This window comes from Eulemur rufifrons, chromosome 7 (genome assembly GCF_041146395.1).
Source record: "Eulemur rufifrons isolate Redbay chromosome 7, OSU_ERuf_1, whole genome shotgun sequence".
Taxonomy (NCBI): Eukaryota; Metazoa; Chordata; class Mammalia; order Primates; family Lemuridae; genus Eulemur; species Eulemur rufifrons.
In genome coordinates this window covers 228724915-228979891 of record NC_090989.1, presented here as the reverse complement: position 1 = coordinate 228979891, position 254977 = coordinate 228724915, and the positions used below count along the sequence as shown (strand labels likewise).

Sequence of the window (254977 nt, the reverse complement as noted above, 5' to 3'; positions counted from 1 at the left end):
GTGCTTTAAATCCTTTTTCCATGGTTCTAAATTGCTTCTGTTTATAAAATTTCCCTCTAGATTTCATTGTTTTAGCCTTTTTTTTAATCCACCACCAAATTCTATATTAATCAAAGTAAGTGATTTTTTTTTTCAGGCCAGTATATTTGGTCTTTATTTATACACCCCAAATAAGTTTTGCAAAATGTTTAATTTTAAAATAATTTTAGATTCACAAGAAGTTGCAAAGATAATACAGAGAGGTCGCATGTACCTTTCACCTTGCTTCCCCCAGATATGTTTATTTTTAAATTGAGGTGTTAGTTCATGGAGACTGATTTCTAAAATGATATTTAAGAACATGATTTTTTTTTTTTAGTTTAGAATAAAAAGTGAATGTGGATACCTTCAATTATAAGTGCTCTCAGCCTTTTTCCCCCTCAATTACAGAGCAATTACTTAAATTCCATTGTAAAGAAATTTTATGGCTCAACTGATTCTCAGGGTTTGGCTTTGTAGTATTTTAGAATATGCCTCATTTTAAATAAAAGGTAGCTTTTATATTTATTGGATCTTCATTCCATTATCTTGGGATACTGTATACTCATACACATTTATAATAATACTGTTAACTTCAAATGGAGTTATCGTCAGGTAGAAAATGATAGGGAAGAGTAGACCTAAAGATTTCCTTTGAAACTACATTGAAATGTATTCATTATCAAAGTGGAGAGGGTAGTGAATGTATACCTGGAAAGTTGCTAAAGACTCTCAAAAATTTACATTTATGCTCTAAAACAGTACTTTTGCCATTCATGTCTATGCTCTACTCAGTCACCCACCCTCCCCCTTTCCCTGTCAGTTAAGAAAGCCATTGGATCTCAGGGGAAGTGGGTGGTGTTTGAAGTGCATTGCATTGTGTATGGGTGTGGCTCAATAAATTTACATACTCAGCTTTTTTTTTTTTTTTTTTTTTTTGGAGACAGAGTCTCACTCTGTTGCCTGGGCTAGAGTGCCAGTGGTGTTAGCCTAGCTCATAGCAACCTCAGACTCCTGGACTCAAGCGATCCTCCTGCCTCAGCCTCTAATAGTTGACCATGTAGTCCAACCTAAATACAGGACTTACATGGATCTAATTCTGGGGGTCTAATGAAGTGGTCCAATAATAAGAATTTTATTAAAACCATCTAGATTCATAAAACTTAAGATAGGAATTAAGATTCTATCAAACTTCAGTTTGAAGAAATGTAGCATCAATTAAGAAAGCAGTTAAACTAAAAAGAGATTAGAGTATTTTTAAAGAGAAAACATAGATGTCCTCCAGTGGATATTTAGGAGTTGCTATAAACCCAACTTAAACCTGGTGACCCAAATGCCTGAGCCTTCACAACCTCCCCGGTACCCTTCCTGGGGACCTGAAGATGCAGGGTATCCCCAAATACTCTCGGGTCTCTGCCCAAAGCTTCATGTGGAAGAACAGGAACCAATTGGAATTTAAATTCTGCCTCAGCCAATTTTGTTGGCTATGATCATTTTCTTTTCCTAGCTCAGGGAGCTTTCTCTCCGTAAGCCAAGCTGCCATCCAGCTTTCTTGAGCTTTCTTTTTTTCTCATGAGAGATGATCCAACTTTGATAGAAGACAGTGCTTCTTTCCAAGACTTTCTCAAGGTCATCTTCCTGTAGGAACCATACTTTTGATATATATAGCTGATGTTTTCATATGCTTTGGGAAGTTGCTTCTCAATTTCCAAGCAGTAAATTCCCTTGATTTTCTGCAAATTTGCATTACGTGTTCTTGATATAGTTGACGTTTTAACTGGCAGTATTTGATGTTTTAGCTGAAGTTTTTGAATCTCACTTTCAAATTATCTTTTCAGACTACAAAAATGCTTATTCAGTTTGGTGACCATTTATTTGATTTTCTTTACTTAACTTTTTAAATAGACGTCGTTTTCTCCTTCAGGCCTTTTTAAGGAAACATTTAACAGCATCAACGTATTTCTTCTAATTGACTTGAAGTCTAGAGGTTCTCAATTTTCTTTGTTCTCTGATTTTCTTTGTCTCATTTCAAGTTGCCATCAGCCCTGTAATGTACTCTAAAGAGGGCAGGCAAACTAATTATCTTGAGTATGTTCTGAGAGATTTTAAAGGGCTCTCTTTATCATTTACAAAAAGCTTTCATTCATGTTTTCAAGTTGTCAAGCATTTTTTTCTGTTCTTCATTTCTCACATTTTTTCTTCTAGGTCACACACAGCTTCTTGGGATAGCAGTTTTAGGTTTTCCGAAAAATGAGTGTTTTCTTCCAAACCATCCATGATTTCCCTTTGAAGTTCTTCTGAGATGCTTTTAAGATGTTTTTGGAATCAGTCACTTGAGATTGAAGTATTTTGATACATCGAGTGATTATGCCTTGAAGTTGAAGCATGAAATGAAAGTTTAGGGGACTCCCTCCTGTTCTTTTTGAAGAAGGTCTTCAATATCCTCAAGTGACAAGTAGAGCTGTCCAGATACTTACTAAGTGCTGCCACAATAAGTGTTTGTAACTTCAGAGGACTAGTCTCCGCTGGAGGTAACTTGAAGGCTTTGTTGCTTTGTGTAATCAATCTGATCTTCTCACTGCCTTCAACCTGAGCAGACAGTTTTTCCAGCTCTTTTTCCCTCCTTAAAGTATGCATGTTCTTTACTGTAAAAATAATCAGAGAGGTCATATCAGAACCTCCCAATGAAATCCACACAGACTTGAGTCTTGTCTCAAACAGGAAACACCACTGAGGGCTGGACAGGAAGGAGAAGACCAGTTTCTGTAAAAAAAAAAAAAAAAACAGTGCTCTCTAACTTTGCTCACCACACAAAGGAGACAGTGAGATTATGTGTGCAGGGCATTTGAGCAAGTGGGAAATGCTAATTGCAGCCAGAGGACACCAGCCATGAGCTCTGACCACTCTAGTCGCCACCTGGCCCTGCAGGAAGCCTAGGAGATCAAAGCAGTGCCATGTCACCACCCAGCCTCTGCCCATGAGCATGTCAGGGTGTAATGGGGGGCACACTGTGTCCACGCTTATGGGTGAGACTCATTCTCCTGAATTCAAGTTTCCTTCAGCAGCGGGGAGGCCTGATCCTACCTACAAAGGTTACAAGGGTCTGCTTTCCCCGAAGGCTCCCCTCATTTGTGTTTAGTCAGTCCAGGTGGTGGGAGCACAGCGCTGAAAGCCCTCAATAAATGTATTAACTATTGATAACAGCCTTGTATTTCAATATCAAAATGGCAATGTCTTAACATTTCATGAACTTTTGGTGAGGCCAGTTTGTCCCACATTCAAGCCAAGCATTCCTAGATGGGGTCAGCTCTCCTTCATTGGTGACTTAGTGACCCAGGCTCCTTGAATCATGTGACTCTTACATCTTTAGCACATGGCTCCCAGCGTCCACCCTGCATTTGGTTTCCAATCCAGGGAGTCATCTTCAGAAGTGCGGCTGCCTCTGTGAAGGAAGTAGGTCCTTCTTTCTGAATCTGGCACCTTCTTTTTCTTTCAACAAAATCTCACTCTCCTAGTTTCTCTCTGGCAGATTCAGTCCAAGCCTCTTTGTCCATCACCTGGAACACTGCCTGGGGGACTCCGTGAGGACAGCCTTTTCCACTGGGAAAGGAGAGAATCCTCAGTGGATGACAGTCTGGGAAATTTGGGGGAGGTTTAGGGCTCAAGCCACAGGTCCCTCTATAGAGGTGGAGGATTGAGGCTCAGAAGAGACCTTGTGGTGAGGGGGGGAGGTGCCCAAATGCCTGCTGAAGTTTTCTTTGTTTAGGATTCATTTATTTCTTTGAAAAAAGGAGGGTGAGGCTTATTTGAAGTAGTAAGGTTTGACACAATCAGGAACAGTAGGATGATATTTTAGTATTTTGTTGGATGTCATTGTTTTCAATGTGTGTAATAAGTCTCTTCATTCTGTGTTTTTTCTCTTCAGTGCAATCTTGTCTTCGGTAGAAAATAGTGCAGTTATGTTACACTGGTGTTTCCGATGACACAGGTGATGTTAGGTGGTTTACTGACTCACCATGAAATAACAATGAATCACGTAGTGAGAAAGTCATTTCTTTAACACTCTCACAAGCCTTCTGATCATGTCAAAGACAGCCTTAACTTTCCTCTGATTTTTGCTCTTCTCCCTCTTTTATGAAGAGAGCAGGTCTCAGGTTCACAGCCTTCTGTGACAATGTCTTCCTAGGTCTTAATAAAAGTAATTTACTCTTATTATCTTCATTGTTATAGTTATCCTCTACTTATGGAAAAGAATACTGGTTTTTCATTTAGGGTAGTGATAGAAATTTAAGACAAAAAATTTTTGTAATGAGCTGCCTGAAAGAAAAATACTAGATAAATAGTGTAGGCAATATGTGGATATGACCAAAAAAGAAATTGCAGTGTTGCCATGCAAATAATGACAACATTCCAGAGTCTCTGGTCCTTTATGATTTCTTTTGTATTTTCTTGTGAGGGGGATTTGGGAACTCAAAGGAGCTAAATTACCACCACAGGGGCATTTAAGGCAATACACAGACATCAGCCAAAGTACAGGAGCTTTTACTTAAGTCGTTATACCACTTTCCGGTTTAACAGAATGTTTTGTTTTTTTTAGACAGTCTCATTCTGTCTCCCAGGCTAGAGTGCCGTGGTGTTAGCCTAGCTCACAGCAACCTCAGACACTTGGATCAAGCGATCCTCCTGCCTCAGCCTCTGGAGTAGAGGGAACTACATGTGTCCGCCACCATGCCCAGTTAATTTTTCCTCTTTTTAGTAGAGACGGGGCCTTGCTCAGGGCTCAGGCTGGTCTGAAACTCCTGAGCTCAAGAGATCCTCCCACCTCAGCCTCCCAGAGTGTTAGGATTACATGTGTGAGCCACCTTGCCCGGCCTAGAAAATTCTTGTCATTAATTAGGATTGCATTGAGCCTTGCAGTGAAATGTAATTAAACTGCATTGTATGTCTTACTTAAGATACAGGATCTTTATGGTATGTTATTGTAGTATCATGAAATTTTAGAACACAGAAAGACATTGCTAACATTTTCCTGACCAGATAAATAGGTCAATGAGCTATTTGTCTTAAACCTGTCAAGCTTTCCTTTGTGAGCGCTCCATAGCACAGATTCAGCCACAACGATCCCGTGAACAGTTCGTGTTGGTCAAGAAGTTGCATCTTCAAAAATCTGAATAGTTGTTTCGTTACTGGCCAAATTTCCAGGAAAAAGAAATTGTATGGTCCTAGAATACTCACTTGAATTCTGTCCTTCAGAAAATGACAGCATAGATTTATTAGCATTACCACTGGCACAGATAGGATCATGCATTATAACATTTATTGATGAATTTTTTCCCATTTTAATATTTCTCATCATTTCCTCACTTGATTAGTACTGCTAGTTGCTCTACTAAGAATTTAACGTTGGCTTGTCATTAGAGATGATATACATTGTTCCTACAGCATTCGAAGCAGAACATTAGACATTAAATTCAAGCAAAAGTGTGAGGGAAATCATTTCAGCATTTCTCAGGTGTCTTGCTGGCTCTTAAGGTGAATAAGGTGGTGGTGACTGTTCTGCAGAGAGTTTCTCATAGGCAGGCGGAGCGTTGGGAGCCTATGAGGATGAGAAAAGGAGATTGTGGGGTTGGCAACGGTGTATATGTTTCTGGGAAGGAATTAAGTCAAAACCATTAGCATCATATACATACTTTTGCAGTGGACTGAAACTCCTAAGTGTCTGCCTCTAATTTCCACCCAATGAGGTAATTGTTAAATTTCATAAGTGTTTATGTCAAGACATTTTTAGAGGAAGAGTAGAGAAAAATAGAGCTAAGGGGTTTCCCCAAATCTCAAAGGCTTATCTATACCTGGATTCTCCATGTTAGAAGTCCCAAGCCCTGACTAATGAATTCTTGAAACCTGGTTACAGACACTAACATACATTGCATCCCTACCACATGGATGCTTGTAACTGTGTCTAAAGGCACATGGATACTACCACCAGAGCACAAACGTGTCAGGCCTTCATTTATTGCTCACAACAATTCTAGAATTATTGTCATTGTTTTCATGTTACAGAGTGGGAAACGGAGGCACGGAGAGGTTCAGTCACTTGCCCCAGGTCACACAACTAATGAGCCGTGAAGCTAAGAATCAAACACAGTAATCTGGCTCCAGAGTCAGTGGGCGCAACCATTATGCTATCCTGTATCTGTGCTAGTGCTTCCTATAGAAATATCACACAAGGTCAGACGTGTAATTTTAAAATTTCTAGTAGCTACTTAAAGCAAAAATATATAGTTTTAATAAAATATTTTATTTAACCCAATATATTAATATCAAAATATTCCAACATGTAATCAATATAAAAATCATTAAAGAATTATTTATATTCTTTTCCACACACTGTGTCCTTGAAATAAGGTATGTATTGTAGTGCATTTAATTCCAACTACTGTTTCAAGGGCTCAGTAGCAGCATGTGGCCAGTGGCGACCTTGTCAGACAGCAGAGCTCTGTACAATTAATAACAGGTACTTTTCCCTCCCCTATATATCTACATTTATGAAAAAAGCAAATATAACTAAAAATGTAAAACAAAAGGATATTGTATCCAGAACCAAGATCTTCCTTTGGATCTTACATATAGGGCTCTCATTATTTACCCCAGAACATATGGATATTAGAGGACACAACTTAGAAAATCTCTGTGCTTCCCTTGTTTCTTTTTTTTATTATTTATTTTTTACTGTGGCTAAATATTCTAAAAGTTGCCATTTTGACCATTTTTAGGTGTATAGTTCAGTGGCATCAAGTACATTCACATTGTCCTTGCTTTTTAAATGAGAATGATTGTGTTCCCTTGAGTTAAAAACAGCCATACATGAAAATACCCGGATGCAAAAACTCAACCTACCACAGGTTCACAATTTTTCTCTTGAAAAGACAGTCTGCTGTCCTGATGACCAAGCCCTTCATGGGGGCATCTTCTTGTTAAGGCGCTTTGTTTACCAACATGAAGGCTTTTATCCTGAAAAGTAAATTGATAAAGGTGAGTGGGTAAGAAGAAATAATTGAGTCCATTTAACAAAAGAGAAGGAAGCCAAAGTTTTAAGAATGGGTTTTAATCTAGGTTCTGCCACTTACTTGCTGTATGTCCTCAGGCTAGTCACTTTACCTCTCTGAATTCCAGTTTTTCCATGTGTAATAGGAGGATAAATACCACCTGCTTCTCAGAATTTTTGTGGGAATTAACTAAAGGTAACGCACTGGTACAGTGCCTGGCACCCCGCAGTTAGTCAAAGAATATTTCTGAAGGGAAGGAGAAGAGTGAATCTACAAAAAGAACCTCTTTCAAACTTATCGTTCAAAAGTGAAGGAGAAATAAAGACTTTCTCAGACAAACAAAAATTGAGGGAATTTGTTGCCAGTAGACCTACCTTGCAAGAAATGTTAGGAGAAGTTCTTTAGAGAAAAGGAAAACAATATAGGTCAGAAACTCAAATCTACATTAAAAAAAAAAAGGAAAAGCATCAAAGAAAGAATAAGTGGAGATAAAATAAATTCTTTTCCTTATTCTTTAACAGATAATTTTGATCTAATAGTTCAAAATAATAGCAACAAGGTATTTGGTTATGTATGCTTATATACATGTAAAATGAATGACAGAAATGATAAAAGGGAAATGAGGAAAGAATTAAGATTATTGTGTTATTATAAGGTACTCGTACTACCCATGAAGTGGTATGTTCTTATTTGAAAGTTGGTGTGGATTAGTTCTAAATGTATATTGCAAACTCTAGGACAAGCACTAAAAAAAAGTAAAAAAAAAAAAAAAAGTAGTATCAGGAACAAGAGAAAATGGAATCATATAAAATGTCCAACTAAAACCACAAAAGGCAGAAAAAGTGGAAAATAAAAATAGTAACAAATAACAAGGGTCACAAATACAAAACAGTAACAAATATGATAGATATTACTCCCACTATATCAATAATCACTTTGAACATCAATGATCTAAATGCACCAATTAAAAGACAGAGATAGTCAGATTGGATCAAAAAATAAGACTCAACTGTGTTGTCTACAAGAACCCTCTTTAAATATAAAGACACATGTACATTAAAAGTAAATGGATGCAGAAAGATATACCATGCTAACACTAATCAAAAGAAAGTAGGAATTCCTATACTAATTTCAGAAAAAGCAGATTTCAAAGCCAACAAAGTTATCAGGGAAAGAGAAAGGCATTACCTAATGATAAAGGGATCGATTCTCCAAGAAGACACAGGAACACTTAACATGTGTGTACCTAATAACAGCACATCAAAATACATGACAGAAAAACTTCAAGGACAAATGGTTGAATCTACCATGGAGTTGGAGTTTTAGTTGGAGACTTCAACACTGTTCTATCAGAAATGGACAAATCTAGCATGTGAAAAATTAGTAAGGCATAGTCGAACAATAAAACCGTCAACCAACAAGATATAATAGACATCTATAAGCTGCTTCATCCAACAATAGCAGAATATATATTCTTCTCAAGCCCACATAGAGCATTCACCAAGATAGACCACATTCTGGGCCATAAAACATGTACTAACACATGTATTTATTTTTTTAACAGATTTAAAAGAATAGAAATGATATAATATTTGCTTGTCAGACCACAATAGAATTAAAATAGAAATTAATAACATAAAGATAGCTGGAAAACCCCAAAATATGTGAAGATTAAGCAACACATTTCTATATAGCACATGGGTCAAAGAAGAAATCTCAAGAGAAATTTAAAAATATTTTGAACTAAACTAAATTGAAATACAACTTATCAAAATTTGTGGGATGCAGTGAAAGCAGTACTTAGAGGGAAATTTATAACATTGAATGTTTATACTGGAAAAGAAGAAAGACCTAAAATCAGTCATCTAAGCTTCCACCTTTGGAAAAAAGAAAAGAGCAAATTAAATCCAAAGTAAGCAGAAAAAAAGAAATAAAAATTAAAGCAGAAATCAGTGAAATTGAAAACGGAAAATCAATAGAGCAAATCAATGAAACCAAAAGCTGGTTCTTGGAAAAGATCAGTAGAATTGATAAGTCTTAAGCGAGGCTAAGAAAAAAAAGACAGAAGACACAAACTACTATTATCAGAAATGAAAGAGAGTAATCACTACAGATCCCATGGACATTAAAAGGGTAAGCAAGGAATACTATGTTCACAAATGTGAAAGCCTAGATGAATCTAATCAATCTTTGAAAGACACAATCTGTCAAAATCCCCACAAGTAGAAATAGACCATCTGAATAGGCCTATATCTACCATAAAAATTGAATCAAAAATTAATGACCTAAAACAGAAAGCACCAGGCCCAGATGGGTTCACTGGCAAATTTTACTAAACATTTAGGGAAGAAATTATATGAATTTTCTATGACCTCTTTCACAAGACAGAAGCAGAGGAAATACTCTCTACCCCATTCTATGAGGCCAGCATTACCTTAATACCAAAACCAGACAAAGACATGACAAGAAATGAAAACTACAGATCAATATCTCTCATGAATATAGATGCAAAAATCCTCAACAAAATATTAGCAAATCAAATCCAACAATGTGTAAAAAGAATTATATGCTATGACTAAGTGGGATTTATCCCAGTTATGAAAAGCTGGTTCAACATTAGAAAATCAACTAATTACACCAACAGGCTAAAGAAGGAAAATCACAATTGTATCAATACATGTAGGAAAAGCATAACAATCAAGCTCCCGTTAATAATTAAAAATTTTCAGTAAACTAGGAACAGAGGGAAACTTCCTCAACTTTGCCAAGAATAGCTACAAAAATCCTGAGGCAAAACATACTTAATGATGAGAAGCTCGAGGCTTTCCCACTAAGATCAGGAACAAGGCAAGGATGTCTCCTCTCATCACTCCTTTTCAGCGTCATCCTGGAAGTCCTGACTAATGCAATAAGACAGAAATAAAATGTATACTATTGGGAAGAAAAAAATTAAAACTGTCTTTGTCAATTATTTTTTTTTCTTTTACTTAAGTCTCTCACCTGCCACAAGATAGAAATGTGATCCACTCTCTCAGCTCACCGCTAATTCTCTGAATTTACATTCTAACTCAGGATGCATGTTAAAATGGGGATTCCTCCACCCCACTGCCGGAGAAGCTCCCAGAATCTGCCTTTCAGCAAGAATCTCAGGTGATTCCAATGCAGGTGTCCCCTGACCATGCATTGAGAAACACAGTATCTTGGGACATGAGCGTAAACTGAGCTGTCAGCAGGAGCCTTAAAATTCTTCTCCAGGAATGAAGAAGTATCGTGTCCTAAACTTCCTAGTGAAGGTGTAAAACTGGTAAATATAAAAGCCCACGTTCAATTCCTTACAAATCATCTCCCACTCCCTTCTGCAGAAACATGTTACTGCTAAAAAGCAGTCTTTCCTTTCAAAAGATGTTTTTCAGGGCTCAGGGAAATTGTTAACCAAGGGAGAAATTTTAGGAGATCTAAATTCCAAACATCCTCACTACCATCCTGTGGACAATGAAAGTTAGAAGTAGACAGTTCAAAGCTTAATGAAGGCTGATAAAAGTGGAGTAATTCAGGTACCCAAAGCTTGTATTTATTGTCATTTATGTTCTTTTGCTTTCAAATGAAAATAGAATCACCAAAGAGAGAAAGGAGGTGATTATGTAATTAAATGCACTACTTAATGCACTGTTTTACATAATTTTGCCTACATTTCTTAGACTGCTGATTCCCAACCTGGCTTTGCTGGAGATATGAAAGTCTCAAAACAAGATTTTAATATTAATTTTAAAAATAAATATGATAGAGAGCATTTTTAGGCAGTAGGGGAACCAAGGAATTTAAACACATTTCTATCTCATAAAAATTTCAGAAACTCTACAAATCATTGATCCAGTCATAGAGAAATGTAGACATCGTAGGTTGAATTTGAACCTTACCAAGCAAAATAGTCACAGTGTCTGAGCACACATTAAGTCCCTCTGTTATTCTTTAAACGAATGAATTTAAGATGAGAGCGCTGAAGCATAAAGGAGAAACATCATTGTCTTTGTGTCCAGTGGCATCAAGCTAATCATTGTAGTTAGTAAGGAAGTGGGTACCAATATATTGAGTGTGTAGAGCCTTTACTCCCTGAAAGACTAACTCATTGTGTTTTTGATATTCAAGTATATCATGAAATAAAAATATAGAAGAAACTATGTATTAAATAAAAACCGATAGACATTGTTTTATCAATATATCATGTGTTTCCACCATGGCTAGGCCTAGAATAGAGCTAACGAGGCTTGGAGAAGTTAACACCTAAGATCACCACGCGAGTCAGTGGCAGACAATGAGACCAAATGCTGATGCCATACAATCGTATGACCTCCGTGTGCCAGGCACTGTGCTAGGCACTGGAGAAACAAAGAGGAATAAGAAATAGTCTCTGTTTCGGTTCATAAATGGGGGAAGGAAAAGGGGTGGAAGAGGTAAAAAGTAAATAAGTAATTACAAGGCAATGTCACAACCCCATGCTAGAGCTGCAGATGGAGCTCTGTGGCAGAGAGCAAAGCCCTCCCCTCCTAGCGGAACCTGTGGCTTAAGGCAAAACGTGCCCTGCTAGGTCCTTAAGTGCAGCCTTTTGACTGAATCTAAATTTTACAGAACAAATTCTTTTATTAAAAGGGGTGCAGCAGAGAAAGTTTTTCTTGCCTCCTTTGGTGCTTAAAAAAGAACAATCTTGACATCAGAAGGCCGCAGGTTCCCCACGCCTGCCTGGGTTCCCACTAAGTGTCAACATACCAGAGGGCTGTGCTTGGCGGGTGTGTGAGCCCCAGACTTGCCCTGCCTTTCATGGTTTGTATTTGTATTCACACTCTGGCAAGACAGGCACTGGGGAAACGGAGACACGAGACTGCCCAGGTTTCTGGGCAAGAAGGAAAAGAATTTGAAGCTGCATCTCTCACCTTCCCCTTCTCACCAGACTGCCCAGCCCCAACCCCCACCCACCCTGACCCTCCTCTCCTTCCCGGGACAGCTTCTTCTGAATGAAGTGCTTGCTGAATGAGCACTGGGACTTTCCAACATCTTTTGTAAAGATAATTGTTTTCCATTATGCATCAACCTGAAAAGCTTTCATATCTGTAATAAACAAGGAGAGAGCGAGCAATCCTTTCATTCCATCGCTCACTATGCGGGATGCCTTTGGGTGCTTAAATGCTAAGGTGCTGCCTGACTCCACCAAGATTGCTGAAACTCATAGTTTTCATAGTTTATGGACTCAGCTGACAGTTCCCATTCGTGGAAGATCCTGGCACCACAAGACTGGACCGTGTCATTGTGTTAGCTTCCTGTTTATTTGGATAAAGAAGAAAAAATACCATTAAAACCATGTTGGCCATCTAAGGGGGATGGAGCCTGTTTAAAAAACAAACACAAAAAAAAAAAACCACACACAGTGATCCTTTGTGCTGCTGTGGGGAGGATGGTTTTCTCATTGCACTGATGTCTGAAGGGGTCTTGGACACCCTGAGCTGCCAGAGCAGAGTCAGAAGAACTTGGAATTCTCAGGGAACTGGGAGGAAAGGGGTGAAGAGGCAAGGTACGAGGAGCGGGCCACTGAGTGGAGGAGCGGGGCCAGCAGGAATCCCCGTGAGTGTTGGTAAGACCTGACGTGCCTAATCTACTGCTGTTTGCTGTGCGAGAGGACCACAACCCCCTTCCCATGTGCCCTACAGACCATCGGTGTTCAGTGACACACAACAGGCACCCAAGTTTGCTACGAGGGGAACCATTATGTCCCCCAAAATTCATGTGTTGGAAACTTAATCCCCAATGCAACAGTGTTGAGAGGTGGGCTCTTTAAGAGGTGATTAGGTCACGAGAGCGCTGCTCTCATGAATAGATTAATGTCATTATCTCGAGAGTGGGTTTGTTATAAAAGTGAGTGCGGCCCTCTTGCTCTCTCACTCTCCTGCCCACGTGACGCCTCCCACTATGATATGATGCAGCAAGAGGGCCCTCACCAGATGCAGCCCCCAGATCCTGGACTTCCCAGCCTACAGAACTGGGAGACAAATAAATTTCATTTCTTTATAAATCGCCCGGTCTCTGATATTCTGTTATAACAGCACAAAACAGACAAAGACACAGGGCAAGTTCCTGGTTGGGCTGCATGCCTGGGCCGAGGCAAAGGATTGCAAGAAGTACAATACAAGAAAAGCTTCATTAGAAGTGGGAATCCAAGCTAGGGGTGATCATGAGAATGTTATTTCACTCCTCGGAAATCCAGAGGAAGAGGTGGAAAGGGAGTCCTGAGTCTGGAGGGATCCTGGCAGGGAACTCTACTCACCGTCAAGGTTCTGTATCCACTTCGTCTTCTGCAGTACCAGCAGCTGATGAGCAGTAAAATTCCCAGGATCACTGTCAGGATGCCAATCCCCGCGGCCCTGGCCCAAGAGACAGACAAATCCGCCTTGTCATAGAAACATTGTTCCAGATTCTGACGAACCAAAGATCAATCTTCTCTCTTCGTATGGGCTTTGACAGCCCAAAGAAGCACCTCCCAGTCCCCAAGTAGTTTCCCACCTCTCATACCCGACCAGAGCTCTAACACCTGTATCCAGGGACAGGTCCTTGTCTAGGAGCCTGTTAGGTGTGTGCCCACAGGAGCACCGCCAACTGGCAAGGCCCAGGAATCCAAGTTCCAGGCACAAGAAGTGCCATAGCAACTGATCCTTATGGGGACAATGTATTTATTACGGCTGAATTATCTCTTCTTCTCATCAAAGCATTTTTCCAATTCAGTCCACAAAAAGGAAGTGAAAACTAGCATTGACTGAATATCTACCGTAAGCCAGGTGCTGTGCTAAACACTCCACATGCATTAGCTTATTTAATTCTCATGACAGCCCTGCAGGGTAGGGACCATTTGCCATTCCCGTTTCACAGATGAGGAAATAAAAGCAGAAATTAAATGACTTGCTGGTGGTCATGCAGAGCTAGCACAAGACAGAGCTAGGATTTGAACCTGAGTCTGTCTCATTTGTGTTTGTGCCCTCTCTTCCCCAAACCCAAACTCCCCCCTTTACTCCTTGCAGCCATGGGGAGAAGCGTCAGGTGTAGCATTACCTATTGCGAAGGATCTGATCCCAAGCAGCGGGATGCCAATCTGGGGTCTAAACCAGCCTTTTGGGCCTTGTGCTCAGTGACCCCTGGGAAGCATCTTACCACAGAGGCCCTGGAAACAGGGTGTGGGGCTGTGCGCGCCCTAGCTGACATCTGCCTGACCATCACAGCGTGGTCAAAATTGAGAGTACAGAGTCTGTTATCTGTGGACATCAACTTGCTGAGAGAGGCCCTGCAGAACTGAGTGACTCACAAGAGGTGGAGCAGCTACAGGAGGAGCAAGGTTGAACTAAGCCTTCTCCCAGAGAGACTTTCGTCCAGTACCATCTACGGACCACATCTGTCTCAAGACTGCTGAGGCATCAAGCTCGTCCTGGCCATCTCCCAATGGGATGGAGAGAGAACCACGGGATGACACTGCTAGATGGAACCTCTGACCCAGTTATGTAGGCCGATCACCCATCTTATAGATCATGACGTTGAGACCAACCAAGATTCATCAATGTCACCACCACCATAGTGACTACTCTCCATTCACTGAGCACCAACCTGGGCCAGGCACTGTGATGAGCACCCCACACATATGCTTTTATTCCACCCTGACAACCGTCCTCTGAGGAAGGAATGATGTTCATTTTGCAGCTGCCATCAGGCTGTTACAATGCCGAAGGTTTGTACAACCGTTAAGTGGCAGAACCAGCGTTCACAGCAACTGGCATTAGAAACTCAGTGAGCGAGCACTAGAATTTGGGCCAGATCCAGCTCTCCCATCTCCCCGGCCAGTGCTTTTCCTGCAGAATCTCTCTTTCCTAAAAGGAAGCCGTCACAAGGAGTATTCAATGGGCTCTTGTGACTGGGGGCAGGTGATCCACAACCAGAAGGCCCGTGGTGCAGTTTTACCCTGTGGCTGTCCCTTTGAACGTCTTGACACAGACAGAGCTCTGTTCTGGCTCTTCGTGCACAGTCACGTTACACTCATGACACACGCAAGGGACTGAGAGTGAAAGGCACCAGAGTATGCCACACACACCAGAAAAGCCATTGCTCAGCATAGCAGGGCTCCTCAGAATGTCACCTAAATACCACCCGCAGCAGAATCACCGGAGATGCACGTTAAGGAGCAGATTTGGGGGCCCCACCCCGGCCTATCAAATCAGCCACTTGGTGGCAGTGCCTAGGAATCCGCATTTTAACAAGCTCCAGGGATGACTGACGCCCCACTCAACTGTGAGAGCCCCTTTCCACTGAGGTTTCAAAGAGATAGGCAATACTCAAAGCAGGTGTGTTGCCATTTTTGCCTGGGTGTGGGGACTTATTTTGCATTGTTCTTCCTCAAGCTATGCAGTGGCACCCTTTTGAGAAGGATAAATATCCTCAGATCTTGGAGATGCATTGTTCCAATGAAGCTGTCCTCGTTCCCCTGACACTACTGCACCTGTCTGAACCAGCAGCCAGCTGGGCAGGGACATTTCATGAGAGGAGTGAGTCTTTTCATGACAGGCCTCGTGCACAGGTAGTTATTTCCTGGACTGACCTTCCCTGCCCTGCACGAGGTCATGACGTTCCATGCATTCAGTGCTTCCTTCCCTCACAGACTGAAGCTAAGTGTGTCTCTGTGCTGGGGGCTTTGGTCATGTCACCCCCTACACAAAGAAAAATGTCAAGGAATGACTTTCTGCTGACAAAAGGACAGCTCCCACACATGTAGGTCGAATGGGCATTTTTCTTTTGCACTGAAACCCAGAGGCTGTCTCGTGTTCTCAGGGAAGGTGCCGGAGAATCTACCTGACTCTGCACAAGCACCTTGTTCAGGTTGCAAGACGCAGAAAGCTTATGCCTTCGGTCAAGGGCTTCCTCACGTGATAATGGTAAGAAACCCTTGTGTCCTTTGTTAAGCTGTTGTCCCTCAACTTCAAGCCCACCTTTCTGTGCTCTGCTCTGTGAAGCTGGGGCTGCACTCTGCAAACCCCACTTCTCCTTGCCCGTTGGCTCCCATTAGGGTACTCTGGCGGGGCAGGGAGCTGCTCCTTCCAGTGTGCTTCCTGTTCCTGCCTGGCATCACCCCCGCAACAGGGCCTCACGCAGTCCGTCCGTCCCAATCACCAGCTCTTCACCCGGCACCCCCAGAGCCGGCTGCATCGGGCCCTCCCCAGCGAGAGCACCAGCGACCTGTGCCCCCACCTCAGAGCTCAGCGTGCTTGATTCACGGGTCCCCTCTACACTCCTGAGGCACCAGAGCCAGCCAATCAGAAACCCCTCCTTAGAGACCTGGGTCCCATCTGTGTGGGGCTCCCCCACCGTCCCTTTATTCCCCCTCCCCAGGGGCCGCCCTTGGGTTACCTCTGTCTTCTTGGCCTCCTCGTGCCTGTTTAACCAATTCCCTACATTAAAGTCTTTACGCTGAAACTCCTCGTTGGTCTCCACCTTCCTGACCAGTCCCTCAAAGTAACCCTGTCAAGGTTGTAGAAGCACCGGGACCCTCCCCGGCTGGGAGCAATGGCACCAAATGGCAAAGGCCACCTCAGTTTTCAGCCTACCGAGCCGGCAACCTCCTCCCTCCAGCGAGAAGCTGTTGGGCCTTCAGCTTCACACAGACACGCTGATCTCTGCCCCAGCCTCTCACTGGGTGGGACTGTGCAAATATTTGCGTCTTAATAGCAGGGACTCTGGAGGCAAACAGACCTGGATTTAAATCCTCGTGCTACCATGTTGGGCTGTATGTGTCCTGATTTCTCTAAATCTTTCCTCATTTACAACACGGCAAGGATGATACTCACCAGGGTGGGTGTCACCATGTGGGGAGTGAGCAGAAGTAATGTGTGTCACTTGAAAGGAATGGCCCTAGCTTCTCCTTTATCCCCACTTCTGCTGGTGAGACACGGAGATAATGGTGCACCATCTTCAGCCATGGAGACAAAAAGCAACTTCCAAAGGGAATAACCAGCGAGAAGAAAACTGACAGGGCTTGAACTTTTTACTCTTGGATTCTTACATGAGAGATCAATAAAATTATATTTTCAAGAAGAGTCAGAGTCTGTTGATTCATTATGTAGAGGCTGAAACGATATCCTATCTAATACCACGTGCAATTGCCTCCCCTCCCTCAAAGAGTACATTTTTACTCTCGGGGACATTTTATTAGAAGATATTGCCACCCTCATCCGCAGGTGGCCACACGGGGGTATTAGAGAATCCTGCACTAGGGTCTTCTGAGGAAATGCTCCCAGCCTGAATTCTTCCTTAGCACCTTTCTTGGGTTCTCCATCTCGCTTGTCCCTGCTGGTTGAGTCTGTTAAACATTTTTCAACAACATAAGAAATAGTCCAAGTAAAAACTGGCTCCTCGTCCTGCTGGAGTCCTACTCAGAGGGTGGCACCTCCCCTCCCGCCACAGCCTTTCCCACTCCTGGAACGTGCAGGTGTGTCCCTGTGGCCTCTGGTTTCCCACTGCTGCGTTTACATTTGCTGACAGTGTTCTCATGCCTCACTCTCCCGCTACATTGTGGGCTTTCTCAAAGATAAGAACAGTGTCTTGGGCCGATATACAATGCTTGGCACTCAGAAATGCTTAATCATGTAAATATTTATTTTTAATTAACTCTGAACCCCAAATGCCTTTCTCTAGGATAAAGTTATGCTGCACCATCTTCACCCTGGAGTCAGGTTGCAGGCTGAGCCAACACGCCTGCCTTGTCCTCACTGGCTGTTTAGCGACTCACCTTTATTCTGCCTGCAAACCACCTTCAGGAGCTTGAGTGGAGTGGACAGAATGAGGCTTGAGGAAAGAGGCACCTTGATCCTGGTCATGTGTTTTTCAGCTTGGGAACCTACAGCTAAGGCCCAATAGCCAGGAATGCAGACACAACGGCAAGATCCAACCTTTTATCTTTCCTGTCTTCCTGCCTGTTTGGCCTCAGAAGCCTGAGTGAGCCCCTGTAGGACCACAGGGTCTCCTCACCCTGTTGCCAGGGATTTTACTTTCTGGAGAGAGAAATGCTAAGGAGACTTACGCACCGGCCTGTGCTGGTGCAAGTCAGCGGCTTTCAGCAAACTGGAAACCCTGCTGGGTCTGGTTTCGAACTTACTCTTCAGCTGTGATGTACGAGTGGCGGTGCCCCTTCTTGGAGTAACCATAGATGAAGTGAGTGTTTTCTTTTGGCATCTTGTAGGGTCGGGGTTCAGGACACCTAACAGAGGGGCACAGGGGCATCATTTAGTGCATCCAACGCAACCTTATTCAGCATCTCATAAGGACCACGAAGCCATCATCACTAGGGGTTCAACACTGACAGCCAGGCCAGGCGCGGTGGCTCACGCCTGGAATCCTAGCACTCTGGGAGGCCAAGGCGGGTGGATCATTTGAGCTCAGGAGTTCGAGATCAGCCTGAGCAAGAGCGAGACCCCGTGTCTAAGAAAAAATAGAAAGAAATTATATGGACAGCTAAAAATATATATATAGAAAAATTAGCCGGACATGGTGGTGCATGCCTGTAGTCCCAGCTACCCAGGAAGCTGAGACAGGAGGATGGCTTGAGCCCAGGAGTTTGAGGTTGCTGTGAGCTAGGCTGACACCATGGCACTCTAGCCTGGGCAACAGAGTGAGACAGAGACAAAAACAAACAAACAAACAAACAAACAAAAACAGGACCCTCTGGTTTCTCTCTGTGACAGAGAGACCTTCTGGTTTCTCTCTGTGGTAGGATTTGTACCTGCTTCCGTCATTGATATCAAGGGCTTTAGAAATAGCTCACATTTCTAAGCCCTTCCACTAACTGAAAATTAAGTTCGAAGAAGAAACTCCAAATGAAAGCAAAAACCTTTCAAATTGAGTTATTCTTTGTGTGTGGGGGGGGCGGGGGGTGGAGAATGCTCTTCATTTGCCTTCAATTTGACTCTATACCATAATCTTGCAGAGAAACAAACAAAAAGCTTTTTTACTTACTCTCCCCCTTCCCTGGCCCAGGGCTATGGTTAATAAAATAAGAAGAGTTATTTCTCTCCAAAGTTATTATTTGATACCAATCCCTGGACAAACAGAAGGCTATGACGACCTCATGTGATTAGAATTAAAAATAATGGTAATAATAAAATACAAATGGATTAAAAAAATAAAAGCTCGTGAACTGCAGTGGTCATAAAATGCGCTCATTAAAATTCCAATAATGGAAGCCTCTCTCCTTGCTAGCGTGTACCATTCTGCCCTCTCGCTGCTCCTATGCATCTCAAAGGTCTGATCTCCGTGGAGCTTTATTAACGAGCTCCAGTTTCAAACAACAGGGAGAAGGGGGAGAGCAGAATGAAAGTTTCACCACGTGGCTCCTTTCCATTGGGGCATTTTATGTGTAATTTGCCCTTCCTTTGTAAAAAAGAAATTACAGTTGAACTCACTGATCATCTCAGGTGAATAATGCAGGGATGAACCCTGTGTTCAAAATTCCAGACAATAACTGAATGTTGCATTAAATGGGTTTCCTACATCTCCACCTCATGCTCGGAGCCTTGGCAAACCGTGTAGGGACGGCAAAGGCACCTCATCTCGCTCAACCCAAGAGAAGCAGTCCCTTCAGTAAGAGGAGAAGGCACCAAACTCGGGGAGGCTGCTTCTCCCCAGCGGCTGCCAGCCTGCATCGTTGCTTTTCCTCTTGGCAGTCTTGGAGGACTGAGAGAGCATCTAGGAGGAGATTTTGTGAACCCTTGGAAATTGGAGAATTACAAACATCGAAGAGAAATTCTGCTGACAGTCAAGCATCAGGCAGGCAATGAGGGAGGGCAGAGGAATTCTCCAGAATTTCCCAAACCCTGTTCTGGAAGAATAGGGCTATGAATATGGTGAGAAGGCAACGCACTTACCTCCCTGAATGAGACAATCCCCTGTCTGGTGGCTGGCTGTGTGTGCGAAGATTGCTTCTCTGGCTCTTAATCTTTTTTATTTATTTTTTTCCTGGTCTTGAGTCCCATGATAGTCACGGGTTTGGATTCTGACGGGGTCATCTGTGATTGCTTAATTGGCATGAAAGAAACGGACTTCATGCCTCCCTTCAAAAAGTCCCAGCTCGCTGCAGGCTGTTTCCCCAATCCCAGTGCTTCATCCCAGGGAAGCCATTTGTTTTAAACGCAGGTCCTCCTGCAGAGGGTTGCCACGTAAAATACAGGGTGACCAGTTAAACTTGAATTTCAGATAAACGATGAATAATCTTTTAGTGTAACTATGTCCCATTCAATATTTTCAGTATAAATATGTCCTACGCATTGCATGGGACATGCTTTACTTAAAAAGTTATTTTTTTTGTTTATCTGAAATCCAAATTTATGTAGGTGCTCTATACCCTCCCTCATCTCCATCTCAACCGGTTGAATAGCCTCTAGCCTCAGTTTTGGAGATCATCTAGTCCCAGACTCTCATGACCAAGAAAAGGAAATAGAAAATCCCTAAAACCTCCTCAGCTGAGCTCCCTGATTTCTTTGTGAGACTCTTGGAGTTAACTGTCCACTGGATACAATGGTTTTCCCTGCATTTGCAAGGCACAGGCAAAATTTCCTCCTTGCAGGTGGAATACAACCTACTTAGAATCCAACTGAAACCAGGGCTGATTCTACTTCACATCACAATCTACTCTGGGAGTCAAACATGTATAGCCCAGAAGCGTCTCAGTGGGACACAATAGTCACCCTTGCTCAATGGCTCTCCATAACCATTGTGGACAAAAAAAAACCCAACAAAACAAAACAAAGCAAAAAACCCATGAGAATGAGGAAATATGAGTGTCCTCAGCAGCTGAGGACTTTGATTGAATGACTGCTAAGGTCCCTTCCCCGTCCGAGGACCCCTTCCTTTCAGATCCCACGACTTTGCAGTTTCCACTGTGGGCCGTGGACAAAGGCCGTCCTGTGCGAGGGCAGGAACAACCCGCCGGATACTGGACAGTCATCACTGGAAACGGTAGAGGACAGAGAAAACAGAGAAAGAAGGGTCGGTCCTTTTTAAGCAAGACAGGGAATAAAAGCCTATCTGAAAAGTAGGGAAAATTTAAACAGACCTAAATGGGAAGGAGGAGTCAGTTATGAAAAGATGAAGCAAGAGCATTTCAGAAAGAGGGGACAGCCCGTGCAAAGGCCTTCGGCAGAACAATAAAACTGTCTCAGTCTGGGAACCCTGGGAACTCTGGCTCAGGTGATTTTGCACAAAAATTGGGATGGATACAAGTACCTGGTGGCAACAGATTTGGAGAGAGCAACTTCAACCTGAACTTCAGGGTGATGCCCGGTAGCTCCCAGAGAGTCCAAGTGGTGAGAGCTAGCGTACAAAGAAGGACGCAGTTCTGGGCTGAGAAGCGCAGGGTTTGCTCCAAGCTGGACGTGACAACTAGCCTGGGCCCCTGGGTGATTGGCAGCAAAACCACAGGGGAGGGAGGTGCCGACCTGCCTCTCAGGACGAGGTGAAGCTCCCTCCCAGGTCTCACTGTGGTCCTCTGGTGAGGTGAGCTGACCCAGGGGCTCGAGTGAGCTCTGGCATTCCCCCAGGATGGAGACCACATGCAGCGGGCATCATCACCTCCCCCACGGGAGGGTACAGGACCAGACCCCGCCTGTTGGGGACACTAAGACCTGTTTGGAGGCATGCTCTCTAGCTTGCTAGCTTTGTGAAGAGCTGGAGTCCTGACCAAATCTTTCGCGGGCATCTCTTTGAGTCTTTGAGTTGTTTGCAGCTTCTGAGGTGCCCTGTCCTTCCAGGGTTACACGCCCAGGATGAGCTGGGAGTGGCTTCTTCAAATAACGGTTCCCCGGGAACCTCAACCTGAAAATCCTACAACATCCTTTTTCCTGGAAGCCCCCCAGAAGTTCCCTCTGGCTGGACTCCTAGTCTCCGCCCTGGGACTGGCCGTGGGCCTCAGGGTCCACCCCAGAGCCAGCCCAAGCCAGGCCTTGTCCCCACCTTCTGCATTTCCTAGTGACTTCCTTTTCTTCCCTGCTCGTAGAGCCCTAAGCTAACGGCGGGAACTGTAGACTCCAAACTGCCTGCACTTCATCTCTTAATGTGTGTGACCTGAGAATCACAAACCTCTGAAAGCCCCAGTGCACGTATCTAAAAACAACAACAAAAAAAGTGCTAAGAGTTCACTGTGAGAGAGGAGGTAATATGTACAAAGTGCTTGGTACAGTATCTGGCACAGAACATGCTCGGCCACAGTAGTGTGAACTGTCCTGCAAGGCTGCCCAGCGGCTACCCTTTGGCCCAGCTCAGATGGAACTGCCCCAGGGTTAGAAATTGCACTTCGATGGCCTATGATGGGTTCTCCGCTGCCACCTAGTGGGCCTTAGCCCCCTTGCACCCCAGGCCCACCTCACCAGGGGGCCAGAGATGCCTGATTGGTCTTTTCAAAACCCTCCTGTTTACAGTGCTCAGGGGCAGAATCCTCTTTACTCATCCTCCCTGGGACTTGGAGCCTTCTTCAGTGCTCGCCACAAGACTGTGAGCTTTCGCTCTGTCTCACACACACCCCAAAGGCATATGGGCGGTTGGTGCCGGTGCCCTTTTGTAGGAGAAGCTGAACAAATAGAATCGGCCCTTCAGAAGGCAGAGAAGGCAAGTAGACGCCTCTGTAGTGACTGAGGCAGGCTGCGGACAGCACTCCGTCCCTACGCCTCATGGGAGCCTTCAACCCCTGCTCTTATTATTACCTGTGTGGCCTTGAGCAAGTTACTTAACCTCTCTGAACTTTGGTGTCCTCATCTGCAAAATGGGCATAGAGAATAATGACAAAATTGCTGTGAGAATTAAATGAGACAATGTATGTAAAATCGTCTCGTGCAATGCCAGGCAAGTTACTGAAGCTGGAGAAAGACTAGTGCCCCCGGGAATTTCCTGGGAATGTACAAACAGCCGGAGGGGGATCGCAGGGGAAGCCTGTGAACTGACGTCACTGCTGAGTGTTAATCAGCTAACAAGGGCTCCCTGTGGTGCACAGAGAGGGGCAGCGGGGAGCTAGAGGAGGGAGCAGAATGAAGGCGTGGCCAGGTGGGGGCTGAAAGGGGGCGCTCTAGCTGCCAGGGGGGCCGCTGGAGGCCAGCAGGAGTCTCCCTCCTCCCTCGGACACCCCAGAGCGAGCTGTTGGTCTCATGCTGGACTCGAGTTTGGCTCCTTCTCAAGCAGGAGCGGGGAGGACCCCATCAGTTCCCCACTCCATCAGGAAAGTTGCTCCAGGTGAACTAGCTTCGGCTCAGCATTCGCACAGAACTGGCTCGAGCTGTGGGAACGTGGCCCCATTCCCAAGGCTGCTCAGGTGAGCAGAGAAGAGCCCCCGCGCATGGGAAATGCGTTAAATCCCGCAGCCGCTCGTGCCTAGTCACTGTGAAGAAGGCTGGGGTTGCAGGACTGGATTGGAATGACCTCTGGGATGGAAAAAATACCGAGGGGTCAACCACCACGTTCACTACAGTATCACCCCCGATTCTTGTCCGGGATACAGCGGGGTGTTGGTTCTTCTTGGGAGTGGAAGGCACAGGTTCGAGAGGAAGATGGGCCGCATCTGAGTCTGGAAAGGTAAGGAGGGGTTCACCAGTCACAGCGTGGGGTGAGGGCAGGCAGGCGACCTCATTCGGGGGCCTGGAACGGCCTGGTGGGTTTGGGGAACTGTGAGTAGTTCCATATCGCTGGAACTCCAAGTACAAGGAGGGGGGTGGCAGGCCTGAGGCCCAGGTCCCAAGCCTCAGAGGGCCTAGGACACCTCGCTGAGGCTTTCGGAGTGACCTGGCAGGCTGTGTTGAGTCACAGAAAGGTTTTGAGCAGGGAGAAAAGTGGGCTGACCAGACTCATGATCAATCTACTTTCCTATGTTGTGAAGATATCTCCCTCCCAGGAGGGTTCGAGGAGCGCCTGTGTTACTGTGTGTGAAAACATTTGGTAAGCTGTAAATCATAGTGATGTGAGAGCTGGAAGCTTGTCCTTGAATGGCAGGGCATTGGACTGGTGACATGAAGGGATGAGGAGGAGAGAGCCGTGGGTTCTCATTCTGATTCAAACGCTTGTGTGTCCTTGGTATATAAGACTATCGGCGTCCGTCTCTCCATCTGCAAGATGGGAACTTAATCTCTCTCTCAGGAAGGCTGGAAGGTGAGGCCTAGCGTGCCTAGCATGGAGTACACTCTTGTATCACTCTAGGATCTTGGTCGTGAGCAACAGAAATGCGACTCCAGCTACTTACAGAAATGAGGAAATGAATGGGAGGTTAAGAATAGTGTCCCATAGAACTAAAGAAAAGTCTGAGCAAACCAGGCCTTAAAAATAAATAGGATGAAGTTGTTCTGTGAATACAGGTAGCAAGAATGAATGGATGGTCTTTCAGGTTGCCGCCGTGGGAATGAAATCAGCTCCCGCCATGTTCATCTTTGTGTACAAGATTCAGGTGCCTTGGAGAATCTTGTGTCAAGCTAAATTACAAACAGAAGGAGGCTCTCTAAAGCAAAAGATGGGCCAGGCATGGTGTCTCTCATCTGTAATACCAGCACTTTGGGAGGCTGAGGTGGGAGGATCACTTGAGGTCAGGAGTTTGAGACTAGTCTGTGCAATATAGTGAGATCCCATCTCTACAAAAAAAAAAAAAAAAAAAATAGGTGGGTGTGGGGGCACACACCTGTAGTCCTAGCTACTGGGGAGTTTCACCTGAGTCCAAGAGTTCAAGGTTGTAGCGAGCTATGATAGGGCCACTACACTCCAGCATGGGAAACAGTGATACCCTGTCTCTAGAAATAAATAATAAATAAATAAAAATAAGAGAAAAGATGTTTATTTGGGAATAGAGAATTGCAATGGGAACACGCCTGTCATAGTAAACTATGTGCACATTCAGGGAGGTAAAGGAATACAAAGGTTTTTAAAGGAAAAATGAGGAGGATTACATCATTGTTTTGAAATAATTGTTTTAGGCTACAAAGATCAATAACAAGGGTGACTCCAGTATGAGGTTGGACAGGCAGTTGTTGGGCAGGCAGTTGTCCTTGCAGAAGTATTTTTTGTGGGCCGGGCGCAGTGGCTCACACCTGTAATCCTAGCACTCTGGGAGGCCGAGGCGGGCAGATCATTTGAGTTCAGGAGTTCGAGACCAGCCTGAGCAAGAGCGAGACCCCGTGTCTACTAAAAATAGAAAGAAATTAGCTGGACAACTAAAATATATACAAAAAAATTAGCCGGGCATGGTGGTGCATGCCCATAGCCCCAGCTACTCGGGAGTCTGAGGCAGAAGGATCACTTGAGCCCAGGAGTTTGAGGTTGCTGTGAGCTAGGCTGACACCACAGCACTCTAGCCCAGGCAACAGAGTGAGACTTTGTCTCAAAAAAAAAAAAAAAAAAAAGTATTTTTTGTGTAAGGTTGTGATGGCCTTTGTGGTTTTTGCAGTCTTTTCTGGATAAGTTTTGTTATCAGGCACACAAGCATGAGAACCTTATCTTCATGGCCTTCCCTGGCTCTATTTGTCAGGGTTTTCTTAATATTAGTGACTCCGTTTGATTCTGACAACTTTCACACTTGTCTGGCTAGCTTGGGTCTTGTGCCCAGTCCTTGCCCAGGCATGAACTGGCTGCGGGTAGGGGATGGGATTTGTCTGATGTCCCATCAAGGCTGAAGCAACGGGGAAGGAGAAATTCTTCAGAAGGAACCTAGGTTGCTATTAAGAAAATATGAAGGAGAGGATGCAAGAGAGACAAAAGCAGAGCTGCCCTCTACAACATTGGGCAAATGGTGACCATCAGAGTTAAACAAAGTTGGGTTCACTGAGCTCTGATTTGTCCCTGAGAAGTCTTCCCATTCTTTACTGTTTCCTAGAAAGCGCTGTGAGAGGAACAGGGTTGTATATCCGGAAATCCTGCAGGGAACTGTGGAAGGCTTCTGGGAGCTCCCTGTTCATACTGTCATCGTACCACTTACTGCATGACATTGACGTTGTCTGTTCATGTCTCGTGCATTTCTGGGTTCTGGAAGGGCAGAGTTACATCTCTCTGTCCCTCCATTGCCCAGCACAGAGCGTGGCACATGGTAGAACCTCAGTGAACTACACTGTGGCTCAGACCTCACCTCCAGTGACTTTGTAAGAAGTAGTACTGTCAGAAAACAGGATGATATTGCAATACTAGGGACAACAATTGTCTGCATCAGTATATTTTCCTGTTTTTTATTTTGAAAGAAATCCCCCTTTCCTTACCCAACCACCCTCACCCAGAGTGTGATACCTTGCTTGGCAGGTATTGCCAAGACTTGGTGGAGGTCGAATGATGGGAAAGGGCTCAGTGGCTGCTCACAGCCTGCACTAGCTCCCACCAGGCACAGTATTCAGAGGGCAGAAGGGCTCCTGAGTGCAGGCCTGAGGGTTACTTGGGTCCTGACACCACCCGGGGGCACAGCCATGGCCTCCAAACCTCCCTCTTTCCCCTTCGGCATCAAAGAACTAAAGGGGTTAGGAAACATTTTGCATGTCAGGATGCTGACCTCCCCTGTGCCTCTGGAGGGAGTTTTCCCAGCCTTCCCTCCATAGCAACCCAATCCACAATCCCACGAGGCCTGGTTTCTTAGGGCTGACAGTTTGAGGTTCTTGTAGTGTTTGTATTTAGGGAGAGTGGCCATGTATAACTAGGACTTTGACTCTGTTTGGGTAAAAGAAGAGCATTTGGCTTTCCCATAAATCCTGTTCAGTTCTACCTTCCTGTTGGTACCCCCAAATACCTGGAAACAGCCCCCAGATCTTAAACAGATGAAAACATTAACTATCTCTAGGCTAAGAAAAAAAAGTTTCTACGTGTGTGTGTGTATGTGTGTGTGTGTCTGTGTGTGTAAGGAACAAACAGACTCTTTCACAGAACTCCTTGTCCCTGCCATGGGGAGCCAGGTGATTGCCTCCATCGTGGGTGAGATCTTGTGATTTCAAGAGTAATGTTGGGGGAAAGAGGAAGATGTAGAAATTGAAATTGCCCGGTGTATGAGTCATGTTTTATAATTTCTTCCTGATCATGTCTGTGGGGGGAAAAATATGTTGGTTAAATCAGACTTTTTTTAAGAGTTAACGCAACTCCAGTGGTTTTTTTTTTTTTTAAAGAAAGTTCTAGATAGCATTTTTATTTTTGTTAGGTTACAAAAAAAATCCAGTCGACTTGACTTATTATCTGATGGGAAGATCCCAGCTATGGGCTTTTTTAGAATTATAGTCATGGGTTGGATAAATCCATCGTTTCTGACATTCTGCAAGTAAACAAGCTAAAAGACAGGCTGACCATGTGAGTCAGATTATCTGGTTGCCTTATCTCTGTATTTCCTTCCTGTAAGTTATCCCTGAGCTTATTTAATTGGTCCAGCCCAGCGTCTGCTTGTCAGTTAATTAAGAGAAGCTTGATGGGCCCAGCTCGATGCCCAGTCTTACAGAGCCAGTGGTGGCCCCCAAGACCAGTGTGGAAGATCTTCAAAGGAAAGGTTCCTTTGGAAGACCAGCTTCAGAGCTGTTGGCTTTGAAGATTAGGGTTGGGCTTGACCAAGAAAACTAGCAGATTTTCTTTTACCAGTCACTGTTCCTATAGATTTGTGAAAACCCTTCGGAGATCAGAAGGAGGCAGCCAGTCAGCGTCTCAAGGGGACAGTGCCCGAGAGCAGCTGACTATGGTGGGACCAGAGAATCACATCAGGCTGTATCCTTGTATTTTTCTAGAATTCCCTCTGGCGTTTAATAGTCTTTGTAATGTTTCAGCCAGTATCAGATCTACTATGAGGAACCAGAGAATTTTAATGAGGCATCAGAACAACCCTGGAAGTCAATAGATGGCAACGGCAGAGAGTAAAGTGAGAGAACTCTAAGGCAGCAGTCCCCAACCTTTTTGGCATCAGAGATTGGTTTCATGGAAGATAATTTTTCCATGGACTGCGGGGGTGGTGGGAGGCAGAGCTCAGGCCGCCTGGTTCCTAACAGGCCAAGGACTGGTAGGGGTCTGTGGCCCAGGGGTTGGAGATCGCGGCTCTAAGGGAAGGAAGAACTCATAGGAGAGACGGGAACTCTGGAATCAACCATCTCTCTCTGTCCAGTCTCCTTCCAAGTCTAAGTTTCAGGAGTTTTAGGTTTTTAAGAGTATATTATTGGTCCAATAAGATTGGAAAACACTGAACTAAGTAAAGTTAAACAGATGTCTTCATTACAACTCTTCTAACTTCATTAGAATACTAATGTAAATTATGAGTCTTCAAGAGAAGGCAATTGCCAGCAGAGTTTCTCAAACTATTTTATTATGAAGAAAGATCTTGTTGGTCTTGGTGTTACAAGGAACACCCTTTGGGCCACACCACTACAAAGAGACATTAGATGTTCTACTTCTTGTGTTTGGCCTATTCTTTCAAGTATTTAACAAAGAGCCTAAAATGCAATCCCTTTCCAAAAGGAATTCAGTCCATAAATATGTAATAAACGTCCATGTTCTTACTGAATGCCAGAAACTGAGCAAAGTGATTATTAAAATGAATTACTACATTTCCTTCTTGAAGCCTTACAGCAGCACTGTCAGGTGAAAGTAATTATTACCCCCGCTTCACAGAGGAGGCCACTGAGGCTCATGAAGTTTAGATAACTCACTCAAGATCACATAGGTAGTACCTGTCAAATAGCCGAACTCCCATTCCTAAACATGGAGCCTCCCCCCAGGAATTAAACACAGACCAGCATAAGACATCTTTTAAATCTGGTTATTCTTCCCCAAGCTCAATTATTTATTTAGCAACACTTGTTCCAGGGACATTTCATTTCGATTATTCCTTGATTTCCTCAAAGGCAGGGCTATGTCCCATTCACCTTCCCATTCTCAGTTGTGGGCACATAGTAAGGACTTAGCTATTTCTTGAATGAATAATAACAAATGAATGAAGAGATGGATTTATAACTGGTTCTGGTCATAAATAATTCCCAACAGAAGCACTGCCCAAATTCTTTCAGCTAGTCCATAAACATTTGTTGAGCACCTAGGATATGCCGAGGACTGAATTCAGTAGTCACCAAAGCGTGTGGAGTTGCTTTTGCGTTTTCTGAACCTCTAAGGTTCTATGTCACATGAGAACATGTTTGCTAAAGTACGCCCTTCTCAGACTACACATGGCCAACCTTCGGCATGAATCCCTTTCCTGTATGAATTCCTCTAGAGTAAAAATCATATTGGTTGCTTAGGGAGGGGGATCCTGGGTCAGTGGTTAAGGGTCGGAAAGATAACTCCTCAAATTAAAGAACTGCATGAACCCATTAACACTCAAAGGCTGGGAAACAGAAGGTACTTAATAAATGTTTATTGGATGAATGCATGCAGACATGCATGAGGCAAATGGGGGGCAAATTCCAGGCCCCAAAGACAGAGAGGGAGCAGTTGCCTTCTTAGTAGTTTGTCCAGGTCACTACCTACTGGATGCCCTGCCCAGGCCTGCGGTGTGGCCACTTTGCACTCTGCAGGGGACACAAATAGAAATGTGGGAGGCTAACCACAAAACCCACCTCAGCCCAAGATTCTCTGCTCACGTTTTCCCCCTGAGAGATAATAAGAATACAGGGGTAAAATAGAAGCCAGGGGTTCGGGACCTAACTCTGCAATTTATGAGCCATATGACCCTCCTGGGTAAGTTCCCTAACCTTTCTGAGCCTCAGTTTGCTCAACTGAGATGAGGATAGCAATTTCTTATTTAGGGTTACTCTTGTTTGTTTAAATCCTTCCGGGTTGCAAAGAAGAGAGGCACACAAGTGGTCTCAGCTGAGGTGAAGTGAATCTTTAGGAAGAATAGGACATTTCCAAAGCTGCTTCTTGGGGCGAGCCTCATCTGCATTAAGGAGACACTGCAGCTGTAGTGACATTTCAGGAAAGGGTGCCCACTGCTCCTCTGATACTTCTTGTCACCTCCTGTCACTCTTACATAGGTGAAGGATTCCAGAACAGAGTGCCCCCTCCGGCAACGGTTCTGCCTGGGGTCACCTCGTGTCCACAGCTCTCTGTGGTTCAGGAAGGGTTCCCTGGGCCTTCCAGCCGAAGTCAAGGCACTTGAGGAATAAATAGCAAAGTCATGTGGAGAGAACAGCCTAAGGCCAGTTTGGCTTTGAAGGTGTATTAGTTTCCTGGAGCTGCTATTAATATAACAAAGTAACATCAATTGGGTAGCTTAAAATAACAGAAATTTGTTGTCTCACAGCTCTGGAGGCTGGAAGTCCAAATCAAGGTGTCAGGAGGGCCATGTTCCCTCTGAAACCTGTAGGGGAGATTCCTTCCTTCTCTCTTCTAATTTCTGGGGTTCGCTGGCCATCCTGGGCATCCCTTGGCTTGTAGACGCGTCACTCCGATTTGTGCCTCCATCATTGCAGGGCTGTTTTCTCCCTGGATGTCTCTGTCTTCACGTGCTGTTCTCTCTCCCTCTCTGAGTGTCGGTATCTTCTTATGAGGATACCGGTCATACCAGATTAAGGGCCTACCTTACCATGATTGGACCTCATCTTAGTCAATTACACCTACAACTACCTTTTTCCAAATAAGGTCACATTCTGAAGTACTGGGGATTAGGACATCAACTTATTGGGGGAAGGAGACAATTCAATCCATAACAGAGAGTTTCACAAACTCTCCCAGCAGAGTTGTGTATTCCGTGAGATGATGTACATACAGCACCTAACATGGTGTCACATAAAACAAAACTATTTTCCTGTAGCTCAGTGGTTGTCAAAGTGTCGTCCTTGATGAGCAGCAGCAACAGCCCCTGGGGACTGGTTAGAGAAACACCCTCTCAGGCCCCACCCCAGACCTACTGAATCAGACACTCTGCGGCGGATGGGCCCAGCCATCTGTATCTTTACCAGCCCTCTAGGTAACTCCAACACAAGCTAAAGTGTGAGAACCATCGGCTTTATTCAGTCTCTGGCCTGGACAGAGGTGCAAGGTGATGGAGAAAAGCCCCTTAAAAGCCGGATGGGGAGCCCACCCACAGCTTCCCAGCAAAGCCATCCAAAAGGTCCCACACCCAGGCCTTGTGGTCCCCAGTGCCCAGGGTGCCTCTGTTTTTTGTTTTTGTTTTTTTTTTTTTTTTGAGACAGAGTCTCTCTCTGTTGCCCAGGCTAGAGTGAGTGCCGTGGCGTCAGCCTAGCTCACAGCAACCTCAAACTCCTGAGCTCAAGCGATCCTCCTGTCTCAGCCTCCCGAGTAGCTGGGACTACAGGCATGCGCCACCATGCCCGGCTAATTTTTTCTATATATATTTTTAGCTGTCCATATAATTTCTTTCTATTTTTAGTAGAGGTGGGGTCTCGCTCTTGCTCAGGCTGGTCTCGAACTCCTGAGCTCAAACGATCCGCCCACCTCGGCCTCCCAGAGTGCTAGGATTACAGGCGTGAGCCACCGCGCCCGGCCCCAGGGTGCCTCTGGACGGCCACTGGCTCATGGCCACCACCTCGCTGCTCCCCTGCTCGAGGCCTCCCTCACGTGGCCCCACCTGCTTTTTTCTTTCCTCCCTCCCTGAGATCTGTACTTGACTTCTGGCTGGATGAGACATCATTTCATGGGCTTTTTCTCATCACAGCCCTCCCCAAGCAGGTTTGGCCCTCCTATTCCTCCTCTCCCACCCAGGGAGTTCCAAGCCTCGAGCCCGAGTGGAAGCAACCCCTCATCCAGGTGTGGCCAAGTCACTGTGCCCCTGTTCTTAGCCCCAGTGGCTCCCTCTGTCCCTTTTCCTTCAGGGAGCAATGTCCTTCCCCCAAAGGCTCTGGGTCATCTTTCCTTTCCCTCTTCCAGCCACATATACTCAGCCCAAAAGCAGATGATTTGGAGATTTGTTTTGTTTTGGTCTTTTACTGCAGAAATGTGGAATTTTTCCTTTATTTATTTCTTCTCTAATGCTCTTCCTTTCTTTATGTAGATCTGTATGCCTTACTGTGAGTGTGGAAAAAACAACACTCAACATACTTTCTCTATTCCCTCACTCAACGACAACAATCATCACAGAAGACTTCTGGGACCAAATGTGGGGGGGTTTCTCCTCACCACCAAGCAAGCAATCAGTTTTGCAGAAGACACCAACTGGGTGTCCTCCAATTCCACTCTGACACTATCTAGCTGGAGATAGCATCACATCCCACAGGGTGAGGGCTCAGTCCCCAAGACTGTCCCCTCCACCCACCCAGACACCAGTTGCAAGTCCAGGCCTCCAGAACTTCTGACCAACTCGATTCAAGTCGGGGTTCCTACAACCTCCTCTTTGGGTTTGATTAATTTGCTAGAGCACCTCACAGAACTCAAAGAAACTTATGTTTAGCAGCTTATAATAAACAATATTACAAAGGATACAGAAGAAAAGATGCATAGGGTGAGGTATGGGGGAAGGGGTATGGAGTTTCCATGCCCCCCCCATACATCACCTTCCAGGAACTTCCATGTGTTCAGCTCTCTGGGAGCTCCTGAACCCTGTTCTCTTGAGCATTTTAGGAGTCTTCATTGGCTACGCATGATTGAAACATGGACAACCAGGTAGAAATGTGATTGGACAAAAAGAGTATGACCTAATACTAATAAACTGAGTGAGGAAGCCCAGCAAGGTCTGTCTATTCAGATCCCTCCTGGCCTCTCTGTACAGCATTCCTTCCTCCAGGGTAGGGAGCAGGAGCTTCTCCGGAATGAGGGTCTTATGACCCACAGTCAGATTAGGGTCCTGTCTTTTGCAGGTGAAGGGAGGACAGGAGAAGGTCTGAGGGAGAGATTCTGTTTCCTGAGGCCTGCTTCCAAGGCCTAAAGCTCTCCAATGTTGTAACTCAAGATTGTAACAAGGGCTATGGGAGTTATGAGCCAGAAACGTGGATGAAAATCATACTTATATCATTTTCCTTCTCTCTGAAGAACTTCCTTAACATTTCTTATAAGGCAGATCTGCTTTTGGAAAATTCCCTCAATTTTTGTTTATTTGAGAAAGTCCTTATTTCTCCTTCACTTTTGAAGGATAGTTTCACAGGTTACAGAATTCTAGGTTGGCAGGGTTTTTTTTCCTGTCAACACTTGAAATATTTCACTCCATTCTCTTCTTAATTGAATGGTTTCTAAAGAGAAGTCAGATGCAATTCTTATCTTTGCTCCTCTATGTGGTAAGGTTGTGTTTTTTTTTTTTGTTTTGTTTTGTTTTACCTCTGGCTTCTATCAAGATTTTTTTCTTTATTTTGATTTTCTGCAGTTTGAATATGATATGCCTAGGTGTGGAGTTTTTTGGCATTTATCTTGCTTGATGTTCTCTGAGCTTCCTGGATCTGTGGTTTAGTGTCTGACATTAATTTGAGAAAATTCTTGGTCATTATTGTTTTAAATATTTCTTCTGTTCCTTTCCCTCTTTCTTTTCCTTCTGGTATTCCCTATAAATGTATGCTACAGCTTTTGTAGTTGTTTCACAGTTCCTCAATATTCTGGGTTTTTTTCCCCCCCAGTCATTTTTCTCCTTGCTTTTTAGGTTTTGGAGTTTATATGACCACATTCTCAAGCCCACATATTCTTTCCTCAGCCATATCCACTTCGTCAAAGGCATTCTTCACCTCTTTTACAGTGTTTTTGATCTCCAGCATTTCTTTTTGAGTCTGTTTTAGGATTTCCATTTCTGTTTTTGTAGCATCCTTCTGTTCCTGCCTGTTGTCTACTTTTTTCATTAGAGTTCTTAGCATATTAATCACAGTTGTTTTAAGTTCCTGGTCTGATAATTCCAACATTTTTGCCATATCTGAATTTGGTTCTGATGCCTGCTCTGTCTCTTCAAACTGTGTTTTTGTCCTTTAGTATGCCTTGTAATTTTTTTTGAAAAGCAGACATGATGTACTAAGTAAAAGGAACTGCTGTAAATAGGCCTTTAGTGATGTGGTGGTAAGGTGTGGGGGGAGGGAAAATGTTCTATAGCGTTCTAGAGTCCTGTGATTGGGTGTCCGTGTTTTAGTGAGCCTGTGTCCCTGGACTGTGAGCTTCACGAGGGCTTCTCAATTTCCTCTCCACCCTGATGTGGGACAGGATGGTAAAAGGGGCTGGAGCTGGATGTTCCCCTTCCACCGGCTCAGTTAAGCTTGGGTAAAACCCCAGCAGGTTAGACTCTGGTAAAACAGTTTCTCTTGGAGGCAGGCCTCGTTACGAACAGAATGCTCTGGCATATCTCAAAATGGTTCCTTTTCCCCTCCTCCTCCAGAAACATAAAGGGCTTTCCCCCCAGTCTTCACTGTGAGAACCCGGTAGAGCTCCTGAAGGTAAAACTCACAAAAGTGTGTGGACACCCCTATCTCTAGGCTCCCAGGAGTTGTCAGCTCTCAGACTGGTCAACACTGAGCCTCCAGCAATTCATCAGTTAGAGTGCAAGGTTTTCCTACTCTGGCACTGCTTCCTGCAAAGGTTTCTCCTTGTGAGTTTCTGCTCCAGTAAGCTGTGATTCTCTGTATCTGCCTATCTGTCTCTCCAATTTTGGGGGCAGCAGTTTGTCCTGTGATCTCACATCTCTGAGAGATCTAGGAAGAGTTGTTAATTTTCTAGTTTGTTTAGTTGTTTACTTTTGTCAGGATGAAGTAATGACTTCCAAGCTCCTTACATGCCAGACTGAAAACTGGAAGTCTCTCCTTCACTTTTGAAAGATAATGTCACTAGGTACAGGATTTTAGGTTTTTGGGTTTTTTTGTTTTGTTTTGTTTTGAGACAGAATCGCACTCTGTCGCTCAGACTCGAGTGCAGTGGTATCATCATAGCTCACTGCAATCCTAGCCATTTCTTACTTAAAAAGCAAGGACTATTTTTAAAAATGGTATAAGAACTTTGCGTAGAAGGAAGTAATATCATATTTTTGTCAAGCAGCATGGTTTGATTATCATATTTGACTGACTGATTCTAAGGAGAACTCTACCTCGTGCAGAACATTAGCATGTTATTTGGAGCTGATTGAGATGGTGCTAATAACCAGTCTGTGGCTACCAGTGTGAGCCTGTCCCATTCCCTTACAGCCTACTGCCATGCACACCCTGCTTTTGCTCAGGGAGGTCATGGTAGGAAGCACTTGCAATGAGGTATCCATCCACATTTGACCAGTCTTCAAAAAATGGATCCCAACCCTGAAAAAGCAGAAAGCCTATGACCCGATGCTCATACCTGTGCTCAAAAAGGAAACTTCACTGGGAACAAAAAGCACAGCGCAGCAAAGTTTCCAAAGAATCTCTTCTGAATTCTATACCATCTGAAAGTATTCCATTCCCCTAGCAATGTCTTACTTTAAAAAAAAAAGCAAGGATTATTTTTAACACATTGACTGCCACACTAGAAAAAATATTTTTCCCTCTGAGGTCATGGTGTTTTGTTAAAATAAAATGATCCTTTCTAATTTGTTATTTTTTATTGTTTTCTGTGTGTGAGTTATATGCAAAGCAATCCATGTTTTTAGACTAAATTGTCAATATTAATTGTAACAATAAGAACATGTTTCACATAAGATTTTCACGTAAGATTTTCACAGAGCAACTGCACGGTTTTGTTTCGTGAGGCCCTCGGGATTAAAACTAGCCTGAGTGAACTACAACTCACATGGCAGTCAATGTGTTAAAAATGGTATAAGAACTTTGCATAGAAGGAAGTAATATGATATTTTGTCAAGCAGCACGGTATGATTGTGACTAGCATATTTGACTGACTGATTCTAAAGAGAACTCTAGCCAGTGTTTGTTATTTGGAGCTGATTGAGATGGTGCTGTGTCCAGGATTGGCAAGAGCCCAAGAGCCCCCTGGTTTGTACTCTCTCCCTTGCTACCAGAGCGTGAATTGGCCCTTTTATTTTTTATTATTTTTTTTTTTTATTTTTTAGTTTTTGGTAGACAGCCTATCATTCAGGCTGGTATGCAGTGGCACGATCATAGCTTACTGCAGCCTCGAACTCCCAGGTTCAAGCAATTCTCCTGCCTCAGCCTCCCAAGTAGTTGGGCCAACAGGTGATTGCTACCACAGCTAATTTTCTTATTTTTTGTAGAAATAGGATTTCACTATGTTGCCCAAGCTGGTCTGGAACTCCTGACCTCAAGCAATCCTTCTACCTCGGCCTTCCAAATCCAAAGTGCTGGGTTACAGGCATGAACCACCATGCCTGGTCCAATTTTTAAGGGAGCAATTTGACAATGTGTCTCAAAAGCCCTAAAAATGTGCTTCCCTATTGGTTAGTGATAAAGAGAGGGACAGATATTTGGCCAGGGCTCCACATCCTCAGCCTTCTGCTCCCACAGGTACAGGAGGGAGACATGCACTGCGGACGCTCCAGGCAAAAGCATTTGATAGTGATGAGGTTTTCGCCTCATACCCCTCTGTGAAGGCTCCAGACCTACGAGCTGGGTGGCACCACATAGGATCCCAGGGTGCTAATTTTACACCTTTGACCTGAGGCTTAGTCCCTCTACTGGCTGCCTTCACTCCTGTCCCTGAGGCCCATACCCTGTCCTTGTCCTAGAGAACCCACCACCCCCAAAGCAGGAAGAAACAGGAAAAGACAATCCAAAAGAAAAGAAAATGTTCCTCCCTGAGGCCTCAAGCAAAATTCGAACTAAACCCCCTACTTCTAGAGTTTTCCAGGGCACGGGAAGGTAGCATCCCAAGTGGGAGGCAGCCCCAGGTCCATCTTGCCACCTCAGCTTCTTAGAAGATGAGACCCAAAAGCCATTACTCTTCCCTTTCTCCAGGAAATAGCATCCCGTTTTTCTGAGGACCACCCCCAACTTCTTGCAGTCAGTGAAGTTTTTACATTCTTATAGAACCTTCCCTCCTGGGTTGGTTAGTTGGTTGGTTCAGGGCTTCCCCTGAGGCCCAGCTATATCCCTGCCCTTCCCATGGTTTTATTACATGTCCTTTTATGATAACTGAAAATACTTCACTATTCTTCCAGTTGGCTCCCTCTTTTGCATAAGGTCATTCAAGATGGGGTTCTAATGTGGAAGGTCAAGAGCCTGGAGAACAGAATCTCCAAAAGTAGGAGCCTAGAGAGAGAGACTCCCACGTGGACACCACAGTTTCTAAGCTATCATCACTGACAGCCTCACCTACTTGCACTGTGTCCTTATAATGATTTTTCCTGGATCTGTTCCGTTGTCCCCAGCCCTTCTCCTCCTCATTCCCAGGGGCCCTAGAAAGGGAGCTTTGAGTTCTCCCTGATGGCAGGAGAAGCAGATGTAGCTAGTCCATGTCAGGATGGCAGCCCCAGCACATGATCAGTGGTATGCACACATATTTAACTATAAAAGATCTAGGGCTGCTTTACTATAGCTAGGAAACGATTAGAAATAACCTAAATGCCTAATAACAGTTCAAAGAATTATGGTCTAGCCATCCAACAGGATGTTTTGCTGCTATTAAAAATGATATTTTAAAGAATACTTAATGACAAGGAAAAATATTCATGATATAATATGTGAAAATCAGGATATACAATTTAATGTACTTTATAACCTAAATTATATCACGTTATATATTATATATACATAATCAAATGGCCAAAAAGAATCACACAGAAATGATCATTTTATTTTCTTCATTATGTTTTCTGTCTTCTAAAAAATTGTTTATGATGAATGTGTTTTACTTTTTCATTTTGGTATTATGTTTTGGCACATAATTTTATATTAAATAATGATATTTAAAAGATCATCAGGAGGCTAAGACAGGGTAGTCGCTTGAGCCCAGGAGTTGGAGGTTGCAGTGAGCTATGATGGTGCCACTGCAGTCTAGCCCAGGTGGCAGAGCAAGACTCTATCGTAAAAAAAAAAAATAAAAAATAAAAAAAAAGATCAGGACCTTATTAGAACATTTTTTTCCTGTAGAAAAATCAGATTTCTTTCTTTGCTATTTGCTCTCAGCCTTTTCCAGACAGTCGCATGACCAGCTGTGACTGTGGGACCCTGTTTTTTGCCATGATTGTCCCTCCAGAGCACGTGCTCTCAGGCTGCCTGCATCCCTGGAATGCCGGGCCTGGCTGGCTCGGGTGCGGGGCCGCTGCCATTCCAATCCCCGGGGCAGGGTTGTTTCTCTAGCTGGCTGGTGGCTTTTGGCACCAAACTAGTAAACTGCCTTTCACGTGAGCTGATTTGCAGGCCCCAAACTACCTGCTGCTCCTGACACCTGCTTTCTTGCAGCTTTTGTTCCAGCCAAGTCAGGGAGCCTACAGATTCCTGGGGGCCCACAGATGCGACCTAGCAATTAGGGAGCGGATGCCCGATACCCAAGACATACCTTTGCCTGAATTCACAAGCCTGACTACACAGGGAGCACAGAGGACCAAGGGTCGAGGGACCACAGCTCTCGGCCTCCCTGCTGCTGTCTGATTGCGTGAGCTTGGATGAGCCTCTCTTGGAAGCTCTCTGCCGTCTGTCCACAAGTGTAAACCGTGATTCAGGGGAAACACGGCAACCTCAGATACCGTTTCTGACCAAAACTGTCTGTTCCGCTCATTCCATAGACTGTGCCTAATAGTAAGAGCAAACCCTTGCCCTGTGCCAGACACAGTTTTTTTCACAAATGTGAGTGGCGACAAGAGGGTCAGGCCTGAGGAAACTGAGGCATAGGGAGACGAAGTAACTTGCCCAAGTGCACACAGCTGGGCTTCAACCCCAGCTGAATTGGCTCGTGAATCTAGGCCCTTAACCAGTCTGCTCTCCTGCCTCTCTGGGATGTGAACTTCCACTCACTCTATCTTTATTTCAAACTGGCCACAAGGGGTCAGTTGACCACAGTGACTCACTGGCAAAACTGCCGAGTGGGTGAAGCCCACCACGCCTGTGCTCCGGGTGCCCACAGTCGGCCTCTGGGGCCACAGTTCTGCAGTTCTCCCCCTTCCCAACAAGGCAAGGACAGCAGAGGCCTCCCCTGCCGCACAGTGTCCCCAAGAGAAGTCAAAGGGCTGTGGGCTTCCCCATCCTCTTGGCCCCATATTCTGAAGCGAGAAAGCACTATTTTCCTGGTTTTTGAGAAGATAAGAAATACAATACTCATCACTGAATGAACACACAACGTACATATACACATATGTAAATTAACTGATTTGGTTTTCAAACCACTCGTTTCTAGTCCCATTTTACAGGTGAGGCCAACAAGGCTTAGGGAGTTTCTGGGACTTGCCTAAAGGCCCACAGCTGGAAACGGAACAGGAAACAGCACCAATATGCACGACTTGCTCTCCCGTCTCCACCTTCTCTCCCACCTCTGGGCATCTCAGCGCCTGACCCTCTTGTCCCCACTCAAATTTGTGAAAAAACTTTGAGAACACTATTAATTCAGATCAAGTCTTTTGGGTTTAAATACTTTCTTTTCAAATTTGATTGCAGGTTTCCTTGATTTTCCATGCCTGCAGTTCTGTGAAATTACAAGTTCAACCGTCCCTGACCTAAATCAGTCTTTTAGAGTGGTTGAGAAAGAGAGGTGAGGTAATCTGTATACAAGTGATTTCAAATGCATCAAATGAGCTACCTATTCCGGGCTGGTATTCTGTCATCCTGTTAATAATAGTGTTCTCACGCAGCCTCCAGGCCGTGTGGAGGAGCAGCTCTGTGAAGCACAGGAACAGAACCAAAATCACCCAAACCTAATATGTTCTATTCAATCTAGAAATCAAAAAGGGACCAGGTGCAGTGGCTCATGCCTGTAGTCCCAGATACTTGGGAGGCTGAGGCAGGAGGATCACTTGAGCCCAGGAGTTGGAGGTTGCAGTGAGCTAGGCTCATGCCACTATTCTCTAGACTGGGCAACAGAGCGAGACCCTGTCTCAAAAAAAAAAAAAAAAAAAGGGAAAAATCAAAAAGGTAACTTGGAACAGATCTACCAACAATATAATCCCAACACTAATGCAAACTGATGTAAACGAAAGGCTCACTCACCCCAAACTGAAGAGTTTTCATTTCCCTGAGCTCCTTCGGAGTCTTTTCCATACGTGATGAATATCCATATGTGTAGTAACATGGTCACATGTTTGAAATCTGCTTTTATTCATTTATACTCTATAATACAATCACATAATTATAAAACTGTTCATTATTTCTTTGATTAAAAATTATTCTAAAAGTAATATATACTTATTGCCTAAAACTTAGAAAATGTAAAAACAATAAAGAAAATTTAAATCACTATTAATTTCAGAACCTGGATATAATCCCTGCTAACTATCTGTTGTATTTGCTCTAAACTCACTTGCATATGTATTTTAAAGTATAATTGGGGCCGGGCGCGGTGGCTCACGCCTGTAATCCTAGCACTCTGGGAGGCCGAGGTGGGCGGATCGTTTGAGCTCAGGAGTTCGAGACCAGCCTGAGCAAGAGCGAGACCCCATCTCTACTAAAAAAATAGGAAGAAATTATATGGACAGCTAAAAATATATACAGAAAAAATTAGCCGGGCATGGTGGTGCATACCTGTAGTCCCAGCTACTCGGGAGGCTGAGACAGGAGGATCGCTTGAGCCCAGGAGTTTGAGGTTGCTGTGAGCTAGGCTGAAGCCACGGCACTCACTCTAGCCTGGGCAACAAAGTGAGACTCTGTCTCAAAAAAAAAAAAAAAAAAGTATAATTGGGCATCATTTTACATATATACACATATATGTATATTACTTCATTTAATTTTATGTAAAGGAAGAGTTTCCTATGTCCTGATGATCATTTTTAATGACTGTATAATTTTTAGTCTAGCAGATGTACTGTAATTTACTACCCCATTTCTGGATGGTTGGCCAGTTGTGTTGCAACAAACATCTTCATAAACACGAGGGTTTTTTCTCACAGTAATTTTTTTTCCCATAGTAATTTTTTCCCTTAAAACAACTCTCAGAGGAAATATTGAGTCAAAGGTTAGTATCTCCTGTTATATCTGAAGCAGGCTGATATCTTGCAGAAAAGGTTATTCATTTTAGCGCTACTCATTTCAATATCACAATACTGCGCTGGAATTCACCATCCATTCACACATCAGGCACAATAATTACAAGGAACTCTGAAGGATACCTTCTAACTGAAGTTCAGAACCAAGCCTCAGGGGGTACAGAGATTAATACTGAAGCACAAGCCTCCTGTCCAGTTATCACCCTCTTCTATCAAGCCAGCCTACCTCCTGGTAAGGAGGGTGCTAGAATTCTTATAGATCTAGAAAGGCCAGCTTCTTCCACCCCAAACATCTCTGCTATCCCTTGGGGAAGGCCTGTCATTTTGACAGCTTTGTTCCTTTAGCTTAAGGCTTTTAGAAGTGGTAAATACACCTGGGAAAGTAGTACAGCAAAACTGTTATCAATCACTCCTACTCTAGTATGAATGAGCTTTCAGTTCTTTCTTGACAGTGAATTTTGCTGGGTGAGAGAGGGGGTGCTGGAGTCTGATGTGGAAGGATGGGATTGTAGTGAGGAATTTTGTTTGCTTTACAATGTTTCTCCAGGTTGGCCCTTTCCTGAACTGACTGAGTAAACAGCACATAGGCTGTTAGTGAGTAAATGTTAGTGAAGGCTAGAGGAACAGAACAGTTCTCACTCAGAGACGTGTTTCCTTCTTAAAAAGGCCTCAGCAACAAGTCTATAAGGAAACTGTTCAACCTCATTGGTCAGTGAAATGTAAATTAAAACAACAATCGGTCACCAATGTCCAATAAAATTAGCATAATACTTTACTTCAAGTGAAAATATACAATCCTGAAGGGTAATTTGATGAAATATCTATCAAAAGCTTTTTTTAAATGGGTACAGACAACAGAAATATATTTTACAACGCTGTCCACTGCAGTGTTGTTTATAGAAGTGAAAAATTAGAAATGATCTAAATACCTAATAAAAAATTTCAAATAAAATACAGTAGATTTATACTACTAGACTATTACTCAGTCACTAAAAATGATGGAGTAAAATATTTGTTGACACCAAAAAATGCCCATACTGTATTAATTGAAAGAAGCAAGTTATAAAATAGAATGATCCTATTTTTGCAAATAATGATAATAAAAGGCATTTATATGTCTGGAAAGATACAACTAATGCTAAGTTTTGATGATGAAAATGTATGGCTTCTGTGATAAGAAAATTATATTTTGCAGTTATTTTTTGAAGGCTCCAGGGAGCTCTGCCTGGCTTCCCAAAGGCAGGCATGCTTTTGACCTTCCCTCCCTCTGGTCCTTAGAGCATGTATCAACAATGAAACTTGTTGATATGCAGCTGCACCCAGCCAGGGAAGGACCTGTGCCAGCCTCAAAGAAGGTCATCTGGGCACTCTGCCCTCTCCCCAGCCGGACACAACCTCATTATTATCACCTTTGCCTACGGTTCTCATCACTTTCATTTTCTTACCTCACTAACCACAATGGTAGTCTTAACGCAAGGAGTGTAAATGGGAAACTGGCTCATAAAAATGTTAAGGGGATGGAAAGGCAATCCTTGGAATTCGCCAGCTCCTGGGTTACGGCATAGTGTATTGTAAAGTCATTGGCAACATTTGCAGAGATGCCTACTTAAAAGTATTGCCTTTAAACTCGGCTGCAGCTGCAGTAAAATGCAAATGCACCACAGCTACCCAGTTTCAGAAATGTGATATTTCTAACATTACTTGTCTAATGGGGCCTTTAAACCGGCATTAATTTAAGACAGCAGGGTCTTGGTCCTCTTCCTAAAGAGACTGGCTTTCTCGCTGCCATAGTTATGGGATATCGGGGTTGTTTCCATTGCCCCAGAAGCTTGGTTTCCAAACTCAAAGCAGAAATTGGTTTAAAAGAGCCCTTCTCTGAATCTTTGTGCTACCAGAAACAGATGTTTTCGTCTCTTCCTATTGTACACAAACCTCTGCTCCATTAACTCTGCCACATTTAAGGGAGACAATCAGATTCTGGCTTTCCTATTGCATTTCACTGGATTGTCACACACTGTTTTGGTTGGGGTGCCTGGGACAAGTCCCTTTACAGGGCCTGAGAACCAACCCATGGCCCCAACAAGTAAACACCCCTTTGTAATAAGAACTTGCTTTGGTGACCAGCTTGTGACATTAGGCTGGATAATTGAGGATAATCCTTGAATATAATAACAAGATTTGGGTTTAGGTGACAATGTTATATATGAAATGAAAAATGTGATTGTTTTTTAACTCAACATTTTTAAAGGATTGGTGGTTGGATTGTGTCTAGGTGGACAGCCCCCGAACATCTCGCCACTTTTGATAGCAGAAAGAACGACACACACTGGCCCCATAAAAAGAAGAGCCAGGAGCCATCTCCCCAGGGTGGCCTGGGAAAACAGAATGAGCAGGTCCCACCCCTGACGCTGCTGTTGCACTTGCTGAGATCCTTTGACCCTGGACTGCTCCTCCTCTGGGCAGACCAGAAAGGAACTTCCTCCCTTCTCCAGGGTCAACACTCAAGCTCTGCTTGCACTGGGGAGAGAGTGTAACCCTTGGCTTCCTCACTGGCTCAGAACTTCCCGCCTCTTCTCCTGCAAGGTTCTCCAGAGGGCCTATCTTGTAGGCCTGAGTCTCCGATTAACTGTCCACTCCTTAGTAGGAGAGGAATATGCTTTTAGTGCCATCTCTGGAACTAGACAAAAAGGTCTTTAATCAAAACTGATGCACATGGCTCCTACTTCCTCCCCATTAAAGGTAGCACTGAATGCCTCAATAAAAAAGTAAAAAATCAGCAAGTATGATTTTGAAAACTCAACCATGTACCTTGAGTAGAAAGAAGCTAGAATATGCTTCCTTAAATCTTACCTTTTTTTCACTCAAATTCAGCACAGCCTAAGCCCTATGTTGATATCCTGAGAGAATACTTTGTGTTAGTAACTGTTTTTTTTTCCTCCCTGGTGCTTTATTTTTTCTTGGCTTTTACACACATGTGTGCACACATGTGCATACACCCCCCGCCCCAGGCCATTGTGTGTTCAATGCCTCTCCGAAATGCAGAAACATCTTGACAGAGCACAGCTTGTTTCCTAAGCCCCTGTCTCAGTCCACTTTGTGCTGCTACAACAAAATACCACAGACTGGGTAATTTATAATGAGCAGAAATGTACTGGCTCACGGTTCTGGAGGCTGGGAAGACTCATATCGAGGTGCGGGCATCTGGTTAGGGCCTTCTTGCTGCATGGCAAAAGGAGAGAGGGCAAGAAAGAGAGGGAAAGTGAGAGAGAGGAACTTGCCGTTTAATTAATATAATAAAACCACTGCCGTGAAAACAGCATTGATTCATTCATGAGCGCAGATCCCTCATGGCCTAATCGCCTCTTAACACTGTCACCATGGCAATTAAATTTCAGCATGAGTTTTGGAGAGGACAAACATTCAAACCATAGCAACCCGGCCTCCCCCAAACCAGAACAGATTCCCTGACCTAAAATGGGGGAAGATGACAGAAGGGAAGTTGGCTGTTTCCAGACAGGGCCCTGGGCTCGGCTCCCCTGGCAAGACCTCAGAGAGGCGACCGTTGTGGAGGTAGTTCAGGCAGCCAGGGCCTTCCATGACTTCCCAGAGACACGAGAAAGCTGGGCTCCTGTGCCCCCAGCTCGGCCGACTGAGAGCAGGAATATCCCCGGTTGAAGGTGCCAGGGCGGTGAGAACCCAAACATCTCAGCAGCCGCTGGCAAAGACACACAGCAGCAGGACCCTCATCGATCCGGCGCTTACTGAGGTTTATTGCTCATACTCCTGGGAACTGGGCACTTGAAACAAATTGAATCGAGAAACTGAGTAAGAAAGCCGATGACATTTCTTGCTTCCTGAGTCAGTGCCTGACACGCCTCGGCACCACACTGCCTATTCCCCGCATGTGAGCCGTTCATCCTAGGGTCACAGGCAGCCCTGGCAGGGAGCTGAAAATGAGTGGCATTTGAATGAAGACCAAGTCTGGTGTTATGCAGGCTTCCCATGGGCATGATTTTGGGATGCTCCTCTTCCTACTGCTCATGCCAAGCAAAACCCATGCTTTGCAATCAGTATCTCAGGCAACACGGTTCTCTACTGCTCTACCTAACACCTTGGCCTGCTTTAGAGAGTCCCCACTCTCTCCCTCCTGTAGAGCAGAGGGGATTGTCTCATACACAAGTGGGGATCTGCACACAAAGAACACCTTGACCTTTGGCCTTGCTTGTGGCTATTTGCGCATTGGTGTTTGTAACTGCATTTGCGTGCACCCACACATAGACGGACCGAAAGCCATCACCATTGATCATCTCCGAAGTCAAGTGTCCACATTAAGGACATTTAAAAAAAATTGTATATGGAAGGTGCAAGGATTGTCCTTAAAACTTTTATGGCCACTAGAGGGAGGACACGTAGCATGTCACTGGTTAAATTATCAACAAATGTCCTCACACCTGTAATCCCAGCACTTTGGGAGGCTGAGGAGAGAGGATTACTTGAAGAATTCGAGACCAGCCTGGGCAATATAGTGAGACCCTGTCTCTACAAACAAATTAAAAAATTAGCCGGGTGTGGTGGCATGCACCTGTAGTGCTGACTACTTGGGAAGCTGAGGCAGGAGGATCACTTGAACCCAGGAGTTTGAGGTTGCAGTGAGCTGTGATCATGCCACTGTACTCCAGCCTGGGCAACAGAGTGAGACACTGTCTCTGAAGAAGATAAAAAAATTGTCAGCAAGTGGCTCTCAGCTCCATTCATTCATTCACTCACTTATTCATCCATTTTACGTTAATGTACAGCTAGCCAGACATCGGAGACAAAAAGATGAATGGAACAGAGCTCCTGCCGCCCTCACCATGCTCACCGGCAGTAAACTTCATGCCTAAAACACTGACGGTATATTTATCCCATATATAAATGCTGTCTTTAGAAACTTAATTTGAGCATATTTGGCATCTAAGATTTCTTTATTAGGGTTTGTTAAATTTTGGTACTGAGACCAAGGTATATCTAAGGCTTTGTTTAAATGTAGCTAAATCTATATACTTAGTTATGATCAACTTGAATGGCTTTACATGTAGCTGTGTAGCCTGGCACAGTGCCTGATAAGTAGTAGGCACTCAGTAAATTGTAGTACCTCTCTGCACTGAGCATCAACTGTGTACCGGGTCTTGCTGGTAAAAGCATTAACATAATTCTTTATTAAGATAAGAAACAACACAAGGCTTTGAAATAGTTATAGTAAGTCGAGACAGGAAATACCAAGCACATGTGCTTCCCTTTTCCTCTTTCCCCACTCACAGCAGACGTTGCTCACTGACCATAAGCCTTGCTCATTGAGCCTGACCTTTGCCTCAGATTCCTTCTCTCAGTGAAAGACGTAACCCATTTGCCAAGAGATTCTTTTTTCTTAACATTTTGCCTCAAGATGATTTTGCATAACTGTCAGATAAGTCATTCAATTCCCCTGAGGCTGTGTTTACTCATTCGCGAAATGGGGTCATAACTTCACCTGAGTATCCTGCATCCGAGGTTTAAATATCGCGCAGGCTGGGAAGTGCTTTGAAAGGTTCAAAGAGCAAGGCACGCCCAAGAGGTAGCAAGAGCTCCCATAATCCACAAATATGAAAGTATCTTTGCCAAGGAGAGAGTTCCATGAAGGCTTGTTCAGAACAGGGAAGATTCTATTTCAAAAGGACTTCCTTCTAACTAGCAAGGAAAAGGAAAAGAAAAGAGGAAGCAAATGGAGAAGGAACAAAGAAAGAAAGAGGACATGACATGAGTCAGAGGTGTTAGATCCAAGTCTGCTCTGCCTCTTGCTGTCAAGGAGTTCGGAATGGGTTTACTAAGCTCCTCTGGGCCTCACATTCCTCACTCATTAAGTGGAGCAAACAAAGTCACCTCTCAAGGTTACTGGAAGTATGAGATGGGCCCATGGCAGAGCCAGGCACATACACAGCAGGGACTCGTGAACTCCCAGCCTCAGGGAGTGAAAGGAGCCAGCCCAGTCCACACAGCGGAGGGGATTAGGTTTTGCTATGTTCCTTCCATCCGTCGTCCATCCATCCTTCCAGCCTCTGCTGAGCGTGGCCTCCTGGTGCTGAGCCAGGGGAGGATGTGCATTGTTGTTGAGCATTTCTCCAACCTCAGGGCCACCATGAGGACAGAGTGGGCCATTGCGCATGGTGTGATTTGAGCAGCTTCCCAACATCCCACTTGCCTCCCAATTTTAACCCCATAAAGCTTTTGAATCTCTCTTTAGGGAACTTCTGCTTACCACTCCAACTCTTGAGCTCCAGAGGGGGAGGAGGGCCTCCTGGGCAGTTCAAGGCAGCTGTGGGCTAGAAGAATGCAGGCCACTGAGGGAGGTGTGGGGGCACTGTGTGCGTGTGGTGCACTGGGCACAGCACAGGGGCTGGGGAGGGATGACAGGAACCCTGTGCCTTAGGAAGTTATTGAAGTGAGCCAGGAGCTCTGGAATGTCTTGCCTCGTTCCTCTCTGCATGCCCAAGTCCTGCTCATCCTTGTAGCGCCAGTTCAAAATGATCTTTGCCCTCCTTTGAGCTCCTGCAGGACTCTATCTGTCCCTCTCTTCAGTACTTCTCAGCACTGAGACTTGTAATATAATTTGTGCACAGACATGCCTTTGTCTCTGGCCGTTCTTACTTCCCCAGTCTGGGCTTCAGGCACTGACTCAGAACCCTTCAAACCGCACTCTTTCCTGCCTTTAGAAAGCTCCCACTGACTATCCCATGGTCACCCTCCCTGTCTTAATTGTCCCCCAATGAGCAGATGCTCCTACAAGAGCATTTACCATCCAGCAGCGAGGTCCTTCACTCACTTGCCCTTCTGCTCTCATCTGTAAGTTCTGCCAGGGCAAAGACTTGTCTTGGGACTTGCCTCATCCTGGGCATCTAAAACAGAGTCTGGAATATAGGAGGTGCTCAAATATCTGTCAATTGACTATCAGCTCTCCTTTCTGAACCATGAGCTCCTAAAGAATGGGAGCTGTATCTTCTAACATTTTTAAGCCTCTGCTACACATATCCAGTGCATAGCCTAGTTCAGGTGCTCGATAAATGCTCGATGAATGAATGTCTTGTAAAATAAGCAGATCCCCTAAGGATCTCAGTCAAGGCTACAAATAACAACAAATGATGTGCTGAATATTTTCTAGATCCCCCTCCATACCCATTCTCCACCCTTGCGCACCCTGCTTGGCAATCAGGAAGTTACCTTGATAAGGCTGAATCCACAGGGTTTTTTGCCCTCTGGTAGGGATCAGTCCATGGGAGGCAGCAGTAGATTAGATGAAGAGAGAAAAGTGATGTCTAGGTACAGTTGATCCTCATCATTTTTGGATTCTGTATTTGTGAATTTTTCCACTTACTAAAATCTATTTGTAACCCTAAAATCAATGCTCAGGGCATTTCCTGGTCATTCACAGACATGCACTGGGTGGTGAAAAATTCGAGTCACCCAGTGTTCACATTCCCAGCTGAGGTCGAGCAAGGTGACACTCTGCCTTCTTGTTTCAGCTCTCGTATTGAAAAAATTTCACAGTCTGTTCAGTGTCATGTTTTTCACATTTTGTGCTTTCACCGGTAATTTCAATGTTTCAAATGCCCCCCAAGAGTAGTACTAAAGTTACTGGAGTGTTCCTAAGCCCAAAAAGTACGTGGTGTGCCTTACAAAGAAAATACGTGTGTGAGATAACATTCGTTCAGGCATGAGTTGTAGTGCTGTCGGCCATGAGTCCAAAGTTAATGAATCAACAGTATGTATTAAATGAAGTGTCTTAAAACAGAAACACACATGAAACAAAGTCATGTATTGATTAGTGAAACTGTTGTGACCAGAGACTTGCTGGAACCCAACCCTGTATTTCCCCTAGGAGCAATGGTTTAGTATTTGCTAATTCAGCGTTTGCAGTGACTTTATAGAAAATAATTACTGTGAATAACAAGACTTGACTGTCCTTGTTCCCCAGGCAGGATTTTACCTAATGGGTTCACATGGAGTTGACTCCATCCATCTACCAAAAGCCATAGCTCCTATCCAGGTGGCTTCTCTGGAGCTACAGCTATTGTCTTGGTATTCTAGTAGCAGCTTTCTCTCCTTGTCCCTTTTGGCCTAGGGGTAGTAATAGGGTCCCACTGTTGTTAGCCTGGGTGTTTCACCATCCCCTATGGGTTACTCTGCATCCAGCCCACACCTTTGTAAACAATCCCTTTATTAAACTCCTTTCTGACCCCATTTAAGTGCATCATCTGTCTCCAGCCAGAATCCTGACTAATATGGACAGTTCACGGAAAGTCTCAGGTGTTTCTTCCTGGCACCTAGGTACAGACACGAGCACAGCCCCCTCTCCTCCCACCAGTCCTCTGTGAGTCTTCCCCCTTGATACAGAAAGCAGCTCCCTTCTCCCCACCGTCAGCCTGACTGAAGAGGGGATGGTCCTAACTCCAGGGCCAGTGCTACTCAGGGGGTCCCCTGACCAGCAAGCGGCAAGGTCACACACTGGGAGCTTGTTCAAAATGCAAATCGCTGGATATCCTAGATCTACTAAATCTGAATCTGGGGGCAAAGCCCTGGAATCTATTTTTATAAGCCCTCCAGATGATTTTTACATACTCTCAAATGTGAGAACCACTTCCTGGGGAGCTGGGTACAGGAGAACAGCGGGGAAGACACAGAGCAGTTGTTCAGGACCTTGCCAGGGCCTCTAACTCCCATCTGTCTGCCCTTCCGTGGTGGTTTCCAAGCCCTTACTTTTCAAAGCTGAACCACATTTAGGAACACACAGAATCTGGAACGCAGAATCCTTTGCATCCTATCGAGGTAGCTGTGTCTGAACCAGCACAGCATAATTCCTTATGGGACAAGTACAGCTATTCTGGGAGATCAGCCCTGCAGCCCCAGGCAGCCCTGAGCACAGCCACAGGGCAAGAGGGAAGATAAGTGACAAGATGAAGGGGATCAGGGTATGCTACCCCAAACTGTGCCACTTTTGCATATTGATTATTTTAAACTGAAAGCAATTGAGTCTTACATCTTCTTACAGCAGATGTAAGAAGAGCTCTCTGCCCTCTCCCTTTCTGCTTAAAGCAGGACATAAAGTTCTCTTCATGAAGGTGGAATAAATCTCTATCCTTCTGCACTAGGATGGAGAAAGTGACATATCACCAGAGCTGGGAAGCTGGCACTGAGATGAGTCTGCATAGAGGCCTTACTGTAATAACTCTTGTCTTCCATTAGTTTCCCCATATATTTCCTAGTCACTTTCTTATAATTTATCACTCTTAGAAGCCCAAACCCCCTTTCCCTTGTCTAGTCATCTCTCCACAAGTTATCACCCTTGGTTAAAATGATCCATAAGCTCCCAAGTCAAACCACTTATTTGGTTTTCACTTTTGTGTGAAGCCCCCAAGTATGTAAAAATATTAACATCCACAGAATGGATGCCTCTTCTCTCATTAATGTCTTTTGTCTATTTAATTCTTAGTCCCCAGCCACTGAAACTAAGAGGGTAGAGGAAAAGGTTTTTGCCCCTCCTCTATGGTGGAAAGAACTGATGTGTGGGATGGCCCTGTGACTTTAAAAAGAGAAAAGGATTTTCATTCCGCTTCTAAAAACATGTCTCACTGTGGTGAATGGAACCCCTTCTGTTGCTGTTATTAATTTTTCTATGTCTTCCCTGATTTCAAAAAGCATATGGCAGCTTAAGATACATACAAAGTTAAAAAAATAAATAGATAGTCCTAGGATTTGCAAGTTGTTCACTTAAAACATCCTTAAAACGATTGACTTCTTTGTTGATCTCGTAATAACCAAAGATTCCAGTGTTTGAGCATATAAAAGACTCTGCTACTTACCTATACTAGAAATAATATTCACAGTGAAGACTTAAGAAATACTTAGTGACTACTGGATTCTGCATTCTACACAATGTTCTTTGTATTTAAAAAAAAAAGCATATTTGTCCCAGAAATTTAATAACCATCTGACAGATGAACATGTGTGATGTTGCCTAGATAAATGTAATGATTATAAACATCTATATGATCTGGGGTTTAGTTTTTATTTTGAAATGGGAGCTTTTTAAGATAAAGTTATAAAAAACTAAATGTTTCTGTTAAGAAATGAGAAACTTTTAAACAACACAACAAAATGACTCGCTGATTCATTATGGAATCAAAATCTCCCTAATTTGTTAATAAACTACTTCAAGCCATTTGCTAGGGAATGCTCCTTTGTAAATAATTTTAGATTTAGTATTATAACTTTTTCTCAAATTTTTTTTTGTTTTTAAATTTTGAGGGGGGGAGAGAGAGAGAGAGAGAGTAAAGGGGAGAGACATTCTTTCATTTTTCTTTCTTTAATGACTCACAGTGACAATACCTGGTATTGCAGCTGCCAGGCCTTGGTTTGGTAACTCCTGCTGCAGACTTAACAACTCGGCTGATTTTGGATAAGAACAAAAGGGTTTGACTCCAGCAGGAAGTTTCTTTAAAATCCTTGTGAAATGGCTCCAAGCGAATTGACTCTTACCCTTGGAGAACGTCACCGTCACCTTTGTGTAAGGTTCCCATGGTCAGGGTCCCTCCCTCGCCTCCCCTCACTTCCAGAGATCATCTGTGGGAGACTGTGGCTGAGGAATCCGAACATTTAACAAGTTCCTCAGTGGCTCTGATATACAGGCCAGAAGCCTGCACTGCTTCTCTCAATCTTATTTGTGTGCTCTTTCCTTTTTATCTTTCTAAGCCAAGAGAAAGAAAAATGTATTAATGAAAACTCTTTAAATAGTATAATTGATTCACTTATAGCATGTCAGAATAAATTAAAAGAACATTTGTTGGGGAAAAAAATAGGTAAACAGAACCAAATACAAGAAAAGCTATGGTAGGAGAATGTGGCCAGGGGGTAAGATCGTGGAAAATGTATGCCATAGGCGCTGTCTGTGTAAGTGCTAAAGGCGAGCCTCAGATTTGGCTCTGAGCTTCACAGTAGACACAGCAAAGAGGAGAAATAATCAGTTACAAGACGCACTGTGTCCACGCATGAGAAACAGCCCAAAGGCTTTGCTTGATAGCAGCATAGCAGAGAGATGCCTGAGACATGTCCAGAGGAGCCTAAAAGAGGGAGCATGAAGTGGGGTGTTTGGGAATAAGTCACTGGGGGGACTTCAGGGTTTGGGTGGTTCCCTTCTGATTTATTTGTGGATGAGGTTACTAATACAAAGCTCTGGAGTTTTCAGGGGATGCTACCTCGTTCCTCATTCATTCTCCACTGTCCTAAGCCCTGCATTACCTCCTCAGAGCCCACAGCCAGAAGGATGGGGTTCATTTGCTTGGGGTGGGGGGTGCCCTCATTTTGGGTATAATATTTTGTACCACTGTTCACAATGGCCAGGGATTTCCAATCTGACTGCACGTTAGAATCATCTGGGCAATTTTCTAAAATTATAAACTTTCCTGGGCTCCATGCAGATTAACTGAATTATAGGCCACTGGGATTGGGCTAAGGAATTTTTTTTAATGTTCCATCTAATTCTTATGAACAGTGGAGCAGAGAACCATTGACAACTGGGTATACTCAGAGATTTACAAACTTGACTGCATATCAGAGTCACTTGAGAAACTTGTTAAATGTTCAGATTCCTCAGCCACATTCTCCCTCCCAGGCCCCCGCCAACCCCACCACCGGAGGCAGCCAGGGAATCCTATATTGCTGACAGCAATGCCAGGTGATTCTGTTGCAGATTATCCACAGAGCCACACTAGTCCATGAAGTTTAAAGGGGAAAGACCTGGGCTCCAATCTGCTCTGGCAACAGCAGGCTGTGTGGCCTCCTGACCCTATTACTGGTTGTGTCTCCTCATTGGTAAAATGGTTAGAGAAATAATCTGCTGTGGCTACGTCTCAGGCTGTTGTAAGGATTTCCAATCGACTCCCTGGAGAACGAGAACCAACATGGGAGCTCCATCAGGTCAGAGACTGGGTCCTATTGGTTTGTGTGTGTGCCCCCAGCACCTAGATCAATGCCTGGTACGTGGGAGGCGCTCAACTAAATTGGAAATGAGGTCATATTTTGGAAAGCAGATTAGAAAGGATTAAGTACATCTGTGGACACAAGGTATGCATTTTTATTTGGGGTGTGTGTGTGCACGCGCGTGCACACACACAGGGGCAGGATTAAAACCCACAATCCCATCATGGGTATCCTGGGTTTCTGGGTTCATTAATTTCAAGTCTGCCTGCTGAGAGCCATGATGCGTGGTGAGCTTGGGGCATGAGCGGGAGAGTGCCCTTTAACCTGGTTTCTATCTTGTGGCAGAACGAGGGTGGATTTATACGTGATCCAACTGGCAGCTGGTTAAACTTACCACTGCCAGCATAGGTACTTCTATAAGACCCTAACATGCCAAAAATGTGCTAAAACAAAATAATTTGTTTTTATAACACATGTCTCTGAAATAAGCTTGTTATACCAGCATGGGTTTTATTAGCCAAGATTAATAGGACAGTTTACTGAAGCGTGGATATCACTTGGTGATCTGAGAGTCTACAAACTTCACCTTCTAAACAGTGACCAAACCATGACCTTGTTTATGTGAAATGTCCAGTTAGTGTACACAAAACCATACCAGGTGCCGAGATGAGGGAAGTGGGCAGAGCAGGGGACTGGGGCCAGGGTCTGGTTCTGGGCTCTAGTCCTGGCCGAGGAGTCACTGTGCAGCTTGGCCGAGTCACTTATCCTCCCTGGGACCAGGTTGCTCATCTGTAAAATGAGGGGACTGGGTGAGAGTCTCCAGGGTCCCTTCTCTCCCTGACAGGCTGTGAACACGGGATTGTAAAACTGAAGCATGGAATGGCTTCTCCACACATTCTCCTCTGCTAGGGCAGAACCTCCATCTGATCATGCTGAGCCACACAAGGCCCTTCTGCTCCTCTGACGTCTGCCTGCATGCAAACCGACACCCCTGGGAGCCTGTCCTTGCCCGCTCACTCTTGTAGAAAGGTGACATTCAGCTAGCCTCATCAATAATTTCCAGTAAAAATTAACTTTATAGTCTTTATGTTACAGTCCCTATCAAGCTAGAATTCTAGCTACAAACAACTACCTTCAAACAACAAGAGGCATTTTTGAGGGTGGAAGTGGAGTGAGGCCATTCAGCTCAGTAGTTAAGAGTTCCCTGTAATTAAAAAATAATTACAGTTGCCTAAATCCTCATGGAAAACCAGAAATGCCTAATAACAGCCTAGGTATCAATTGTTGACAAAGCCACTGAGACTTTTTTCTTTCTGCTATTTGTATCAGGATGTGTATTAGTTTCCTATGGATGCTCTAAGAAATCACCACAAATTTAATGGCCTGAAACGACACAAATGTTATTATCAGACAGTTCTGGAGGTCAGAAGTCCAAAATGGCTGGGCAGAGCTGCGTTCTTTCTGGAGGTTTCAGGGGAGAATCCATTTCCTTGCCTTTTCCAGCTCTGGATGCTGTCTGCATTCCTTGGCTTGTGGCCCTGCATCACTCTGACGTCTGCTGCCACCATCTTGTCTCCTCTCACTGTCCTGCCTCCTCCGTTCCCTCTTAAGGATCCACGTGTTTGCACTGGGCCCACTCGGGTAGTCTGGGATAATCTGCCCTATGTCGGGGTGCTTAAGTTAATCACATCTGAAAGTCCTTTTTGCCAAGGAAGGTAACACATGCAGAGGTTCAGATGTGGACATCTTTAGGGAGCCACTCTTCTGCCTGTTCACACAGAGTTATCTTCAAATCCCAGCTCAGCCACTTACTGGCTGTGTGACCTTCAGTAGATGACATCCTTTCTCTGAGCCTTAGTTTTTCATTGATAAAACTGGGATAATAACAAGTCCATTTTATGGGGGTCATTTTGTTCTGCTTTGTTTTGTCTGAGGATTTAATAAGGTAAATACTACCTGCCTGGTACATGGCACTCACTCAATACATGTTGTTCCTAAGAGAAGGAAGAAAATGGTGGTTTTAGTTAAAAATCAATCTGGGGCCTGTCTGTAGTCACCCACATCTCAGCATCACCGTGTAATCAGTGCTGATGTTCAGGATGATAAGTCAGATGCTGCAAAATTCTAATCTTTAAAAAACATTTCAATAATTGTTCAGGATGTTGTCCTAATGAAGGTGGTACACTGGAGAGCAATGTTTTAGAGAGATCTTTTAATCCTAAGCATTGGAAAAACAAAACTCATATTTTCAAGACATATAAGAGTGGGTTAAACGGCAAATTCAGCTTACTAGAATCCCTTCCCTCTATGCCCTGGGCACGCTTGCTGGGTGAGGACTGCCTACCGATGCCTGTGCGCTGGTGCCGAGCGGGTGCGGGAGAGATGGTACTGAGTCTGGCGGGAGGAGGCCATCACATCCCTGTGGGAAACTGGAAGAAAAATTGGTGCTGTTTTCACATGAACGTATCTGCAATGCCCCTCTCTGCAGCCCACCAATTTGGAGTTTCCTAAATAAAGGGCCTCTTGTTCCTTGTCAAATAGGAAAATCAACTATTCTGCCTAAGAGTGTAGATGAAATGTGATATAGCTCAAAATGGAAAACAGGAGTTTCCATCAACACAAACAAGTCTTTCATCCTTTCAGAGGGAAATAATCATCCTATAAAACAAGTGAAGTGATAATTAACGTTGAACTGCAAAGATAACAAAGGGCCTGGGACACGGATTAAAGGCTTTGAAGGTTGATGAAATACATACAAGTTCTTCCTCTCCACACCCACAGAAGTAAGTACTCACCCAGTCTTCTGGGAAATGCATTTAGATGTGGCTATTACTCATATATGGGTGAAATGTTACCAGGTTACCAGGAAGAATCTATTGGATATAATCACAGGTTACATTTGCAAAGTACTTTGGCAGCTATAAAGAGCTTCCTTATATTTATTTCATTAAATTTTCAGGATAACCCTGTAAAATGGCCAAGGTAGGTTTCAATATCTCTGTTTTTACAGATGAGGAAACCGAGGCTCAGAGAGATGAAACGACTTCCTTAAGGTTACACAGCAAATGAGAGGCAGAGCCAGAATTTGATCCCAGATCTATCTGCCGTAGGGGGCTCTGGTTCTACTTGTGGCTGCCTGCCTGTGAGATTGTCCATCTGTTGCAGGCTCACTGGTGACATGGATGCAGACTGCTTTTATCTGCTCTCCCTGCCCCTGCCCCTCACCTCACCTTGCCTTTAAGCTGTCCCTAGTTCCCAAAATACTCCACCGTCTTGCTTCACGATGTGTGGTTAACTAGTGTGAGAAAGTAGCAACACCAGCCTCATCAGGGAGTCTGTTAGAAATGGAGAATCTTTCCCGGCCCAGACCTGCAGACTCAGATCCCCGGACAGCTGTGAGGCACAGCCAAGCTCAAGAAGCTCTGACAGACCACACTTGTGTGTCCAGGCCTGCCTGATACTCCAAAGTGGCTTCTTCTCTTCCCTTCTCCCAAATGCTGCGAGGGCCTGAACAACAGAGTTGCGCTTATTTCCTCTCTTCTTCTGGCACTTGCCCCAATGCCGGTCAATGGTTCTATAGCCTCCAAAGAGCCTCTCAGGCCTACTCAGTCCTCCTCATTTTCCCTTAGGCACCCCCCACCTCAGGGTCCTGCTCACTCTAGCAGGGAGTCCACTCATGGAAGTCTCCTCACAGAAGTGTCCAAAGAGCCCTCGGCAAGGCGTGCTCTCCTAAGAGGTGACCCCTCTGTCTGCTCTAAGAGGGTGCCCTACAACTCTGGCACAATCAAGAGAACCAGTTTGAGGGTTTTTTTCCCCCTCCAGTAAGAGAATCTGTGGTAGACATAACCAAAGACACTGGCAGCCAAGAGAGGGGAGAGATGAGAACTGTGATTAACCCACAGGCCAGAAGAACTCAGATAATCAGTGAATCAACCAATCAATCGGGAGTTAGCTTTGTGAGAGAAAAGAGATAACTTGGAAATTATTCTCACTCTTGCTTTTTCTCTGTCCTTCTCCCCACTCCTCCAGACTTTAAGAAACTTCCTTTTTAAGATCACAGACAATCGTCAAATCCTCTCAGGGTCACACGTCAGGGGCATAAAAAGTTTAAAAATAAATAATAATTTTAACAATTTTTTTTTTTAAAAAAACCATAACAAAAAAGAACATGAAGCTTGCCTGGTAAAACAGAAACAAGTAAAACTCTGAGATACAGGTTTTTAAGTTTCAAAGGTCCTGCACTGTTCTAAGAAAGGGGCCGGCTGGGGGCGAGGGGGACATTTCCCCTGTTCACGGTAGCAGGAAACTGACCTAAACCACCCGTGGGGCCAGGACTCTGGAGAAAACCACAAAGCCGGCATTCTCAAAGCAGCCATAATTTATGGCAGACCCGTTGAGAAGAACGTGTTACTTGTTGATATCTGTCTCTGTAGTGGATGGTGTCTCTGGAAGAGTGTGGTTGACACAACCAGAAAACGTGTGTCAACTGGAAATATATTTATGGTTTCCTGCAAGGCTGATGAAGTTGAAAAATCCACCCGTATATAAATAAAAAGAGGGTGAAGAGCAGGTGAAGTCCAGGCTTCTGTCAGAGGAGTTCCTGCTAGGCTGACCAGGGGGCTTCTCAACAGGTCTCCGCACGTTCGACAGCAGAGCTTTCTCTTTAGCTCTCACACAGGTTGGATTTAATCTCCCTTGCCGGGCAGTCTGGCTACTTGGCCACTTCTGTCTGAGCCTGGGTGGAAAGAGCTGGAAGACTGCAGGAAGGAAGCCTCAGGATTTAGGATGTCAGTGTTTTCCAGGACAGGGTGTCTAATTTTAAGAAGAAAGCTTTTTCTTTACCATCGGTAAGGAAATGTATGTTTGTCTGTAGGTTTGATTGAGTTTCACCTCCAGGAAATGCCATCATCCTTTACTGATTACCCCTTAAATTAAGAGTCTCTGCTGCTCTTGTTGGCCAGGGGGTGGGGGAGGACTCACTATTTTCCATAGCCCTGGGCTTTATTGTAGGCCCACGCACTCCGCTCTGCTCTTCCTTCCTCCCTACAGGACACACAAGAAGAGTAAATACAGCTGTGTATTCCCAGGCTTGCTCTGAAATCTTGGAGGGGGGACAGTGCAGTTTACAGCCCCCGCGTGGCCAACACTGTCCGTGTTACGGGGTAGGGACGAGAGAGAAGAATCCATTTCAGAATATTTGTTGAGGCCAGAAATCTTTCAGCTCTGCATCAGCAAAAATTTCAGAAAGGGTTCTCCTTCTTATCTGTTGTTCGTGCAAAATAAACAGAGCCGTGGCTAGAAATGGGGAGGGGTGAGGCGGCATTTGACAACGTGACAAAACTGACCTCCCACCCAACAGGGAGAGGAGAAAGAGACCGGGCCAGCTATATCTGATACACTCTAGCACTGTAAACTTTCCCCCAAATCTAGAGATAAGAATCCCACGTATAACCTGATTTTCACTTAGGGAAATATTTTATCTTTAGCAAGTGTGCCCTTGAGGGCTTAAGGGTGAGGGCACAGAGGTTTCAGGCTGGCAGCCGGTGGGTGGGATCCAGTTTGCAGACCTGTTTTGTTTGGCACACACAAAGGTCTTCTCTTTTTAAATTCGTTTCCAACAGTAACAGAGCAGAAGGTTTCACATAAATATCTGAATTTCTGCCATTTCTTGAAAAAATAGCAGATCCGGCTAGGCTGAGCCCCAGATTCTGCACAGCAATGGTTGGCTGTTAGCGATTTAGGCGGGGCCAGGGTTGCAGTTCAACCCAGAACTCACCACTCCTTATAACCTTAACCCGACCTATTTTATTCTCTCACTTTATCTGCCCATACCAGGAAATGGTTTGCAAATGCTCTGTTCTGTTCCCTAAATAAGTCACAACTACCTTGCTAACATAATAGCACTTTTGAATAACAGAAGTCTATTTGTCACTTGGGTTTTTATTTCTGAATCTCTCAGTTTGGGCTCCCAGCCTTGCAGGAGTTCCTTAAAGATTAGCCTTACCTCTAGCTAGGATATCAGAGTAATGAAGGAATCTCAAGGAAAATGGTTTTTTAAACTTTAGGCTGTGAATGAATCTATTTCCTTTGTCTTTTCCTAAGAATCGGCATCTCTGCTACAGATCTGTTTATTGATTTTCTTTAAGAAATGGAGCGCAGAAATCCTAATTTAGAACTTTGAAATGCTTAGACTTAAGAGGCTACTGAAATCCAAGGTACTTATTATTATCATCACAATTTATAACAATAGCAACAGAGTAGCAAATTGCTTACTGAAAGCAAACTTGGGCAGGCATTTGTCTCTGGAACTAAGAATTCTTTCTGTTTTTTGTTTTGTTTTTTTGAGACAGCATCTCATTCGGTTGCCCTGAGTAGAGTGTCCTGGTGTCAGCCTATCTCACAGCAACCTCAAACTCCTGGGCTCAAGTGATCCTCCTGCCTCAGCCTCTCAAGTAGCTGGGACTATAGGCATGTGCCACCATGCCCAGCTAATTTTTTTCTATTTTTAGTAGAAATGGGGTCTCACTCCTGCTCAGGCTGGTCTCCAACTCCTGAGCTCAAGCGATCCTCTCGCTTCAGCCTCCCAGAGTGCCAGGATTACAGGCATGAGCCATGGGGCCCGATCTCTCCTTTGGCATTTCTGTTTGGCCACTCCACAACCTCTAACAGAGACCACTGGAAATGAGGCTTACTGCTTTATAGTACCAGCTCTAAAACATTTGGAGAAAAATCCAAAATCTAAAGAAAGTTCTAAATCTCATTTTATTAATCTCTTTTTACATTATTATATTTTCAAGGAACTAAGAATTCTTTAAAAATTCTCCTTGCTACAGTCAACTGTGAACAATATGTAATGAATAAGTTTGCTTTTTATTGAGGTGAAATTCACATAATATAAAATTATTTTAAAAGTGGACAATATAGTGGGATTTAGCACATTATAATGTTGTGTAAACCACCACTACCAAAACATTTTCATCACCCCAAAAGGAAACCCTATATACCTCTTAAGCAGTTGATTCCATTCTCCCCTCTCTCTGTCCCTGGTAACCACCAACTTGTGTTCTGTCTCTACAGATTTACCTATTCTGGATATTTCATATGAACAGAATCAGACAACATGTGACCTTTTGTGTCTAGCGTCTTTCACTTCACATGGTGTTTTTGAGACTCATCCCCATTGTAGTATATATCAGTACTTCATTCCTTTTTATGGCTGAATCATATTGTAAACAAGTTTTTATTATTGAAAAAAAAATAGGGAACCTATTCTTGGTACTTCTGGATTTCTGTTCATTCATTGCTAATTCCCCAAAGGGCACTAAGACTTGAGATAGGAAAACAGGTTTTTTATGAGATCTCTCACCAAGAAGGTAGTAGGAAAGAGGCACGTACCTGTAGGTAAGAATGCTGTATTTCTAGGGTTAGAGAGAGCAAAGAGCAGAGCAGTTACATTTAATTCAACAGTTACCCTTTAAGTAAAGATATAAATCAAGTTTCCCTCAGGCTTATGGCTCAAATTGCCTTTTAGCAACTTTAAATTAGATTGGTATGAAAGAATTTGGCCAAGCACTCTCCATTTCTTTTCGCTCACCTAGCCAATGACAGAGGAGTGACTGGAGGATTTGGAAGATGTTATCTCCCCAGCTTCCTAATGCCATGCAGATGAAGGTTTCAACCACAGAATAATAGCAGCAGTAGCCACATCTTGAGTTCTTATTCTTGCTGGTATAGGGCCTCATGACAGCCCTATTAGTCCCATTTCTCAGATGGGAAAACTGAGGCACAGCAAGATTAAGTAACTCACTGGCAGTTCCACAGCAGGTGAGTGGTTGAGCAGTGCATACTGAGAGGTTTGAGGGCAGCACTCGTGTGCTGGACCACTGCATTGGACTGCCTCTTGCATCCCTGTTTTCCAACATGGTGTGGCAAGGTGCTACATAGTGCTTTTGGCCATGGCAGGGGGCGAGGGGGTTGGCTGGGCATGGGCAGTAAGGGAGAAGATGGCAACACAGACCTGACATGCATAAAGCTGAAGGAGGGGCGATCTGGCCCAGGTTTCATCACAGGTGGCCTATATGCCCTCTTGGACATGTGGACCAGACACCGAAGACCCTTGACTTCGCCACGGTTTACCATTTTAGCTTATATAGGAATCACAAGTTACAGGATCCTACTTCTAGAGAGGCTGATGCAGTAGGTGGATAGGACACAAGAAGACGATTTTTTAGCAGGTCCCCAGGTGATTCTCACGTTATGTGGTCCTCAGATCACACTTTGAGAGATATTTGCCATTTTCATACAAGATCTTTGAGAGATATTTGTCATTTTCATACAAGATCCACTGTTGTCTCTTTTCTCCTTTGGGCATCTTGGAAAAGCAGCAGCTGCTGGGGCTATTTTGGGCTGGCAAGGACCCGAAGAAGGTCACACAGCCTGAAGGCCAAGTGAAACCGGTCCAGGACACAGAGCCTGTGTGAGGGGTTCACGGGGCTATAGGGGACAGCCACTTAGAGCGGGGCTTCGGGAAGAGATGGGGTCTCTGGGTGTACACTCTTAGATGTGCTGAGTTCTGGCAATGCACACACTCATTAATATTTTAGTGGCGTAAAACAACCCAGTTTCAGCATTGGAACAAATTCACATGAGTCAGCTTCTCCCAGCCCCCAAACTGCTGAGTCATTCCCTCTGTCCTAACTCACCTGCTTCTGCAGCTCACTGGAGAAATGCAAACAAAGCCTTGGGTGTATAAGCCTCAACTAAATCCCTAGAGACTTCCAGGTCGCTGGGTTCTTCACCTCTGATCAAGGAATGCGCTATGAAGGAGGGAAAAGAAAATTCAAAATCCAAAGCCATTTAAAAGCATTTGCACCAATTCTTCTCCCATGTCATAGGCTGAATTTAAAGAATGATACTTAAGTGAAAATTCTCTTAATTGTTTTATATTGGTTCAGCAATTGATTACCGAATCTTTACTAAACATTTTAGTCTAGAGAGGTGCTTGAGGAATAGGGGCCAGAGATCAGCTTTTTGACATTGCATTTCCCTGTTGGTTCACATCCATGTTGGAATCAATTTATACACTGCCTTCCTAAGGATTAAAATGACGGTGCTCCACAGGGAAGTGCTTCCTAGGCACAGGCTGCGGGAGCCTGACGTCATGCTCGTGGTTCTTAAAGGGAATGCTGAACTCATGGTAGAAAAGGTCAAAAATAGAGAAATCAATAAAGAGGGGGAAAAAATCATTCCGAGATAATCACCATTATTGCTTCAGTGTATTTCCTTCCACATATTTACTATCACTAGTGTACTCTTGTCTATTCAATTTTGTATCTTTATTTTTTCTTCCTCTTAATATTTATAATGTGAGCATTTCACCCACATTAGTAAAGAGACTTTGTTAATTATATATTTAATACCACATGATGTTCCAAACTCTGTACCATAATTTAATTTTTCCTTTTTTATATGCTGAATGAAGTCACTTCCACATATTTGATTTTTAGAGATGAGCATCCTTTTTCATTTTTCTCTCTCTTTCTTTAATCACATCTTTGATAGATTCCTACATGTGAAATTACTACATCAAAAATCGTGAATTCTTTTCAGGCTCCTGATACATCTTGCATAATTGCTTTTCAGAAAGGTCTTTCCAATGTGTATCCCATCTACATAATATGAAAATGCCTATTAATTAAACTTTTGCCAGCAGTGCATAATATATATTGACAAACTTTTCAATATGATAAGTTAAAAATGGTCTCTATTTTCACATGCATTCCTTTGATATTAAGAGTGAATGTTTACATATTTTTCTATTAAGGCATTGGTATTTTTTTACTAATTTTTATATACACACGCATGCACATACACACTTATACATATATATAGAGAGAATAAAGTACATTATCGTCTTGCTTTAAATTTGTTGAAAATCATGTCCCCAATTTGCCATTTGACTTTTTATTATTTTTGATGACTGCTTTTATTTATTTGTTTGAGACAGGGTCTCTCTGTCGTTTAGGGTAGAGTGCAGTGGCTGGATCATAGCTCACTGCAGCCGTGAACTGCTGGGCTTATGCAGCCCTCCTGCCTCAGCCTCCCAAGTAGCTGGGACCACAGGCATGCACCACCATACCTGGATAATTTTGTATTTGTTATAGAGATAGGGTATTGCTGTGTTGCCCAGACTGTTCTCAAACTCCTGGGCTCAAGAGAGCCCCCCATCTCAGCCTCCCAAAGTGCTAGGATTACAGGTGTGAGTCACCACACCTAGCTCATTGGTGACTGTTTTTGATGTATAGAAGTTTTCAATTTTGTGTAGCATGTTGTTTTTCCTCTTACGATGTTTTCTACTTCTTTTTGGATTAAAGAGTCTTTATCTATTTTGAGTCTTAATTATTACAATTATTTAATTATATTCACCTTATTTTTGTAATAGTGAAAAGTAGTTTATGCTTGATTCTGAATTCTACTTGATTTTTCTTTCTTTCTTTTTTTTTTTTTTTGGTGTGTAATATGGTATAAAGTTTCAATTTGGTTATTTTTTTCTCCAAAAGAACCAGTTTGGTGGGGTGCAGTAGTGCATGCCTGTAGTCTGAGCTACTCAGGAGGCTGAGGTGGGATGATTGCTTGAGCTCAGGAGTTTAAGTCCAAGTCCAGCCTGGGCAACATAGTGGGACTTCCATCTCTACAAAAAAAAAAAAAAACCAAAAAAAAAAAACCAACCAATATTGTTTTAATTACATTTGTTTCCAAAAGTCTTGGAATCTCTTTTCTAATTGGCAATAGTAAAAGGTGACCTGGTGGCTTCAGCTAGCAATGCAGCTGGACTTGTTTTCTCACTCCTCTGTGTCCATCTAGCTACAGGGAACTAGAAAGCAGGCGGTATCAACCCGGGCTTTGATGGGGAGGGAAGAGTGGGGCACCATTACTCTCTCCCTAAGCTCTTAGGACAGCTCAGTTCATGGGGACAGAAAAACTCTGAAACAAGGCGGGTTTACAGATCTGGCCTATGTGCTTTTTGGGATGCCAGCTCCAGGTTGTTTGGCTTGTTGGAGGTGTTGCCTGTAGCTGACCATCATTACCAGCTCCTGAATGTTCCATTTCAGAGCTTCATAGTTAGAAAGACTGATTGTCCAGCAGCACCCTGAGGCCCCAGCTTCAGCCCTAAGGGAGCTAAACAAAAAAAAAAATAAAATAAAAAAATAAAAAAATAATGATGTCCACTGAACCTGGACATGAGTTCCATCCATGGCCCTTTAAACACAGCTGGCCCACCTTCATACTCCTCTGTGAGCACATACAACCTGGTTGTAGGCAAAAGTACTTATCTGCAATATTTACCCAAGATCTCTTTTTGAAATCCCTGTTCTTGGTTTTGCGATCTTTTTTTTTTTCTTTTTTTTTTTTTTTTTGAGACATTGTGTGTCACTCTGTTGCCCGGGCTAGAGTGCCGTGGGGTCAGCCTAGCTCACAGCAACCTCAAACTCCTGGGCTTAAGCAATCCTTCTGCCTCAGCCTCCCATGTAGCTGGGACTACAGGCATGTGCTACCATGCCCGGCTAATTTTTTTTTTTTGATATATATTTTAGCTGTCCATATAATTTCTTTCTATTTTTAGTAGAGATGGGGTCTCGCTCTTGCTCAGGCTGGTTTCGAACTCCTGAGCTCAAATGATCCGCTCGCCTCGGCCTCCCAGAGTGCTAGAATTACAGGCATGAGCCACCGGCGCCCGGCCGGTTTTGCAATCTTTTGACTTGCTCTGCCTGTCAGGTTTTGATATCTGCTTCCTTCTTTTGCAACTGGTTTGGATTTTCTTCTCACCTCTTGATTTGGCACCTCACTTGATTTGAATGTCACTGTAACATAAGGTAAAAGGCATCCTTCTGCCAATGTCAGTGCCAGAGAACTTTACCAAGTGCCCTAGTAGCCCCTCTTCCATGGAAGGAGGCACACAGGGCATGGTTTTCTTCTAAGGCACATTGGTGATGCAATGATGGAAAACAGAGACTGGCAATTCATGGGAATCCTGACAGCTCACATGGCCTTCTACTTGCCCTGACCAAGTTACTAGGAAATATTGGAGAGATGGCAAGATAGAAGGGACATGGGACAGACATCTCCATGCCTGCTGGTCAGTCTATCCCTCACTTTGTCATAAAGGGACACACAAGAAAAATATAATTGTCTGCCAAGAAAAATGTAATTGACTCAAGTCCAGCGATCAATAGCTCACCGGATGGGGCAGCCAAAGCCTTTGACATTTATCTCATCCTCATGAGCAAGTTGATATGTGGGAGCTAGAGTACCTTTCAGTTCACTATTTTCTACTTTCCACACAAATAAAATTACAGATCAAAGTGGCTTCAAACACTTCAAAGGCCAAACATTATCACAGTCTTTGATTAGCTTTATATGATCTAGATGTGGTCTTGTGCTGCTCTGCCCAGCATTGAGATGCTGAGTGATCTTATAAAAGATCACATGGAGCATGACCTTTCACTGTGCAAAACCACCCCAAGTCCTTGCTGTGACCAGGAAGTCCTCCCTGAGCTGACCTCTGCCTATTATTCTCACCTCACCTCTACTAGGCTCTAGTGCATGCTTTAGTTACATGCTTTACTCAACATTGCTTCTGAACATCCCAGCTCATTTCCCTCTGCCTGGAGGGAACATTCTCTCTTCAGGCTTATGTGGCCCTGTTGCTCACTTCATTCAGGTCATCTCAGATGTCATCTCCTCAGACAGACCTTCCCTGATCACTTTAATAAAACAGCAGCCTCTGTCACTCTCCACTCCCTGGTTTATTTTTCCTCATAGCACCTAACCCTTTGACATTTTATTCATACACACACGTGCTTGTCTCCTCATTAGAGTGTAAGCTCTGTGAAGGTAGAAATATTGAATTATTTTTCTCTCTGTTTCTCCATCTTGATCAGTATCTGAAACAGTAGATATCCAATATCTGGTAGCTTTAAAATATTAAAATGTGAATACCATAGTTTACACAGTCTAGAGAAAAACTGCCTTCTAAGAACTGTATGATAATAAGTTCTACTCCCTAGGGCTTTTAATCTAATCTGCAAAGGATTGTCTAAGAAGGAAAATTCTGAAAAATAATTTTTAATGAGAACTTGTATGAGGATCTTTGACACATATTAGTTGATTAATCCTCACTGAAGCTCTTTAAGGCAGGCATTATCTCCATTATTACAGATAAGCACACAAGGACTCTGTTGGATTGTAACTTGAATAGTGCCATGTGTATTGAAGGTACCAGATCCAGGAATTGAGATCTACCTGACCCCAACAGCCAAGCATTTTTTTCATTGCCGTACACTGCAGTACATTGCTTCCCATGGGATGTTGTCAGAAATGCTTAATATACATTATCCATTCAGAAAAAGAGACTCAGGTGAATTACTTGGTATCATAGCTCTTGACAGCTGCAATTTGTCCCTAGGTTTTCTGACACCCACCCAGCCCAGCAAGTGATGGCACAAAATAAGTAAGCCATAAAAGACCACGAAACCTTTGTGCCCTTCCTCTAGGAACTAGAAACTTCCACATCTTGTTAGACAGTGGCGGACACAGAGTCAATCAGAGTTGATTCTGAGGTCTTACCTTCCAAAGACGATGGAAGGTCTAGGGTTTTAGGGAAGAGAATAGTAAGACAGTTGATTCTTTTCAAAGACAACATATATTCATTCTCTCATTCAATAAATAGGTATTGAATTATGACCATGGTCTGGGCATAGAGCTGAGCACTATGGATACAGTGATGAATAAACAAGATAGACATCGTCTTCGGTCTCATGGAGCTTACAGACTAGAAAAGATCTTACAGAGCTAAAATGATGCTGCTGCCGCCATAAAATTGTTATGTTTTCATTTATTCATTCCAGAAATATCTATTGACTACATATTATGTATCATGCTTTGTGTTAAGAGACGGGAATAAAATGGTGAGCAAAACCAGACATGATTCCTGCCTTCATGAAGCTTATAGTCTAATGAGGGAGACAGTAAATAATCACAAACATACATGGTGCTACCAGAGCCTACAAATAGGAGAAACAGGCTTAGATTAGGAGACTCTTGCTTGAGGAAGTACCATTTACACCAAGATTTACAGGATGAATAGGAGATGGTGTGCAGGAAGTCTTTGAAAGAGGCCAGTGTGGCTGGAGAGCCAGAAATAAGCAACCTGGTGTCAGATGAGCCTGAGAGGTAGGCAGGGGCAGACTCAGAGGGCATTGTATGAAATCTGACATATGCGCTAAGTCAAAATCCTGCAATGTGCTTTCCCAGTTGGTCTCTACGCTAAATCCTTGCTGAGGACACAGAACCTTGAAGCAGAGAGGGTCATTGTACCAGTGAGGAGGAAGACGACTAATCACAAGGATCTGCACTCAAACCAAGGATCTGCTTCTTAAACCACCCAGATGATGTCGAGGGAAGAATAGCTTTTCTGAACCTTCAATTCCAGAGACCCATAGCAGTAGTGGAACAGAATGCTGTTTTTAGTAGCCCATGAAATTAGATTTAAATTCTTCATCGGTTACTTCTAGGATTTTCAGCTATTAAATGGGAATATGAACACTTCCTTTTCAGGGTTCTCATGGGAATTAAATGAGATAGTGTATTAAAGCGCTTAGGACAGTGCTTGGCTCATAGCAGGTATTCAATAAATAATAGCTATTATTTTTCTTTATCTGTTAAATGGAGACAGTAATAGTGCTGGTTATCTCACAGGGTTATGATCTGATTAGATTATGTATATGAAAGCAATAGGTTGGGCCTCTTCTGCGTAGTCCTATTTCTAATTGTAAGTGCCAAGAGCCCACTTTTTTTTTTTTTTTTTAAAGCCTGTTCTAATGTTCCTTTCTAAAGTTGGGCCATTGCCTTTTTCATCTGTCTGGTGCACCGTAAGAACCATGTGCATTTTTTAAAAAGTGATCTCTCACTTTTCTCCTGTTTTGGGCTGCACGTTTCTAGGTTTATGAGTGTCTTCCCATTTGGAAATCTCTGTCCCACACCAGCCTGGGAAAGCCCTGCAGGAGATGGCACACCCACCGCGCCCAGCCTGGGTCCGTCCTGCCGCGGTGCCAGCCCCGAGGTCTGCCCAGAGGCGCTGGGTTGCGACGAGGCGGGACCGGCCAAGCAGAAGTTTGGCCCTCTGCAGTTTCCGTCCGCTCACTAGGAGGCGCTGCGGCAGCGGCAGCGGCGGTGGTGGCGGCTGCCGGGGCTGTCGCGGGCTGGTGCGGTTGGGCTGGTGGCTGAGGCTGGTGGCCATGGAGTGGGGTTACGAGTCAGCTGCTGTGAGGCGGCACCGCGTCGGAGGGGAGCGTCGGGAGGGACCCGAGGCCGCGCCGCCGCCGGAGAGGGAGGCCCCGGCGCAGGAGCCCCTGGTGGATGCGTGCGGCGGCAGAGGCGGCGCGAGGACGCGGAAGAGGAGCCCGGGGGGTAGCGGCGGCGCGAGCCGGGGCGCGGGGACTGGGCTGTCTGAGGCGCGCGCCGCGCTGGGGCTCGCGCTCTACCTGCTCGCGCTGCGGACTCTTGTGCAGCTGTCGCTGCAGCAGCTCGTGCTGCGCGGGGCCACTGGCCACCGCGGGGAGTTCGACGCGCGCCAAGCCAGGTACCAGCCGCTCCCTCCTAGCATGGCCCGCGCTTCCCTTTGTGGCTCCTGCCTGGGCACCGCAGCACCGCACCTGTGTGCACCCGCCGGGCCTCCCGGGCTGCACGTGGCAGGGGTGGCCTTGCATGTCCTCCTTCTAGGGTCTGAATTACTGGGACGTGGAGTTTGCCTGGCTCCTGGTTAAACTCGTGGTGCAGCTTAGGGGTGGTTAGGTGAATTGAGCGTGCTTTTGCACCCACTCTCTGCTCTGTGTGGAGATGGTGGTTAGTCGTCCTCTCATCTTCAGGAACAACTTCCACTTTTTACCTTGGTTTGCACTCCTGCTTTCCAAATGAAATGGGGAGTGAAATTTGTGTACCTAGACCGTTTTATAAATTGGTTTGGGGTGGGGGGCGTTGGAAGCGCCTAGTGCAGTATTCTAACTTTCTGAGGGTCACAATCCCCAAATTCGTAAGCGATGGAGGCCCTCCTTGGCACAGCGCTCAATTAAAATTTTGCATGAAGTTTGAAAAGTTCTCAGATCCCTGCAGTTTGTCTTTGGGCTTCTGGATTAGTGACTGTAAGGTTTGAATTTTTTTTTTTTTTTTTTTTTTTTAAATAAAGACCTTTAAGTATGCTAGGACAGGTGATTGTCAAAGGTATTGTAACCCAAGTGTGTGAAAGCTCATAAAATCATAAGCTAGCAGGAAGTTTTGAACAGCCACTGTGTTTTAAAAACTTTTTCTTTGAACACAAAGTGCTGAAAGCTTATTTTCTTAAGGACTTTCTGGGACACCCACCATACCCCCCTTTTCTCCACTTGGAAGGCAGTTAAAAGACAAAAAAAAATTTGTTTTCATTAGGGGTAGAGTTGGTTTTGGCCTAAATTACTAGGAAGGCTGGGTCCATTCCTAATCATCAGAAATTTTTCTTTGCTTATTTAACCTCTTAACTTGATTGTCTTTGCATTGATTTCTGCTACTAGAAGTAGTGACCCAGAATTAATAACCCCAGGAATATGGCACAATGAAGTTATATCCTGTCCTGCTTAGCCTTCGGCAGTCACACACAGTTTGAATACAATTCTTAGCCTTTGTATGGATTTAATATAGGGAGAAGTTGAGAGTGTGGTGAGTGGAGAAAAAACGGGATCAAGTCATGGGAGGCAAAATAAAATGGTGGAACTTTGCAAGTGGTTTTCACAACATATCTGAAATAGTAAAAGGCAGTCTTTTAAAATGAAAAGTCAAAGAACTAAGCTTTTTGCGGGGAGAAAGGGGAGGGTAGTGGAAAATTTGCTCTGTGCTAAGTGTTATTTTTAAGCCCGCGTTCCTTTGTCGTCATCATTCTTTTGGTTGCTTCCAGGGATTATCTTGAACACATAACATCTATTGGCCCCAGGACTACAGGAAGTCCAGAAAATGAAATTCTGACGGTGCACTACCTTTTGGAACAGATTAAACTGATTGAAGTGCAAAGCAACAGCCTTCACAAGATTTCAGTAGATGTACAACGGCCTACAGGTTCTTTTAGCATTGACTTTTTGGGAGGTTTTACAAGCTACTATGACAACATCACCAATGTTGTGGTAAAGCTGGAACCCAGAGATGGAGCCCAGCATGCTATCCTGGCTAACTGTCATTTTGACTCAGTGGCAAACTCACCAGGTATGTATCTGTTTTTTTTTTGTCATTTTGAAGTCACAGTCCAGAAGGTTTATTAACGTAACGCCAAGCTGCTTGGACAATTGTGGTGACCTTTTTTTTTGGCAAACTTTTATTCATTGTGATGAAAGGTGGGATAATTAGACTTGTATCATTTAGTTTAGGATCTGATCTTTCAGTAGTCTCTTAAGTGGTTTATAATTATTGTTATTATTTTAACATTAATACCAGCACCCCAATGACAGGACTTGGAGTGTTTCTGGTAGACTGAAGCAGCCTTGTCACTATTACCAGACTGCATGTGTCCCTGTGTCTTTGAGTTGAGTTCTGCCACTTCAGCTGTTACTCAGCTGAGTGTTGTACTAGGCTTTGGGGATACTGGGTCAAGGACAGTCCTTGTCTTCAAGGATGAATGGTTTGGAGGATATCTTCTCTAGCAGTTTCTGTTGACCTGTAAAGTGAGAATTTTGGTCCAGTGAGGGTGGCATACTGTTAGAGTACCTGAAATAATCCATAAATCTTGCTCTGAAAATACTTAGACAAAATAGAATACTTGACGTTATGACAATGCCTGACAAATAAATATTTGTCAAATGAATGAGAATCCCCTAAATTGAACTTCCATTTCTTACGATAATATTCCACAGAAATATTTTTTCAATAGTTAAAGAGATTATAAGAAGGGAAGAATAGAAAATAGCATTTTACAATGGTATCGTAGCATTTTAGTAGTAGATAAGATCTGAGATGGCAGCTGGCTCAACCCCCTCATTTGACGCAGGGATAAATTTAGCTGATCACTGCTGATCAGAGACAACCGGGATAAGATGCTGAGTTTCCTGGCTAGTCATTTCTTTCAGCTACCTTTGAAAGGAAGGAGAGTATTAGAGTGTAATTAATGCTCCCTTTGGCAAATAGCTTACCCTCCTCTTTTCTCAGTTTCTCCTCTGTGAAATGGAGAAAATAATAATACTTTCCTTGGAGGATTAAATACAAATCAAATATAAGAACAGCACCTGGCATGGAAATTTTAACTGTTATTGAATATTAATACTTCTGGATTGCTTAAACTTATAGCAGACCCAATATGAACATGTAGACTTATTGCATTTAGAATGTAATTTGCTTTATCAAAAATACACACATTTGTTATATAAAGGCAGAAATACCTTTGTATGTGCTGGGGAAACCAGTGGTCTTATGTTCATGTCAAAGTAGTCATAAGTGTCACCGTACACTCACATTTATGATGCTTAAACTTTAGGAATGGGCAAATAAATACCATAGTTGCTTACAAACATTATATAAGAAAGATGTATGTACAAGAATCAGAAACAAATGTAGGGAAAGAAAAATAGTTTTCCCTCAACCCTTCATAGTTTTTAGCTGAGATGGACTCCTGTAACAAAAGACAGGTTAAGAAGAGAAAAACAAACAGAAGTTTATTGACATGTATACCTCATGTATACATGGGAGATACCCAGGGAAAATGAGTAAATCTGAAAGAGTTGGGTTAGAAATCTGGCTTATATAGCATCTTTAACAAAGAACAGTATGTTTGTGGTGAAGTGACAAGACAAAGGAAAGGGACCTTGAGTCTTTAGGAGTGGCAAATTGTAGGAAGGCAAATCAATGGTAGTTAAAGTTCATTAAAATTTGTTATGTAGATTCCTCTGGTGCTGTCACCAGGTTGATAAAAATTTAAAGTTGTCTTTGGTGATCAACCTTTTTCCTTTTTGGTAGAAAGGGGAGGTGGGACACCTTTGTAAATTTATGTCCTGCTTTTAGGCAAATGGGGGGAGAGCAGAGGGATTTTTTTGTTCAGTATCTACTTCTCAGTTCCCTTCAGCTCAAAATAATCCTTATGCCAAAGTGGCATATTTTGGGGTGGGGTATTCTGCTACCCTTCACAAACATAGGTGCCATATATTATAATTTGCATACATGGTGTCTAATACTTAAAGGATGGCATTTTTATGAGCCATTAGAGCCCATTTTTAACTAAAATTTTATGATAATATCCATACCAGCAATCTCAAGGAAATTTCTGTTACTAATAAGTTGTTAAAAATAATGTTTTACACATTCATCAAATAGATTAGTGGTTGGACTAATTGAAGCATGGGTTTTTTTTGTTTTTTTTTTAATTCTTAGCATATCTGGGACTCAGGAACTGATACCAATTAAGTAGTAATGTTATCCACAGAAAGCCCTTAATTATCTTGAGTCTGATGTGTAGTTCCAGGTCGTTGTTAGAAGAGACATTAAGTTATTTTGAGGGTGGCTTCAATTTCAAGGTTAATTCTAAATGGAAAGGGATGTTGTTTAATCACCCAGCCCTTGCAGATACTGTCCTCTTACTTTCCTTCACTTTCTTAGAGATATTTGAACCATCTGTATTTCTCTTCTAAGACAGCACAACCATTCAAGATAAATGGACAGTTTAACTTTTTAAGCAACTCTATATAGATACATACCTTTCAATTTCTTTTTCTCTTCCTTTGAATAAAGAAAAATTTTATGGTTTGTTTTTTATTTTAAAGTAACAGTCTCAAAGTAAAAAAAGTTTATTTCATTTGATTTCTGAAAGGTAGCACTATTTACCATAGCAACATATACTTCCTACTTGATGGTAATTAGATAATTATTACTTGGTTTCACTTTGATTAAAATACAATCCAGTAGTCACCAGTGAGACAAGTATAGTTAATAAGTAGTTTCTTCTTGAGTAGGAATTGGGTCTGAAATGTAACAGAGCCCAAACAAGCATTTTAACTGGCTACAGAGCCGTCCTTAAGTTTGCAAAGGGAAGGAAGAGCCATCATTGCTTGCCAGGTGTCAGGTGCTGTGTATTATCGTGTGAACTCCTCATGACAAACCTGTAAGGTGGATATCATTATCCTGCTCTTCAGACCAGGAAATAGTGGAGTAAAGTGACAGAGCTAAAATTTACTTCCAGATCTTTCTTGCTCTGAAATCCACACTAAACTCTTTAGCACCCTGCCTCCTAGTGTGTAAACCCAGAAATGTAATTGCCTAGGTTATTACAGTGCCTACTTACTTTGATTACTCTTTAAACGTTTTATTATGGAAAATTTCAAACATATACAAACCAGAATTGTTTAATGAACCCCAGTGTACCTGTTCCCCAGCTTCAACAATGCTATCTTATTTCTTTCCTACTTCTGCTGCTCCCCCCTCAACTCCTTGATTATTTTGAAGTAGATCTTAGCTATATCAGTTCCTCTGAAGTATTTCAGTTTAAATTGCTGAAAGGGATAAGGACCCTTTTTGATACAGTCATAAAACCATGATGAATTGCCTCACCTAAAAAACCTAACTGTAATTCCTTGGTATCATCAAATATTCAGTCAGTTCATTTACCTGCCTTTTTCAGTGCTTTAAAAAAGCAAGGCACTAAAGTCATCTTTATAGTTACTTTTAATTAACATATGAAGTTTCTGAATCAAGAAGACCATTAAGAGATTTGACTAGGTTCTCTACTTTATCAGTGCTGGGACCAGGGATACTACTCAGGTCATTAGTGTCCTCTCTTCCGTCTTACTAGATTAGGTGACTTCTTTGTACTTTTCCATCACATCATTTCTTTGGAGAAACCTTAAAAAAATGTTACACCATCCAAACTGACCCCTCTGTAAATGTGGAGTGACCTGCAGCTTTTATGATATTGGCAGGAAAACAAACGAGAAAGGAGTGGGTGGCAGTGGGAGATGATGGAGGAAGCTGTGAGCACCAGAAGTGAGACCGACACAGAGGATGTGGAATGCAGATAAAGAATGGAAAGTCTCCTGGGGTTGGTGAGAATGCCAGTTTTCAGTATGACTTTAGGTCCCGTCTGGTTGATTTAGTCAATAGTTATTAGTTGATTGTTCGGGGCCAGGCATGATTCCAGGCATTGAAAGTCAGTGAGTAAACCAGAGATCCCTGCCTTCATGGAGCTTACTGCCAGTGGGTGTCATTGTCACCTGATAATGACAGAGTTATGCTCTGGTCACGCAACTATTATGATGTTTCTCTGAGGAGAAAACTCCATTCCTAACCATAATGGTTCATGCTGTACAGGTTTTAAAATCTGAGGAGCAAATCTGTTTTTCTGATTTGAAGGTGCCAGTGATGATGCAGTTAGCTGTTCAGTGATGCTGGAAGTCCTTCGCGTCTTGTCAACATCTTCAGAAGCCTTACATCATGCCATCGTGTTTCTCTTTAATGGTGCTGAGGAAAATGTCTTGCAAGTGAGATTTTACTGTTTTAAATACTAGGCTCAAATAATGATGAGAATAATAACAATAGCTAAAACCGACACATTTTTGTTATTCATGTGAGTAGTATCGTAAAATGATACATGAAAGAAATATTGTACTTGGCAGTACTTTAAAAAATTCACAGCCACTTATGTAGATATGTTCAATATTTGGAAAACTCAACTCAGAGCGGATCATCTTGGCAATGTTTGATTTATAAAAGGGCTCTTTGATGGCATAGTTACTTTCCTCAGGTTTTCTTTGACATTGGAGTTTCAGAGATGTTCTGAGGCAGACACACAGCGTGAATACCCAGCCACATGGATCGTCTCTTCTCCCATCCTCCTTGCCCTTTCTTTTGCACTTACCAAGGACATTGTTTGGCACCACTCACAGTGATCATGCTGCCTTCTGTGGTGGGCAACTGCCCACACCCATGATGTGCACAGCCATTATGCATAGAAAGAGAAGCAGAAAATGTCTTCAGATACTGCCTTTGAAAAATGGTTATTTTGTTTTCATATTTCTAACCTCATCAAGATAGCCTTTCTGTGTTAAAATAAGCAAAATGAAGACTTTGATAACTTAAGATTGTTTAACCAGTGTTTGTTTCCTTTCCTTCTCATTAAGGCCAGTCATGGTTTCATTACTCAGCACCCCTGGGCCAGCTTGATTCGTGCATTTATTAACTTGGAGGCAGCAGGTGTAGGAGGGAAAGAACTTGTATTCCAAACAGGTATGTGAGGCTGTGCGTTGTATATTTTAATGCAATTCTAGTTTTTTATAAAAGAGGAAAGTTTTTGAATATAAGTAATCTCTTTAATGAACCATCTCCTGAATGAGCATTCTTTTTAAAACTTGAGCTAGTGTTAGCTTGTCTTTGTTAAAATTTTTTATTTTATAATAATATAATAATATAATACTGATAGCATCTATCACTTATATAGTGCTGATTATATGTCAGATGCTCTAAGCATTTAGCATATTAAGTCATTTACTCTTCAAAACAACATGAGAGATAAATACTATTATTACTTCCATTTTAGGGATAAAACTGAGGCAAAAGAGATTATAACTTGCCCAGAGTTTCATAGTTGGTTAATGGCAGAGTGGGATTTGAACCTGGCGAGTCCAGGTTCAGAGCCTTTGTTCTTAACCATTAATCAGATTGTCATATAGCTGGTGAACTTTCTTTTAATGTGGATAATATAAATAATTTTAAATGTTAATCATTTCATGAATTAAAATGAGAACATTAACCTATATTTAAGAGGTTTAAATTTATCATTGAATTAATTGAAAGTCAAAAAATTCAGTAATATTTAATCAGCCAGAGAAATGTTTTTAATTTTATGATTAAACTTTTCTAAGGATAGCAAGATAAAGTTGAGGAATATCAATTTATTTGTCATCTTTAATAGAATTCATAGCTCACAGATTTGTTCAGTCAGGGTGTACTAAAATTTGACGTTGAGAGTTCTGTGCCATTTCCTTTTCCTGTTAGAAATTTGGGTGATGCATCTTATCCAGAGATGTAGCATTTTCTAGATCTTTTAGTATTGAGTAGTGCATTGGGTGAGATAGGCTAGGGAAAGTGGGTAGGGTAATATGGAAACTTGTTTTGTAGCACCCTTTTAAGACCTGGTGGTGTTTAAGTTACAAAGCTATGTTAAGTGCTAAATATGTTTTCACAACCTAAATAATACCCTATTTTAATATTCTTCATTGAACTTTTTTTAAGCTTTTATCCTTCAAAATGGATGTATATTTTACTTCAGTTAAACCTTTGAGAATGTTAAGATCATGAGGTTAGAAGCAGCAAGGTTCTACTTTTCAACTCTCAAACCTTTCTACTTTACTATTAATACTTCATCTAACTGATGAGAAGAAGCTGGAGTCTAAAATCTGCAGGAGTAGGTAGATGCTACACAATTTTCCGTTTCCCTCTATTTCTTGAACGTCACTAAAGATATGAGGAACACATACAACAACCATCACGTCAAGAAGCAGCAAGACAAAATCCTGTAAGCAAAGAGGACAATGAGTTTTTCTTTCCTAATGTGAAAATCTCAAGAGTTCCACATGGGCAGGAGTGTGTCTTTGTATATTTTCCCTGTTGAAAGTATACTATATGTTAAGTCCCTTCATATCCATGCTTTGAATTTATTAGCACAGCATTTTGTCCCTATACTCTACCTACCCAGAGGAAAACCAGTCTTATGGTTTAGTCTGTATCTTTCCTGGATTTTTTTCTGTGAGCATATATATTAATGTATACATATTTTATGCACATATACTAATATATTTTACATATGTGTAGTCCAAGAGGTTAAAACATACTCACCTAGGGCTAGTCAGGTCCAGACCCAAGTCAGTTCCTTTATTTATTTACATTTATTAAACACTCACTTTTGCTAGGCTGACTAGCCCAAAGTCCTTAGTCTTTTCACTAAATGTATATAGTTTTAGATAAAAAATTCTACAGCTGCATGATGCTATAGAAGGCTATAAACCGTTAATAATGGTCACAGCTAGATGGTGGGTATTTGCTGGTAGAACTGGGGTGGGTGTGACTGGAGTGGAGAACAGGCTAAATGTGAAAAAACAGTTTGAGCTCTCCATTGCCTCATGAATTTAAGACCAGAATTGACTGTTATTACTGCATTACGTATACTCTTTCAAGTCTTCTCTATTGTTTCAACTTTTGTAATGCATATGATTAATAATGAAGCAAAAAACATGACTCTTTAGCAGTATATATACAATTTAAATGTTTTACTCATTCTAAAATAAAATCCCTGTATTTCAAAGTTAATTTTTTTTCTGGAAGATATACTATAAAAGATTTGGAAAGAATATCTACCTCCTTCCTCTGATTTTTTTACATGATTTTTCCACTAGGTTTTGGAGCTTATTGTCGTGTCTAAACTGCATACCTGAAAGCTTTCTGGGTGTTTTCTGACATTCCAGTAATTTTCCTGGTATCTCTGTTACTCTGATACCTCTGCCTACAAAAGACAAGCTATCTTGTGGGCATGGCTTTCAAAAAGCTAGTTATCCAGGCTGGGCAACATAGTGAGACCCCATCTCTACAAAAAATATTAGCAGGCATGGTGGCACACACTTTGTAGTCTAGCTACTGGGGAGGCTGAGGCAGGAGGATCGCTTGAGCCCAGGAGCTGGAGGCTGCAATGACCTATGATCCTACCACTTCACTCTAGCCAGGGCAACAGAACCAGACCTTGTCTAGTTAGTGTTGTTTCCATGTTTGACTAAAGAGGATAAAGACCCTCTGGATTTGGAGTTGTGCTTGTGAATGAATGCCAGATCATGCTTCCTCAGCTTTTTTTTTTTTTAAAAGACCTGCTTTTTCTTTTTTCTTTATTTTTCTTTTTAAAAAATTTTTAATTATTGTGGGTATATAATAGTTGTATATGTTTATAGGGTATATGTGATGTTTTGATACATGCATACAATGTGAATTAATCAAATCAGGGTAATTGGGATATCCATCACCTCAGGCATTTATCATTTCTTTGTGTTAGGAACATTCTGGTTCCACTCTTAGTTATTTTGAAGTATACCCTAACTTATTGTTGATCATACTCACTTTGTTTTGCTATCAAATATTTATTCTAACTGTGTAACTATTTTTGTACCTATTAACCATCCCCACTTTTTCTCCCCTTCCCTGCTACCCTTCCCAGCCTCTGGTAATCATCATTCTACTCTCTGTCTCCATGAGACCAATTGTTTTTTAATATTTAGCTCCCACATATGAATGAGAACATGCAAGATTTGTCTTTCTGTGCTTGGCTTATTTCACTTAACATAGTGTTCTCCAGTTCCATCCATGTTATCCATGTTGTTGCAAGTGGCAGGATTTCATTCTTTTTTTTTCCTATTTTATTCTTTTGAAGCCCAGCTATTTGAGGGATTTCATTCTTTTTTGCGGCTATATAATGTTCCATTGTGTATATGTACCACAACTTCTTTATCCATTCATCCGTTCATTAGGTCGATTCCAAATCTTGGCTATTGTGAATCATGCTGCAATGAACATGGGAGTGCAGATATCTTTCTGATATACTGGATTCCCCTCCTTTGGATATATACCGAGCAGTGGGATTGCTGGGCAATATGGTAGTTCTGTTTTTAGTTTTTTGAGGAACCTCCATACTGTTCTCCATAGTAGTTGCACTAATTTACATTCCCACCAACAGTGTACAGGGGTTCCCCTTTTTCCACATCCTCACCAGCATTCGTTTTTGCCTGTCTTTTTGATAAAAGCCATTTTAACTGGAGTGAGATTATATCTCATTGTAGTTTTGATTTGCATTTCTCTGATGACTAATGATGAGCATTTTTTTATACACCTGTTGGCCATTTGTATGTCTTCTTTTGAGAAATATCTATTCAGATCCTTTGCTCATTTTTAATTGGATTATTTGATTTTCTCCTATCAAGTTGTTGGAGTTCCTTATATTTTGTAGTTATTAATCTCTTGTCAGATGGGTAGTTTGTAAATATTTACTTCCATTCTGTGGCTTGTCTCTTCCCTTTATTGATTACTTCCTTTGCTATGCAGAAGATACTTAGCTTGACGTGATACCATTTGTCCAATTTTGTGTTGGTTGCCTGTACTTTGGGGGTATTACTCAAGAAGTCCTTCAGGCTCACTTTTTCTGTGCAGTAGTACTTATCCTGTCCTGGAAACTTCTTGGTTAAAACAGTTTGTAATCTCTAGAATGCCATTGTTGTCTCTTTTCAGAAAGAGACATTCATTTGGGAAGTTTTTAGTGACTAGAATAATCATTACTACCTATGTTTTAAGAAGAGCAGAAAGAATTACTTCATTTATCAGACCAGTAATTTCATTTTATGAGTCGGAGAGGCTTTATTTAATAATTTTGAAGGTGTCATAAGATCCATCCTTTTAAAATTTAAACAGATTAAGCCAGTAATATATATTCTTTGTAAAAAATTCAGATAACTGCTTACCTTGAATGCAAGAAAGCCCATAAGCAAAAGAGTGACAGGATCTTTTTTTGCTCATGTGAAAATATCCGTAATCCTCTCATTCAGAGCAAATCAGTGTTATGGTTTAGTTTGTACACTTCTGCAATTTTTTTTTCTAAGTGTATATGTTAATATATATTAATATATATGTATATATATATTAATATGTGTATATATTCCTTACAAAAATGTGATCGTATTCTATCATTTTATAAACTTCTTTAGAATGAATTCTTGTTTTTTTTGTTAAGCTTTATTGAGATATAATTCACATATCCTACAGTTAATCAATTTAAAATGTAAAATTTAGGTTTTTTTTAGGTATTTTCATAGAGTTTTGCAATCATCATGATAATAAATTTTAGAACATTTTTTATTGTCATGAGAAAAAGACCCTGTACTTATTAGCAGTCACTCCCATTTTGCCCCAACCCCAGGCAACCACCTGTCTCCTTTGTCTTTATAGATTTGCCTAGTCTAGACATTTCATATAAATAAATAGATGAAATGTGTAGACTAGGCAAATTCATACAATATGTAGTCTTTTGTGTCTGACTTCTTTTATTTAGTATAATGTATTTGAGGTTGTCTGTGTAGAGACAGAGACTATAGAAGAAAATGATATTTATCTGGGAATTGGCATTGCAATGGCAATACATGAGCCATAGTAAACTATATATGTATGTAGCATAGAAAAGAAAGACTACGGTTTTTAAAGGAAAACTGAAGAGAATTACAGGCCTTCCCTGGCTCTTTTTTTCAGGAGTTTTTAACACAAGTGACTCCATTTTGATTCTGACAGCTTTCACAAGGTTCACCCATGTTGTGGCATGTATCAATACTTCATTTTTTTTAATGGCTGAATAAACCCATTGTATGGGTATACCACATTGTGTTTATCCATTCATCAGTTCATGGACATATGGATTATTTCCGCTTTTAAACTTTTATGAGTAATGCTGCTGTGAGCATTAATGTGTAAGTCTTTGTGTGAACATATATTTTCATTTCTTTTGGGTAGATACCTAGGACATATGGTAAATTTACACATAACTTTAAAAGAAACTGCCAAACTAAACAATAAGGTTTTATTTGAGAAGAAATACAAATTCATATAACAGAAAGAACTTTTTATATTAGATTAGCAAAAAGTAAGTAAAATGATAATGCCTGGTGCTGTTGAGTATAGAGAAACAGACATTTCCATACACTGTTGGTGGAAATGTGGATTGATGCATTTTGGCAGTATGTATTACTTTTAAAATGTGCAGGCCCTTCAGTTTAGCAGGCCTACTTCTGGGAATTTATCCTGTAGAAATAGTTGACATTCACACGTTGATCTAAGAATTGCATAGTTATCTTAGCTTTTTTTTTATAAGAGTAAAAAATTGAAAATGCCTTCAGGGTCCATGAGTAGAAGACTGGTTATATAAATGGTGACTTGAATCTTTTTTTTTTATCTCTTCCATCATTAGTTTTCCTTCTCTTTGGCATCATTCCCATCAGCACACAAATATGCCTTTTTTACCATCTTAAAGAAAACCACTTTTACCCCTACCCTCAACTACTGCCTTGTTTCTCTGACCCTCTACTGAAAAATTCCTCAAAAGAATGGTCTATACTATAGCGATAGTCTTGAATGCCTTTGCTTCTGTTCTTGAACCAGTTCAAGACAGCTTTTGCCTCTCCACTCCACCTCAACTGCTCTTGTTAATGTCACATTTGCAAATTCAGTGGTCAGTTTTCAGGCCCATCTTGCTTGGCTTCCATAATAATATTTACCACTCTTCCTCAGTCGTCTTTATTCCTCCTTTTTTGTTTCTTCTGTGTGTTGATGCCACCAAGGAAGTAGAGCAGTAGGAATGATGCTGTGGGTCTGCTAAGTTGGGTCTGCTTTTCCTGGACTTCTTTTGGCACTGACATCTACCTCCCCTCAACATTACACATGACCATATCCTTTGCATTAAGAAAGATGAAGCTTATTCTTTAAGAAGTGAATTGCTTCTGAAGTAGGTTGGGGGAAAGAAAAGAAGAAATGAACACACAAGAAACTGAAAGCATCATAGAATTTAGATGATGGCAGGAGAAAGAATGCAAATTGAAAATGTTTCCATATCTGCTTGCCACCTCTCTCTATAAGATAACTAAGATAAAAGCTTTCTGGGGGAGGTGGGATAGGGTAGTGATTAAGATCAAACCTAAGGTCAAACCTCAAAACCTCAGCTGTAGTGCTACACGTGGAACCTTGGACAAGTCATGTAGCCACTCCAAATTTTAGTTCCTCATCTGTAAAATTGGGATACTATTAGTACCTACTAGATTAATAACCATGGAGTAAAATCTTTATGTCTGCAGTTTCTCATCTAACGGGCTCCCTTTACTTTGTTTATATTGTGGCAAGTATTTTACTCAGGAGCTGATCTGTCTCCCCAGCTTCCCTTTTTATACCGATAACTGACCTTTTCACAACCTGTAGGCTTCTTCTGATGATCAGTGAGAGGCTGGAACAGAGCTGGCACCCTCCCATGCAGTGGTGCAGTCTGTAAGGGTAAAGGCCAGGTAGCAGATATTTAAAGCTATAAATCCCTTTCCCACTAATGTGTTTTATATTTTTCTCAAGTATTTCTTATGGTATAATGCATAAAAGGAATTTTAAATGTTATCTTTAGGTATCTTTATTTAATCTTTTATTGTAATGCAAAAAAAGTGCATAGCACTTAGTGTTCAGCTTAATAATTTTTACAAATGGAATATAATCATGTAAGCACCACCTAGATCAAGGTAGAGAATGTGAGTCATACCCAGAAGCCTCTTTTGTGGCCCTTCCAGTTATTCTTCCCCTAAAAGGTTATCACTATATTAAGTTATATCTTGGTAGATTTAATTTTGCCTGTATTTGAACTTTATATAAATTGAATCATGCACATTTTCTTTTGTGTCTGGCTTTTTTTCACTCAACTTTATGTCTGTAAGATTCATCTGTATTGTGTTTAGCAGTAGTTTGTTCTTTTTCATTGCTGAATAATATTCCATTGTATAATTTATCCTTTCTACTGGTGATGTTAGGTTGCCCCCAGGTTTTTGCTCTATGATAAGTGCTGCCGTGAACATTCTCATAAATGTCTTTTGGTACACATGTATGTGTACACACATTTCTGAGTGGAATTGCTGAGTCATAGCTGTATATATGTTCAGCTTTGGTAGGTGCTTTTCATAGATAATACCAAACTTAGTTGCAAAAGTCCTAAATAAAGTATTAGGAAACTGAATCCAATAATACATACATACACACAGACCCACACAAGATAATACTTTCCAACCAAGTTGAGCAACAAGATAGTTTAATATTTGAAAATCAATCTATGTAATTCACACATCATCAGAATAGAAGAGAAAAATCATATCAACCAATAATCTCAGTATAATAATTTCAGTAGATAAAGAAGAGAGATATGCTCCTCTATAACAGTACATTTATCATACTCAAGAAATATACATTAATATAAAGCTGTGATCTAATAAACAATGTATTCAGATTTCCCCAGTTCCGTTAATGTCCTAGCTGTTTTTGTCTTTTTCATCTGGGTTCCTATCCAGGATCAAATATAGCATTTATCATGTATTATAAAATATTAATATATCACAATCATTATATAGCACACATATCAGAAAAAGTATAATAAAACTTGTTATTTTAAGGTGAAAATCCTTCTAACCCCATCTCATGAAAGATGGTAGACTCTTGCCATACCCTCCCAGAATTTTTTCACCTGCTCCTTCTCACATACAACTCCTTCCTTTCTGAGAGGAACTACTATCCTGATTTTTAAGATAATCATTGTATTTATAGTTTAGGTTTACCTGTTTTTCAGTATGGTTTTAATATTTTAACAGTGTAATTTTAATTGTTGATATCTAATTAAATATTAATAGTATTTTAATAGGATATAGTCTTATAATCTATATATTTTTCCATCATCATTTTTGTTTTTCCTTTTGTTTTTTTGTCCTTAGTGCATTATAACAGGAGGCATATAATATTTGTCTCATTATTGATACTAACTTTTCATCATTTGAATTAATCCATTAAATAAAAGTTATTTGCCAGGTTTTTTTTTGTTTTTTTTCTATTTCTCCCTTTGTACAGGTTACTGTTTTCTCCTTTGCAATAGGTACTTTGAGACTATGTAAATATACTCTTTCTCGTCAAACTTTGATCCTAGTTTGGCAATCATTGATGATTCTTACCTTAAGTTATTTTTATTATAATGTTTGACAAATGCTAAGTTTCTAGCTCCATCATTCTGTCTATAGTTAATAGTTGGAATTCTACTAGAAGGAAGCCTTTTCATTTTTCTTTTTTTTGTGAATTTCAGTATTTTAATTTTATTCTGTATAGTATATATTCTGTTATTATCATTATTTATTGCGTTGCATGAATTGTCCCAGTTTAAGTCAGTGGGATACCTTTCAAACTGGTGACAGAGTCCTTTTGACATGTCTCTGGGCACTTTCTTACTTTCTGGAACAAGATGTTTCAACTTACCTTTTATTTTTCTAGTCCCAGACCTGGAATCAGCCATTTCCTTAAGGAGACTTGGTTCCTTTTAGTGGGTAATGGTATTCAATAGCAGAGATCCTGGTGCTAGTTTTCTCTTTATATTTACCCTGTGTGAGGCTGTTTTTTGAATTCATGGCTGATGTTTTCTGTGAGCTTTGAAAAATTCTTGGTCATTACCTCTTTAAACATTGCTTCTGCTCCATTCTATCTCCTGTTCTTCTAGGACTCTAGTTACTCATGTTAGACCTTTCACTATATATCATATGTCTCATAAACACAGTTTTGTATTTTCTATCCTTTTTTCTTTCAGTGCTTTAATTATATTGATCTATAATCCTTTTTTTCCTGCTGTGTTTAACCTTGTATTAAACCCATTTATTAAGATTTTCAATGTAAGTTTTGATGTTTTTCAGTTCTAGGATTTCCATTTGGTTTTTTAAAAAAATAGATTGTACTTGTCTGGTGAAATTCTTGATCCAATTTCTGTGTTTTTAAAGCACAGTAATCATAATTACTTTAAAATATCTGTCTGATTAACCCCAGTATCTGGATCACTTGTGTGTCTGTTTCTCTAGTCCCCCCTGACCCTGCACTACAGAACATTTTTTTAAAATGCTGGACAGTAATTTGATAATCTGTAAGGTTATAAAAGCAATATTCTTAGATTCCCTGAAATGACAATTACTTGATCTGTTTACATCAATGTATTGCTAAGTTGTGTTGTAACAACCCCTAATTCTCAGTGGTTTATAACAGAACAGGCTCATTTCTTTCTCATGTCACATTTTGGTTTCTGAATAACCTCTTGGTTATTATGTTCCATGTGTCTTTTTTTTTTTTTTTTTTTTGAGGCAGAGTCTCACTCTGTTGCCTGGGCTAGAGTGCTGTGGCATCAGCCTAGCTCACAACAACCTCAAACTCCTGGGCTCAAGCAATCCTTCTGCCTTAGCCTCCGAAGTAGCTGGGACTACAGGCATGAGCCACCATGCCCGGCTAATTTTTTTTTTTTTTTTGATATATATTTTTAGCTGTCCAGATCATGTCTTTCTATTTTTAGTAGAGATGGGGTCTCGCTCTTGCTCAGGCTGGTCTTGAACTCCTGACCTCAAGTGATCCTCCCGCCTTGGCCTCCTAGAGTGCTAGGATTATAGGTGTGAGCCACTGCGCCTGGCCTGTTCCATGTGTCTTATTCATTCTGGGATCCAGGCTGAAGGAGAAGCCCCATCAGGGATGTATTGACCTCATGACCAATGTTAAAGATACGTATTGAATGATATAATGGCTTTTAAAAGTCTGCTCGATTGTCATGTCATTCCTGCTCACCATCTCTTGGCCAGAGCAAGTCATATAACCAAGCTCACAGTTAAGAGGGTGCAGAACAGTATGTACTAATTCTACAGGAAGGCATTAAAAGTTACATGTCAAGGGTAGGAATATATAATCATTTTTCAGGGAAAGAAGAGTGAATAATTTGGAACAATAATAGAATTTATCCTACTATTCTAAAGGAAAAACTCTCAATTTTGAAAAAGCTGTATATGCATGAAGGTGTGAATACAAAATTATTAATAATGATAAATTATAAACAGTAGTAAGGAACTTTATGGTATATTCAGTGAAATGTTAAATAGCTATTAAAATGATCATTGTAATACAGGTTAAGCATCCTTAATCTGAAAATCCAAATGCTCCAAGATTTGAAATATTTTGAGAGCCAACATGATGCTCAAAGGAAATGCTCATTGGAACATTCAGATTTTGGATTTTTGGATTAGGGATGTTCAACCAGTATAATGCAAATATTCCAAAATCTGAAAAATATCCAAAATCTAAAACATGTACAAAGTATATGTACCCATTGAGTATAGCTGTATACACACAATCATATATTAGAGAATTAAAGCTATAAAGTTGATAATAGTTATTTTAGGATGATAGACTTATGAATGATTTTTCATCTTTAGACTTAAACTTGTAGTGTTGCTATTTTATAATTTAAAATTATTTTATTTTTATAAAAGTTATTTTTTATTCTAAAAGTCATGCATATATATATATATATATATATATATATCAAAGCAATGTTGGAAAATATAGAAAAAAGGATTAAAAGGTAAATTCTGGAAATATCTCCTCAAACCATCACTGTTACTATTTTTAGTGTGTTAAAAAAATTAATATGTTTAAAAAATTACCAGATTAACCTTGTATTATCTTGTCACATTTCATTTCAGGTCCTGAAAATCCTTGGTTGGTTCAAGCTTATGTTTCAGCAGCTAAACACCCTTTTGCTTCTGTGGTGGCTCAGGAGGTTTTTCAGAGTGGAATCATTCCTTCAGATACTGACTTCCGTATCTATAGGGATTTTGGGAACATTCCAGGTATTTTGTCAATGGTTATGGGCTATTGTGCAACATTAATTCATCAAAAGCAAGTTTTACTTCTTAAAAGTTTATGAGTCAACAGCATTTTCTGAGAGCAAATTCTTTTTTTTTTTTTTTTTTTTTTTTGGAGACAGAGTCTTGCTCTTTTGCCCTGGCTTAGAGTGCCGTGGCATCAGCCTAGCTCACAGCAACCTCAAACTCCTGGGCATAGCAATCCTTCTGCCTCAGCCTCCCGATTCGCTGGGCTACAGGCATGTGCCACCATGCCTGGCTAATTTTTTCCATATATATTTTTAGTTGTCCAGCTAATTTCTTTCTATTTTTAGTAGAGATGGGGGTCTTGCTCTTGCTCAGGCTGGTCTTGAACTCCTGACCTCTAGTGATCCTCCCGCCTGGGCCCCCCAGAGTGCTAGGATTACAGGCGTGAGCCACTGCACCTGGCCAGAGAGCTGCACATTCAGACTCACCAGAACAGAGTTTCTAATGCTTTCCTTTTTTAAACTCCATAGTAATTTAAATGCTTGCCTCCTCTAGAATATGTCATCTTGTCCTACAATGTGACAGAAGAACAGGGAGAACTATTTAGTACTTCATTCCCAAAAGATGGTAATAGATTCTTCAGGGGTCTTTGACATTCATTGTTGTTTTGTTTTCCCAACTCCTTTGGTGACTTGTACTTACAGCTTATTTGAAGTTAAAATTTGGTTCTGGCCTGGCAAGGATGTAGATGACAAAGTTTTGATGACCTCCGAAACTCAATATTCCTACCCCTTGCTGTTGTGACTTGTAATGCCTCCCTGTGGAGTAGTATACTTCTGCAATCATTATGTATTGAATTTTGTACCACAGCTGTAGATTCTGTAAGAATTTGGAAGAGAATTTATGTCATTCATTCATAAATGTGACAAAGCAGTCATGCCACTGCTTTGATATTTTGTCTTAGGAATTTAATACATTAAACAAATAGGCCTAAATCAAGGTTGATCTTTAAAGCAAAATGACTTTTTTTTGTATGTCTTAGGAATAGACTTAGCTTTTATTGAGAATGGATACATTTATCACACCAAATATGACACAGCGGACAGAATTCTAACAGATTCCATTCAGAGAGCAGGTTGGTATTCTAATTTATACTTTTGATATACAGTAGGATGAACTATTAGAGATGATATATAAACCCATAAACCTCTGCATTAGAGGGGCAGTATGCAGTGTGAATGAGCTAGGGCTTTGGAGTTGGAGAGGTGAAGTCTTGAATTTTAGTCTTGCAGTCAGTCTAGTTTAGCAATTTAAGGTGGGAATATTCATTGTGAAGAAATGAAAAGGGAGCTGACCCAGGGTTATGGTAGGATTGCTGAGTGATAAGAATGTAGCCAATGTGAAAGCTATAACTTGGAGGTGGCACTAGGACACATGTTTGGGCAGGTTGCCTAGGTATACAAAACAGTAACATTGGTCTACGGTTGGGTGGTAAGGGCAGGTGAGAGGTTTATGGGACTGGTGTCAGAGGAGGGCATAGGGGCAACAGAGTTAAAGTGGTTTCTAGGGAGATTTGAAGTAGTCAGAGGCGATGAGTCTGATACTGAGCCTTAAAGAGTTGGCAAGACTTGGCCTGTGGAGAAAAGAGGACATTCCGAATAAGCACGGCATGAGTAGGGTATGTTGTGTGTGGGAGGCTGTTGGTGAGTAGACTGTCAGACTAGAATCGAAGTAGTATTTTCAGAAACAGAGAGAAATGAAGTAGAAGTGTATGGGGTAGAGAAAATTGTAGAACGCTTTAAAAATGAGCAAGAAGATGCTGTAGTAATAAGGAGTCATTGAAGGCTTCAGTCCATGAATGAACTCATTAAGATGGTTTTCTATGCTTTCGTCTGGTGATGTGGTATGGAGCAGATGGTGAGGGGGAGAGCCAGGAGTCAGGGTCATTCAGACAGTAATTTAAGTCTGGAAAAATGAGGACCTGGACTGTGGTGTTGACAAAAGATAGAAACAAAAGGGGGAGGGATGGAAAGTTAGACACATTTTGAATGTAAATTTTAGAAGACTTGACAGGTTGGATAGAAGGGATGGAGCAGATGAGTGGCAGCAAAAATGACAGCAAAGTGTGAAACCAGCTGGCTGGGGAAAGGTGATGCCATTGACCATGGTGGGGAGGAGGGAAGGCGACCCTCATCCAGAGTGACAGTGGAGAGGGGAAGGAGCCCAGGAGTTCTGCCAGACATGTAAGGCCGAGGGGTCTGTAAACCAACCTGATGAAAACAGATAGTTAGAGCTCTTGGCAGACCTAAGTATTTGGGTTTGGGAATTAAAGGCATAGAGAAAACAACACAAGTATGGAGAATGAAAATTTTTTGGGAAGAGTGAGGCAAAGGTGGAGGACTAAGATTGAGCTTTGGAGGAAAAAAAAAGAAAGTGATGGGATAAGCAGCAAGAAGAAACGCAAATCATTCGTGGCTTCTTACTGCTCTTGCATTAAAGTTTAAACTCGTTCATTCATTCATTGATGAAACAGATATTTATTATAGACCTTCGATGTGCCAGGTTTTGCCTGATAAGACTCTCCTTGCTTCTCTAGCTTCATTGCTGAATACTCTCCTCATTCAGGCCTTTTTTCCATATTTGGAACTTTTCCTTTCAGAGCGTTCATCTCCACAGTTCTCTCAGTCTGGGCAATCTCCCCCATTGTATCTAGCTCCTATTCATCCTTTAGCTATAAATATCACTTCCTCAAGGATGCTTCCCTGACTTCCAAAAACTCCATTAATTTCCCATAATATGTTCCTCTGAGACTCTACCTCTTCTCCTTATTAATTTTTAACATATTTGTAACAGCTTATTGAGTATCTATGAGCTTCATGAGAGGCCTTTGTCTCTTAGTTTACTACTGGGTTTCTGGTATCTAGAAGAGTGTTAATATGTATTAACATATTAACAGTTAATATGTATTAAAGCACAGTTAATATGTATTAAATGAATGGGAACTAAGAAATAGCCATTGGGTTTGTCAACAGTGAAGGTACAGTTAGAACTAATCATAGAGACTAGTTCTGCTAGAAGGGAAAGGACAAAGGCCAGTTGGCTGAGCTTCTAAGTGGAAAGGAAATGGGGCAGGGGGCATGGACCATATTTGAGAAATTTAGTAAGAAAAGTGAAAGAAAACAAAAGGATGCTAGAAAGTTATTTCTATTCACATTCTTTCTAGCTATTTCTTTATGCAAACAGCAGATGTTTTATTTCTGCTTTAGTTATATATGTAAATCACAAATAGTTTATTCACTTTATCTTTTTTTTTTTTTTTACTAATAGGTGATAACATATTAGCAGTTCTTAAATATCTAGCTACATCTGATATACTGGCTTCTTCTTCTAAGTATCAGCATGGAAACATGGTCTTCTTTGATGTGCTTGGCTTGTTTGTCATTGCCTACCCCTCTCGTATTGGCTCAATAATAAACTACATGGTGGTAATGGCTGTTGTGTTGTACCTGGGCAAAAAATTGTTGCAGCCCAAAAATAACAGTAAGTATTTTCCTGTAAAACTGCAAAGCAACTGGCACAGGTGTAGGATTTTCTTAAAGTTTTTTAGTTGGTTTGCTTATATCTTCCCAAGAAGCTAAAAATCTTAAGAAAATAATATTTGCTTAATATTTTAAGAAATTCCTAAATAAATATTAAATTAGTATGTGCTTATTATACTTTTGATCTTGGTGAAGCAGACAGTTTTTATGTATTTAGGCACTCCATAAAAGTAACACATGGAAGGTATTGAAAATGGTTTGTAAAGATTGACTTTTAATGAAAGATCCCATTAAAAAGTCTTGTCCATACTACAGACCAATAGCCAAACAGTGTTCTAAAGTATGAGTGAAAAGCTTCGATTCCTCCTATTTGAAATGTTTCTACTTGAAGTGTTTCGTAGTCTAAGTTGTTATGTGCTATTACAAGATAAAATATTTAGCAGCAATTTAAATAATCCTTTGTCACCAGTTATTTTTCCCATGCTCCTTATTTTCTTGTGTTAATTTCTTTTAGCAAGATCTTATATGGAACGTTGCCTTCCTTTCTTGCTAATATTTTGATATACAAAGCATCCCAAAGGTGAAAAAGATTATGACTACCCTTTTCTCTAGTAAGGAATATATGTGTACTGTTTCTAGAAGACATATCTTTGAGTCTTTGGTATCCATAGTCTCTCAATAAATGCTACTTGAATGTTATTTTTTGATACCTCCCCTGTTCTAGTGTTTAACAGAACTTAACACTAGGACATTTCAGTTCTTTTCAATTATAATGATGAATTTCTTTGTTTTAACATTTGCCTGTTTAGCTCTACTGACTGGTTATGTAATTTATTTAATCAAGATGGTGATCTCAACTTTTTGTTTTCTCTTCATTAGCTGATAACTACACGAAGGACTTCTTGTGTGGACTTGGCATCACTCTGATTAGCTGGTTCACCAGCCTCATTACCGTTCTCATTATAGCAGTGTTCATCTCTCTTATTGGACAGTCTCTCTCATGGTATAACCACTTTTATGTCTCCGTTTGTCTGTATGGAAGTGCAGCTGTAGCCAAAATAATATTTATACATACCCTTGCCAAAAGATTTTATTACATGGTAAGTGTTAGGCATATTTATTGATTTCTTTCTGCTGCTTTTAAGAATTGAAAACAAACTCACGTGCGATTCATTGTATTTGGCCTTTTGATCTATCAAAAATTGTTCACCGTGGTTATAGAAAATGCTCCCACACTGTGTTAATTTTCTGGAAGCTTTCTTATTCTGATTGTTACAGAATCCAAATGAGGTTATAAACCTGGGCTGTTGACAGGTGGTGGTGACAGCAAGGTTTTTAGCACAGCCCTCTGTCTCTGCTGAATTTGCTGCAGTTTTTATAAATAGGCTCTTGTATCTCCCAACTCTCCCTGCACTCACTCAGTTATTTATGTTGTTTGAATACCTCCATTCTCCACTGGAATGTATGCTTCTTGAGGGCAAGGATTATTTTATTCATCGCTATATCCTCTGTGCTTAGGTAGTATCTGACACACAGTACTAACACACAGTAAATATTTGTTGCCTAAAAGAATGCTGCACTTAAAATTTTCTCTTTAGTTTTTCCCCTCACTTTTTTTTCTTTTAACTATATAGTGATACAGATTCTGATAGCATGCATGTATGGTATTGGGGTTAAAGACACCTTGCTAAGGAAAAAAGAGGAAAAGGAAATAGGATTCCAAATGATTTATAATGATTTTTAGAGAATATTGTCATAATGTTTTTGTTTCAGATGTATAAATTTGGTAACAATCAAATTAGAAATTAGGGCTACAAAATAATAGGACTAAAGATTGCAGTGAAAGAGAGAGTCATGGTTTCTAAGTGAATTAAGAGGGAAAACCTTTCTTAGCTCCATTGTTTTCAAGACAGCCAGTGTGGACCTGCTTTTTAAAATCTGTCCTGATAGGGATTAGAATGGAGACCTGAAAGACTATAACCCAGCATCCTTCCACAAGGATGTCTTTGGTATCTGAACTTTGGACTCAGTTTCAGTTAATATTGGGATGTGGTCTGAGGAACCCTTCCATGGTAGCAGGCCCTATTGAAGAAAGATTCTTTGAGATTAGCCGTCTGTTTATGGTTGAGCTTATACTATTATCTTAGTGGCTTTAGTTTCTAAAAGAATTACACCATGGGGTTCAATTTCACATGCTTATTCTTAGTGTAAATATATGTAACCAGAGTGTAAATATATGTAACCAGAATGTGGATGGCTGTTGTTGATTGGGGCAGGGGCAGAATAGAAATGCTTAGTAAACTTCCATTTACTTTCAATTTCAGTTGTCTAATAATAACACTTTGGGCTAAAAGCATAATGGAAAGAGTAATATATTTCATTTTCATTTCTTTAAACACCCAGTGGGCATGGTACCATGTTAAGGCCTGGTGATCCAGAGATTCATAAGAATGTGATCTTTTTTTTTTTTTTTTTTTTTTTTTTTTTTTTTGAGACAGAGTCTCACTCTGTTGCACAGGCTAGAGTGCCGTGGTGTCAGCCTAGCTCACAGCAACCTCAAACTCCTGGGCTCAAGCAGTCCTGCCTCAGCCTCCCGACTAGCTGGGACTACAGGCATGCGCCACCATGCCCGGCTAATTTTTTCTATATATATTTTTAGTTAGCCAAATAATTTCTTTCTATTTTTAATAGAGACAGGGGGGAGGGGGGGTCTCGCTCTTGCTCAGGCTGGTCTCGAACTCCTGACCTCGAGCGATCCACCCGCTTCGGCCTCCCAGAGTGCTAGGCTTACAGGCGTGAGCCACCACGCCCGGCCTAGAATGTGATCTCTTTCTTTGAGGAGCTCACCATTTCATTTGGTGAAATGTGGGAACTACAATAATTTCAGTACACTGTGGGATGAAATGAGAGTGACATATACACAGTGGTACAGGAATACAAGGGAAGGAGAGATGAATTTTGCATGAAGTCAGGAAGGCTTCATGAAGGAGGTGGTGACATTTGAATGGGCTTTTTGGAGCATAAGTCAAAGTTTTCCAGATGGAGAACAGGTTGATGAGCAGTCCAAGGTGGGGATGTACAAAATGCATTTGTATCACAGTTAGTAAAAAGTCCAGTGTGGTGAAGACAAGGTGACAGCACAGTAACTGGAAAAGTAGGCCAGGGTGAAGTTGGAGCATGACCCTTAAAATCCATGGGACCACCATTAACATTTTCTGAGCAGGTTAGTGAGTGAGAGAATTTGTGATTTAGTAAGAAAACTGGTAATACTGTATAGAATGGAGTGGAACAGGGCAGGGGTGGGAGAGGTAACAGAGGTGAGGATGGGAATAGATTTGAGTGATGTTTGTTTTATCTTTGATATAGTTTGGGCACTTAATGTTAAACATATTTTCCGTTATTTCAGTTTTTATTGCTGAGATCTTTGTTTTTAAATACCTGAGTGGCATTCAGCTCCAAATTGAATCCCAGGAATTACATTCTTCTTTGCAAAGACCAAGCCTCTTGATCCACACTGTGTTGAACATCTAAGTATTTAGCAACTATAGTCTATCTTTCATTATCCAAAGGGGTGTTGTCAAATGAATTTTGACTTGTTTTGAAAACATGTAACAGAAACTCTTTTGAGCTCCTGAAGTAGGGTCTGTTATAACAAACTTCAGGACTACAAAATGGGGGAAAGGTACAGTACAAGACCAGCTGGAGATAGAAAAGACTCAGGAAGATCATGCCAAACCCCATACGGCATTGCATTAAATGTCCTGCAGTTTTCCAGGTGTGCTATTGGTGGTGCTGCAGCAGTTTGTAATGTTCCTTCACAGGTCATTTTTCAAGTGTGCTTGAAACAGTCTTTGGAAGTTGCATAAACTGAAAAGCTTACAGAGATGAATGGTTTTAGGAGAGTCTTTCTTCTATTTTGGAACATTTCCAAAAATTACTTACATTCCGGTGGAAGAAAAGCACAGATTAAGTACAAGTAATGGTATCGCTTTTACTCCATCTTGTTAAATATTGCCCTTTCCTGTGTAGCAATTTGAATTTGTTACTTCATGATAGGAGGTAGCTCTGTTAGTGTTGTCAGTTTAAAGGGTAGACCCTGTTTTAAACAAAATGTAGCTATCCTGGGGGATAGAAATTGTATTACAATAAAAGCTCTTTATGAATGGCCCATAAATGAGACTGCTTGTATATTTTTCTTTCTTTCAGAATGCCAGTGACCAGTATCTGGGAGAAGTATTTTTTGACATCTCGCTATTTGTCCATTGTGCTTTTCTTGTAACTCTCACTTATCAAGGACTTTGCTCAGCATTTATTAGTGCTGTCTGGGTAGCATTTCCATTGCTCACAAAGCTTTGCGTGTACAAGGACTTTAAGCTGCATGGTAGGGTATTTTTAATTTTGATACAAATGGGAAAATGCTTTAAAATACATAAGATAAGGTTTCTAGGGACTGTTTCTTTTTCTTATTTTATTTAATAGGCTTTCTAAATTATTACTGTTTGTTTTTTAAAATTTTCATACCACACAGGTTATTTTATACTTTGTACCCCTTCCCATTCTTATGTTTACGAACACATGCTAATATATTATTTGTGTATTTTGTTTAATTCTTATTCGTATTTTATCTTCTCTGAGTGAAAGTGTCGTATTGTACTAGATAACATGTACCCTAAAAGGCAAGTTACTTCTAACCGAATTTCTGTTAGGTGCCAAGGTACTTCAGTACTATACAAATCTGTATCTCTCTGTAGCATTCCATAGATGTGTGTTTTCTTTCTCTTTTTTCTTAGGTGCCCAAGGAAAATTTATTGCTTGTTACCTTTTGGGGATGTTTATTCCTTATCTTTATGCATTGTACCTCATCTGGGCGGTGTTTGAGATGTTTACCCCTATCCTCGGGAGAAGTGGTTCGGAAATCCCACCTGATGTTGTGCTGGCATCCATTTTGGCTGGTTGTACGATGATTCTCTCTTCCTATTTTGTAAGGAAAATCAAATTTTGTAAACATTTTGTTTCTTTTTTCATCTTTATATGAATATGTGATAAGTTTAGCCATGCTAGATTCTATGAAATCTAATTATTGAGAAAGTCTTAAACATATGGTGAATGAATGGCTGTACATCTTGTGGGTTTGTTATGGTAAGAAAATGTAGAATGGAGTTTTTGTTGTTGCTGTGTTTTAAAAGTTTTGCCTCCCCATCCTCCCAAATCCTCTCATTATACCTCTTTTCAAATAGCCTTTCAGACTGTGAATTTGTAGAGTGTATACCAAGTGAGAATTGTGAGCGATTGCCTGATGTTGAACTTTTAGAGTGATTCCTAGTAGTGTGTTTTGAAATCACTAATTAGAGGCAAATGTAAATAATTACATAGTAGTTTTATTAGTGCTGTTAGAGCTAGTGAAGGAAGACTAATTCTAATGAGGCTTTTTCATTATCATTCCACTACCTTGTTGCTAGCACATCCAGGTTCATTGAGTCTGTCTACTTGGGTGATGCACACTTATGACACCCAAACATGCCTTCATTTACCAAGTAATGAAAGAATATCACAGCCCATGTCTGCACCCATTTTGCCATTTCAGTGTCCTGCTCTCAGAGGGAGAGTTCTATTTTTGCTGTCTCTCCTCCTCTTCCCTTGGGACTTGCCAGCGGGAAGAAAAGACAGTTATACAGAGTTTAAGACCAGACCCACCCCCTTTGGTAGATGAAGCTCCAGGCAGAGTTTTGTTATTTGGTGTCTACAACTGCAGGACTCAGGTTGGACCCCTCCAGAGAAGGCAGGTCCCTGTTTTGTGGTTCTTTTGATTGAAAATCCTAAGAAGTATTTATTGAATACCCATAGGTACACCTTGGGATTTGAGGCTAGGGGACCAAATAGAAAAAAGGAGTCATGACTTTATTATAATTCTTTTCTCCATGGAGATGGTAGTGAGCTTTTTCCTGTTGATACAGGGCATTTCTTTGGAAGTTAGGTTCTAAAAATAGCAGGTAAGAATAATACCACACACCTGGTCAGCATCATCCATGGAAGTCCCTTAAATAGCCAATATAACTCTGTATAAGTGGCTTTATATATATAGATAGCTCTGTAGAATAATTCTTGTGCACATTATTGTTTGAGGTTGGCTGTACTAGTCCTAAAAGAAATCTGAGCATTCCAATGATTTTACTTTTAAATTAATGTTTAAGTCCTTAATGGTATTTGTAGGGATGGATGGAAAGTTCTAAAATGCTCTTTGTTGTCTACAGGATTTCCTTCTTTTGGTTTTAATATTAACCCTTATATCCTCCGTCCTTGTTAATAGATAGATTTGCTGTTGTGAGGATTAAAGGACATAATGGAGTTTTGTCATCTGTCGATTAAGTTCTAATATAAAGTCAGCTAATTTATGAACTGAACCCTACTCCCTAGTGTATTTATTAGATTGCAGTCAATGAATGGAAGCTACTGATGCTCATAAAAGATGACCCACATGTGGGACACTTGAATTCTGTTCCATTGATCATATGGAAGGGAGCAAAATGAACCCTGGAAACTTTCACTGTGAATTGAAAATGTCCCCAAAGCATGGAAATCTTGGAAACCAGAAAAAAGAGGATTAAAGTATACTATCTTCTAAATTAAATTTTATTGGGAAAGCTTTTTCTTTTTAAGAGATGAGTTCTTGCTCTGTTGCCCAGGCCGGAGTGCAGTGGTGTGATCATATCTCATTGCAGCCTTGAACCCCTGGCTCACACGATTTTTCCACATCAACTTCCCAAGTAGCTGTGACTACAGCTACCTTACCTGGCTAATTTTTAAAATTTTTGTAGAGACAGGGTCTCACATTGCCCAGGCTGGTCTTGAATGCCTGGGCTTAAGCGACCCTCCCACTTTGGCCTCCCAAAGTTCAGGGATCACAGGCGTGAGCCACAGCACACAGCCTGGAAAAGCTTTTGGAGAGAAGATTGCCTCATGGAATACCAAAACAAAAAACAAAACCAAAAAAAACCTCATTTAATTTTCATTACAATGTGAAATAGTTCTGCTGTACTTCTTGATGCCTTGGGTTATCATTCTCTTCCTCCTGGTAATGACAGTGGTGTATTCATAGTGTGAGACTATTTTCTTTGGGTAATGGAGGATTGAACCACAGTGCATATTTCAGAGAGCTTTTATTTCCTTCCTTGGGGATTTATTAACTATATCTGCTACAAAGCAATTAAGTTCCTGTCAAGTGATCAGTTAATAGGTGTCCTGGGGTTATTCTCTGCTGGGCCATCGTGGTTATACCTGGATTGATTGAACGAGAGCTGAAATGAGACTGCTAATGTGAGTAGGATCAGGAGGAGGAGACTCGAGAGAGCTCAGAGTCTTCAGCACATATTGGACATTTCAGAGTCCCTTCTTGTGCTCTTTTTATTTTGCGTGCATTTCAGAACCTAGAGTGACAAAGGGTGTGACATTTAAAACAGAAATAGAACTGTAAAGGTGATTAACAGTGGGATCCAAATACATCGTCACTTTATGGCTATTTCCTCCTCCTCTTCCTTCGTCATTCTGTGATTGCCATTTCATTTATCACCATTATCAAACCTCTTCTAGAAGACAGGTGGAAGAGGTAGAAGATGAGCCTCATGATTTTGAGAAGAGGGAATGTGGATGTCGAAACTATAGCTTAGAGTGAGGTTTTAGGACAACTTTGGGTATTAGCTGGCTTGAGAATGGCAGGAACAACAGCATTATGACGGGGAGGTTTTTGTGTGTTATTTGACCTAAAAGACTTTCCTATACCTAACCTTACCAGCCTTCCAGTGGAGGGAAAACTCATTACTTGGCAGGATATTTGAAATTGTTCTAAAGAGCCACATTTTAATATTGTGATTATTAGGAGAAAGACGGGAAGGCAGGGTGACAAATTGTGTTTTGCTAACACACAGCCTTAAGTCCTCAGGTACTTTGTCTTATTTCTGTGCTCACAGTATACAAACATAAGATCTTTGACCTAAGACCAGTACTGTTTTGTTGGAGATGACCCTAGATGGGATATTGGTACACTATAGGTATGAAACTTCCTTAACTTTACATAGTAGATGGAAGGTTATGAATATTTGCTTAATTTTTCATTTTCATCTCAATAAAAATATTTTCACATTCATGTCCTTTACTTCTCTGCTTACTGGCCCTAAGGGTTGGGCAATAAGGCAAAGAAGGCAAAGGGGGAAGCTGGGTTTAGATTATTGTTTCTCCAGGGTAGCTTCTTCAAACCCCCAAGGGATCTGTGAACATACTCTGTGATTCATGTGTGTCCTTTACAGTTTTTAATTCAGTAATTTAATTACAATTAAGAAGCTGACTGTATTTTTAAGATTTTCTGTATGCCAACCTTGAGACCAGGCCATTCACTTTTACTGCCCAAGTTCACATTTGTTGTTTTGATTGCATTGACATTGGTTAATTTATCACCTAAAGGGACAGTAGTACTCTGTAATGTAGTTTTTTCCTCGTATTCAGGTCCACAGGCAAAGTCTTGAAGGTGCATCTCAATGCTCGTTTAGATCAGTGCTGGTTTAGCTGAATTCAACACTTTGGCACAATATAAAAGTGTTATGGGTGGAATTTGAGTTTTGTTAGGGTAGATTTGCTGAAGCTTAAAAAGCTTATCTCTGGTTATTTGGTGAAAACCTTGATGTCATAATGTTTGGTACAGTGAAATGATGTCTGGTGTGCAGTGTTTACTATCACAGGGCATTGACAGAATAAGAAATAATGGTTTGGCTGGTGATGGGTCTAAATCTCTATTCTCTTTGCTGACTGAACACAGGGACACTGTGCTCAATTTCTTTTCCCTGTTGCTTTCTGGCTGCCTGTCAGAACACACCATTGTGGCACAGTGGAGGCATCTATCATTTTCTAGGCTCTGAATTGTAATGGAAGCCCCCTAGAATTAGTGCTTTGTTTTCTGGGCGTTGGAGTATGTTAGCACCTGCTGATAAATTTTCTTCATTGTCTGTTAGATTATACCTGTTAAAAAATGAAGTCAGTTAAAAACACCTTTCTGCCACTGGTATGAATTTGTAACTTTTCTATTTCTGTGTTTTGTGTTTTAGATTAACTTCATCTACCTTGCCAAAAGCACAAAAAAAACCATGCTAACTTTAACTTTGATGTGTACAATTACATTCCTCCTTGTTTGCAGTGGAACTTTTTTCCCATACAGCTCCAATCCTGCTAATCCAAAGCCAAAGAGGGTGTTTCTTCAGGTAAGAACAACTTTGCATGAGTTATTTGAGATTCTGGAGAGAAAAAGCCTTGTGTATTTTGAGATTCATAGTGCACAGGAAACTCAACTGACTTTTCTGCTGTTGACCTATTTAGTTGTACTCACCTTTTTTGGTGTAAATTAGTAAGGAAAAGATTGACGATTAAGAGACATTTTTACCAGCTAGACATACTTCTCCCAAGAGACTGAATTGGAAATGTTTGCTTGCTGTTTTTATTACTGCTCAAATTATAAAACTGTAACTACTTGGAAAAATAAGTGCAAATATGTATCATGGAATAATGAGCTTTTTAGAAATAGAGATTGTAAAAATGTCTGCAGGCTGAGTAAAAATCTAAACTATCAACTGGCAAAATAAAATGGATATTTTCCTAGAAAAATTAATCTTAAGTAAACATTCAAAGTAATCTGTCATAATGAAAATATAATAATTTAAAAAGAGATTAATAAAATGAGATTTAGAACTTTTCTTTAGATTTTGAGTTTTTCTCCAAACGTTTTAGAGCTGGCACTATAAAGCAGTAAGCCTCATTTCCAGTTGTCTCTGTTAGAGGTTGTGGAGTGGCCAAACAGAAATGCCAAAGGAGAGGTCGGGAACGGTGGCTCATGCCTGTAATCCTAGCACTCTGGGAGGCTGAAGTGGGAGGATCACTTGAGCTCAGGAGTTGGACACCAGCCTGAGCAGGAGCGAGACCCCATCTCTACTAAAAACAGAAAAAAATTATCCGGGTGTGGTGGTATGCACCTGTAGTCCCAGCTACTTGGGAGGCTGAGGCAGGAGGATTACTTGAACCCAGGAGTTCAAGGTTGCAGTGAGCTACAATGATGCCACTGTACTCTAGCTAGGGTGACAGAGTGAGGACTGTGTCTCAAAAAAAAAAAAAAAAGCCAAAGGAGTTATAACCTAGATAATTATTCAAGGACTTGAAAAATTAAAAGTACTTGAACTTAGGAGATTTTGCAAAGGGGCCAAATATTCCTTGTTTATAATCCTGAAAGACACAGTGTTAAATTTTATGTAACAAATTTTACAGCTTACAAAAAACGTTTATTGAAGAACAGATAGTTTTTAGGAGAGTTCAGGGTGTTTTCAGTGATACACTAATTTTTATAATAGTAGTATTTAGGAAAAACCAGCTATTAATTTTTAAAAAGTCCTTTTCTGATTTGTTTTGGGGTTCTCTTCTTCCATTGTGCCGGAAGTTGGCAAACTTTTCCTATAAAGGGTAATATAATAAATATTTGTCAGATATACAGTCTCTCTTGTAGCCGCTCTCTTTTACAGAGCAAAAGCAACAGCAGACTGTAGCTAAATGAATGAGTGTGGCTGTGTTCTAATAAAACTTTATTTCTAAAAACAGTCAGTGAGGAAATTTGCCTGTTGGCTGCAGTTTGCCAACCCCTGCCCTGTGCAGTCCTTCTTTCCTGTTCGATATTCTTCAGGATGGTTTCTGCTGTTAATAAAGCTATTCCAAATGGAGCATGATGTCTTTTCATAGACTTCTATTAGGCACAAGTCTGTCATCTAGTGGTGATTCCTGTTTTTCTCTGCACATGAATTAGGTTCAATGTGACACGCTGAAAGGGAAATGTGTTTGTGTGTATATATGTGCTTAGGATGTATTTGTTTTAAATCCTTATCTAAAAAGAGCTCTAACATTCATGTCTTTAAAATCTGAAATAATAGATTTTCAAAAAATTTTATATGAAACTTACATATATAAATATATTTGTAAGGTACAATAAGCAGTCATCTTCCAGTGTAAGAGAAAGAATGCTAGCGATACCTTAGAAACCCGGAGTGTCCCCTTTCTCTTGTTCCATATCCACATCATTTCTTGGTATTGTCAAACTTACTCATTTTTGTAATTTGGGGTGGGAATGTAAGTGCACTAGTTGAAACAGTAGTTTTCTCATTAGTTTTGTTCTTTTCAGCATATGACTAGAACATTTCATGACGTGGAAGGAAACGTAGTTAAACGGGACTCTGGAATATGGATCAATGGGTTTGATTATACAGGAATGTCTCACATAACACCTCACATTCCTGAGATCAATGATAGCATCCGAGCTCACTGTGAGGAGAATGCACCCCTTTGTGGTTTCCCTTGGTATCTTCCAGTGCACTTTCTGATCAGGTTGGTTCATTACTTTTCTGCTTAAGTTGGGAGTTAATTTGTTTTCAGGTCCTATCACTATATCGGTAGTCTATTATTTAAACTATTATCCTCAATACATAAGTGTCATTTCTACTATTTTTTCTATCACTACAAAACTTCTGTTTCTTTAGTGGGATAAAACACTTAGAAGAATGCTGGGCACGGTGGCTCACACCTGTAATCCTAGCACTCTGGGAGGCCAAGGTAGGAGGATTGCTTGAGGCCAGGAGTTCGAGACTAGCCTGAGCAAGACCAGACCATGTCTCTATAAAATACAGAAAAAATTAGCCAGGTGCAGTGGCCTGTGCCTGTAGTCCCAGCTACTTGGGAGGCTGAGACAGGAGGATTGCTTGAGCCCAGGAGTTTGAGGTTGCAGAGAGCAATAATGATGCCACGGTACTCTAGCCTGGGTGACAGAGCGAGACTGTCTTAAAAAAAAAATACAAACCATTTAGAGTAGTTTTGCTTCTTCAAATTTACAAAGTATTTCTTCTAGAAAACTGAGTAGTTAGAAAGGTCAATCTCAAATTGTCTTATTTCTGGTAAGATTTTATGGTTTGGCGGTGAAGGATTGGATGAGAAGAAATAGGATGTGTAGTGGAATCAAGATCACCTAGGTAACTCCTTTGTTCTTAATGGGAAAGTTTTATTATACAATAGCCTGAGAGCTTCAGAGGAACTGGCATTGTTTATCATATCTATCAGAGTTTATTTTCATACCCCCAAATGTGTTCATATTTGCTGAATACATCCATGAGTTATAGATTGCTGTCAACTCATAAAGCATCCTAAAATATTGAAGCTATCTTTCTAAATAGGAAAAACTGGTATCTTCCTGCCCCAGAAGTTTCTCCAAGAAATCCTGCTCATTTCAGACTTATATCCAAAGAACAGACACCTTGGGATTCTACAAAGTTGACCTTTGAAGCAACAGGCAAGTCATATGACAATTTTTTCTTCTCTACTTCATTTAAACGTTTTGTTAAGTGGCATGTATGTTGTTCCCTCAGATATATCACAGTGGCCAGCAACTTGGGAAGAGCTTATAGTATTTCTAAAACCAATTGAAGCTGGTTATGATCTCTTAACAAAAATTTAATAGGTTTCATTTTTTAGAGCAGTTTTAGATTTACAGAAAAATTGAGCAGAAAGTACAGAATTCCCATATCCTTTCATACTCACACCGAGCTTCCCCTATTAACATCTCCCATTAGAATAGTATATTTGTTACACCTAATGAGCCAATATTGATATATTACTATTAACTAAAGTCTATAGTTTCATTAGGGTTCACTTTTTGTGTTGTACCATTCTGTGGGTATTGAAAAATGCATGATGTCATGTATTTACCATTACAGTATCATACAGAATAGATTTACCACCCTAAAAACACTCTGTGCTCCACCTATTTATCCCTCCCTTCCTTCCTACTCCCCCTAGCAACCACTGATCTTCTCACTGTCTCTATGGCTTTGCCTTTTCCACATGTCACACAGCTGGAATCATACAGTATGCAGCTTTTCCAGTGGAGTTCTTTCACTTAACAATATGCATTTAAGGATGCTCCATATCTTTTTGTGGCTTAATAGCTCATTTCTTTTTCTGTAAGTTTTTTTTGTCAACTTTGTTTTTTCTTTCCTTTTTTTAATTTTAATAGATTTAGGGGTACAAATTGAATTCCGTTACATGCATATATTGTATAGTGGGGAGGGCTGGGTTTTTAGTGTACCTATTACCCAAGTAGTGTACGTTGTACTCCAAAGGTAATTTTTCATCCCTCATTTCTTTTTATTACCAAATAATCCACTGTATAGATGTACCAGTTTTCTGTACCACAGTTATCCATATTATTTGAATAAAGCTGCTATAAACATTCCTGTGCAGGTTTTTTTGTAGATGTAAGTTTCAGTTCATTTGGGTAAATACTTAGGAGCACAATTGCTGGATTTCATGGTAAGCATAGTTTAGCTTAGTAGGGAACTGCCAAACTGTCTTCCAAAGTGGTTGTACCATTTTGATTCCCACTAGCAGCGAATCAGAATTCTACATCTATTGTTCTACATTCTCACCAGCATTTGGTGCTGTGCCAGTGTTTTGGGTTTATTCTGATAGGTGTACAGTGGTGTCTCATTGTTTTAATTTGCAATTCCCTAATAACATAAGATGTAGAGCATCTTTTCATATGCTTATTTGCCATTCATATTTCTTTAGTTATGTGTCTGTATCGGGTTTTTTATCCATTTATCAATTGGGTTTTTGCTTTCTTATTGTTGACTTTTTAAGAGTTCTTTGTATATTTGCATATAAGTCCTTTATCAATATGTGTTTTGCAAATATTTTCTCCCAGTTTGGTTTGTCTTTTCATTCTCTTAACAATGTCTTTTGGAGAACAGAAGCTTTAAAATTTAATGAACTCTAACATAAACAATTTTTTCTTTTGTGGATCTTGTCTTTGATGTTGTATATAAAACTCATTGCCAAACCCAAGGTCCCAAGATTTTCTCCTATGTCATGTTTTAGAAATTGTTTATTTTTGCATTTTACACTTAGGTCTGTGATCCATTTTGAGTTAATTTCTATACAAGATATAAGGTCTTTGTCTAGATTCATTTTTTGCATGAGGATGTTCACTTGTTCAAGTATCATTTGTTGAAAAGACTATTCTGTCTCTCTTGAATTGTCTTTACTTCGTGTATCACTTGACTGTATTATTAATAGTATGAGTCTATTTCTGGGCTCTCTGTTTTATTGATTAATTTCTCTATTATTTTGCCATTACCACACTGTCATGATCACTGTAGCTATATAGGAAGTCTTGGGTAATATCAGTCTTCCAATTTTGTTCTTCTCCAGTATTGTGTTTTGTCTTTTGCCTTTCCATGTAAACTTTAGAATCAGTTTGTCAATATTCACAAAATAACTTGCTAAGGTTTTGATTGGGATTGCACTGAATGTCAAGTTGGGAAGAAATGACATTTTAACAATATTGATTTTTCCTATCCTTGTCATGGAATATCCTGCATTTATTTGTACCTTGTTGGATTTCTCTCATCAGAGTTTTGTAGTTTTCCTCATATAGATCTTGTATATGTTTTGTTAGATTTATTCCTAGGTAGTTTATTTTGTGGGGTGCTAATGTAAATGGTATTGTTCATTGATCATGTATAGGAAAGCAGTTGATTTTCATATATTAACCTTGTCTTCTATAACTTTGTTATAATCCCTAGGAGGGTTTTTCTTTTTGGTCAGTTCTTTCAGATTTTCTAAATAGACAACAGTTTTATTTCTTCCATCCCAATCTATGTACCTTTTATTTCCATTTCTTATCTTACTGCATTATCTAGGACTTTCAGTTTGATTTTGAAAAGGAATAGTGAGAGGTCATCCTTGCCTTGTTTCTGATCTTAGCAGGAAAGCATTTAGTTTCTTTTCACTGAGTATGATGTTAGCTGTAAGGTTTTTGGTAGATGTTCTTTATCAAGTTGAGGAAGTTCTCCTCTATTCCTAGTTTACTGAGAGTTTTTATAATGAATGGGTGTTGGATTTTATCAAATGCTTTTTCTGCATCTGTTGATACAATCATGTGGTTCTTCTTCTTTAACCTGTTGATGTAGGATATAATAGATTACATTAATTGATTTTGAACGTTGAACCAGCCTTATATACCTGGGATAAATCTCACTTGGTCATTTGTAGACTACTTTTTGTACATTGTCAGATTCGATTTACTGATACTTTGTTGAGGATTTTTGCTTTTGTGTTCATGAGAGAAACTGGTCTGTAGTTTTCTTGTATTGTCATTGTCTAGTTTTGGTATTAGGGTAATGCTAGTCTCAGAATGAGTTAGTAAGTATTCCCTCTGCTTCTGTCTTCTGAAAGGCTTTGTAAAGAATCGGTAAAATCTGACTAAGTGTAGTGGCTCATGCCTGTAATCCTGGCACTTTGGGAGGCTGAGGTAGGAGCATCACTTGAGGCTGGGAGTCTGAGACTAGTCTGGGCAATATAGTGAGAGCCCATCTCTACAAAAAATACAAAAATTAGCTGGGTGTGATGGCGTGTGCGTGTAATTCTGGCTACTCAGGAGGTTGAGGCAGAGGATCACTTGAGCCCAGGAGTTTGAGGTTTCAGTGAGCTATAATGATGCCACTGCAGGCTAGCCCAGGTAAAACAACAATAACAAAACCAAAAAGTGTCAAAGTGAAATGTCAGAGATACCAACTGTCAAACTAATACTTTGGATTAAATTTGTCTTCTTGTTCTAGTTTATTAAGGTGAAAGCTTAGATTATTGATTATCTTTTAGACCAATAATCTTAGATCATCTTTTCTAATATATGCATTCAATGCTATAAATTTTGTTCTAAGCACTGTTTATGCTCCATCCTACAAATTTTGTTAGACTGTATTTTCATTTTAATTTAGTTGAAAATATTTTAAAAGTTTTTTTTGAGATTTCTTATTTGACCTATTTGTTATTTAGAAGTATGTTCTTTAATCTCCAAATAATTTGGAATTTTCCAGCTATTTTTCTCATATTGATTTCTAGTTTAATTTCATTGTGGTCTGAGAGTATACTTTGTATGATTTTTATTCCAAATTTGTTAAGATGTGCTTTATGGTGCAGGGTGTGGTCTCTCTTGGTGAATGTTCCATGTGAGCTTGAAAAGAATATATGCTGCTGTTGCTGGATGAAAATTTTATGCATGTCACTTAGATCCAGTTGATTGATGATGTTGTACAGTGCGACCTTACTGATTTTTTGCCTGCTGGATTTGTCAGTTACTGATGGAAGGGTGTTGAAGTCTCCAATTATAATTTTGAATTTGTCTTTCTCATTCAGTTCTATGAGTTTTTGTGATGCTCTGTTGATAGGTGTATCTTCTTAGAGAACTGACCCTTGATCATTATGTATTGTTCCTATTTATTCCTGATAATTTTTCTTGTTCTGAAGTCTGCTTTGTCTAAAATTAATATAGCTTTCCAGCTTTCTTTTGATTAGTGTTAGCATGATACAGCTTTCTCCATCCATTTAATCTATATGTATCTTCATGCTTAAAGTGAGTTTCTTGTAGACAACACATAGTTGGGTCTTGCTTTTTTATCCACTCTGACAATCTGTCTTTTAATTGGTATATTTAGACCACTGATGTCCAACATGACTGTCGATATAGTCGAATTAATAATATCTACTGTATTTGTTACTATTTTCTTTTTTTTGTCCTTGTTCTTTGTTCCTTTTTTTTTGTTTTCCACTCTTTTTCTGTCATCTATGGTTTTTATTTATTTATTTATTTTTAAATTTTATTTCAGCATATTATGGGGGTATAAAAGTTTAGGTTACATATATTGCCCTTGCCCCCCCGTCTTCTGTGGTTTTAATTGGACACTTTATATTATTCCATTTTCTTTCCTTTCTGATAAATATCAGTTATACTTTTTTCTTTACTTTTTTTAGTGGTTGCCCTAGAATTTGCCATATATATTTACTACTAATCCAAGCCCACTTTCAAATAACTCTATACTGCTTCACAGGTAGTATGAGTACCTTATAAGAACAAAATAACAAAATAATCCAATAATAATATCCTTCCTGTCCCCTGTATCATTGCTAGTGTTTATTTCTCTTATACATAAGCATACATAATCACACACGTTGTTATTATTTTAAACAAACTATTATCTGTGAGATCAGTTAAGAATATGAAAAATAAGTTTTTATTTTACTTATTCCCTCTCCAGTGCTCTTCCTTTCTTTATGTAGATCCAAATTTCTGACCTATATTATATTTGCCTTCTTGGGTTTTAATTGGACATTTTGTATTGTTCTATTTCTGTATGCTTAGCATATCAGTTATACTTATTTTGGTGGTTGCTGTAGAGCTTGCAATAAATCCACTTTCAAATAACACTATACTTACTGCTTCATGGGTAGCACATATACTTTATAATATAGTATTCACATTTCCTCCCTTCCTAGGATTTCTGTAAAGTTGACCTTTGAAACAACAGGTAATCATTTGACTGTTTTTTCTTCACTCTTTCACTTCTTAAACTTTTTAATAAATTGTATATGGTTTTTATTTCTCTCAAATTAATTATAGTGACCAGCAACTTAAGAACCTTATAGTGTTTCTAAAAGAAATTGAGGCTGGTTATGATTTCTAAGGAGGCTTATTGAAAAACTTTTAGTGTCAGATATTGGTTCATTGTCAGATCCATAACAGCATTTGGCCTGGCATTGGCAGACATTATAACTTTGTTTACCTTTCTTGGTACGTTTTATTCCCTTTTCCGTCTTTAAAACTGGTAGTTAGCTTTTCTAGCTTCTCATCTGGTGTTTTGGACTCTAAATCTTCTCTCCAGGACATCTTTTATGGTGATGCCAGTTTAGCTATTAAAAATAGATTTCATTATGTTACTTCCCAACTCAAAAAACTTTTAATGAATTTCCTATTGCCTGCAGAACAAGTTCAGAATCTTTAGCAGAACCCAGTGTAGGTCTTTGGTAATCTGGCCGTTGTATATATTTCAGGCTTTTTTCAGCTCTCCCCTTGCTGGACTCCATAGCCACATGCAACCCTTGTTTGTGTCCAGTACACTCCTTCACTTCTGGTGAGAGTGATAGGCTCTCAGTACCACCTCCTACTCAAACTCTACCCTTCTCTTCTTGGAAATCTTCTTATGTGAAGATTTCTCTGACCCTCCTTTCCCATCTACTCCAACAAAGTGAGCAACTGCCATCCTTCCACTTCTTCCTCCCTCTGTACGTATCTCTGTTGTAGCACTAACCACCTGTATTGTGATTATTTAGTTCATGTCTTAGTTTTCCATTAGAATTTAAGGGAGGCAGATATGGATGGGTTTTCATTTATCTCTGTATTGTTGGCATCCAGTATAATCACTGCACAGGATGAGCACTCAAGACACATGTTGAATTGTTAAATTTGGCAGTTTTTTTCTTTTAAAGCAGTCTATCTGGGCAGTTATCACTCAGTGGGTAGACAGAGATGCTTGAGAAAAGGGGAAGAGAAATGTTAAGACAGGAAATTTTCTCATCTTCAGAAGCTATTAATATAAGGGTTTGCTTGCCTGTGGGTTTTGTTTTTAAACTAAGCAAACCAGGATGGTCTCTTTTCCTTTCAAATGTCTTTGTCTTTTCAGGAAGTGTGATGGTTATTTTATGTGTCAACTTGGCCAGGCCATGGTACTCAGATATTTGGTCAAACATTATTCTAGATGTTTCTCAGAAAATATTTTTTGAGTAAGATTAACGTGTAAGTCAGTGGACTTTGAGGAAAACAGATTGCCTTCCATAATGTGGGTGGGCCTCATCCAATTAGTGAAGACCTTAAGAAAAAGACTGCCCTCCCCCCAGGAGAGGGACTTTTGCCAGCAGACTGCCTTCAGACTCATAATGCACCTTTTCTTGGGTCTCCAGCCTCTGCACCTACCCTGCAAATTTCTCTCCCCATGCCCTCCCACCCTGTCTCAGTCTCGATACACATCCTATTGGTTGTGCTTCTCTAAAGAACCTCAATACAGGAAGTTCACTTTTAAAAGTTCCCACCATTCTTGGGCATATAGGAATAACATTCATCAGGCGTCATGCAGATGGGAGGGGGGAGGGAGGGGATGGGTATATACATACATAAGGAGTGTGATGCGCACCGTCTTGGGGGGGCAAGGGCAATATACACAACCTAAACATCTATACCCCCATAATATGCTAAAATAAAAAATAAATAAAAAGGGGGGAAAAAAGAAGTTCCCACCACTGTTCACTCTGTACTTTCTTTTTTGAGTACTACTCACATAGTAGAAGGTTGTCTGGAACTTTCATGAGTGAAAAACATTTTCAAACATAACTTTTCCCTTTGCTTACTTTATTTATTTATATATTTTTTCAAGGCCTAATTTGCATATGGCAAAATATAAAGATCTTACACAGTTACATTAGTTTTGGTGAAAGCATAGATATACCCATGTAACCCTCATCTTTATCAAGATATACATAAAACATTTCCATCACCGCACTAAGTGCCTTTCCAGTCAGTCTCCTTGACCCCCAGAATCAACCACTCTTCAGATTTTTACATTCACAGAGTAGTTTGACCTGTTCTTGAACTTCATATAAATGGAATCATCCGGTAGCCAGCCAGCCATACATGCAGCTTCCACATCCACAGATTCAAACCAACTGCAGATTGAAAATACTTGAAAACAAACAATAAAAAATAACACAATAAAAAAATACAGATAAAAATACAGTATAGCAACTGTTTACATAGCGTTTACATTGTGTTAGGTATTATGAGTAATCTAGAGATGATTTAAAGTGTATGGGAGGATCTGTATAGGTCATATGCAAATACTATGCTATTTTGTGGAAGGGACTTGTACACCCATGAATTTTGGTATCTGGGGTAGAGGGGTGGGGTGTCCTGGAACCAATTCCCTGTGAATACCAAGGGATGATTATAATTTTCTGGGTCTGGGTTTTTGACATTGAGCTATGTTGCTTTGAATATCAGTAGTTTGTTCCTTTCTTTTGCTGAGTAGTGCTCATTGTATGAACATGTCACAGTTTATCATTCTCTCGTTGATGGGCGCTTGGGCTGTTTCCAGTTTTGGGTTAATATGAATACAGCTGTTATGAACATTCTTGTACAAGGCTTTTTAGGAACATGTTTTCCATTTCTTTTGGATAAATACATAGGAGTGGAATTGTTAGGTTATTAGGGTTGACTTATGTTTAATTTTTTAAAATTGTTTGTTCTATTTTTAAGTCCTACTGGTAATATGTGAAAGTTCCGGTTGCTCCACATTCTATTTGCTGTAGTTGGTCCTTTTCATTTTATCATTTCCAGTGGATGTTTCGTAGTATCTCTTGCATTTCTTTGATAATGAATGATGTGGGACACTTTTTCAAGTGCTTATTGGCCATATTTTGCTTTGTTTCTTCATGTCTTTTCCCTTTTTTAAAAATCAGGTTTCTTATTGATATGTGTGAGTTTATATGTCCCAGATAAAAATCCTTCATCAGATATATATGTTGTGAAGATTTTCTTATGCATTCATTTTCTTAATGATGTCTTTTGATGTGCAGTTTAAAATTTTTGTGAACTTGAATTTATCAGGGTTTTTCAGGATCAGTGCTGTATATGTTCTCCCTAAAAAAATCTTTGCCTACCCAGTGGTCACAAAGATGGATCCTTATGTTTTCTCCTAGAAGCTTTATAGTTTTAGCTTTTATGTTTAGGCTTATGACCCGCTTTGAATTAATTTTTGTGTATGGTGTGAGTTGTAGGGATCAAGGCTCTTTTTTTCTTTATGTATAATCCAGTTGTCCTAGCACCATTTGTTGAAAAAGACTTTCCCCATGAAATTGCTTTGGCACCCTTGTCAAAAATCATTTGTATACATGTGGGTCTATTTGTGAACCAGTTACCACAATTTTACTTATGGAAGCTTTATAGTTTAACGATTGAAAGAGTTAAGCTCCTTTGTAGTGTTTGTTTTTCAGCACTTTCCTTGCCATTTTTGCTTGTTTTTGTTTGTTTCCCTTGCTATTTTTTGTTTTTCCGTATGAACTTTAGTAATAACTCATCTAAATTTAATTTAAAGCTAATTGCTTATTGGTATTTTTTGAGTATCATAGTAAATTTACAAATAAACTTCAGGAGCACTAACATATTGTTGAGTTATCCTATTCAAGAAGTGGGAATGAATTTTCCTTTGTTCAAATCTATTTTTATGTCTTTGAGGAGTGTTAAAGAATTTTCCTATCTAGATTTTGTTGCTATTTTAATTGGGGGATTTTGCTACCATTATGTCCTCTAACTGGTTATTTTTTTGTATGTCTGAAGGCAATTGATTTCTGTATGTCAATGTTATGTCCTGGCACCTCAATGAAGCTGTTATTTTTTTGTTAGTTTAATCATTAATACTCTAGGATTCTTCAGGTATACCAGGGATTGCTAAACTTTTTCTCTAAAGAGACAGACAGTAAATATTTCAGGCTTTCCTTTCTTTCTTCTCTTTTTTGTTAATTACCTTTTAAAAATATAAAAACCATTCTTAGTCTGAGGGCTGTGCAAAAATAGATCTTAGGAATGATTTATTGACTACTGCATATTATTTGCGAATGTAGTTTTATTTCTTCTGTATCAATTCTTATGCCTCTAATTTATTGTCTAATTGGCTAATAATTCTTGCACAGTATAGAACAGTTATAGATACAGTGAGCATCCTTGTCTTGCTCCTGGTATTAGTACAGAGGCCTGTAGTGTTTTCTCATATGTGAGATACTGGGCTTTGGACTAAGGTACATATACATATATTTTTTATCATGTTCAGCAAGCATTCATCAATTGTCATTTTCTTGAATTCTAAAAATCAGGAAGGGGTGTTTAATTTTGTGAAAGGTTTCTTTTTCAGCATCTACAAAGGTAATCGTGGGATTTTTCTCAGTGTCTTTCTTTTTTTGTTGCCTATTATTTTCTTAATGTGATCTTGGATTTTGTTTGCTAACGTTTTTGAGAAATTTGGCATTAATACCCAGGGACGCTAATGGTGTTTTTTTTCTTTGTGCTTCATCAGATTTAGGTGTTAATGTTATACTTCATAAAAAACCAATTAGTTTTCCTTCATTTTCAATGTCTTGGGACAATTTATGGAACATTGGAACTATTTTGGTTGAAAAGTTGGCTTGAATTCCGCTGTGAACCAACCCCATTGGGGCCTGGGGCCTTTTTTGGTGGGGTAGTTCCTTAATAACTTTTTCTAGGGAAATTGGTCTGTTTAAACTTTATATCTGTATTGTGTTCAGTTTTGGTAATATGTATTTTCCTAGAAAATGACCGATTTCTTTTCCGTTTTCAAATTTATTGGTATAGAGGCTTGCAAAGTAATCATGTGATTTTTAAAAATTTCTTTTATTTAAATAATTTTATCTTTTTGTATATTTGTGTTTTCTCTGCTCTACTCCCCTTCCCCTTGCCCCTTTCTTAATGAAGTTAGCTAGTGATTGTCTTATTTTGTTAATTAAAAAAAAAAAAAACCCAAATTTTTATTTTATTATTATTTTTTTGAGACAGAGTCTCACTCTGTTGCCCGGGCTAGAGTGCCGTGGCGTCAGCCTAGCTCACAGCAACCTCAAACTCCTGGGCTCAAGGAATCCTACTGCCTCAGCCTCCCGAGTAGCTGGGACTCCAGGCATGTGCCACAATGCCTGGCTAATTTTTTCTATATATTTTTAGTTGTCTGGCTAATTTGTTTCTATTTTTAGTAGAGACGGGGTCTCTTGCTCAGGCTGGTCTCGAACTCCTAACCTCAAGCAATCCTCCCGCCTCAGCCTCCTAGAGTGCTAGGATTACATGAGTGAGCCACCATGCCCGACCATTTGGTCTGTTTTATTCTGTTCTTTATTTCATTAATTTCTGCTTTTATCTTTTAATCCTTCCTTGTGTTTCCTTTTGGTTACTTTGTTGTCCTTTTTTACTTAAGTCATTTTTTAGAATTTTACTTTACTGAAAAAATACTTAACTGTTATGAATTATCCTCTTATCACTGCTTTCATTTATCTAATAGTATCTTTTTAAAGAAGTCTATAATTTAAATATTTCTTTCACTGATGAGTCTTTAATGGAAGATTTTTTTTTTTTTTTTTTTGAGACAGAGTCTCACTCTGTCGCCTGGGCTAGAGTGCCGTGGTGTCAGCCTAGCTCACAGCAACCTCCAACTCCTGGGCTCAAGCGATGCTCCTGCCTCAGCCTCCCGAGTAGCTGGGACTACAGGCATGCGCCACCATGCCCGGCTAATTTTTTTTATATATATTTTTAGCTGTCCAATCATTTCTTTCTATTTTTTAGTAGAGATGGGGTCTCACTCTTGCTCAGGTTGGTCTCGAACTCCTGACCTTGAGTGATCCTCCCGCCTCGGCCTCCCAGAGTGCTAGGATTACAGGCGTGAGCCACCGCGCCCGGCCTGGAAGATCTTTTAATTTCTAGATGGAAGCTGTTTTGTTAATAATAACTTCAGATTTCATTAAATTATGATGTGTTGATAAAATTTCAATTTTATATAACTTCCTGATATTTCCTGTATGACCCAATATTTGATTTTATGAATGTTTCATGTTCACCTGAGAAAGGTGTATTCTGTATTATCAGTACATAAAGTTTGATATATATAAGTTGAGCATCCCTAATCTGAAAATCCAAAATCCAGAATGCTATAAACTCAGTTTTGCGTACTGATATGACACTACAAATGGAAAATCTCACACCTGATCTCATATGACAGGTAGCAGTCTAAACACAGGAGCACAAGACATGGTTTATTCAGCATTCTCAAGGCAAAAAAGGCCCTCCCAGTCCCCTTCAGTGGCTGTACGTCTTTTCCTTGCACACACAGATTCCTCCATGCAAGCATGCCCGTAAAGGTATAAACGGCGCATGTGTACTAACGGCAGGTCCTCCATGATGCCTCCTCTGGGGCTTAGACTTGTGTGCATTACTCACTGTGTTTTTTTGCTTATTCTCTGCTCTGTGGTATAAAGATATTATTGAAAATGTCAAAAAGGACTGCATGATACCCATAAGGTAATGCAAATATTCCAAAATCCATAAAACTCCAAAATATGAATCATACTTACTAGTCTCAAGCATTTTGGGTAAGGAATTCTCAACCTGTATATATCCATATGATCTACTTCATTGATGATTATGTTTAGGTTTTCTATATCATCATTTATTTTTTGTTCAATCTGTGTGTCTTATACTGAGTGGAATATAGAAGTCTCTTATTGGTGTGTCTTAGTATATGCATTCTTCTTGCATCTCCTGTAGTTTTCTCTATAAAGCAGTTGCTATATTATTTCGTGCATAGATATTCAGAATTTTTAGTGGGTAAGTTAGGTCTATTTACATTTTTTTTTGACTGATACATTTGGTCTTAACTGTCACAATATTTTATAATTACATATGTTGCTTTATTTGCTATATCCCTTTTTCTATGACATTTCTTCTATGTTCTTTAAAAGATTTACTAGCATTTATGAATGTTTATATTTGTTTTAATCTCCTATTTGACTTTTTACTATCTATTAGTTTTTAAATGGTATTCTTTTAACTCGCACCAATTAGCCTATACAACTGTTTGCTTATTCTAGTAACTTTCCTTTTTTCTTTCTCATTTCCTCCCAACTTTTGTTACAACATGTAATATTTGTACATTTATCTTCCATCTTTACCACAAAATTTGTTTCAGTAATACATATATTAAAATCCTCACTATAGCAAGTTCTTTTGCTGAAGATTTTGCAGTTATTTCTTGGTTGGATGAAGCTTATCCTCTAGACTAGTGGTCCCCAGCCTTTTTGGCAGTGGGGAGTGGTGTCATGAAAGATAATTTTTCCATGGATGGGGTGGTGGTGGTTTCGGAATGATTCAAGCATATTATATTTATTGTGCAGTCAGACCTCTCTGCTACAGATAATCTGTATTAGCAGCTGCTCCCCAGAGCTAGCATCACTGTCTCAGCTCATCAGGAGGATTCTCATAAGGAGGGCACAACCTTGATCCCTCGCATGCACAGTTCACAGTAGGGTTTGTGTTCCTATGAGACTCTAATGCCGCTGCTGATCTGACAGGCGCAGCGTATTGGTGACATGAGCGATGGGGAGCAGCTGCAAATACAGATGAAGCTTCTTTCGCTCACCTCTTGCTATGTGGCCCAGTTCCTAACAGGCCACGGACGGGTTCCAGTCTGTGGCACAGGAGTTGGGGACCACAGCTCTAGACTTCTGAAGGGCTTATGAGTGCTATGTTCCTGTATGTTTAAAACTGGTTTTCTATAACCCTGACACCTGAAGGTTACAAGCTGGTGGGCACAAAATCTTTCGTTCACATTTTCCAGTAATGAGTTTTTCAAAAATCACTGTTCTGTTGTTACTTGTTTCATATATTGTTTTTGCATAGTCTGATACCGGTGTTAATTCTTCTTTTGCCCCATGAGGTATTTGAGAGTCTTTCTTTGAAATCTAATAGTTTTACTAGGTTATTTCTTGAAGTTGTCTGTTCTTGGTTAATCTTCTAAGGCTGGGGTCCCCAACCCCTGGACCACATCACCACCTGAGTTCTGCACCTCCCCCCACCCCCGTACATGGAAAAATTATCATCCATGAAACTTAGGAACCAGGTTGCACAGCAGGAGGTGAGCAGCGCAGGCGGAGCTTCATCTGTATTTACAGCCGCTCGCCATCGCTTGCATCACTGCCTGAGCTCCGCCTCCCCCTCACTGGTACCAACAAGGTTGGGGGCCCCTGTTCTAAGGTGCCCAGGAGGCCCTTTCAATGTGTAGATTCAGGTCTCCTTTTGTTTCTGGAAAGTTTTCTTGGATTATAGTTTTAAATATGAGTTCTATTCCATCGTTTTGTTTTTCTTCTTCTGGGATACAAATTAAGTCAATGTTATTTCTTTTTGACCTACCTTCCATTTTTACCACTCTCTGAACTTTTTATTAAGTTCTTGCTTTTTCTCGTTTTTATTTTCCTTGCTTTTCTTTAGTGCCCATCATTAAATTTTCATTTGAATCTTTTCTGCCCTTGGGCATCTTATAATATAGCCTTCATTTCTAAGGTAATTTTGCCTTTTTCTTCTATGTCTTTCCTGAGTTCAGTCAGTCCTTTTAATCTCTCCTGGTAGTTTGTCTACTTTAAGGTGTAGAAATTTCCGATTCATGGTGGGGGTTTTTATATCTTCAAATGTTTGTGAGAGTGTATTTAGGTTTAGTTTGGAGTGTTGCCTTAGAGTTTTCTTCTGTTTCATGGTCCCCACATGCACCCCCTGCCCTTGGCAGAATTTTCTTCAGTTGAGATGTTAAGGTTCTCATTTCTGATGTTTTTATAACTGTATGGATCTTTCTATCCCTTTCTTTTTCATTTTTGTGGCATTAGGTATTTTGTAAGATTCCCAGCCAATGGCTTGCTTTTCTGTCAGTATAACAAACTCTAGATCCTTTAATATTTACTTTGATGTGGGTAAATTACATATCTTCAAATTTTTTTTGTTTTGCTTTTGTCTTTCAGGACCCTTAAGTTTTCCTCTTTTGCTTCTTTCACCTCTACCACCCAAATGCCAAAGGACACCTCTCCATCCTTCCTTCCCTTTATTTGTCCCCTAGAAGCTGCTTTTGAAGACTGACACCTCAAACAGTGGGCACTTTTAAGTCCCTTCCATGTAAATCTTGTTCTAACTGGACACTATAGTAGTATTTTCAGATTCAGGGGGATTTACTTGGATTGCCACAAAGCCTTGCAGCATGAGCAGGGTGGGCACAAGCATGGGAGATTGTTTCCTGAGATTTTTTTTTTGAGACAGAGTCTCACTCCGTTGCCCAGGCTAGAGTGAGTGAGTGCCATGGTGTCATCCTAGCTCACAGCAACCTCAAACTCCTGGGCTCAAGCAATCCACCTGCCTCAGCCTCCCGAGTAGCTGGGACTACAGGCATGCGCCACCATGCCCGACTAATTTTTTCTATATATATTTTTTAGTTGGCCAGATAATTTCTTTCTATTTTTAGTAGAGACGGGGGTCTCGCTCTTGCTCAGGCTGGTCTCGAACTCCTGACCTCGAGCAATCCTCCCGCCTTGGCCTCCCAGAGTGCTAGGATTACAGGTGTGAGCCATTGCGCCCGGCCGTTTCCTGAGATTTTTAAATTTATGGTTGATTCACATTTGGGTATGTTTTATCTTCAAGTTAGGCCGAGAATGTGGTTTTTGTATGATTTTGTTTAATTTTATTTTTATTTATTTAATTTTTTAGAGATGGGAGTCTCACTGTGTTGCTCAGGCTGTTCTTGAATTCCTGGCCTCAAGCAGCCTTTCTGCCTCAGCCTCCCAAGTAGTTCTGACTATAGCTGTGAGCCTCTGTTGCCCGGCTCCTTATTCTAATTTTGGTTTGACTGGCACTGTTGTCAGTTTCCTTGGCAGTCCATGGTGATGATTAAACTGTCAGCACTGAGCTGATGTTTCATCTTCCTGCTTAAAGGGAAAAACTGGTAAAAAAATATTTTAGGGTTACATATCAACTGTCTGAAAATTACAACTCTGTTCATAATATTAATACTATCCTATTCAGTACTGTTATAGCATGTTGCAGTTTTCCCAACACTTTCACATGCTGCTTCTAATCATTCCCCAAAAGAGATTAAATAAGTTCCTAATGTCATGCAGCAATTGAGTGACAGGCCCACGTCTTAACACAGGCTTTCTCATTTAGATTCTGTGCCTTTTCTGCTATGCTTCATTACTTAACCTTGATACGTACTGGATGTCCAAACTGGTGAACCTCCATTAGGTTTATAGTGAGTATATTTAAAAGTAATACAAGGCATGAACCTTCATAGTATGGTGTATGGTTTGGGTGGTGGATTAATTGCTGTTTTCTGTTGATGCATTTTAAAGGACTGATTTAACTGTTCTTTCTTCCTCTTATCTTACAGGACCAAGCCATATGTCATTCTATGTTCGAGCCCACAAAGGGTCAACACTTTCTCAGTGGTCTCTTGGCAATGGCACTCCAGTCACAAGTAAAGGAGGGGACTACTTTGTATTTTACTCCCATGGACTCCAGGCGTCTGCATGGCAGTTCTGGATAGAAGTACAGGTGTGCATTTCCCAGCATTGCTTGTTTCATTGAGCAGGTTCCCAGGTGGCAGTTAGCAAGAACCTTGGGTTCAGCATTCTGACTTCAGAACTAGAGAACTAACTGATTCTCTCTCGCAGGTCTCAGAAGAACATCCTGAAGGAATGGTCACTGTGGCCATTGCTGCGCACTATGTATCTGGGGACGACAAGAGATCCTCCCAACTGGATGCCCTGAAGGAGAGGTTCCCAGATTGGACATTTCCCTCTGCTTGGGTGTGCACCTACAATCTCTTTGTGTTTTAATCTTGTGGATGAGCTCTAAGTAGATGCCCACTGAATCCTCCACGTGACAGTTTCTCCTTACGTTACGTGGATGTTTGTAATGTAAGTCAATGAATTTTAATGAGCATATGTTCAAAGAGCTTTTTGGGTTAATGCTCTTTGGGGCCAAGCCCTATTAGGGTTAAGCTGTGGGACAGTGATGCATGACCTTTTGACACTTGAACATGCCAGTTTTCTGGCACTTAAGCACATGTGGGTACTGCCACTACACACATAAGTGATTTTATGTGATCTTAAGGACAAAAGCCAACAAACCACTTCAATAGCTATCCCTCTAGGATCCTGAAGGATGTCAACTGTCAGAGCATTGTTAATGAGCAAAACCACTTGTGTCGGTGGATGGTGACAAAAATATTCATCAGGGTAATGATTCCCCCTTGAGGTCTACCTCTGTGTAGGTCATTGGCACATGATTGCCATAAAGATTGAGGAAGCAGCTTTGGGACTCTGCTGAGAGGTCTCTCTTCAGGCAGCCTCTGGAGCGTGCTGCGTGTCTCTGTACCGAAGCCTGGGCCCCTGGTGTGGACCCCGTGCTGAGCTGGTGGGTCACTGTCCTGACAAGTGGTCACTGAGCTCCATTGCTGTGCTGCTTTCCTGGGGTGGTTTTGCAACGCCTGTTCCACCTCTCCACTCTCCCGATTTGAGAAGGGGAACATTTAGCTACATTTCCTGCTGGGCTTTCATAGGTTCCTTTGGTTTAGAATATTGTTTGTGCAAGTTTATGACCTTAACTTCCTTCCTCAGAGCACTGAGTTGCCACTTTGGCTATTCTGGGGTTGAAGGAGGGTTGGGAGTAGTAAATATTTATTCTCTTTGCTTTATTCATACAAGGTTAATCCTTTATGACATAATTTTATTGATGCACTGGGTCCTCCTTTTTGTTTTCCATCCAGTTGAATAGTTTCTTGGTAACTTACTGTACAGAGGGGCTGGGATTCCTGAGAGTTGAGGTTGTGGCTTGTACTGGAGTGAGATGGTGTTCAGACCCTGCATAATGGCAGCACCAGGACTTACAGGCGGTTTTCATTTTGAAGATGGGCATGTAGCTTGTGCGGTGTACCCCAGCAGCACCTCATGCGGCTTCTTGGTTCCAGCAGTGAGAGGGTTAGGTGAGACCAGCAGTAAACTATGCTAAGCTCTTTTTGTTCCATTAGGAAATGTAAAAAGTTCGACAAATTGAGTTTAACAAGCATAGGCAAAAAACAGGTGAAAGAAAAGCAATAGTGAAAAAAGTTACCTAGACTTCTTGAGTGATGATGGAATGAGGAATGCGTCTGGAAAAGTGGCCCTTGGAACCGTCTGAACAGCAGCAGCACAGTAAGCATGTAGCGCAGGAGGAAACTTTCTTGAAGCTGCCTGTGCAATGTGTATGATGTGCTTTCTTAATCATGCTCCTCATATTGCCTAATTTGTGATTCCCTAAAAGCTAACTGTGCCCATGCAGACAGCAGGGCTTCAGCCAGAGCTGAATGATAACATGCTGGCTGTCACGGGCATTGGCAATGCACAGTGGAGTCATTGTAGAAATCAGTCTCAAGTGTATGTTATCTGCTTCAAGTGTCTGGCTCCTGCTACATTTATCTGTCAGGTAGTACATAGGGTATGCAGGGTTTATATCTTGTATAGAATCACAGTTGTGGAGAAAAAGTTAACAGTAGTAATTTCTCAATGAATTTTAAAGTATAGGTGTATTTTCTGTCCCAGTGGTTAATCTGAAATAGAGTACTAGAAATTATAGAAAAACCAGCAAAATCCCATGTTGGAGACATTGTATAAGAAACACATTGTTCCCTGTGAGTCCCCCCGCCCCCTTCAGGAAGGATGCTGTTACTCCTTTTCAATAGTAATCATTTCTGTTTTGTCCTTGGGTTATTTCCTCATTTCCTTATGCAAACCATTCCTTTTGTTTTGGTTTTCTTTAGCATTATGAAGCTTTGATGTTGTACAAGGTCAGAAACAAGATGCCTGCGAGTTTCAGGGCATGCTTAATATTCTGGGAGGTTGTTTCAATGCTGGAAATGGTCGAATTTCTATTAATAAGTACATAGTCTGTCATACCAGTAGCCTCTGAGATTAAACTTGTTAGTTTTTTTAAAAAAATGATATCTGATCATTTGAATAACTCATTTCTAAAAGAGTTTTTTCAAGCTCAAACAAATGGATTATTTTCTACAGAATTTAAGTAGCAAGCACAGTACTGCATATTCAGGGAAAGTGTGAAGAATTGTGATGTCAAAGTAGTTTGTTCTTGCGTTTGACCTAAGAATGACTGTTGCATGAAGTGTTTGTTGCCACAATTTAACAGATCTAGATAAGCATGGTAGGATTCCTTACAATGTTACCACCAAGGAGGCCACAAGCCAGCCTGCTGACTCAGGAAGCTGTAGGAAGAATGATTGTGTCTGTCCCTTTCCTTTCACTGGTTTACTGACATGTTGAGATTAATTGTTGCCTTACAATGTTATTGAAATAAACTTTTTAACATAGTGGTTGATATCTTTTTTAACAGAAAAATAGGTCTATGTTCTGCCGTATCCCCCTTATTTCAAGGGTTACTTCATGTCCACAGAGCCTTTTAATTGCTGTTAAAAAACTTATGATGGCTCATGTGGGCATAATGGCTATTTTAATGGGAGATGTTACTTTAACTTCAGTTGGAATCCTTTTTTTTTTTTAACCTTGGAATGAAATGGTGCACCTAAATTTCATAGAAATTAGTGGACTATTACTTGGTAAATGTGGAGCTTCAGCATATTTAGGGGTTTTAAAGTCACCAAAGGACTAATGAAGGGCATTCTTTTACTGTGGAGTAGGGGTAGGACGGAGAGAAGAAACTGCCTTTCAGCCAGAGCAGCGTCCCCACTGCTTAGTCTAATCTCCACCGAAGGAAAAGGTACCACCACTCACCGAAATAGAGCATGCACTTTTGAGTTCAAAGATCTGTGCAAGTTATTTAGCTTTCTGAGTGAATTTGCTCAGAATAGTTCACTACAAGGTAAAAGAGCTGAACAAATTCTATTCCTAATACTCCTCCCTCCTCTTTTAGGGCAAGTAAAGCCAAGATGCAGTTATCCCCTCTTAAACTGTTTTCAGTTGAAATGCTTATGAAATTTTGGAGTACATCAATGTATTTTTTGACACCACTGCTTCCACATTTGAGTTGTAAAAATACAACATGTTGATAATTTCTTTTCTCCAATTTGGCCCTACATCATGACCAAGTGGGATTTATCCCAGGAATATAAGGTTGGTTTAACATTTGAAAAGCCCTATAATGCACCATCTTAACAGAATGAAGGACAAAAACCACATGACTATCTCAATAGATGCAAAAAATTTTTTTTTGACAAAATCTAAAACCCTTCCATCATAAAAACACTGAAACTACATAAAGGGCAACTTCCTCAACCAGATAAAGGCTATCTATGAAGAGCCAACAAACTAACATCATACTTAAAGGGAACGCTTTCAGCCTTTCATTACTAAGATGAGGAAGAAGACAAGAATGTTCACTGTTGCCATTTTTACTCAACTTTGACTGGGTGGCTCTAGCGAGGACAGTTTAGCAAAACAAAGAAGTAAAAGGCATCCAGATTGGAAACAGTTTAAACTCTCTCTAGTTGCAAACAACATGATCTTCTACATAGAAAATCTTCTTAGAAGGAATCCACAAAAAAACCTTAGTTCAGCAGTGTTGCATGATCCAATGTCAATGTACAAAAGTCAACTATTTCTAAACACAAAGAACAATCCAAAAATGAAATTAAGAATTCCATGTACAGTAGCATCAGAAGAATAATAAAATACTTAGGAATAAGTTTCACATAAGCACAAGATATATACTGAAAATGACAAAACATTGCTAAAAGACATTAAAGCGACCTAAATAAGTGGAAAGACATTTCCTGTTCATGGATTGGAAGGCTTAATATTAAGATGGCAATATTTTCCAAATTGATTTATATTTGAATACAACCCCTATCAAAATCCCACCTGCTTTTTATTGTGTGCAGAGATTGACAAGCCAATCCTGAAAATCATATGGAAATGCAAGGCACCCAAGACAGCCTTGAAAAACAAACTTAGGACTCCCACTTTCAAAGTTTCCTACAAAGCAGCAGTGATCAACAGTGTAATACTGGCATAAGAACAGACAATAAATCATTGTAATACAATTGAGTCTCCAGAAATAAACCTATATACCTATAATAAATTGATTTTCGACAATTCAGTGGAAAAAGTTTTCAATAATGGTGCTCAATTGAATATCCACACATGAAAGAACAAAGTTAGACCCCCTACTTCATACTGTATACAAAAATTAACTTAAAATGCATCAAAGATTAAATGTAGGAGCTAAAACTATAAAACTCTTAGAAGAAAAATTAGGCATAAATATTCATGACTTGGATTAGGCAGTGGTTTCTTAGCTATGACGCCAAAAGCACAAGCAAAGAAAAAATAAATTGGACTTAATCAAAAAGAAAAATTTTTGGTGTTTCAAAGGACACTATCAAGAAAGTGAAAAGACAAGCCCATAGAATAAGGCAATATTTGCAAATCATGTATCTGATAAGGGTCTACCATAGACCCAGAATATATAAAGAACTCTTACAAATCAATAAAAAGATAAATGACTTAATTGAAAAACAGGCAAAGGATGTGATAGACATTTTTCTTCAAAGATGTACATGAACCATTAATGAGACTCCACTTCATACACAACTTGGGTGGCTACAACCAAAAAGACAGTAACATGTTTGGGTGGTAGAAACTGGAACCTTCACATCTACCACTAGTGGTAATGTAAAATGGTGCAGGTGCTTTGGAATGTGGTTTGGCATTTCCTGAAAAAATTAACCAGTTACCCTACGACCCAGTAGTTGTACTCCTAGAGAAAACCGAAAACATATGTCCACACAGAGAAACATGTACGTTAATGTTAACAGCAGTGTTATTCAAAATAGCAAAAAAGTGGGAAAAAAACCCAAATGACCCTCAACTACTCAATGGATAAACAAATGTTGTATTATCCACATAACAGAATATTACTCAACCTCAAAGGAAGGAAGTAGTGCTATTCAAGGATAAATACTGAAAGCATCATGTCAAATAAAAGAAGACAGAAAAGTCCACGTTTCCATTTATACAGAATGTCCAGAATAGGAAAATCCATGAAGACTGCATATTTAGGAATACAGGAAAAAGTCAAAATCATTTTTAATATCACTTACTAAAAAATGATGCCTCGTCTCCTAATACACTTTTTGTTTGGTGTCCACAATACGGTATACATAATTTTCTGTAATTTCTTCATTATATGGTGAACATTTTCCATGTCATCAACATGGATTGTTTTTTCCAATATTCTATTTTCAGGCATCTTGGACGCTGCCAACTCTTGATGTTCCCATCCTAAATCTATACACATAAATAAAGATTTTAAATAAATTTGTATTTCTACTTATTTCATAAGGAAAATTCTAAGACGTGGAATTACAATGAAAAGAGTATTTCTATGGCTTTTACTACATGTACTTTTTGCTGTTAACCTGAGATGATGAATAAACAAAAGTTTGTGTAACGGTTTTATTGCCCTTTACCAAGTTAAAAAAAATACACATTACAGAAGTAGCAGCAACTTTAATTACAAGCAAAGGTTGATTCCACCCACCTTCAATGACTTCTTGTTTTGGTATCAGCAAATAATTTCAATGTATCTAGTAAACTTCAAATAGTTATACTGAATATTTAAATTCATTGGTTAAAATTATGGCTTAAACAGTTGATATGTGAACCAAAGAACACGGCAAAATAAAAATGGGGTTTTAAAAATTAGAGTTTATAAAAAAAATAAAAGTGAATTACCAAACAAAAATTTTCTGTGAACTTGCCAAATTTCTTGCCTTGGGGCCTTCTATTTCTGTTAGTTGAAAAACAAATACTTTATGGAAGAAAACATTCATTCATGGCCTAAACACCACAGGAATACAGTTAACTTCTTGGTGCCCTGCTTTCAAGAATGTGAGATGAACTCATCAGCATAGTGTTTTATTTAAGATATCTGAAAAGATCACAGCTCTTTTATAATGGTATAGCATTTTTATTGATTAAGTATTCACACCAAACACAGAAGTAATGCTGGTTCTTCTCCCTAATGGACTAGGACAGGAGAAGAAAGTTCAGTTTAGTTTCTTGCTGGGCTGCATGTACTCACATGCAAAACATGATCTTAAGATCAGGGACAGGAGGTTTGAAACAAAGTTTTAAATAAAAATAGCACCAGGAGGACTAGGTACTGATAATCACATACTCCACCCATTTAGGAGTTTTATTATGTAAAATTATTGCACTTGTAATGTAAAAAGTAAATGATAGTAAATTACCCAACTCAATAATTTTAGATAGTCTGATGAATTTTGAACTAAGCTATTTCAAAATGATACTGAGTTTCCCCCTTCAAAGGAAACCTGGCTAAGACAACTAAATCTAGCCATTTACTTTAAAAAGCAAGGATAGAGGACCATGTTTTGTTTCCAAACTATAATTGCACTATGAGAAGAGAGCCTATTTTACATAGTGGTATGAATTTGGTCCACATCAAATACACCGTTATTATAAAAATAAACAAGTTTGTTTTTTGTAAAAAATAACATTGCATTCCTTGTTCAAATTGCACAGTACAAACAAGCTATCTAAATTAATACTGTTATAAGGTAATTAGAATTACATACAGTGGACATGTGTTTAGTCCAAAGCAATTAAGGAATATGCAGTTCTATTTTCATAATGTATGAAAACTAAGTCATATCTAGAAATACATAAAATATTTTAAAAGTTTACAATGAAGAATGCATTCTTTACACACTCATTTTTAGTAGCTGTGATAATACAGGATTCAGCAGTCTATTTATATAAAAGTCCATTTTTATTCACTTTACAAAAGCAATAAATAAGAAACTACATTAATTTGCACAAAACCTATTCCACTTCCTTCATGATCTGAGTGACCGTTTCTGTTACTTTATGACCATGCGGATATACCTGTCTTCCTTTATGAAGGCTGCTCATTTTTGGAAAAAGCAGTCCTGTTTTTGTATCTATAGTCATGCAGAATCCAGCATAAAACCTTACAAATTATAATACAAGCCCTAAAAATAGGAACAGTGCCTTTGAGTATATTTACATAAGAGTATTCACAAAAAGATACAGTTCTTTGATACAAAATAGTTTAGTGGTATCTAACAGCGTAATTGATGAGAACCCATCAGACATCTGTCCACACTGATCTAGTAAGAATCAAGCTTGCTGAATAGGTACATTAACTCACAGGTAAATTGCTTCCATCAATTCAGGACTGGGCTTTAACAGGCTAGTAGAGCCAAGGAGAATGTCTCCATCACACTGGCACCTATTATGTCAGTGTGGGCATCCACACAGGAGGACCAATTGGAGTCCAGCGAGCTCTATTCAAAAGAGCGAACAGGTAGCTCAAGTACCTGATGAGCTACAGCAAGCACCTTAGCATTTATTTTTTGAAAAGCTGTCTGGACACACTGAACCAGAAAACACGTTAAGAAGCTTTAGTGAAAAAGAAAGCTCACCTGGGGCAAAACAATCCCTATGGTTTAAGAGCTACAATTTTTTAATAAAACCAAAATATTCTCATGTACATCTGTACAATATTCTTTATTACTTTCTACTGCAGCTTAAAAATATTTTTTATAAAAGTTGCTTTATTCAATATCACATTTTTATGGCGTCAAAGAGATTTCTTGGAGGAGAAAGAATTAGTTAAAATCTAATAATACTTGACCAAAGTGTCTCTGAGCTGAGTTCTCTCCCCCATTAAATTATCCAACTAAGTCGCAGTGTACTCTGTTGCACACTGCTGCTAATTAATACTGCCCATCGTGATGGTACTTCAGTGTTGTTAGGACACAGAACAGTCGTAAGTCCCATCCTGAAAAGGTTCCTCCTCCTCTGCTTGGGCTGTGTCCTCCTCTTTCCGGCTGACCATACTGTTAACCCCGACCTCGCCCTGGGGGATGCCTCCATGGCTGGAGGAGCCCCTGCTCTCCTCTGTCCTGGGGCTAGTCTGTTCAGGAGTCTTACCCATAGTTACTGGCTGGAAGGCATCAGGTTGGACCTGCTCTTCTGTTACTTCACTGAGCTTCTGCAGTTGTGGCTTGATGATGTTTAAGAATGGCTTATATCCAGGGCTAAGTAAAGGAAAAAATATTAGCTCTAGTCTGCCATAATTCAAAGGCTTGGTAGACTATGTTATGTATGGATAAACTACTAAACACTGATACGATAAGAGCAATGAGAGATTATGGGGGAGGAGGTAGGGAGGTTGGAAGGAAAGCCTTGGGTGCCCTGCCCAGCAGAGCAAGCCCCACACAGAATAAGCCTGAGCCTTAAATTTCTGAGCACTAGAAGCAAAGATTGACATTTTAAAAGCAGTACTACAACAAAAATTATATCTTACAATCAAAAGACCAATAGGATTTTAGACTTGAAAAATGACCTTCAGACATTTAACCTACATGCACTTGGCAATTAAGGAAAACCAGATCCAATTAAGGCAAGTAACTAGCCCCAAATCCACACATAAGTGGTAATAAAGACAGGGCTAGAATCCAAGGCTCTTAACTCCTATGCACAACTCTTAATTTGGATTTGCTAGGAACTGCCATGTAATGTTAAATTCACATAGACCTTAACTTTATATCTTTTTAAGTAGACATTTTTAGGTTATAACTTTCAATCCCACAGGACTAAAAATCTTACATTCTCAGTCTAAGTTCATTTGTACTGCATCAATCTTAAGTCAGTGACATGCATTCACATTATCAACTATGAACTGACCAATCCTCTAACTTTACTCAGCGGATAGTACTCATTTAAATAGTTGGGAACAGAATCGTTACTAAAGAAGTATCCTTAAAAATGAATGTAGGAAAGCATTTTTGTTTCTACTAGCCTAGAAATATCCAAAATAAATGAACCATAAACTAAGCCTTAATGCACAAGGACAGGATTCACCAAAGGATACAAACCTAAGGAAACCAGGACTTACCAATCTGTAGAGGCCCATCGGTCCACCGCATGTAGCCCTGTCTTTATGTTCTGTAACATCTCTCCATCTACCTCTGAAGATTGTATAATAACCAAAATCTGATTGATTATTGAAGATTCTCTAAGAATCAGTCCTATAACAATGCACCAGTCCAGGCATCCTGCCTCCATGAAAATGTGCAGCAAATACCTATATATAAGCAGAAACAATGATTTAGGCAGAAATAAAAGATGTCAAGAAGGGCAATGAATATTAGGAAAGTAGCCCCTGTAATTCTATGTGTCCAGATACCCAGAGGAGGCATTCTGTGCTTTCAAATAGCTGAGAAACTCACCGAAGCTGCACCTGGGATTTATGAGGCCCTTTACTCGCCAACTCCATGGAGATGTGCTCTAGCTCTGACTGAGTTAAACTGAGTGTGGAGAAATTTTCATCCACCATTGTCCAGTCTCCATCCACCATGGAGCTACTTTCAGTTAAGTCTGTGGCTGAACCAATACTGCATTCATCACCTGATGAAGAATTGCCAAAAGTTATAAACCAGCTTCATGGAGAAAATCTATTTTCCTTTAATTATTAGCTGCTTCTCAGATATTGAATTCTCCTTTGGATTTTGAAACCAAAGCATTAAGTCCATTGCTAAAATTGCCATGTAAACAACAGCAGATGTCTTTTAAAAAGTCATTAGAAGGCCGGGCGCGGTGGCTCACGCCTGTAATCCTAGCACTCTGGGAGGCCGAGGTAGGCGGATCGTTTGAGCTCAGGAGTTCCAGACCAGCCTGAGCAAGAACGAGACCCAACTCTACTAAAAATAGAAAGAAATTATATGGACAGCTAAAAATATATATAGAAAAAATTAGCCGGGCATGGTGGCACATGCCTGTAGTCCCAGCTACTTGGGAGGCTGAGACAGGAGGATCGCTTGAGCTCAGGAGTTTGAGGTTGCTGTGAGCTAGGCTGACGCCACGGCACTCACTCTAGCCTGGGCAACAGCGTGAGACTCTGTCTCAAAAAAAAAAAAAAAAAAGTCATTAGAGAGATACCAGACATTATGTACCTTCGGATGGAAAAATCATATACCACCTATGAAGTAGTCTTTCCTGCCTCCCCCCAAAAAACCTAGCTAGAATTTGATCAAGTTTTTAGATTTAGCTATCAATTTACAGGAAATAAGAGGAATCCATTAAACTAAACCATGAAGATGCAATGAGCAAAGCCCATATTGTGAGAAGATCTACTAAAGCAAGTTTCTTCTTCACTGAAGATGAATAAATTTCACGGTTGGGGGTGAAGAGGAATGGGAGGGTGGTGAACATTCACTTAAAAAGAGAATTAAAAACACTATCACAGTGTGTGACCCTTATTTGAATCTTGACTCAATGTTTATCAAACAACTGGAAATCTGAATACTTACTGGGAATTATCAAATTTTTTAAGGGATGATAATCGTACTATGGTTATATTTTTTAAAAAAAGAATCCTTGTAGGAAAAATACTGAAATGTTTACAGATAAAATATATCATGTCTTGGATTTGCTTCAATTAATATAGGAGTGGGGACATGGATGACACACATTTGGCCCAGAGGTGATAAGAATGGAAGCTGGGTGATGGAAAAATGGAGGGAAAGGGTCCACTATACTATTATCTCTATTTTTTATATACGTTTGAAATTATCTCTTTTAAAAAGTTTTCTAAAAGAAGTAACGGCACTACCTCACATCCATTACGGTGACTATTATCAAAAACCAGAAAATAAGTGTTTGCAAGGATATGGAGTATTTAGAACTCTTACCATTATTGGTGGGAATGTAAAATGGTGCAGGTGCTATGGAAAAAAGTATGACAATCCCTCAAAAACTTATAAATAGAATTACCAAATGATTCAGCAATCCCATTTCTGGATATATACCTAAAAGAAATGAAAGCAGAGTCTCGAAGGGACTATGTTTATAGCAGCATTGACAATAGCCAAAAGGTAGAAGCAACCGAAGTGTCTCTTAATGGATGAATGGATAAACAAAATGTGGTCTATCCATACAATGGAGTATCATTCAGCCTTAAAAAGGAAGGAAATTCTGACATGTGCTACAATGTGGATGAAGTTGGGGACATTATACTGTAAGTCAAATAAACTGGTCACAAAAAGACAAATACTGTATGATTCCCTTATATGAAGTACCTAGAGTAGTCAAATTCATAGAGACAGAAAATAGAATGGTGGTTGCCAATGCCTGGAGGGAAAGGAGGAAGGAAGAGCTGTTATTAAATAACAGATACAGAGTTTTAGTTTTCCAAGATGAAAAGTATTCTGGAGGTTGACTACACAAGAAGGTGGATGTAACTGAACCATTTGGTTAAAAATAGTTAAGACAGTAGACACTACTAAACCATATGCTTACAAATGGTTAAGACGGTAAATTTTATGTGTGTGTACTCTACCACAATTAAAAAAAAAAGGCAGCTGTGAGCCTCCCCACATAGCAACTCAGGAAACAGTGATGACAGACTGATAAACATCAGATGAATGCCTGGCCAATAAGAAATCTGCAAAAAATCAGACCAACTGCTGTGTAAGCTTCTAAATTTTATAACCCTATACCGACATAAATTGCTTCAAAACTACTTCTGTTTGTAATTCACCCATAGAACAGAGGTGGTGTACAGTTTTTGTAAAGGGCCAGATAATAAATACTTTAGATTTTGAAGGCCAAGAGGCAAAATGAAGGATATTATGTAGGAACTTGTTGTATAGCAAGAGAAAAAGCAAATTTGCACAAATTTTTTATTGATGAAATAAAAAAATATAATAATAACAGAGTAAAATTTTTATGACCCAAGTCTAGTTATAAGAATGAAATTATATGGAAATAACATTTTGCTTACTTGGGGCTCAAAGTTAGTGTTTCCTTATCATCAAAATTGAGTGCAAAGATTAATTAATGCTGATCCATACTGAGATTTTACCTATTTCATCTAAGATATATATGGCAAAGTAGTCAAGGCCAATTTGCCCCTGTTTTAGTAACTGCCCACCTCTCTAGCAGATAGTAGTGGCTAATCCTCCAGGATGTTGAAGGAAGACAGTGAAGCTCTGTCTCTGAAGTGCTATAGCATATATACTTTAAAGGAACTGAAGGAGAGCTAGGACTTAAAATGACATTTACCTTTATTAGATAAAGGTGATAAGAAGGCATCTTGCATCTGTGGTCCATGAGATGAAGCTGTGTCTATCTCATGATGGGTGGGGCCCATGTTGCTGAGCCAGCTCTGACTTCGCTGGATGTTGGAGATGCCAATATCCATCTCAAGATTTGAAAAAGGATCAGCTGACTGAGACTTTAACAGCTGCTCTCCCACTGCAGGGTAGGTCCAAAACCAAAAAACAGGGGGAGAAATTCAAGATGCACACACTGCCACTTTCAATTCAGCTCTCAGCCTCCCCGACCTGCCCACCCAATACTAATAATTCAAAGCCAGCTACTGTCCTACACTATCATCCACCCAAAAACTGGCGATGTGGGACTGTAACACAACAGACTGACCATATAATGCCATCTAAGAGTCATATCATCATATCTCTTACTGGAACTAGGTACAACTTTATTCTGTTGATCTTCTAAGTGATTTGCCTTGGTTCTTAGATGACATGAAGTTTCCAAATGCCTAAATAGTTTAAAATTTTCATAAATAATAATTAAAAGTCTTCATAAAAAGATCAAAACTGAAAAACTTTATCTTTTAATTTTTCTTTCACCAAAATATACAGTTTCACTTTGTCCTCTCCTACTTTAGAAGATGGCCCAAGTTGTCAAAGACGCATTTTTACTAATTCTCTGGAATAAGTCCTGTCAGGTAAGTCACAATTTAACTTATTTTGAGGTCCATGTCTAACTAACTGGTTCCAAAACTCCTTCCTGCAATAAAATAAGCATGAGTAGCTCTTATATTCAGCCAGTTCTCAACTTGTTTATAATCTAACAATGATTAGATTTATGAATTAGACTTCAGGGTTTCAAGACATAGAGACACAGGTTCTTCTACTTTATTTACATCCTTGATCAAATGGTGGATGTTCCAACTCAGGTACAAAGAGTTGGCTTTATCTGCTTCTGAGTTTGGAATGAAAAGACTTCCTTGAGTATCAACTAATAGCAAAATGTCTAAATACTTGGAGTAAAATACAATTCTCCCTGTATAAGTGACCAAAGTCTACATTACCTATTCGGTATTTTCCATTTTTGAAAGGAGAACTGATAGAAGAGGCTGGGATGATGGGAAGCGGCCACAGGAAATCTTTGTGGAGTCTCTTCAAGGCTATTACAAAGTTGTCTACCCGGGCAGCTCGGGTACGTTCCTTGCATAGCCAAGTAATTAGTTCAAAGCCCAGCTGGGCTGCAAAGCAGCCAAGGTCTTTTAACCGCACATCTTCTAAGAGGCGCCGAGCATGTCTCCAGAGCATCATGTCAATGTACATGTTCTCAGCACAGTCACTGTCTTTGCTCCACCTGTAGGTGGAAACATAAGAAAGCTACAGAATAGTCTTTACTGGGGGATTTCACATACTTTTACACAGTAGCACTGACAAAGCTGACAAGGAGGTAAGAGATCCAAGATCTAATTCTGATTGAAGAGGATGATGAAGCCAGGACTTCTCCTCTGTGTGATACCACGACCTGTTGAACATCTGGAACACAGTAGGTCCTTAAGAAGTATTTGTAGAATGCATACATGGAATAGGAAAAAAAAGGGAACAAAACAACCAGAGCAGGAAGAGGGTGGTGAGTGGCTGAAGCCCATTTTTAAATTCAAGGTATGGCTAAGAAGATAGTGTTTTCCTGGCAATCCTTTACATTTTACTTGTAGATAGCCCATAATAGTGTGTGCGTGCACGTGGACGCACGCATGTGCTGGGTGGTGGTGTTAATGGTCAGTGGTAAGAGAAAGCAGTGAAACATCACAATAAAAAATGTTCAGTAAGCTTTCACTACGTGCCAGACACTGTAGTAAGAACACAAACAATATAAAAGAAGGGATTTGGTAAGAGAAAAAACAAAAGGCAAGAACATGTAACAACATAGGAAGGAATACCTCACAAGCCAGGGAAAATTTTAATGTTTTTATAATATTTAGTGTGAGTTCATAGTTATCTCTCAGGAGACAATAATCCATCTGTGAGTGATAGAGGTTTCGGTCTCCAGAATACAATGAGACTTTTGGCTCTGCCACCGTTTGATGACTTCTCTAATGAAAAGGGCACAGGAAAGTTGAATGCATGAGCACTAACTTTTATTTTTTGTCAGAGGTATAGGTGGAAAGAAGGGTAAAACTATTAAGAAGGCGTTTGGATTATCCACAGATTTACCTATCTTCCTTTTTAATCTGGTCCTCTGTCATCAGAGGTAATTTAAAGTTAGTTGCATTCAGAACAGGTACATCAAGACCTACTCTAGAAAAAGGGGCAGAAATTATACAAAGAGAGGCCTTCTGTGTGGTCTTTATGCCTCTTGGGAACAGAAAAAGGTATTGCAATTAGATTAAATAGTTGTTTCCATAAGACCCAATTTTATAAATTCCCTGTGTCACAGATGCCAAAAAACCAGTAATGGTTCTTCATTCTTTTACCTTTTTCCAGAAGGACCAGATGGCATACTTAGTGTTTTCTGTAAGCTGAATTTACTAGGAAGAACATTTTCAGCTGACTGGGATAAACTGATGCTTCGATTCCTGAAGAACTCAAATCCACCACTTGAACTGGGTTCCTATGATTACATACAATGTACAGTACAGTTAGAGAAAGATGCCATGTAGGTGTATGGCCTACAGAAGTTGTACAATTTTATAACTAACCTGAGCCGTGGGTGTGGATGGAGGTGTCTCAGATTCTCCAGAGCCAATGGCTTTAAGAAATCGAATCATGTGTCGACATAGGTCCCACTTGCCTTGTTCTAGCGCTGTGTTGAACAGAAGGGTGGCATGTTGCCTACTTACTGCTGGGACTTCCATATTCTACAACCAAGAAGACAGCATTCCTTTTATACTATACTATGAGCAATTCTTTATCTCCACAGTTCTCTAACTCCAAGGAAAGTAGCCACAACACTGTAGGGCTTAGTTTAACAGTAAGATTAAAAGAAACATTAAAAAGTACCATACAAGGAAAAATGAACCAAGTACTCTTCTGGTATAATATAAACTATGATTTACTGAACTCCCACTACGATACCATATATACACCTTACATACATTATTTCTCCCAAGGACTCTACAAAATAAATATATCATTCCTGTTTTATGGATGAGGAATCTGAGTTAAGTAAATTGTTGAAGATAAGCAGAAAAGCAAGAATAAAAATCTAGGTTTGCTTGACCCCCAGGAGACAGCTCTGTCTCCTGTTACAGAGTGTTCTGAGGCTGTGACTAAAACTCTTTGTTTTGGGCAACAGCAAGTAGTAAGTACCACTATACATTCAGAATCATCAATAGTTCTTTCACAAATTTAAACTTACTGTCTATCTTGGCCTTCATGGAAAGGTGCCTAATAGACAAGTTTAACTGTAATTATTATGTGCCGGTCCATAGCAATTTAGGAATTCTGCTGGAGAAAAAGTTTCTAATTCCATTGCAAGGGAGATCACTGAAGGTCTAAGGAGGGATCCAGAAAAACAAATAGCTGCATTTATTTAGATTCTATTTTTATAATTCTATTGCTTTTTTATGGGCTAGCCATGGAATCATAGAATCTCAGGGCCACCCAGCCTCTGCTTGAATCCTTCCTCTGGTTTCAGCCAGTTGGCATGAAGTAAGTTAGTTGATAGGAAATGTGCTTCAGGCAGAGATTCAAACCAGGTTTATGGTTAGCTTCCTACATGAGTGCAAACAACTTTGCAATAATTTGAAAGAAGCTTTCAGACTTAATAATGAACTGTCAAGCCCTTTTGTCAAATATATAATGAAACAAATTTTCACGAGTCTCGAAGAACCCATTATTTTGAGAAAAATCATGTACTGTGAGGGTCATTTCTGTGGCAGACCTGAGCTGCCTCCTCAGCTTGCTTTGGGAAACCTAGTATAAGGTGCTCTGTTATGACCCATGCTTTAATTAGTGTCCCCTTGGCAATTCCACTGCAAGGGAACAAATCTATTATTGTGAGGAGCTCAGACAAACTCATTAGTATGCAAAATAATACTTTCTTCGCTATGTTTCCTATGTAATATTTCAATAATCTTATGTAATTTTTCTTATATAATATGTTCATTATTACATGTATTGTGATACCTGTAATAAATTTCTTCAATATTATTCAAAGTAATACTCTGAACTCTAATCTGTTTTAGGCCTATTTAGGGACAAATAGGATAAAATACCCCTGTAATGTTACTTTATGACATTCCAAGAAATCTGTGGTCATTTGACAAGTCTGAGTTCTTTAAAATGAAAGACAAATTAATTCCTTAAACACAATCAGGACTTTCCCCCACTAAGTTTAAGCTCATTAATTCTGTCCCTTTATAAGAAGAGAACTGTTACCTGTAGGATAATAAGGTAGGAGGCAGCTGTGTCCAAATCCTGAGCCATCAAACATTCCTCAAACAAGTCCTTGGGGTTTCCAACAGCTGCAAAAAGGTAATTCCACAGGGCATATTCAGTCTTCCTGGCACAATGGACAACTGTCTGCAGGAAGAGGGGGAACTCGGTGATAAATTTTGCCACAGTGGGAAGGAGAGGGTCGGGAATGGGCTCCCGTGAGGTAGCTTCTTCTTCAAGCACTTCATGGAGCATGAGCTCCAGCACATGAGGGAAGTAAGGTAATGCGGCACAGGACTGGGCCAAGAGCAAGGCTTGCTCCCCAAGGTTTCTGACCAGAAGCTGACGTAGAATGTGGTGGAGGTAGATCTGAGAAGTTCTCTCCACAACACAGAAAGGGAAGAGCACCTCTAGCTGTTCCCTAGCATTGTTCCGAGTATACAAAGAATCATAGAGAAAAGTGTCATTGACAGCACCAAGGACTAATGCATCTTCAAACAGAACAGCGAGGGGGTAAATATTGATGTGGAATGGCAGCATGATCCGCTGGGACAAGAAGGAATGGGGCTTGCGGTGATCCCTAGGGAAGAGAGGGAGCCAGACTTTCATCCCTGCACCACCACAGCTCAACCAGAGGGCTTCCAGAAGGTGACGTTTTTGTTTATTTGCTCGACACGTAGTCCAGACATTTTCAACAGACTGGGCGAGTACAACAGGAGGACAGAATGGCAGCTAGAGAAGGAGAGACAAGAATCAGGTTTTCCTCCTATTAAAGTAGGTTCTTAAGTTCCTAGGTACTAGTTTACAAAGTCTTTCAAAATGATAACACAACTGTTTTGGAAAAGCAAGGAAATCTATATAAAATTAGTGTTAATAACGGTACCCTGCCTTTCAAAGTATGTATCATTTAAATCTAAAAACAAAACCAAAAATCCCATGAACTTCACCAGACTATCTTTTTTTTCCTGTTAGAATTTGCAACTAATGCCTAAGCAATAACACCTGGAATACAGAAGATCTGATTACCATTTTAGGACCTTATCCTTCACTTCACAAATAATCTTACAATCAGAGGCTTAAGACTCATTTCATTTACTTTCTCAGTTTCCAAATCACAAGACAATATTATCCTCTTAAATTCTTTTATTCCTTCATCCTAATCCCATACCTTCTTTTTTTTTTTTTTTTTTTTTTGGAGACAGAGTGTCACTTTGTTGCCCTGGCTAGAGTGAGTGCCGTGGCGTCAGCCTAGCTCACAGCAACCTCAAACTCCTGGGCTTAAGCGATCCTACTGCCTCAGCCTCCCGAGTAGCTGGGACTACAGGCATGCGCCACCATGCCCGGCTAATTTTTTCTATATATATTTTAGTTGGCCAGATAATTTCTTTCTATTTTTAGTAGAGACGGGGTCTCGCTCTTGCTCAGGCTGGTCTCGAACTCCTGACCTTGAGCGATCCACCCGCCTCGGCCTCCCAGAGTGCTAGGATTACAGGCGTGAGCCACCGCGCCCGGCCCCCATACCTTCTTAATGGTCAAAATGACTTGCACTTTACTCACAAGTTTCCTCTGGTTAGGGTTACTGTCCTTCTCCCGGATCTGAGGGCCTGACCTGTCCCTCTGCATCATGATGAGCTGTCCTGCAAGGTTTAGCATAATGCTCTCTGCATCACGAGCCTGAAATTTAAGAAAAAGAAATTAGATTCATACTAATGTATATTTTCAGCATTTCCCCCCAATTCGTAAGGTTTACAGGATAAACAATAATATTTACTGAGGTTGTACTAGGTACAGCCATTCTGCCAGGCTCTGTGGGAATATGGATTAATGAACGATACCAGTGACTTAAAATTGAGGGCAGAACTGAATTATCCTGGAAAAACTAAGTGAACTTTAGAAGTTCATAAAAATAAGATATCATGGTGATCTTGCTGGCAAAGCTAGAAAAAGTTGAAAAGGATGAGGTGAACCTTGAAAGATGAGGAAGACATCATGGGTAGAAGAGTAAGGGTTGGCTGAAGCATGAAATGTAAACAAAGACATGGAGCTAGGACAGAAGAGTTCACTAGGAAAGTGAGAACAATGTGGCTACACTACAGGTATTATGAGAACAAAGCTGGATGGTAACAGACCTTCAAGGAGGACTTGGAAAGCCAGGTAAAAGAATAGTAGGAAGTAAGCCACTATTTATGGTTCTTGAATAAGAAAGTTATTAAAAAATCAGAATTAATCAGGATGGATTACTGAGGAGAGGAAGACTTCATAGGTATTGATTTCAGGAATGAGGAAATAGTCTATCTTTTTATTATGGAAAATTTCAATCAAACCCCAGAGTAGAGAGCCAACTACAATGATTTCCTATTAAACCCTATTACTCAGCTTAATCAATTGTGCACATTAAAGTTTGAGAAGCACTGTGTCAAAAGTGAATCTCAGATATCAAGTCATTTTCACCTGGAAAGAGGAAGATCATTTTGATTTAAAGAAAAACTTTACTGTTATTCTAGACATGAAAGGTAGAAAAACAAGCTAAACCAAAGATGATTTAGGCACCTAATTTAGGTGAGGTGTTAGAGAAGTTATCACTGATAGAAGTTAGCAAGAGGAATTAGGGAAGGGAAAAACCAGAGTTTCTTTTCTCTCCTATTTAATTTGAAAAAACAGTAAGACTTTCAAGTAAAAATGAACCAGGGATGAATATGCCAGCATCAGAGCATAAAGGTGACGTTGGTAAACTGAAGGAAACAGCTAAGTTTTCTGAGGCACAGTAGACATGGGGAAAGAACAGAGGGCCATCACCTGAGCTTTTGAAGGGAAAGAGAGAAATGGGGAAGCACAATGCCACATAAACCAAAAATGGAAAGAATTTCAGGAAGGAAAGGATGACTATTCAGAAGCTGTGGGATTATGTCCCAGGCTTTGATGCTTGCTGGCTGAATTTAAGCTGCCAATATCACTTAGGGTTCACTCAAGAAAATAGCAATCACCCTATACATTTTAGCTGCAAAACAGCGATACAAAATGCTCTTGCTTACCGCTTTCAGATTCTAGAAGGGATTGCATATAAAGAAATAACAAAACTACAAATTTGGGTATCTCTCCATAACATATGAAAAATAGCCAATAACTTAGGGGTATGAGAAGGAAAACTAGAATTTAAAAGGTGATTGGGAACCGTATCAGGCACCCAGATAACAGTAAATGTAGCTACCTAGCAGCGGAAAAAGAAAAACAAGCATACAATCACATGAAAACAAAATGGTATAACTGGAGATTGGCACAGGGACAAACTCCTCCAACATTTCAAAAGATCTTTAAAAGCACTTACTGCAATTCACCACAACATGACTAATGATCACCTTAAGTTTTAAGATGATGGATTTCAGCACTACATTAAAAAAACACTACTCTTTTCTTCATTGAGTGGATATTATTAACTACTCATTCAACACTTTCTGATAATATTATAGGTGACTGCAATATCAGTCTCACACAACTTTAATGAAGTGTTCAAGAAAAGCAGGGGCCATCTGTATGCTCAAAATCCTAAATCTGAAGGAACCCAAAACACTATCCTCTTACCCTAAGAAAATCCCTGGCAGATGATTCTCCGTGGGAGTTTCAGGAACAAGGAGCTCACTCTCTCAAGGAGATGCTATTCTGCTGTTGAACAGTTCTCACTATTATCACTACTTTAAAAAAATCTTTAATATTAAATCAAGACTTGCTTTGCCGTAGCATTCTTGGTTTTCCCTCTATAGCAGAGGTAATCATTCTATTTCCTATTTTATTTCAATTGACTTCTTCATCTGCTCTTCACCAAGTTAGCCACCTCCTCTTTGTGAAAGGCCCTCTCAAAATGGGGTACCCCTGGTACCACTGATGCCAGTGATTGCTTACTCCATCTGGGACAGAGAGTCCCTTTTTTTCTAATATGAAAACTTCAAACATGACCAAAGCATGAAGATTACTACAATGAAGTCCCATATTCCTGTTATCTAGGTTCACAAGTTATCAAGAGTTTGCCATATTTGCTCCATCTATCCCTTGTTTCTTTTTTTAAATTTTGCCAAAGCATTTTAAAGCAAGATATCCTGCCATTTTACCTCTGTATGTTTAATATGCACTCCTAAATATATGGACATTTGCATACATAACCAGAATGCCAGTATCACATCTAATAAAATTTATAGTTATTCCTTGGTTTTATCTCTGAATTCATATTTAAATTTTCCAACTGTTGCAACAGTGTCTTTTTATAGCTGGTTTGAATGAGTATACAAATGAGCTCACAGACTTGGTTCTGTAGCCCTGCAGTTGTCATGTTCACCCCTCAAATGAGCCTATCTATTACATTTGGTTGTTGTGGCTCTAAAGACTTATTTAATCTAGAAGAGTCTCTCCTCCCCACCCCCAGACTTATTGACTTGTAGCTGTCCTACAGAATGCCCCGCATTATGCTTCCTTGTGGTGCAAATTAGACTAAATATCTTTATTTCCTTTGAATCGAAGATGACTCTATCTAGACACTTAATTTGATTCAGGTTCAATGTTTTTGGCAACAGTTCCTCAATGTGAACTTCATGTTATATCACCTAAGAAAGAATATCACATCTGGTTTTCCCACTTTCAGTGATGCTAACTAATATTGATTAATAAAGCTTGGATATGACAACCTGATCCCTTCATTGTAAAGCTTCATACAATAATGATCACTGTCTAAATCAGTTATTTCCTCAGGGCTGCAAAATAGTGATTTTTAAATTCTCACGTTTCTTTCACATCTTTTAGCTAGAATTCTTCTGTAAAACAGAACTTTTCCTTATCAACTAGGACCATCTGGTTACCATGAAATATAATTTTCAGAGAAAATGGGAGCTATATTTTAAAGGAAAAAGCAAATTACAAGTTTATCTACAGAAGGGAGACCAAGATGGTTAAGGGGTCTAGAAAGAATATTACATGAGATAGTTGAAGATATGGGAATATTTAACATGAGATGAGAAGACACAGAAAAATGTGAGGAAAGGAGGGGAAGCCAAGGAATGATAATTGTCTATAAATACTTTAGGTTATCATGTGGAAAACGAACAGCTTTATTATTTCTTATTCCAAAAAGTGAGAAAATTATGACTGTTACAAGTCAGATTTTAGATCCATATAAATAATAGTTCATAACAATTACAACTGTAGAGGAAGAGGTTCTCTTAAGTAGCTGAATTTCTAATAACTGCATAGTCTAGTGCATTGTTTTCTATCTACCGTATGGAGCGCTGAGGTTCAATGGTAATGCCTCAGTATGAAGTAAAAGACAGACTGGACAGACTGAAATGACAAATAATCTGCACAGCATTTTCCTCTGAAATGGATTCCCAGTTGACAGTAAGTTTGGAAACCACTGGTATAATGGAAGGGACTCTGAAATAGAAGTTATGTAACCCGAGTCACGGTGGCACTACTACATACTCAGTTACTTCACCCAGAAACTATGGGAATATACTTTCTCTTTCCTCATAATTAACTGATCAAGGAATCCTCTGTATTTTATATTTGTTCTACTTCTTTCCATGTCCTTTTCCACTGCCCAAGTTCAGGCCACTAACTCCATTCATCTAGATCATTACAATGTCCTCCCAGCTGCTCTCCCTACATGCAGTTTCATTCTACTTCGGTTCATTTTCCTCTCTACAGTCAGAGTAAACATAATAAAGCTTACATGTGATACCTAGCTTAAAACACTTTAGACTTGAAGCCTAAAGTTATTAATATTATCTGTAAGACTCATATCCTCTCTCACATTCCACCTCCCAGTGACTCTAAAATTCTTCCAATTCCTTGAGCGTGTCATGTTCTTTCTTGTCCATGGGCTTTTGCACTACTGTTCCCTCTGCCTGAAATTCTCCCTCTTTACTTAGATAATCTCTGCTTGTTCTCCAGTTTTCAGTTTAAAGGATACAGAAATCTGACTGTTCAGACTATAACAGGTTTTTGTTATATGCTCTCACAGTAACCTGTGATACTACTTTTTGGTACACACAACAACAGTTAATTATATAGGTAATTATTTGTTTAATGTCTGAGCAGAAACCATGTCTATTTAGTTTGCTATCACCACCCAGTATCTTCAAAGTAGATACATTCTACACACTTAGTATTTATTTGCTCAACAGATAAATAGTTCCTAAAATAAACTTAAAACAGTAAAAATTGAGATGTAAACTCCAAAGAACTCTAATAATGGAATGGTACCTGCTGCGGCATTTTCAGGGTAATTCCATTCTCTGTACTCACTGATGTTAGAGTGACAGATACTACCAGAAAAGGGTGAGGAATGTAGCGTGACATGGAGACCTCCTGAAGAACTTGAATACCAGCAGTAGTATTTGGACTATAAAAACAAAAGAAACCCACACACTTCAACAACAATGCTAACAAGACTTTTTTTTCTTTTCCTGCTATTGACAATATTATATTTCATGCTTACAAAAGACACAAATGTGTTCTACCCATTGTTCTCTCTTCCCCAAATATCCTTTCATCAGGAGATTGGCAAGGTTAAGGGACTCTAAAGAACACATATGAGGATGAGAGAGAAACGGAATAAAATAAATGTAGGAGGGAAGGAAAAAAACTATGAAAAGAAGCTATAATAGAAATATTTAAGGGAAAAAAATAGTTGGTTGAGAAAGGATGAGGGGTCAATCACTGAGGCTGATAAGATCTCTTAATTTTTATCTTTGTATTACTCCCCAATCACTGTACTATTTCAGCAAATACATACTTCATGGTTATTTAAACAAATGAAAAACTTCATGAAAACAAAATAAAACTCAAGAAGTGTGGTCTAAATGCTGCAAGTTGACCAGATGCCAAGAACATAAGGCAACATGTACCAGCAACAAGATTGCTTGTTTTTCCTGCCCTAGACTATAGCCATCTAGCTCAGTGGAAATAGAAGTCAGTCTGCAAAGGACATGCTTCCTAAGACCTTAAAGCTGTAGAACTACTTCAAATTTCCCCAAGTGTCTGGAACACTAGGATAGTCAATAACCACTTATTTTGAAGGTTGTAAAAAAAAAAAATTAGTATCTAAGGGTTTACCTCATCCCAAAGTAGATTTTTTTTTTTTTTTTCAAATGAATCCACAAAGATTAGCAGAAGTAGTTTAGGCTATTTCTTTTTTCACAGCTATTATATGAATATTACTAATTTAAATTCTGCTTTTTTCACTTAAAAAAATGAAACTAAATAAAGGTCAAATAACTTCTAAGAAAACAAACTACAGAGAAGAAACATGACAAATAGAAGCAAAAAGTGACTTCTCATAAGCTATATACTTACCCATCAGATTTTTTTTCAATACTGTAAAGGCATATTGAACAGTCTGCTCTAAATACTATTACCATGTCCCGGAAGACACTAAGCAGTAATGTTTCTGCTTGTGCTTTGGTGACATGAGCAAAAGCATTGTCCAGATTTGATGTTCGCAAGTATACTCTGAGCTAAAGAAAATAAAAATAAAGAAAATTATAAAAATGAGATGACTACTAGGGATGACCTAATACTTTAGATATGCTTTTTTTTTTTTTTTTTTTTGAGACAGGGTCTTGCTCTGTCACCCAAGCTAGAGTGCAGTAGGGTGATCATAACTCACTGTAACCTTGACTTCATAAGCTCAAGTGATCCCCCACGTCAGCCTCCCAAGTAGCTGGAACTACAGGTGTGCACCACCATGCTTGACTAATTTTTAAATTTTTTTGCAGAGACCAAGTCTCGCTATGTTGCCCAGACCAGCCTGGAACTTCTGGTCCTAAGTGATCCTCCTACCTCAGCCTCCCAAAGTTCTGGGATTACAGGCATGATTCACCGCACCCAGACAACATGCTGTTTTTTTAATCTACTGATTTTTTTCCCCAAGTAATAGGAGTTAAAAGACCCATTTAAGCTTTAACAATAAATGGATTATGTTTTTATTTTGGGAAACAAGGCTCATTCTACAATAATCAAAAATCGAAGTGATCAAAACTAAATGCACTATTATGAGATACTCCTTTTAGACCTACATATTTAGAACTGATATAATGAGATCAGCAGTTTTCCAGGACAAACAAGAAACCATATCCAATAGTTCCACCTTATCCATGGTTTTGCTTTCCAAGGTTTCAGTTACCTGTTGTTGTCAACCACAGTCCAAAAATAGGTGAGTATAAAATGGTATTTTGAGAGAGACCACATTCATATATTTAATACAGTATATCATTATAACTGTTCTATTTGGCTATTGTTGTTAATGTCTTACTGTGCCTAACTTACAAATTAAACTTTACCATAGGTATAAATGTATAGGAAAAAACAGTATGTACAGGGTTCGGTACTGTCCTTAGTATCAGGCATCCACTGAGAGTCTTGGAACATATTCCCTGTGGATAAGGGGGGACTACTCTAAATCAATAAATTAATAAATTTATCTCTAAGGACAGCCAGCCTTATAAACATTTTTGCTTTTAACTGTCTTTATTTTCAAACTTCACAGAGAATGTCTAACAGCTAAAACCCTTAGAAAAGGTTATCTTGGAAGTCCCAATTGTCACTCCAAAAATAAAAAAAAAAAAAAAAAGTAATAACCTGAAAAGAAAATCCTATTAGCTAAAAAATGCTAAATTCTTGATTAAAAAAATAAAATATTTTGTTCAGTTTTCAACAGACTATTTTCTACATAAAATAAAATGTTTTTAATAGCTTTAAAATGTAAAAATCTATTATTTCTGAGAGGAAAAAAAACTTACCTCTTCTTGACGGTCATTTATGTTATAACAGGCAAGGACCATAAAATCATTCCACCAGGCTAAGCCACCTGTCACAATCATATTTTGCTCCTTAAGAAAATAAAACATATTTACCTTAATTCTATTATCAGAAATTATAAGAAAGTAATACATTTATGAAATATTTTTAGGCAGACAATGAGAGCTCAAATTATTTCTGCTCTACTCATTCACCCCGAATTATTACTCTAGGACCTCTATTAATAATAATTCATATCCTATTTTTAAAAATAAATATTTCTGTAAGGAAGCAAATACCTCATTCAAAATAACTGGGTATTATAAAGCATCATCATTCCCACATCCAATAGACCTTTGTTTAAATTCTGGGCTTTATCATTTGTCAGATGAATGACTCTGGATCCTAATTTTTCTTTGATCAAAGGGTCACAATAGTGCTCTCACTGGGTTGTTATGAAGATAAATGAGATAATATACATGAAAGCACCTTAATGTACCTGGTACAAAATAGGCACTATTAAGTGTGAATTTCCTTATTGTCTATTTGATTCTTACAAAATCCAACTGCATGCAAGCATACATACATACACATATATATGCACTAGCCCTTGCCCCCCCCCCAAAAAAAATATATACACACACACACATATATATCTCACACAGACAAGCAAGGAGTGATCTCAAATTTTGTGGAAATTTATTCTGATCACATTTGATGAACCACCCTGGAATGTAAGAGTAAATCCTTAAGCTACAGAATTATAGTTACTGATCTTAACAAGAATTAAAACCAAACCAATTATTCAACATAAATCCTTTATCAAACATCAAGTACTTTATCACAATTGACTTTCAGACATTACCCAGTATGACTTTTTTATATTTGATTTCATTTTTTATAACTAACCAATGGTTTACTTTATAGTTATCTTCACATTGTATTTCTCTTATACTTTAAGAAATAGTTATTAATTTAAAAAAAGACTAACCTGGGTGATGTTTCCAAAAAGTTTCCATTTTTTGGTGAGTAAAGAATAATGTGCAAAACCAAACTTGCCAACCACAGCAATGTTCTGTCCAAGCTTATCAATAGCTGAAAACTGTTAAAAGAAAAAAAAAAAATTAAGAACTCTTTCTTGCAAACCTATACACTTTGTTAGGTATAAACAGCTTGCTATAGTGTTAGGCAAACAGACTATTGATAAACGTTTCCTAAGTAAATTAAATATAAGATGCCAAATTTAAAAATCCAAATATTTATGTATTTGACAAAATTATAAATGTTAATGTACTAACAATACATAATGGATCAAATACTAAAATTTTACTCTTATCAATTACGCCCATTGAGGGGCTCTCCCCAAAATGCCTCTTGCTGTAAATGCTATCCAATGAAAGTCAGCGCCAACAAAAAAAACAACTCACCCGTATAGGCCAATTGCTCTCTAGATAGGTGCTGGAAATCTATGTAGAAAATAACATCAGTTTAGTAAGACTTATGAAATGTATTTAAACTTAAAAGCATTAATTTATCACAATGTAAGATTTAACTTCCTGTGCAATGTTTAAGGTACCCTCAAACAGTGGGGATTAGCAGCAGAGCACTTGGAATTTACCATTTTTGTATGAGCCAATGTTTCACATCTCTTTACCATTTCAAGTTTCTAGACAGCAGGCTTTCCTCTTTTTCCCCCCATAATCTTTTTGTATTAAATATTGAACTAATGTAGATTGATAGATTTTTAGAGAAGCACCCACGAGGGCGGCCACAAATTATACAGATGAACAGTTTAGGTTTGTTGATGTGACCATCCCAAAATAACCTTATCTAGTAAAATTATAGGCTCAGCAAAACTTTTGGTTTTTAATGGAATTATTTTTATTACTTTTATATTTTTCTGATTAAAAAAGCAATGCTTATAAAATTATATAAAAATGTAAAAAGTACAAATAAAATTTTCTCTGTTGTTCAGGGACAATCACTGGTTAGCTTTTTATTCCATAAACATGCGTGTGTGTAAGCTACTGTTTTTCTATCAGGGTATTCAACTATTCATCTACAACAACTCTTAATATATCAACAGATAATAACTCTTCATCTACAACATAAGTGGTAAATATATTTTCCCATGTTGTCTGTTTTACATCTTTGTATCACTCTAACAAAACTTTTAAGCTTTAAGAATCCTCTATGGGATACCAGTGTAGATTAAGTAAATTCTAGCTTTATTGAGACTGATCTCTCTAGCCCACTGATTAAATAGTTTTCATGAGCACATAGTGAAAGCGGGTTGAGAATTAATAGAACTGAACAAAGAAAGAGTCTTCTGTTCCTGGAATATGAAAAACTTCAATTTATTCAAACTGAATAAATTACAAAACACAATTTATTTCACTTTACTCTAAGAAAAGTTGTCACATATTTAAAAAAAGAAAACAAATTAAAAAGCCAAGTGTAATAAAATCCAATAAAATTGTTTGTGTAATATGAAGACACAAAAATCAAATAAAAACAACATGCTGAAAACATGTTTTAATCTTGATAAATTTAACTCTTTGTTATAGTTCACTTATCATCTAGAAAGTCAACTTAAAATCCAACTATATCAATAGCTTTCAGTACATTAGAAGTTCTTAACCCTAATACTGGTTTGTGAAAGACTACAGAATTAAAGATAATTGTCATGGTGTACGTGTGAAGAATGTTTAGCTTGAATCCTAACAGATGTACTGTACCGTTCAGACCAATTAATTAAATGCACTATGAAAGATAAAATGAGTTTGGAATAATGGTAACTTTGAGGTAATGATTGGGTGGTGAAATTTAAGTTAAAAGCAATTTTCTGGGAGCCTGGAAGTGAAATTCTTTTTGTTGGATTAAGAAAAGAAAAATAGGTATTGCAGTCCAAGGAAGACCTGATCTTGGTGTGAGGCTGAGGTCTGCAGAGTGGAAGGCTGCAAGAACCCAGTTTGGGGCCTCACTGCCTCTCCAGTTATGTGAAGAAAACTGATGATTTTACAAATAAGCATTATATGGTGGACTAGAAACATTTCTTGCACGCCTAATCCACCTACAAGAACCAAAACAGTGTGTTGACAATCACACTCTGAATACATTGTCCAAGAAAGAACATGAGAGTACCACAGAATAGCAAGAGGAAACACCAAATACTAGGAAGAAGAAGGACTACAGGCAACCTGCTTGGCCAGAACTCGCTGGGAACTGGGGTGATCCTCAATATGAGGAGAGGGTGAGTTAGAGGGTTTCTGTGGTCCACTTTTCCCACTGGAGAGTACCTTCACTCTCCCAATCCCTGAGTCTAACTTAGAGAGTGACTGAGAAATTGTAAGAAGGAACTGCTCCAGGGAGAGAACTGGGCCTTGGTCCCATGCTGTTTCTGAAACCTAAATATCTACAGCAAGACACCACTTTTGATCATAGCTTCTAACAGGCTCCATGCTATCCTGGGACCCAGATGTGCCAGTCTTAACTGTTAAGGAAACCTGAGCTGTCGAGTGAAGAATGGGTTTGAATGGCAGGGTGGGTTCCCATAGCCAAGATTGAGAAGTGAGAGTGGTATGGGCTGTAGCCATAGGTACTGGGAAGTGGGCATTACCTTCAGGGGTTCAGTGGGATGTGAACTGCTGCAGAGGGTTGGTCTTGAGCTGGGTGGAGGCTCTTATGGCTCAGGGCTGAGTTACAGATTAAACATGTACTACTGGATTTTATCAGTCAGCTGGGTTGGCTGTGACAGCTGGGACTGGGGAGTGACCCTCACTGGGACTGTGGTGTGAGAAGGACATGTGGCCTGCCAGTCAAGGCTGTGGCTGGCCCCACCCTCCCTGTGGCAGAACCCCAGCACGGTGGCTGCTGCCCCTCACCTGAATATTCTGCCAGAGGTCTGAGGATTGCCCCAGCCCCACCCATCACAGCTGGTACACGCATTTGCCATTGAGGGACTTGAGTGCCTGCCTGGTCTGACTCCACTTGGCTTCAACCTCCTACTTCCCAAGACAGACATGACAGAGTACACCTAGGATGCCTGAGCACTCTTCTGGGGGACTGACATTAGGCCTGAACATCTTACCACTATCATCTCCGCTGGATCCTATCTGCAAGCACCACCTGCTGGCCTAGAGGCCAGCATGCACAGCCCATTGCAACCACTGCCAACACAAGCACACAACCATTGAGACCCAGATGAGCATCACATCACTGCTACCACCAGGGGCTTGAGAGCCTGCTTACCTGCCTAGTCCACTGCCACAACAACCAACATTAGACTAAGCCACCCAGAGGCCCAAGAATCAGCCAGCCTATATCCACCAACACAGATGCCAATGTATGCTGTCCCAGGGAATAGGAACAGACATGCATAGCTCACTATCACTACCACTGAAGCCTGAAGGTGGGTGCATCTGGCATTCCAGTCCCTGACACAACTTAACTATGGCCTCCACAAATAACCACATCCTAGCACAATGAGGAAATCACAGACACTGCTAATGCCATTTATAGCCAAAGAAATCATACGGAGATGTTGCTACTGCATACACCCAGAAGCAAAGCCAAAGGGCCCTACCAACCAGCATCACAGACACATCTTCAGGAACAAGTCCCCCTAACACCCCCAATGAAAGTAAATTCAAAAATTGGAAGAAGCGGCTGTTACACCATATGCAAATATATCAACACAGAGACAGAGGAAACATGAAAAAGGGAAAAATGACACCCCTTCAAAGGAACACAATAATTCTCCAGCAATAGACAAAATATATTTGAAACCTTCAACAATAGACTAGACCAAGCAGAAGAAAGATTTCAGAACTTGAAGACAGGTCTTTTGAAATAATCCAGTCACAAAAAAATAAAGAAAAAAAGAATAAAAAAGAACAAATAAAGCTTTTAAGACTTTTGGGACAACATAAAATGACCAAATTTATGAATGAATTAGTGTCACTGAGGGTGAAAAGAGAACAAAAGGTTTAGGAAACCTTTATTATTTAATGAAATAATAGGCAAAAACTTCCTAAGTCTATCAAGAGAGTTAGACATCCAGATTCAGGAGGCTCAGAGATCCTCAGGAAGATACAATGCACAAAGGACTTTGCCATGGCACATTATAATCAGACTGTCTAGTCAAAGTGAAAGAGTGAACTGTAAAAACACCAAATGTCTAGTCACCTATAAAGGAAACCCCATAAGACTAACAGTGGACTTCCAAGCAGAAACATTATAGGCTAGAAAAAAATGGGATGACATATTAAAAGTACTGGAAAAAAAAAAACCACCAAACTCTTTCAACTAAGAATTCTATATATGAATAAATGAAAGACAAATCAAGTCTTACCTGAATAAGCAAATGCTGAGGAATTTGTCACCACTACATTGGCCCTATAAGAAATCATCCAGGAAGTCCTAAACTTAGCAGCAAAAGGATGACACTTCCCATCATGAAAACAGACTAAAGTATAAAACTTACTGGTACAGCAATCACACAAAGGAGGAAGAGAAGAACTCAAACGGCACTACAGAATTCCACCAAACCACAATGATGAACAGTAAGAGAAAAAAGAAACAATTTATAAAACAACTAGAAAATAATTAATATGATAAGAATGGAACCTCACATAATAATACTAACCTTGAATATAAATGGATTAAATGCTCCACTCGAAAGATACAGATTGGCTGAATGGATTTTTAAAAACGACCCAACTATTAAATATACGCTGCCTACAAGGAACTCACCTTGACTGTAAAGACACATACGGAGCACAAGTAAAGGGGTGTGAAAAGATATTCCATACAAACAGAAACCAAAAGTAAGCGTAAGTTGCTACACTTATATCAGGTAAAAGACTTTAAGTTAAAAAAAAAATGGTTAAAAAAAAAAAGACAAAGAAGGCCATTATATAATAATAAAAGGATCAATTCAGCAGGACATATAATTCTAAATATATATGCACCCAACACTGGAGTACCCAGATTCATAAAACAAATATTACTAGGCCTAACAGGAGAGAGAAAGCAATACAATAATAGGGGGGAACTTCAATACTCCATTCATAGCGTGAGACATATCATCTATACAGAAAATCAAACAAGGAAACATTATTTGTAAACTAGACTTTAAATCTAATGAACCTAAATGACCTTTACAGAACATTTAACCCAACACCTGCAGAATATACATTCTTTTTATCAACATATGAAACACTCTCCAAGATAGACCATGTTAGGCCACAAAACAAGTCTCAACAAATTTTTAAAAAATTTGAAATCATTATCAAGTCTCTTTTCAGATAATAGTGGAATAAAACTAGAAATCATTACCAAGAGGAACTCTGGAAACTATACAAATACATTGAAATTAAACTACATGCTCCTGAATGACCACTGGATCAACAAAGAAAGTAAGACAAAATAAAAAAAATTTCTGAAACAAATGAAAAAGCAAACACAATATACCAAAACATGTGGGATACAACAAAAGCTGTGCTAAAAGGTGAGTTTATAGTATTAAATGCTTATATCAAAAAGCATAAAGATTAAAAATTAACAATCTAACAATACAATTGAAGAACCAAACCCAAAATTAGCAGAAGAAATTACAAAGATCAGAGCAGAATTAAATGAAATACTTAAAAGGATCAATAAAACAAAAAGTTTGTTCTTCCAAAAGAAACAAAATGATAAACTGCTAGCTAAACTAAACAAGACTCAAGCAAACTCAAAAATGAAAAAGGAGGTATTACAACTGCTACCACAGAAATAATACAAAAGATCATCAGAGACTATTAAGAACTTATATGCTCACAAACTAGAAAACCTAGAGGAAATGCATAAATTCCTGGAAACATACAACCTCCCAAGATTGAATCAGGAAGAAACAGAAAACCTGAACAGATCAATAACAAGTAGCAACACTGAATTAGTAATAAAGTCTCCCAACAAAGAAAAACCCAGGACCAGATGGCTTCACTGCTGAATTCTACCAAACTTACAAAGAGTTTATACCAATTCTTTTCAAACTATTCCAAAAAATTGAAGAGAAGGAAATTCTTCCTAACCCATTCTATAAGGCCAGCACACTTTGATACCAAAACCTGACAGGGATGCGACAAAAACAGAAAACCACAGGCAAACATCCCTGATGAACACAGATGCAAGAATCCTCAACAAAATACTATCTAACTGAATCCATATCAAAAAGATAAATACACCACAATCAAGTGGGATTTATCCCAGGGATGCAATAGTTCAGCATATGCAAATCAATAAAAGAGGCAATATCACATCAAAATCAAGGACAAAAACCATATGATCATCTCAATAGATCAGAACAAACATTTGACGAAATCCAGCATCCCTTCATGATAAAAATTCTCAACAAACTAGGCACAGAAGGAACATATCTCAAAATAATAAGTCATACATGACAAACCCACAGCTAACACCATACTGAATTGGGAAAAGTTGAAAGCAATCCCCCTAAGAACTGGAACCAGACAAGAATGCTCACTTTCACTACTCCTATTCAATATAGTACCGGAAACCCTAGCCAGAGCAATCAGGCAAGAGAAAGAAATAGAAGTCATCCAAATTGGAAAGAGGAAGTTGAATTATCTCTGTTTGCTGATGATATGATCTTATATCCAGAAAAATCTAAAGATTCCATACCAAAAAACTCTTATGTTGAATAAATGAATTCAGTAAAGTTTCAGGATACAAAAATCAATGTACAAAAATCAGTAACATTTCCATATACCAATAATGATCTAGCTGAGAAATAAATCAATCCTAAAATTCATAGGGAACCAAAAAAAGACCTCAAATAGCCAAAGGAATCCCGAGCAAAAAGAACAAAGCTACAGGCATCACATTACTTGACTTCAAATTATATTACAAGGCTATAGTAACCAAAACAGTATGGTAGTGGTACAAAAATAGATGCAGACCAATGGAAAATGATAGAGAAACCAGAAATAAAGCCACATACTTACAGTTAACTGACCTTTGACAAAGCTGATAAGAACATACACTGGAGAAAAAGACACCCTCTTCAATAAATGGTGCTGGGAAAATTGGATAGCCATGTGCAGAAGAATAAAAGTGAACCCCTATCTGTCACCATTTACAAAAATCAACTCAAGATGGATTAAAAACTTAAACTGGGCTGGGCGCGGTGGCTCACGCCTGTAATCCTAGCACTCTGGGAGGCCGAGGTGGGCGGATCGTTTGAGCTCAGGAGTTCCAGACCAGCCTGAGCAAGAGCGAGACCCCATCTCTACTAAAAATAGAAAGAAATTATATGGACAGCTAAAAATATATATAGAAAAAAAATTAGCCGGGCATGGTGGTGCATGCCTGTAGTCCCAGCTACTCGGGAGGCTGAGACAGGAGGATCGCTTGAGCTCAGGAGTTTGAGGTTGCTGTGAGCTAGGCTGACGCCACGGCACTCACTCTAGCCTGGGCAACAGAGTGAGACTCTGTCTCAAAAAAAAAAAAAAAAAAAAAAAACTTTAACCGCAAAACCATAAAAATACTAGGAGACAACCTAGGGAAAACTCTTCTGGACACTGTTCTAGGCAAAGAATTTTACGACTAAGACCTTAAAATCACAGGCATCAAAAACAAAAATAGACAAATGGGACTTAATTAAACTAAAAAGCTTCTATACAACAAAAGAATCAACAGAGTCAGAGACAATCTGTTGAATGCAAAAAAATATTTGTAATCTACTCATCTAAGAGAGGACTACTATCCAGAATATACAAGGAACTAAAACATCTCAACAATAACAATAAAAAAACCCAAATAATCCCGTTAAGAAGTGGGCAAAAGGACATGAACAGACATTTTTCAAAAGAAGACATAAATGGCCAACAGCTGTTTGAAACAATGCTTAACATCACTAATCATCAGAGAAATGTAAATCAAAGCCACAAAGAGATCAACTTACCCAAGTCAGAATGGCTATTATTAAAAAGACAAAAAATAACGGATGTTGGTAAGGATGTGAAGGAAAGGCAACTCTTAGTGGGAAGGTAGTATAGCTATTATGGGAAATAGTACGGAGATTTCTCAAAAAACTAAAAATAGAACTACCATTCAATCCAGCAACCCCACTACTGGGTATCTACCCAAAGGAAAAGAAATCATTATATCAAAAAGGTATCTGCACTTGTATGTTTATTGCAGCATTATTCACACTAGCAAATATACAGAATTAACCTAAGTGTCCATCTAGGAAAATGTGGTATATATGCCCAGTGGAATTCTATTTAGCCATAAAAAAGAATGAAATCATGTCTTTTGCAGCAACATGGATGCAACTGGAGGTCATTATCTTAAGTGAAATAAACCAGGCACAGAAAGACAAATATTATATGTTCTCACTCATAAGTCGGCACTAAAAAAAGGTGTTCACACTTACGTAGAGTGGAATGATAGATAATGAAGACTTGGAAGAGTGAGAGGATGGGAGCATGATGAGAAATTGATTAATGGGTACAATGTAAGCTGTACCCATCCATCACTGGGTGATGGATACCCTAAAAGCCTTCACTTGACTACTACGTAATCTATGCATATAATAAAATTGCACGTGTACCCCATAAATTTGTACAGAAGAGACAAAAAGAAAAAAAGTCACTTAGGAAGGATGTATCTGAGTATAATTGTGCCAGTCACCTATGACACTAAAAGGAATCCTCACCTCCCCTAAACCTTGGTGTTTCATTAGTACTTATGAAATGGGCGGGTAACATGAGAGCTAAGATGTCACTGCAAAAGTGGATTCCAACATGAAGAGTTTCTAATCATGGGAACCCCAAAGTTAAATTTTATTCAAATGATCACACTGATGAGTATCTACAGGAGAAAACAATTTATTCTTTTAACCTATAAAAGTCTATGAAGTGTCACAAATTGAAAATGGTTTATTTTTAAAAGTCAAGGTTTAATTTTAAAATGAAGCTTTATTTTTCATGCAGTTTTGTGTCTGAAGATGTTATGAAATACAGACTAGAACAAAAACTTGTATTTTCCCCAGTACATTACCTTTATTGATCTATGTGTCATCTGAACTCTGAGTTCTACTGGTAGTACTGAGAACAGGAAATGGCAGAAGGAAAGAGGCAGCTAATGTGTAATGAAGAAACTCAGGTCATGAATGCATACTCAGGGCACAAAAGTCATGCCACATCACTGGAAAACTGGGTGCTAAGGTACAGAATCTCTATCCTTCTTATCTCAGGATTTTTCAGTTTCTCTTAAAGAAACTGAACCTATCTTCCTTTTTTTTTTTTTTTTAAAGTCATTCTGCTAAAATACTGTCTCCTGGCCAGAATAGTTTTGTCTGTAACTAATGAGACTGTGAGAGCTATTACTCCTAGAAGATTTGATCTCTACCAAATACCACACCTGGAACACCTGATATACACTGTTGGATTAGAGAAAATAGCCAGGTTAACTATCAAACTGACATTCTCAGAACACTGAATAATAGATTTATGCATCTTCCAGAAATAAATGCTTACATTATACAAAATACTGAGCATTAAAATAATGCAGTCTGAGAAGGAACACAGCTTAAACCAGAAGGTTTTAATTTTTTAAAAAATTTCATACTGTTTATGCTGTCAACAAACTACTTTCAAAATTTAAAAAGTTTATATCTAGGAAAATTTTTTTAGAAAAGTACCATCTTTACCACCAGCTACTAATCTTGCTTCTGACAAGTATATATTTGTTTTGTTTTAGTTACAGGAAAAACAATTAACACAGAATCTTCTGATCTGAAAGCTAAGGAGTGTATGGCAGCAGACTCAAACAAACAAAAAATCTAGTACACTACATAAGCAACAGAAAGAGCAGAGGAATTAGCTGGAGCTCATTAGATAAACTCTAAGCTATAAAAGAAACAGACAAAGTATAAATCACGGAAACAAATCAATTTTGTTGGAGGATGTGGTAACGGATACTAGAAAAGTGGATATTTTGAAGGGAGAATTAAAGCAGGCACCTAAGTTTCTTCTGGGAGTCATGATTAATGGCTAAAATGCCTGGAAGGCAAAGCTGTAGCATTATATAGACAATGTAAACCACTCTCCCACCACACAACACTGAATCATGTGGCTCTAGTGCCAGCAAAATACAAAGTGGCTCCAGGTAAAAACAATCTCAAAGAGGCAAATTCTAAGTTTTAGCTCAAAGTCAGTAGTATATTATATAATTCCATATTTAGTACCTAGGTTTTAAAGTACATTAGACTTTAACGTAAATCATGGGACAGATAGGTCTTGCCACTACTCTGCTGTGTGACCTCTGGCAAGTCATGTAACTTCCCTGAGCAGCCTCAATTTCCTCATGTATCAAATCCAGTTGGACCATATGATCTCTAAGGTTCTTCTTCCAGCTCTAAAAATTCTATGAGTCTATTATAATTTAATTGTTTTGACAGCATAACTGTGGCATTTTTTCTTTGAGACAGGGTCTTACTCTGTTACTCAGGCTAGAGGGCGGTGGTATCATCATAGCTCACTGTAACCTCAAATTCCTGGGCTCAAGAGATCTCTTGCCTCAGCCTCGTGAGTAGCTGGGACTACAGGTGCAAACCACCATGCCTCGCTAATTTTTTTTATATTTTGTAGAGACAAGGTCTTGCTGTGTGGCATCATTTTTAAGGAAACTGAAAAACTTAGGTAAACTGAAATTTAAAAAGGCCATCTTTTAAAATATCTTTAGCTATCTAAAAAATAGAATGACAGGAATCTAGCTAGCACCTAAAGTGCTAAACTCAGTGTTTATGCTTCTTATATAGGATGCTTCATAGATGGCTAAAAATCACAGAATCACTAAATTTTTGAGCTAGAAGGAAATTCAATTTTTGTTATTGCCTGATGGATTTTTGAGTTCCAGACCTACCTTCTTTGATCCTCTGCTCTACTTGGCTCTCTGGTAACACAGACCTGGCTAGGCAGAACTGGCATTGATGCTAGGTCAGTGTAGAATGAATAGTTCAAAGTATGGGGAAATGAAAATAGCAGAGAAATGGCTATAGGAGAGAAGGGAGCAGTGGAAAATTTTAGTCAAGGAAGTAGCTGATGCAGTTTTATTTAAAAATTGTTACTAATTATAAAATGGTATGTACATTGTTTGATTCATGAATTTATTAATGTAAGATAAATACATTTTCTTTTAGTGCATACCGCATGTCAATGTAGGAGATAATCTTCCTTCAACCTTTCACATGACCATTTTTCTGTCTCTCATTATTTTTACTCAAAGTCAACTGAAAATAACATGGGAGCTGAATTAAGCTAGCAAGGTAAAAGTATAGAGAGTACAAGTAAGGCAAAGATCATGAACATAGAAACTGACTAAAAGAAACTAATACAGGAGTAGGCTCTGATATACCTAAAACATTTTGGTATCAAAGGCGGAAAGAAAATATTCAGGACTCTGAAATTATGTGCACAAGTTTCTTTTAAGAAATTTCAATTTACTGACTTCCCCAAATTATTTTTAATTGGTATCAAAATTCAGAATTAATCTCCATGTTCAATGCCAATTTATCAGAATTACTAAAAGAAACTGCTAATGTATAAGTGATAACAGAATGAATAATTTAGAACAAGATTAAATAAAATTATTAATAAAGTTCTCTACTAACCGCAAGTCTGCAATTTGGGTCCAAAGTCAGGTGATTAACCTCAACGTGGTCCCATTAGGACTATAATGTCAGCTGCACAGGGTACTAATTGATATTGCCACTTTCCATGAAATTACTATACTTTTATGCCTATGAAAATCCATAGAGCTAGATTTATACAAAAAAGAGGCTGAAAGTAAAATAAACAGTTATCCTCAATTAGAGAGCAAAACATAAACTTCTAGTTCCTGACACTACTAATGGACTTAAAGTAGGTGAGGATACACTCTACATCAAGCGGAAAGAAAGGAAGACAAGAGGACAAGAACACAGAAGAGAGACATGACAGTCAAAAAGGTTTAAAAGAATCTGTTTCCTGAAGTAACAGATGAAATATTTAATAATCTGTCCCAGGTGATCTGCCAAGGACTAAGTCATTAGTAATCAGTAATTGAAGATTTACCTGCACAACATGCCAATGCCGATGTCCAAGTAAAGTGCTTAACCCCTGAGACTCTAACCCTCCATCTGCAAATGGGCTCTTTTCTCGACCGGGCTTATGCTCAGAGTGTGTTGAAGAACTCCTGGTATTCTGGGTTTGTGAAGCATCTCCACAGTTCAAATATAAGCGATCCTCCCCCTGAAGCAACACCTGCTCTTGGTTACTCTTGATGATGGAAAAGACAAAGAAGTGGGGCAAAGGATAAAAGCAAATAAAAATATTAGGTAGGGGAAAGTAACACATTGACTTAGTTTTACTACAGAAAAAGCACCATATATCTCAATGTTGATTTTCTTCATAGAAGACAAAGACTACATAATAATCCTATGCACTGTTATACTAGGTCATTAAATATGAAATGACCGATTTCTAATCAAAAGTTTAGTTTATTATATCTCAAACAAGAACCAGTACAATTAATCAAAGTATGTGCCTAAACTATCGACACAGTTTTGCCATCTTAACAGTAGCTTGCTTATGCCAGCAGCGAAGAAGCCTAGAGAGCAAGTGGTGATGAAATCGTGAAAGGCATTTTCCACAGCTTGTTGAGAATTGAATATTTTTCCTTGCAAGAAGAGGTCCAAAGCTTGCAAGAAGTGGTAGTCAGTTGGTGCAAGGCCTGGTGAATAGAGTGGATGACAGAGAGCTTCCAAGTCCAGCTTCTGTAGTTTGAGCAGAGTTGTTTTTTGTGACATGTGGCCTTGCAAGAGGATTGGCCTGTCTCAAATTGACCAATCTCGGCTGCTTAACTGCAAGCATTCTCATCATTTTGTCTAGTTGGTTGCAGTAGACATCCGCTATAATCGACTGACCAGGTTTCATGAAGCTGTAGTGGATGATACTAGCACTGGACCATCACACAGACACCACTAGCTTTTTTGGATGAATATTCAGTTTTGGACTGTGTTTTGGCATTTCATCTTTATCCAACCATTGTGTTGAATGCCTGCGATTGTCAAAAAGAATCCATTTTCGTCACACGTAACAATATAGTGTAGAAATGGTTCACCTTTATGTCCTGCCAGCAAAGAAAGGCAAGCTTCAAGATTTCTCTTCTGATGCTTGTTTAATTCATGCGGTAAATATCTATCCAGCTTCTGTACCTTGCCCATTTGTTTCAAATGGTCCAATATTGTTGGCATAGTAGTGTCAAACCTTGCTGCTAATTCACGTGTAGGTGGAGATAGATTTGTTTCCACTACAGCTTTCAGCTCATCATTATCCACCTTGGTCTCAGGTCACCTATGTGGCTCACCAGAATGGAACTTCTCAAACCATCAACGTACTGTGTTGTTCATTAGCCACATCCTTCCTGAACACTTTGTTGATGTCTCAAGCTGTCTGTGCTGCATTGGTTCCATGAGGGAACTCATATTAAAAGGTAACACAAATTTTTGACTTACCCATGGTTTCACAAAAATTGCTCTAAAAAAAATAATTTGAGGCCGGGCGCGGTGGCTCACGCCTGTAATCCTAGCACTCTGGGAGGCCGAGGTGGGCGGATCGTTTGAGCTCAGGAGTTCCAGACCAGCCTGAGCAAGAGCGAGACCCCATCTCTACTAAAAATAGAAAGAAATTATATGGACAGCTAAAAATATATATAGAAAAAAAATTAGCCGGGCATGGTGGTGCATGCCTGTAGTCCCAGCTACTCGGGAGGCTGAGACAGGAGGATCGCTTGAGCTCAGGAGTTTGAGGTTGCTGTGAGCTAGGCTAACGCCACGGCACTCACTCTAGCCAGGGCAACAAAGCCAGACTCTGTCTCAAAAAAAAAAAAAAAAAAAAAAAAAAAAATAATAATTTGAAAGATAATCACAAGCCAAAATGTGCATTTGAAAGAATGTATCTTCACCAAAAACAAACAAAAAACCCCCCAAGAAGTATCCAAGTGAAATGTCAGAGATATCAACTGTCAAACTTAGTACTTAAGGAAATCAGACATTCCATACTTAATAACCTAATATTTATTTTACAAAGAATAGTGCTCTTAGTGATTATGGGTTTTCAACTAGAAATCTAGTGTTCTCAAAGGTGGGCAGACTCTTCATTAACTATTCAAATCAGACAGAGCAGCACTCTACCCCGTCACCTTTCCATTTTAGTCCAAATGCTATCCTGACATAAAACTCAAGGGTGCTTTTAAATTATTACTTGGGATGGGAAAGGGAAGAAAGAAATACTATATTGTTTTTTTCTGGGGATCCTTAATCTTCAACTACAGTAATGGGATCTGAGATTCAGGCTATTTTCACATTCTTTCTCAATATGTTGTAAATTTTAATTAGAAATTTGTTGCACTAAATAGCCACCAAAAAGCCATTGATGATAGGTATTAAGATATGTACCTCTAACATGTAACATTTTATTATTATATATTTGCAATATATAATAATATCAATACACATTATTTCAGAAAATGATATACATGAGTTTGTAATTTGGGGCAGTGTTTCCCAAAGCAGGTTCCTAAACATATTTTCTTCAAGGTGTTCTGTAAAAATTCACAGTTTAGTAATATGGCTTTTTATATACCAATTCCTGGATTTTCATGATGCACATTAGCATATTTGAGACTCTGGGGCCCTACGATAAAGAAATTCACACTTGCATGAAAACTGAACTTTTTTTTAATGCTGTGGAGCTGTTACTAATCTCTCTCATAAATAGTGCCTCATGGAACACACCTTGGGAAACGCTATTAAGATAAAGACCAAACTTTTCAAGTTATTCAAGGAAATATGTAAACATTGCTTTCCCTCAAATTTCTTGTGACCCTTTTAAAAAATAAACAACAAAAAGACCAAAAAACCCAAAACCTGTTCAGAAATAAAATTTTGGTACAAATTTAATACAAATTAAAAAAAGAATTACAGAAAATACACAAAAGATTATATACCAATTTTAGGAGTATACTTAACATATATGTGTCATAATGAATTCTATGGAATTCTAACATGAAAGACACTACAGAAATCAGTTTTAAATATACTTACCATACAAGGGTTTACAGTGAGTACACTCTTGATAAACTGAAATAGCAGAATGCTGGGCTGTTTAACTATACTCCTGAGGTCAGACTCAATTTCAGTGTTTTGAGAACCAAATCCGCTGATTACCCACAGATGATAGCCTTCTGCACCCCAGCTCTTGGAGGGAGGGGGAGGAAGAAAAAAGTCAAAAAATAAAGATTCTTTTTATTCATTTCTGGCTTCAAATACTCAAATTCTGAAATAATGATAGCATCATTAATGACTTCTGAAGGCTGGAGAAACCATGCCAAACAACTCAGACAAGAATCACACCTTCGATTACCTCCAGAGGGAACCACTAATTTCAGGATTGCAAACCTAAGAAAAACCTACTGTGCTCTGTAACTTCTCCATTTCATTTAGCAGCCTCTACAAATACAAAGAAATTTCTTATAGAAGATGACCCAGGTTACTTAGCAGAAGCATGGCAAAGAAGCACCTACAACAGACAGAGTTTTGTATAGATCAAAGCACGCTGGATGGGAAGCTGTGAGATGAGAGTTTTTCATTATAGCTTGGCTTTTGTTATATATTACCTTGGCCAAGCTGTCTGGTTCCTCAGGGTATAAGTTTCTCCCTGTGTAAAATGAGAAGGTTCATATAAACTTCTCCAGGCCCATTCAGTTTTAATATTCTGTAACTAGATTTCATGATAGTATTTTTTTTTTTTTTTTTTTTTTTTTTGTTGAGACAGAGTCTCACTTTGTTGCCCAGGCTAGAGTGAGTGCCGTGGTGTCAGCTTAGCTCACAGCAACCTCAGACTCCTCGGCTTAAGCGATCCTACTGCCTCAGCCTCCCGAGTAGCTGGGACTACAGGCATGTGCCACCATGCCCGGCTAATTTTTTCTATATATGTTTTAGTTGGCCAGATAATTTCTTTCTATTTTTAGTAGAGACGGGGTCTCGCTCTTGCTCAGGCTGGTCTCGAACTCCTGACCTCGAGTGATCCACCCGCCTCGGCCTCCCAGAGTGCTAGGATTACAGGCGTGAGCCACCGCGCCCGGCCCATGATAGTATTTTTTTAAGATTAGGGATTCCTAATCTTTGAGCCAAGGAAATGGTAATGGAGCAGGGCGGGGGGGGGGGGGGGGGGGGGGAATCCATGAATTGTTGCAAAATTTCAAAAACTTAATAGATGCTTTATGTTTTCCTATGGTGAAGTTGAAATAAAATGCTTAGATTCTTTTTTTAAGAGACAGGGTCTCACTCTGTCGCCAAGGCTGGAGTGCAGTGGCACAATCATAACTAACTGTCGCCTTGAATTCCTGGGCTCATAAAATGCTTAGATTGTTTGTTTGTGGCTGAAATATCAACTTAGTCTGGCTGATAACACTGATTGTTGCATGCTGTTCAGAAGCACTGATTGGCAGTTATAGAAATGTTATTTGGCTGAAAACTTAAACTATGGAGGTGGGGACAGACATCAAAAGGGGTCCTTGGTGGTGAAAGGCTGGGAACTCCTATTTAAGGCAACTATGGTGATTTTAATTCTTGAAGAAACCCAAGATCAGAAAATGCCTTCCTGTGTGAAGCAAGACAAAGGAAGTGATAAGCCTCAGAGTCACACATTTCCGAAGGATGGTGCACAGAGGGGTTATTGCAATAAAATGGTTTTATGTAAAAACAGGGTTATATCTCATTGTTTTCTACAGAAACTCTTAAAAATAGGTAGAAACAAAAATATGAGTTGAACATGCCTAATCTGAAAATCCGAAATGCTCCAAAATCCGAACCTTTTTGAGGGCTGACGTGATGCCATACTAGAAAATTCTATACCTGACCTCATGTGATAGGTTGTAGTCAAAATTGTTTCATGAACAAAATTATTTAAAATATTATATTAAAATACCTTCAGTCTATGTGTATATGAAACATATATGCATTTTGTGTTTAGACTTGGGTCCTATCCCCAAGATAACTCATTATATTATATACATGCAAATATTCTAAAATCTGAAAAATGCAGAAATCGGAAACACTTCTGGTCTCAAGTATTTTGGATAAGGGATACTCAACAGTATGTATTGGGTTTTTTTTGTTTGTTTGTTTGTTTTTTTGAGACAGAGCCTCACTGTCTTGCCTGGGCTAGAGTGCCCTGGCGTCAGCCTAACTCATGGCAACCTCCCACTCCTGGGCTTAAGCGATCCTCCTGCCTCAGCCTCACAAGTAGCTGGGACTACAGGCATGCACCACCATGCCCAGCTAATTTTTTCTCTTTTTAGTTGTTTGGCTAATTTCTTTCTATTTTTAGTAGAGATGGGGTCTCGCTCTTGCTTAGGCTGGTCTCGAACTCCTGAGCTCAAACAATCCTCCCACCTCGGCCTCCCACAGACGTGAGCCACTGCGCCCAGCAAACAATATATATGGTTCCAATAGTGACTATAATTCTCTTGATAGACATCTATGGAAAATTTTAAAAACATGCTCAAGTAATACATAAGTACATGTCCTCCAGGAAAAATGACCAACAAGCATTTCACTTTGTGTTAAAAGAAAGCAGGTCATGAGAAGTGCATGCCAGTGAGTCACACAAGAAATGTCTCATCTGGACAGTTATTACTGTCACAAACATGACAGGGGCTTGCTGGACACATCTAAAAAAACCTCAAAACCTGAAAATCAGGCAGCCTCTCAACTAAAAAAAATGTTATCGAAACAAGAACTATATAAGGAGAAGTCTGCTGAGACTAAAATACCTTTGTGATTTTATCAGACTATCATGACAGAACAAAGGAAGAAAATCCAAGTTTCTTAATACTATGCCAATTTTTTAATAGAAAGTGCTTACCATAGAGTTGATCTTAAGAGGATCTTTTTTGGTGCCATCAGACCTATAACTGAAACAGAATAGAAACTAAATTTAATAGAGCCTTCCAATTACATATAATGCATATAATATTTAGCTTTAGTTTTTTAAAAAATCAAATTGATTTCACTCTTTCAAAATAGAAATACATAGTAATAAATGAAATACAAAACTGCAGGCTAATAAATCTAGGTATCACTTAGCCACATTTTTCCAGGGCCAAGCACCTCTTGCCAGAATCACGTAGTTTGGAAAGGTCTCCTCATTTCATCAGGACTGAGGTCCAGGACAGTATATAAAGTGGGTACAGATATCAACACACTCCTATTAACCATTGGGCTAACCTACATTAGCCAATGAGATAATTTAACTTTCTACTTCCTACTAGTTATTTATGTACATGGCTTACTGCTCTTATTAGATGATTAGCTACCTGAAGGAAGAACTATGTCTGATTCAGCCTAAGTCTTACATGCTGTCATTCAAACAACAGGGGTTCAATAAATGAACACATTTTTATTGAATGAACTATACGTTTCAAGAAAATGAATATTCAGAGAATCAATACAATCAGAACATATTAATTCTGAACCTCACAAATTTTAGGGGGCTAAGAGTCAAATAAGGTAAAAAGGGTAGCTCCATGACACAAGATTTCTATAAGTATGTATTATCTGAGAGAAGAGTTATTTTATCTAAAAATTGTCTTTATGGACTTACGCAAAATCTCCTCCAAGTGTACAAATCAGCTGTGCTCCAAACACACTCCATAAAGAAAGGCCTCCATATTCCCAGGTCACTATTACAACACTATTGTCTGGAGACCATCTGATCAACTTAACAGCTCCTGTTTTGTTCCAAATGTCTGTTAAGAAATAGTGAGAATAGTTAAAAATAAATGATTGCTTCAAAAATACTTAGTATTGTTTATAGTCTGTATCTTCAAGTCTAAAGGAGCAGAAAGGCATGACTATTTCAAATAAAGAGATGAATCCTGCTCATTTAAGGCTATTTAAATGTAGTAAGACCATTAGTTTTGGCCTGATCTACACAGAACAAATTCAGTGCACAGGTGACTTACAAGAAGCAAAAGCTGTTTCTGGCCACTATTAGCTTGAATAACTTAACTGAGTAATCTTAAAAGTCTTTGGCTTTGTACAAATCAGTCTCCGTTAAAATGGGAATAAGGTTACAGCAAAAACTGTCTTAAGAGAAAAATACATGCAGGCCTTTAAAAAGGCTACACAGTAAGAACAATAAAAACTTAAGGAGCAAATTTCTACTTTTGGTGGTATACCCTGAATGACTCTCCACACTGAAACAACTAAGGGTGTTGAACAGAATACTTAAATATCTCAAAACAACCAAAAATACTGAGATAAAGTGCTTTTTCCCTGAATTTTTTCTGCCAAACCCTGGAGATCTTGACTTCCACTTCTGATGATTCACAGCGTGTTAGGTACAGGAGATAAAGCTCAGAGCTTGCCGAAGGCAGGTAATCTAATAAAAGATATCCATGTGAAGCTGAGACTACAAAGAGCTATATTCATGGTATAGTCACTGGTAGCAGCTTAAAAAGATTGATTCACTCATCACATCTCTACTACGTGCCTCTCACTAAGCTGAACTAGCTTGGTATAAAGAGATGGGTAACATCCTACACTCAAGGCTTACAGTCTAGGAGGGGAAAAAGACCTGTAACATAGTTAAGTTCAATAAAGTATTACAGATGCTAAAAAAAAAAGGTTATATGCAGGGTATAATGGAGCACAGGAGGGAATACTATTCTAACTACTTCATAAAAAGAGTTCACTTGAGCTGTGTCTTAAGAAATAAATACATACCACCCTCCATCTAGAAATATGGGACATTTCAGGTAAAGAGAATAGTGGGAAAGTCAAAGGTACCAAACAGCATGGAGATAGTTATGAAACTGCAGGTAGTCTGGTGAATGTGAGTGAAATTTAAGACTACAGTTCCTAGTCTGTGTGCCAAGGTATCCCAGAGTTGTGCAGAGAACTTACACAGGTGCCAAGACATGATTTTTAAGAGAAACACAGTGATACATAGCATCTGTTAGACACAGTGTAAACTCCCAGCTGCAGGTAGTTCATAGCTACAGTTCATTTGATGTTACATCTTTGTGAAGATGGGTTTTCAGGAGTTGTGATAAAAATTAAGTGCTCTATAAAAATCAATATGGAACAGGAAATGTGGGTGGCTGTGCCCAGTCTGAATCTTAATGTTTAAGAAACTGCAGTATCCAACATTCCATTAGTAAAAAATTATGTTTAAGAATAAAATGAAATTATTATCTTCTTTCCCTTTATGGATAGTTTAAAAAAACTGTTGTTAGGCTGCTAACACATAGATACTTACTAAGTTGTTTAGCTCTAACTACTTAATAAATAGAACTTTTGGCATTTCTTTTAGCCTAACGGTACTGTAAAAATTAGACACTAAGTGTGGACTAACCAAGAAACAACGCCAGAGAGATTTGGCCAAAGGTCTTATATACCACATATACGTAGACACTGTTGGTTGGTTAATCCAACACCTATTCCCATCTTCCTTCTCCCTTGCCCTCTCTGCCATAAACGCTTGAAAAAGCTAACATTTACTTTCCAAGTTTTCCTTGAAGCCTAAGGTAGCACGTGACATATTTATGGCCAATTAGATGTAAGAGTAAGATAGCTGGAGGAGGTAGGAGGTGGGTATGCTTCTCGGAAAGGGTTTGCTTTTCTTATCAAAAAATCAGATATGCCCTGCTTCCTCCTTTCTTCCACTTGATTGCAGAAGTAATGATTGGAGCTCAGGAGCTAACTTGTGACCATGAAAAAAAGGTCAAACAAAGGTCAGTAGCAGCTCACCTTTGGATTTCTTGCTATTTGAGAAAATAAAATTCTATTTGTTTAAGCCATTTGCTGGGTTTTCTGTTAGTTTCAGTCAAAAGCATTTCCAATGATACAAAGAGTTTAGCCATAATCCTATGGATAGTGAAGATTCACTAAAGGGTTCAGAAAGAGACTTTTGTTTTGTTTACTACTTGTGTATCCAGCACTTAGAATAGTGTCTAGCATATGGTAGGTACTCAGTATTTGTTGAATGAATAAAGTGAATTGGAAGGCATAAAATAAGAGGCAATGAAATCAAGTAAGAGACTAAAGCAAAGTCCAGACAAAGAATATAGGGGCTAAACCTGAGAGAAAAGACTAAATGAAGGGATAAAAGAATATCCCAGGACCCCCTCTAGTTACATAGAAATCTTTGCGTCATGTAGAATACTGTTGTATGTTCTAATATTTGACCAGTAGCATGACATGTATTGTTTAATTTAAATTAGCATTCACTACACTTAGAATTACCAGTACATTAACATTAAAACGTTTTAAAAAAACTCACCAGGATACTGTTTTGCTGTTAGCTCTAATTTATGAGACAGCAGCATGGCTCCAGTGGTGTTATCTATTGTATAAACCTGCACAGAACCACTGTGAAAACAAAAAAGCTTTTAGTGAAAAAAGACAAAATACAAATAGAAAAAAACATTATTATGGGAACTCTTACGTTGTGCTGATAAGAGTATAAACTACAACAAAACCATTTTGTAAATAATTTGCAGTCATCTCAACATTTGAACAAATGCATATGTATTCTAATCTAGCAATTTCACTTCTAGATATATCCCAGAATTTCTTGTCTAATGTTTATTAGAAAATATGTACAATGTTCCCTGTATTGTGTTTAACTGCGGGGGGGAAAAAAAAAAAATGGCGTCCAGCAACGTGAGAAAAGAAAAATAAACTGGTATAGTCTTAGAGTATTATACCATATATCACTGAAAACGAACTTTAGCCACATGCATTAACATGGATGGCAAATGCAGATGACCCTTGAATAACACGGGTTTGAAATGTCTGTGTCCACTTATACACAGATTTTCTTCTGCCTCTGCCACCCCTGAGACAGCAAGACTCTTCCTCAGCCTACTCAATATGAAGACAATGAAAACCTTTGTGACAATTCATTTTCACTAAATGAATACTAAATATATTTTCTTTTCCTGATTTTCTTAACGTTTTCTTTTCTCAGCTTACTTTATTATAAGAATACAACATATTATATATACATACATTAATATAAAACATACAAAATATATGTCAGTCAACTGTATATGTTAACAGTAAGGCTTCTACTCAACAATAGGCTATTAGTAGTTAAAAAATTTGGGGGGAATCAAAAGTTATATGAAGATTTTCAGCTGTGTGGGCAGCCAATGCCCCTAATTCCTGTGTTATTCAAGGGTCAACTATAAGTATATTTGCTCGCTCTCTCTATATATGTATATTTTCTATATACACTATATTTGATATACACACACCCTAGTTAAATATATAGTAGTAAATAGATTTGTCGTAGAACTACAACAAAGAACTATTAGTGACTGCTCTAATAGTGCTTGCCTTATAAAAGGTGAATATCAAAGAAGAGGGGTAAATAGGAGGCTTCATCAGCACTAGTAATGTTATTTCTTAGGCTAGGTGGTAATTTATAAAGATTTTCATACTGTTTTTTATATATCAGATATACAATGTATGTGCTCTTTTGTGTATATGGTGTATATAATTACTTCATTTAAAAAATCTTTACAAGGGCTGGCTGGCCATGGTGATTCATGTCTGTAATCCCAGCACTTTGGGAGGTCAAGGCAGGAGCATCGCTTGAAGCCAGGAGTTCAAGACCAGCCTGAGCAACATTGCAAGAGTCCGTCTCTACACAAAAAATTAAAATTAGCTGGGCGTGGTGGTGCATGCCTGTAGTCCCAGCTACTTAGGAGGCTGAGGTGGGAGGATCACTTGAGCTCAGGAGTTGGAGTCTACAGTGAACTATGATCACACCACTGCACTCTAGTCTAGGTGACTGAGTGAGACCGTGTCTCAAAAACAAATAAATCTTTACAAGAGTCAAATTTATGAGGGGTCTGAAACCAAAACTAAAATCTCTATATTACCTCTAAGCTACATTTCAAAATTGAACTACAATGATCATTAAAAAATTCCATTTCTGCTTATGGAGCTATTCTCAGTTCAAAAATTAATACACATTCAGTATTTGAAAATAAGATGCCTACTTTAGTTACATTACTTACGCAATATTTACTATAATGATAAAGAGAAACAAATGTTGTTTTTAAAATATTTTTAATCCAAGACTGCTTTTGTATACAATAAGATGACAGTTATTTACGACTGCCAGAATGTTCTGGCACTTTCACATGTTCCTTTGTGGTAGGAGAAATCAGATGGTTCCCTCACAGCAACTTAGCTCTATTCCCAGCCAGGACCTACTGCTTCTCAAGGACTGGGACTAGGACTAAGCAAAAATACCTATAATAGTAGCCTGCCTGAAGCCGTCCCGTGGCTCATTGATGCTGTTTTTGTTAATAATATTAATACTTTTTCTGTGTTTCATTTTGGATAATTTCTCTTGTTACATTTTACTTTCGTTTTCATGTACTCAACTTAGGTTCTATCTCCCTATCCCTGTGCTGCACCCTGGGAACACTCACAAAGTAATAAAAGCTGGGGCAGTTGTAGAGCTCATTTTGTTTCTCATCTTTCACAGATTATTGTCCTTTGTTGCCTTATGTCCCATGTCTTGAATTCGAAACAGTTGTTTCATATTTTTGTCCATTTTCTTGGTTGTTTCAGTTGGGAGGGTATTCCATCTTAGAAGCTAAATACCTGGAAAAAATTTCCAGACTACCTGCTCAAATAGATTATTTCTTGCTGAGAGATAACACAAAGTGGATAGCAGGTATATTTGTTTATTTTTGCTTTATCTCTGACCACCATCAACTGCTAACCCTGGGTTGCTGAGCTTTAACAAGTCAGGGAGGAGTCTAAATATTTATAAGAAGGAGATGCTAAGTCACTACTTACAAAAGACTGACAATCTTTTAAGTGCCCTATAGTGTCTATATTTTAAAAATTATTTTTCTTTCCATTTCTCATCAGCCTATTATAAGAGAAAAATATATTTTCATTAAAACATACTACTTACTAATCCCAAAGCCAAAAACATCTTTATAATAGAGATATGACTATTGTCACCATAAATGATCAAAATGTTATGGCATCATTAATACTGGGACAACTCAACATTATTGTTAAGTGATACCATAGGAAGTACATATCATGACCTATGACAAAAATATGTAACCAGAATCTAATCAAACCTTTAAATCTAAAAGTAAGAGTTAGGTTGTTCGAGACTGATCCTCTACAAACTGGCATCCTAAAAGAAAGGTGGCTTCTTATAGAACTCTAAGGACACCAGCCACAGCCTAGTGTTCAAGGCAATGAGTCATGGCAAGGGTTGGCAGATCAGGGTTAGAAGCTACTGGTTTGTTGTACCACAAAACTACAATCACAAAACTTTAACCCTAACCCAGGAATGCCAGAAGAAGGGCCTGTAGTCTCCTAAATGATGAAAACAGATGACTGAAAGGCTGTAAGCCAAGATTCCCTGGGGAAAGGGTTAGTACTTCCTAGTCACGTAGCTTATAAGCCAATAGTTAGGGTTGGAGTACCTCTTCTGGATTCTAACAGCTGGCCTTGGTAGACACCTAGGTACTAGCCCTGAATGCAGGTAATATGGGAAGTACGTACTTGACACTGGTCCTGTGAGTTTTTTCTAAATGCTCTTCCAAGCCTGACGTGTGAGCTTTCCAGTTATTTGACTACATTTGCTCAAGAAGAACCAGCTTCCAGGTTAGTTATTACAGGTGTCATAGAAACTAATTAAATGTCATAATGAGGAAACAATGAAGCAAATCTAGAATGTAAGACAGTCTATAAAGAACTGACCTGGACACTTAAAAAAAGTCAATGCAATGAAAATGAGAAAAAAAGGTATAAGGATTGTTAAAGGTAAAAGGTGACCAAAGGAAACAATAACCAAACATAATTAATGTACCTTGATTGAGTCTGGTTGAAACAAAGGAGCTATAAAAGATATTTTGGTGACAACTGGGTTACTTTGAATATGAATTGAGTATTAGATCCTATTAGGGACTTAGCATTATCTCATGTGTTATAAAGATACTGGGTTTATATAAGAGAATGTCTCTTTGGAAACCAAGAGATAATGCAAATGTCCATCAAAAGCAAAGTGATACATTATTATATTAGTATATTTATAAACTGGAGTACGATTTATAAATCAATTTAAAAAATGATTACAGCTACTGGCAAACAACATGGATATCACAATGTTGACTGAAAGACACAAAACATAAAATATGATTCTATTCATATAAAGTACAAAATCTAATAAAACTAATTATGCTCTTCAGGAATGTATACATGGATGGTAAAACTATATTTCAAAAAAGATTATTATAATACAATAGACAGAAAATTGGTTAAGTGAGTCAAGGAGCAGATAGGAGCTGGGATTAGGAAGTAGTAGAGGGAGTTTATGATAGAAGCAATGATCTATTTCTTGACTCAGCTATGAATGGATTGAGTGTCTGTATTACAATTATTTGTTAAACTAAATATCTGGATTACATACTGTTTTGTACCTGTTTTTATTTCACAGTATTAAAAGGGTATATAAACTATAATGTATGCCAATAAATTCTGAAAGCGTATGTGAAAGAAACCCATTCCTAGAAATATTCAACTTGCCAAAATGACTTAGGAAGAGACAGAAAATCTAAATCTTCTTAAATCTATTTTTAAAACTGAATTTAATCAGCAGTCCAAAAAAGTCCCAAGAAGGTGATTCCAGGTCCAGATGGTTTCATTGGCAGATTCTACCATACATTCAAAGATGAATAGAGAAGACAAAGAGAGGAGCCCTTCCTCAACTTGTTTCATGAGACAAGCACAGCATGGTTAACCAGGAAAGTAAGAAAAAAGAAAATTGTAGGCAAAATGTACACATGAACACAGCTTTAAAAATTCTAAGCAAAATTTCACCCAATCAAATCCATGAATATAAAAAAAATAAGCTTTTCCTTCTTTCTTGTACTAAGTTAAACTTACATGTATCTCTACATTTAACTGCTCAGTGAGAAGCAGTGTGTTGAGAACAAGTTGAAGTCGAGGATAAGGATTTCCCCACTTTCCAAAGAGGTTCTTGAGAGTGTAATGAAGGTGATTCATAATATGTGGATTACCTATACTAATAAAAAAATCTTTGATACTTAGGTGGAGATGATGTGGCTGGAGACTATACTAGATGTATGTTCTATACAACAACCAAGTCTCATTTTGAGGGCAAAATGGAATTTTATATTTAAGAAGGAGTTTTGAAAACTAAAAAGCACTATACATATTGTAAGGCATTACTATAACTGACTAATATAATCTTTTTATTTAAGCTAACATATAAGCTCAACAAAGTCAAGTATCTTTGTTTTCTAATGTATCCCAAATGCTTAGAACTGTGCCTAGTAATGCTAGGAACACAGATATTTGACGAATAAATAATTTTATTCAATTTTATTTCTAAAATATCCCTTATATGAATTAAAGCAAGAAACTGACTTTATGTATGTGAGCTTTAAATGTGCTTATTAACTAAGGCAATTCAATGTCAACATCAATGCCTTAAAAAGGAGTTAAAAACGGAAAAATACCTTCTAGGTCGTCTTTTAAACAATAGAGTCTAGGTTTTAGCTGTTTATTCTTTTTAACTTGTACCTCGATTTTCTACCACTAAAGAAAAGCTCACTTTTATAATACAAATTAAAATATTCTACCACCAAAATCTGCCCTTTACTTTGTCTGCTTCAATCTAATAAAACACTTTTATATTTCATATTAAGGCTGATTCATAAATTATGATAGTCATGATAAGATTTATAAGTGTATTAAGAATATCTTATGTTTAAAAAACATTATTTTGGGCAATAATCCTTAAAAATTTAAGTCTCTATCAATTACCTCGCACAACCAAATGCCATTAGTCGATACTTGTTATTTACTGCTACACACGTTCCATCAACAACATCTTGTGGCCAAACTCCATGAAGCTGCTAAAAAAAAAAAAATAGTTATTAAGGCTTAAAAAAGTATTCTCCCAAATTCACTGTAGTACATATACTTCTCCTTCAATAAACATACAGTTTGATGAGGCTTTACTTGGTTCATCTACATGGAAAATATCCCATCAGAACCACCATCTAAATATTCTCCCTTAAAACCTCAAGCTTTTCATTAATTTACTCAATAAACATTGAGCTCAGTCCAGTGCTAGTTAATTTATAAAACACTAAAAAATGGAAATTCAATCTCCAAATTCAAATTAAATAAACTTCTTGTTAGACTGTAAATTTCTTGAGAACAAAAATAGCTTCTAACTTGCCCACTATTATTATTTTCATCACCTAATATCTAGTGTTTAACTTTCTAGTCAATGGAAAATAGTAAATTTTACTTGGTTTATCTTTGAGAAACAACTCATAATTTGTCATTTGTTTACCACTTTCTATTATTCCCTTGTTTTACAATGTAAATGGTTAACAGCATGGTATCTCACAGCCTGACATAACAGCTCAGGTCTACTGTTCACTCCCTAAAATGATTATTTGACCTTTCCAAGCTTCAGTTTCCTTATCTGTAAATTACTTACCTCTCAGGGTATTTCAAAGATTAAAGGAAAACATACAAGTAAACTATCTAGTACAATCCCTACAATTCAACAAATTAAGCATTCAATAAATGACTGACATTATTAAGCTTATATGCTACTTAATTCTGTATACAGATACAGAATAGATTCAGCTTAGTTGTCTGTTCTTATTTGCCAAATTATGAATATTTTATGTTATAAATTCCAAGGCAAAGGTCCTGATTATTAGTTTAGTAAGCACAAACAGTACCACACTATAATACAGCACTTTATTTTTTTCTTTTTTCATTAAGCCCCTTCTATTCTAGGATATAGCAATTTATTTTTGAATGATCCCAACAGTAAACATTAGAAGATGCAATAATATAATCACAACTCTTTGAACTATATTACATTTAATCTACTGTCTAAATATGGAATATTTGTTTTTTTAGTATGAATTTTATTTTTCAATTTTAATAATAAAACTAGACATTTTATGTAACAGAAAATGGTGAAGATAGCATTGAGTATTATTTCTTTGGATCACTGGTTAGACTGAAATTCATTCCTATAACAAATATATTTCCCAGGTGCCTACTATTCACCAGGCACTGCTCTAGATATTGAGGATACAGCGGGCATCTAAATACACCAAAACCCCTACTTGTATCCCTGTATTTGTGTTAGAAGACAGACAAGTTAAAAAATTATTATAGTATATTAGAGGCTGGTAAATCCTATTAAAAATAAAGCAATTATGGTGAAGAGGGAATATGGGGGAAAGGTATAATATTAAACAAATTTCCGTATGAAAGTGCCTTTTGAGGAAAGTCCTAGAAGAAAGCAAGTGCAAAGGCCCTATTGTAGTGGCATTTCTGTCATGTTCAAAGAACATCAAAGAGGCCTATGTGGACTGGACAGGGGGAAGGAAAGTAGTACATGAGTTAAGAGATGTAACAAGAGGCCAAACAGGGCTTTGAAGGCCACTGTAAGAATTTTGGTTTTTTTCTCCAAGTTATATATGACAGTCACCAGAGTATTTTAAAAAAAAAAAAAATTTAACTTTTTCTATTATGAATTATAATACATTAAAGGATACACAAAACAAAAATGTGCATCTCAATAATATCACAAAGTGAACACTTGTGGAATTACCACTCAGGCTAAGACTTATCAATACTCAAAAGTCCCCCAATAGTACCCTTTCCCATAACTGTACTCTCATACCCCTACCACAAAAGGAACCAATATCCAGACTTAACGGTAATCACTTCCTTCTTTTCCTTTAAACCATCACCCTTTAAATATGCATCCATATATACTCTAATTTAAAATTGCCTGTGTTTTTATTTTCCCTTTAATTTTATATAAAATGGAATCACAGCATGTACTCTTTTGTATTTATTTGGTTTCACTCAACATGTTTGTGAGGTCTATCTATGTTGCTGCATATAGCCCAGTTTGTTCATGCTCACTGTAGACTCAAATACTGGCTCCTTAGCCTCCTTTAGCCTGGTTACTCTTGACTGTTAGCTCTCCAAAGCCTTTGAGCAAATTAAAAAAAAATTTTTTTGTCCAGCTCTTTTAGTCCTCAGGTTTTGTCCTACAACAGTTGTGAACAAGGGAGTGGCAAAATATGACATATTTTAACACATCTGTTAAATGTCATTTAGTTATTTCTTAATTACCAGTAATACATACATATTGTTTTCTTGTAATTCATATTTTCTATTTATAAATTATTTAATGATATCCATCTGCTTTTCATTATTTTTTAAATCTTTAATTTATTGGAAAAATTTCTTAGACAACATACTAATAAATGCTAAGAATATATTTTGTACTAACTATAAAGTACTAAGAAGAGTCACCTTTTCAGCCCTAATAATTTTGCTTTCAATATAGATACTTAAGTCCCAAACATAATTACTATAGACATGCCTTGTAAAAAAAGAGATTTTCTCATTTCTCAAAAGTTTTTTATTTATATATTGACATAAGTTATCACAAATGTATTATTTAGTTACTATATGAATGAAGTTGACAATGAAAATCATATTTATTAGGAATATTAAAGCTGAAGCCAAGTAGAATGACAACCAAAAAAGGACCTTAAAAACTTAAAATCCTTTCCAGTTAAAGAGAGCAGATGGAACATGAATATTTAGCTTCTCTGACTCCTAAAATCCCAGCTTTTACAACAGAAAGATTTTTTTGAAAAGCATAAACTGGCAAAGACAAAGAATGAGAGAAGAGGCAGCATTACAAAAGTTTGGAAGCTAGAAAGCATATGGATGAGTAGAATCCTTAACTGACAGTAAAGAATGCTAAGAAAATCTAAATTTACACTGTAGGGCACACAAAAGGCTTGGGAATTCAGGTGTCTCTCAAGGGCTGGGCTAAAAGCAGTAGGTATGGTTCAAAACCTATCTAAGCAGCAGCTGGGTCCTCCTCAGCACTTCTCCCATACTGAGCAGCCAAGAAATACCTCACCTCCACTCCAACAGAAAACTGGACATTTTTCTTTGGAAAAACAAAACAAAGACAAAAACCCCAGAGTGAGTGAGTAAAAAAAGAAAAACAAAAACCCCAGAGGTTTATGTACCATACTGAAAACAGGGAGAGAAAGCAAAGGTTCACACCTTGAATTCTGACCCTCTGGCCTAACTATTCTGTAATTCAAATCCCAGAATATTGGAGTAATCAGGTATATTTTCTAAGGAACACTGAAGACAGAAGGGACGGGAGGGAAAAAGAAGGGAGAGGGAAAGGGAAGGGAATGACTCTGAAGACAGAGGCTTCCCCAAGGAAATTACTCAGTCAGCTCATCCTATGGTAAAGATGACAGCCAACCAAACCCACCAAAACTCAAAGAGCTTTCAATGAATTCAATTGTATTTTGGGTCTCTGTCACACAAGCAAAATCCATACATTTTAAATTAAACATTACCTATCAAAGGATCCCATAGAAATAAAAGTAAAGGGTATCCTCAGGATGATGATGGAAAGCCAAAAAATACAGTTGTGTTAAGTAAGTGACCAATCCAGTTTATAGCAGGACAGAAGGCACCAAGAGAAATTTCTTCAAGAAGATGAAACGCACAGAAAATGTAATGCATTTGAAAAAACTGACAGGGTATTTACACAACTGACAGTTTTAGGTTGAGTAAGTGGTAAGTACATAAAAACTAAGCAAATGTAAAGAACAAAATAATTATTAATTCCAGTGGAAGGAATAATCTGCAGGACAAGAAAAATAACCCTAACATATTACATGGCACAGGTAAAAACAACAGAGCTTACATATTGATAAAAATATAACAATGAATAGTAACATAATCAAAATCACAATAACTACATTTGGAATATGGGAAGAATATGCCAGTGGGTAGGAACAGGGAAGAGGAAAGTAAATGGTCATTTTCCATAGTAGGAAGTTAATAAACACAGCCTACAACCTAAAAATTAAAGGAAATACTCAACAGTGTTGATAAATATCAAAATAACTAGTAAGGGAATAAAAAGGCAGCTGTCTTGGAAAATGAGAAATTAGCATGAGGAGAGTGAGGAAGAGAGAAAGAATCACTTTTCTAAATCATGTCTAACTGGGCCGGGTGCAGTGGCTCATGTCTATTATTCTAGCAGTCTGGGAGGCCGAGGCGGGAGGATCACTTGAGCTCAGGAGTTCAAGACCAGCCTGAGCAAGAGCAAGACTCCGTCTCTACTAAAAATAGAAAAAATTAGCCAGGGGTGGTGGTGCATGCCTGTAATCCCAGCTACTTGGGAGGCTGGGGCAGGAGAATCGCTTGAGCTTAGGGAGTTTGAGGTTGCTGTGGGCTAGGCTGATGCCACGGCACCCTAGCCCATGTGACAGAGCAAGACTCCGTCTCAAAAAAATAAATAAACAAACAAATAAATAAATAAAATAAACCATGTCTAACAGAATTTTGTCTATTTACACTATTTGTATGTATAGTTTGATTAAAAATTTAACAACTCCTAAAATCTTGTATTAATACAGAAAACAGGGAGGAATTTAATAACAAAGTAAAATTAATAAATGCAAAATAAAGACAATAAACATTCCAAGTAAGTAAGCCATACCTCTGCAGTAAATCTACTTGACACTGGAGTAATAAATCCAACTTTACCATCATTAAACACAACAGCAAACCCATCGAGTGTGGCACAGTATTCCATGTCTCTGATGTGTACATCTGTAAAGCCCAGGAATGAACCTACTGATGAAAAAAACAAGTATATGAAATAGGATTACAACTATAGTAAATTATTCTCTCACATTTTGCTTGCAAACCTTTAAGGTTAAAAAGGCAAAAGTAATGACCTAATAACCCTAAACAATTAAACTATCCTTTCCTACTAAATGACTGTCTCTGTCTTTTTCGCTCATACTCACTCTCTCACTCCCTCTCTCCCTCCTCTTGCATAATTAATTCCAAAGGATAAAAATCAATGTTTACCCATAGAAGTTATCTTACTAGATATCAAATATTAAACAACTGGTTCTACTTCTTATAGAAAGTATAACTACCTCTAGATGACTGTAGGTCTACTGAAAAGGGTACTGTGCAAAGATTAATAGCTTTCCTTCCATTTGTCATTCCTTCCCAGTGAATAAGATGAAGAAGTCCATCAGAAGTAGCAACCAGGAGATCTTCCAGCACAGACTGTAAACTGTAGGTAGAATAAATTAACCTTTAAGAGAGCATACTGGGAAAGCAATGGGTATGAATATAAATGCTTTAGAAAATACTCATGCAAAAAAATCATGAAAGCATTTACAATAAAATTCTCCATTTATCAGCAAATTAGCTATGCATCATTTTACCAACATATAATTCAATGTAGAATCAGAAAATCTGAAACAATTGAAACACTATGGGCAGTCAGAGTCACAAACTTGATCAACTGAGTTAAAAACTAGAAATACTGAAACAGCAAATTAAAAGATGGAAGCATAGGTAGTAACTAACAAGAAAGGAAAACATGCAGAGAAACCATAAAATGAACAGACATAACTAATGACAGGATGACAATCTAGAGCCATGGAATAGAGAGGTTAACAATCCTCTGGCACTGTCCAATAAAACTTTCAATAATGATATGAATGTTCTATACCTGGACTATCTGAAAATGGTAGCCATTAGCCACAAGTGGCAAATGTACCCTTGAAATACAGCTAGTGCAACTAAATAACTGAGTTTTTAATTCTATCTACTTTTTATTAATTTATATTTAAAAAAGTTCTTGTGATAGTGGCTATTACACTGGAAAGCATACTTCTAGACAATATATTTTTCAGGCATTGCAACATTTATTGAGCCCATGCTCTTTGACAGGTGCTATACTCTGCGTTGGTCTCTTCAGAAGACCTCTCAGTCAAGAATTGAAAAACAATTACATAGCATGATCTCAACACTTACAATATTTGCAAAGATATTTAAATTAACATTTACTTACTGGGGAAATAAAAACCTTGCTTTGCTCAGCTCTGTATGCCCAGCCTCTTGGGCAGTGCTAGAATGTATTAAATATATGGCACTAAATGTTTGTAGAAAGGAGGAAAGAAGAGAGAGAGGGGTAGAGGAAAGGGGAACCCATAAATGAGACTGCAGAGATACTGGCAAAAAGAAGAAAAAGAGAACAACAGAAACCAGTAGAAACTGATAACAAGAAAGCCAAAGAAATAAGATGAATTTTAAAGAGTGGTCAAGAGTATCAAATGCTATAAAAAATTCAAATACTGTATAAGAATGAAAAATGTTGTGTGTACATAATATATACTCTATTAAATTTCCTTTCATATTTTAGAAGGAAAGAGTATCCTTCAAAAATATTTTAATCCATAATGATGGAAAAAAATGTTAATATTTTAATTGTTAAACTAATCCTTCAATTCTTTGGAAAGTTGATTTCAATAACTCATTACCCAAAGATTTCAGTTAATGAAGAATTTGATGTATTTTCTTCCCAACTATAAGAGCACTCAAAAAGATTTGAAACAGATGTTCCTTTACCCAGCTCCATTTCTTGAACTTCATAGCATTTGAAATCAGTTAAAATTCCCAGTTACTCCCTTTTAAAGCATTATATATTCTTTCATTTCAAATATATGTTTCAGTGGTAAAATTTATGTATAGCATTTAGTGAGCAGAGTATAAAAACTTTGTTTTAGATTTACTATTAATATACCAAGAAACACAATTTAGCAGAGTAGTCACTGATTTACCAGTGATTTTCATTCTTCAACCTACACTCTCCCTCTCCCTTATGCCTATTTCCCTAGAAGAATCACTGCATATGACAGTTGGGAACAAGATCAAGATTATCCTCCAGTAATTTAACTGTCTGCTAGGCAAAACTCAACAATCTTCTGACAAAATTAAAAGTTCATAATCTCTACATTATAATCAACAATGCTCCAACAACAAAAATGATCTACTAGATATGTGAACTGGAAAATGTGACCCAGAGTCAAGAGAAAAATCCATCAATATAAATAGAATAGATAATCCTAATGTTGGCATTAGCAGATAATGACTTTAAAATAACTGTGATAAACATTATATAGACTCTATATCTCATTTAACAGAAAGTAAACAAACTTGTTAAAACAAGGCTGATGTCAGTTGTTAAAATACTGAATATTTCCATAAAGGTTGGCAAATAGGCCTTGCCCCAAGCCACCCAAGTGCCTGCTTACCACAGACTCCCTCTCTCATAAGAATCTACCAAACTGAAAGATTAATTCTTGGTATAGTAGAGGGATGTCAGAACCGTATATCAATAGCCAATTAACTCATATCTTCTTAAGCTGTACTGGCTCTTAACTATTTTGACTATCATCACTGGTCATAAGTACATGCAAAATGCATGTAAATATACTCTAAGTTATGACCTCAAAGAACCTCTTTAATCACTGACTTTATGGGCTTTACATGAGCCTTCTGGTATCCCAGACGTGTGTGTGTGTGTGTGTGTGTGTGTGTGTGTGTTTAAATTTAGGATTCTACCTGGGTTCTAAGGGATGTAGTATGGTTAGAAAGCAATATGCTGAATGTATCATCTGGTGCCATGTATACATTTAAATAGAACAGTGCTTCTGATTAATCAAATATTCCTAATACAGAATTACATAATTCATAAATCACCAATTCTCAAAATGTAAATATATTTAATACTTAATTAATATTAAACACTATATATAACATAGTGCTTTCCAAAGTGCCCAGGATGAAGATGAAATAAACTGTTATTTTAAAATCAGAAATAGAATCTTATTAAAATTATGAATTTTATATTATAAATTTTTACCTTCTAAACATTATTTCAATTAATAGCAAAAAATAGATGTTTAAACTCAATCATATTTTTTCTTCAATCAAAAATAAAAGATGACAACATTCTTGCTACTATAAGCAACAGCATAACCATTACCCCTAACCCTTATCTGACTTACATTTGTAGTGATAGGAGGAAAAATAGTTGATTATAAAGCATAAGTTTTATATCTTCTCACTCAATTCAAAATCATATAGGAACTCTCCAATCAAATTTCTAGCAAGTATGCATTTCAGGTGCTAAGAACATTGCTCTAAAACGCAATTATTTCACTGAAGTTTTGAAAGAAAGCTTAGAGATTTCCAACCACTTAAATGTGTATATTAAAACCCAGCATCTGACAGGCTAAACTTGCACAAGATGGCAAAAACAGAAATTTTTTTTTTCAGAGGCTCTTTTTCTATTCTATTTCCATGCACCATACAGTTTGCCACCAGGTGAAGGTCCACCTCACTTTGTACCCATTCAAAATTCCTTATGCATCAAGTTACTTTCTGGAAAAGGATTTCCACGCTGAAATAAAATGTGAAGCGATGAGTAACCTTTTGATCCAGGTGATGAGTACCCCGAACAACTTTTGTAACATCGATCACATTTAAGTAACAATGCCATTCTATGAGAGTAAGGTATAAAAAGATGGACCAAAGAAGGCAAGACCCACTTGCATACAATTTTATTTAATATGTTACAGCATCATTCTGTACAGTATTCTAACAAGAGAAATTGTGAAAGAAATATTTAGTCAGAACTGAGGCTTTTTCTAAAAAAATTAAGTATTACCTTCATATAGTCCAATATTTAAAGGGCATCCGGTAAAAAGTCTTTTCCCCAAACCTATCCCCTAGCCACTCATTTCTCATGCCATTTTTACGCATTCCTCCAGAACACATATTCTAATACTACTATTTCCCTTTTTAAAACAGTAGCATTATATACACCTCGGTTTTTTTCACCCAAAAACACATTTAGAAAGTCTTTTTCAGTTAAGAATGCCCTCATTGTTCTCACAGCTGCATATTGTTTAAGTACATTTTCTTACATCTACACAATGGAAACAATATGCAGCTAAACTAAGTGACAATTAAAATATCAACTGTGAAGCAGTTACAGAAATAAGGCCAAATTACAGGTAAGATCACTTATTTTTTCTACTGATGGATGTAAAGGAGATTTTTGGTATTCTGGTATTTCTGGCCATCTTGTCACAAAACCTTTATTCACACTTGGATCAAAAGGCTTAACTTTCTTCCAAATGTACATAAACTTCCCAGAAACTTACGCCAACTTAGGAAACAAAGGTACTTTCTCTTTTCTTCAACTTGTGTGATTTTTATCAGTACTGTTTTGAGAAATATGGACTGCTATCATCAGCCAAACAATTCTAGACCTTATCAAAAATATAAATTTCAAAATAAAATTATAGTTGGTATACTCAATTTATGGGCTTTATTATGATAATTTAAGTATAATGTGCCATCTATAAAACTTCAAATGTCTTATAAGGGCTAAACAAGCATTTCTAGAGCTAAAAACTTACCTTCAATCAAAAGAAATGAAATCAATTTTCCTGCTGGTTATGTGATTAATCAACTACATTGTCTAGTGTCATCACAGAATGCCAAATTTACCCAAAGTACTATACCTCATGATGGGTGCTTGCAAATCCAATATTTTCCTCATCTCTAAATTTAATGCTGGAGCACACTGTTCTTCCTTAAAATGAGGTGTCCCCTTCATTTGTGGACTTCCTCTAAAAAAAAACAACGTTAAAGAGAAAGATATTCAATTTGTCTCTACTTTGTGGCTAATACCTGATCAAATAAAGTAAATGAAATCAAACTTACAAATCAGGAATTCATCCTTTAGATTCTCAAATGAAAAACAAGACTTAAATTCCATTTATAGCAGACATATCTGTTCACCAATTGGAAATAAATCAGTTTGACCAATGTGACTTGTATTGGGAGGGTGGGAAGGAGAAAAGCAGAGAATCTGAGAAATAAAACCACTTAGGATAAAAGTGAACTCTCAAGAGAACCAATAGACATTTGTTTAAAATGACCGAGGGTGAGCCACGAGCAGTAGAGCCCACTTGTAGTCATAGCTACTTAGGAGGCTGAGTTGGGAGCATCTCTTGAGCCCAAGAGTTGAAATCCCAAATCCAGTCCGGGGAACATAGCAAGACCCTGTCTCCTTAAAAAAAATTAAAAAAGATTTGAGGTCCTTTTGTGAGTTGGGAAAAATACATATCATTCTATACAGTGTATGTCCCAACCAGTCCAAATCGTAACTTATCTTACTCCACACCTCATTATTGATTTGTATTCTTTGGGTATGTATCAGAATTAAGGCTAGATTCAGGGATGCAATTAGGAGATGTTTCACAGATTACCTGGTAATAAATAGAAAAATAGCTCAATTTTTAAAATCCACGGCATTAAATATATGCACTAGAGTGGCTAGGTCAATGCCAACATAATTGACCTGTCACACACAACCGCTTAAAAGAACTATAGAGCTGTTTTGAATTCTTTTCCTCCACATGGCATAGGAGTAGACTACTATTTAATAGACTGTCATTCTTCTTCAGTGCCTTTGTTGGAATCTAATAGCTATTTGTCTCTATCAACTATCACTTGACAACAATTAGACTGCCAACGTCATCTCTCCCTTTCCAGTTATCTATAATCCTGTAAATCAACGTCAATACTATTAAAATTATATGCAAATAGTCAAACAAGTCCAATAGCCTTTAAGGTTCCTGGCTTTGTGAAAATTTTTTTGATGCTTAGGAACTTTGTTTACTTTTTAGTTCTAAACTTTTTTTTTAGCGGATTTTCCTCTCACTTTTATTTCTATTTCAGAATTTTACGGGGGTATACACATTTTGGTTACATAATTTGCTTTCGTAGAGTTTGAGTCAAAGTTATAAGTGTGCTTTTCAGCCAGTTAGTGTGCACTGTACCTGTTAAATGTGAATTTACCCACTCCTTTCCCCCCCTCCCACCTACTCAATTTCCCTTGAGTTTTATTTCCATATGTGCACATAAGTGTTGACTGATTATTTCCAATTTAGTATTGAGTACATGTAGTGTTTGTTTTTCCATTCTTATGATACTTCACTAAGAAGAATGGCCTCCAGTTCCATCCAGGTTGTTATAAAACATATATACTAGATCACCATTTTTTTTTTTATGGCTCAGTAGTGCTCCATGTTATATATACACCACATTTTATTAATCCACTCATGTGTTGATGGGCACTTGGGTTGATTCCACATCTTTGGGATTGTGAATTGTGCTGCTATAAACATTCAAGTACAAGTATCTTTTTTATAAAATGTCTTTTATTCCTTTCGGTAAATATCTAGTAGTGGAATTGCTGGATGATACGGTTCCATAGAGGATGTACTAGTTTGCAGTCCCACCAACAGTGTGTAAGTGTTCCAATAACAGTCAAGCTGAGAATCAAATCAAAGACACAATACCCTTCACAGTAACAACAAAGAAAATAAAGGACTTAGGAATATATTTAAGGAGGTGAGAAACCTCTATAGAGAGAATGATGAAATATTGAAGAAAGAAACTGCAGAAGATGTAAACAGATGGAAAAACATATCATGCTCATGGATCAGCAGAATCAACATTATTAAAATGTCTATACTACCCAAAGTGATTTACAGATTCAACACAATCCCCATAAAAATACCAACGTTATTTCTTGTAGACCTTGAAAAAACAGTTCTACACTTTGTATGGAACCAGAAAAGACCCCAAATAGTTAATGCAATCCTACATAATAAGAATAAATCAGGAGGCATCACGTTACCAGACTTCAAGCTATACTACAAAGCTACAGTAACCAAAACAGAGACATAGATCTATGGATCTGAACAGAGAACACAGATATGAATCCATCCTCATATTGCCATCTGATCTTTGACAAAGAAGACAAAAAAATACACTCTATTCAATAAATGGTGAAAGAATCTCTATTCAATAAATGGTGCTAGGAAAATTAGATAGCCACATGTAGAAGGCTGAAACAGGATCCGTATCTCTCACCTCTCACAAAAATTAATTCATGACAAATAAAAGACTTAAACTTAAGGCATGAAAATATAAGAACTGTAGAAGAAAATGTTGGAAAAACTCTTACAGACACTGGCCTAAGCAAAAAATTTATGAAGAAGATTCCAAAAGCAATCACAGCAACAATAAAAATAAATAAATGGGACCAGATCAAATTAAAAAGCTTCTACACAGCCAGGGACACAATCATTAGAGCAAACAGATAACCAACAGAATGAAAGAAAATATTTACATGCTATACATCTGATAAAGAGCTGATAACCAGAATCTACAAAGAACGCAAGCAAATCAGCAAGAAAAAATCAAACAACTCCATTAAAAAGTGGGCAAAAGACATGAAGAGAAACTTTTCAAAAGAAGATAGACTAATAGCCAACAAACACATGAAGAAATGCTCAACATCTCTAACCACCAAGGAAATGCAAATGAAAACCACAAGGAGATATCACCCAGCTCCGATGAGAATGGCTTTTATCAAAATGTCCCAAAACAACAGATGCTGGTAAGGATGCAGAGAGAAAGGTACATTTATGCACTATTGGTGGGACTCCAAACTAGTACAAGCTGTATGGAAAGTAGTACGGAGATACCTCAAAGAAGTAAAAGTACATCTAAACTATTTTTCATATAAAAGTTTTGTGATGCTTTGTTACCATTCTGTCCTGCTACTGTCATGACCGAGAATACTTGATTCCTTCTATGTCTGAATGACTAAGCCAGCTGGTGTTTAACTATACAGGTTCATGTTCAACTAATATGTTGGACTGATATGACAGCCCCTATGACACAAAAGTAATTAATTTACAGGAGTCATATTTAAACTGCTAATTACACAGTCTGTGATTAACTCCCTGAAATGGTCTCCATCTAGTTTTAAAGTTAATTTCTATTTTTTAAAATAACACACAGAACTTAAAATTCAAATAGTGCTATAAGGTTTATAACAAAGAAAAACCAGCACAATAGTAGTCTCCTTTTAGTGGAAACTTAAGATGTATCTACCAAATGCAAAAGATTTGAACAAGCCAACTCCTGAGTTATTAATTAATAAGATGGAGAAAACTGAACACAAAGTATTTGCTATTAATAAATTGTTAATTTTGATGGGTGTAATAATACTGCAGTTTTGTTTCTTTCAAATGTCTACCTGTTACAGATAAAAATAAAGCATTTAGGGTTGAAGGATATAATATCTGGAATTTGCTTTAATATTTAAAGTATGTATGCATGAGGAGAGGGTAGTATTGATATCTTTTCAATCTGGGAGATGAGTACATTGGGCACATGGGTTTTCATTACATTCTGTAATTTACATTTAACAAATTCCATAACAAAAGCTCAAAACAATGCTTCCCTCAGCATTTTAAAGGCTTTTTCCTCCAATGTCTTTCAGATTCTCACATATGGCTTTGGAGTTCACAGACATTCTTATTCATAGAGTTTATTTATCTTTTCTTCCTATCTGGAAGTCCTCAGGATCTTCTTTTTATCTCCAGTGAGTTCTGAAATTTCAGAATGATGCATTTTTCTACAAGTATGTGAACCTATATTATTGTTTGCAATGAGCATTTGCTAAACCTATTCAATCTAGTGATATCTTTAGGTCTAGGAAATTTACATATTTTATTTCCTAATATATTAAATAAGGTTCTTCATTTCCTCTTCTCTGTTTCTGGGACACCTACTAAGGTTACATATTAAACCTCATATTAACCTCTATATTTTCTTTTCTCTATTATTTTTGTCTTTTGTTCTACATCCAGGGAAAGTTCCTCCACTGTTTCTTTCAATGCTTTTACTGAATTTATTTTTGCTATCGTAGCTCAAAGTGTTTTCATTTCCTGCATTGTCTGTTTCTTTAAGTTCCTTTTTTTCTGTTACGTGTATCTCTTTCCCATCGGAAACTTTCCCAACATGGCTAACCATCTTTTAGCTGTTTGTTTCTCTTTAAGACGTCAATAAAAAGCTGGGTTTTTGTTTTGTTTTGTTTGAGGTCGTCTAATACTAGTATCTCTTGAGAAGTTTTTCTGCAGTGGTTCAATTTCTCCAGGAAGGATCCCTCAATTCTGCCTGGGAAATCTAAGCATGAAAGATAGGCGTCTGGAGCCAAGCAGCGGAACTTGACAATTTTTGCTTAATCCCCATCTTTAGTTTAGCATCTCATCCCTGCCCTTTTCTGTCTGGTTTAACCAGACAATATATTTTCTATTTCCTGTGAGGTGTGAACATAGGGATCCTTACTCCTTATTCAGATTTCTCAAGCAATTCCTCTGTTGATAGTCCCTGTCTCACTCCTATATTCTGTGGTACTAGTCAGTCAAATTCCTAAGCCTTTCTGGGTTTGCAGGTGAAACAACCTCCCCCTGCCCCCGCCTCCCCCCACCTTTTTTTTCAGTATCCTGTGGGTAGACCCTCAGGTTTGATAAGTCTTCCAAAATCATTACTCTTTCTCCACCAATTTTTAGCTGAAGGGTTAGGTTACCTCTAGTTTTCATTAAAGATGGGAATATTATTTCAACTGTTTTCTGTCAGTGAATTTCAAGAGAAGGAATGAAAATCTCATTACCTATCTTAAAACTGGAAACTCTCTGCTTTTCTTTATAGGAGTATTCTCATTATTAAAACGGAAGCATTTTAAGAATTTTAAAGCAAATCTAAGTAAATCTTGATTTGTCAAGGATTTCCACTATAGACATAAATTTTATAGGAAAGTTTCCATCCTATCTTCCAAATATACTATAAAATGCAGTAAACTTTAAAAAACTATATTATCAAAAAAATCTGTCTGGCCAGGCGCGGTGGCCCACGCCTGTAATCCTAGCACTCTGGGAGGCCAAGGTGTGAGGATCGCTCCAGGTGAAGAGTTCAAGACCAGCCTGAGCAAAAGCGAGACCCCATCTCTACTAAAAATAGAAAAAAATTATCTGGCCAACTAAAATATATATAGAAAAAATTAGCCAGGCATGGTGGTGCATGCCTGTAGTCCCAGCTACTCGGGAGGCTGAGGCAAAAGGATTGCTTAAGCCCAGGAGTTTGAGGTTGCTGTAAGCTAGGCTGATGCCACGGCACTCTAGCCCAGGCAACAGAGCAAGATTCTGTCTCAAAAACAACAACAACAAAAAAAAAAACCACTGATGAAGAATATTATCACTTATAGCTCAACAATAAATTAACAGGATATAATATCTGATGGTTGGAAGAGAGTCATAGAAGATAAGGCTGAAAGGATAAGTTACCAGATCATGAAGATACTGAATATCAAGAAAACAGTAATAAATTGAGCATTTACTATGTATGAAACAGTGTACAAAAACAGTTCCACACATTATCTCGGCCAATCATTTATAATCTTTTGAGACAGGGATTATTATCCCCATTTTTCCAGAGAAGAAACTGGAACCTAGAAATGTTGAGAACTTTGCCCTTGGTCACAGAGTAAATAAGTGAAAGAGCTGATATTTGAACCTATGGCTTCAATTCTCGGTTCTAAACAACTGAAAATTATTAGAGAAATAAAGAGACTGACACGATAACCTTTGTCTGCACAAAGACACAGTGCAACGAGTGCTAAAGAATGGAGTGGGGATGGAATAGGAGAGGGAGACTGTAAATAATTATGTTCTTCACATCTGGGCACACAGAAGAATTATGGTTTCCTGCTTCTATAAATTAGGTTTGGACACATGAGATTTTGGCCTATAAAACATGAGGGAAAGCAATTTGTGTCACTTCTGAGCAAAGGATTTAAGAGCCGATACTTGGTACACCATGCTCTGATTTTAATCCTTCACCATGGGGATTTAGCCTATGCTGACTAATATAGTATACTAAATCAAATAACTGACAGTTGTTAGATGTTTTTCCAGTAAAACTCAACAAATCAATAGTTTGTGACTATTCTACATGACTGATTTTATTAACTATGCAATCTGAGAAGTAGTAGAAAGAGGAACAAAGAAAAATAAACATAGTTTAAGAGACTCATGGGAACAACATCCTGCATACCAACATGTGTATAATGAGAGTCCCAAAAGTGAGGGCAGAGGAGAGAGGACAGGAGAGGATATTTGAACAAATAATGATTGAAAACTTTGCAAATTTGATAAAGACATGAGTCTACACTCAAGAAGCTCAACAAACTCCAAGTAAGTTCAAAAAGATCCACATTGTGACACATTATATTCCAACTGTCAAAAGACAGAGAGAATCTTAAAAGTGGCAAGAGAAGTGACTCTTCATGTACAAGGGACCCTCAGTAAGATTAACAGCCATTTTTCCATCAGAAACCCGGAGGCCAGAAGGCAGTGGGATGACGTATTTCAAGCGTTGAAAGAAAAAAATGTCAACCAAGAATTCTATATCCAGAAAAACTATCCTTCAAAAATAACGGATAAATTAAGAGATTTCAAGATAAACAAAAAGTTGAGGGAATTAGTCACAGTTACACTTGAACTACAAGAAATGCTATTCAGGCTGAAATGAGAGGAGAAGAGACAAACTCAAAACCATGTGAGAAAATAAATAAAGATAAAGGTAACTACAGAAGTAAACATAAAAGCCAGCCATATTATGTTTTTGGTTCAGAAATCTTTTTTCCTATATGATTTAAAAGACAAATGCATAAACAATAATTATGAATTTATGTTAACAGTCATACAATGTCTAAAGATGTAATATGTGACAATAACAGCATAAAAGGGGAGGGATGAGATGTACAGGAGTTTTGGTATAATACTGAGGCTAAGTTGCTATTAATTCAAACTAGGTTGTTGTACAAGTAAGATGTTAATTGTGATCTCCAAGGTAATCACTAAGAAAATACTAAAACAAGTACATTAAAGGAAATGAGAAGAGAATAAAAAACAGTATGCTGAAAAAAATCAATTAAGCAAAAAAGAAAGCAGTAATGGAGGAACCCAGGAACAAAAAAGATAGAGACATACAAAAAGCACATTAGCAAAATGGCAGAAGTCCTACCTTATCAGTAATTATTTAAATGTAAATGGATCAAATGATTCAATTAAAAGGTAAACACTGTCAGGAGTAAAAACCATAAATGATTCCATTTATAAGTTGTTTACAAGAGACTCACTTTAGATCCAAAGACACAAATAGGTTGAAGGTGAAAGGATGGAAAAACATATTACATGCAAATAGTAACCAAGATAGGGTGGCTAGGGTAATATCAGAAAAAACAGACTAAGTCAAAAACTATCATAAGAGATAAAGATTTTTATAATGATAAAATGGTCGATCTAGCAAGATATCACAATTAAAAACAGATACACACCTAACAACAGGGACACAAAATACATGAAGCAAACACTGATGGAACAGAAGGGAGAAATAGCTCTGTTGTCATTACTGTTGTTATATAATTACTGAAGTTACAGACTTCAGTATCCCACTTTCAATAATCAATAGAACTAGACAGAAGGTCAGTAAGGAACTAGGGAATTTGAACAACACTATAAATCACTTAGATCTAAGACACATACTGAAAAGTTCACTCAACAACGGCAGAATATACATTCTTCTCAAATGTACACGGAACATTCTCTAGGACAGAACATATGTTAGGCCACAAAAATGTCTCAATAAATTTAAAAAGACTGAAACTATACAAAGTATCTTCTGTAACCACAATGGAATGAAACTAAAAATCAGTAACAGAAGAAAAAGTGAAAAATTCACAAATATGTGGAAATGACATAATAAACTCCAAAATAATTTATGGATCAAAGAAACCAAAAGGGAAATTAGAAACTACTCTGAAGCTAATGAAAACAGAAACACAACATATGAGATACAGTGGATGCAGTGGTCAGAGGGAAATTTAAAAATGAAATGCCTACATTAAAAAGAAAAAATATCTCAAATCAATAACCTAACTCTACACCTTACAGAATTAAAAAAAGAAAAGCAAACTAAACCCAAAGCTAGCAGAAGGATGTATATAACAAAAATGAGAGTAGATATAAATAAAAGAGAAAAATCAATTAAAGAGTTGGTTCTTTGAAAACATCAATAAAATCGAAAAACCTAAGAAAAAAGAAAGAAAACTAATTTCTGAAGATAGAAATAAAAGTGGGAACATTACTACTGATCCTACCAAAAAAAAAAAAATGGATAAGAGAATACTGTGAACAAGTATATGCCAACAAGTTAACCTATGTTCCTAGAAACACACAAATGGACAAATTCCTAGAAACACACACACAAATTTCCAAACTGACTCAAGAAGAAATATTAGTAAAACATATGAATAGACTTATAACAAGTAATAAAACTAAATTAGTAATCAAAAACCTCCCAATAAAGAAAGCCCAGAACCAGATGGCTTCACTAGTTATGTTAATGACTTAAACTAAGTATTTAAAGAAATAACATCAATCCTTTTCAAACTGTCATAAAAAAAAAAAAAATAGAAGAGGAGTCAACACTTTCTATTTCATTCCATGAGGCCAGGATTATCCCAACACCAAAGCCAGACAAAGACACGAAATGAAAACCATGGTCCATTACATCTTATGAATATAGATGCAAAAATCCTCAACAAAATATTACCAAACCAGATCCAGTAAATTTTTAAAGGATTATACACCACAAACAAGTGGGACTTATCCTAAGAATACAATGGTTGTTCAATAGGTGAAAATCAATCCATGTAATACACCACATTAGAATGAAGGGCAAAAAATCCCAGGACAATCTCAAATGATGTAGAAAAAGCATCTGACAAAATCCAATACTCTTTCATGATAAAAACAACAACCAACTAGGAATAGAAGGTAATTTCCTCAACATGATAAAGGACATATATGAAAAAGCATACAACTAACATCTTTTTTTTTTTTTTTTTGAGACAGAGTCTCACTCTGTTGCCCAGGCTAGAGTGAGTGCTGTGGCGTCAGCCTAGCTCACAGCAACCTCAAACTCCTGGGCTCAAGTGATCCTCCTGCCTCAGCCTCCCGAGTAGCTGGGACTACAGGCATGCACCACCATGCCCGGCTAATTTTTTCTATATATATTTTTAGCTGTCCATATAATTTCTTTCTATTTTTAGAAGAGATGGGGTCTCGCTCTTGCTCAGGCTGGTCTCGAACTCCTGAGCTCAAACGATCCGCCCGCCTCGGCCTCCCAGAGTGCTAGGATTACAGGCATGAGCCACCGCGCCCGGCCACAACTAACATCTTACTCAATGGTGAAAGACTGAAAGCTTCCCTGCTAAGATCAGAAACAAGACAAGGATGCTGCTTTCACCACTTTTATTTAACATCATGCTGGAAATTCTAGACAACAGGCAAGAAAAAGAAATTAAAATCATCCAGTAGGAATAGAAGTAGACATATCTCTATTCAAAAATGCCATGACAGTATAATATATACAGATAATCCTAAAGAATCCACAGAAGAGTTATTAGAGCTAATAAATGAATTTAGCAAAGTTGCAGGGTACATGATCAACACAGAAATCTTATATACTTCTCTACATTAGCAATAAAGAATTCAAAAAGGAAATTCAAAAAACAATTCCATTTACAACAGCATCAAAAAGAATAAAATACTTAGGAATAAATTTAACCAAGGAGTAAAACTTATATGCTGAAGAAATTAAGGAAGCCCTAAGAAAATGTAAAGAAATCCTATGTTTATGCCTGGAAGACTAAATATTAAGATGGCAATACTTCCCAAAGAGAGCTACAGATTTAAGGTAATCTCTACCAAAATCCCAATGGCCTTTTTTTGCAAAAATGGAAAAGTCAATCCTGAAATTCATATGAAAATGCAAGGGATCCTGAAGAGCCAAAATCTTGAAAAAGAACAAAGTTAAAGAACTCACGCTTCCTGATTGCAAATCTACAGTAACCAAAACAGTGCAGTACTGACATAAAAAGGCAGACATATAAGATCAATGGAATAGAATTAGGAGTCCAGTAATAAAGCCATAGATCTATGGTTAATTAATTATTGACAAGGGTGTCAAGAGAACTCAATGGGGAAAGAATACTTTTTAACAAAGGGTACTGGGACAACTGTATATCCACTTGTGAAACAATCAAGTTAGACCCTTATCTCACACAAGACTTTTTACTTTACATAAGTAAAAAACAATTCAAAATGGATCAAAACCCAAAAACTATTCTTAGAAAGCAGGAGAAAATATAAGGGTAAATCATGGCCTTAGATTTGGTAATTGTTTCTTAGATATAATCTCCAAAGCACAAGGAACAAAAGAAAATATAAATTGGACTTCAATAAAATTAAATATTTTTATGCAAAATATAATATCAAGAAAGTGAAAAGACAAGCATAGGGAATGAGAAAATATATGAATATCACATCTCATAAGGGCCTAATATCCAGAATATATAAAGAAGTCTTACAATTCAGGCAAAAGAGAAACAACTCAATTAAAAATGGGGAGAAGACGTGAATAGACATTTATCTAGAGAAGATACACAAATGGCCAACAAGCAAATGAAAATAGGCTCAAGCTCATTAGTCCTTAGGGAAATGCAAATCAAAATCATAATGAGATGCAACTTCACATCCACTGGGAAGGCCATAATAAAAAACACAGACAATAACAACTGGCAAGGATGTGGAGAAATCAGAACCCTCATACGTGGTTTGTGGGAGAATAATCTGGCAGTTCCTCAAACAGTTAAACACAGAGTTACCATATGACCTTGCAATTCCACTCCAGTATATACCTGAAATAACTGAAAACAGGTGTTCAAACAAAAATTTTACATAAACAATTCATGAACATGAACAGCACTATTCATAATAGCCAAAAGGTGGAAAGAACCTCAATGTCCATCAACTGATAAATGGATAAACACGATATGGTATACCCATACAACAGAATATTATTTAGCCATAAAAGGAATAAAATATTGATACACGCTAAAACGTGGATTAACCTTGAAAACATTATGCTAAATTAAAGACAAAAAAGGCCACATATTGTATGACTCTATTTATATGAAGTGTCCAGAATAGGCAAATCCACAGAAAACACATTCATGGTTCCAGGGGCTGGAAGCAGGGGATAACAGGGAGTGACTGCTTAATGGGCCCAAAGTTTCTTTTTGGAGTGATGTAAAAGTTCTGGAACTAAATAATGATGATTGTGCAAAACACTGTAAATGCACTTAATGCCAGTGAACTGTACTGTACACTTTATAAGTAAAATAGACATAACATAAAAGTTTATGTGAATCAATCTCTCCCTGTGTTCCTGCATACTGTTATTATTTCTTATTATCACTTCTGTTAGGTTCTGCCAGTCCTATAATTGTTGGTGCAACTTTCTGACTCATCCATTGGACTGGATGTTTCTCAAGGGCAGGGACCATATCTAATTTATCTTTGTTGTTGTCTGTAACAAGAATATAGGTATTTAAAAGGTATTATGTTTTTTAAAAGCCCCATTCCTGGCTCCATTTTATTCTGTCACCCTTCTTTTCCTCTTCTTGTTCCTGCTGTGAAGTCATACTATTTCAGGATCTATGTCCTTGCAAAATGCCATAAAACCTTCTTGGTACAATCAGTACACAAAATATTCATCTTTATATGCTACACAAAGCCCAGCATGGTATTTGATACACAACTGTCGCTTAATAAAGGTGTGAAGCAAACAAACATGAATGGACATGTAGATAGCAAAACAGTGGTGGGACCAATGAACTGGCAGTCTCAATAAGGTAGAGAAATTGTTGGGGTGGGAGTTCTAGATAAAGCGAATAGGGATGTTTAAAATACATATACATTTAAAGCTGATGCTGTTATTGGTGATGATAACATCAGTCATGTATCATGGAAATGGATAGCTGAAGTGAAGTAGATGAAATGGTTTTTGAAGGTGTAGAGGTCAACTGATTAATAGGCAAGGGGGAAGATAGAGTAGGGCATGATTAGGTTCTCCCCATGGACAGTAAAACCAATGAAAGAGATGAGTTGAAAGATAGTGAGCTTAGAGTTTATTCTATAAACAAAGAGGAATGGCAGATGATATATAGCTGGTATCATCAGTGTCAATCCTTAGCTCAAAAATCTTCATTAACTTCCTATTTCCTGTGGAATAAAGCCCAAATTTGGTTGTCTGGCAATCAAGATTACTTAAAACCTGGCCCTGACCTACTTTTCCAATTCTTTACTAAACTCCCCCTTCATGTATCTTACACTCCAGCCAATATAACATACTTGTTATAGTTATCTGTGCTGTTTTTTTAAATCTCTGTCTACACCATTACCTTTGTCTAGAAAGCCCCCCTCCATTCCTGTCTCTCCTAAAGTTACAAGCTCAGATGTTACTTTCTGTACAAAGATTTCCTCAATAATACACTGAAAGTATGTTCCTTTTCTGAATTCCCTCCCAAAGCTCTTTATTTGTAGTTTATTTGTAGCACTTACCACGTTTACAGTGTACTTGATATTATTTGAATTTAGCTTTTTTCCCTTAATAAAATTATGAGCTTCATATTGGAAAAAAGTCAACTCTAATTCATACTATCTGCCTTGCACATAGCTCATACCTAAATGTCTTGACTGAGCAAAGGATGAGGAACTTCATCTATGGCACGAGTACATTTACTGTGGCTGCTTTGTGTCCCCTTTGAGGCCTTATTTCCTGAGTCTTGGCTATTCCAGATAATTAATGATGCTAAATATGTAATCCTCATTTAAGTGAGATATATTAATATAAATTTTTTTGATATTGAGTTTAATAAATGTTAATACTCATTTTATTTTTGATTACAGTTATGTGCTTCAGAAAACTGACCAGCTCTGATGTTTTAATAACCTTTGCTTTCTCACTAAAAGTATAGATTGTTTGCAGAAGCAGAAAATAAACTTGATATGTGCTACCTACCACATCCATAATCACTGGTATGGTGCAAATTCTACAGAACAAAAATTAAGTTAAACTGTATGAGGTGAGGAAGATGGATATAAAACAAAAACCTAAATTTTCAAATGAAAATGTGACTGAATATTTATTTCTAAGCTATACTTTGTATTTAAATGAAAACATTCCAAAGGATTAAATACAGATGCCCCCCTCAAAAGATAAATAAATATCTCCATCAGGAGTGCAGTGTACACATCCACTGATGAATAGAATAAAATGTTCAAAACCTTTCTATATGTCTCAAAAGAACAGGATGAGCCAGTTAACTTTTCAGATGTGGTGTAACAAATTATCGTTTACTTGCACTAACGAAATAGAACCCAGCCCATTCAAGTTACTGTGGGAGCTTAGATAAATTTTGAGTAGAAAAAATTGAAGGGAAATGAAACACTATACTTCAACCCTACAATTTTGAGATGAATCTGAACTAAAAGTTAGATAAACTAACTGGGAAAAAGAATGTAAAGAGTAGGGACGCAAACAATTTGGCTTATTTAAAAATAGACAATTTTTCAGATATGCTTTGAAGTTTAATCTTGGTAAACTGTCGTCAATACTGTATGTGAAATCCAATAATCTGATTTAGTCTCAGAGTCAAAGAGGACATCAGAAACTGTTGAAAATCTCAGATTAGTGCAAAAGTCCAAGATGTGAAAATCTAACAATTTCATTTTATTTACTAAAAGTGATTTACGTAAGATTTGTTAAAACCCAGTTTATGGAAGTAGAACCTATCTAGAGACACTAGGTTGCCCTTACCACTTGAGTGTAAAATGTCTCTTTATAGACAGTTTTATAAAATGTTGCTTTTATATTTATATATGTATCATATAAACAAAATTTTATGCTACTATAAAAATTAAATTAGTAATATTAACAGTAAAAATAAGCAAATGATAATATTAATAAGTAAATAGTGGTCAGTATAGTAAATTCTCACTTAATGTCATCAATAAGTTCTTGGAAACTGTGACTTTAAGAGAAATAATGTACAACAAAACCAAGTGATTTTGTTAACTGATACAAACAAGAATTAAGTTCTTAAGGCATATTTCTGGTCACAAAACATCACCACACTTCTAAATAAAGACCAAAACACTTCTATTATTAAACATTGAAAAATAAATGTGAGCTATACATACATTTAAGAAAGACAAGTATGACAATTGTTTACTCACTTAATACAGTTCAGGGTTGCAGGTGGCCATAGCCTATCCTGGCAGCTCAGGACCAATGTGGGAACTGACCCTGAACAGGACACCATCCCATCATGGGGTGCACTGGTACACATACCCACACTCCCTCACACTGGAACCATGTAGGCATACATGCCAATTCACCTAACGTGCACACCTTTGGGATATGGAAGGAAACCAGAGTACCCAGAAGAAAACCCATGCTGACATGGAGATAATGGGCAAACTCCATATAGACAGTGGCCCTGGCCAGAAATTGATTTTTTAGTCTCATTATTATAATGAAATTATATTATTCAAGTATCTGTATAATAAGAGTTTATGACTACATTAATGCAGCTATCTTTGTAAACACTTGGAATTTTCAAGTATTATGTAAATGAATACTTGGCCAAAGTTCCCAAGAAGAGTCAAATCTGTTATTGCTTACATTTGATACGGGAGTCAATGAGATCTGCTTCAAATTCTACTTCACTCTAAAACTGTAATTTAATGAGCTAGAATTCTCCTCTTTTCTGAACACACATAAGTTGTCTTAAATATCCAGTGGAGGCAGATTACGTTTAACAATTAAAAAGGCAACCTGGACAACAATGCCAGCTGCAACTTATTAGGACTCTAGTAATAACTGATTTTTCTCATTTTATAGATACATAGCACAGAAAGTAGCTCAAAAAGTGGCTTTTACAAAGTCATTCCTAGTAAAAAGTAGGATTCGAGCTGAAACCCAGGCCTCTCTGATTCCAAATGCCACACTCTTCTCCACATCTTTAAACTCTTGGATATTTATTCAAGGTAGTAATGTCAAGTCCAAGAAAAATATAAAGTAGGAAAAATGAAACTAAGCCAGTATGAGAGTTTTGCTTTACTAATGTATTCTGCATAAATTAAGAGTAAAGCTTCCCAGCTTTCTATTCCAATGAATAATAAAGCATTCGTGTTAATGAGTGATCCCTCAAGAGCAATGAAAAATGAAATGCTTCTATGTATAGTACCGGTCAACTGCTAGTCAAACTTCCCATATCCTTGAGGAGGAAGTAATTTTCCATCTAACTGACAAAAATCAAACCAAAGTACTCTCAAACGTACAATAAAAATTACACAGAAGTCTTAAAAATAAGAAGATTCCCTTTAATGCATGTCATGTATGCTTTGGAGGGCTAGACCAGGTGATACAGAAAACTCACTACAGAATTAACATCAATAGGCATTTATTTGAGCAAATTCTTTTGTGCAGGAGATCTCAAATACTTTAAGTGCTAGCTAAAGAAAGTAATGTGATAGACAACCTGATGGATTTGGGGTTTGGAGAACAGAAACTTCAAAAATGCAGTTACTTATGCACTGGTTTTCTTTGCAACATAACTTACCTAAGGCCTAACTTCTCTTCCAAGAATAGAGCTCAAATCTCCTTGTCTACAAAGCTTACCCTGACAACTGAGCTCACTTAAAATACTACTATAGCATGACTTTCATGACGTTCATTCACTTGGTAATCTGTCACTTTACACTGCCATTAACTTTAAACATCTATTCATTAGTGTCTTTTTTTTTTAACAGCTAGTGTCTCACAAATGATAGTAGGGATACAGTAAGTGTTTGACGATGATAAGGAGGATGACTCCCATACCAGATTTCCAAATCTTAAGATGATTCTGAAATGTGCTAGGCTTGATCTAGGGAGTTCTGGTAGTCCTATATGAACTCTAGGACTAAGAGGCTTTGTTTTTCTGACCATAATTCTGGAAGGGGTCAGAATGCTTTCTTTCCCCAAGCTCTATATTTCATATTTCATTATCTGCAGACAATGTAATTGTTTACTGGAATGCCCATAATAATGAAAATATTTCAGGATGAAATAAAATAACAAGATCTTAGATGTGCTTAATTACACTCTAGTGAAAAAAGACTGAAATTGTTCAAGCTGACTGATGGATACATCTGTAGTCATTTTATTATTCTACTAATAGAATAACTGGCACCAAACCAGCCCTCCAAAAACAAGAAAACTGGACAAAATATATGAAACAACCACATTCAGACATTAGATAGCAGGCAGCATAGGACTGTGATCAGGAATAAAGGGAAACAAACAAGGTTTTCTGGCAGAAGTCACTTTGCAGAGTATCACGTAGAGTGGGAGAACCCAAGCATACATAGTATGGCAATCTCACTAAGTGGAGGAGAAAAAGATTAAAGATCAGGGAAGCAGAAGCAGCTATTTGTGGAGCAGAGTACCAATGACATATGAATTACACAGGGAAAGGTCTAGAAGCCTGCAGGATAAGTCTTGCTGAATATTAAGCCATGCAAACATATGGTGATACTACACAACTCCAGGCAAAGAATAACTACTAGGGTTTTTGGCTACCCAGCTCACATACGACTGGGAGACAGACAATCCAGTTCTGACTAGCCAGAGTGAAGAGATCTTGTTAAAGACCCAAGACATTCAGTAGAGACCTAAGAAAGGCTAAGCTAGCCTAAAGGTTAAATTCACCCTAAAATATCCACACAAATAAGCCTGAAGAGGATCAAGAAGATCTCCAAGTAGTTTAACAGCTACCCAAAACAAACTTCAATGCTCTTTAAAGGAAAAGCACAAAAATCAGACAATCAATAATGTATTAAGAATACAATGTCCAGCATTCACTCTAAAACTACTAGACATGTGATATGCCCTAGCAATTCTACTCCTAGGTATCCATTTACCCAAGAGATATAGGCCAACTGGACAGTAAAACAGGATTAGAATCTAAAAAAAGCAGACAAGGTTCACATTTTTACTTTTTATCTTTATATATCTCTTATTGTTTGATTTTTTTTTTAAAAGAAGGTATTCATAGATTACCAGTTGTAAATTTTTAAAAGTGCTACGGGAATGCATATGAGGGATTAGTTATTTCTTGGGTACAAGGGAGAAAAGGAGAGTTGAGGGCAGAAGCTTTTTAGAACAGACTAGATGTCTGACCTGAGCTTGAAAATCAAGTCAAGATGGCTTTCTTACAGAAAAAATACATAGTGCAGGGGGCATACAGACTACACCAAATAAAAACAAAACAGAGGCATTAAATTAAAAAGGAGATGTGGTTCAATGTGCTTGAGATATGGGAAAAGTACATTCTAAATGCCAGGCCAGAAAGCTCGGACTTTATTTTGTGGGAACTTGGTAGCAACAAAAGTTTATAACACAAGTATCACATCAATAGGTTTCTGTTTTGAAAAATAAATCTGGTATCAATGCAAAGGATGGATTTCAGTATGTAGGACAAAGAGACTCGTGTAGAAGAGAAATGAGTTAGTACATAAGCTTTTTCAACAGCCAAAGGGGTGGCCTTGAAGCCCCTAAAAAGAACTGTGAGTGCAAAACAGAGATAAATAAATTCTAGAGACACAAGAAAACTATAATCAATCAATATAACTTGATTACTTAACAAATATGGGAAGAAACAAAGAATCCAAGGTTTTCTACCTCATACAACTGTATAGAAGATGGTAACTGAAAGAAAGTTAATAAAGCAACAGCATGTTTGCCTTGGTAGGGGGGCAATGAATGAGGCTGCCTACAGCAACGTCTAAATGGATTTATACTGGAAAGGTGGGCCTGAAGCTTAAGAAGGTGCTACCAGATTCAAGAAGCAGATCTGATCATCATCCATATATATCGAGTACTTAAAGCCAGGAAGAACATGTAGAATAGAACTCAGAACAAAACCCTAGGGAATAGTAAAACATTATTTTATGTACTACATAGTAATTTTGGGTGCAGATTTAAACCTAATGACAACTTTATAAAGTAGATGGCATTAACTTCATTTTTCAGATGAAGCTCAAAAAAAGAAAGCAACATAACTAATGTGAAAAGCCACTGAAAAATTTTATGCAGGAAAATGGCAAGTAAATGTAACATTTGAAAAAAATCATTTAGGGGCAAACTGTAAAAGACAGATTAAGAAGATATTACAAAAAATCAAGGAGAAAAGTGACAAAATCCAAACTAAAGTAGTGTTAGTGGAAATTACAAGGAGGGAAAAGAAATGACAGACAAGGTGGAATTATACTGGACTTGAAACAGACTGGCTATTAGTGTTAATAAGCAGGAAGAGTAAATAAACTCACTCAAGTACATGGTGATGCCATTTACAGAAAAAGGGAATTGGCTCTAGACTTTCCCAGGATTAAGTTACTTGAAAATCATAGTGTATTTTCATTTTTACGGTTAATAAAAAAATTCATCTTTTCTTACTAATTATAAATTATTAGATAGGACCTAAAATTTATTCACAATGTCTTCAAATGAACTTTCTTACCTGCTAAATCTCATCAAACCAGAATGCTCTTCTCCCCTGGGGTTATGTTTTGTTACCTACCTCATCCTCTTTGAGATACTTTTATATGTCATCTACTCAGTTAAGACCTTGACCACTCTATTTCAAGTCATGTCCCAACTTCTCTATTCTCTTACCTTGCTTTATTTTTCTCCACAGAACCTATCACTTAACTTTTAATGTATTTCACTTCTTTATCACCCTCTACTAGAAGAATACAAGCTTTATGAGTAGGGCTTTTTGTTTTGTTTTCACTGCTCCATCTCTAGTATCTACAATAGTGTCTGGAACCTGACTAAATCCAATACTTTTTAAACGGATAGAAGAATGGATGAAAATAATTTTCAGAAGAGTTTTCTGAAAGATACAGTATCTTCATCACCAGACCTTTTATAAAACAACAAATAAACCCCCAAATCCCCGAAAAATGCTTTTCATTTGTAATACATTATCACACATTCAGACAGCCTTCAGTCTGATAAGAACAATGTACAGAGCTCTCTGAATTGGGCAGATCTTTTAATAATTCTATCATTCTTTGGATTCAGGTGCTACCCTTGGAATTGTGGCCAAAAAGGGAGTTTTCACTATATAGAATTTATACAATAACACCATTACCAATCCTATCAATAAATGTTTGTGCAATTATGATACAAGCTAATGGATGTAGAGAATATGTGAAGTTCAATAGCTAAAAGTCACACACATACATTTACAAAATATGTCTATTTGAAATCAAAGTAGATGTGATGTTTTGAGAGGTTCAAAGGGAATAAAAAATGTTAACATCACTAATATACTTTGTCAAGTCCATGAACTGAACGTAGAAAAAGGTATGTTATTAAAAATAAGGGGAAAAAAAGAAAAGTTTACTCTCTAGAAAACACTCAACTTATTAGCAAAAAGAAATAAACATGTATTAAGGGAAATTTTCACAAGACTGTGACTAATTCAGACCTCTTTTCTCCTCTAAATGTGATGTGATTTAGAAGGTTCTGTCCCTTAATGTAGGTTTCTCCTGAAAGGACACTGAATTTTTGAAGGGATAAGTTGTGTTGAAGTTAGAAATTGCTAACCTCAGTTAGCTATTCTCTTCTTCCTTTCCAGATGGCACTAATTCATTAATACCTAGCTGGTAAGAAGTATCACAATCTGATGAGCTATGTTGGGGGATGGGGGAGCTGAGAAGTTTCAAGTTTTTATAGTAGTTGTTTTGGAATAATTTTTTTTAGCAAAGATGGTATCTATATCTTTACTATTTGATATTTAAGTGCACTGAATTTTAATACAGTAACTTTGTTTGAGAACCTCAGCCTCAATAATGGTGGTCTCTAACCAAAAAAGAGGTTAATAGTTGTGGTAGAAAGATTGAAAGAAGGGGGGAGAAATCTCTGCTCTCAACAAAGTATACATTATGATGACATATTTCTTGAAATGATCTTTATTATAATGAAATTAGATATCGTTTGCAATTTCTAGATCTACTAAATTCATATTTAAACATAAGCACATAAATACATTTTAAAGCTAAACACAAATTATTTCTGATTCTGGCAGTTTCCGCATTAATTTCACTGTAATTTCCAAGCCATAAAATAAAAAGCCAAGACAACCTTCAACCAGTCTAGTCTGTCCACTGGTTTGTGTAACTAATATGAAGAAATATTTTATTATAGAATGGCATCTATAAAGATACAAAAGGTGGGCCAGGTGTGATGGCTGACGCCTGTAATCCCAACACTTTGGGAGGCTGGGGCGAGAGGATTGCTTGGGGCCATGAGTTCTAGACCAGCCTAGGAAACATTGCAAGACCCCCATCTCTACAAAAAAAGAAAAAAGAAAAATTAGCCAGGTATAGTAGCACGTGCCTGTAGTCCCAGCTACTTGGGAGGCTGAGGCAGAAGGATCACTTGAGCCCAGGAGCTGGAGGCTGCAGCAAGCTATATGAGCAAGCCACTGCCTCTCCAGCCTAGCAACAGAACAAGACCCCATCTTTTAAGAAGAAGAAGAAGAAAAAAAAAAAAAGATGCAAAAAAATAAAGAAATGAAAAATTCATTCATCAAAGAATAAGTGATCTTTGCAGCATAAAGAGTCATTTAATAAGCCTGCCACCATTATTGAATACTGACTCCCAACATCTACAGGAAGGATGCTTAAACAACATTAGGTGGAAACTATGAAAGATCACAGGGACATCTGACCCGTGTTCTCAGATGCAGCATAATGGAAAATGATATGCAGTCTGAGGTTAGATGCTGTCACATAATACAGGGATGCTGAGATACTCTAGAAAAACTCAGGTGATGAACTCAAAAGATTTAGAGAGGAGAAATAAGAGACAATAGTGTTTCTATAATTGAGGAGAGAATGATTAACTACTGGCCTTAATTATGCTGCCTCTGTATTATTCAGGACTATTATAAACCACTCCAGATCATTTCTCCTTTTTTCCATTCCTTGCTCCCCAAATAAGTCTCCAAGTAGTACATGGCTGGATGGGGCATAAACAGGGTTGAGGCAGTAAAATATTAGTAGTTAAGAACACAGGCTTTGGAGCTACAACACTTGTGTCTGAATCCTGGCTGTGCCACTCATTAGCATGTGACTAAGGGTGAGTTACTTGGCCTCTCTGTGCAGCAGTCTGTATAATAATTATATGTAACTACCTCACAGGGTCATTACAGGGATCAAATGAGTATTAAAAAGTGCTCAGAACAGAGTCTTCAACTACGTAAGTGTTTACAATGGACAAATGACAATGAAGGTACCACTGTTAAAACCAAACTTTTATCTTTACCTCCCTCAAACGTTTATATAACCACATTTTTCAGGCTTTAAAAACATGAACTCATATAATCCTCCTAACAATTGCAGAAAAAGTTACTTTTATTCCCATTTTATAAATGAGTTATGCAGAAAGACCAAAAACTTAGCAGACTAAGTAACCCAACCAGAAAGCAGTCCAGTGTACAAATACACAACTGGCTGACTTTAATCTGTAAAACTATTTTTGTATAAGAGATTTTATTTGATTTTATGCAGCAGTTACTAGAAGTTAGACTCTGGTAAAGAAGTACATTATCAATTAAAAAATATTTATATATACTTTAAAAATTACTTGAAATCTTAGAAACGCAGTAAAAATTTGGTGAAAAAATATATTAGTGGTAATAACGGTTATCCTTCATTAATTTTCCCATAAGCCAGGTACTTATCTAAGCATTAAACATGAATGACCTCATTTACTCCTAGGAAATGATTACTACTGTTATTCCATTCTACTAATGAGAAAACTGAGTTTTTGGTGGTATTACATAACTTGAAAGAAATCGTACAGCTGAAAAGTGGCAGAGCTGACAATCAATTCCAGTTCTGATACCAAAGCCTGTATCTTTAACCACTATTCATACTGCTGTAAGGCAATGTACATTTTATTGAGCCTAGTCATTGAAACACAAAATCTTCAATATAGTGAAAGAACACTCAAATTAAAAAAAGAATAATGTTACTTAATTCTCTACCCTAACATATGTTGTCAAACATAGCAAAGTTCATGCATGGTCAGAACTTCTTAATTAACTGGCATCCCTGGAGTCACAAGAAGGTAAGAAATTGCTTTTTAAAACCTCTGGAACACAAAAAGTGGGTCTCAAAATACTATTCTGAAACATTGTAAACATATGTAATCATATTAGTAAACTGAAAGAACGAAAACTATTTTCACTATTTCAACAGAAGTTATTTCTCTACCCTTCACAGTACCATAAATTAACCAATTAAAAAACTGTTTTAATTAGAAAAACAATTATTGCTTTTTATTTATAGGAACATGTCAAAATTAAACTATTAAAAGGAATTAGAGTAGTTCAAAATACACAAATAAATAAAATTTTAGTCATTGATTAAAACAGTTCTTCATAAGGATCATAAAATGACTTAGAATTAAAAAAACCTTTATATTACCCATAAAACTGAATTTAAAATTTCTAAATACATCACACTGTCCATATCATTTTAAGCAGTATATTTGTGTCAAAGGATTTTTGCCATTAAAACTTTTTATTGAAAAACAGCCAAATTAAATATCAAAAAATTTTTAAACTCTAAAAAAGATTTCCAAAACTCAGCACCTCAATTAACACCATACTTGTTACAAAAACAAGTGGCTTATATCCAAAAATTCCCTTAGAATCTATAATGAAAAGATTTGACCTATATTCCACATGGCCTAGGTTAGCCTTTCCTAAAGTGTATTCTCAACAATATTAACAAATGTTACTTAATCAAACAACTTTCATGGTACCATATTTTTGGAATCATGGGTATCTTTTTTAGATTTTTCAAATACAATAATACACTATGCATATATCAAAAATTTTTGGAAAAATTCAAGAGTTGAAAGAAGTAAAAAAATCTTTACAGTTCTCCCACTTAGGAGCAATTACTGTAAGTACTTATATTAAACTATTCTGGATTTTTTTCTTTAGATGATTTTTGTTGTTTTGTTTTACATAGTTGTGGTCATATTACATTATATAATTTTGTGTAATCTGTTTCTTCACTAGGCATTAAATATGGTCCGGTTCTTAAGTTTGTAAATTTTTCTGAGACATTGTATTTTAGTGACTGCGTATCACTTTAAGAGAATGATTCACCACAATTAATTTAGTAACCAACTCCCTATTATTACACCTTTGTGTATCAGAAGTGTGCAATACAAGTTTTATTATACCTCTACTAGCACTGAGTAATAATTTTTTAAAAATCTATGTTAATACATAAAAATGTGTGGGTTTTTTAAAAAATTGTATTTAATGTTTTATTTTCTTTAGGTTACTTCTGGGCCTGAACAGTTTCTCTTGGGTTTCTTAGTTATTATGTTTCCTCTTATGAGACTGCTTTGACGTATTTATTGGAGTATCTTTGTGTATTTATCAGCAATTTATATGACTCCTTTATACATAAAATAGTAAGACTTGGCTGTATGTACCGCAAATAGATTTCAAATTACTTGCTTTTTTAATGTTTTTCTTTTTTTCTGTCAATTTTCAAAAATTTAAACTTTTCATATAATGAAATGTTTTTCCCTTTAATTTCCTATATACTTATTACACTTTGGATGTTTCCCATCATCAAGAAATATGATAAATATGTTTTTATATTTTTATCCAGCTTTATGGCTTGTTCTGTTTAAAAAAAGATGTCATGCTTTAAATTTTTATGTTGTTTTATTTCAAAAGTAAGGCCTGTTATAAGGGAAAAAAAAAACAATGCAAAATATATGTAACTACACAGTTTAAAGAACAAAAGTCCATGTTCCCCCAAATTTTAACAAAGGGGTAACAACTGTCTGGAGTTCTTTTTTTCTACGCATATACAAAAACATGGGCAAAAGTGCCTGTAACTTATTAACATTTCACCTCTTCCCTTTCATGATCTCTTAGCTCCTCCCTAATAAGGACTGGAGGGTGCTAGACCTGGAGTATATTACCAGTAATTCTGAATGTCCAAGAAAGGATATTATAGTCTATTCATCAAGATTCCCAAACTTATTTAATTAATTTAAGAATTCTGGACAGTTCAAAGACCTGGTAATTTTTGCAATACTATTTTGGAAATGCTGGCTTAGCTTTATTTTAATCACTTCAGACAACCAAAAACTGTAATTTTTTTTTAATATAAAGCATTTAAATCAAATACTAAAAGAATGAAAGGCAACAAACTTACTTGGGATATACTGGTTCATAAAGGTACTTGTCCCCTCTTGTAGATGTAATATGAAAAAACAAGATGTAGCCATTTGCTGTCTGAAAGACAAATTTTATTGATCATGAATTAAAGAATAAAGCTATGATTTAAACCCTGAATTTTAATTTTATATATTCTTACTTTGAAAAAACTTTACTCTTAACCCTCCTTTGAAGAATTACAGTCTAATTATGTAAATAAAAATGACTTTTGTTTTAACATAACCCATCTTGAAAAATAGGACCTTTACAGATTTGAAAATATTTTATAAACATGTAATTGAAATCAATAGCTTATAAAATATTAGACATGAATGTTTTCAAATAATTATATTATTAAATAGACTTTTGCAAAATATACAGAACTCTTCATACTCTGCACTAATATGTAAATAATTATTCTAAGTTTTTAAAGCAACAATGCTGCTTTATTGCATTACTGTATCTTTATGATAAAACGTTTACTCAAAGCTTACACAGAATTAACTTCAACAAAGCATATTTACATATTTCAAAATCAATCTTTTGGTCTCTGATTTACTACAAAATATAGTCTGAGACAGAGAAGTAAAACAGAACAACTTTTAATTTCCAAAATTTGAATGTCAGCTCTTTCATTTTTCTAAGTTAACAAAATATTTTTAAGATAGAAAATGTATTAAAAATAGTGCCGTTAGATGATTATGGCATACATCTGTGGCTTGTGAAACTTGAACAACCATTTTACATTTATATAAATATATACTTTTATATTTTTATCCAGCTTTATGGCTTGATCTTTTTTTTTAAAAGATGCCATGTTTTAAATCGTATGTTCTTTTATTTCAAAAGGCATACTGTTATAAAATATATACATATATATAACTACATAATTTAAAGAACAAAAGTCCATGTTTCCCCAAATTTTAACCAGAGGTAACAACAATATTTAGCTGTGTCTAACCTAATATTTTTAGCCATAACAGAGTGAAACGGCAATGTTTTGCCCAACTACTTTTACTAATGCTGAATTCCTATCATTTTAGAGGCAGGTGGGTGCCTCCAAAGTAGAACCAAAGAAAACCAAAAAAATTATCCAAGGTTTCAAATTTCTTTCCAATACTGGCTTCCTGTTTTTTACTTAAAGGAATGACAGAGGGAATAGTTTCTTCAGCAAAGCCAGTTTTTTTTTTTTTAACTATAAACTTTACTTTTATTCTTTTTTAACTCTAAATTTTACAAGGTATTCAAAAACTACTGTTCAACATATTAGGAAACAAAAGAAAAAGATTCGTGAAGGAAGGTTCTTCAGATCAGCTTTCTAATTCTTCATGTGCAATTTTATGTTCTTGCAATATACAGAACATGGAAGCAAAGGGAAAATGGCTTCAAATCAAACCATAGCTAAAGTTTCTCATATATTATCCCGACACAGATTAATGACTTCAAAATTTTAAACTCTACTGTTACCTTATATGGGCTAGAAAAGGAAAACAATATGGTCTGGTACTAAAGATGGATAATATTAACTTACCAATGCTATCCAAAATACTGGTTGCTCAAAGCCAAAAGTTCAACATCTCAGAGTGTCTAAGGCTATTAATATACTCTGAATTTTAACAAGTGCTTAGAGGACTACAGGTCAGGGAGAAGATGTATCATTTTGAACCAGCATTTAGAAATTGTATATACACAATATACTGGATGAAATTACAAATAATGGCTTGATTTACTATTTTGGTATTCTATATGTCAATCATCTTTACTAAATATCTAAAGTTTTTTATGTATACTAAATATTATGCACTTCTAGATCTCAACGACATTTACATTGACATTTTCTACGCAGTCCTGGCTTTGATGAATTTTAAGTTTTGGTCGTAAATGATTATCTTTAAAAAAAAGCAACATCTTAATATTACTATACTAAATCTGTTATTACACAGTGTTATAATGGCCCTTCTCTTCACATTCCCAAAATAACACAAATAAAATACATAACTATTGCTTAATCTGTGGGGCAACAATCCCAATACCTTCTTCTTCCCTTTCCTTTTTATTTTTTTAGTTTAGAGGCAGCATCTTGCTCTGTTGCCCAGGTTAGAGCTCAGCAGCACCATCATAGCTCACTGCAGCCTTGAACACTTGGGTTGGAGTGATCCTCCCATCTCAGCTTCCCGAGTAGATGGAACTACAGGCACGTGCCACGATGCCCAGCTAATTTTTCAATTTTTTGTAGAGATCAAGTTCTATGTTATTCAGGCTGGACTTGAACTCCTGGCCTCAAGCCATTCTTCCAGCCTTGGCCTCCAAAGCTCTAGGATTACAGGTGTGAGCCAGTGCGCCTAGCTCTAACACCTTCTAACATGTATACACACACACCCCCTCTAAAACTAAATTAATTTTTCTAAGTAACTTGGTTCTTTTTCCTGATATCCCATATTTTAAATATCTTTTTCTTTCTCCAAAGCATACTACTATTGGATTATGTAGCTTTAATCACAAAGGACCAACCATTTCTGTAGGAAACTTAAATGACAAATCTCCCTTTTTTTGGTATATACATGAATTAGGGTCATAGATACATAGGGATAGAGGGACAAAATAAGAAAATTACCACTTAAATTGAGGATGAAACACATTTGTCTCTATTAATACCACTTAGAATGAAAAGAACTAGAAACAAAAATTTAAAAGGACATTAACAATGCATCAAAAATTTAGAAAGGTACAAACATTAAAGTTTAACATATAATTTTTTCAATTGTAAATAATGGTAGATTTGAAAAACCATGCAAACTACCTCACCTAATTCCATATTTTAGGAAGAATAATTTGAAACCTGAAGGCTGTGGTTGCTGATGCTGTTATTACTGTTGTTGCTTGTTTGCATTTTGCTTTTTTTGAGCATTTGCCAGGCTTCGTGGATTTGAATTCCATTATTATCCATGTGATCTAAGGCACACAGTAGCCATGTAATCTTGAGCAGGTTACTGCACTTCCCTGTACCCTAGTTTGCTCAACTATATGATGGGAATAATACAAGTACCTACCTTTAGAGGGTTGTTAGGAAGATTAAATTAATTTTAATACATGTAAATTGCTTACAACAGTGCCTAGCACATAGACACTCCCCCAAAATTTGCCACTATAATAACTGAATCTTCAAGTAGTTAACTCATATTCAATATATTTCACATAAGAGGCTAAGAAAATATGTAATATATTTGAGGAAAAAAATCATTAAAATTAGAACTTCAGAATCCCACTAAACTTTGGTTACCAAGAAGTTCACTTATCCAATACCCATTTTATGATAATGTATAATTTCTTAACATTATTTTTAAAAACACCTTGATAGATTATCTTTTAGTATAAATGGCTAAAAGATAATCTATCCTCTATCTAGTATAAATGTTTGCAAAGAAAAGAGTGAATGCCTTAATGAATAGATGATACAAAAATATTAGTGACCTTTCTAAACTATTACCAAATAACTAATGGTTCTCTATTTGTATTATCTTCATCATAATGAAAGGAATGAAAATTAAAAATAACCTCTTTTGCAGGCAGAAGCCAAAAACAAAAACCTTGAACAACTGGTAGAAATGGTATAAGTTAGTTTCTGGATTCCCAGAAGCTAGATGGACTAAGCCCACATTCCTAACTCCTCTCTTCCTCTCAGGAGTACAGTTAACTACAGAAGTATGTATTGAATGAGCCTGGAGGCTGCTGTAAGGGTCATCAAGATCACTTGAGTTCTTTAGGGAACGAATAGGTAGTTAGGGACCAGGCAGAGGGAAAGTCTGCTTTGCCATTCCTTGAGGCATTGGGCCAATATCTGGGATTTCAGTTCTCTAAGTAAGCTTAAAAAGCAGACTCCTGTGGTTCTCACTCAGAAAAGGGCTAAATGTATCTGCTTCTGGAAGGGGACATTGGCCAGGCTTTCAATACAACTCTGCTGACTTCTGCAGGCTTAGAGTAGAGGCTGTGCTGGTTAACTAAACTGTTGCCAGACCCCATGGTTTGAGGAAGCCTTCAGCTTAAGGCCCTTCCACTCAGAGACTACGCCTGAGAGGAGACTCTCTCCAAGCCTCAACACAGGACAACGGCGTTTGAGCTTGTCTGCCTCTGCAAACTGCCATTATATCCAACATCTGCTGGTTTGTATTGCCAGAGACCCACACAAAAGCCTCACCTCTACAGGTAGCTAATGGAACACAGCAAAGAAAAACCACTTATTAAGGAAGCTCATTAACTTTATGATGGAAGACCAAACTAAACAAGTAAAATAAGTAGTTCCTATTGATGAGGCATATGGATGAAACGGAAGAATGTAAGTAAGTTAAAAAAAATTAAGAACTTTCAAGAGATGTAAAGAGAACATAAACAGGACAGAGCTAAAAATTTCTTAATAGAAAAATTCAACAGATGAACTAATAAAGAAGAATCCCTTGTGAAAGCTGAATCTTTTGTTCCACAAGATCAAATGGAAACAATTTCATAATACAAGCCATACAGAGATAAGACCATTATTGAAAAGATAAGAGAACTGGAGGACAAATTCAGGAGGTTTGCAAATGAGTTGTAAAGGAAAATAAGTATTTCAGGACCAGCTCCCCAACTCCTTAGGCAAAAGGGAAGTTCAAGTCTGGAGGCTGAGTCATGCAATACCCCTTCCAAATGAATAGCTGTTACTCACATTATACATTAGCCAGATCTCCACGGAAAGGTAAACAGCATCTACATGGACTGCCCCAACAGATCATTCATTAAGAAATTCTTTGCACACCTATATGATGAGAGTGATGTGCACTGTCTAGGGAATGGACACAACTAAAGCTCAGACTCGGGGGGATGGGGAGGCATGGGCAATGTATATAGCCTGATCTTTTGTACCCCCTTAATGAGCTGAAAAACAAACAAACAAACAAAAAAAAAAAAAAAGAAATTCTTTGCTGGCCTCCCATAAGCAAGGACATGCAAATTTTAACTTTGGGTCTGCAGGCTAAATCTAGGTTCTAAAACTAAAGTCTGTTTGATCCCACACTAATAATGTTGATTACAAAAGCTTCTTTCCAGGTGCAGAACATAGACAAAACCAAACACTTCCACCTACCCAGGGACATCTACATAATTGATACTTCTTTCACTTTTTCTCTTCTAACATTCACCATATTGTATATAAAATACAGATCTCCTGAGCCTCCCAAGAATGTAACCATTTGCCTCACTATCCACCTCCATCTTCTTTTCTTTCTGTATGTCCTATCCCCTTTAAAAACTGAGTTCCCAAATCCTGCTTTGGAAAAACAGTCACAAATGCTTCTGTGGTTTGTTTTTCCCCCCAGGTACATCCTCAAACTTTGGCTTAATAAATCTTCAGATTTATTCAATCTTTGGATTGTGATTTTTGCCTCAGTCACTTATTTTGGGTTGTCAATTTACAGAAGGAGAAAAAAAAGAGAAAACAGGAAAGACCAAGTGTCAATTTAGGAATAACAGAAGAAACTTTCTCTAGGTGCACAAACACGTAAGTGGTCAGACTGAAAAGGCTGAAACTCAGACAGGTATGATTGGGTGGGGGCTATGTGGAGACAGTGTAATGAAAAAAGACACATATTTAGAGATAATATGCAGAAATAACTGAATTTGAATCACAATGAGAAAAAACATTCTGTGAAAAAGAACAGACTGCCTACAAAGGAAATAATATTAACACTAGACTACTCAACACTAACTCTAGAGACCAGAGGACATTAAAAAATATCTCACAGCTGAGAAAAAAGAATCGTTAAGAATCCTATATTTAGATAGGATATCCTTTATCTCAGTAAAATAATGGTATGGTCAGATATTTATTTCATTCAATACATGGCTGCTACCAGGTGTAGAAAATGCTCTTGGCATTGGATCTATGTGAACAGGACAACCAAGTAGACATAGAACTAATATTCCTAGGTTTGTGGGAGATGAATAATAAATAAGTTTAAATAAGAAAATGAAATGATGTGATGATCATACCAATGTGTTAGGTATATGCAATACTTAGGGACAATTAGTATCCCCATTACTTAATATTTATATTGATAATATTAATAAAGACTTGCTACAGAAGACAATACTATTGAAAAATGGACAAACAGGCAACTTGCAAGAGAAGTATAAAGAGCCAGTAAACATGAAAAGATAAACATTACTAGCAATGAAACAAATGGAGCCGGGCACAGTGGCTCACACCTATAATCCCAGCACTTTGGGAGGCCGAGGGGGGAGGAACGCTTGAGCCCAGGAGTTCGAGACCAGCCTGGGCGATAGCAAGACCCCATCTCTACAAAAAATTAAAAAAATTAGCTGGGCATGGTGGTGCACACCTGTAGTCCCAGCTACTCAGCAGGCTGAGGCAGGAGGATTGCTTCAGTCCAGAAGTTCGAGGTTGCAGTGAGCTATGATGACACCACTGGATTCTAGCCTGGACAAAAGAGGGAGACCCTACCTTCAAAAAAAAAAGAAACAAATGGAAATCAAAATGACAAGATCATTTTTCACTAATGTAATACAGGCATAAATGTAGGAAAACAAGAATTCTAAGAACAATTAGAGTGATACTGGGAATTAATATAATTTTTTGATAATTTGACAATATTTATTAAAAATGAATACACACATTGTGAAGGAAAATTAAAAACTCAAGACCACCTCCTCAACTCCTATGCAAAAGAGAAGGTCAAGCCTGGAGGCTCAGTCAGGCGAACATCCCCTTCCAAATAAAAAGCTGTTACTAACACGCATTAGCCAGATCCCTACCTAAAGGTAAAAGGTCTCAGGCATCTACAAGGACTGCCTCTACAGATCATTCATAGAAAATTCTTTACTTTTCTCTCATAAACAAGAACATGCAAATTGCAACTTTAGGTCTGCAGGCTGAGTCTAGCTCCTAAAACTAAAGTCTGTTTGATTCCACACTAGTATGTTGATTACAGTTTATCTTCCCAAGTGCAAAACAAAGACAAGATCATTCTTCCACATACTCAGGGACATCTATATAATTGATTCTTTCTTTATTCTCCTCTTTTCCACCATTCACCTTATCTTATGTAAAATGTGGATTTCCTGGGCACTAACTAAAACTTCACAAGAATGTAACCATCTGCCTCACTGCCCACCTCCCTCCTCCTCTTTCTTTCTGTACGCCCTCTCCCCTTAAATACCGAGTTCCCAAATCCCTCTTCAGAGAGCACAGGTCACAGATGCTTCCGTGGTTTGTGCTTTCCTCGCTTCCACTGATTGAGATCTCTGCCTCAGCCACTTATTTTGGTTGTCAATATACACACTTTAACCCAACAATCCTACTTAAGGTAAAGTACCCTAAAGAAATATATGCACCAATACATAAGGCTGTATGGATAAAAATGTTTACTGTAGCACTGGTCTGTAGTTGCCAAAGGTCCATCAAGAAAAGACCAGTACAGTAAATAAGAAACTTCTATACTTTGGAATATTCTACAAATACTAGAAATAGTAATAAGGAGTATATCCATTAATATGGGAAGAATGGTCATAAAATACTAAGTGAAAAAAGTCAAATTGCAGAGTAATGTGTAAATTAAGACCTAAATTTTGTGTGAAAATGATGAAAACTCCTGTATTTATCAATTTAAAAATCCAGTCATCTCTAAGTTAGAATCTTATGCAGACATTTAAAATAAAATTATAGAAAATTTTAAGGTGATAAAATGTGACATAATAATGTAAAAACAAGGTTATAAAACTGTATACTTTCGATAAAGAAAAAAATTATGTTTTAGATCATCCTCTACTTATGAAACTCACAGATGTATCACTCATCAAGTCACATTAGCAGTCATTTACAGTAACATCATTTTGTATTTAAAAACAAATAGACTTCAAGGCCGGACATGGTGGCTCACGCCTGTAATCCTAGCACTCTGGGAGGCCAAGGCAGGTGGATCCTTTGAGCTCAACAGTTCAAGACCAGCCTGAGCAAGAGCGAGACCCTGTCTCTACTAAAAATAGAAAGAAATTAGCTGGACAACTAAAAAAATATATATAGAAAAAATTAGCTGGGCATGGTGGCGCATGCCTGTAGTCCCGGGAGGCTGAGGCAGGAGGATCGCTTAAGCCCAGGAGTTTGAGGTTGCTGTGAGCTAGGCTGATGCCACGGCACTCTAGCCCAGGCAACAGAGTGAGACCCTGTCTGAAAAAACAAAACAAAACAAAACAAAATAGACTTCAATAGCCTTTCAAAATCTAACACACTATTAAGTGTAAGTGTTTCTGAAAATGTCCACAGAATAGACATAAGGACATAAATAAAAATAATGATTATCTGTGAATCGTGAAATTATCGATTCTTTTTGTGTTTTTCAGATCATCGTCACAGAACATGTATCATTCATAACTTAAAAATGAAAACTTTAAAATACCCATTTATGATCTTATATGTATAACAAAATTCATAAGCTAAAATGTTAATTCATGTTTTCAATAATCCAAGTAGGGATGAATTAACTTAAATCACTTGAAGCAGATCTGCATTTACTCAGTATATTTAACACAAGCCAGATTACAATGGCTAAAATCGTACTCATCATAACATCTCCACAAAATTCTACAAACAAACTCTAAGCAATAACTAGGTGAAATAAAAATGGAATTTTCAATATCCAAAAATATTAAATTGTTTTATTATCTTTCCTTATGTATATACTTTATCTCCTCAATTTAAGGGCAAGGATAATTTCTAACCTCTTTGTTTTCTTAATATTTAGTATAATACAAAAGATAGCCACTTAATAAATTAACATGAAATTATTTCTGCTCTAAAAATAAAACTAGAGTGTTCCGTCTTTACTGTCCAGTGAAAAGTTTAGGGGGAAAAATGTGTACACACAAAACAGCCTACAAATAAGACGTAGTAATCCGATGTAAAAACTAATGTATTATTATAATTTCTTAAACTTTCATGAAGTTCTTCCTTTGAAAGACAAGTTTTAACAATGTATTGAATATAAAAGGCATCTTATGAGCTTCAAAATTTGCATATAGCACATTTGTAGCCAATGTTAAGTTACTGATCTTATACCCCATATACAGAGGTTTAGCAATTTTTATTGTAAACTACTTTTAATGGATATATTTAGACTCATTCCTTCTTTATATAATGCTTAGAATTTTGTGCATAGAAATGAAATTAGACTCAAAAATCATAAATAAGGAATATTAAGACAATTTCATACTACACAGTTAAGAATTCCACTTTACAGTAGTATACAGTAAGTAGGTCATGGTAGACCAACTCTTCCAACAGTTAGAAAAGGTGGAAAATGCATAGAAATCATATTTTTAAAGGCACCAAGCAGCTATGGAATCAATGAGGCCTAGATTGATTAAAATTCCACCGTAGGAGAACTGTTCAGAAGTGAGCTGATTTTTTTTTTTTTTTCCCTGATAATATTTACCAATTCTGGGCATAGGCTAAGAAAGTGGACTTAGTTCAGGCAGACGACTGCTGGACCTAAGAGAGATCAGCAAAGCTCTTACATAGGGCTGAAGAAATAATCAGAGACTTGAAATGTGTCCATTTTCCCCACAAGACATTTGCTGAACTTAAAAGATGCAGAAGGGTCAAGGGCTAGGAAGCAAACTTCAGAAAGGCAAAATAAAATTTCCTGCAGTCCTGAGATGCACAGGAAGAGGACCCACCTAGAAATAAAACAGGTTTAAAATCAACTGCAATTCTAGGTACAGCCAGAAGTTGAGGACCCAGCTTGCTCCTGTTGCTTGTAGACAAAGAAACTAAAGGAATTCTGGCATTCATAACAATTGGAGACTCGACGTGCCTTAAACACAGATAGTGACTAAGATCCTGTGCTTGACCAAAGCACAGGTTTAGGCTTCTGAACCTTGTAGGCCCACCTGTGCATTTCCTTATAAAATACCGTTCTAGCAAGAACCCTACTAAGTCAGTTTAGCAAGGACTCCCCCCACGCCCTCTCACCCCTGATATCTGATCAGGTTCCTCAGCCTCTAACTTCCCCCAGGTGATATCTACCCTGGCCTGCCTTTTGCAAGAATCCTGTTAAGTCAGTTTAGCCAGAATCCCCATTATCCCTGATGTTTCCTTTTAGTAATTTCCCATCCACTGACTCCCACCTTGCTCCTTGGTTATAAATTCCCACTTGTCCATGCTGTATTCAGAGTTTAGCCCAATCTCCAACCACTCCAAGACACCACTGCAGTGCTCCCTATCACAATGGTCCTGAAAAAATTCTTACTGTGTTTTAACAAGTATTATTGAATAATTTTTTCTTTAACATCAATTTTACCCTCAATGCATCTGCTATTATAGATTTTGATGTTACACAGGCAAGATGAAGCTCAGGGTGAACCAGAGGTAAAAAGAGTCTTACCAAACTTTAAAACCAATTCTAATCCAACTCAAACATGACAAGAGTGAAATAATCAGCTCCTAATCCAAATAATGATCAGGAGTTTCTAAAGATAGCCACTACAATTCTCTACAATTCTTCTGTACACTATGTCTGGAATAAAATTTAAAAATTGTCAGGCATGTAAAAGCAATCAGAAGATCAATCAATAACCAAAAGAAAAGGACAACAATCAAGATACTGGACTTAGGTAACAATGTAAAAAATAACCGTAACTACTATATTCAAGAAAAATTTTTTAAAAAATACAGATGAGAAGATTGAAATTTTTCACCAGAGATTTGGACTCTATAAAAAAAGATCAAACGCATTATATAAAATTAAAACATATGGAACCTCAAGTTAATATCTCAATGGAGCTCAGATTGTATATAGCAGATGACAGGGATTAGTGATTTGAGAGACCTACCAATAGAAAACAGACACGATAAAGCAAAGAAAAACTAAAAGGAGGGGACAAAAAAGACACCATGAGAAACATGTAGGATACACACAAAAAGTCAAATTACTGTCCTAAAAGACAGAATGGGACAGAAGCAGTATAGAAATAGCTGAGATTTTTCCCCAATTGAAGAGTATCAACTCACAGATTCAAGCAGCCTAAAGAACCCCAAGCAGAATCAGTACAAAGAAAACCACACCTTAGCACATCACAGCTAAATTCTGAAAACCAAAGACAAAGAGAAAAATCTCAAAGGCAGTTTAAAAAAGTTAAAAAAAAAAAAAAAAGGTTATATTACTTTCAAAAGGCCAACAATCAACAATAAGATCATTCACTGACTTCTCAATAGGAACAATAAAAAACATAAGGCTGAAAACAATGGGATCATCTTAAACAAGTAACTGCCAATCCGGAATTCTATACCTCTTGAAAATATGCTTCAGAAATGAATGCAACTTAAAGACATCTTTAGACAAGCAAAATGGAATTCATCATATGGTTCAAGTAAATTTTTTTTGTAACTTTATACTCATTGCTTAAACTTCCAAGCAAATGGCAGGGACCCCATAAGCCAAATAAATAGCAGAGATACCATCAATGTTGAAAATCAATGCAACCCTTAATATCTACACATAGCAAAAATATCCTTCAAAAAAATGAAGACAAAGACATTCTTAGAGAAAATGGAAAGCATACTATACGATTCAAGACAATTTTTTTTCCCTCAAATTCATTCCTCACTGATTACATACTGCCTGGAATATACAAAGACTCATAATGCTAAAGAAGTGAGAGAATAAATGTATCTTGTTTTTCAAATCCACAAAACTTTTGACAGCAAATAATTTAGATGTTCAGATGTAACCCACTTTATAATTTACATTTACAATAGTTCAGATGTAACCCAGTTTATAATTTTTCCTTATGTAAATAAATACATAAAATGGCGGCAACTGTTAATAACAGTATTGACCTTGGGATGTTTCTTTTTGTTGTGTACTCAAACTTTGTTTAAAGAGATCCATGTTTCTTCAGTGCAACTCACTTTAGCTCAGTTCTATACTACTTCCCCTCCCCATTTTTGTCATCTGCGACTGGGTCCCACTTTGTTGCCTATATGGTGTTATCATAGCTCACTGCAATCTCAAACGCTTGGGCTTAATATATTCTGATCCTCCTGCCTCAGGCTCCCAAAGTGCTAGGATTACAGGCATAAGCTACTGCGCCCAGCCTGCAGGTTCTAATTTCTACTTTTGATTGCTGAGGGGCTGGTACCCACACAGATGGCTAAAGTGGTTTCTGGGCCAAGAGGGAATTTTAGAGACAGGACCTATTTTTTCCTCCTCTCTTGGAAGCAAGACATTTAAGGAAACCTTAATCAGGTGATTGGCTGGCAACAGAGACAACAAAAGAGAAACTTCAAAGACCATATACAAGAATTAGTACACACTTTGCAAAAATAGTTTGGCAAAAATCACAAAAGGAACTCTTCAGCAATCGAGAAGCAAAAACTAGCAGCCTCTGAGGGCCAGAAGAATTAGATTTCAAAGTCACCATAACATAATACTCAGAAAGTCCAGTTCTCAAATAAAAATTACAAAACATAACAAAAAACAGAAAAGTATGGCCCATTCACAGGAAATAAAGAACATGGCAGAAACTATTCTTGAGGAAGAAGAATTTGAATTATTAATCAAAGACATTAAATCATCTTAAATATGTTAAATGAGCTAAAGAAAAACATGGAAAAAATCAGGAAAACAATGTCTAAATAAAATGAGAAAATCAATAAAAGAGAAAAATTAGGAAAAGAAACAACAAACTATGGAAATAAAAAGCATAATAACTAAAATGAAAAATACACTAGAGGGATTCAACATATGTGAGCAAATCTGAGCACACAGAAAAAAGGATCAGTGAACTTGAAGATAAGACTTTTGAAATTATGCAGTCTGAGAAGCAAAAGAAAAAAGTATGAAGAGGGAAAAAAGTATAAATTGGGAATACTATGAGCGCTTAGTCTGGTAATGTCAATTTATATTCTTTTGGCATACCTGCAGTGTCACTGCATCATAAACACAATATTCTGCCATCAATTCAATAAAAAATAGTACACATTGCAATGTGCTTTAACATTGAAAGTCTTTTTTTTTCTTCTTTTGTTCTTTGACGTGAGTATATACTGGTAACAAAAAATAATATAAAATGTCACAGAATGGCAATATGTGTACACTTCAGATGCTATGAAGTTATAATTATGTTGCTATAATTTATAATGCACTTAACAGAAGAGTAAAGCAATGCGGTCACCACATATGGAAGCTGTCAGAACTACTCAACTCAATCTACTGTTGTGTCACAGACAATACACAAATAGTGAGCATTGTCATGCCCCAATAAAACTTTATTTATAGACACTGAAATTTAAATATGTCATTTTCAAGTATAACAAAATATTATTACTCTTTGTTTTGATCATTTAAATATGTAAAAAGTATTCCTATTTCATGGTCCATACATAAACAGGCAGCGGGGTAGATTTGGTATATGGTCCATAGTCTGCTAACTCCTGCTACAGGGAGTGCAGAACTACTCAGTATTTTTGACCATGTAGAACATTTTCAGATGATTAACCTAGTCAGCATTATATAACACAGACTAGTAAGAGCCTGAAAGCAGAGAGATAAGTTAGGCTAATTGTTAAGAATACTGAAAATGGAATCTGAGTAGCTAAGTTATATCTTATCTCCCTAGCATACACTGTGTAACCTTAGATAAGACAATTTTTCAGATCCCAAATTTACTCATCTATTATGAAGGATAATAGTATCTACTTCAAAGCACTAATCTAAAAATGAAATGAGATGATCTATGTGAACTGATCACAATAGTACTTACATAGCAAATGTTCAGTAAATGTTATAATATGTATACTATTATTGCTAAAAACAAAGTAGCTGATAATGACAACCCTAGACAGTGATAAAACATGAATTGAAAAGGTGAAATTAACCACATGTAGGCACATATAACAGAACAGAAGAGAAAGGCAGAAATAGATCCAAATGGATGTAAGACTTTAGTGTGCATAAGCAAACAAAGTTTATTATTCTGTGGGATATCCTTTGGAACGGAGGTCAGAACTTAAAATATAAATTCAAGAATACCATGTGAGGCTAATGTCTGTAATCCTACCACTTTGGGAGGCCAACCTGGGCAAACTGCTTGAGGCCAGGAGTTCAAGACCAGCCTAGGCAACATAGTGAGACCCCATCTCTAAAAAAAATAAAAAATAGTAGCCAGGCATGGTGGCATGCACCAGCAGTCCCAGCTACTCAAGAGGCTGAGGCAGGAGGATCACTTGAGCCCATGAGTTTTAGGTTGCAGTGAGCTATGATTGCGCCACTGCACTTTAGCCCAGGCAACAGAGTGAGATCCTGTCTTTAACACATTAACTGTCATGTGAGTTGTATTTAATGCATGCTAGTTTTGAGCCTGGAGCTTCGTGAAGCACATGTAACTCACACATCTCTTTACCTTGGGAGCCGTATGAACTATTTTTCAAGTTGCATACAACTCATACACAGAAGACAACAAAAAATACCAAATTTTTCATTAAACTAGAAAGGATCATTTTGTTTTTGAATTTTTTATTCTATTTTCATAATGAAACACCATGGCCCCAAGGAAAAAAAATTTTTTTCTAGTGTGGCAATGTATTTTTTTAAAAAAATAATACCATGTAAATATAGATGAAAGCTTTTTTTTTTTTTTTGAGACAGAGTCTCACTCTGTTGCCCAGGCTAGAGTGCCGTGGCGTCAGCCTAGCTCACAGCAACCTCAAACTCCTGAGCTCAAGCGATCCTCCTGTCTCAGCCTCCCGAGTAGCTGGGACTACAGGCATGCACCACCATGCCCGGCTAATTTTTTCTATATATATTTTTTAGCTGTCCATATAATTTCTTTCTATTTTTAGTAGAGATGGGGTCTCGCTCTTGCTCAGGCTGGTCTGGAACTCCTGAGCTCAAACGATCCGCCCACCTCGGCCTCCCAGAGTGCTAGGATTACAGGCGTGAGCCACCGCGCCCGGCCTATAGATGAAAGCTTTAAAAAACTGTATTAGACTTCAAGAACAAAACAGGAAAGTGAGACAAGCAAACAGAAAAGGATATAGGTGCTACTTTTAGTGAAGTCAACAAGATTTAGTAGGAGTAACCTGCATAGAAGAAACAGTACAAGTCCTATTACAATAAGATAAATGCTCATGAGTGTTAATGATCAAAAGTCATCTAAGAGAATGAAGTTTAAATGCAACATAATGATTTCTTAAAAAAACATCATTAAGCAGGAAATCTACTTACTGACACAGCTATCATGGTACTATCTGGCCTCCATTCAGCTTGCTTGTAGGGCCCAAACTGAGCAGATGATTTTGCGGGCTCCTTGTAGGTTACAATTAATACACTAGGCTGGAAGAAAACAGTTGTATTTGTATTAATATCTCATAAAAATATATACAAATAAAATTTAAGGTAATTTAGAGAGTACTCTAAAAATATTTTAAAAGTACAATAAAAGACAATATAACCTGATATTAGATCAATAGCTTTCAACAATCCAAGCAAATCAATCAAAAAGAGCCAAAAAGAAAGACCTATATATCTAGGCCTGTATCTACTAAAATTAGGCATCTATTAAAGAAATTGATTCAATAATTAATAACTTTCTAAAACAGAAAGAACCAGGACCAGATGTGTTCATAAGTGTATTCTATCAACCATTTAAAGGAGCAACTATACCAATTACCTTCCAGAAGACAGTAGCAGAAAGAATACTCCCTAATTCATTTTGAGTCGAGCATTACCCTAATACCAAAATCAGACAAAGATATTACATGAAAAGAACACTACAGACCAATATCTCTTTTGAACATAGGTACAACTACTCTCAACAAAATATTAGCAAATCACACCCTACAGTGTATAAAAAGAATTACACACCACAACCTCGTAGGATATATCCCATATGTGCAAGGCTGGTTCAATGCTAGAAAATCAATTAATGTAATCCATCACATAAACAGGCTGAAGGAAAATCACATGATTATATCAATGAATACAGAAAAAGCATTTGACAAAAACTCATTCATGATAAAAACTCTTAGCAAACTAGGAATAGAGGGGAACTTTCTTAACTTGATGACGAATATCTACACAAAACCCACAGCTAACATTATAATTAATACTGAGAAAATCAAAGCTTTCCCACTAACATCAGAAACATGACGAGAATATCCCCACTCACCAATGCTTTTCAACACAGTAGTGGAAGTCCTAGCTAATTCAATAAGACAAGAAAATGAAATAAAAGGCATACAGATTGGGAAAGAATAAATAAAACTGTATTCACAGATAACATGACCAGCTATGTAGAAAATCTGAAAGAATTAACAGTAACAACAATAAAAAACTCCTAGAACTAATAAGCTACTATAGCAAGGTTGCAGGATACAAGGTTAATATACAAAGGTCAATCATTTTCTTATAAATCTGTAATAAAGAAGTGGAATTTATAATTAAAAACACATTTCCAACTACATTTGCTTCTCTAAAATGAAATACTTAGGTATAAATATAACAGAATATATATATATATATAAGTTCTATATGAGGAAAATTATAAAACTCCCATGAAAGGTAAAGAAAGACCACATGTAGTGGCTCACGCCTGTAATTCCAGTGTTTTAGGAGGCTGAGGCAGGAGGATTGCTTGAGGCCAGGAGTTCGAGACCAGCCCGGGCAACATAGTGAGAGCCTGTCTCTATAAAAAATAAAAACATTACCTGGGCATGGTGGCACATGCCTATAGTCCTAGCTACTCAGGAGGCTGAGGTGTGAGGATTGTTTAAGCCCACAAGTTTGAGTTACAGTGAGCTATGATTGGGCCACTGCACTCCAGTCTGGGCAATAGACAGACAGACCTGTCTCAAAATAAAATAAAATAAAAGTTCTAGAAAGATATCAAGGAGGAACAATATAAGTGAAGGCATATTCTGTGTTAATGGACAGAAATACTCAATATTGTCAAGATGTCAATTCTTCCCAACTTGATATTTAGATTTAATACAGTATCAATAAAAATCCCAACAAGTTATCTTGTGGATGTCAGCAAACTGACTTTAAAATTTACATATAGAGGCAAAAGACCAAGATTCAACAATGGAAGAGAAGACCTTGTTGGATGACTAACACTACCTGACTCCAAAACTTACTATAAAGCTAAAGTAATCAAGAGTATGGTATTGGTGAAAAAGAATAAACAAATCAATCAATGGAACACAACAGAGAGCCCAGAAATAGACACACATAAATACAGTCAACTGATCTTTGACAAAGAAACAAAGGCAATACAACAGAGAGAAGACAATCTTTTCAAATAGTGCCAGAACTGGACATCAACATTCACAAAAATGAACACCTGATGAACACAGATGCAAAAATCCTCAACAAAATACTAGCAAACCAAATTCAACAACACACGAGTTCTTTTTTTTTTTGGCTCTTTTTACCCTGGCTAGAGTGCCACGGCATCAGCCCAGCTCACAGAAACCTCAAACTCCTGGGCTCAAGCAATCCTTCTGCCTCAGCCTCCTGAGTAGCTGGGACTACAGGCATGTGCCACCATGCCCGGTTAATGTTTTCTATATATTTTTACTTGTCCAGATAATTTCTTTCTATTTTTAGTAGAGATGGGGTCTCGGTCTCGAACTCCTGACCTCGAGCAATCCTCCTGCCTCGGCCTCCCAGAGTGCTAGGATTACAGGCATGAGCCACCATGCCCAGCCTGACACGAGTTCTTGATCATCAGAATTCATCATCATACATCCCACTGATCAAGTGGGAGTCATCTCAGGGATGCAAGGATGATTCAACATACACGAATCAATCAATGTGATACATCTATGAATAGAATCAAGGACAAACCATATGATCATTTCAACAGATGCAGAAAATACATTTGACAAAATTCAACATCCCTTCATGATAGAAACTCTCAACAAAGTACAGAAGGAATGTACCTCAACAAACTAAAGGCCATTCATGGAAAACCCATAATTAATACCATACTGAATAGGGAAAAGTTGAAAGCTTTTCCTCTAAGTTCTGGAACAAGAGACAAGGATGCCCACTTTTACCACTTTTATTCAACATAGTTGTACTGGACGTCCTGGCCAGAGCAATTAGGCACAAGAAAGGAATTAAAAACATTGAAATTAATTGTAAAGGAGAAAGACAAATTATCCCTACTTGCAGATCTTATATACAGAAAACCCTAAAGACTCCAACAAAAAACTGTTAGAATAAAGGAATCCAGTAAAGATGAAGAATACCACATCAACATACAAAAGCCACTAGTGTCTCTATACACTAATAGTGAACTGAAAAATAAATCACTGAGACAATCGCATTTATAATAGATATAAAAAATGCCCAGGACTCAATTTAAGGCAGTGAAAGATCTCCACAATGAAAACTATAAAGCAGTAATGAAAGAAATTGAAGAAAACACAATTAAACAGATGTCCATGTTCATGGACTGGAAGAATTAATATTTTTAAGTGCCCATGTGATCTACATATTTTAAGTGCCCAAAATGATCTACACAAATTAAATGCAATCTCTATCAAAATACCAATGATATTCCTCACAGCAATCCTAAAATTCACATGGAACCGTACAACAAGACCCTGAATATTCAAAGCAATCTTGAGCAAAAAGAACAAAGCTAGTGGCATCATACTACCTGACTGCAAAATATACTATAAAGCTATAGTACCCAAACCCACATGGTACTGGCATAAAAACAGACACATAAACCAGTGGAACAGAACAGAGAGCCCCAAAAGAAATCCATGCACTAAGAGCCAACTGATTTTCAACAAAAGTGCCAAGAACACACATTGGGGAAAGGACAGTCTATTTAATAAATGGTGCTGGAAAAACTGCACATCCACATGCAAAAGAATGCAAATCAGACTCTTATCCCTCATCATGTACAAAATTCAATGCAAAACAGATTAAAGACTTAAATATAAGACCCAAAACTATGCAACTACTAGAAGAAAACAGAGGAAATGATTCATTACATTGGTACGGGCAAGCATATTTTTGGATGAGATCTCAAAAGCACAGTCGACAAAAGCAAAACTAGGGGAGGGGTTTCAAGATGGCTGACTAGAGTCACCTGGCTCTCACCTCCTCCACAAAGAACCAAAACAGGGAGTAGATGATCACATTTCAAGTAGAGTACCTAAAAGAGAACACTGGAATTCAACAAAGAAGTGACAGGTAGCACCTAAGGCAAGAAAGAAGAATGAAGCTCAGCTGGGATTGGCTTGGAGCCAGGATTGGCCTGGAGCCCAGAAAGACTCCCCAGTGCAGAAAAAGGGTAAATAAGAGATCCCCAGCAGTCCACATTCTCACTGCAGACTCCTGTAATCCTAGCCAGAAGAGAATGGACCCAGAGTTTAACACAAGGAGCTTCCTAAAGACTGCATGATGACACTGCTCCAGAGAGGGAGTACACGCTGGATCCCACATCTCTACCACCCTCCAAGACCTAAGTAGCTACAGAACAGCACCATTTTGAGAGTTCATATCCCTCCATACTACATTCTGTCCTGGGGCCCAACAGCAACTCCACATCCCTGGAACCCCACTGTCATCCCTCACGTTCACCCAGAGGGCTGCACTGACATGATGCCAGTTGAACCCAGCATAGCAGCAGGGTCCCCAGCACCTAAGCAACAAAGTTTCTTACACTCCAGGGAATGGACAGTGCAATGCACCAGGAAAGCTGTCCCTGGGACAAAGGGAGCTGAAGTGTGTCCTCCCCAGAGCCTGAATACTGCCAGCCTGGGGCTGCTGCGACCAACAGCAACCCCACCCCTACAAGCAACAGGGATGCAGCATACTTGCACACACCCTGAGGACAGGCTTTCCCAGCACAATGTTGATGTCACTGCCATGGCCACCACAGACCAAAGTAGGTGCTCTCCAGCCTCCTGTCTGAGGCTGCTGCCACTGACAGCAACCCCATCTCCTCCAACAGTAGGGCTACAGTGCACTTGCACATGCCCAAAAGACAGGCATCCTCTGCCCACTGCCACCACTGCTGCCATCACATGAGCACTCCTTTGGGGTCCTGGGATCACCAACCCCCTGCCCACCACTAGGGGGCTTGAAGACAGACCCTCCTGGCCTAGCACCACAAACCCACCCCTCCCCAGTACCCAAGAATATTGCCTAGAGGCATAGAGATGGCCCTGTCTTGTCTACCACCATGGGCACCTGTGCATTTCTCCTGAGGGCCTGAGGACAGGCCCACCCAGCCTGCCACTACCATTACAACTACTGCCAGCACTCACACCACACATGCTGTCCAGAGGTCCTTGAGGCTACCCACCGAGCCCACCCCTGCCACTGCCAGCACTGGAGCAAGCTGCCTGGGGTCCAAAGAATTTGCCTGCTTGGATCCACTAAAACCAGTGCCTGCATATGTCACCCTAGGGTGCAAGGACAGGCACACTCGGCCTGCCACTGCCACCACTGAGACCCATTTGGTATCCCAGTCCCCAGCAAAACCTCACCTTAGCCTTCACTAACAACCATACCCTAAACCATTGGGGAAATCACAGACAACACTGGCGCTAGCTGAAGAAATAATGCAGCGATTACACTACCGCACGTACCCAGAATCAAAACCAAAGGGCCCCACCTACCAACACCATAGAAACCCATTCAAGAAATGGTTTCCTTTACAAAATCTAACCAAATAATTGAAAGAAACAACCATTATACCAAATGCACAGGTATCAACCTAAGGACAGAGAAACATGAAAAAGTAAGAAAATACGACATGGCCAAAGGAATACAATAATTCTCTAGCAACAGACTCCAACAAAAATAAAACTTATGAAATGCCAGAAAAAGCATTCAAAATAATAATATTAAAGAAGCTCAGTGAGACAAAAAAAAGAACAAAGATAAACAATACAAAGAAATCAGAAAAACTACTTGGGATATGAATGAGAAATTCATAAAAAAAAGAACCAAACAGAAATCCTGGCACTGAAGAATTCATTGAGTAAAATAAAAAATACATCTGAGAGCTTCAACAATAAACAAGATCAAGCAAAAGAGAGAATGTCAGAAGTTTAAGAAAGGTGTTTTGAAATAACCCAGTCAGACAAAAAAAGAATAAATGAAAATGAACAAAGCCTTTGTGACATATGGGACACCATAAAGTGACCTAGTATTCAAATTATTGGTGTTTCAGAGGATGAAAAAAAAACCAAAGGGACAGAAAATCTATTTAACAAAATAACAGATGAAAAATTCCCAAAGTGAGCTAGAGATTTAGACATCCAGAAATAGGAAGCTCAGAGATTCCCCAAACAGATACAATTCAAAAAGTTCTTCCTGATACATTAAAGTCAAACTGTCAAAGTCAAAGAAAAAGAGCAAATTCTAAAAATAGCAAGAGGAAAGTGTCTAATCACTTATAAGGCAACCACCATCAGACTAATAGCGGATGTCTCTGCAGAAACCTTACAGGCCAGGAGAGAATAGGATGATATAGTCAAAGAGCTAAAAGAAAAAAAAAAAATACTGCCAGTCAAGTATATACAGCAAAGTTATCCCTTATAAATGAAGGAGAAAGAAAGTCTCTCCCAGACAAGAGACTCTTAGATCTGATAAATTCAGTAAAGTCGCAGGATACAAAACCAGTGTACAAAAACCAGTAGTATTTCTATACCTCAGTGATAAACTAGCTGAAAAAGAAATGAAGAAGGCAATTCCAGTTACATTAGATACAAAAAAAATAAATAAATACATAAAATACCCAGGATTAATTTAACCAAAGAGGTGAAAGACCTCTAAAAAGAAAATTACAAAACACAGATGAAAAGAAACTGAAGAGGACACAGATGGAAAGATATCCCACACTCATGGATCAGAGGAATTAATAGTTAAAATGACCATACTACCCAAAAAGATCTACAGATTCAATGCAATCCCTATCAAAATGCTTACGTCATTCGTCACAGAAATAAAAAAAAAAAAATCTTAAAGTTTACATGGTATAGGAAAAAAGGCTGACCAGCCACAAAAATCCTGAGGAAAAAGAACAAAGCTGGAGCCATCATCCTACCTGACTTCAAAATACATTAAAAGGCCATAGAAACCACAATAGCATGGTACTGGCATAAAAACAGACATGTAGACCAATGGAACAGAATAGAGAACCCAGAAATAAATTCACGTACTTACAGCCAACTTATTTTCAACAAAGTCGCCAAGAACATACATTAGGAAAGGACACCCTCTTCAATAAATGCTGCTAGGAAAATTGGTTATCCATATGTAGAAGAATGAAATGAAGAATGATATCTCTCACCATATAAAAAAATCAACTCAATGGTTTAAAAGATTTTATGGCAAAGCTCTCAAAAGCATAGGCAACAAAAACACAAATAGACACAAGACTATATTAAACTACAAAGGATCTGCTAAGCAAAGAAAACAATCAACAGACTAGAGAGACAACCTCTTGAATGGGAGAAAATATTTCCCCACAAACTATTCACCCAACAAGGGAGTAATATTCAGAATATTCAAAGAATTCAATAAACTCTACAGTAAAAGAAAATAGCAAGTAATCCCACTAAAAAGTGGGCAAAGGATATGAATAGACATTTTTTAAAAGGATAGTTACAAATGGACAACAGGAATACAAAAAAATGCTCACCATCACTAATCATCAGGGAAATGCAAATCAAAACCACAATGAGATATCAGTTTACCCCAGTTAGAATGGCAATTTAAAAAAAAAAAACAAAAAAAAATCAGGTTCAGCACAGTGGCTCACACCTGTAATCTCAGCATGTCAGGAGGTGAAGGCAGTAAGACCCCTTGAAACCAAGAATTTAAGACCAGTCTGGGCAACATAGCAACACCTTGTCTCTACAATTTTTTTTTTTTTTTTAATTAGCAGAGCATGCATCTGTACTTCTAGCTATTGGGGAGGCTGAGGCAGGAGGATTACTTGAGCCCAGATGTTTGAAATTGCAGTGAACTGCACTCCAGCCTGGGTGACAGAGCAAGACCCTGTCTCAAAAAGAATTTTTTTTTTAAATAACAGGTGTCAATGAGGATGCAGAAAAAGTAACACTTATACACTATTGGTGGGAATGTAAATTTGTACAGCCATTATTGAAAACAGTATGGACATTTCTCATAAAACTAAAAACAGAAGTACTACAGGATCTAGCAATCCCACTTTTGGGTATTTATCGAAAAGAAAGGAAATATGTATATCAAAGGGATACCTGCACCCCCATGTTTACTGTAGCACTAGTCACAACAGCAGGATAAAGAATCAATCTAAGTTATCCATCAATAAATAACCATCTTAAGTGATTCAGAAAAAGCATTTGACAAAATTCAACACCCTTTTCATTATTAAAGAAAAGTAAACAAACTATTAATAAGACAAAACTGCTTCAATGTAACAAAGACCATATATGAAAAACCTATAACCAACATTATACTCAATGGTGAAAGACTGAGAGCTTTTCCTCTAGGTTCAGAAATAAGGACGACCTCATCGCTTCTACTCGACACAGCAGCTAAAGTCCTAGCCAGAGTAGTTAGTAAGAAAAAGAAATAAAAGGCATCCAAATTGGAAATAAATATGTATAGCTGTTTGCAGAGAACATGACCTTATATGTACAAATACTCTAAAACATTTCACAAAACAAACTGCTGTAATGAATGAATTCAGGAAAACAGCAGGATACAAAATCAACACACAAAAATCAGCTGCATTTCTATACCCTAACAATTGAACAATCCTAAAAGGATATTTAAAAAACAATTCCATGCACAATGACACCAGAAAGAATAAAGCACTTAGGGCTAAACTAAGGAGACAAAAGACTTGTACAATGAAAATTGCAGAACATCTTGAATAAAATTAAAGATGAGACCAATATTTAAAAAGACATCTCTTATTCATGGATTGGAAGATTTAATGTTGTTAAGATGTCAATACTACCCAAAGCAATCTGCAGAATTATTGCAAGTCCTATCAAAATCCTAAAAGCATTTTTGGCAGAAAAACAGAAAAGTCTATCCTAAAATTTATATGGATTCCCAAGAGTCCTCAAATAGCCAAAACAATCTTGAAAAAGAACAAAGTTGGACATCTCACATTTCCTGATTTCAAAACTTACTACAAAGCTATAGCAATCAAAACATTGTGGTACCAGCATAAGGACAGACATACAGACCAAAAGAACAGAATGCAAAGTTCAGAAATAAACTCTTAAAACTTTTGTGCACCAAGGGCCACTACCAACATAATAAAAATGTAACCAACAGAATGGAAGGAAATACAATCATGCATCACTTAATAACAGGGGATAAGTTCGGACAAATGCATCACTAGGCAATTTTGTCATCATGTAAACATCACAGAGTGTACTTACACAAACCTAGCCTACTATACACCTTGGCTCTATGGTATAACCTTTTCCTCCTAGGCTACAAACCTATACAGCAGGTTATTACAGTGAATACTGTAAGCAATTGTACCACAATGGTAAGTCACAATGTCACTAGGTGACAGGAATTTTTTTAGCTCTATTATAATTTCATGTGACCACCATTGGAAACATCGTTATGTGGTGTTTGCAAATCACACATCTGATGAGGGACTGATATTCAGAATATGTAAACAACTTCTACAACTCAGCAACTATAACAACCCAATCAAAAAATAGGCAAAGAACTTACACATTCCTCCAAAGACGACATACAAATGACTTAAAGCACATGTAAAGATACTCATCATCAACTGTCGTTAGAGAAATGCAAATCAAAACCAGGAGTTACCACTTTGAATCCATTAAAATGGTTATCATCAAAACAACAGAAAACAGGTGCTGGCAAAAATGTGGTGAAATTGGGACACTTGTGTATCCTGTATGTAAAATGGTGTAGCCCTGTGGAAAACGGTATATGGAAATTCCTTTTTTTTAAAAAAAAGCAATTTCTCAAAAAATAAAAACCCATAAAATCACCAAAGGAAGCAGCAATTCTTCCTCTAGGTATGCACCCAAAAGAAGTAAAGCAGGGATTCAGATACGTGTATACCCATGTACACAGAAACATTATTTGCAATAGCCAAAAGGTAGTAGCAACACAGGTGTCCATAGACAGATGAATGGATAAAGAAAATGTGGTATATCATTCAGCCTCAAGAAGGAAGGAAATTCTGACACCTGCTACAGCATAAATAAACCTCGAAGACACATGCTAAGTGCAACAAGCCAACCATAAAAGGACAAATATTGTGATTCCACTTGTACGAAGTACTTAAAGTAGTCAGATTCATAAAGACAGAAAATAGAATGGTGGTTGCCAGGGGCTGAGGGGACAGGGAAATGGAGAATTATTTATTGGGTACAGAATTTCAGTCTGGGAACATGAAAAAGTCCTGGATAATGGATGGTGTTAATGGCTGCATGACAATGTGAATGTACTTAACACAGGAGAATTGCACACTTAAAAATGGCTAAAATGGTATATGTTATGTACATTTTACCACATTAAATAATGAAAATAAGATGGAAAATTTCCTGTATTTTATCAGAATTAAGCCTGTAAGCATACTGCAGTATGAAGCACATTGTAATCAAAAGAACAATCATTAGTAAAATAACTCAAAAAGTATAATTAAGAAATCAGAGTAATTGAAGGAGTAATGTGTAAACAAAAGAAGACATAAAATACATAGGAAGGAAAACAACAGATGTAAACCCAAACATATCAATTATCACATTAAATGTGAATGGACTAAACAATCCAATCAAAAGGCAGACATTATCACAATAGATTGGAAAAAAATAGCAAGAGCCAAGTACATGCTTTCTGTAAGAGCAAGACTTCAGATTCAAAGTCATAAATAGTTTGAAAATAAAAGGATGGAAAAAGATATGTCACAAGTAGTAACCATAAAAGAACTATAGCAGCTATATTAATACAAGACAAAATACACTTTAAGACAAGAAATATTACTAGAGAAAATGAGTGGTATTTCATGATAAAGGAGGAAATACTAAAGGAAGATACAACATATATGTCTACAATACTACAATGCAGTCCCAAAACACATTAAAACTAACAGAACTAAAAGAAACGGAGTTTTGAACAATAAAATTGGATATTCCAATATTCAACTCTGAACAATGGATGGAACAACTAGACTGAATATTAACAAGAAGACTTGAACAACCATGTCAACCAATTTGACCTAACAACATTTAGAGAACACTCCATGAACAATAGCAGAATACACCTTCTTAATAAGCACAGACATTGTCTAACACACAAACCATATGCGAACCCATAAAGCACATCTTAACCTTTAAAGAATAAAATCGTTCAAAGCATAATTGTCCAACCACAATGGAATTAAATTAGAAATCAGTAACAAAGAAATTTGGGAAATCCTCAAGTATTTGAAAATTAAACTACATATTTCTAAATAATCCATGATTCAAAAGAAAAATTACTAAATACATTTTTTAAATGGAATTGAATGAAAAGAAAATGGGAACATATCAAAAGTTATGGGATACTGTAACAGTACTTAGGGGAAGTTTTATAATGTAAGATGCTTATACTAAAAAAGAAAAAATGTTAACTCAGGAGTTTGAGGTTGCAGTGAGCTATAATAGGATAATGCCACTGCACTCTAACCAGGCAACAAAGTGAGACCCTGTCTCCAGAAAAAAAGAGAAAAGAAAGAAAAAGAAAAAGAGAAAGAAAAGTGTCTCAAATTAAGATACTAAGCTTCCAACCTTAAGAAACTAGGAAAAGAAGAGCAAATTAAACCCAAAGCAATCAGAAGAAAACAATCAAAGCAGAAACCACTAAGACTGAAAACAGAAAACTGATAAAACAATAGAATAAATGTTCAGTCATTCAAAAGATCTACAAAATTGATAAAAAATTTTAGCTAGGCTGACAAAGAGTTCCCTTTAGATTACATATGAAATTTTAGAAAAGATTTTTACATTTCTGAAAAAAACACAACTGGATTATGATAGGGACTATACTGACTCTACAGTCTTTGAGTAGTATTGACATCTTAACAATATTGTCTTTGAATCCATGAGCTGGGGATGTCTTTTCATTTATTTGTGTCTTTTTTTAACTTCTTCCAACAACATTTTGCAGTTTTCAGTGTACAAGTTTTTGGCCTGCTTGGTTAAGTTTAGTCTTAAATATTTTAGTCTTATTCTACTACTGTAAATGGAATTTTCTTAATTTCCTTTTAGGACTCTTTGTTAGCATACAAAAATACAAGTGATTTTTACATGTTAATTTTGTGTCCAGCAATTTTGCCAAATTTGTTAATTTGTTCTAACTACAAAAAAACTACTAGAATAAAAAAGTTACCAAGCATAGGACAGCAATATACAACAATCAATTTTATATCTACATACCAATAACAATCTGAACATGAAATTAAGAAAACTATTTTATTTACAACAGCATCATAAAAGATAAATAATTAGGAATACATTTAACAAAAAAGGCAAAAGACCCATACGCTGAAAACTACAAAATACTAAGAGAAATTTTTAAACGTCTGTAATAAATAAATGGAGAAACATTGCATCTTCATAGATTGGAGGATTCAATATTGTTAGGATGGCAATTCTCCTCCTGCTCATCTACAGAGTTAACTCAATCTCCTGGAAAGCCCAGCAGGAATTTTTATAAAAATTGACAATATGATCCTAAAATCTATATGGAAATGCAAAGGAACTAAAATAAGCAAAACAATTTTGAGAAACAAAAACAAAGTAGACCTTTCACCATCCAGTTTCAAAACTTACTAAAAAGCTACAAACTTTCAGCTATAAGAGGAAAAAGTTCTAGAGATCTAATGTGCAGCTTGGTGACCACAGTTAATAACAATGTATTGTATACTTGAAATTTGCTCCGAGAGTAGATCTTAAGTGTTCTCAGCACACATAACAAAAAAAAAGGTAACTATGTGAGGTGGTAGATAGATTAATTAGCTTGATTGTGGTTATCAATTCACAGCATATATGTGTATCAAAATATCACATTGTACACCTTAAATATATACAATTTATATTTGTCAATTTTACCTCAATAAAGCTAAGAGGAAAAAAATCAGTAGTTCATCAGAAAAATGAACACTTCTGGGTACGGTAGGTAAAGAATGACTCAGATAAAGAAAGATTTCAAGAGAAGCTAAACAATGGATAATATTCTGATAGGCAGAGATGGAGCAATAGAGCATTCCAAGACAGGAGTGTCTCTGATATCAAATTCATACCTCATATACCTAATTCTACAGCTTGGTTCTTTTGACATCTCGTTTTTTTCATTATCAGCACACAACAACAGGAACATAAGCTTTTGCTCAAGATTACTGAAAGACATACAATGTATTTCACATGCCCAGTAATTATTTGCCCATTTCAGCTTTTTATTAGCAACCTAGAAATAGTGATAACTCACAAGATTTTCATTTATCACATTAACACACTAACATTTTTGGACAGAATGTTTTTTACATAAAACATGCCTCTTGATCCCTTTTTTTTTTATTTTATTTTTTTTCATCTTATTGTTATGGGGGATACAGAATTGCAGGTTACATACGTTGCCCATGTACCGCCTTTCTCCCCAAGTCAGAGCTCCAGGCGTGTCTGTTCCCCAGGTAGTGTGCGTTGCACCCATCATGTAGGTATATATCCCTCCCTTCCCCACCCCCCCCTTCCCGAGTCAGCACCTTCAAGCGTTACCATTCCCCAAAGGGTGCGCAATGCACTCATTGTGTAGGCATACACCCATCCCCTCCCCCACCCCCTACCTCAGTCTGATATCCGATTGGTGTCGTTCCCAGATGTGTATTTAGGTGATGATCAGGGAAACCAATTTTCTGGTGAGTACATGTGATGCTTGTTTTTCCATTCTTGGGATACTTCACTTAATATAATGGGTTCCAACTCTCTCCAGGAGAACCATAGAGATGTCGTATCTTCATTATTTCTTATAGCTGAGTAATATTCCATGGTATACACATACCACAGCTTACTAATCCAATCATGTATTGATGGGCATTTGGGTTGTTTCCACATCTTTGCTATTGTGAATTGTGCTGCTATAAACATTCGGGTACATGTGTCTTTGTTAAAGAATGACCTTTTTTCCTTTGGGTATATGCCCAGTAATGGGATTGCTGGGTCAAATGGCAGGTCTACTTGAATCTGTTTAAGATACCTCCATAATGCTTTCCACAGGGGTTGCACTAGTTTGCAGTCCCACCAGCAGTGTATGAGTGTTCCTGTCTCTCCACATCCACGCCAACATGTGTTGTTTTGGGTTTTTTTGATATTGATCCCTTTTTATACGAATGACGATGCCTATTTAAGCTATCTTTCACCACTGGTGTTAAAAAGTATTTCTGAAGGCATTTAAATATTTGAAATCAGTGACCTGAAAATTGAGATATGACTATCTAATTTCGAATGACAACATTCTAAGATACCATTTTGACATTCGTATATCTAAACTTTCATATTCACAGTTAAACAGTATATTAAAGGAATAATTCTGGGCTCCCTGGTACAGTACAAAATGCAATTCATCTCATACTACACCCATGTCAATCATAAATCATAACCTGCTTTACATAGCAGCTTCATCCTCAAATCTGAAACTAGTCATTTTACAATACCATTGGCAGAAATACATCAACTGCCCCAATCTCATATATACATACTGAACTTTTTCTTAACACGTTTTTTGGGGCTAAAATAACGGATGATCCCCATAGTAGGCTCTTGAGTAATTTTTAGAACTTCTAAGTAGCATCAAAATTTAGAGAAAGCAAACTTACATCAACACATTACACTGAAAACAAAGCAATAAAACCCTCACACTTTAATGATGAAGTAGGCTGTTTTAAAATCTCCATCAAAAAGCTAAGTGACTATCTAACAGAAACTCTTTTGTTCAAAACAAGTTACAGCACTATACTGTATTTCTTAAATTTGGGGTAGGAAATAATTCTGAAGAGATATGACTCTGTAACACCTGGATTCCAAAGAGCTACTTAGGGTATGTAATAGTAGTTGGAAGAGATATACAAAAGTTCACTAGAAGACCTATAAAAATGTATATAAGTTAGTCATAGAGACTTTATTTTAATGTTTCCATAGTCCCATGGATGATCACCATTGTACACATACAATTTATACAACTCTTTTGGACATCAGAATAACCAGTTTAAAGTATTAAATGCATGTTTCTTCCACAAGGCTAGTTTTTTCTTTTTTTAAATGCATCACTCCTAAGGCAAGCTTAATTTACTAAGTGAGCCCTAACAAAATTTCAAGTAAGCAAATCTTGTTCTATCCTCTCATCTCTTTGAGCATGTCTCTCCCTGCCTCCAAACGCCCTCAAGCAGCTGTAGGACATCAACTCTGTAAAACCCTTTAGATCTTCAAAATTGACTTTATTCTATAAAATTACTTGCACCTACAACCTCTCCAAAATCAAAGCTTTCATCATCTCAGTGCAAGCATTTGAAACCAATTCACTACAAATTACGTGAGTATAACTAAGAGCCCCTTAATTTACCCAAAGGCGTTTTCACTTTTAAAAGAAGTTTAACTTAAATTTATTTTAACTTACATAGTTTCAGGAAGTTTAGAAATCAAAATGAAAACTTTCATATAGACTAAGAAAAGGCATATCCCAAAAAAAGACTAGGAGCTGAAATCTGGCACCTATTCCCCACTCGCCTAGTCATATAATCACAGGCCTTAGGATCATCTGGTTCTACAAATACATGATTTTTTTAAGTGACAAAGCTGATGCCCAGAGACCAACGTTAACCATTATGCAAACTCATTTAACCTACAGTACTACGCGGCCTCCCCTAAGGTATTCCTGAATTTCACTGTACTCCACACCTCTGAACTCATCGATTACCCTATAACCTAACTTTTGCACACTGGATCTTATTAGTAGTGGTCCCTGGACTCCTGTGAAAAAAAGAAACTGTGGGGGGGGGGGGGAGGTTGAAGGAAAAGTATACAAGTAGTTTAAAATTCTAGGACTACTTTGGATTTATATATGTAGTATCTAATTCCAAAACCAAACAATAAATATTCTTAAGAAAGTTCACAATGTCCTTAAGAAAGTTGAGGCACATTTTCATGTTCCTTTTAAGGGAGAATAAAGTGGCTTATAGGCTTCTGGTCTTTTCATACCTCATCTTAAGTTTATGTGTGCCTAAAATTAAGTTAGGTCTGCCTTTTTAGAGGTAAGAAAAGTTAAATTTTAGGCTTTACAAGCAATTTGTTACATTCAAGTGGAATTATGTACTAAATTCAGAAGACAATTTAAAATTCAAGTTCAAATTATTTTTTCTGCATGTACTTTAAAGTTAATAGTTACATAAACCTACACATATCAAAAATTATTCAACTGACACATATACTATGAATATCTCACTTAAGAACCAAATAATATACAGTATACATATTCAAAAATGCAATCAAGCACCAGACAGAATAGTCATATTACTGGTATTGCCATTTTATAACAGACTATTTTGTTCTGATATGTATTTGGAAATTAGATAAGCCAAAACTTAATGGCAAATAGTCTGATTTACAGCCCAATTATGATAGTCAGATAAAGGAGATACCAGAATGACCTAAATTCCATCACCAGTTTTACCAGGGTTGTCTGTGAGGACAGTCAAGGGCATCACAGGCACTCAAATGGTAACATACAGAGATTTGGGGATTTTAACCAATCTAACTAAAACCTATAGAGCTAAGAAAAGCAAGGTCACAACCTATCTCCACATAGTCAAATTAACTTTGAAAAGAGAAAAACTTCAAAGATTAGTATTGCTTTCTTGGCGGCGCAGATTTTTCTACTCTGAATTCTGCTGTTTTTATAGACAGACCTATAGCAGTATTTGCAGGGAGTAGGGCATATCCCATCCACCATTTATTTTTCAAGTTATTTCTCTTATCTACTGGGTAATTAGATACAAGAAAGAAAAGATAACCAGGACTCAAAGTAAAAACACAACTCAGTTCCACGCTCCTCCCAAGTCTTATTATTTCCAGGTGCTGTAACTTGCAGTAGCGCGGACAGATTTGAGTTCTACTTCCGCTCCTCCTTACCCCCCTACATTTTTCTGAAGAGTCCAGGAACAGCAGAGGAAAGGACTAGCTCAAAAGTGGAGGAGGGATGTTGGGGATGAGGCTGGGAATTAAAGAACCAGACCTTTCGTAAACAATAAAGAACTCTGGATGTAGTTTCTAGTAATAAGTTATTATAGGCCTGTAAAGTCGGCGCTGGATAAAGCCCAACAGGCTTTCCCTAATTCCAAAATAACGACCTTTAAAGCAAGGGAGGGTTGGGACACCACAGACGCCGGAATTCTAATTGTGGAAAGTTTAAACAAATTTGGTCCTCGGGGAATGGGGGAAGGGAGGGAAGGGCAAGTCTGGGCTCGGCAGAGGTAGCGCGCGGAGCGTGCACCCTGCGCAGCCGTCGGTCCAACGCGGGGAGGCGCAGGAATTTTCGGCAGCAGCGATTTCACCCACCCGGGATCCCCGGCTAGAGGACGTGCCCGGAGCCGGCGGGTATGTGCGGCCAAGTACGTGGAACGAAGACGCCGACTGGGAGGGCGAGCGGATCTGGCAAGAAGGGGAAAGAGGTCAGGGGCTCGGGGTGGAAGTTGGGGGCGGGACAGAACCGGGACGCCGGGGAGGGAGCGGCGAAAGGCGGCGGGCGGCTCTACTTACTCGACTGTACCAGATGCTGAGGCGGGCCGGGGCCAGCACCGCGAAGAAAGCTCTCTGCGGGTCGGACTGAACGTGGAAAGGCGCCTCGGCCGGGCTCCCCAGAGGGCATAGCAGCCTCTTGGGCCAGCCGCTCAGGAAATACATGGTCCGCGCGAAGCCACCGTCACCGAGACGCCCGGCGGCCCCTGGCCCCGTCCGTCACACTCAGCGGCCCCGGGCTGGTCGCCCGTCTCCCACACTGCCACCAGCCAAGTAGGCGGCGGTGGCGGCGGTAGCTCGGGGCATCTGCCCGCTGGCCTGGCCTGGCCGGGCCGGGCCGACGCGAGGTTACGCGACGAAAGCACCCCCGCGTTGACGGGGCCGAGTGTGGGGGAGGGACGGGGAGGGAGAGTCTGGACTGAGGGAGGGCGGGAGGAGCTCGGAGGCCCGCCCCGGCCCCGCCCCTTCCTCAACCGCGCGGGCGTCACCACGCCGCGCCGCGTGGGTCGGGACGAGGAGGGCTGGCGCGCGCGCTCTGGAGATTCCTTCCCTCCCTCTCACTGTTTTCTGAAACTCCGCCCTAATCTTCACACGGGCTCCGCGCTGCGTCGACACGCATGCGCTCTGGCCTTGCCCAGGCTCTGCACCTCCCACTTGAAATTTGTAGCATGTAGCTAGGGGGCTTTAGATGACAGTCTGAGACTCCGAGGCAAGTACGCTCAATTCTTTGCGGCCGCGAAGCCACTGAGCCCGCGGAACACACCCTTCACCTGGCCCGGCCAAATTTGACTTCCCTTCCGGATTGGTGGGGGCCTCCCGTGGGGGCGGGTCCGGCGCTGAAGCGCGTGGGGGTGGGTGGAGGGGAGCTCGAGTCACGTGACGCGCCCTGCTCGGATTCCCACTCCGGACTACCAGCCACGGCGTCTGTGCTGGGCTGTAGGGGCATTTGCCAAGTGCGCATCGTATGTGTTCCAGGGTGTGCAGGGAGCGCTGGTGGTGAATTTCCTGCCCTTATGGAGCTTACATCCTAAAGGGAGCCTTAATTCAATCAGTAAATAAACCACCTACCGTGAAAGTGCTTGAGTCCTCTCTCCTGCCGTTTAGGAGTTCTAAATCTAATGTATTTTTTAAAATACAGTTTGCATTCATGTGTCCCTCTACCAACCATAATGTTAGACTCGTCGAGGCTGTCTGTTTTTCACGGTAAAATATGTGCTGCAAAAGAAGTGGACTTAATTTTAGAGCTGTAACGGACTGAAGTTTGGTATTTAACTTTCGGACCCCAAAGATCACCTCAACAATAACTGTTCTTTTTAAAGCAATGATGCAAGCAGGAGGCGTGGGGTCGGGGGGATATGATCTGGGATAGGGGAAGGGGGTACTGCAATAGAAAAAAGACTTGCTACTTTTTTTTTTTTTGTACAGTTTGAATTTTTCCGGAGTTTGAAGTTTTCAATTAAAGGGATTTAACAGCCCAGATTTTTTAAAAAAATATGTTACTACCCCCATCAAAAAGTAGCAACATAAACAGCAAAAGGGATACAAAGTAACTTAATCCATATCAGCTGCAGCATTGTAGCTGGTATTCATAACAAAATATGTAACCTACCTTAATTTTTCTAAACATTCATTGCATTCCCTAGAAGGTGGTCAAAGAACCCAGGATTCCGCAAATCAAAGTTGAAACTGCCTCACCATTCACCAGCCTCTTGTGAGCAGACTGTATCTCCTTAGTGTCCACCGTTCCCACACCCAGCACATCAGCTTGGAACATAGTAAGCATAGTAAACCCTGAAAATATTTGTCAGATGAAACAGTGGATGAAACCCTGATCCCGCTGAACTACACCATTAGACAAAGAGGCCCAGAGAGGTCTCTTGACTTGCCAGTGTAAAATTGTAGAACAACAAAAGTTGCATGATATTTTCATCTTTCTCAGTTATGCACTTGGCAGAAAGAGAGAGGAAATGAAAATGTTCTAGTGCACCAGTTCGACTGGCAATTTAACTGACACTGTGTTTGTGCCAGCTGTTTTTCAGACAGTGTTTGTTTTCATGTGCCTCTTAAATGTATCGTTCTGCACTCATGGGCGATTTAAGGAACTTCTAAGTTATTTTTATTGCACTCAATTTTAACCTTACCTGCTGACTTTAGAATCTAATTCCTCTGCCACACTCCTTTGTAGCATCTAAGGTTCATAAAATAATTTAAAATGCATGACTTAATCCACAGTAAACCTTCAAGATAAGTGCCATTGGTGTGATGTTATTCTCACACTCTTAATTAGGAAACGACTAGAGTAGTAGATGTACCTAAAGTCACATGGCCTGAAAAGAACTGTTTGTTCTTCCTTATACAGAACCAGTTCCCTTTAGACTGGATTGAACTGAATAGTGGTAGTTGCTCTGGGCAGTGAGAGGGGGAGGGGGAGAACCTCTGGATCTTTCTCTCTAAAGAAAAAAAAAATGAAATTTCCAACTTTCCAAAACCTCTTACTTGAGAATTCCCCCATTGTGGCAGAAACTTTACAGATTGGATTTTTGAAGTTTCAAATGTCCAGCTTTCAGATATCATAACTTTATTTCGTAAAATACACTAACAATTCCCATGCCCCAGGGCTTGCCTCCAGCTCCTTCCTCTACCCTCCCCCCACCACCACTCTCTAATCAAAGTTATTGGACTCTATTCTGAGCTAAAGTTAAGCTGACAAAAGTTATTAAGTGCATCTTTTCATCTATCAAGAAGACTTTTCTTATTATAAGAAACAATGTTGGTTAAGTGCACAGAAACAGAGGTACATTTATATGCTGTTGGTGAGAGTATAATTTGGAGAAATTTTTCTCAAGGATAGTTGGCATTATATATCAAAAAGATCTTCAAAATGTGCACACGGCCTGGCACTGTGGCTCATGCCTGTAATCCTAGTACTCTTGGAGACCAAAGTGGGAGGATTGCTTGAGCTCAGCAATTCAATACCAGCCTGAGCAACAGCCAGTCCCCATCTCTACAAAAAATAGAAAAATTAGCCGAGAGCAGTGGTTCCTGCCTGTAGTCCCCACTACTTGGGAGGCTGAGGCAGGAGAATTGCTTGAGCCCAGGATTTTGAGGTTGCAGTGAGCTATGATGATGCCACTGCACTCTAGCTGCAGCGACAGTGGGAGACTCTGTCTCAGAAAAATATGTAGATAATTTTTAAAAATATGCATATGCCAACTAAAGGCCCTCATTTTACTGTACTTTGCTTTATTGCATTTTTTAAAAATTGAAAGTTTGTGGCAACACTGCATCAAGGAAGTCTATTAGTGCTATTTTTCCAACAGCATGTGCTTACTTTTTGTCTCTGTGTCACGTTTTGGTAATTCTCACAATAGTTCAAATTTTTCATTATTATTATATCTGTTATGGTGATTTGTGATCAGTGATCTTTGATGTTACTTTTGTAATTGTTGGGGTGCCATGAACCACATCCATGTAAGACAGCAAACTTAAGTGATAAATGTGTGTGTTCTGACTGCTTCAATGACCCACTATTCCCCTGATTCTTTCCTTCTCTTTGGGCCTCCCTATTCCCTGAGACACAAGAATATTGAAATTAGGCCAATTAATAACCCCACAATGGCCTCTAAGTGTTCAAATGAAAGGAAGAGTCCCACATCTCTCACTTTAAATCAAAAGCTAGAAATGATTAAGCTTAATGAGAAAGGCATGTCGAAAGCTAAGATCAGCTGAAAGCTGGGCCTCTTGGCTAAACAGCTAAGTTGTAAATGCAAAGGAAAAGTTCTTGAAGGAAATTAAAAGTGTTACTCCAGTGAACACATGAATGAAACAGTCTTATTGCTGATATGGAGAAAGTTTTAGTGGTCTGAACAGAAGATCAAACAGGCCACAACATTTCCTTAAGCCAAAGCCTAATCCAAAGTGAGGCCCCAAACTCTATTCAATTCTATGAAGGGTGAGAGAGGTGAGGAAGCTGCAGAAGAAAAGTTGGAAGCTAGAAGAGATTGATTCATGAGGTTCGAGGAAAGAAGTCATGTACATAACATAAAAGTACGAGGTGAAGCAGCAAGTGCTGATGTAGAAGCTACAGGAACTTATTCAAAAGATCTAGCTATGATCATTGGTGAAAGTGGCTACTCTAAGCAACAGATTTTCAATGTAGATGAAACAGCCTCCTATTGGAAGAAGGTGCCCTCCAGGAGTTTCATAACTAGAGAGAAGTCAACACCTGGCTTCAAAGAACACGCTGACTCTCTTGCTAGAGGATAATGCAGATGGTGATTTTAAGTTGAAGCCACTGCTTATTACCATTCCAAAAATCTCAGACCCTTTAAGAAATATGTTAAACCTACTCTGCCAGTGTTCTTTAAATGGAACAACAAAGCAAGGGTAACAGCATATCTGTTTATAGCATGGTTTACTGAATGTTTTAAGCCACTGTTGAGACCTACTGCTCAGGAAAAAAAGATTTCTTTCAAAACATTACTGCTCATTGGCAATGCACCTGGTCACCTAAGAGTGCCAATGGAGATATACAAGGAAATTAACTTTGTTTTCATACCTGCTAGCACAATATTTATTCTGCAGCCCATGGATCAAGGAGTAATTTCAACTTTCAAGTCTTATAATTTAAGAAATACATTTTGTAAGGCTACAGCTGCCATAGCTAGTGATTCTTCTGATGCATCTGGGCAGATGAATTGGAAACCAGCTGAAAAGGATTCACCATCCTAGATGCCATTAAGAACATTGTGATTCATGGGAGGAGCTAAAAATATCAACATTAACAGGAGCTTGGAAGAAATTGATTCCAACCCTACTGGATGACTTTGAGGAGTTAAGGACTTCAGTGCAGGAAGTAACTGCAGATGTGGTGAAAATAGCAAGAAAACTCCATTAGAAATGGAGTCTGAAGATGTAACTGAATTGCTGCAATCTCATGATAAAACTTTAAGAGATGAGGAGTTGCTTCTTATGGATGAGCAAAGAAAGTGGTTTCTTGAGACAGAATCTACTTCTAGTTAAGATGCTGTGAACATTGTTGAAATGACAATAAATGATTTAGGATATTGTAGAAACTAAGTTGATAAAGGAGAGGTATGGTGTGAGAGGATTGGCTCCAATTTTGAAGTTCTGTGGGTAAAAATGATATCAAACAGCATCACATGCTACAGAGAAATCTTTCATGAAAGGAAGAGTCCATCAATGCAACAAACTTCACTGTTGTCTTATTTTAAGAAATTGCCACAGCCACCCCAACCTTCAGCAACCACCACCCTGATCACTCAGCAGCCATTAAGGCAAGACCTCTGCTAGGAAAAAGGTTAGTACTTGCCTACAGCGCAGATGATCATTAGCATTTCTTAGCAATCAAGTATTTTTTAATTAAGGTATATACAGTATTTTTTAGCTATAATGCTATTGCACCCTTAATAGACCACAGTATTGTGTAAACATAACTTTTGTATGTTCTAGGAAACGAAAAACTTTGTGTGATTCATTTTATTTTGATATTTGCTTTATTGGGGTGATCTGGAACTGAACCTGCAATATCTCTGAGGTATGCCTGTATTTCTTTTCCTGTGAATATTTGCTAAGGAAATAAACACTGATATGTACAGAGTTTTAGCTTTTAGAATGTAATCCACAATGGTGTATCTAAGAGGAAATAATCTAAATATCCCCCCAAAGACATTAATTATTGTCCTTCCTTACAAGGGAGTATTTTGCAAAAATAAAAAATTATGTTGGGGAAGAATATTTAATCATATGGAAGTATGTTCATGATATGTTATGAAATAATGAAAATAGATTAAAGACAGTATATAAGATCCCATGTTTATAAATATATATATAATATACATTCCTAGCAAAAAAAAGGAAGGAAATACACTAAAATTTTGGTGTTTAGAAAGCACCTTGATTATGGGTGCTTTTTATGTTCTTCTTTGGACTTTTTTGTATTTTCCAAACTGTGTGTAATGAATTCATGTTACTTTTGGGATAAGGGAAAAGTTATTTAAAACTGTGTTAAATTTCTAATGATTGATAATGTCCTACTTGTTCTGCTTTAAGTAGGGCCTTGCAGTGGTAGCAAAGCAAAGGGAGTAATGTAATGTGGAGTTTCAGGCACAGTCCCAAGACTAGTGAGAGAAAGATTAGGAGGAAAGGAACCCTGAGTCACCAGATAAAAGTAGGCCCTGTGTACTTCTGCACACATTCGCAGGCTTCTGATGATGGAGCTGTGTCTAGATTTTGGTTTTAAGCATACTACCTGCAATGTTTGGGAACCTCCATAAGAACCTATCACAATATCCCACTGAAAATGATAACTGCTTTCATTTATGACTCTTTTAATGTGCTTTTAACATTCAAGCTTATTATACTTTTATCATGTGTAACTGATGTATTTGTTTCTCAGTTAGGCTCTTGATTATCATTTGTCCCTTCTGAAAATTGGCAATGAATAGCTCAGCTGAATTGATATCATGTCTAGGTTTTGCTGCAAAATAATCTGGAGGTGAGTGAAATATATATGAAACAAGATTGGCCTTAAGTTGATCACCTTTGAAGCTGAGTGACAAGTACAGTCATGCACCACGTATGTTTCGGTCAACCACAGACTGCACATATGACAGTGATCCCATAAGATTATAATGGAGCTGAAAAATTCCTATAGCCTAGTGATGTCATAGCCATCACAATGTATTACTCACATGTTTGTGGTGATGCTGGTGTAAACAAAACAACTGCGCTGCCAGTCACATAAAAGTATAGTACATGCAATTATGTACAGTGCATAATTCTTCATAATAAATGACTATTTCATTGGTTTATGTACTTACTATACTTTTTATCATTATTTTAGATTGTACTCTTTCTGTAATAGTTATTTTAAAAAGTTAACTGTAAAACAGCCTCAGGCAGGTCCTTCAGGAGGTATTCTACAAGAAGACGTTGTTATCATAAGAGATGACAGCTCCATGCATGTTATTGCCCCTGAAGACTTTCTAGTGGGACAAGATGTGGAAGTGGAAGACAGTGATATTGATGATCCTGGTCCTGTGTAGCCCTAGGCTAATGTGTGTGTTTGGGTCTTAGTTTTTAGTTAAAAAGTTTAAAAAGTAAAAAATTTAAAAATTTTAAATATATAAAAAAACTTACAGAATAAGTTTATAAAGAAAGAAAATATTTTTGTATGGCTATACAATGTGTTTGTGTGTTTAAGCTATTAATACAAGAGTTAAAAAGTTAAAATTTTTTAAAGTTTATAAAGTAGTTACCATAAGCCAAAGTTAATTTATTATTGAAGAAAGTAATTTTTAAAATAAATTCAGTGTAGCCTAAGTGTACAGTGTTCATAAAGTCTACATGGTATACAGTTGTCCTAGGCCTTCGCATTCACTCACCACTCACTCACTGACTCACCCAGAGCAACTTCCAGTCCTGCAGTAGCATTCATAGCAAGTCCCATGTATGGGTATAACTTTTTAAAATCTTTTATATCATATTTTTACTGTACTTTTTCTATATTTAGATATATTCAAATACACAAATACTTAACAGTGTCTTACAGTTGCCTGAAATATTCAGCACAGTAACATGCTGTACAGGTCCATGTCCTAGGAGCAATAGGCTATACCATATAGCCTAGGTGTGTAATAGGCTATACCATCTAGGTTTGTGTAAGTACACTCTACCATCTTCGCACAAGAACAAAATTGCCCAACGATGCATTTGTCAGAATGTATCCTTGTCATTAAGCAACACATAACTATATTTGGTAATTCACTGTGTCACTCTCTCCATTTTAGTATACGGTTGAAATTTTCAATGATAAAAAGTGTAAACATTTAAATTAAAAAGAATATCTCAGTAACTCTGGTCATATGTGACTAACGAATTTATCTTATCCACAATCTTCCTCACAGTTCACGGTGTCAGATATTACTTGGAATCATTTAACTAACCACAAATGGCCAGAATGGCTTATTGTTAATAAGCCTTAATGTATCCAAATGAGACTTTTTGGGCAGGAGCATAAACACAATGTCAAAAATGAAGAAGCCTGTTGGTCCTAACCAAGCAAAATGGAAAAAGTCACTATTTTTTCCCTTCACTTTGATCTTTTTAGAAATGAAAACCTAGTTGGGAATGAAATTGATTTCATACAAATGAGACAACAATAAAAATTGTTCTGTTTGGCCATGGCCCGATCATTCTCCAGCATAAAAAATGTCATACCTGAACTGGGTGCAGTGGCATGTACTTGTAATCCCGGCTACTCGGGAGGCTGAGGTGGGAGGATTGCTTGGGCCCAGGAGTTCAAGACCAGCCTGGGCAACATAGTGAAACTTTGTCTCTCTTTAAAAAAAAAAAAAATTTTTTTTTAATGTGGAAAAAAAAGTCATACCTGAATTTTCTCTGTGCATTTTTTATTAAAATAGTAAGACGAGTTGGAAAAAGACAGTTTTTAACTGTATAATTCTGAGACACTTCTCTCTCCCCCCACCTTTCCTCTCCCTCTCCCATTCTATTTCTCTCTCTCTCTCACCCACTCTCTATTCAGACAAATACACCTTCAATAATTTGGCCAAAATTTCATATTCATTGTGTTATTCCTATATCTCTTGTATTTATCAGTGAGCTTAGAGTCAAATTTGGTGCCCGATTCTAACCATTCTGGTGTGTAATAGTTTTGGATTAGGTCCTATTCTTATCCATTATTACTATGTTTTCCACAAGGTTTAATAAGTTCATGAAGTATAAACCCTAAGTGAGTATAATTATAGAAATTAACAATTTGCCTGAAATTTTATTTTATCAAATCAAACCTTAGTATTAACTATGTAACCATAATGTTTTGTAACAATCCAAAATGTTATAAAATGGCATCAGTAGTCTTTTTATTATTACCATTTTTAAGTGTACAGTTCAGTAATGTAAGTATATTCACACTTTTGTAAAAGAAGTTTCCTGAACATTTTTATCTTGCAAAACTGAAACTCTCTATGCATTAAATATTAACTTCCCCTTTCTCCCTCCCCCCAGACCCTGACAACCATCATTCTACTTTCTGTTTCTATGAATTTGACTAATTTAGCTATCTCATATAAGTGGAATCATACAGTATTTGTCTTTTTGTAACTGGCTTATTTCACTTAGCATAATGACCTCAAGGTCTATCAATGTTGTAGCATGTGACAGGATATCCTTCCTTTTTAACACTGAATAATATTCCATTGTATGCATATACCACATTTTGTTAATACATTCACCTGTCCATGGACATTTGAGTTGCTTCTACCTTTTGGCTATTGTGAATAGTGCTGCTGTGAACACAGGTGTGCAAATATCTCTTTGAGACCTTACTTTCAATTCTAGTGGATATATACACAGAAGTGGGATTGCTGGATCATATGGTACTTCTATTTTTGATTTTTTCTTTTAGGAACTTACATACTGTTTTCCATAGTGGTTGCACCATTTTACAATCCCACCAACAGTACACAAGGGTTCTAATTTTTCTATGTCCTTTATAACACTTGTTATTTTCAGTTTTTTGTTTTTTTAATAGTAGCCATCCTAATGGGTATGAGGTGATATCTCATTGTGGGTTTGATTTGCATTTCTCTGATGATTAGTGAGTATGAGTATCTTTTCATATGCTTCTTGGCTATTTGTATGTATATCACCTTTGGAGAAATGTTACTATTGCCTTTGATACACTGTCACATCAGGAGGTCTGCGCAAAAAGTCAAAACTCAAGGCTGGGAGGATCGCTTGAGGTCTGGAGTTCAAGACCAGCCTCAGCAAGAGTGAGACCCATCTCTACTAAAAATAGAAAGAAATTCAAAGGGTAACTAAAAATAGGAAAAAAAAAAAAATAGATGGGCATGGTGGCGCACCACTTGTAGTCCCAGCTACTCAGGAGGCTGAGGCAAGATAGCTTGAGCCCAGGAGTTTGAGGTTGCTGTGAGTTAGGCTGACTCTAGGGCACACTAGCCCAAGCAACAGAGCAAGACTCTGTCTCAAAGAAGAAGAAAAAAAGAAGTCAAAGCTCAAGAGCAAATCTTTGAGTTTAAGTTTTGGAGGATAGGGAGGAGGGGATGGGTACATACACACCTAATGGGTGTGGTGTGCACCATCTGGGGCATGGACACGCTTGAAGCTCTGACTTAGGTGGGGCAAAGGTAATATATGTAACCTAAACATTTGTACCCCCGTAATATGCTGGAATAAAATAAAATGAAAGTTTTGGAGGATATAATTTTAAATTCTCTATCAAGTTTGAATGTGGTTATCTTATACATGAAGAGTTATAAGACTCTTACAAGTATGACATCTTAGAATGGGCCTTAAATATCATATAGTCCAATCTCTTGACCCAAAAGGAATATAAGTGGATTTCATAGCATAAATTTACACATATTGTAGATATAGAAATCACTTATAAAAACCATTAAGAGTTGGTATAAAAGGAACATATCTATGAAACTGAATACCCTATTCACTCGCTTATAAGTACTTGCAAATAGATATGGAAAAATGGCTGCCAGATGTCCCCAAATGATATTAATTATTGTCTTTCATTTAAAAAAAGATATTAGAGGGACAACTATCAAAATATTTGCAATCATCTCTAGAAAGTATAATTTTGAATAGTTTTTATTTTCTTTTTTATTCTTAGTACTTTCTAATTTTTCTTTTACAGTCAGAAAATATTAAATGTTATTTTTTAAATTATGTTACTTTGTCATCAAGCAGATCAGTTTTCCCAAAGTGTGGTTACTCAGTCACCTGCTTCAGAATTACCTGGAGATACATTTAAAATGTAGATTCCTTGGCTAAGTCTCGGGCTTCCTGAATCAGAATTCCTTGATGCCATGGCCAAGAATTAGCATTCTTAACAAATACCCAGATGATTTTCATATATATAATAAGGTGGATAAAGAGTTCATTAGGAGTAAAAAGAAAGTGTCCCCTGTTTGTACTTTCCCTGTGTATGGTCTAGGATCTCTGATCTCAGTCTCCCAACTCTCCTCTCAGTACTTAAACAAGTCAGAAAGTCACTGGATATCTGGGAGATGTGGGCCTGATCCCTTCTCCAGCAAATCTGAATTTTCTTGATTTCCTAATGAGAGAGCTGTCTGAAGGATGTAACTACTCTGCTATGGAAACCAGATAAGACCAAGTGGTTGAAGTGACCTTGGGGCATTCAGTAACAACCACCATGGGTAAGTTGAACCTGCCCCTAGCTGATCACCCTGCTAGCCCTCTAAGCTACCCTTAAAAGTTTTTTACCTGTAAAGTGGAGATGATAAAAATAGCTATTTTACCAGGTGGTTGTTTTCTAAAAATGCTAGAAACCAGGAGCTCAGATTAATCTGTGCCTTTAGCAGTATATCGTGGATTGGTTCCTAATAAGAACTTTGTGTCTAATGATTGGTGCTATTACATAAATAATAATAGCTAGCATATATTTAGTTATTATGTGATAGATACTGCTCTAAGCACTTTACATTATTTAATTTTTACCCTCTCAACAATTATATGAGATAGATATTATTCTCCTCATGTGAGGGAAAACACATAGGTTTAGATCAGCCATGCATGTGGGTTAGAAAAGGAAGTCGGCCATTACTTGTATATCTTTTGTCATTAAGCCCATGTCCTTCCACGATCAAGCAGATAAAAAACCAGTGTACCTGTTAATGTTACAAAGCAATGAGGAGTTATCTTGCTCTGTAACCCAAATCTCTGGTGAAAACACTCTTTGGCTAAAAGTTGGTGAACATATTGGGAATCTTCAAGACTCAAGGAATGGGGATTGGGTACTGAGATCCTATAAAGATTATCTCAAAATATTCTATTATTGCTCATACAGTTCCCTCTTGTGGCTGAAGTATTCAGTAGAAGGAATGTCTACTTATGTCTTTATTAATCCCTCTGAATCTATAGATTTTATTTTTAAAAATGGGCATTTTAAAGTTTGTGCATCACAAATGCACTGATAACAATACCCCCAAGCAAAAGTTTCAAAAACCAACTTATTTCAAACTATTATATTAATAACAACCATATAATACATTTTAAATATGATATCTAGTCCCAGGCAAAACTTGGTTAAAACAGATATGAAGTTGAATATATAAAATCAAAGGCAGTCAGTAATTAAAATGTGTAAATGCAATAGCTAACACTTTACAATACCATTAACCCTCACAAGGCAAGATTTTCCCCATGCCCATATTATTTCCTGAAAATATATTAGGCACCACTGGAAGTCCAGTTAATCAACAAAGACCATAGAGTCACAAGTTAAGAAACAATCCTTTAAGTGTAGTAAAGTTGGTATAAAAGAGCCTCATTCAGTTTAAGTTAGTATGAAATATGGTATATAGTATTACATTCAGGCTATATGGGTAAGTTATATATCCTCCAAGATTATATATATACTTTTTGTCTTTAATTTACTTATGACTATTTCCTCAATGTTCTACGTATAACTTGTTGACATTTCTCTTGTTTTATTATGCCAGTTATTAATGGTTGCATTTCCTGGGATCTCTTACTTCTTATTAGACTTTGGGCAAATACAGTATAAATCTAAAAAGAATTGAGCAAAGAGAACTTCTGAAAGAATCTCCACCCAATCAAGCAAAGAACCATCCAGTATGTCAATATTCAATAATCCTCCAAAACCTTTCTCTCCCGCCTCATGACACTGTCACCTTCAAGAACAGAAAACCATCTATCAGAAACTGCTTCCTAGAGACTGCAACCCCACGCCCCCCCTTCCAGCACTGCAGCATCTCCTCCACCTGGGTTCTCCTGCTTCATAGGTCTGCCTTGCCTTTACTCTTTGTCTCACTTTGGGTTCCCCAGAAGCGAACTCTGAGAGAAGAATACATATGCAAGTAGCTTATTTGGGTGGTGATCCCAGAAAATGGGGGCAAGGGAAGTAAGACAAGAAGGGAAGGCAACCAATAAAGGGAGTGTTTTCAAGCATGTTAGCACTGTGGGCAACAGGGGCTTAATCCCTCTGCGGAATTCTGGGTACCAGTACAGAAACCATGCCTCTGAGTTATTCTACCAGAGAAGCAAAGGTGCTGGAGTATTTTTACACCAACTCTTACCAATCACTAAAGGCTACCCTTTACTAAAGGCATTACATACACACGCTCACAGTTGGAGCTCCAGCCTCATAGAAAGTCATTAGGCAAGATGGTGCAGCTGCTGGCAGTTGGTAAAGGAGACATGGGCCAGGCACCAGCAATATCTGCTACACTGGTATCTAAGATCCCAATCTGGTACACTAAGACCCGTTATCAAAAGCCAGGGCTCACAGAATCGGCAAGAGGATCAAAGGCTCTGGAGACTGATTGGTTTCAAAGCTTAGGTTCTTAACCTCTCTAAGCCTCAAAATTCCACAGAGGATTGTTGGGGTTGAATGATGCAATTCAAGTAAAAGTATCCACTATTGTGGCTGCCACATAGTACATATTCCCCAAAATGCTAGTTATTATGAACACCCGATTCCCTCACAGAGACATAAAGCTGAGCAGGACCTAACATGTTCTCTGCTTGGACAGGTTGCCCAGGAGAGACTCAGATGTTCCAGTCTTGCTGCTAGCACAGCTTCTACACTGGCGTCAGTAAGCTGACTAGGTCTCAGTTCCAATAGTCTTGAAGACATGGCCAGATGGAGCCCTGAATTGTCATCAGTGGAAGAGGGGGTTGCCTCAAGCTGCATGGGGCTCTATAGAGCCCAGGAGAATAGATAGATCTCCCAAGGAAGGAGTAGGTTCTAGGGAAGGCCCACTTGGTGGTCCATCTTACCCTCTTCACACTATTTGCCTACCCAGCCACTCAGTCTCTAATTTTTTTTTTTATGTTTATGTGAAGAAATAACGGAGAAAAGAACTAATACTTATCCTTCTCCATAACAAGTTCCAACACAAAAACATAACTGCCCTTTCAATAAGCAAAGGTATTTTTGGAATTCCTTAGTTCAAATGAAATTACATGGTTCACATGCTCAAGGCATTTTTTGCCAACTGTTTTTCATTCCCAGTCAGTGAAGACCAGACTTCTGGAAAAACTCAAGCTTTCATTAAAGCTTAGCCATGAGAATATAAAAGCTGGGTGGGTCCGCTTAGGTTTTGCATTGTTGCTAAACATCTCTACTTAACTGACAGCAAGAACAGATTTGGGAAGAGGATGCAAAGGGCATGGAGATTCCTGTGAAGCCACACAAAAACGACAACAAAATAAAACTTGGGGAAGAAAATTTGTCATATTTTCCAAAAAGAAAAAAACACTAATTTCCAATACTTAATATAGTATCTGAAATAAATATATAATCAATTTATTTCAGTACAATATGATATTTTCTAAATCGATCACTGATCATGAAGCTTATGATTGAGATTCTAAATTTTTAAAAATATTTAGCCACTAATATTTATAGACCCCTAATAAAAATGTTGCCTTTCTTAATAAAAAGAAACACTTCTCCTCCAAAATCAGCACTGGAAGGAGAATCTCCACATGAGGAGAAATAGCCAGAGGTTATATCCCTTTCATTTTCTCTTCCGTTGGCACTGTTCCTCTCTTTTCTATTGGCCCAAGCCAAGTCAGTAGACTGGTTTGATCCCAAGAACACTCCCTAATAAACTTCCCTCACCCTAATCTCTGTCTCAGACTCTGCTTACCTTAGAACCCAATTTGTGGCAGCTATCGACAGCCAAGAGGCACATACCTTGACACCTTAAATCCTCAAATCTAGACCCAAAAGAGCAAGAGCAGGAAAAAGTCAAAGCAGCCTATTGTCTGTATAAGGAATTGTCTTTGCTCAGTTGATTGGTGGTATTAATGATCACTCCTTTGCATGAGGAAGTTTGTCTCTCTTTTGAAGTTTCTGCATAACAGCCATATCAGAATATAACCCAATAAGTACAATGTTCATAAAATTGTAAATTGTTGGGGCATTTTGTTATAAAGTATCTTAGAAATAGAGTCAAAATCAGTAAAAAAGAAAAGGAGGAGTGACTTAATAGTCTCAGATAGAAATGAAAGAAGTCCTGATACATCTCACTTTGTAAAAAACACATTCCTGAAAAAGTTGGCAATGAATCATATTTTTGTATTAAATCATATTTTAAAGTCAGTAGTGGAACTCACCATTTAAAGATTTTTATGACAAATAGTTTTACAGAGAAAAAATTGCAAATTTAAATCACTACCTTCCAACTTGTTACTTTATGAAACTAGATTTTCACTCACGGAAATGATTTAAAATAAATTAATTATTATTGAAAATCTAAAAACCACAGCAAAACACCTAATATAAAGTTGCATTCAACATTAATCAATTACTCTTGGCACAATGTTTTTAGATGGAGAAAAAAATCACATCAAGTGACATATTGCTGTAATGTTCTTGAGATTAGCCAAATTCATTCTCAGTACTGGAACTTTGTTGTATTACTTTGCTCAAAATAAATGGCATTGGCAAAGATTTATCATTATCTCCCTAAAATAATTTTAATTCCAATGCTACATTTTGGTAATGGATTTAACGTTCATCCTGTGTGAGTGGCCAAGAACAGAGAAATGAAAATAGGAACTTCCTTATCCTCTTCTGCCAAAGAGTGTTTTCTTTTTTTCCCCAGATTAGCAGTAACAGAGTAACTGTGGATTATGGTTACCAAATTGGTACCAAATTTGGATAGGGCATTGAGAACTTGGCCTTAGCTCAAACCCAACAATTCACATTTAAATAAAATGAACATTTGGATGCTGTGCTCAAATTTAGGTAAGATTATATTATAATGATTCTGGGGGAAATCAATCTTAAGATCACAAGTATTTGCAGTGGAATGAGGAATTTCCTTTGGAGAATAATAAGTTAGAACTGTTATCGCAAAGCTACCCTCTTATATGTTATTAATATTAGAGGCAGCAGGCACAAGTACATGAGTCAGGAATATTCCTTGAAGAGGAAGCATAGCCTACACCTGGATCCAAAATATTGACATGCCCT

General features: G+C 38.3%; 3 protein-coding genes across 6 annotated transcripts; 1 reads left to right on the top strand and 2 right to left on the bottom strand.

Annotated features, from left to right (window-relative positions):
* Positions 1-5545: 5545 nt before the first annotated feature.
* Positions 5546-18314, bottom strand: MLANA (melan-A). Its single transcript, XM_069474194.1, has 4 exons — positions 18238-18314; positions 13378-13474; positions 6916-7029; positions 5546-5614 (listed from the first exon to the last, which is right to left on the bottom strand). The coding sequence occupies exons 1-4, from the start codon at positions 18312-18314 to the stop codon at positions 5546-5548; spliced, it is 357 nt and encodes a 118-aa protein (XP_069330295.1).
* A 49902-nt stretch (positions 18315-68216) lies between these two features.
* Positions 68217-120885, top strand: ERMP1 (endoplasmic reticulum metallopeptidase 1). Of its 2 annotated transcripts, XM_069474192.1 has the most exons (15): positions 68217-68653; positions 69998-70299; positions 74422-74549; positions 75189-75294; positions 86373-86519; positions 87544-87636; positions 89829-90041; positions 90920-91140; positions 94247-94421; positions 94831-95021; positions 99133-99285; positions 101241-101443; positions 102283-102398; positions 117967-118130; positions 118250-120885. In XM_069474192.1, the coding sequence occupies exons 1-15, from the start codon at positions 68310-68312 to the stop codon at positions 118412-118414; spliced, it is 2721 nt and encodes a 906-aa protein (XP_069330293.1). In that variant the 5' UTR covers positions 68217-68309; the 3' UTR covers positions 118415-120885. The 2 variants fall into 2 exon arrangements, with proteins under 2 accessions (XP_069330293.1, XP_069330294.1); XM_069474193.1 differs by lacking the exons at positions 94247-94421; positions 94831-95021.
* Positions 120886-124028: 3143 nt separating this feature from the next.
* On the bottom strand, positions 124029-239321 carry RIC1 (RIC1 homolog, RAB6A GEF complex partner 1). Of its 3 annotated transcripts, none has more exons than XM_069476462.1 (26): positions 238954-239321; positions 221369-221476; positions 206095-206174; positions 181474-181581; positions 177022-177164; positions 176574-176710; positions 171800-171891; positions 166245-166333; positions 163563-163707; positions 162825-162873; positions 160001-160153; positions 156969-157172; positions 145272-145310; positions 144836-144946; positions 143847-143936; positions 142402-142562; positions 141310-141448; positions 136621-136737; positions 135067-135795; positions 133386-133544; positions 133161-133297; positions 131757-132043; positions 130703-130894; positions 127870-128047; positions 127536-127724; positions 124029-126675 (listed from the first exon to the last, which is right to left on the bottom strand). In XM_069476462.1, exons 1-26 carry the CDS (start codon positions 239095-239097, stop codon positions 126387-126389), a joined length of 4269 nt encoding a protein of 1422 aa, XP_069332563.1. In that variant the 5' UTR covers positions 239098-239321; the 3' UTR covers positions 124029-126386. The 3 variants fall into 3 exon arrangements, with proteins under 3 accessions (XP_069332563.1, XP_069332565.1, XP_069332564.1); XM_069476463.1 differs by having other exon boundaries at positions 125359-126675; positions 176574-176707; positions 238954-239317; XM_069476464.1 differs by lacking the exon at positions 144836-144946.
* Between the last annotated feature and the right edge of the window lie 15656 nt (positions 239322-254977).

Bases quoted from the DNA above. Each gene is read 5' to 3' on its own strand.
- ERMP1 (XM_069474192.1), top strand. From the start codon at position 68,310: ATGGAGTGGGGTTACGAGTCAGCTGCTGTGAGGCGGCACCGCGTCGGA. The intron at 90,042-90,919 runs GTAAGTATTTTC...TCTCTTCATTAG, and splicing joins GTTGCAGCCCAAAAATAACA to CTGATAACTACACGAAGGAC. The intron at 99,286-101,240 runs GTAAGAACAACT...TGTTCTTTTCAG, and splicing joins CAAAGAGGGTGTTTCTTCAG to CATATGACTAGAACATTTCA.
- RIC1 (XM_069476462.1), bottom strand. From the start codon at position 239,097: ATGTATTTCCTGAGCGGCTGGCCCAAGAGGCTGCTATGCCCTCTGGGG. The intron at 145,311-156,968 runs GTAAATCTTCAA...TTTTCTACATAG, and splicing joins GGCATTGGCATGTTGTGCAG to ATTTCCAGCACCTATCTAGA. The intron at 141,449-142,401 runs GTAAGTATATAG...TTGTTTTTATAG, and splicing joins ATTGAAAAAAAATCTGATGG to TCCAAATACTACTGCTGGTA.
- MLANA (XM_069474194.1), bottom strand. From the start codon at position 18,314: ATGCCAAAAGAAAACACTCACTTCATCTATGGTTACTCCAAGAAGGGG. The intron at 13,475-18,237 runs GTAAGTTCGAAA...CTCTTGGGCCAG, and splicing joins TCGTACATCACAGCTGAAGA to GGCCGCGGGGATTGGCATCC. The intron at 5,615-6,915 runs GTAGGTTGAGTT...TCATCCTCATAG, and splicing joins AGAAAAATTGTGAACCTGTG to GCTCCCAACGCTCCGCCTGC.